At 41.1% G+C, this 233,659-nt stretch overlaps 3 protein-coding genes across 5 annotated transcripts; 2 read left to right on the top strand and 1 right to left on the bottom strand.

Annotated features, from left to right (window-relative positions):
* Nucleotides 1–30,170: 30,170 nt before the first annotated feature.
* Nucleotides 30,171–67,014, top strand: LOC138105070 (ras-related protein Rab-10-like). 2 transcript variants are annotated; one of them, XM_069004674.1, is made up of 6 exons: nt 30,171–30,373; nt 36,401–36,461; nt 39,644–39,782; nt 47,955–48,044; nt 53,280–53,381; nt 62,556–67,014. In XM_069004674.1, exons 1-6 carry the CDS (start codon nt 30,238–30,240, stop codon nt 62,628–62,630), a joined length of 603 nt encoding a protein of 200 aa, XP_068860775.1. In that variant the 5' UTR covers nt 30,171–30,237; the 3' UTR covers nt 62,631–67,014. The 2 variants fall into 2 exon arrangements, with proteins under 2 accessions (XP_068860775.1, XP_068860776.1); XM_069004675.1 differs by lacking the exon at nt 47,955–48,044 and having other exon boundaries at nt 30,175–30,373.
* A 4,103-nt stretch (nt 67,015–71,117) lies between these two features.
* Nucleotides 71,118–173,616, top strand: GAREM1 (GRB2 associated regulator of MAPK1 subtype 1). 2 transcript variants are annotated; one of them, XM_069004672.1, is made up of 6 exons: nt 71,118–71,587; nt 94,006–94,146; nt 148,917–149,047; nt 158,334–159,512; nt 164,573–164,739; nt 168,162–173,616. In XM_069004672.1, exons 1-6 carry the CDS (start codon nt 71,467–71,469, stop codon nt 169,072–169,074), a joined length of 2,652 nt encoding a protein of 883 aa, XP_068860773.1. In that variant the 5' UTR covers nt 71,118–71,466; the 3' UTR covers nt 169,075–173,616. The 2 variants fall into 2 exon arrangements, with proteins under 2 accessions (XP_068860773.1, XP_068860774.1); XM_069004673.1 differs by lacking the exons at nt 71,118–71,587; nt 148,917–149,047 and having other exon boundaries at nt 94,066–94,146.
* A 20,293-nt stretch (nt 173,617–193,909) lies between these two features.
* MEP1B (meprin A subunit beta) lies at nt 193,910–223,415 on the bottom strand. Its single transcript, XM_069004988.1, has 16 exons — nt 223,404–223,415; nt 221,384–221,567; nt 215,278–215,364; nt 215,042–215,092; nt 214,897–214,940; nt 213,838–213,910; nt 212,809–212,926; nt 208,238–208,416; nt 206,561–206,779; nt 203,334–203,486; nt 202,376–202,591; nt 199,580–200,047; nt 197,888–198,070; nt 197,196–197,451; nt 195,242–195,443; nt 193,910–194,280 (listed from the first exon to the last, which is right to left on the bottom strand). The coding sequence occupies exons 1-16, from the start codon at nt 223,413–223,415 to the stop codon at nt 194,263–194,265; spliced, it is 2,463 nt and encodes an 820-aa protein (XP_068861089.1). The 3' UTR covers nt 193,910–194,262.
* Between the last annotated feature and the right edge of the window lie 10,244 nt (nt 223,416–233,659).

Below are 233,659 nucleotides of genomic sequence, written 5' to 3'. Positions count from 1 at the left end.
GTGGCAACTGACCCTTCTAACTATGGGTATTTCAGTTCTTGGAGGCAAAGTGCTGGCATGGGCGTGCAGTAGAGGAGTTGGGACAAGAGGTATTGCCAGGCTGAGAAGACAAGGTAAAAGCAGGAGGTTCTTCCGGGAAGCAGAGGCATTATCAGTGCCAGTTACTATTCATGCATTGTTTTTTCATGCCTACCAACCTTTGTCAGGGACCAGAACCTGCCTATGCAAACCAAGGGGGTGCACTGAGCAAACTGGCCCCTGTGCTTACAGCAGGTGTGGGCTGTACTGGAGGGTCGCTGTGGGCACAATGAAAGAGGGTTCTGATGGGAGGGAATCAATCCTGTTCAGACCTTTGGAGGAATGGAGAAGTGAGCCAGCAGCAACTATGATAAGATAGCACAATGAATAGGATTGTTTCATTAATGAGTTTATTTCAGCAGAAGAAGGAAGGGAAATTTATGCATATTGTTTTTAAGTAATGTGGGAGAAGGATGAAGAGGAGAAACCAGAAGCAGTGGGCAGAGATATGATTTAGAAAGGAAGGGAACATAGTAAGAAAGAAGAGTTAAGAACGAAAGGAAAAAATAGAAAACGAGACTGAGAGAGGAGAAGGTGGGAATTTTTTGAGGACCAAGAGCACAGAAAAAATCAGGACTAACAAGGAAAGCAAAGATGGTTTCTGAGAAGCATATATCAGAGCAAGGCTGGAAAAAATTAGAGGAAAGGCAGTACAAAGGGCAGAAGAGAAATGTAAGAAAATTCAATAGAAGACAACATGAGACAAACATGAAATGAACTAAATAAGCCCTTGGGTGATGGTATTCAGCTAATAATTTTCAGTAGTCTAGCTGTCAAGCAGAAGGATAAGTTAGCAGTGTACTTAGGTGTTGCAGTGTTCAAGCTTTAATGCACAGACTTCAGCACAACAAAACTATCAAAGAGATGCCCAGTGACACCTCTGTGCAGTGCCTGGGCTGTGGCCAGCACTTAGCCACAGCCAGCACCTGTGACACAGGAGGAGAGCTGATGCTGGTGGTGGGAAGCACAAGAAGAGCAGATGAGTCACAATTCCTGGTCCCAGCTCCATTGGAGGGATTCTCTGATGAGAGTCATCTTTGGCACCTGGACACATGGACTGTTCCATAGTTCTCTTTCTCTGCTGTCCTTCCTGCCAAACCTTCATCTTCTCCATTTTTCCTTCAGCATGACAAACTTGCTTAGGTACTTTTGCAGAGTGGGGCCTGGAAAACACAGATTGGTGAATGAAGGTACTTCCGTGATCTTGAACTGTGGTCCCATCCACTGTCCGAGAAGTGTGAGAACACTGGCTTGCTGCTGACTTGCAACCTGTACCCATGCCCTTAAGAATAAAAAGAGGGAATTTGAAAAATATCCTTTTCCTTAATTACAGCACTGTCTTCAAAGGTACTGTGCACCCGCCTCCCAAAACCTGGCATTGCTTTCCCTCATGTGTTTGTGCCCCTTGCTGCTTTTAATGCAATGATTTACTCTGCTAGCTGCATCTGTGAGCCAATTTCTGAGAAAAATCCATGCCAAACCTCATTACATATACCGGTTTCTATTGTATTATAATCACTCATCAATAAAGTACTCTAGTTCCCTTGCTTTTAAGGGAGAGACCATATTTGAATTTAAATAGAGCTTTCTGGTACAGACAAAGGAGATAGAAATCCCAAGCAGTGCTAAAAGGCCAAGGTAAGTGCCAATGCACACATTGCAGGGCAGTTTTAAGATACACATTTCTAATTTGTTTTTAGTGCAGCAGTGGAAAAGAGTCACTGTTTCAGCCTCTCGGGTCCTGTCCAAGGAAGCAGTGACGGCAGCCCTGGAGGTCAGAGTGGTTTGCAGGAAGGGAAAGCACACTAATGAATTCTGGAGGGCTTGTAATGCCATAAAAGATTCAGTTAATCTGCAGCATAGATGTTGATCAGCGAAACTGAACCTAACTCTCTGGACCTTGTCAGATGTATTCTGTGCATGTCAGTGTTCCACACCAATTACAGATTTTAGAAGATGCTCTCATGCAAAACTATGCACCCTAATATATAAGCCAGCTCAGATGTAACTAAAATTAAAATCTGACTGTGGCAAATCTCTGTGATCCTGATATATGAAAATCCAAATAAATGATTTGTTCCCAGAAATGAAAAATAACTTCAGCAGGAAATTTCAAAATTACTTATGCAGGATTAATCCAGTTCAATGAATGCATCTTGCGTTGATTAATAAAGCAATCCTGAATTGCAAACTAAAACGAGAGGAGACTTCTGGTGCTGATATATTTGTGTATTTCTGAAGCTGGAGAGAAATGCGCACTTGCAAGAGATGTGGTCAACCAGTGTAAACAGAGATTGAATACAAATAGTGATTTTCTAATTGTCTGTCTTCTCCCTGCAGCAGAAAACTACCTTTTTGTCATTGATCTTTTCTTGAAGAACATAGGTACTATGTTACCTGCCACATACTGAATGAGAACAGGGCATCTAACATGATTGTACAATGACTCCAATTAGTATCCAAATGACATCTGCAGTCTTATATAGCAAAGAAAAGAAAAACTCAAGCTACTTTCTGCTGATTTTCTTGCCACACAGAGTAGAAATTTTGGTCAAGTAGCATTAGGTTTTGTGATCTGCTGCCCTTGAATTTAATTGGGCTTAGAGGTGAACAGATACAGGGAACCTTTTCAGAAAGTGAAAACAAGGGAAGGAGACTTAAATGAATGTAGCATTTTCCCAAATTTTTTGTCAGCATCTACACAGACAAAATAATTTTATTTATTTAAAGGGGTCTCATGGTTAAATCTAAACACCCATTCTTCAATTTGGAGAATTACCTTCAATCATTGCAGTGTTTTAAAAAGGAGGAGTTATTAATGGTTGAGGTGGATTGCAAAATATCATTAAAATCCTTATGGTTTTATCTTTAAATAATGGTTTCTCATGTCACTCTTAATAATCTTCCAGAAAATCACACTTGCAGGATCAGATTTGTAAAGCTTCCTTAAGATCTCGGTATGTTGCATGGTATTCAGCTCCTGATTCTTTGCAAACTCATTTCCATTTATTTTTCCATTTGTGCAAAATAATTCAGTTTTCAAAAAACTTTGTTTGACTGAGACTATTTTGTATGAATGGAGGCTGAACTTTAAATGTACTTCACTGTGAATAGTGAATACCAGCACTGATGATCCTTTGCATAAACAGTAACAGAAAAAAAATCGTTGCTTTCTGTGTATGTAGGGGTTTTGCAAAAGGGGTACGAATATACATGTACACATTGCACCCAAAAAATGTTAAGTTCATAGGCCATAGCAAGGACTGCTGTGCCATTGTTTTTGCTAAAACTATTAACTCAGTAACAGCACTGAAACTTGGATGTTTTTCTTTAAAAACCACCTCTTTAGCTGCAAAGATGCCATTAGTCACAGCAGGGAGCATAACCAGAAGGAGGATGTCTGTAACTATAGCAAGAGAGCACATTAAACTGTAGGTCAAAATCACGACTGACTGATTACCTTCAGGGTGAAAGTAAATCTTCAGACTTGCCGGAGTGAGAGGGAACAGGACTGGCTGGGGCTTGCCAAGGTCACCCCCTGCCTCCCCCCCAGCACGGCGGGGCCGGCGATGTCCGGCGCGCTCCCAGCAGACATTTGCTGACTCGCCTACCCCTTGTAGCCAAGTGTGACGGGATGGAGTCACCGTCATCATCAGAAAATGCTTCCTAATGCCTAGAGTAAATGTCTCATTAGTTTAAAGAGGTGATTCCAGGAAGAACCTAAAATAGAAAACAAATATTTTCCAAAAATCTACGTCCACAATTAAATAATCTATAACTGTCACAACTGACAGAATGTTCAAAGCTGCTTTTTCTTCTCCTGCTTTCAGTGGATAAGGACAACTGCTTATTACCACTCTTTGCAACAGCTTTTTTTACAAACCCAAAGACTACCAGTCCTCACTTTTCTCCAAGCCTGTGACTCAGTCTCTCCCTGACTATGGAATTTACATCTACCAGCAGTTCTGGTTTTCCCTTTTTAGCTGATCTCCACCTGGCCCACATCTTTAGCTGCCCAGTGACCAGGAAGTTTCTGTCTAACTTACAGTAATGCAGCCCAGGGCTGCATTGGACTGCAGCTTTGCAATGAGGTCTTTCCATCCCTACGAAGCCTCCCTATAACTTGACCAAGTCAGAACTGATCAGACTGATATTTTAGCACTATTCAAGACAAAACATCCACTTCTTACCAGCACTTCCACTGAAGATAAGGATGAAAGCTGACATCTGGCTGTGCAAGATTCAGGTAGGGAGTCCAATAAACTTCAGCGAATGGAGTTTACATACAGGACTGTGTAAAGATTAATTAACCAGCTGTAGGAAAGTGTGGCACTTTAATCAGTGGCTGGGCACTCAGAAAAAAAAATTACTAATGTCTTTAAAATTTTTTGCCTGTTCTAGTGTAATAAAATTAAAGATATTGGTGAAGAATTATATCTGGCACATCATCACCTCTTGTGAATTATTCTCCAAGCATTCACTTTTGCCATTATATATTCCACTGGTTTCAAGAGCTGCTGAGCACTTCCAGTACCTGACCTGAAAAGATGTATTTCTCCAACAAAGATCTGTTTTGACTAGCACAAGGGTGTTGTGCTCTGGATCCCCTCCTCTTGCCTTTTTAGGCAGTTGCTCAGGGCAATTATTTTCATAGATAGATGTATTCATGCTTCTGAAAAACACAAGCTCTCCTGCTTGTCCTATAAAAAATGTCATTGGACGTCAACTTCAGTTGATTCCAGCATGGATATTTACTCCATCCCTGGCCCTATAGTTCAGAGTTTAATCAGAAAACGTTTTGTTGCAATCCTTAGTGATACTGGATCTAGTAACTAAGTCTTTGCATTCAGGATTGCAGTAACACTGGCCATTCCTCTTACAGTGGGGAAAAAACCCAAAGAGCTGTAGCCTTGATCTGCAAAGTGAATTGTGTATTAGACTCCATGCCTAGTCCAACCCAAAACATCACATTTCCGTGCCAGCCCATCGGGAAGGCCATGGGCTGTGTGGATTTTCTCCCTCCTCTCGCCTCCATTCCCTGGAGATATGCAACAGCTCTTCCAAATGCCCCCTCCTTGGTGTCACTCCTGGTATTCCCTAGGCTGTGCCCAGCCCTGGCCTTCCCCATGGCCCGCTGTCACTCACGGATGGGCAGCAGGGCTGGCATTGGCCATGTGTCAGGGACTGCCACTGTGCCCTGACCATGTCCCTGTTTCAGATGAAGTAATTAAACTGTGTTGCTTTGGGGAATTAACTGAGTAAACATTTTAGAACCCAGCTGCAGAACAGAATCAACACCCTCATACTTCACCAGAGGACACTTATTGATAGCTATGGCGAGAACCCACAAAATCATTTTTAAGAACTGGAACAACACTTAACAGATGAGAAAAAAGAGTTGTCATTCTGTACTTATTGGTTCCAATTAGAGGATGAACTGTCCCCTGTTTTCCAAAGCATGTTTAATTTTGAATGGGTTTCTCATGAGCAGTGGGCTACCATAGGCAAATCTCATTTTGACAAGTACTAATTACGGACAACGCAGTGGCAGACTGTAATCTCTGTCATGAGAGCTATCAACAGGGATGCAGCGAAGGCTTTAGCAGTGGGTGGCAGTACTCTGGGTCAAATTAATCACCACCATAATGACAATGAAATCAGTAGAGCTTTGGGATGTTAAGTTTGATAAAAGAAGCCATTCTGTTCTCTGTCTGGCTATTTACATTAAAGCCTGGCCTCAGTTTGAGCTAATCCTTTGTCACAGTGTTCAGGGCTGGATTTTTTTGGCTTGGGGGAGAGAGAACAAAGAGCAGTCCCCCTTGCAGAAGAAAGGTTTTCAGGTCCAGGTCTGAGTGGCTGAAAATGGATTACCTAAGTGTGAAGCAGACAGCCCCAGATTTGAACAGGCTGCTGTTTTGAGGCACGTGAAAGGACTCAAAAATATAAGTGGGATTTTTGGGGGTGCAGGATTGAAAGTGCTGATATGCAGGAAGTCAGCACTGTTTGGCTTTGGATTCTTGTGAAAGAGCTTTAGGAAGGTCTGTTTTCCTCCTTTGCATCCCTTTGCCACGGCCACAAGTTGTGGTGTGAACAAGTACCCCCTTGGAGCATGATGTAGGCAACTGCCAGACAAAGAGAGAGGCAGTGAGTGCAGACACAGCTGAAAAAAAAGAAGATTCTAGGAATAACCAGGTGACACAATTCTGCATGTAATGATGCTACACTAAACTGTGGCAAATCTGAACCCAAGTCAGCCTTGCCCTACAGCTATGGACTTGTTCACCATGAGGGCTTCATACTGCTTAATTCTGCTTTAGATACATGTTTCATGCTCTGCTGCTATGGCTGTGCCTTGGAACATTCCCTAGCAATGTTCTATGTACCAATGCATCCCAATGCACAGGTTCCTTCTGCACCCACAGGAAGGGCACGTGCAGGGGCTGGACAGGAGCTGCTGCCTTCCCTGACAGCTCTTCAGGCTTCACATCCAGGGCAGCAGGGCCCGAGGCGCTGTTCAGTGCATTCCAGCAGGTCCGTGTGGACACAGCCACGGCGATGGGCTGTGCTGCTTGTGTTCTGCTGCGGCACAAACAGGGAACACCTCCTTGTTTAGCCACACAGGCCTGCCCCCTCAGGGTTATTGCTCCATGGCCTGTGCATCTTCTGGCAACTTCACAAGTACTGCTTTGATAAGGGTCGTATAGCCCAGCTTTTTGTCTGGGGCTACAATAGAGAATTTTCATTCCTACATCCACAGTCCTATATAAGTGGAAGAATCAAATGTAAAACAGAGTCTTTCCTTTCACCTATTTAGTACCAGACTGGTTGCAAAAATATATAAGTACCTTAAAATCCAAATAAACTGCCAACCATCCGTTTTGGATCCATTTTGTAACTATGCAGAATAATCTGTTCTTTTATTAGAGTGGTTAAAGGAGATTTAGAGGGAGGAAAGAGCATGGTGACTTCCAAGGGAAGAGTGAGTGATTCAGTGCAAAAAGGGTAAATTTCATCTGCACATTCTTAACTGCGAGGACATTCTGCACATCTCAGGAGTGCACTAAGTGGTGCAGTAAACCAGTAAATTAGAAGAATGTAAATTCTTTAGTAGGAATTGCACGCAAGGGAAAAATGCTTCCTCATGCTCATATTTGTTTTCATGAAAATAATGTACACTCTTCCTAAAATCATACTGGTACAGAGCTGAGTAAGACATCAAAACCAGTAATAGATATTACACTGGACTAAGAAATGGCAATGACACAATTATCTCCTCTGTTTCTGATGATCACTGTGATAAAGCCAGGAGCTGGAGTATTTAGAGCCAGCTTGTAGCCTTGTAGCTCCCTTTCCCTCTCACTCTGTCTGTCTTATTTATCTCTCATTAAACTAAATTGTATTCTTATTGGCTGACTGACCTCTGATACTGTTATTAATTGATTTATATAGTGCCTTTTGCAAGCTTCAAGGCACTTCAGAGAATTGAAAATATATAAAAGGATCACTTCACCAATCACCTCAGTGCAGCCACCTCTGGGCTAGAAACAGGTGGCCATTTGCAGCGGCACTAGGAAGAGTTTGGGTTAGAAAAGAAGGCAGAGTTGTGGAACCAGGGCTTCTAGCAGTCTTACTGTCAAGCTGCTGCCTTGATATCAGACTGGAAATGTCAAAAGACTTTAGGAAAAAAAGCTATTTCTGGAAAATGATGAGTCAACAGAACATGTTCAAAAGCAAGCTTAAGGCAAAATATTTTCATAGTGAATTCAGTGCCCAAGGGATGTGACAGGGCCTGTGTTTTTTCATGGGGTCTGGAGGACCACAGAACCCCCCCTGGGCATCATTCCCTCAGAACTTCTGCCCAGCATCAGCCTCCTTGCAGCACTGACTGACTTCCCCACTGGCTCCCATGTGCAGCACGTCCCCACAAGCCTCATGGTGCCCACAGGGGACTGCTACAAGTAAATGCCACGTACAGGCTTGGTTACTGGACAGCTGCTGGGAGCCAGGTCCGGTGCTTCCTCCTCTCGCCATGTCAGGCACTTGGGAAGCTGACTGGGATTTCAGAGCAGAGACTTGGGGCTTTCTGGCGATCTGAGCCCTGTTTAGCTCAGGACCTAAAGCATCCCAGGCACTGTGGGATGGCTGCTAGCACCACTGCTACACTTCCTTGATGCCTGCTATGACTAATGAAGAAAAAACCATAAAAATAGGATAACACACACACACAGGATGGCCACCCTGACAGGAAGGGATCACACACACCAAAAAAAGGATGCAGATCTTCTCCACAGAAGGGTACCCAGCCCCCTTTCCCTTACCTCAGTGGTGACTCCCAACACCCCGACAGAACCACACCTGTGGTTCCTGTCAGCGTTGATGCTGACTTCTCAAATGTGGCAAGGCTGTAGTTTTTCTATATAATATCTTGAGCATTCACAATAAACATTTTTAATACTTTCCCATCAATCACAGATGAGAGGGCTTTGTGTTTTTTCACAATATTATAGTTTTGTCTTCATTTGAAACATCTGAATGCCTCTAATTAAAAAAAAAAAAAGAAAAAAGAAAGAAATCTTTCTGAAGGTGCAAACATAACAGAGAATATCAGAAATCGCCTTGATTATGTTAGGTCATTAAAGCTACTTAGTGAAATGCTTTGTATAGATCGGAAGGTTTTGAACCCTTCCCCATTAAAATGAACCCTGAACATGAAAATGTGCACCCCTTTCCAGAGCAAAATTAATTTCAGTGACTCCATTAACAAGCAGGTCTGCTCTCTTCTTATCTTTCAAGAATTCTCTACCTGATTGCATTTATGTTCTCATTTAGCATCTCAAAATGGGCACTTTCTCTCAAGAAGGGTTAGTGCATGACTCACCCGCTTAGTTAATCTGACTAATTAGCATACAGTCACCCATTAACAGCATTAGAACAACAACTGTAGCTCTCACTACCTCACTGTCTGGAAAACAGACCTCTTTTAGTTTGCAAGGACATTGGCTGCTCCGTCTTTTGACAAGTGTGGGGTTATTTATCACACCAGCCCAGGATTTGCAGATAGCTCTGGAAGGGGTGATATAATTCTTAATATCCTGCAAAAACCCTCAGCCCATAATCTTTCCTAGCAACTTATTGGAAATTATTCCAAAATTAAGTCCTTAAGTCTGCAAAAAACCTCTCTGACATCCAAGCTGCTCCCATGCACCTCTTCCAACTTCATTGAAAGAAACCAATGGTGGAAATTAAATAGGTTTTTCTGATGTGCGATAAGTCACAGTAAATGCATCAATATTAAAATCTTTCATACTTGGACCATTTGCAGTGGTCTTGGACTTACTTCCCACAGCTATTCTAGGTATATCAAGACAGAAGTAAGATTTGTGGCTGCTTAGAAGAGTAATTTTCTGGGAAGCATGCCTTGCAAACCAGGAACATTTTTATCCATGGAGGTGATGCTGGAAACAGCAGGTTAAAAGACTGAACTAGGGAGGCAAAGCCAGCAACTGCCAGAGCTCCTTAAGACAACTGCAGAGTGCCCAAGGTACTCAAGGAGATTTACACACCCAATTTCAGCCTGCCCCAAATAGTCTGAAAAGCTGTAGGACCCAGATAGGTGTGAATTTCTATTATTTATTTCAAAGGGTTGTTCACGGGAAGCCTAATTTTGGTCACTTAAATGCCAGGACAGTTAATCTTCCCACTTCTGCTCACCACACCAGAAATCCCTGTCATCTAACAGACTTCCTCTGTGCCACCAGCAGGCAGGTGAAACCCACCAATGCTACACACCTTCACACCCAAGGAATAAACCTGCAGGCTGCTGTGCTGTTTGCAGTGCTCAGATGGTCCTCAAATCACGAGTGAAAGTATTTAAACCCCCTTGCTGTTAGCACGGAGCTGTTGGATGCTGGTGTTTGGCTGCGTTATTGAAGGGAGGCTGGCTTTGTTGGGTGCCTCGGAGCCAGCTCTGGTGCCTGCAAGGCCTTGAGGTTTTGTAACCTCCATACCTCGCCTCCTCCTCAGCCAGCAGTGAGAAGCAGCAGACGAAATAGTTGAAAACAGGGGTATTCAACACAGCATCACAAACTTTAGAAATATGAAATGCTTAGTGGACCTGCAGGTTTTAGCTGGTGGCAATGTCACTGCTCACTGTCAACAGCAAATCCAATCTTTGGGCAGGCTCAGGCTGGACAATGCCAGAAGCCATACCGAGTGAAGTTTCTATTTGTTTTGGGCAAAAGCTGAGCCACAGATCCCCTGACCAGAGATGCCTCACAGGAGGTGATGCTGCTTGTACCCCGCTCCTGCTGCGCAGCCATGCCGTGCCACTCGTAATGACTGTCCCTGCCACAGCTGTGGCTGAAAAGAAAAAGCTCCTAGCACAGATGGAACAACACCAACGTCCCAGGAATCTGAGTCAAATTTTGGTTTCAAAGTGCCCCTGATGGTACCAACAAAGATTTTGTCCAACTCACATTAGTAGTTAAACTAGTTTCAGGACCAGTGGAGGGCAATATTGCTTTGGCTTCCTTGAATAAAGGGATTGAGGCACCAGCTAGGGCACAGAGCTGCTGTTTGCAAGGCAAAACCCTTACTCTGGGCACAGGATGACACTTCTTGCTCCACATAAACCAGCCCCCAGGGTATACAGCCTCTGGTGCCTCCAGCACCACCCTATGGAATGCCTCACTCGCTGGACACCAGCTTGCTGTAGAAATTGATGCTTTTGTACAGACACCATTTCCCCTGACTCATACACAGGGAAAGACAGGTGGAAGCAGCTCCAGGGTGAAACAGATTCTCTGTACATACCAGTTCACTTATGATTTCTGTTGTTTTCCTCGTTATGAACTTGACTCAGCATTCAAAAATTTCCCATTTCTGCATTTACCACAAGTTCATGTCTAAGTAAATATATGAAGGAGGTAAAAAAAAGAGTACTTAGGCTGTATTTTGTGGAAATACAGTCGAGTTAATGCAGAACATTAAGTACTTCTGGACTTTAGCAAAGTGTTCAGAAGGTGAAGTCAGCAAGCCTGCAAAAGTAGCATGTGACTTAAAATATTTGCCCTTTTTTAAAGCAGTTCTTTAGACCCCTTCCATAATTTTAAATCCCTTATTTTAACTTTAAGAGGGAATGTTCATATTTTGTGTTGCCTCTCTTAGCACTTCTGAATCTATCTTGCAGTTGTATAATTTATTCTGCTATAACTTCTCTCCCTGGAAAGAAATGCTTTGCACTTGTACTCAGTGAAGAGCTGTGGCATTCCTCCTTTCTCATCTTTGGTGTCTGTGGCAAGTGATGGCTGCTTGTTGGCAACGACGGAGCAGGTGGCTGCTGGGTGACCGCTGCTGCTGCTGGGGCGGTGAGTGGGCTCTCTGGAAAGATGGAACAAGAGCAACAGGGCTGAAGCCTGGTTGGGTAGAGATGGCAGGACATTGTCCAAATGAGGGACAAAGCTGGGGCACCTGAGGGGAAATTAAAGCCTGATGAGGTTTGCAGGATAGATATGGGGTTTGTGGGGGCAATGTGAGGTTTTTCCTTCTATCGCCTCACTCACTGGCTGCTGCCACATCCCTGCCTGGTCCTGCTTCTGGGAGGACCACTGTGTCTGGGAGGACCACAGTCCCCATGGAGGATCCCACTGCAGTTGCCAGCACAGTCCCAGCACAGACCACCAGCAAGCACTGACGAGTCCTGCTGCCCAGGCTTCAGTGGGGCAAATCTGTCAGGAGAAATTATATCTTTGGTTAGACCTGTTACTTGGCTGTAAAAACACAGAAAAGCTTCCTAGGTTTTTTTATCTGCAGAGAAATTTGTGCCTGAAAACGTGAGTATTTTTTCCCAGCTATATCAGTTGCTCCAAGAAAAAAAAGGTGTAATTTCTTAGTGCAGTGTGTTTGTCAGATCTGTAGATATGTATCACAGCTGTGGTTTGGAAAAATGGTATAGAATTTAGCACGTGCCATTCAGTGTGAGCTGCAGATCCGTGCCTGCTGAAATGCTGTCCAAAAGCCACAAGTGCACCTCAAACCATTTTTTAATTGCAACCTGCATATGTTCAACCTGGCCTTTACAGACACCAGAATTTATTTACACAGCACAGAAAGTGGTAGAAGATTGGAACTGAAGCCTGGAGAGCCTTAATGTGCTACTGGGATTCCTTTTTGCATGAGAGAAGCGCCTATATTTTTTGCATATAACTATTAATGATAGGACAGCAGCAAAGACCAGTGCCTCAGTGGAGGCTAGGTACTTTCTCAAGAGCCATGGATTGACAGAAAATATCTGCATTTCACCTTTAACATGTGACTGCAAACAACAGGTTGGCAATGCAGAAATCATTCCTCTTACTGATGTTATACATCCATCTTTCTGAGAGAGTTTTGATGTCAAAAATATTATCAAAAGCTTCAGTGAAGACCTGAAACCGCTAATCACCAAATAGGTCCTTCAAAAACCTGAAATCAGTTTGTGTTTTGAACTTTTTGTCTTGTGATTCCACCAGGGACACAGTGGAACCACGAAGGTTCGTCTGCTTTTCATTTCCTTATTGTGGTACTTCTGCCACAGGGAGTTCCATATTGTTGCATTACATGTATAGTGCTTCTGGCTCCAGAAGACAGGAAGGAACCCAATTGAAAAGCCTCTACTTTTAATGACAAAAGGTGCTCAATGTTCAGTGATCTTAGTCTTCAAGAAAGAAATATACTGTACTTATGAAGATTTGCACCTCTGCCTATCTGCAACTCTGACCAAAATGGGGGAATCCAAAGAGACTGCAGTTAAACGAGTGCTGGCACGTCACATGGCACAAGAATGTAATGGTTTTACTCTACTGGTACCATTTAGTGCCTCTTGTAAACCCATGCTTGTCCATCCCCTTTAATTTACATACTTGCCAACAGCCTTGCTGAAGTCAAGCTAAGCACGCAGGCAGGGTTAGTCTAACTGTGAAAAGCTGAGAAAGGAAATATTCTTTTCTTCTATTGCATTTAGTGTTGCATTACCAAAAATACTGAATTGGACCTTTATTTATGTAGAATTAGTAATTTTCACATGAGCCTTTAGCTCATTTGTGCACAGAATTATCTTCAACTCACAATCCTGTTTGCTTTTAACACATGATCACAGGGAAGGACTCCATACATCCTCAGGTACATCCTTCTGACATGTCCTCAGACAAAGGTGACTAATGAAAGAATCACTAAACTTTTGGCTGCTGAGAAAGTGACAGAGAGAAAAGAATTTATCATTTATCAGGAATGGCATCTCACTCTTCTGCAAAACTGGCAAAATACTCTCAAAGAAGCAACCTTTAGATCAAAAAAGCCTTCTCCCTCTAATCTTGTTTAGAGGAGAATAAAGAAAATTTCCAGATCCACCTTACTTCCTTCACCTTCATCTTTCTTTAAGCGCCAAAAGTGTTCAAAACCAGACACCATTCTCCAGCTGAGCACCACACCTGCACTGAACAGAGGAAGAAAACTTCATCTACACTGCAGATTAAGTGCATTTTTTTATATATCTCAGTATAACATTTGCCTTTTTGCCATATCATTAACTCATATTCACTGTAACTTCCAGATCTTCTCCATGACTTTTATGCTGTTGCAGCTATTCCCAGGTTTGTGGGGTTTGGAGTGCAGGTTCTCCTTTCTGAATGTAGGGTTCTTCCTTATGAACTCATCCAGTGTTTTGTTCTTACCACCTTCTTCAAGACACCAAGAATAGTCTAGATCCTAATTCTGTCCTGAAAACTGTGTGCAGCTCTCTTAGCTTGGTGTTTTCTGCAAATTTAATCAATAAGCTATTTACTTCATCAGCAGTGTTTCACTGAAATTTACTCTGAATGAATACTGAATACTCAGTAACACCAGGTCCATGAGAGATCTCTGAGACATTCTCTCTTGAAACATGCTTCAGTGTGACAGGGATCTACTAATTATTCCCTTTAGATTTTGAAGTGGTTTAGGACTGACGTACCCAGAGTATATTTTCCTTGCTTGCTCATGCGAATTCCATATGTGTAACCATGACAAAAATCTCCCCAAAGTTGTGATTTACAGACTCTTATTCATTCTTCCCTAATCCACAAGGCCTGTTATCCTGTCACAGAAAGAAATTAGGCTGGTTTAATACAATTTGTACTTGACAAATCCCATTTGTCCTTGCAGCTTGTTTGATTATTTGTTCCTTTAGTCTCTGACTCTTCCTTTCCCTGCTTTCTAAAGATAAGCTTTATATTTATCATTTTCCAGGCTTACCCTGTGTAACTTATCTGGCACACATTTCATTACTTGTTTTCATCTCCAGTTTCCTCTGAAGGTGAGATTTGGTCAACTTCATCGGTCATCAAGCAGCACTCTTTTAAGCTGACACACTCCTGTGCACTTTGTAATGTGCATGATCAATGGCTCCAGAAGAGCTTTGGAGCACTCCCTCAGTGCTAACTATCCTTATTCACAGAAGGTATCAGGGCTCATGCTTGTGGATAAACTAAAGCCACAGTTGCCTTAGTCTCCACAACCACAGCACCACCAGTCAATTTGGCCGCTCTGCTTTGCTTAGCCACAGTCTACAGTAGCCCAAGGTAGTTCTGTTCCTCTGCCTAAACAATGACAAACTCCAAATTTCAAACAAAGTGATCTTTGAGGCAGGTCACTTCTTGGATTCTGATTTAAGTCATGCCACCGGTATAGCACAAACAACTGTAGTTTGTAAAGGGCAGAAGAGTCAAGTTTCAGAGTCTGCTTCAATCTTCTAACAACTCACCAGACCCTGTGTCTCCCATCCTGGCTCCTCTCACCCTTTTGGTCTTTCCACTTCAACAGGTCCTACCTATGCCTTGTGAAGCACAAGGTTGGAGAGATACGTAAGGTGGAAAACCCAGGAGGGTGAGGAAGATAATGGATGAGGCAGCTGTGAAAACAGGGTTGAAGAAGAGTTGTATGGAACATCTGTGGTGGTGTATTCCACCCACAGCCCACCTTCATCTGCTGCCCAAGCCCCCCAACCCCCCTCAATTTCTGTTGCAGTATGAAACAGAATTTAGGAAGTTATAGTTGATTTGGAAAAATGACAGACTATCTCCGGAACCCACTCCTCATGTAATTCATTGGTTTGGCCACTTTGAAAACAAGGCAGGAGATGGTGACTTATTATGCAGTATTGGTGCTTAAATGCCAACACAGCCCCACCAACAGCTGCAATACTCAATGCTGCAAACCCAGCAGCCACACTACAAGCAGCCACACATCCATGGATGGCAGCACTAGAAAGAAAAGATATTATCTTTATGGTCCCCTTACAGGAAGACAATAAAGAGAAATTTGCTTTTACTTGGGAAGGCGTACAATGTACCTTTAGCAGACTCTCATGGGGGTATAAACATTCACCCATGATTGCTCATGCTGTGCTTGCTGAACTTGCTGAACTTTTACAGACAGATTCACTTCCTCAAGATGTGAAATTATGTTAATATAGATTATATTCTAGTTGCAGGAGATTCACCTGAAAAGATGGGGAAGCAGCAGTAACAGTGCAAACACTGCATAAAGAAGTTGAGATCCCACCTGAAAAATATGTTAAGGGCCAAGTGAAGAAGCAAAGATTTTGGGTACTTGGTGGATAGCAGGCAGCGTGGTAATTTTTCCAGACACCTTAAGAAAAGCTGAACAGCTGCAGTCATCCCAGTCTTGGAAAGAGTTACAAAAGCTGATGAGAACTCAAACACAAAGGAGAAAACAAGTGTCTGGATTTTCTACCACTGCTTGCACATTATATTCCCTTTCATGAATGGGAAAACTGCAGAGGTGGAATTTTAGGAACATGAAGAGGCAGTCAAAACCCTAATACAGGAATTAAAACCATCAATCACTGGGACCAGTACATCTCCATGACCCTGTCATAACAGAATGGGGATTTGCTGAACAGAGTACTTCCAGTAACCTATTTCAAATTGTTTCACTGATGCTTCAGCAAAAAGGATAAATGGTAAATGGCAATGTAAGGCTGCTGCACTAAACATTAACACTGGCAAACAAATAATAGAAGAAGGTGAAGGTAGTACACAAGTAGGAAAATCAAGGGCAGTTGTTTTGACAGCACAAAATGGAGGAAAAATGATCTATGTGGAGTCCTATCCTGTGTGGATAGGCACCACACAATGGTTCACTCAATGGAAATAACTGAACTGGGAAGTAGGCAGATCTTCAGTTTGGTGAACTCAAGACTGGCAATTACTTCTTGATAGAGACAGGAAAACATCATTCAAAATGGCAGGGGGAAAGGCTCATGCCAAGGGTAACAAACCAGCCACAAATTGGTATCAAAAGGTGGATGAATTGACTAAAATTAGGGAGATAAAAATAGGGAACTCTTTAAATCATGAGTGGTATCAATTGGGAGAATAGACACATCAGAAATTAGGTCACACTGGCAAATCTGCACAGTATTTTGCTGCACAGAGCAAAGGCTGGAAAACTTGTGTAGCTACTCTCACAGAATGTCCTCAGTGCAGCTTAAAATTACAATCAGATCACCCTGCTAAAGCATCACCCTACACGTCAATCAAGGGAAAACTTTATGGTCTACATGCTACATGGCAAATTGACTGTATCAGGCCATTCAAACCCTCTGTAGGTTACCAACCTATCCTTACAGAGTGTAGCAGTAGTCTTCTAGCTTACCTATGGTGACTAAGTGCTGAAAGGCTGATGGATGAAAGTACAGGGGTTATGATCTTGGTTCTTGAGTCTACTTACTCCCCATACCATTCAAAGTGATACTGGCTCATATTTCTCATGTAAAGAGGTGGAAGGATGGGCCAAGCAAGAAGAAATTCAATGGGTATTACACACTCCAAATTACCCCAAATCAAATGGGATGGTAGAAAGACCTAAGGGATTATTGAAAAGGAGCCTTAAGACACACAATGTTCAGTGGGATACTTGACTTTCCAAAGTGCTTCATCAATTGAGTAATTGGCAATCTGTGAGTCCAACATTCTTTGCAAAAGCTGAACTTGATACTTTACCTTCCCATGAAAGAAAATATCGAATAGCATTACAGCCAGAACAACCTGTTATGGTAAATTTACCATAAATGGGAACTGTGCCTATGACTCTGACTAAACCCTATGGCTTGGGAAACTACTGATAGGAGTGTTGAAATATACAGAATCAATGCACAGTGGATTTATCCTGCATCACAAAAGGGATAACCCATTCCACTTTCCCCATCAAAACCTTTTATTTCTTTTCTTTTAGAGCAGAAAAAGAATCTATATTGATAGCAATGAAAACAGCTGTATACCCCCAACACAGTCTTGTTTTTCCTCTTGATTGAGACAATATAATCCCTCCAGATCAAACACAAAAGTCTTGGAATCATGCACTACATTATACTGGAAGATTGGAGATCCTGCCAAAATATAAGGTAAGCTTAAACCTTGCTACTTTGTTTATACAGTGAAATGAGGTATATCTTGAAGATAAGTGAGGATGGGAGACACTGTAGGGAAAAATAATTAGCATAATAATAATTGTATACTAGGGGAGGAGATAAAAGATAAAAATAAAAAGAGGGTGCTGGGCAATCAATGGATCTACCCCAGAAAGTCCCATCAAGATTAATATATACTATACTGATTGTTTCAAACCAAGAAATAATGAGAAATCTTGCTATAAATTCTCAGAACCAGATTGCTGGTTCAATTTTACTTTTACACAACCCATACTCACATTTTGCCTCTGGGTAAACATGATGTAGAACTATTATTTGATATCATTATTGTTAAGCACAAAATGTGGAATTTCTGTACAATGGGGTGTCTATGGGTTGATGCATACGTAATTCTAAATGTAGCTATGCCTGAGCTAAATATATCAGCAGTAGCACTACACAATAACATCTCCTTTTGTAGGCAGGAAAGGGTTAGTACAGATTAAAAGGAAAACCAACAAATTCCATCTTCAAATGGACCTAAAAGAGACATCATTTTGATATGATGTGGAATACAATACTTTGGGATACACCATAAAGCCAGTCATTGTGATGGGATTAAATCAGCATGAAACCATACTCTATCTGATAGAACATAGACTGTGGGGCCAACAAAATGCACACAAACCTGCTGATGTTGGTGCATGTGTTGTTCAGAAACAACAGGGATTTATTTGTGAAAGTAATACCCTCATGGCCCAAGACATTTGTTTGACACTGAACAAAATGTTTGTCATTTTGAAATACATCCTGACGAAACCCTGAAATTGTATATGTTGGAAATGGATTTGGGGTACTTTGAGAACTCTTTGTGATTCTATACTTACAGATAACACCACTGTAGAGACGAGCAATCGGTCAAATATCCATGTCTGTAATTTTGCCAAATTGGGATGCAATTTTAACCATTCAGCTCCTGTCACAACCCACCAATTGTTGCAAACTAACTGCATCTCATATCAAGATTTACCCCCTACCCCCACTGGCATGAATTTTACCTTGGTGAAGAAACTGCTACAAAATGATGACCTGAGTCGAGAACCAGAACATACATGTCTAAAACCATGGACATTGAACTCTAAGCACTGTTCATTATGACACAGACAAGAAATGTCCTAGAGTGAAGGAGGATGGAGAACATCACCATTGGGATACCTTTTTTGGGTGGTTGTCATCATCAAAAGGAGCTCTGAATTGAATCTCATTGTAATTTTATTTATTTGTGTTATATTATGCTTGTTATTGAACAGAGTGTGGAAAATAGCTAGATGGGTAGCACAGTTGCAAGGTCCTCCTTACATATGTAATACTACTCAATCAATGTTTAATAAAACCTAAATAATTATGTAACAACCAAAAATTCCCTTTAAATTACAACTGGAATATTGTATTAATCTGTTTATAGACCCTGAGGCAAGAGGTGACCCCATGACCACTCTGTGGAGCAAGGCAAATTGACTTTAAGTTATGGGGTGGGTTGTGGTGTTGCATTTCCCACACCCTCACACCCCCTTGGACCTGCCCTGTGACTTCAGCAATTCCCATTAAGCCTTGACCATACCAGCTGGGCAGTAAAGCGTCCCTTGACTGTACGAGCTGGGCAGTGAAGCACTCCTTGTCCATACGAGGAACTCTTGAATTGCAAAGCTGGGAGCGGCACTGTTCATACCCAGGACATCCACTTCCTGACCAAGGTGGAGAACAAGGGATAATCAATTATCCCCTGACAGCCTTGGAACATTACTCAGCTAAATTGTAGCCCAAGCGGAATGGTACCATTGTTATCAGACTTTTGAAAAACTTCAGTAGTTACCGACTTGGGTTATGGCCAGGATTATGGCCATAATAATTAAAGTCAGTCATTTTGTGACCCTATAAGCAGGGGACCTAAGTGAGGCCCTTTGAGCTCTGATGGACTGCAGTGGACTGTGCCAGTACCTCTGTCTGAGTGGGATGCCTCTCAGAGCCCACAAACTCTCCACTTTGGGATAGTTGAAGGACCATCACCAAAAGCTGATGGGGCATGGGCTGATACACTCCACTCTCCTGATGCTCAGCCCTCATCCTTTGAGAAATGCATTCATACATTCAACAGGAGTATTCACTGAACTCAAGGGGAATTTTTAACAGGTACCTTTTCCCATATATACACCTCTACCTCTGTGTGTACGCATTGGTGAATTGATCCAGATGCCCTCTGACGTGTAGTATGAATGTTGCCATCCTCGGTCTATAATTAAGTAGCTGTTGTGAGTGTAGTAAATCCTGCTGGATCACTTTATAAATATTAGGCAATGATTAAGTGCTGCTAAACCCTTTAGACATAAATCACTGATCAAATATGGCACTTAGATTGGACTCGGCTACATCTAGGATCTCTCAGGAGTTTAGAAAGCAAGGGGGTCCTCTATGAACTTTGTGACTTAACAGAAGAGTCTCCCTTATCGTTTGCACCCGTACCCTTTTGCATCCTCAGGCTCAGTGTAAATCATTCTAAATTGATTCTAAACTGATTTTCCTTTGTATGCTTGGTTTATGTAGTGAAGTAAGAGAGTGAACCTTGCCATTGAACTCTGTTAAGCCACACTTTTGCAAATTTATATTAAAACCTGCTTTTGCTAATACCTTTGGTGATGACTTTTTTTAGTGGCCTAAACTACTCATTTTCAAGAGTAGCACATGGGGAAAATGCTGTGTGAGTGGCACACTGGGCACATCATCAGCACCCTCAGCCATGCTGCTTTAAAAAGAAGTCCTAGCAGTGACTTCAAAATTTCTGGTGTACAAATAACCAGAGAAGGCTAGCAATAATAAAATTGAGCAGAATGGTGTTTCCCAAGAAAGCACCAATTTCATACAGTTGAATTGTTCTGCGGCAATACTAAAGGTTTCCAGGCAAACCGTGAACACTAAATATTACAGAAATGCAAGATTGATAATTTGCATTCTGTTGGAATGAGAAGAGAGCTTGTCATGCAGGTGTACAACCTGTGTGTCCCACTGCAGGAGTATATTTTGCTAAACAAGGCACACAGGCCTTTCTCAACATTTTTTTTACTCTCTCTCCAAATAACTTTCAACTGCTTGATCAATATTTCAAATGATGTGCACAATCACTCCTTCACCTCCGTGTGTGTGTGGGGACCTGGATGGAAGTTTGGTTTGCTTTAACTGTAAATCAAAGAAAATGTTCTTGACTTAAAGCACAGCTTTTATTTAAGGGAGGCATACCTTTTAGAAAGTTAGGCTGAGTTAGAAGTGAGAATTGATTATTTCATACCTTTGTGGCAAAACTACACCTTCTGATTTTTCTCCCTTCAATGGGCATTAAGCATTCATGTTTCATATAGCTTCCCTCCCTTCTATACCTCCCTCAAGGCATTTTTAACTTTTTTAAGACAGGAAGGGGAAGATACTATCCTTGTTGCTTAGGAAGCTGTAGAGATCAAAAGGCAATTTATTTATTCTTCTTGTTTTACAGTTATTGTTCTAATAACTCATCAGAGGGTGTGAGCTACTTAATTACATTTCATTTTCACCAAGTGTTTTATTTCAAAGAACAGCACAAGAATGCTAATCTCCAAAGTAAGGCTTGTGCACTTGATGATGTCAGCAAAAAATAAAACATGAGATAAACCATCAATTCTTCTCAGGTATCTTCTACCCTACAGGTGCATTTCAGGTACTCTTGTTCCAGATCCCCAAGAAGCAGCGCCAATCACAAGCTGATATTGGTTATCAGTTGGTCAGCCTGCCAGCACTGCTGTCCAGACTTCCTGTGCAAACTCCCCTAGATCATATTAAGCATCTTAACCTGTATCCAAATTTTCTCAGTAAAACAATCATAATGTAAATGTTTTACATGGCTTCATGGGGACAAAAATATTTTCTTTCACCAGGGCAAGATGGAAGCCGTCTACCATCCCAGGCTCCAGCAACAAGCAACCTGCATCTGCATAAGTAGCAGCAAGTAGAAAAGATGTTGTGACCACAGCAACCCTCTCAGCCTTTATAGCAGCACCACAGAGCTTGTCAGTCTGTGACCAGGTCTGGGCCCCAAGGCCTTGGATTCTGACAGAAATTCCAAGCACATGGAAACCCATCACACTTGGGTTGCTCACTTGAGACAATGCGTCACTATGCAAGATGCAGAAAGCTACATTAAATTCTTTAAACTCTCAGCATATTTAAGATACTGTTGAGAACTTGTACCCTTAATAAATTAAAAAAAAAAAATTCTAAGGCAAGAGCTGAATATTTTGAAGTTATCATTAAACAGTCTACAATTTTTAAACACTGTGATTTACTGAAGAGTTTTATCTGCTTTCAAAAGTAGCCTTAAATAAAAGCTGCAAAAGAACTGAAAAATCACTGTTTCCCTTAATATTTATGATTCAAAGTAGTTTCAGTCAAAATCTTATTATATAAGAAATAAACAGATTGCATTTGTTAATACTCAGAAAATATTGTATCAGAAACACTAGCTGTCCAAATGCTGCAGGCAGTGATACCAGGAAAAATAGAACTTCCACAAGTCAGACCACAAGGGAAACTAGGGAGAAAGGAAGACAACAGTGAGATAACAAGTTAAGAAAGAGATAAGGAATGAAATATGCCCCACAAAAATCCTGTGTTTGAAGGGCTGAGGTTCTCACATTTAGAATCACTGCTTCAAAGCTGTGAGGAACAAGTGAGGCATGTAAGAGGGGGCTGCAGCAGTTAGTTTCTGTCTGTCTAGCAGATTATAATTTCATTTTTACAGAACTGTCAGGTTCCTCAGTTTCTTCTGTTGTGACCAAATATACTTCCATTCAGCTGAATCATGCAGTACAATCCCAATATGTCTTCTTTCCAAGGCTGCTTTCTGCAGCCAGTGCTTTTATGGGACTTAGATGAGGTTTTCGTGATTCATAGTACTTAAACTACTCACAAGCACTTTTTCAATTGGAAAATTCACTTCAAGTAAATGCATCATCAGCATGATTGTTCATGCATGAAAGAACTACAAGCAAAACAATGAGCACCATTTTTTAAAACCTACACTTAAGCCAAGAAAAACAGTTATCATGAAAGATATTAAAAGACCTTATTTTTCAGTTTCCATGAATCTCTCATGGAAAACATGGGTTATATTTGTTTCTGCATCTCCTATTCTGAGAATCCCAAATTGCAAATGAAAAAAATATATAATGTGCACATTGGTTTAGAGTCGTTAACATGATACATAGCAACATAAATTAGATTATCTACAACGGATTAGGGTACTACTGATTTAGCCTTATTCTTTTAGCAGTCTTTTCCAGAAAAAAAAGCCTATAGGATCTAAGCATCAAATAATCTTACTATTCCCTACTTTGCTTCCAGAAGGCTAAATATAAATAAAGTGCAATTTAAATCTTTTTAGAATTGATGGAAGATGCTCTAGTATCTGCCAAGCACAGTGCATTTGAAGAATATGTCAGATACTTAAATGAAAATGGATGCCAGAATTTTACACATTTATCCCAAGGAAAACATACTCTCTGTGGGTTATGTATGTGCATATGCCTATGTGGCATTTTCACAGACGATTTGATAGTGGTACTTCCAAAATATTTCTACAACTAACAGTATCAATGCAATCTTTTACTCCATTCTGGAAGTATTTATTTATTTATTCACTTAAATAGATTTATATGATACATAAAAAGGTCTAGCTGCACCTCCACATGCTTTTGATATATAGGAAAACATAGACAAACTGGTGAAAACAAGTATAAACTCAGCAACCTCCGTTTAAATCAGAAAATAGTCATCGAAAAATAAATTTAAAACCATTGCCTGCTCCAGACAGTCATTCAGATAACCAGCACTAACCAAAACCATGAGGCCAATTGGAAACAGTGACTTCAAACCTTAAAAGCATTTTAAAAAGGGACTCTCCAAGCCCCCAGCTCTGAGTACACCCAACCCAGTCCCAGTTTTGTGCTCCATGACTAGTGAGGACGGCAGATGGGGCCATCAGATCTGAAGGTCAAAGGAATTAGGCAATTTCACAGGGGAATGGTACAGTCCAGATGTGAGAGCTCCTCACCAGGATGAAAACGGAGAGGATCTATGTTCATTTTGCTCTTTCTGTAGGGTTTGGGGATAACTGGGTGCTTTTGGACATGGATGGAGACTCCAGCCCTGGAAAGCTGACTTGTCTGGGGAGCTGCCAGCTGCCTTAGAGTTTGCTAAGCAAGCTTCAGAGGATTAAACACCACCAGCAGCAGCTACCAGCACCTCTCCTCCAAAAACACTGCTCCATCAAAGGCAGCAGCTCTGTGGCCTCAACTCCATCTGTGATGGGCTGACAGCCACCTCATGCTGGAGTAGCAAGTCTGGATACAGAAGAGGAGCATGAGGCATGGGAGTTAGCAGGACCAGCTGTGGCACAAGAGCAAGCCAGTGAGTGACAGCCAGGGAAAATGAGCTAATGCCTACAGGATAGATGGAGTATTTTCGCTGATTTACTCCTCCAGCAACTTCACTTGGTGAACTTGAACTGAAATATGTATGTTTCTACTGAAGGTGATACAGATGTAGCCTGTGTATTCTCAGGCTCATCCATAAGCAGTCTGCCTGCATTGTTTCCTATTTGTTTCCATTACTGGGTAAAAAAGTAATCGGAAGAGTATGTCAAAGCTTACCTTCAAAGCTGACTGTCACGCCTGCTTGGCCTTTAGTTTGTGACCTCTCTAAGCCACAGACTCCATTTAGATCCTCTAAAACTGCTGTAGGAAATCATTCCTGTAAATTGTACCTAAAGGCCCCTGCGAGGATGAATTCAGTCCTTCACCTCTACATCTGCTCTAATTTTCTACTCCCCATCCCCCTGATGTGGAGATCAATCATCTCCCTCAGTCCACACTGCTCCTGACATTACAGGTGCTAAGAAAAATCAGAATAAGCACATGTACTTAGTGTCTTCCTCCTAGTCCTTATATCTTGATGGTAACATATCTTTTCACCCCTCTTCCTATTACAGGGTTCCTTTTGTGATGTTAGGATGCTCCCCAAGTCTTCTTTCAAATAATAGCAATTCCTGTGGCAACTCCTGTGAATGCTGTTTACCAAGATATTTTCTGTATTGTTTTTGTATGCCCAGGTTTTTGTAGGCAGTGGGGCCACATGGGTGGCTTCTGTAAGAAGCTGCTAAAAGCTTCCCCTCATGTGTAACAGAGTCAATGCCAGCTGGCTCCAAAATGGACCTGCAGCTGGCAAAGGCTGAGCCCATCAGCAATGGTGGTAGCGCACCTGGGACAACAGAGCTAGTCACAGAACCACAGAATGGTTTGGATTGGAAGGGACCTTAAGGATCATCTTGTTCCAAGCCCTTCCTCGGCAGGGATCCCATTTATTACATCAGGTTGCTCCTGGCAATGATTCAGCCTGGTCTTGAACACTTTCAGACATGGGCCATCCATAACTTCTCTGGACAACCTGTTCCAATGCTTCACTACTCTCTTTTTCTTCCTAACATCTATACTAAACCAGCTCTCTAGCAGTTTAAAACCATTGCCCCTTGTCCTGTCACCATCTGCCCCTATAAAAAGTCCCTGTCTCTCCTTTTTAAAAAGCCCCTTGAGGTACTGGAAGGTCTCCGTGAAGCCTTCTCTTCTCCAGGCCAAACAACGGCAGCTCTCTCAGCCTGTCTTCATAGGAGAGGTTCTCCATTGCTCTGATCATCTTTGTGGCCCTTCTCTGGACCTGTTTTAACAGGGCCATGTCTTTCATGTGTTCAGGACCCCAGAGCTGGATGCAGTACTGAAAGTGGCGTTTCATAAGAGTGGAGTAGAGGGGAAAAAACATCTCCCTCAACCTGCTGTCCATGCTGCTTTTGATGCAGCCCAGGTTGGCCTCTTGGCTGCGAGCGCACAGCATTGGCTCAAGTTCAGCTTTTCATCTGTTCACCCCAAGACCTTCTCCACAGGGCTGTCTCAATGACTTCTTCTCACAGTCTGTACTCAGATTTGGGAGTGTCTCCACCCAGGTACAGCACTTTGTGAGGTTCTCATGGGCCCACTTCTCAAGTTTTTCCAGGTCATGAAGGGAATGGGGAAACCCTGGGCAACTGCAGCCAGAGAGAGGAGTGAAAAATATGTGAGAACAACAACTCTGCAGACACCAAGGTCAGTGCAGAAGAAGGGGGAGGACATGCTCCAGGCACCAGAGCAGACATTTCCCTGCAGCCCGTGGTGCAGACCATGGTGAGGCAGCTGTGCCCCTGCAGCCCATGGAGATCCATGGTGGAGCAGAAGTCCACCTGCAGCCTGTGGAGGAACCCACGGTGGAGCAGGTGGATGCCTGAAGGAGGTTGTGACCCTGTAGGAAGGCTTCTGGCAGGACTTGTGACCCTACATCTTTCTCTGTAACATATCAGAATCCTTCTTACTCGTCTTTGTAACAAAAATATTTATCTTAGCCTCAACTACCTCTCCCTCTCATTACAGAAATCCTCACATCATTCATTTATCCTCCTTACTGCTCTTCAATCAGCTGAAATTACCTGTTACCGTGACCACCCACTGTCTCTTTCAAATATATTGAGAAACATGGCTTTGAATCCAGAGATATCAAGGGACACACAAGTTGAGGATAATAAGCCAAGGCAGATGATTTCTGCCATTGAAGAAAGTAAAATTAAAACCTATTGCAAATCCAAAGTGGATCACGAGCAGCTACAAACAACGGGTACCTCATCACAATCACTTTTCAGCAGTTTTTATCAGTAACCACACATTTGAGACATTCTGACTCAGAGAGATGTCCTGCTCTCTGATGAAATCTTAAAAATTATATTCTGGTTTGACAGAGAATCCTGTCTCTTAAATAACTAAAATACTTTACAGTTGGCCCAGAAATTTCATTTAAGGATTAGTGAACCCTGTTTTGCCTATCATGAGTAATTTATCTCAATTTTGTCCACTCAGAAGTGATTTTATCTTAACAGAAATGAAAGCAAAAAGTTCCACTTTGGTCATTTAAGAGAATCTATTCAGTGAGTAATCTTGACATGAGCAGTGACTTAGTTCTGAGGATTTTAAATCCAAATTAAGCCTCCCTCTTTCTTCTCATTACCATTTTTAGCTTATATCTCCAGCTCAGGAAAACTTTCATGAATATGCTGCTAATATTTGTAATTGCATTAGTATTCTAATATTCCATCAAAATAATTTCAAATGGAAATACATTGAACCACTTAGCAATATTTTGTAAGCTTTATTTCATTAAGGAGGAAGCTTCATTTATTAAGGAGGCTGTAGCATCTGTAATGGTACCATTATGTTTCAAAAGAATGTTTCTTTGTCCTTGGTTCGTATTTATGTTCTTCTCCTTAACTTTTTTGAATGATAGTTGATTGCAAGTATTTGCAAAGCAGGCTTAGTGACAAGATTATGCCACATGGTTTGCATGAAATATTTGGCTGAAGAATCTCTCTGGTTCCTTCCTGAATTCACAGTACTTTCTGTAACTGCAATGAGGAGTTGGACCACTTTTGAGGGGGTTTGGCTCTATGAAAAATCAACTGCTGTATCAATTTACCAGGAGAGATTGGGGTCATATGCCACACTACTGCAAACTAGGAGGTGGGAGCAGTTTGAGAGTTTAAAAATATGGTATTATCTGCTTTGCCCAAAGTACTTCTGTACTCAGAGTAAACTAAGCAGTTATTTCTAAACTGAATGTTTCAGGTAAGAAGTAAAAATATAAGAATCATACCTATGAGAGCAACTGCAACAATTTACAAATATTGAAGAAAAGGGAATGTGATGTTTTAATAATCTAACATTTTATAAAATTAAATAATAATAAATCTAGTCATTTTTCTACATATGAAAGTTCAAAGTTCTCCCACTAAAATGCTTTTAAAAATTGTGTCTTTGTTACTAGTGCTGTTCATCACATTTTTGGATAGAGTCAAGAAATGGATTTAAACAATCAAAAAAGCTGAATGAGAAGAAAATACATCCTTTTCCAAGGATATCTCAATAAGCATACTGGAAACTTCATTTTGTGCTTTGCACCAATTATTTTGTAGCCACAGTCATTATTTTCAAGTCATTAGCTTCATTAAACTAACTTTGCTTATTATTAGCTCTGTAAGTACAGTAATATCATACAGTTTACAAAGATCTGGAACTTTTTTCTAAAGCATGAAACATGCACTAAAAAAAATAAATTTCATGCATTGAATGGTAGTTTTTCCAGGAGCTAACTTTTAAATGGTTTTAGTCGGTGGTAAGAGATGGAAAGAGTGTCCCCTTGTGGATAGGAATATGAGGAAAAGTGATACTGTAACTCACTGAGAGCAGCGGTAACCCCGGGTATTTGGAGTCTCATTAGAAATTTGGCTAGAATCCTACCTTGCCCATGGCTCATAAATCAACACTCGAATGTACAAAATGCTATGGAGAGCCTTTTTATTTAAATTGGTTGGCCTGACAGATAGCAGAGGGTAAAGACTGAGCTAATGCAGCATCCTTCTTAACACCACCAGTCCAAGTTAACACGTAAATCTAACTGCTGCAGGCAGCTGCAGCACTGCTTGCATTTGAAGAAACCTATTTTGAGAAGGACAGCCTCAGAGCAGACAATGGGAGAAGGCTCCACAGCAAAGACAAGGCCTTATGGTGTATCTATTAAGCAGCGTGCTACCCACATGCATGCATCTGTCCAACCCATGCTACAGCACCCCTCCACAGCACATAGACCCACTGTCCTCGCTCCAGCAGCCGCCCTGACGGAGGGACTGGAGCAGCACTGATGCACATCTGGCTGGAGACACTCGTCTGTGCCTGCAGATGTTACATTATCTGTGTTAGACATGCTCCATATGCATCATCGCCTCTGACCCATGAGAACTACCAGAAGATGCCAGCACCCCCTTCTTCCCTCAGATCTGGGAAAATCAATGGTAACTTTCTACATGGGGAAGTAGAACTTCATGGGGCTGCTGAGATAGCAGGGGATCTTTCTCGTGGGAAGTGTTCTGGTTTATGAAATCCAGTCCTTCCCTATTGCAGGCAGTTACAGGCCCCCTAAGAAGTTCTTCTTGTTTTGCCTTTATTTAGAATTTTCTCCCAATTACCTCAATTGCAAGAATTTTCTGAAATATCATTAGAACCCCCACAAATTTTGGCTTAGCCATATTCACGGTTGATGTGTATCTATTCACGATATTATTATTTATTTTACACAGCTTTTTTTGCCTTCTTACAGTTGAATACCTGGCAAAGAGTAACCATATTCCCTTCTAGCCTTTATTTTGTCAAACTAAGCAAGCCACATGTCTGCTGCTTAATTGTACCGGCCAGGCTCACAAAACACCTTCATACTGTGATGTGTCCCCTAAAAGTGTCCTGTGGGCTCAACTTTTTCCACCAACAGTTGCTCAAGAATGTATTCAGACTCATCAATACACAACCTTACTCTGTCCCTAATGGAAACACTTTAACTGATGCTTTCTTTTCTAGTGTTGGGTTTTGTACAGAGTCACATCTCAGAGGTCACTCCTAAAAAGCCCACCTAACTCAGTAGTTGATTTCATCTATTGTTTCCTACTCATTATTTCTCAGCTTGCAGCAGAAATTCTCATTTTTCCAGCAATGAAGGAAATTGCATTGAGTGAGAAACAGGTTGCTGACATCTTTTGGAGATTTTCAATCACAAAGTGCTAAAGGTTACCAAGTCCAATACTGGCAAGCTGAGGTGCAGCTTGGTGTGAGGGGTGAAGGGGACATAAGCCTGAAATAATACTTGACCTTCGATAAGAGGACATTTGCGGAGTCACCATTCCTAGACGTGTTTAAGAAGATGTGGATCTGGTGCTGGTGACACGGTTTAGTGATTTAGGGGTTACAATGGCAGTGCTGGGTTGACGGTAGGACTGGATGATCCCAAAGGCCTCTTCCAACCTTGATGATCCTGATTCTGTAATCCTGATTCATGCTAGGTGGAGCTCACAGAGTCAAAAATTGTCCTCCACAAAAAGCAAGCATATCACATCTACATCTCATACATAAACTGATCAGGTTGTTGCTTGGAGGGTTGAAGGTGACAATGCCAAATCCCATGGGAAGTCATTGCAGGCCTAGATAGACACAAATATTTGTAAACGTACATTAGCACTTTTCATTCAAATATTTTCTGTTCCTAAATTTATGACACTGGATGAGTTCCATGTGCACACTGGCAAATGACTATGGGACTTATAATTTGGACAATGGGTAAAAACATCCAGACATATATTAAGCCTAAACTGCAGATATTTTGTTGTTGTTGTTTAGGGGGGTTTTTGTGTGTGTGTGTTACAGGTCACTTTGACTGTCAGATGACAACAAATTAAAAGAGGAAATTCTTAAAACCTGTTTCCTCTGACTTAACGCTAGGAAGCAATGTGAAACCAGACTGTTTATTTCCGTACTTCGCGGGGGGAGCGTCATGGGGGTTGTAAAAGTTCCCCGCTTTCCCCCGGTGATGAAACTTCTTGAAAAAACACGTGTATCTTTGCATAATTTCATAACGCCGGCTCCGGGCACTGGCTGGCGCGGCGCTGAGGAAGCTCCGGGCCCGCTCCCGCCCCGCCCCGGCGCGGCCCGGCCCGGCCCGGCCGCCACTCGGCGCCCGCCATGGCGGGGCTGGGAGCGGGGCCGCTGCTGGTGAAAATCGTGATGGCCGGAGAGTCCTGTGTGGGAAAGACCTCCATCGTGCGCAGGTACACGGAGCCCGCCGGCTCTCCCGCCACCTCCTACATGGCCACGATCGGTGAGTGCCCGCCGGCTCCGTGCGCCTCCGCCCGCCCGGCTGCCGCTCCTCTCCCTCCGCTCCCCGGTGCCCGCGGCTCACACACGGCCAGACCGGCGCTGTCAGCGCGGCACTGCCGGGCTGGGAGATGTCAGACCTCCCTGCGCTGAGCTGAGCGTGTGTGCAGCCTCGTCCAGCAGTTTAAACCTTTGCCGGGGTCTCAGGACACATGTCACACTGGCTCCGGAGCCTCTGCAAAGTGCTGGCTTCTTACACTGTCCTTGCTGTTCGTCTGGGCATTGGGAACCTACTCCTGTTGTAAGCTTGTGAAGACTTGTTTCTCACTGTTTCTGACTGCCTGCTGAGGCCCTGGTGCTATACATCACTGCAGGTGCAGATAATACAGAATCCCAGATCAGCTAGGTTGGAAATGACCTCTGAGATCATCGAGTCCAGCCTGTGACCAAACACTGCCATGTCAAACAGACCATGCACTAAGTGCCGTGTCCAGTCAAACACCTCCAGGGTGACTCCACCGCCTCCCTGGGCAGCCCATGCCAATGTCTAATAACCCTTTCTGGGAAGAAATTCTTTGTAATGTCCAACCTAAACCTTCTCATTCTTTTTCTCCTGTCACTTGTCGCCTGGGAGAAGAGGCCGATCCCCACCTGGCTACAGCCTCCTTTCAGGTACCAACCTCAGGGAGTTGTCAGATGTCAGTAAAATGCCCAGTTCATCAATATTTCAGGCTAGAAAGGGCTTTAACTTTGTGTTTATCATTTTAATGGTATAAAGAGATCTTCTACTGTAGTTAGCGGTGTGCATGACGATTAAAGCAGAGCTGTTGCTATGATGGAAATAATTAACCCTGCCAGACCATGCAGTTCTGCGCTGGCATCACACGCTGCAGATGGGGGGTGGTGGGCAACTCCCCACTGCCTTGGCACTGCAGGACCGCAGTGCCACGGGGAGTGGCAGGGTGACTGTCCACATGCTGAAAACCGTGTCTCTGGCATGAAAATTTGTTATATGAGTGTCGTGCTTTGATTTGCTGTGGAGATTTTTACAAATTTTCATTCAGAAATTTAAATTTTTTAGAGTTCGTGAATATTTTAGAGTTTTGTTTTATTTTATTTTATTTTATTTTATTTTATTTTATTTTATTTTATTTTATTTTGAAGAAAAAACTAAATTATGTCAGGAAATTGTGTATTCCTGCATTTGGAATATGCATGGTCCTTTTACACATCTTTCAGTGTGGGAGGAGTTGGCATAACAGAATTAAATGCCAGACAGTAGCTGTGGCAGTAGTTGGTCCAGGGAATACTTAATTTACTTGAGATGACTTGACCTGTCCACATAAGAATGGCTGAACTTTAACTACTTTTTTTTTTCTTGCCCTTTCTTGCAAAGCGGTTTCTGAAACCAGCACAGACGAGGAGGGAAGAGCACAACTAACAGTAAAGTCAGGAAATTGATCCTAATAATAGGCAATTTGTTGCCAGGCTTAGCAAGAAAGCCCAAAGAATGGCTATAAAACTAAACAACAGCTTTGTTGATGTGCTTTACATTGAGATTCCTGACCATGAAGTTATTATTTTGAGACATAATTTATTTTACTCCTGATTCAGACCACTGCAGACTCAAAAATGGTGATGATATTAAGAATATATTTCTCAAGTTGTGACTTGAACTATTTCAAGGAATAGTGAAGATAATAGAGTTTTTATGGCAGTTTATGGACTAAGATTAATCCCTTTATTTTTATTGGTGACACCTATTATTGAGATACTTAAAAACTTTTAAAAAAAATATTTATCTGAAATGTAAAGAAATAATCCAAACATGGTATTTGTTACCTGAATGTGTTTTTAAAGTTATTTCTGAAATACTGTCTTCCATTTAATTCCATTTTACCACGTGTATTAGACTTTGAAAACAGGTGGGATTATGAGTGGTGTCTTCCAAAAGAGTAATGTTGGAAGTGGAAGATTCCTTCTTCATGGAGATAGCTGCAATGGAGAGGGTGCTCTGGAGGCTGTGGCTCCTGGTGGTGTAAAGAGAGGAGACACAGTATAGTACTGTTCTGTGTTTGTGATGTCTTCTCCCTCATTAACACTGCCAAACAGATAACTGACACAATCAGAACAAATAACTGTTTTTATCGGGAAGTCTGTTTCATACAAGCTCAGTCAAATGATACCTTCCTGTTGTACAGCCTATTAAATGCTCATGTGCTGTTAGGTTATTTTTCACCTTGCCTGTCCAGTTGAAATGGTGATTTGAGTGGAGGGAAGATTATCCTGGCGGTGCAGTCTTGCAACTTCCTGAGTTCCCTGACTCAGGGAAATCATGTGCCATCACCTTCCTTGATGGCAAAGGGTCATAGGCACAGAAGTTAAAAGGTTGTTGAAAGTCTCATTGCTATGTCATCGTGAATCACAGATTTGTGTTACTAGGAAAAATCCTAGTGTTATTGCAGGGGAAAAAACTGAACAAGCATTTTGTAGTAGGCTCCAGGAGTAGTGATCTTTTCTAAAATTATGTATTTTATGAGAAAATGCAGAAAATACATCCACAGTAAATTTTCATTGAAAGCTTTTAATGCAGCAGTTAAATACTCAAGGCTGAGTGCCCTTCCTCCTTTTGGATAAGTTATAAGCAGTTACAGTTTTCTAATTAAACTTATAGACATCATAAGGTGGATGCATTGTATTATGAATATACTATAAAGAATAAATGTTTTTGTTTAAACAATGACATTGCATATAAAGTCATAGAGAAAGTTTATGAACAAAAAAACCCCCTTGTATACCAGTGAACAGAATTGTGATCTCACAGGCTGTGAGGTTATTTTGCTGTATTATGGTGGCTGTGGTCCCATAGCACATGCGTTTTCTGTGAGAAACATTTCTAAAGAGCTGTGAGTCCTCCCAAATCTGTCATAGTTGAAAGTGGTACAACTTCAACATTAGGATTAAAAAGCCTGTGTAGATTCCCTGAGATTTACTTTAGAAGGGAATGAAGTAATCAACAAAAATGAAGCATATTGAAGGTAAATGTGCCCTGTGTTAACAACACCAGTAGCAACCCACCTCTTAATTAATTTTTTTAAACAAAACTAGGTTTTCTTGTCACTCTTACTTTCCTAACAAACGTCTTATCCCATGAGTTGCTTTTCTTAGCAAACCAGGAATTATCAGTACTTGGGACTGCTCAGATGCCACTCTGCTTCAGACATTTCTTGACATATTCAGAAAAGAATCTGATGAAAGTAATGCACCAACAACTAGGAGGGGTTATGTATGGGTAGGAGTAACAGTGGAAACTCAACCCACAACATCTCACTGGGCTCTTGCGCAGTTTGGGCACAGGAGCTGATAGGAACTGCTTCCCTGTTTCTGGAGTTGAAGATGCTGTATGACGGGCAGGGGGCTGGGTAGAACCTGCACGGGGCATTCACCACCCTCTATCCATGCTTTCACTCTTGCATCCTGCTAAGCTACTCAAACTTGCATTTGCTCCTGATAGACATATGCTTTTGAGCATTTTCTATCAGGGATCCACCAGCTCTGTTTGGGTGAAAAGTGTGCTGTAATTTTCCAGGCCAGCTGCAAAAGGCCTCTTTGAAGAGGACTTCTACAGATGGCCAAAGGGAGGGAAGAGAGGGGAATTTCAAAGCTGAATTACCCCGTGGCTGAGTAATTTTATGCTTTTTAGATCTAACTGTCTTTAAGGTGCCTCAGTTCTAATATGGGCATTATTTATTCTTTGTAATATAAAGAAAAGAAATAAATTTTGTGGCTATAAAAGTCAGAAATAACAACCAGAATTTGAACTTGCACTCAGCATCTCCCTTCTTGGTTTTATTTGACAGCTTAAAAGAAGCAAGTACATGCTGTTGCATTCCAATAACATTTATCTCAAGAGCTGTAATCAATGCTTGCTTTGTTATGTTGATCATGTTGTATACCAGGTAGGACTAAAAGTATCTGAAATCTGTGAGCTGTCTTTGGCATTGTGTATCTCATTTTTCTTTTCTGTCTTTCCAATTTGCTAAGTTTGCTGGAAATTTCATATAAAGACATGAACAATTCATGCATGCAGAACATATTGACTTCTGTTTTTCACTAACATTCATTGACCTTTTAGGTCAATAAATTTTGAAGTTGACTTAAGAAGTCAATATGCCTGATTTTAATTTAGATTAAGTTTTAGTCTGATTCAGCACTCTGCTTCCCTTTTTACAAATAATTTTTTTTAAAAAGAGCTTATAGCAATTTATTATTAAAAGGTATGTCAACTAAGAACTTTTTCCTATAGTTCTGGGAATCCCTGTCTGGAACATAGTTTTTTCGCTGTGTTCCTAATGCACCATATGGAAGTGACGTTCCAGCCTCCCGGTGTATACTCTGTCCTTCTCAACTGCTCCAACATCAATTGTAGAAAATGATACAGATAATTAAACAAAACGATGTGAATTTCAGGAACAAATGTTTTCCATTGCACTGGGATTTCACCTTACATGAGCAAATTTTACTTAAATTACATTTCCTTCTGACATTATTAATTCCATCAAGGAAGCTTTGTGTAATATTAATTACAGATACCAATTATATTATTTCATCTTTCCTTTTCATTGAAACTTCAATGAAAATTCATCAAGTGAAGGACATGGTTATCATAATAATTTTTAAAATCCACCTCAACTCCCTTACCACATACACAAAAAATGTTAATAGCATTGAAAGTGCATGTGAGTGCATGCATGTGAGAGTGTACTTGTCAAAATTTGGTGCACAATACATCTGTCAGTACAAAGGAAGGGAGCATTTCCTCTGTTGCATTTTTGGTTTGCTGCCATGGGTGCTTTCCTTTGATAAAGTAATTTGGCACATTCTTACAGAAATCCAAACAGTGGTATTAACTTAAATTTTTTGTGATTTTTCAATCTGTCTGGTTATTTCAAATGACACTACTAAGGAAAAGACACTGTCATTTTAAGTAGCTGTGGTTTGCTCTTATGGAATTTTGACCATATAGTATTGTCAGCTGTCACAACATTACTTTGACTTCACTTACTATAATTGACAAGAAGAGCCTAATTGTTTTTCAGTGGGGGGAAAAAGTAATCAGAGAAATTATCAAACGGTGTTTCAAACTTCAGCAATAAAGCAATAGGGGAAACTGGTTTACTCTGTGAAAATATGTCACTCCTAAGATAGCAGCTGATAGCTGGCAGATTATAATTTTAAAACTGGAATTTCAACAGCTCATAAATCTAGGTATCATCTAGCACATTTGAAGTATTAATTTGATGATTTAATAAAGGAAAACACTATAAATCATTTAAAAAAAATCTTTGAGGAAAGATCTGTAGGATATGTAGAGACAACATTCTGCACTGATTTTTAGTGTTAATACTTGCTTTTAGCATTGGCTTTCTGGATCTGATTTAGGCTGTAGAGCCAGTCCTCTTCATTTTGAATTAAATCCCATGTATGTTGATCTTTGCATTTAATGAGTACAGCCAATTCCTACTTGGGCTCATGTAACCCTGGATATTTTTTTTAGGGATTTGGAAATAAGGACAGAAAAATTGTGTTGCGCATGTGACAGCTTTGTAAGCATTTGTACTTTCCCATTAATAGCTGCCATGCTCTTGAAAATCACCACTATATTTGCACAATGTACCATTGTGCACAGGTCATGAAACTGCTGTCACATCTCTTGCTGATCCATGGTAATACTTACTTGTAGGTTCAAGTATCTGCACCTTTGCTTTGACCTGCCCCTTCTTTGCTTGGTACTGGCATTGCTTTGTATTGTATTTGTGCAATGTATTGGCACATAGTTGCTTTCAGCACTGAGTAATTTCCTTTTGCATCTTCCATTTTGAATGTATATGGTTGACTAGTTATTCTTTCTATGGTATTGTTCCTTTTCACTTTCTGTTTGAAATTGCATGATACTAGAGCTGAGAAACAATCTTCAAAGGGAATCCATGTTATTATGAGAAATGTTACAGGTTTTCCTTTTTTCTTCTAGGCATTGATTTTAAAGTAAAGCCAGTAATGTTTAATGATACAAGAGTGAAGCTTCAAATATGGTAAGTTTTAATTAGTATCACAAAGAAAGCCAACTAAATTGCATTATGACATGAAAAATCTCATCTACTTTTAATTGTGTGTCTTCATAATGTGCAGGTGCTCCTACTAGGTCATTTTAAAATTTGAATTTAGCCTAGGAGAGTACATTTTTTTCAGTAACTAATGTAAGTTAAAAAGAGGATTCTCACTGGGTTGCTCTAACAATAAAACTTGCAGCATACAAACAAATGCAGATCTATGATCCGTATGAAGTATATTTAATTATATAGGAACATGGAGGAAAGTGACAAAACAAGAAGGTGTTACATTTCATTACCCATCAAATGTATGTTCAAAAGGGTCACCAGGAGAAATGATTTTTGATAAGATGAATCTTTGGGAATGTATACTATTTTTTGGTTTGGTTTAGTTTTTCTAAAGGGTATGTAGGGCTTCTGACATCTGGCTCTCCAGACATCTAATACAGAAGATTATCTCTATTTACCACTATTTAACGTCTCAAGGAGTAAATCTGTACATGAATTATCTGACTGGTGTTGGATCTGGAGTTATTCCATCTCAGGCTTTAACACAAAAGTATTGCAGGGCTGTTTACAGCTTTCTTAAGGCGTAATTCATAGAATCATAGAATGTGTTGAGTTGGAAGGGACCCATCAGGATCATTGAGTCTGACTTCTGGCCTTGCACAGGACACCAAGAATGACACCATGTGCCTGAGAACATTATCCAAACACTTTTTGAACTCTGTCAGGCTTGGTGCTGTGACTGCTTCCCTGGGGAGCCTGTTCCAGTGCCCAAACACCCTCTGGGTGAAGAACCTTTTCCTAACATCCAACCTACCTGCCCCCAACTCAGCTTCAGGCCATGTCCTGAAGTCCTATCATGTTCTTGAGAGTGAAGAGATTACTGTCTGTCCCTCTGATTCCCCTTCTGAGGAAGTTGTAGACTTCAAGGAGGTCTCCCTTCAGTCTCCTCCAGGCTGAACAAACCAAGTGACCTCAGCCACTCCTTGTATGGCTTCCCCTGTTCTCATGGGCCTCCTCTGGATGATCTATAAGAGCTTAATGTCTTATTTTTACTGTGGCATCCAGACCTGCCCCCAGCACTCAAGGTGAGGCTGCCCCAGTGCAGAGCAGAGCGGGACAATCCCCTCCCTTGCCCAGCTGGCAATGCTGTGCCTGATGCCCCCCAGGACAGGGCTGGCCCTCCCGGCTGCCAGGGCACGGCTGACTCAGGTTCAACTTGCCAGTGACCAGGACCCCCAGGTCCCTTTCTGCAGCCCTGCTTTCCAACATCTCATTCCCCAGTCTGTACACACAACCAGGACTGCCCTGTCCCAGGTGCAGAATCCAGCGCTTGCCCTTGTTAAACTTCACACAGTTGGTGATAGCCCAGTCCTCTGATTTGTGGAAGGCTCTCTGCAGGGCCTTTCTGCTCTGGAGGGAGTCAGCAGCTCCTCCCAATTTAGTATCTTTGGCAAACTTACTTATTATCACTTCATGTCCTGCATCCAGGTGGATAATGAAGATGTTGAAGAGAGCTGGGCTGAAGATGGAGCCCTGTAGAACCCCATTAGTGACTGGATGCCAGCCTGATGTCACCCCATTCACTGTAACCCTTTGTGCCCGACCTGTGAGCCAGTTGCTCACCCATCACTCACCATGGTTATCCAGCTGTGGATTTGGTCTGAAAGGTACTGTGAGAGACAGTATCAAAAGCTTTGCTGAAGTTCAACGAGATCATATCTATTGGCTTTCCTAGATCAACTAGATGGATTACCATGTTATAGAAGGAAATCATGTTCAACAAGTAGGACTTTGCCCTCATGAAGTTGAGCCAGCTGTGACCAATGAGTGTGTTGTCCTCCAGGTGTTTTTCACTATCTCCCAGAATAATATTTTTCATTATTTTACTGTGCACTGAAGTCAGACTGATAGGCCTGTAGTTTGCAGGGTCTTGCCCTTCCTGAAGATGGTGACAACTTTACCCAGCTTCCAGTCAGCTGGGACCTCTCCGGACTCCCAAGACTACTCAAAAGCAGAGCGAGGCTTTGCTATGACATTAGCCACCTTTCTGAGAATCCTCAGGTCAATCTCGTTAGTCCTCATAGATTTGTAGGAATCCAGCTGGAGAAGTAGATCCCACACAATTTCAGGGTCAACTGGGAGTTGATCATTCTCACAGCCATGATCCTCCAGCTCAGGGCACTGAGAACCCCTTGATCTGTCATCCATGTTGAAGACAGAGGCAAAGAATTTGTTAAACACCTCTGCCTTGTCCGTGTCCCTGTTGGTGAGGTGACCATCCTCATCCTGTAACGGGCTGATGTTATTTCTACACTGCCTTTTGCCATTCATATATTGGAAAAAACTTTTTACTGTTTCCCACGTTTCTGGCAACTTCAACTCCAGTGTAGCTTTGGCCAGACAAATTTTCTCTCTACAATGGCAAACAGCATCTCTCTATTCTTCCCATGTCATCTGACTTTGCTTCCACTGGGTGTGCACCTTCCTTATTTATCTTATTTCCCATCAGGTTTCACTTATGCAAATGATGTCAAGTCTCTGGGACTAGGCCAAAGCTTGGAGCTTATCTCATTTGTTCTTCTTGCTTGGTGTATTAGTGTAGAAACGTTTCAGGTGTGGTACTTTGTAGCCAACGTCTCCTGAAGCAGATTGAGGGATCCCATTTGTATTTGTTTCCTAAAGTTTTGGCATTGTGTGTAGGAATCTCTGTGTCTGTATTTTATGGCTTTTTCCCAAAATCTGTCTTCCACCTAAACCAGGTTGCTGTTTGTGTCACAGTTTACAAAGGGGTTGTCAGAATATGGGGATGTCATCTGACATCTGATTTTTTTAATCACCTGAGTTGTTTATATAAAGAAGGAATGGTGGGCTTGACATTACTCTCAGTTTTCAGCCCTGGCTTAGCTTCCCTAGTAGGGCTGAATTAGTCAGAATAGATTTCCAGTGTATTTCTTTTACTGCTATATCTGGCACCCAGATTTTCTCTCATCCCTATTTTTTCTTGTTCCTTTCATGTTAAGAGTACATAATTTAAAATTTGGACAATACTCCTTAAAGTAAAACAATCTTTCTTCTTTCTTGGGGATTCTGCAGTTTGATCATCTCTTTTTTGTTTGGTTGGTTGTGTGTGTGTGATTTGTTACAATTTCTTTCAGGGATACTGCTGGCCAGGAACGGTTCCATACACTTAGTACCAGCTATTTCCGTGGTGCACAAGGCTTTGTTCTCGTGTATGACATCACAAATCTGAAGAGTTTTCAAAGTATAACCATCTGGATGAACGACATATATGAGGTAAATATATCTGTCAGTGGTTGATCTCTTAATGGAGGTAGTTAATGTGTCATTTTAAATGACTGCGTGAGATGTGTTCTTGTTGCTGTATGTTTCTAACCAGAATTTCTTGCATTTAACTCAGCACACAGTATGATAGTAGAATTACTACTATCATAGTAGTAGTAGAATTGTCATCTGAAACTGGGACATGGTGTATATTTAGACAAGCCCATGGTGATGGAGGAATGTTTTCTGAAGTACTTCTAAAACACAACTTCGAGTCCAGCTTTGTGCATGCTGAGTTATGGTGCTCTTGTCACTGCTGTGGCTATGCATAGATCAATCGCCATGAGCTCATCCTCAGATTTTAATTAGATTCCATATCAAAATTCCGTATCATAGCCAGTGATTTCCCTTTGCTAATTTCATTACTTCAGTGTAGTTACCTCATCCCAAGATCAAAGGGTTTAAATACCATCTTTGTCCTTGCTGGATAGTCCTTGAGAGGATGGTTTCAGGAGGGAGGAAGTGGGATGGGAAGTTGTTTGGTTAGCTCAGCTGTTTGTGGTGCTGCAGCCAGAAATACATGCTTTCATGTGACATAGGAAGTGATTCAACAGCACATGGCTGCCAGACGGGGTATGTGTTCCCACTGGAGCTTATCAGAGCCCTCTGTCGTTCACTCTGACTTCCTAATGTGGTAGAAAACTAACACAGCAAAAGAAGTTGGGTGTTTTTTCTGCTCCATCAGTGAGTTTAAGAGGCCCATAGAAGGTCTGACACTTACTGGAGTTGGAGCAAGGTAAATTGGTAGCAGTAGGAAGGCCAGAAGAAGAATGTGTGGGAACAATGTGAAGGGAGGGAGGAGTGGGCAAGCCCTTAGACATGAGATCATTCAGCTGCATGTAATCCTATATTCCAAGTCCTTTTGCTAGGTCTCTCTTGATGTCTTCTCAATTAGACAGAGGCAAGGCAGTTTTAGAATGGAATAGTTCAGCTGTAAGGGACCTTCAGTGATAATCTAGTCCAGCTGCCCAACCACTTAAGCGCTGACCAAAAGTTAAATTATGTTATTAAGAGCATTGTCCAGGTACCTCTTAATTTGGCTTGGGGAACTGACCATCTCCCTAGGAAGCCTGTTGCAGTGTTTGACCACCTGCTCAGTAAAGAAATGCTTCCCAATGTCCAGTCTGAATCTCTGTGGCACAACTTTGAGCCACTCCCATGTGTCCTGTCTCTCGATACCAGGGAAAAGAGATCAGTACCGTTCTCTCTACTTTCCCTCCTCAGGAGGCTGGGGGAGCAGTGAGATTGCCCCTCAGCAGTAGCACAGCAGTTTGTAGTTAGCATGCTTGTGGAAGTTAGTGTAGGAATACAAGTAAAGTAGTGCTCTTTGTTGATTAAAATCAAGTAAACTTTCAAGCAGGTTTTTTAATACTCTTATGATTTGGTGGGTGGGGATATGACATGATGGATCGGAGAGTCCATCTTGGGGAAGGGGGCGTGAAATAAAACCATCAAATGCATTATTTTCTCTCTTCACAGCTTCAGTATACGGCTGAATTAATGAACTACACGTGATCATATATTCAATAATAGCTACATGGGATATCTTATATCATTGGTAAAACATTACATTCATATTATCTCATTATTAAAACCATTACTCTGGTGACCTCGTACATCATTACTCTTGACCTTAGAGTTGTCTTAGAAGTCTTAGTGGCAACAGAGCCTAACTGCAGTTAACATGTTACAAAGGAGATTCCATGACACAATATTCTTACTGGCTTGTATGCACACACTTTAAGCTAACACGTCTGTTTTATTATTTTGTTAAGCAAAGCATGCGCCCTTCTTCTGTTGGCCACACAAAAGTCACAGCTAGATATGCCACTGGTTGTACAGTTTCATGGTTAACAAAGATTTAGCTCAGCAAACAGTATGATAGCAGGTTTACTGTTATCTGAAACTGAGAATGTAAATTATCTGCATATATCCATTTATATCTATCTATCTATCTAAATTTTGACATAAAATACTGGTCTGTCTTCACACTGGCTCCAAAGGGGTCGTTTTGTCCTGTTATCTTTAACTAGATCAACAGGGTGATTGATTCAGTGGGCTACAATGCACAACCATAAACACCAAGAAGGTGTCAGGGCTGTATGGCTAGGGTGGAGGGAAGGATGGGACTAGCTCCTACGGCCACCACACAAGCTAAGATCTGCTTTAGTCAATCAGGAAATAACACCTGCACAAACGTGCTCTCCGTTTGTGATATTTAAAAGCTTTCTTGTAAACGTACTCAAGCTGTTAATACTTAGACTGTTTAATCTTAACCCTTGAAGGTACTTTGTTAGTTTAAAGTTTAAAAAATGGAAAAATACTCAATCTAAAACAATTTCTAGGAATGTAAATTGCATGATTGATTGTACCAATCTCAAAACTAGCAATTAGTGTTGTAATAGAGCTAGATAGTAATAAAAAATTTAATTTAGTCCTAGTGGGATATCAATTTCTGAAGTGTCTTGGTGAAAATATATGGGGCCATTCATTGCAAAAGAAATGTTTTTAAGCAATAACTGTTAAAACACAGGGCATTTCATGAAAATTAATTACTTCCTGGAGGTCGATGACATTCCTTGCATTTGCTTTGGTCTGTGAATGCCAGCCAGTATTTAATTCCCCACAAATGTCCAGAATCAAAGTGACTGTTGCTACAGCACCATCTAAAATATGCAAGTGTAGAAAAAATAAATAAGTTTTCTAAAGGGAAGCAGAGAGAATACAGGTTTCACTAAATACCAGACTAATAGGTAATGTAAAGCTTGCACATGAACCAGTCAAACAGAAATTTTGAGGCAATTCAGTTATTACATTATGCTCTCATTTTTTGGTTCTTTGCACATAAATATTTAAAACAGAAAGTTTCTTAAAAGTCTGTTCAGTGTGCTAAGCCATTTTTGCAACAGTTGAAAATAACAATCCAAGCAATTTAGCATTCTTAAAAACTCCCATTGATTTTATAAAAACTGGCTAGTCATTGCAATTACAATCAGATTACCAGTAATGTTCTCGTTATATTTCAGTTATTTTAAGTGTCGAATACAGCAGCTTTATTATTAAAAATTAATTATTGTCCAAGGAAGTTCAAGACACAAATATGCTGCCATATCTATATTGCTGTAAAATTTGAATTCAGAAGTAGAGGAAATTAAGGAACATGACTGTACTTTTTAAAAGCTTGCTAGAAAAATATACTCACTCAGATTAATATCTTAGGGCATTATTGTCAAGTCCAGTATAGGGATATTGGATTTGTAATGCATTCATTAGGAGCATGATAATTGCAGGAAGATAACTTTAGAACCTGAAACCATTCATTATTTGTAGGATTGCAGGTTATGTCCAATTTATTAAAGTGTTCCTCTTGTCTGCTGACATGGCTTTTAGTTACTGCATGCACCTGTTCTGAAAGGCTGATGCTGTTTGGCCTTTGAAAATTAAATACAAGCAGCTGTGTAGCAAATCCATTTGCAGAAAGCAGCTATTTCCAGGATGTTTTGAACAAGATTCCAACTAACATTGGCAAAAAGTTCCTCACGATAGAGTGTTCAAATGCTCAAATAGGTGCCCAGAGAGGATGACTTCAAGGAGACACCTAAAAGTCCATTCAACAGCACCTTGAGCAGCCTGACCTGATTTTGAAGTTGGGCCACCTTTGAGCAGGGATTAGACTAGCTGTCTTCCAGAAGTCCTTCCCAACCTAAATCACTCCATTATTCACACATGGCATCTGGGTCTCCAGAAATTGTTGACATAGATGGTAGGTCCTTGTTTACTTCCAAATACCTTGGAAGTAAACTATTAAACTGGTTTTAATAGTGCTAGTCTAATAGTGCTAGTGGCCATGCAGGTGGTGTTACCAGGTCCTAACAATTCTCTCTGTGCTAGAAATTTTCTGCCATCTCAGAATTTTCTGCATGGAGAAGATAATTTTCTTTTCTTGTGCAAGTCTTGGTGACAGTAGTTTAGTGCTGTTGAAGTACATTAACCTTCTATTTGTCCTCCCTGAAGAAGTAACCCCTCAGCCAGGACATGAACTGTATGGATTGTTGAGTTGCTGCCATTTCTACATAATGCCCTTTTTTGATTTGGTTCTTCTTGTGCGTTTGGGAGACTGGACTGTCTTTAAGTGTTTCTGCATCATACTTAAATAAAAGCAGCATAACAAACTGCTTCACAAATGTCAATTACTTTGACTTGAAACTTCTGAGTTTTTCTTGCTCAGATGGGAAAGGTTGATGTCAAAAGATCCAATTGTCCCAGTTTGTAGATAGGTTTGTCGTTACAGCTCTGATTAGAACTTAAAATTCTTGTTCTTGTCATTTTGTTAAATTGGTTTATCTGTAGTCCTAGGTTGGTTTGGGGATAAATTGGTTTGTATCTACTGCCTTCTAAATTTGCTAATAGACAAATAAATTTTATCAGTCATTTATTTCCACTGAAGTCCTGGAAACCAGGCGTTTGTAACTGAGGTCATAAGGTGGCACGTAGAAAAATTTGTGGACAGAGACATGTACAGAAATCCTAATATGAACACTGCCCATGTGATGCTTTCAAAGAGGCTTTGAGGACAACCTGTTCCCAACAAATTGTTCTTCAGTATTCCAAAGGGTAAGTTCCTTGTGTCATTGTCCAGTGAGTAAGAAGTAGCTTCCCAGTTTTATGGCCTTCTCCAGCTCTGCTATCATTTTGATGTTTGACCATGTACATCTTCTTCAAATGTGAAAAACTGTATTAATGCTCCATTTTTTCCTTAAATACAGACTATTTAAGTATTCCCATAGTGTATTTCTCAGGTATGCGTTCTCAGCTTGACTGTTCAGACCTCCAAACAAACTTTTGTTGCCTTTTCAAACTGTAATTAAGGAGTATCAAAATCGTGCAGCCCTTCACAACTACACCCTGGAGGTGTGGTGAAGGGACAAGGTGGTGTTCTGGAGAATATATCCATATATATATGGATAGATAGCTTTATACAAGGAGTCTGGGCGAGCTCATAATCATCATGGTCGGTTTGCTGCAGGGGAGGCTGAGGTCATTCATGGTAGGTCTGTGCTCACTATTTAAGAAGTGAAGGCATTGTGTCTTCCAATAACCTGTAAGTACAGATATGGTGTAGTTTTCTTATAGAAAAGGTGTCTGCTACTTTTCATACTCACATAAATTTACAGCACTTCTGGAAAATTAAAACTGCAGAAAAAAAAAGACCTAACATTAGAAAAAACCCCACCCAAATCCCCAAACAAATTGCATACAAAAGGGATGAGCAAGATATTCTTGCTTTTGCATTTTTGATTTCTGTTAATAGCCTCATAGTCAGGTTGTGTATTTCCCTGGCTGGGTGGACATTAAGCAGTGGGATGAAGGGCACGGGTGGGTGGCCCCTGTCAGTAATGTGCTACAGAGACTGTGGTACTGTGATGTGAGTGGCCAGTGTTCCGAGTCCAGGATGTGGCACTGCTGAGTTTGAGGCTCTGCTGCTGCTCCCTCCCGTGGCCACTGCTCAGAGCAGCCTGGCTCCTGCTGCTGCCAGATCCAGCTGCCTGGGAACCTGGCGGAAGAAAAACGCTTCTGCCAAAACCTGGTGGCTCCAAGCTGTGCCAAACACTTGGGAAAACCTGGTCAGTCTCAGTAAATCTCTTCGCTCCAATTTTTACAGAGAAATACAGTGATGATGTTTTCCTTTTCTAAATAAAATAGTGTAGGTATTCTCCAGGTTCAGATTATATTAACCTTCAGTAAAATGTGAACTTTGAAATGTTACAACCCAAAGAAAAACTGAGAGAATGATCCAAAAATTGGCATTTTTGTAGATACCAGAGCAAAACTTCATCTGGAAAGAAAAAATTATTTTTGCTTTGATGTAACTGATGAAATTTTTAATAGTACTTCTCCATAACATGGGGGAAAAATGTTTCCTGAGTCTATGAGCTTACTCAGTGCTGACTTGCATAATAGGATTATAACAACAGTAAAATAGCCATCATCTTTTTAGCTATAGATTTTGCATTTGGAAATTATTCCTGAGCTATAAATAACTGAATATGAAAATACACAGCGAGCTTTTGGAAGCACTGAAAAGCCATATTTTTGGCCAGGTCCCATCAGTGTACCCGTGCAGGTTTGATGCCAGCTGAGCACATGGTCAAACTTCTGCCTAGTTGTATTGACTTAACTTTTTAAGACTTCATACATAATAAATTTTCAGAAATTAAAATGGACATCATTTTGACTTACAGTCTTCAGTTTCCTAAATGCAAGAAGCTGCAAGATACCGTCTTTAAAAAAGGAGAACTGTTAAGTGCTTTGGTGGAGGATCCAGACAAAGTGAAAATACATTAATGCATTATATTGATGTAGAAATAGTAATTATTTGCAGAAATAAATACTTTGTGACTGGTAGTACTGATAAATACTCACTGAAAGGCCTAGTACCTCAAACCTCATTTAAATTTTGTTATTGTTTGAAGCTGTTTAGAAAGAACATCCCTACTGCAAAAATTTGTGCTGTTTATACAGAAATTAGGTTACAGAATTAATTCAGTGGGTTTGTACATGCAGTATGCAAATATTTCCCTCTCAACTTTTAACTTCAGAGTGAAGTTAAATGTCACTCTTAAAACCTTCATCAACCTTCAGTCTTCTTTCAAATTAGAAGTTGATTATATAATGAGATTTAATTGTCTATTTACCCTATTTTGGGACTGATGTATGTGATTTTATGTAGGAGAGCCACTGATCTTAATGAGTGAAGTTTCAGTGCATTCTGAAACAGCCAACATTTTGGTCTATTAATCCAGGTTAGAGGAATTCATTATTTTAGCCCTGTACTTTGTACTCTTATGAGGTTTGCTTCATTTTAATACTACATTTTCTTGAATATAAACTGTAGGTATGGAATAAGTCTAAGTGACTCTAAGAGGAGAATGGATTAAAAAAAAAGAAATAGTGTTCTTAAATATTAAATTGTGCCTACTGATGAAGTCTTCAAGTTGTTGTAAAAGTAGAAAGAGACTGAAAATAGTGTTCTTTCATCCTTTAATGAATAGAGGTTTTTCTCTGTGTGGTTGGGACGGATTTTGTCTTATGGCAAAGTTACAAAAGTTAAGGATTTGACAGAGATCAGAGATTTCATCAAAGTCCCTGTAGAGAGATCTGCAGCCTGAGACCAGGCTTTTTGAGTCATCAGGGAAGCTGTGGGAGCATGTACCTCCAGAATAAAAGCCATGGCGTCAGATTACGTTAGCTTCTATTGTTTGTAGATCAAGACCCTTAAGTGTCCTTCATTTAAGCACCAAAAGGGGTTTTAAATATTCTGATTTTCATAAGGAATGTCAGTTTTCAAATTCCACATGCTGTTGCAGAGTTATTCCCTTTCCTTGTCATTATTCCAGTCACATATAGTTACAATGACTTATCTTAAAATAACACTGATGTAAAAAAGCCAGTGCATTTCACAGTCATCATGCATGCGAGTGGATTAGAGGAATAGAGATGGAGACAAGGTCAAAAAGGTAGATTTTTCTTCCTTTTGGAATCAATGAGGTTTTTAAATTTTACTTCATTAAAAATCTATTGCCTTCTTCCTAGTGTCTTGGAATAATCAGACTTTTATGTTGAGTTTGAACACTTTGAAAGTAATTTTACTGTCTCTGTGCAAATTCAAGCACAGAGAGGTGCTCTTTCAGGTGCAGCAAATTCCTTCCCTTTTACTTGTGAGTGCTGGATGTAGACCAGAGTCATATGCCAATCCATGAATCTATTACTTTAAGGAGGGCAGTGTCTGTGAATTCAGGGTATTTCCAGTCACTTTAAAGCCTCAAGATGGAGCATTCATCAGAAGATGGTGCCCATGCACCATATACTTTATATCTTACGAAAGAGGTTGGAAATTACATGTGGCACTTCTAAGTAGCTTTTTTCTGCTCTCTGCAATCTTGCTGTTTTCCTCCACATCCCAGTAACTGGTGGAAAATATTTGCACATATGAAGGTCACAACAGAATTTAGCCTTTACTTTCAAGGAAATGGAGTGCTGAAGGTTAGTGTGAGCTGAAGATGAAGGGCTTTTGTTGTTTGCTTTTTTCTTACTTGACACTTATTAATGCTGGTTCTCTTTTAGAAAGCAGGTGATGAAGTGGACGTAATACTGTTGGGCAACAAGTGTGATAAGGAGTCAGAACGGGTAGTTCCAAAACAGAAAGGAGAAAAGGTATCTTTGGTACTTTCTTTGGGTCCTCCTGAGTTTCTTAGTATGTGACTGTGAGCTGTTAAACTGAAAATGGTAAAAAGCTCCTGAATTCCAAAAGTTCTATTAGGACTTGCTCTAGAAGAGCAGTTGTAGAGTTCTGGAGTGTTGGAAATATATTAAGTAATTCCTAGCTGATCTCTTTAGAATACTGATTTTTCTTTTAAAGGTTAAAATGTACTTTAAAAGTTTTCAGTGCTACAATAGAAATCTTATACAGAGTCTTCGTTTTCAGAGTACTATTGTAATGTGGAATATTAAAATGTAATACATTCTGCATAATTTTTCTGATACCACCCATCAGTGGTATTTTTGCTATAGTCTGACTATAAAGAACTATTCTGGCAGCCTGTGCAAAGTGATCTGTCTTGTCTGTGAATAGCTTTAAATAACACTGGACAGATACTGAACATCCAGCTCCCCATAACTGCATATATGATATATATATGATACACATCATATACATACATATAGGTGAGACTATAGCAGAGTTTATAGCTGCTGACCATGAGTAGGGGAAGAACTTGCTAAGTGGGGAGTGCTGTTCTAAAGGGAATGGCAAATGTCTCTCACTGAGAGCCAGTGAGGAAATTCAGAAGTCATGCTATGACAGAAGAAATGGGATAATAACTAAATATTGCAGGAGAGCGTGTCCTATATACCAGTAACTTTCGCTACTGCAAACTGTATGCATCTGTTCTCTGAAACTTGGAATTAGCCCTCCTGCTATGCTTTCAGGCATGGTGAGTCAGGCAGGATGTCTCATGTTTAAGGAAAAACACAGCTTCTTGCCAATTATATAATCCCAGATTAGGGAACTTTAAAAAAATAACCCCACCTTTTGGACATCATTACACTCCTGAAAGTTCATAGTTCATAGGCAAGATGCTTTCAGTGTTAATGTACCATATCTATGTACAAGGAATAAGGTTGCTGAAAAATTCATGTTGTATTCTCGCACAAAGAAAGCACTGTCAGAAACCTAGAGAGTCACTGGATGCATGTGCACAAGAGGGCAGTAGTAGGGTTTTGCATAGGGTGTTAACCATGACATTTTCTGACTTCTGGGTTCTTAACCATGCAGCCAAAATTCCTCTTAATGTAGCACTTTTTTTTCAGAAACAAATCATTACCTCCTCCCCAGTTAGTCTGCTTTCTAGACTTCCCCTGTGTTTTGAGGCAAGGCAACTCTTGTATTATACTATTTCTTCTTTTAATGTGATTTACAAGTGCTAAAGGATCTGACTGAGTGTGCTGGAGGAAGATTCCATTGGCAGAGAGACAGTAATTGTCCTCTCACTCTAGAGAAGAAAGTATCTATATTAAGAGGGGAGAACAGTTTGATTCTGACTTTGACAAATAATAATTCATAGTTACATATTTCGTATTACCCTGATAGTATGAGGTTTAAGTATTATTCTCTTCAGTTTCTTGCACAGAAGAACCCTAGATTCCCTGGGAATCTCATCATCTGTATTGGCATTTCTGTAAAAATCTGTCGTAACTGAGTGGTTGTCATATATCATTTCATTTCAATTTAATGCTGAGAAATTTTTTTGTTGTTTATTTTTGTACAAAATAATGTAATAATTCATGTTGTACAAACTTACATAATTTTGATCACTCCAAAATTGAGATATTTAATTTCAACACTATGAAAATTACTTGTCTTGTATTAATTGCTTCTTACTCACTTTGACTAAAGTTTTAACTCAACCTTCTTGGGCTCCTCTGTTCACCCCCCAATATCATTATCTTTTTCGTTGAAAGATAAAAATGTTGAAGGTTATATGACTTGGTAGAATGTGGCTGTTTTTCTCCTATGAAATCTTTCTAACAGAAAAAGCCAAGTAAAATTTTCTTCCTTTTTCTTTTACTTTTGCTGTCCTCATAACTGAAGGTGATTTATAGTTTCAAAGCTGATTTTTCACATGTAATACAACTCTGCACAGTTTAGGAATATTTCAGACATATCTCTCTGATTCAACACTAAGAAATCATACCAGCACTTTGCTAGGAAGTAGTATTAGCATTACTTATTTTATTGTTGTATGTAAGATACGATCTTACTTCACACAAATTCTCTGAACTGTTATCAAAGATATTATAAAATATAATTTCCCAGTAGCATAATTCCCACAGGTTTGTAGATGGATTTAGGTATTTTATTCATGGATCTATTCAAGATGCTCCCAAAGGAAAACAAAATAGTTCTTTGAATGTGCCTTTCTATTGTCTTTAGGAGAGGGAGTAGCCAAATACGTGTTCATACTTTTGACTGCTTTACCACTGGACCAGTGGGGGTTTTTCCATTGAGCTACATTTTTGAAGGACTTGCTTGCCACAGAATTTAGCAGTATGCAGGGTAAAACAAAAAAATGCATACAGTAATTTTCTTCAGCCAATATTGTGCACATATAGAGAAAATGAGGGTGCATTGATAGATGTAGCAGGCAATGTAGTAACATGATACAGAGAAGGCTCAAGTAGTCACGTTTTCTTTATTTGATTTGATTTGGTTTTTCTTTTCTTTGGTCTTCACAAATAGAACTTGCTCCCAGGCCTCTGCAGGTACTGTCATGGTTTTATAAGGAGCAGGTCAACCAGCAGCAGGAAAGCTTTGGATTAGAAATTGTTTAGGAAATTTGGATGTGCCCATAGACATGATGAAGTTCACCCAGTTGTGCTGAAAGAGCTGATCATTGTGATTTGAGCCACTGTCTGTCAACTCTGAAAAATCGTGGTGGTTGGGAGAGATCTCTTTTGACTAGAAAGATGCCAGCACGATTTCTTTTTTAAAAGGCAAGGAAGAGGGTTCAGGGAACCAGTCAGCCTTGCCTCAGGCACATTGTTCGAAATCTTCATTGATGATCTGGCTGATGATAGAGGGAGATTTGCATGTGACATGAGATTAAGGGGTGTGACTAGCACACCACACGGGAGAACACCAATTCTGTGGGACCTTGATAAACTTGGGAACTGGGCCAGCAGAAACTGTGAAGTTCATGAAGTGCAAAGATTTGCACCTGTGATGGAATAATCCAAGTCATGAGTCCCTGCCCTGCTACAAAAGACTCACGAGTTAATATGAACACCAGCTTGAATATAAGTCAGCAGTGTTCCCCAAGGCTTAAAAGGTGCTGGGCTATGTTAGAAGGGTAATGGATGTAGATCCAGGGAGATTCTTACCCCCTTAGTGCTGGCAGGGCCACATGGAACATTGTATCCAGCTTTAGCTCTCCCGTGTGAAGAGGGGTGTTGAGAATCTGCAGCTGGACCAGCAGACAGGTCCAAAGGTGATTGGGGTCTAGTACCAGTATTCCATGAGGAGAGGGAGCCAGGTAAAGAGCAGGCTAAGGAGCAGTTACTGCTCTACAGCAACTGAAGTGGCACTAGAGGAATGACAGAAATAGACTCTTCTCAGTAAAGACAGACCATAAACCAAGGGGCAGCAGACACAAGTCCTGGCTTGGGAGGTTCATGTTGGAGTTGAGAAGAACTATTTGCACTAGAAGGGTGATGTAGCCATGGACGAGGGTCCCATAAAGACTACAGAATCTCCATCATTGGTGGATTTCAAGACTTTTGTAGACAAAGCCCCAGCTGACCCAGTCTTGAGTGGGCAGTAGCCTCGTTTCAAGTGGGGTTATCTTTCAAAATTTTTCTGTGATTCCATGATTAAAGGGGTTGGTTTGTGTTCATCAGAGTTTGTGCATAGGTAACCTCTAGGAACCTGTTACATGACACAAGGAAGGAAAAGGGCTATTTCATAGCAGTTTTCTGTGTTCTTTATAATCAGCAAACCAGTTTTCTCTACTTTATTAGCCCAGTATTTTTTTATTGCTTGTATTTTTCTTTACGAATCATTATGCGTCATTGTTTTGTACTGGCAATAGTCAAATGATCTTAACTTTCTGTAACAAGTTGCTGCAGTACCAAAAACAGTTCACAGCAGTCCACTGAGTTTCAGAATCCCTTATGAAGTGGTCTCTGTCTAAACAATCAGTTAGATCTCATCTTTATTTTCAGAGTTATATTTGCTTATAGCATTTTGGAAAGGAAACCATTTTGCTTACTTTTTTTTACCTTTAATCTTTATTACATTTTGAATAAAACTTTGAAGTCTGATTATTGTATCTGCATCTTCATGCCTGATTTTGGAATTTTTGTCAAGTGTTGATTAGTTACTTCTAGACCTCATTGAAAGCAAACAGAAGTTACCAACATTAGACTTTTTATCCTAACGGAGAGCCTTCCAAATAAATCATTAAGTGGTCAGTAATTACAGGATTTTGTATACATTATAAGCAGTGGGGTATTTTCTTTGCCTGGGATTATCTTCTCCAGATGTATTCTAAGAAGAGATCCATTGCAATGGGAATAATTGCAATGAGAATAGACTCTCCCAGTATGGGGTTTTTGGCATATTTGTTCCCACCTTGGCACCTCCCATGTGAGACAATGATGCAATTGTTTTTTTTTTTCTCTTCTCCATGTATTTAACTGTATAAAGTAGAAAAATTTAGGACCTTAAAAAACTATTAGTTTCATTGTGTTAGGGTTCTGTTCTTCATGCCAACATAATTCAAAGCTATTTCTAATTGAAATACACTGGAAATGAGACAACAGGAGTAAATTAAATAAAACCAACCATTGTAAAGTCTATGCTGCCCTTGTAAGTATTTTCTTCTTTGCCTTTTACCATAATATATTTTTGCATGCATATGTTTTCTTTGCTTGCCTGTTACCTCTGTGTTTCTCTCTGTCTAGCATAAAGGAACATATTTTTTTTCTATTTCATCACTCCAATTTTTTTCAACAGTTTTTGTCATATTTTTATCTGCAGGCACTCCATTAGTTTCCTGTAAATAATTGCTTAGGAGACAGTTCATTTTCCAAATAAATCACAACACTGAGAACAGACCCACTGGAGTTTATTCTTGTTATTTACAAGTAAAGAAAGGTTTAAAAAGCTGTTTTGAAAATGCAGAAATTTAGGAAGAATGGTTTAAGAGTTACCTGAAATTTGTAGACTGAGGATGAATATAGAGTACTTTACTGAGCAGTCATGTATTTAATTAGTGTTTTTAATAGTGTGTTAGAAGCAGTCAGAAGACCTCCATATCTCTTGCTACTAGCATAAGGAACTGATTTTTTTCCTGAAGAATGTTCATCCCATTTCCTACATTTGTTTTTCAGCTTGCTTGGGAATATGGAATGCCATTTTTTGAGACCAGTGCTAAAGAAAATGTGAATATTGAGCACGCATTCTCAGTCTTGACTAAGGAAATCCTGGAAAAGGTAGGCTTCTTTTCTAAGTAGATAGAAAATGGGAAATTTTTCTTGAAAGATTGGGTAAACAAGGTTGTAACTACGGACTAGTTTTAGCAAAGCACAGCCAGTGCTGGTTGTGCATTACAGAGTTAGTATTTGGGGGGATCCTGTAGCTGCAGGCATACAGAGGAGAAACATGGGGGAGAAGAATCATGGGGAGAAGAGAAAAACAGAAGAGGCGAGCAGGTACAATACAGTTCAGAGAGAAAGAGAAAATTCAGGAGGACTGCCTTTGTGGCTTTATTTCCCATGCTTTTCTTTAAGAGAGTGGTTAACAGCTCCAGAGTAGTTCCACTTCTGTGCCAGGAAGATTCCTTTCTCCTCTAGGTTTCTGTAGAGTGTGCACACAGTGAAGATGCTGTATGATGGTAGAATCAGTGGTGCTTTTATGTTCAGCAATAAAATGTTTTATCCAAGGTTCATAGCTGTTTGTTTGGCTGATTTACACTAGTGCTTTTGAAGTTATCAGGGCCTAAAGATTTGAGTTAATTAGTGGTAGAATCAATATTGTAGCTGTCAGAGTCAGCATCTCCAACTTGAGTGTGTTGGCTTGAAGGTCCTTACTCCTCAAAGTTGCAATTCTTTTGTAGGACTGAATTATTGTTCATTAGCTCTGAAAATGTTTTGCATTTCAACTTATTTTTAGACAGTAGAATATTATTTTAGACATTAATAGATATTCTTCATGCAATGCATTATCATTGCCATTCATCACCAGTATTAGGTATACAAAACTAACCTTCCACTCCAAATACTCTTGAAGTCATAATAAAGATGAATGAGCAAAATTACTGACAAAGTCACAAATAACAGTGTTTTGATTAAGTAGCCATAGGGGTTGGTCAGAATAATAGTTCAGGGTTGGACTGCTTCTAAATCGGGGTCCTGTCATACTACATAGTAACACAAGCTGTAGCTGGTTATTTTGGGGCAGGAAAAAAAAGGCAAAAAAATCTTTTGGTTACTTTAACATGAAAATGAAGCACAGCAACTGAACAGTCAAGTACTGTTTAGAACAGAAGAATAATGGCAAGCCCTTGAGTTACTGAGCTTGTTGGAAAAAAGTCTCAAGTAAGATAACTCTGATTTTGTTGTAAATGAAAAGGACATTGTCTACTGTAAATAGAAAAAATATTGTTAGTATGAAACATGAAAACTACGAAACAATATCTGTGATCATAACTGCTGCAAAGACAAATGTGAGAAGTGAGCATTTCTGCAGAGTGTATTTGGATGATATCTAAGAGAATTCTCTGCACATGTAGAAATGATGTTTGGGTATTTTTCACATTAAGATTGCCTACACTTATTTTACTGTAAGTGAAACTTCAGTATTCCTACTCACCTTTATGAAAATTCATGGGTTTTGTAGTGTGGACATGGCAAAAAAATTCAGACCACGTTCGACATGTTGTACTGCTGCTTGGTTTTAATTAGAACTGCTTTGAACAGTTGTATGCTCTGCATGTATGTGTGTTTGGAAAATGTGCCCATGAGGATTTGTCATATTTGTCTGTAGTAACGTTTCACCTTAGCTAAAAATATTTGGAATCCTGATGAGGCATCATGTACCATTACTTTGGTGTATAATTTGCCATTTTTAGTAAAATGCATTGTTGATTTAAACAAGAGTCCCTTTAGCCCAGTTGGTTATACCACTGGCCTGATAAGAAAGAGTTTGCAGTGGAAAAAAAAAATCTACCTTACAGTTTCATCATGGTTTTCAGGTTCGACAAAATAATTTGCCTGTTCACAAAACTGTGAAATCTGAAGGTAGTACTTGAATTTTAACTTCCTCTAACTGATGAAATTTTGGAGAAGGGAAAATGCAGTAGCAAGTGTGACTAGTAGCTGTGAAAAATGACATGATAGATGCCAGTCTGAGATCATTTCAGTCGTACATCCATTTGGTAGTGGTGAAATATGTATTTGCTGATTGTAAAAAGGAGATACAGCTTTGCTCAGTGTTTTGGCCCAAGGCACCTATGTCTGGGGATATCGGGCCTCCCTTCCCTCTGCAATAGGACCACCTGTCCCAGACTGATGAGATGCTTCAGTGGAAGCACGTCACTGCTTTCCCAGTCCCACAGAAGAAAGGAACTCCCTAGAACAGTCTGTTACGGCCATGCTGTTGGGAAGTGCGTGAAGCTTACTCAGAGGCAAGATAAATAGGCAGGGCAGGCTGGCAGGCAGTAGAGCATTCTCAGATGCATTGCAATAGACTGTATTAATCCAAGGAAGTCTAGGACTTTTTATATACACTCTTGCTTGCTGTCTACTGTGGACATTTCCTTAGTAACTTAATCTACACAAAACACTCCTATAGATGGGGAAGATTGATGTCCAGAGTTATAGAGCTCATACAGAAGTACTAAGCTTCTTGATTCTTTTGAAATTTAGAACAGGTTGTGGTTCAGTGGAGGATTGTGGAAAAAAAAATATTAAAAAGTTTCGGACATTTAAACAACACAAAACAAAAAAGGGCAGGTGTTTCAGTGTATTGTCACTATTTTGTGCTCATCATCCCATCTCTTCTTTTGCAGTTTTTCTTGTAGTGGGCTTAAGGGAGAGAGAAGACTTCTGTATCCCAGTGATCTGGATAGCTAAAGTGCTGCTTGACCTTTCAGATACTTTCCATCTCAGCCATTCTATGCTGGGTCTCGGTTCTGCAGCTCTAATTTACATGGGCAGCCTCATTAAAACCATCAGATGGTTTTTTGACAGCTTACATTGGTGACAGCTAAGGAGTCATGCCATATTTCTGAGAACTCCCAATTTTCAAACCAATCAGTTAATAATAACTGAATGCAGTACTTGAGTTTTAACTTCCTCTGACTGACAGATTTTTGGGGAAAGGCAACAGTAACTGATCTGATTGTATTTGAAAGGCTTCTGTGGAAATAAATGTTAATGACACAGATTATTCCAGGACTTTGCTTAGACATGTTGATAAATAACAGTATTTTATTTATTCACAATTCTTATGAATCTCAGATATGCCTAAACCTGTTCATTAATAGATGACAGCTGTTTTTTGACAATGCTTCTGGTTTCCAGTGAACTATTTGTACTTGTGAGTCAGTCCTCTAAAAACAATCAAAACCAAAAAAATACCACCCAGAATACAGTTAGCATTTGCTCTTCTGTGTTCTTTGGTTTCATGCCTGACAAGCAGTAGTGTTCTAAAGCAGGTTTTTAAAAAAATATTACAAGCATTTTTATATGTCCTCGTGTCTGTGATTGTTGGTATTTTTCTAAATTAGAATCAGGAAAGAAACTCCATTTAAAAAAAAAGGAAAAAAAAGATAATGAAGTTATCACCTTTTTCTGAAAACTGCAACAAAACTAACCAAAACTTACATTCTTCCTACCTCCCAAGAGTGATTGACTACTAAGATTATTTTAATCATATTAAATAAACATATATCTGCTGAGTAGAGAACAGTGAAAATCCATTTAAGACCTTGCCCTGTGCTGTTGAGAGTAACATTTAATGTTTAACAGCTGGATGTCATTCGAGACGAACATTCAGAAGTAGCAGGCCTCAATTTTGCCCTTCCTTCATTTCTTTACATTTCTTTTCTGTGGCAGCAAGATTTTTGAGATTATACTGTGTTTCCTATTCCTTTGCTCTTAAAGTACCTTTGGAACTTGTTAGCTGATTTTAAACAATTTTGACAGATCAGACTAAAAGATATTTAAGTTCCCGAGTAGTTCCTTGAAAATAAGGTGAGAGGCAGAGTACTCTGCAGAAGGAAAGTCATTAGTTCATAGAATATTAAATAGAGACCCCTACATAGAGAGACTGGAAAATGTTTCAACCAGCCACTCCAGCTGGAGCTTGCATCACAGATATCAAATTTAATTCACTTCAAGACCCAAATCCATAGGAAATCGGATTTCATTATTGCTGAGGTTCATGGAATTGTTAGTTTGTCTAAAAGATCCCTGTGTCTCCAGCAGTGCATACTCAGTGTTTCTTTATTATCCTCAGTCATGCATGGAGCCCCAGGCTTTATTTGCCCTTTATTTATCTTGTACTGACCACAGAATATTAATTCCTTTGAGAGGTTTTTCATAATGCTTGTACTGCTGTACTTTAGATCCATTTCAGATTTTTATCTCCTTAACATTCTTAGGAACATCAGGTAGCATATTCAACATTGCACATGTGGGAGCGAGGTACGGAGATTAAAGCAAAGAGGATAAATGCTACCAACTCACTCAGTGCTGGTGCAGTGTACGGCATAATTTAACTACACTGTCTTATTTAATTTTTTTTAAAAGTCTGTTCTGGACATTGAATGAGCCAGATATTCTTCTGGAAACAGTAGCATATAATTAGGTCATGTAAATCAAAACTTAATCCCAATGTCTGTGTATAGGGGATGAGATTCATCTTAGCATGCAACCTTAGCCAGCTGAAATTTGCATGACTAGTCTGGTTGTCTGGAATCATCTCTATTCAATGGAAAGAGATGAGTCTCTAGGATAAAATTGTGTTTTGGAGGTGCCTTTCTCCCTCCACTGATTTTACAGGCCTCCATATCTTAGCCTATATGGTTTCATATGATTCAAATTAAGTAAATTAAACTCCAGGAGACCAAAAGAAAGTTAGAGACTTGGCTTACTTCTGGCATTTGCTGCTTCTGCAGGATATTGACTTTGAAGATATATTGCTCTCTTAAATAGTTTTTATGATGCAACTATAGTAAACCTCACCTAGATGATCTGTAGGCTTGAGGAACCTCACAGGAGATCCACAGCTGTATTCTCAAGTTTGTGAAATGACTAATTGCAGTACAGCATTGCTACAGTCTACATGGTAGTAACAGGAGAGGGAGATAGAGCCCCATGCTTTGCTGGTGGGTTAGATGTTTTAGACATGGTGGAATAGCAGGCTTTGGGAACAAGACCTTCATCAACATTTCTTGAGGAATGTAGTCAGCAGCAGCTAGATCCTGCTGTGCCAGACCTCATATCCTCCTCTCCTGCTCCTGTCCCTGTTCCCACGATGATTGCCTTCCCTGCTAATATATCCCTAGCCCTTGCTTAACACTGCTTGTGCCATGTCCAGCCCCTTGTTACTGCAAGACTCCTCTCTTGCATTTTGAACAGATAATTAGAATTACAGAATATAGGGAAAATGCACCGAAAGTGTTCGGACTATTAATAACTGAGCTCTCTCTAATGGCAGTTCAGGCACAGAAGTCACATGGACTTGGTTGCATGAAGTTCTCTGCCAATCTTTGTCGACCATCACTGTTAAATACAAACAAAATGATTGCAGTAACTAAGTAGGATCATTTTGTAATTAGAATAAAAATCCTTAAAGTTGATATAATATATAAAAAAAAGTTACCTCAGTTACAGTCTCTTCTGTTTGTTTCTCCAAAGCCCTGAATTTTTCAGCAAGCACTCCAGGTCTGAATTTGACTTTGGACGTGATACGGATAAAGCAAAATCCTTTCATTCTTTCAAACCTACAGTGAGCCCCACCTTCAAAATAACTAAACCAGTATCAAAATACTAAAAACTGGTGCTAGAGAAGGTGGACCCACCATTAATGTGGGTAGATTTTCAGCAAGGAATGGGCAGCTGAGCTTAATGAAGATTTATATATTTACTCCATTAAAAACCTTTCAAAGAGGTTATGTGATTTTTTTTTCATTACATTTTCCTTCATATACCACCCTAGCTTTCTTGCCTTGATTGAAAAAAAAAGGAAATTTGGTAACTCAGTCATCTCATCACAATTACTGTGTCTAGGTATCTATTGCATGCCAGTCATGCAAACTCTGCTTAGAAGTGGGAAGGAGAGACAGCCAGGGGGGCAGTTTTAAGCTGGAAATTTAAAACTGGCTTGAAGAGATGCCTGCCAGTTAGGTGAGATGTCTGCTGTGCTATTTAACAGGAAAAACTAGTATTTGATAGCAGGAAGTTTCAACATCTTACTGAGATCACTGCAGGGTATAGTGGCATCTGTGTCTGTGGCGGTATTTTCAAAACCCCCCTTTGCCCGAGATACCCAAGTGGAAACTCCAGCTTCTTGGTACCATTTTGGTTCTCACCTTTTCACAGTTTTTTGCTGTTTGTTGGCTGACTTGTGGGGCAGTGAGTTACAGCAAGCTGAGCTGAAATGTGAGCTGGAAGTGTTAGTGTTCATGGAGCCCTGGAGGAGGAATGCTGCCCGCCTTGTTCTCACAGGTGGGAGAGATTTGCATACCTCCCTGCTGTAATTTCGGGAGAGGGGGTGCCCCACCTCTCCCAAGGCTTGGCTGAGGCTGAGCACTACGTGGGATTGCCCAAATCTGATCACTGCTTCAGTGCTTTATGCAGGACTTGTCATATGTCTTTAGATTATGAATGTGCAGATTTTAAATGCACATTCAGCACATTTGCTTAAGTGGATCCCAGACCCTTATTTGCTTCATGAAGACCCTGTATGGAACAGTCTTACAAACTGAAGTGATTAAGAGTCCTCAGCTTTTAAATGGATTTTAAAATGGCTGTTCCTTATTTGTGGAGTGTTTTCTGTCCTGGCTAATTTGTTGATGAACTATCAAATAATGATTTTAGAGATTAATAAGAACTGTTGCATTATCAAATATGTTTCACCATTCTTAAGTTGCTTAACAATACTGAGGATCCTTGCTAAGGATACATGAGCAGCTTACTCACCACCCAAAAGTACTATTAAGTAGTAAAATGCTAAGGATACAAGTAAGTATCCTAAGTGTTTCAGGAAATATGTTTCTCCCCTTTGACTGAAAGCATAAAGTTTGATCTTGAAGTATAATCTGCAACATCTTTGAATTACCTGTTTTCTCTAAGTAAGTGAAAGTTGAATTCTGAAACTGTTCAAACAGGGATTTTTCTAGAACTTTTTTACTACTTAAACTGATTGTTTTCTTCTCAAGAAAAAGCAGGGGTGAAACAAAACATACTTAGTTGATGTTCACAACAATCAATGTTCAGTGTTGTTATTTCTTGGTCTCAATTGAGTGAATTTAAATTTCTTATTGTGCCATTATCTTGCAAAGCTTTTATTTTCCCTTCAGAATCTTATCTCTAAACCAGAGTGGTATCTTGTTCCTTGAGATGACAAGGTTAGGTTTGTGTACTTTTGATTGTGCCTTGCTCCCTGTTTTAAAAAGGTCTTCATACTTTAAATTTACTGTCTGTGCTTGCAGACTACCAAATACTGTCTTTGCCCATCAGAAATCATAATAGCTAATGCCTGTACCTCCCACAACTGCGTGAAAAGTTAAAACTTTTTTTAGTTAAAACTAAAAGTTAAAACATGCAGCTATAAAGCTGCATGTTGGTATTCGTGGGTAATTCTCAAGAGTAATAAAAATGTTACGTCTCTTCGTCCTTACCACTCAAAACTAAATTTAAAAAAAAACACTAAAAGTGCACATGCCGTATTTCTTCATTATGTGGAGAATTCATTATGTAGAGAATTCATTATGACAAGAAATTCCTAAAATCAGTAAGTCACAGTCTGCGGGTACTCTACAGTTAGACAGTATTTGCTAATAATTTTACTGATGACAGCTTCAGCATCCTTCCTGGGGTTTAGACACTACAATACATTTCCTGCCCTCTGCTCCTTTCTCTATCCATCACTTTTGATGCCTTCCCAGATGTTTCATTTTCTCCCCCCAGCACCATGCGCTGTGGAAGCCTCCCTGGGTCCCTGCAGCCCCAGGGAGGAATGAGCTCAGCCACTCTCTTTGTGGGGATGTCTCTGGCACAGGGCAGCCAGCGCTCTGGAAGAGCTGGAACTGTGGCTACAGAAGGAAAAAGGAAAAAAATTTCATGCATCTTCTCCAGCATTTTAGGTAGTGATGAATATTCTCAGCCAAAGAGGCATAAAGCTTATTTGTAGCATGTGGGAAACTTTATATTTTGTCTTCGTTCTGATGCAGCCGACTAATTTTAGGTGAATCTCTCTGGATGTAGTCAATGTTCAACTATCCTGTGACTTTGTAGGTGTAAGTTTTCAATTTGAATCATGATTAGCATTGTACTACCTGATGCCATTTTTCCTTTCTTCCTTTCTTTTTTCCTGTGCTTTGGATCTCATTTGTTCCAGCTTAGCAGTTGTCTCTGGAAGCTTCCCTTTATTGTCAGAAATGGTTGTTTATGGCTGTTGGGTTTGGGTTGAGAGAGGAATGTGGTGAATCCAGTGGTTTCACTTACTTCTCTGCACTTAGTTGGTAAACCTGCCAAGACACAGGCAGGAGGGTGGCAGGTAGAGAAGCTGGGGCTTTTATTTTCCTGGGCATGTGACAATATTCTCTGTGTCTTTGTGCCCTAGCTCAGGGTTCAGTGTTCATGGTTTCAGAGTACAAGATTGCGACATGTGCTGCATTGCACAACTGGGTTTGATTGTTTCTCTGGTCAACACTAATTATCTAGTTGAGTTCATTGCTGAAAGGAAGAGTCCTGGTTTTGATGATTTTCATTTTTGTTATAATCTGATGTTGCAATCAGTACATAAATGTTTTACAAGGGTGGAGTGCTATTTTGATGGTTCATCATGATAAAGACTGAACTGTTTCCATTTGAGGGTATTCCTGGTTATTAAATAGAGGCAAGAAAAGAGAATTTTAGTGAATTTCACAAAACAAGTTAATGTCCTTTATAACAGTTAATAGCCCATGCCTTTTTTTTTTAGTGGGTACTGATACTCTGTATTTCCTGTTCCTTTCAACTGGGCTTTTTCAACCCATGCTCAATACTTCAAAGATAAGTGTACTTAACTGAAAATTACCTAGAATTGGTGTAGTCAAAAGAAGAACCTGTACTTCTAGAACAGTTCATGTGAGTAAAGATTTACAGGACTGGCACATATGGCTTGTAGTGACTCCTCAAAAGACACTTTCTGTCAGCTTCAGATTTAGGAGAGATGTTTGAGGCAGCTAGAGAATGTAACGATGCCAAACTGGGACTTGAATGGGCAACGGTTTCCATCTAATTTATTAGAAAACTTCAATCATTTAATTAAATATTCAAAGGAAAAATATATCCAGTGACTTCACCAAATACTTTACATTAAAGTATGTAAAAAAGCAAACTTTTCAACTGTTGTGTTCCAGTTATCTTAATGAAGTGTTTGCTTTTGTTTTACAGAAATCCTGTGTATTACATGACTTAGACGTTGTGTCTCTAAATGAAACTAAGAAGAGAACCTGCTGTGCATTCTGAAATACTGTTTCTTATTCCATTTTCTCTTCAGGAAATATCAAGTGTTGCAAAGGAATAGACAAGATTTTAAAAGTGAGCCTGTAATCCAAAAACACAGTGTTTAGGCATCCTTTGCATTACACAGACTTTGTTGCCAAATTCTTCTATATGTTTATATTATATTTTCATATTTTTAATGTGAAGATAAAACAGTTATCTGATTTTGGAATTATTAGATGCATCACAGGGTGAAAGTGTTTGAATGCAAACGTTTGCAGAAAGGAAGTCTGAGTGTACTAATTTTCTGTTATTAAAAAAACACCCTTCACTTTTTTTGTCTGTGTTATTTATACCAGATTTGTAATACAATGAACATTGACATCATCACACAAGCAACCTTCTCATATATGAAATTATATAACATCACTTTTAAGTACCTGATATTTACTGCAATCCCCTAAGACAAGTCTCGGAGAGTTTTTGGCTTTGTTTCTTTTATACCCATTTCAGAAACATACATGCTACTTCAGTACCCTTGAATAGGGACTCTGCAAAGGTGATGTCTGAGAGAAAGGGATAAACCATATAAAGATTGCTGTCATGGAATGGTCAGGGTTGGAAGAGAGCTTGAAGATCATCTAGTTCCAACCTCCCTAACATGGGCAGGGACATCTTCCAGTAGGGTATGTTGCTGGACCTTCCTAAGAACTCAGAAAACATGGAACAACAGAATGCATCCGGTAGTAATAGTAATGTTTCTGATATAAAATTTTATAATTCCTTAAAATAATGTACACAGGTGTTAGCAGCATACCTGCATTTTCAAACATTCTTTAAGTCACAAATGATCACAATAAAAGGCTTTGTTTGATACTGTGATACATTTATGTTATTTTCTTAAAGTATAAATAGAGGAGATATCTGATTCTGCTCGTTTAGATCTGTTTTATACTGACTTGTAATACCTTTAAAATCTGTGAGGCATATCTTATTTAATTTTAAACAAGGGCAGAATCAGGATGCTGGTTACTTTTTTTTTTTCTTTATTTCAAAGCAAAGCAAGCACAACTCAAACCTGCAGGACAAGCAAAAAGCAAACCTGAGTTGGGAAACCTGAAGAATTGTGGTGACTATACTATCTTTTTTTTTTCCCTTGCATAGGAGATGTGGTTGTTTTATCACCATTTATGAATGAATAATGCTGTTGTGCAGTTTGAGCCATCCCAGCACATCCAAAATAACTAACCCCCACTGGCTTACTGTTCTGGAATGCCACTAATCTTCTGAAATGTGCTTGGTTCTTCTTTGAGGGCTGTTTGCAGATTGTCGTGATATAAAATTATTATTAGATTTGGTATTGAGAAAGGGAGCTCAACTGGAAAATGCTCTCTGAAGCACATGAGCATAGTGCCAGGTTCATGTGCCCCTAGCCCAGGTTGTGTGCCTGCAGAAAGGGTGCAAGAGGATGGGATGGGCTGTGTATTTACAGCTGCTCCTGACTACTCATCATGGCCAGTCACTAAAGCTAGTGCTTATCACCAAATCTGAAAGCAAGGAACAAAGGATAACCCCTGCCTTCGTTAAAACCATAGCAGAGGAAGGAAAAAGTGCTGGAAGGGATTTTGAGAGTCTGTCTGAGTTCTCATCATATCTCAATCTCTGATCAGCTGCCCCTGATGTAATGCAACAAGATGGTCAGGGACCTGCAGTGGTAGAGATTTCAGAGTGTCTGTGAGTGCCAACAGTCCTTACTTAACTGGTCTGGTAAGCAGGAAATTTCCTAATACCTAACCTAACTGGTACACATGAAAAGTAGGTTCTCCCTTTCCTCTTGACGTAGGTGAACACCTCTTCTCTCTTCTCTTCTCTCTTTTCTCCTCTTTTCTCTTTTCTCTTTCTTTCTCTTTCTCTCTTTCTCTCTTTCTCTCTTTCTCTCTTTTTCTCTCCAGTGAACTCTTGACCTTCCTACCTTCCATTGTATTTTGGGTTTTCAGAATCTTTTGCTCTTTTGGTCTCCCTCCTCTTGAGGTTCTTTAGTTGGTTCTCAACTATCCTGGACTGTAGACCTGGAAACTGAGCAGACTATTCCAGTTTAAATAAAAACAGCTGGATAGATTTAAATTATTTTTTCATTGTCCTATTTGCAATACTCCTATTTATGCATTCCAGCATCAGCCTAATGCAAAGTAGCCTAGCACTGCTTGTGATCCATAGAACAGCTTTTTTTATCCTGCTACATACTTGTGCAGTTGATTATTCCTTTGGACGTGTAAAAACCTTCTGTTTCTCCTTGTTCGGTGGCATTTCAGGTGCTCCAGTCTGCCAAGATCCCTCTGAATTTTTATGTTGTGCTCCAGCATAGTTGAAGCCTCTTCCTATAGATACAGTCCCCAAATACAAGTGTATTTTGTTCAGTCATCAGTGGTTGTCTTGGGGTGACTTATGATGTGTATCCCATATCACTGCCCTATGCCCAGAAATTAATTCTTGTGCCTTTCTATGCCTCTAAACTGAGCCTGAGAGGGGGAAGGAAAAACTGAGCAAAACTTTTTCAAAGCAGTTTGCAGCTCATTCAAGGTCACACAGAGATAGTGGGTTTTTTCCAGCTGCGGCAGGGGAGAGTGGAAGCACCCGGCTTGCTGTTCCCCAGTCAGTTTTTGGCCAGTTTCAGCTTCTTTTTCTCCGGAGAGAGACTGAGAGTTGAACTTTTTTTTCCTTCCCTGGAATTTCAGATTTTCTCCCTTTCCTACTGGACTGCTTCAATATCAGAGCACATTGGGAGGACTTTCCATCGGGCACAGAGGGCCTGGCCCTGGCCCAAGCCCCAGCTCCGAGGAGACCAAAGGGAGGACTCTAACGCTTTCCCAGGTTTTTTTCTCCACAGCAAGAGATTTTATTATTTAGCATTATTTTCCTTTTCCCTTGTGTTTGTTAATAGGTTTTTATAATTTTTATCTCTTTCACTTTCCTTTGAGGAAAATTTATTTTTCCCGAACCTGGTGGGGGAGGGGTGGTGACCTGCCTTCTCTCAGAGGATATATTTCTAAATTTGGCCAAACCCGCACCATGGTCTTGATCAAAGTCCTGGATAGTTCTGGATCCAGGATGGACTTAAGTGAAATCCTGTTCAATGTATCCTTTCATCTTTGGAGTACTAATTATTTCCAAGTAATTTTGTATTTTATATTGCCTAGACTGTTCTTTTGGGTTTTTTTTGTTAAGAGCACATTATAAGAAACTGTTATGATCCTCAGTCTTTCTCCCCATCCACAAAGCCTGTTAAAACCTCTTTATTTAGTAGAAATTCACTTGATCAGTTTGTAGAGGTATTTCCTTCCCTCCTTTGAGAGAGATGCAGTCCCTTTTGGGTTTTCTGGTGTTGCAGCCTCTGGACTGCCTAGCAGGCTGCTGCTCCCCGAGAGCTCAGCGAGGGTTTCCTGGGGCCATGCGATTGATCGCATCCCGGAGTCCATTTGGGAGAGCCCCGCGATCTGGCTCCGGCAGCCAGCAGCGTTACAACACAGTGGATGGTAAAGAAGGTAGAGAAGGGTCTCTCATGAGGGTTTGAGATGGCTTTAATCACATCTTGTCCCCGTGATGTTCAGAGGTGGCGAGACAGCGTGGGCTGGGTGCGGGATGGTTTTCTCAGGGGCCCGGGGCGGTCCCTGGGCGGGGTTGAGGTACAGGAACAAATAGGGAGAAACCGAGGGAGTGGCCAAGGCCAGGGAGGGAACAGGGGGAACATACAGAATTAGGGGGTTAACAGGCCACCACATTCCGGAACCTCATTCTGTTGATTCTTGGAAATAACCAGTAGCAATTCTAACACAGTTTGAACCATGAGAGAGTTTTGTCAGGTCCAGTCTGTGCAGAAATCTTTAACTTGCTTATGTATTTTCCAGTTTATTTGTTCATTTTTCTAGCCTTGGACTTTTGTTGGTGGTGCTAGTAGTGAAATCACATTTGCCTTCTAAAATTGAAGGCTGAGGTTGAAAGTATCCGCATCACCAGTGATGATTACATAGAGTTCCCACTCTGTGGAATAACAGACCAATTTTTTCTTTAGTATTCTCACTATGCATATTATCAACAGGCTTGCTATCTTTAAAATCCAATTTTCTAACATTTTGGGACCTTACCTTTCAGGTTTTGTCCATATATAGTCTATATATTTATTAATAATTTACTAATTTGACCTACTTTTTATTTTCTTTCAGGTCATTGAAGATCTCATGATTCATTCAACTTAATCTTTATCTCACTTCCTTCCTCTCCTCTGTATAGATTAAATTCTGCAGTTTTGCATTTTGGCAGTGGATCTCTGATGAACTTTCAGCTGTCCTGAACTCACAGAAGTTCAGCTACTAGTTCTCTGGGTTAAACCTTCATGTAATTCCTCCTCCTTTTTCTAACAATGAAAATAGATTTAAAAAGGTCAGATTAATTTGTAATTTTGATTTCTTCTCTTTATTGCTAATGAGAATTTCAAGTACAGGAATTTATTTTATAAATTTTTCTTTCTTGCAGTTTCCTACTGCTTGTCCTTAGGTATGATCCAGTCCTACCTGAGGGAGATGCAGATACTCAGGTTCCCATGGTAGTTTTTGCAGGATGCTAACTCCTGCTAGCTGATGCAGCATGCTTTACTTAACACTCCATGAGCTCCATGAGCACCATGAGTGCTCTCCTTTTCACATCTTCTGGAGCAAAACAACTGCCTTTTTCCAAACATACTCATTGTAGATTACAGGAGTGTGCCACTGGGGGGAAAAAAAACACTCTCACTAGAAAGGGCCAAAAAAGGTTCAGGTTGGACGTCAGGAACAATTTCTTCGTGGAAAGGGTTGTTAAGCACTGGAACAGGCTGCCTGGGGAGGGGGTAGAGACACCACCCCTGGAAGTGTTCCAGAAATGACTGGACATGGCACTTAGTGCTGTGGTTTAGTTGACAAGGTGGTGTTTGGCCAAAGGTTGTGCTCGATGATCTTGGTGGTCTTTTCCAACTTAAATAATTCTGTAATTCTGTGATTCAGAGAAAGAAATTCGGGATCTGATTCTGAAATTATCACTGCATCTTCTGTTATATCCCACTGGACTTTTAAATATTAGGAAAATCAGGCCTTTGGTATAAAAAAAAAATCATATGGGAACAAGGAATGCAAATTGCTGGGGCTTTTTTTAAAGAAATATCAAATATTATGGTTTCCATGAAACTTACTGTATAAAGCTCAGTTTTATTTGATATATGCATACTACACTGTAAAGCATATTACCAGACTCACACTAAAATGAGTTTGTAGTAAACAGTTCCTTTTCAGATGTTAGCACAGATATGAACTGATGATGATCTGAAATGCTTTAAAAATAATGTTATTGGCAATGGAATAAATATATACTACAGATTTTACAGCCTGCTGCATAAATGTGCTGTGGAGTCAACGTGAAGTCAATTCAAGATGCATTTAAGAATAATTTCAGGAATTATTCTGAGTCCTTTTGCCACTGCTTGTGGTTTTATGGCAAGAATTTACTGTTGATTCATAAAGACTGTCTCTGAACACCACCTGAAAGGCACATAGACAAAAACTAAGATGTTGTGTAACTGAGGCCCTGGCCCTGGGGTGGATTTGCTCTTCAGGTCTGGTGGCTTCATTAGCATTTTGCACCAGTAGGAGACTGGTAAGAGATCACACTAGGGCATTGCTAGACATCAGGAAAATTATCTCTAAAGTGTTAATTATACATAAGGTGCAGTTAAAACAAGAAATTTCTGCTATGTGCTGGTGATTTGAATGCCATTTATATAATATTAGAATATATTCCAAGGAGGTGGAGCTGTAGTACAGTTAGGACACATAACAAAGTGAGTCCAAGAGCAAGAGCAAGACATTTAAGTACTAGTGAGAATTATGTGAGCATTATGACCTCTCTGCCTGGAGACAACTGAATGAAATTTAGATAGTATCTAGAAGTTACATTTTTTTTTTTAAATGCACATTGTTCCAGTAAAATGGTTAAGGGTGGGCTGGGTTCTCACTGGTTGGAGAGAACACAAACACAGTTATAGCAAGGCAGACTTAAAGGCTGTAGGATGTCAAGTACAGAAGAATGAAAAAATGTTTCAAGAAAAATCAACAGTAACTATTTCTGTGTGAAAGATGCTTTTCTTCCCAGACAGTAGAAGTGCATGATGTCTGAGAGAAGTGTATGCTGTGAGATGGTATCTATCCTGGAATTAATGGTACTCAAGATAGTGTTTAAGAACAATTCCTGACAGACTAGTGCTTCAAGTCCTGGTGAATCTCAGTCTGATCTGATCTGCTTTGCTTTACATACTGCACCTGGAAACCTCATCAAGCCTGAATGAACTAAACCCATGCTTTCCGTATTTCAGCAGTAGTGCTCTTAGCAACAGTGCTCAAGTCCAGTGACAACACAAAGCTGGGAGGAGTGGCCGATACCCCAGAGCCTGTGCAGCCCTTCAGAAGGATTTTGACAGATGGGAGAGGTGGGCAGAGAAGTGTCTGAGATTCAGTAAAGGCAACTGCAGGGTCCTGCACCTGGGGAGGAATAACCCCAGGCACCAGCACAGGCTGGGGGCTGATCTGCTGGGAAGCAGCTCTGCGGAGGAGGACCTGGGGGTCCTGGTGGACAATGAGCTGTCCCTGAGCCAGCAGGGTGCCCTGGTGGCCAGGAAGGCCAATGGTATCCTGGAAGCATTAGGAACAGCATTGCCAGCAGTGATCCTACTCCTCTACTCAGCCCTAGTGAGGCACACCTGGGGTGCTGTGTCCAGCTCTGTGCTGGGTCCAGTTCTCAGTACAAGAGAGGCATGGAGCTCCTGGAGATGGTCTAGTGGAGGGCAACAAAGGTGATTAAGGGACTGGAGCATCTCTGTTATGAGGACAGGCTGAGTGAGCCGGGCCTGCTCAGCCTTGACAACTGAGGGGACTTTATCAATTTTTATAAGTACCTAAAGGGAGGGTGTCAAGAGGATGGAGCCAGGCTCTTCTCAGTGATGCCAAGCAATGGGACAAGGGCAAAAGGCAGAAACTGAGGCACAGAAAGTTCCTTCTGAATGTGAGGAAGACCTTTACTGTGCAGTGACCATGGGCTGGAACAGATTGCCCAAAGAAGTTGTGGAGATGCCCTCTCTCCATATTCTAGAACTGTCTGGATGCAATCCTGTGCCATGTGCTCTGGGATGACCCTGCTTGAGCAGGGAGGTTGGACCAGATGACCCAATGTGGTGCTTCCCAGCCTGATCCACTCTGTGATACTACTTTGCACTTCAATAGCTTAATTCATTGAAGTTGTTGAAAAGCATTTGCTGAACTTGGTAAAAGGGAAACTACTTCGTAAATAAGTATCTTTTCAAGCTAAATTAAAAAAAAATTTTAAAGCTAACTTTTCTGGTAGGTAGGATCTAACAGCAGCATGACAAGAGTGTAGAGAACAATGGTTTTTCGCAGTGTTGGGAAAACCCAGCGCCATACTGTATAGCTAAAGCATGGACCCTCAGCAGTATGAGCTTCAAGCCAACCTAGATCCACTTAAAGCAAGATAACTTGGGTTTTCTGTAATCTTGTATGTCGACTCGTTTCCACGATCTTTTTTTCATCTTGGAGACCATGGATAAAGTCACAGTCTCTGTTTGCAGCAGAGCAGAACAAGAGCGTGTCTGTCTCAGCCCTCCTCGTGCTGGCAGTGCTGTGGCACCAGCAGTGACAAAGGCACGCAGCAGCATCTGGCCCTTCACCCAGGCCATGAGGAAGGGTGAGCAGCAGGAGGGCTCTTAGTACCACAGCTCTTCCCTGAGCTCTGCCATCCCCAGCAGTCTCAAGGATAGATGGGAAGCGGGAGCCTGGAGAGAGTTTTTGGCTGTGGATGTTGTCAGTCGTTTTGCTAATCACTGTAAGGCACTTTTATGTCTCTAGTCAACAGTAAAGGCTTAAATGTAGCCAAGTTTAGTGCAATAAAATAAACAGTTTTGACACAGAAGTGAACAAAATAAACTTGAGCACAGTACAGTGCAACCACCCAGCAGTTAGTTTTTCTGGTTTAATTTCTCGGAGTTTCTGCACTCTGGCAGCCTGGAGATCAAAATGCATAAAATAAAGGGTAACATTAAATAAAATCTCTTATGAGGATCATATAAGATTTTATCACATAAGCCACTTTGAAGAGCGAATGACTACAAATGTTCCCATGGTCTGGAGACCTTTGACGACGCAATATATGTAATACCTGCGTGTGCAGTAACAGTGACTTCTGTGCACTAACCTGTATACATGAATTCACACGCATAACATGACGCACAGGTGAAAACTAAAATAAGAGCTACATAGCCCAAGTGCGGGCTGCACGTCGGGCGAGCGGTCGGAGGGTGGAGTGAGAGGGACGGGCTGGGCGGCTCTGGCAGCTCTGGCTCCGGCTCCGGCTCCGGCTCTGGCTCTCCGCGCCGGGCGGGCGGGCGGGCAGCCCGGCACTTTCCTTTTCGGCGCGGGGAGGAGCGGCAGCTGCGCAGGCGTTGCTCGCACCCTGTTGATTAGTCAGTGCTGGGATGGCGCTTCCTGGGCCAGGCGCGGCGGCGGCGGCGGCGAGCGGCCCCAGCCGGTCCCGGGGGGCGGCGGGAGCAGCAGCAGCAGCCGCAGCCGCAGCAGCGGGCGCCCGGCGGGCCTCCCTCTCTGCCTAGCCCCGCGTGTCCCGGGCGCCTGGCGCGGAGCGAGCCGCGCTCCCTGCCTCCCTCGCTCCCGGCGCCCGCCTCCGCCGCCCGCCCCGCCGGCAGCCGCCCCGCCGGGTGGGAGCACCCTGCCGGCGCTGCCTGTCTGGCTCCCTCCCCTCCCGGGCCGGGAAGATGGACCCCGGCCCGCCGCTGGGCTGCAACCTCAAGGACGTGAAGTGGAGCGCGGTGGCCGTGCCCCTGGACCTGCTCGTCAGCACCTACCGGCTGCCCCAGATCGCCCGGCTGGACAGCGGTGCGTGGGGCGGGGAGCGGGGCCGGGCGGGCTCCGGGCTGCGGGCGGGCTGCCGGACACCGTCCCGGGAGCGCCCCGTGCCTCCCGCGGCTCCCGGGAGCGCTCTCCCGCGGTCCTTGGATTGGCATCTGCCGCTGCCGGGGCTCGGTGCAAGGCTCCGACTCGCCGCGGGGTCCGCGCTCTGCTTTGCACCAAAATATCTGGGTGCTGTGCCCCCGTGCCCCCTCCGTGTGTGCGGAGGGCAGCTCGGTGGAGCCTGTTTGCTGTCAGCAGCCTGCCCCACTGAGAGAGGTCTTCGCATTCCCAAATTAAGCGTGGAAGGGCATTTTCAGCACTGGAGAGCCGGTGTTTTGGTGAAGTGATGCTACAACAAGGCCAAATAAGAAGGGATACTAAATAGCCAAGCGGGCTAAATCCCTAGTGTTACAATTCCCTAAGAAAGCCACGGACCTGTTAAAAAAAAAAAAAAAGGAATAACGTCAGAAGCCTTTACAGTCTCCAGATAACTTTTTATTACAGTTCACTTGGGTGCTCACCTGCCGTTTCCAAGTCTGCAGCTTTTTGTTTACTCCAGGAAATATGAATCGGGTCTGACAGAACAGCTATGATAGCAGCGTTTCACCTTTCCTAAGTCCATGTCTTGGAAAGTAATGTGTTGGCACAGAGAACTAGGGAAATATGGGAAATCTTTTATAAAAGCTCAGATAACTGCTTTGTAATAATGTATATATGCATTGCTTGGTAGCTCCATGAAAACTGTCCAGCTCCCTAAAAGAATGCAGAAGATAACTCACAAATTGGAAAAAAATTCTAGGCTTTTAAATTCATTAGCTTATGAAGTCACCATGTACTCTTATGACATAATAGAGCAGTTCTTGATTGATTTGATTCTGTATTGATTTGAAAAGTTAAAAGTAAGCACAGGCATTGTCCTTTCTTACTCCTCAGTGTACAGGTCAAGACCAAGGCTGTTTTATTACTTAACTGCAGTTTCCATAATGCAGTGATGATTTTTGACTTTGCCCCTGGATTATGCAGTATTTTTCCTTTCACTCGTAATGCTTCCTCAGAGCTGGCAGTCAGGAGCATATTAAAGAAAAGCTTATTTTGCTCTTTTAACTGCATCTGCCTGTTCATCATACTGTCGAATGTATGTTGTCCTGTGAGAATAGCAAAGCTGGTGTGTTAAGGAGTTCCTCATGGTAACACCTTCTGTCATTAGGAACAGCTAAGATGGCCTCCAGTCACTGCACTTAAGGCCATCAACTTACTTGAGGCTCCTGGCACTGATTCAGGCTTTAACAGGATGTATATATTGATGACTTACTAATTTCCCTCTCTGTGTGTTATACCTCCCAATCTCCCTGCTCCTCTTGTCTTTCTTTGTTGGAAGGCACCTGAAAAAGCTTTGTGGGTAGAGAAAGATTATGGGTTTTGAAGCAAGCAGTTGTTGGGGTTTTTTGGGGGAACTCTTTTGCTGGAGCTGTTGATGGGAATATGCCATAATTGTTGGGGAGACAAAGATGTTGTGGTTTTTGTGCAGAGGCTTTTTTGTCCCATGTGCCACACATCAGAGCATATGCACAGGCGAGTGGATGTAAACAGACAGTCCTGAGCTCTTCTGCCCATGCCCTGAGATGGCCAGACATGAGGCAGCTGTTGGTGTAGGTGTCCTGCAGTAGTGGTTCAGCCCTGCACTAAGCCCTGCCAGGAGGCAGGCTCAGGTAGAGCTCTGTGTGAAGGACTTCAGGTTGGAGCTGATTTAGGTCTGCCCAGATCCAGGCTCGTGGGTCTGGTTTTGCCTACTCAAATGCACGTACTTTTAACTTTGTGCACTACAGATGGCAGACAAATCAATATTTTGTAAAGAACACAGACGCCATGGTCTCAGGGATACAAAGTTAATGCTTTTCCTTCTTCCAAAGGAGGTTATCTTGCAGTAAGAGAAAGCAACCATGAATCAGTGCATAGCCTTCTAAAGGAGGAAAGTTGGGAATGTGCAATGCTTGTGGAATTGACTGGAGCACAGGCTGTTGTGGGGTGGTTGCTCTGCATCCCTGTTCTTGTCTTGCAAAGTTAACAAGTGGAGCTCTGTCAGAGAATTTCTTGATGCAACACTGAAGAAAATAAATGCAGAGTCCAATCCAAATCTGTGTCATCCAGTGCTTAGGAGGTTTAAGACTACCTCTGTTAGCAAAGTAGCGTCTTGTGCCAGTTTTATCAGGTGTGCCTCTTATCTTTGGGTCAGGGTTTGTTTGCACAGAAATGACCTCACGTCTTCTTCAGGTGCTGAATTCCTCTCCAGGTCAGTGGAAGTTGCATGTGTTTCATGCTGTTGGAAATCGAACCACCTGTAGATGTCTGTCTTCAGTCACCTTTTGATTCTGTGGTTGGCCTCTGTCTGTAGCAGCAAGCTGTTTCTTGGCTGTTGTTTCAGTTTCCGTGAGGTTTTGTGAAAGTCAGAATTTGTTTCTTCTGGCAGACCAGGGTGTAGGAGAGGATTGTAAATCTGGAGTTGTATTTTCTTCAGAAGATGCCTGTCTTACTGTGTTGTTTCTGCATTTCTTAATGGAGTTTAGCACTTGGTGGATAATGTTCTTAGATGACACCCACACAAGATCTCCAGTTTTTCACTGTTGCTTCACCTTCTGGCCTTTCAGTATGAAGCAGAAGAATGGGTATGATCAGTTCAGTTTTATTCTTCGAGCTTGGATGTGCAGCTCCTGGAAAATTGCCCTTAAGTAATTCAGTTTGATTTCTTGACAGGATGAAGTTATGAAATATTTATGTGCACTAAATTTGGTCCTCTGCTAAGAAGGGAGAGTTTTTCTTGATGGTATGGGAGGAAGTAGTCTTTTGTTACATCAAGATATAGTTGGAATTAGTTAGGCATTCGTGCCTGCCTTATCCATCAGAAATGATAAATATGTCAACTTCTGGGGAGGAGGTGGTCCAGAGTTTGAAAATCTGAAAAACTTTTAAAGTTTTTGTTTGGTTTTTTTTTAAATTTTAAGACTGGTGGTGTTTTCAGGTTATGCTTTTGGATGCTGTTAAGTCATAAATCAAATTTTCTTTGTTTCAATGTGTTCATGTGTTTTATTGTTTTGCTGGTGAATATTGTTATATTAATTGAACAAATAGACCAAGAAAACCCAAACCTGTCACTCTTGAAGGAAGCAAATGGGTTTTATATGGGTCTTTTTTCCAACCTTCATAACACCTTAAATATTTCTAGATGATAACTCAAATACAAAATGCTGAAAGAGAGCTAAACACCCTTCCAGAGAAAATGCATGGACTTGATCTCATGCTGTGGAATTCACTGAGTGGGCTCTTTCAGATGAAAAGAAGCAGGACTTGAAGAGCAAGAGAGGAACGAGCTTTGTGCTGTGTTTTTCCTGTCCTCCCCCCCTTCCGCCCCCTAGTCCTGATTTGCATTGTCACAGTTGAATCCCACCCCAGTGAGAGACTTGTGGGTGGGTGAAGTGGGGAAAAGATTTTGCTCTGGGAACCCGCAGCAGAAAGAGATCTTATCACAGTGTGGTTGTTGAAACAGGGCAAAAGGTGAGCATCGCTGGCCTGTGAGAACCAGGGCTGCACGTGAGGCTGGCTCAGCTCTCCTTGGACCATCAGGAGAAAAAGCTGACGGTGAAGCTGTGACTGTGTCTTGTTGCTAATGCAGAAACCATGTTGTGCGTGGTGATCTCAGGGCTTTAAATTTCTGGTAATTATTTTTCTATGGATAATTTTGGAGGGTAAAAGAGAAATGTTGTCAAGGTTAATATCTGGAAAATACTGCTTTGCATAGAGCTGAGCTTTAGGCCAAGCTTTTTTTTGTAAGCTTACTGATCCCTTCAGACTCCCAAGAGCCTGTCATTCTTTTTCTTAGTGGAACTCCCTTTTTCCCAGACAGTCTTGCTGTGTTTTCACAAGTAAAGATCAGCCTTTGCTTGTAGGTATTTTTTACTCATATATTGGATATGAACTGAAAGAGTTCATAGAAATTCCCAGTTTGTGTACAAAGACTAAAGGTTAGGGGATTAAAAGGCCATGTGGTCCTCTATTTTTATTTACTTTTTCCCTCAATGATATCTAAGAAAAAAAGAAATGTGTCCTGGTGCTGTTGGGATCAAATATAGTGGCACTTGACCTCAGCTAAGAGAGAAGTGATTCCCGACTGTGCATGGTGGGGAAAACATCCTGAACTTTCCTGCAAGGGAGATGATGGATCTCAATGAGCCACTGAGACAGTGAAGGAAGTGCTTCCTTATCCATTGTAAATGTCCTGTAAGATGAAATGGCAGAATTGGAGGCTATAAAGAAAGGAAAAATCTGTAAAATGGATAACAGATTTAAAAGGTGATTTTCTTCTTTCTTACCCTAAGGTGAACTCCTGTGCATATCAGCAATGGGTGAATAGTGAGTTCGTACTGCTCTTGCTCCTGGGGACAAAGGGATTTTGTTTAGTTTTACTTCAGGTTCTCTTTTTCTCTTCCATTTCAAAACTTTCTCATGGTGACAACTGTCTACTCCAGTCATATTCAGGGGACTATTGTTCTGTTCAGCACATTACTGTGGAGCTGATTCCAGTTCTGGAAACTAAGCACCCTCACATCTTATCAAAGAACATCATACTTAATAGAACAGTGTGGCTGTGTACATAATGAAAATTTTGCATTGCGTCACTCCACAAATGCGGGTTATCTGTGCAGCTGAACAATACTTTGAAACCACAAAGAGACTTATTCTTTAAAGGTCTGAATGCTGCTATCTGCGCTTTAATTGTCTTGAATGACCTCCTTCTTTTGAGAAGCTAGTGCAGCGTGTCTCCGCAGTCTGCTTTTGAATAAATCTTTAAAAGGCATCATGTGGGAGTAGGGCAAAGCTTTTGAACGGACCGAGAAAGAGGTTTCAGAAATGCTCAGACCCTGGGCAATGCCCATGATCTGATTGCCCACTGTAGGTGTGGCCACCTTGTCCGCTGAGGTGTGGTCGGTGATAGTTCTTATGTATGGCGCAGAGGAGTGTCTGATTTGAAAGCAAATATCCTCAAGATACGTTGTATCCACATGGCTTGATTTTTTCCTTAGGTGCTGAACTGCTTTGAAACTGTTTATGCTATGTGTTCTGCCATTAAAGAATAGTCTCAGTAGCATCTCCTGCTTGCTTCCTCATCTTTCTACCTTTACTCTGCAGTCTGCAGTTTCCATCAAGACAATTGAATGAAAAAAAGCAACAGGTTGCCACTAACCACTGCTCCTGGGTTTTTGTTTTGGTTGGATTGCTTCTTTCCTTTTCCCCTGCTGGCAGAGATGTGTTCCAGAAACATTTTAGTGAAAAAGCTTTTAATTCATTTAAAACCTGCATCTACCAAATGGTGTTCTGTGAAGATTATCATGCCTTTCTGGAGATGGACGCCAGTACCTCGGCAAAACCTGTTCCCAGGAATACCCTGGACTTCCAGTGAGGTAGATAGAGTTCAGCATCATACCCATTTTGGTAGTGTGTATTGTGTGTTCTTAACCAGAAATTTGAACCCTTGGTAGTGTGTTAGGGCTGCTAGAATGTCAAATAGTTATATTGCTCTTATTTCTTGCGTGCTTAATAAATGTTCATATTCTTCTCTGTTATTCAAGGCGTGAAACTTCTAGCTCTTTGTTTCAATTTCTAAAGTTTTGACTTTGTGAGGTGAAGCCTTCATGCACCTAACTGGAAAAACACTTCCTGGATAATTATGTAGTTCAGGTATTGAAGGTGAAATACCACTAGTCTTTTCTTAACTGGAATTCAAATGCTATAACTTTGGGTCCACAGGAGTTTTTCTTTCTCCACCACCTCCTGCCCCCCCATTTAAATTGCATTTAACTTCCAAAAAAAGCACAAGATACACATAAAATCTAAGGTATTAAGGTGCCTCAAACAGTTAGTCAAACTCTTAATCTTAAATGTGGTGTGATGAATCATAAGCTGCTGTTGCAAGGAATGGTATAAGTCTAGCATAGGAAAGAAGGGCTTCGTTGTTTTCTGCTTTGTCTGTAAGTGCTGTTCTGGAACTAGGTGTTCCTGGCTTTGGTGATTACGTGAACTGGCACTCCCTGTAATGCCCCAGCAAAGGCAACTATGCCAAGATGAAGTGCTGGAGAATGTTGGACAGCGTGGTCTGGTGCTACAGGACTTGATGGAAGTTGTGGGAAGAGCTGCAGTGTGTTCCAGTCGTTCCAGTGGTGGTTTGTCAGAAGCAAAGGGCATGGGTGTTGCTGTATTTCCTTTTGGCATTAGGAGTAACAAGTTGCTTGGATTAGGGAAGCTTAAGTCTCTCCCCTATAGGAAAATATTCATCATCTTAGTGTGGATTGCATATGACTCAAAACCAACCTTCATAAAACTCCGTGAGCCAATGTTTCAAGTCTGAATTTTTTTGCTTTTAATGATGCTTCTCTTTGGAAAGAGTTTTACGTAGCATTTGTGGTTTGTGATTTTCATACCGTTTGCAGTATGAAAAACTTGTGGAGCTAACTTCACTGTGCCTCCACCTGTAAGCGACGTCTGATCGTCTAAAGGGCTTAGCACAGAAATGTAAAATTGAGGTGTATAAGCAGGTTGAAGAGTGTCTTTGCTGGGGATCAGAGCCACATCTGCACTGCAGTCTCTGAGGCCATGTGCAAGTCGGCATAAAACTAATAAATCACATCTCTGCCAGGGCACCTGGGTGCTTGGCTGAGGCTTTGCACCAAGGAGAATAGCTGCTGTGTCTCAATATCTCCTGTACTGCTGCTGTGTGATGTAGTGCCTGCCAGGCTTGGTGCTGCGTGCTCAAGGGGGGGCAAGGGAGAGGAGGGTCTTCCTGGGGCTGGGGAGGCTGTGGAGTCCAGCCTCCTCATCCTTCAGGTTGCCTGTTATGTGGAGGGAGACGCTCCTGAGACTGCAAAATGCACGCTGAGTGGATCAAGCCACGATGAAGATGTGAAGTGCTGAGCAATAGCTGCCAGAGCTGTGTGTTTGGGGGGCAGGGGGCAGCCCTATGCCAGGGACTGCAGATCTGCACACCCAGGCAAGAGCTGATGTGCTCTCAGCAGTGGAGTGGAAAAGTAGCAAATCTTGTTGCAGTGGGGAAGGTCACTTGGAGCTTCCTGGAAGTGCAGACCTTCAAGAAATGCAAAATTACTTGAAAAGTGTCCTTTTTGGTTTGGGGGTTTTTCTCTTGTAATCACAGAGATTATAATCTTGTAATCACAGAGAACTTGGATGTGTGCATATTTCCTTGGTTTGTGAGAATGTCACTGGGCTTCTAAGAGAACCAAGACTAAAGATTTAAGCATGGTCTCAGAGGCTGGAAGATGCCCAAGAGCTCAACCTGATGAAGTTGATACTGGAATTGCTTCATATTGGGGCTGAACCTTAGTGACTCAGATGTTATATAAAACACAACATGCTGCAATTCTGTTTGTGAAATGAGTAGGGAGAACATTGTGGTGGCAACAAGGAAGCTGGGGCATTTCTCCTTACAGTCAGAGCTGGGGGAGCGGGAAGAAAAGCTGAGTAAAGAAGTAAAAGCCCCTTTTGATGGGCCATTATGTACCATGTGCTGCTTTGCTTTCTGTCTTGGTGCCCTCATGGCAAAACATCTACCTGGCATGGGTAAGGACGTGGCTCCATGGGTGACAGGTTTCCAGGGACAGGCTGGGGGACTGCAGCTACTGTTTAGGAGAGCACCAGCCGCTGGCAGGGATACAGTGTGGGGGTGTGCATCCTCCAAAGGCGACACGCTGGACTAGAGGCTGTGTGGGGACACTGTTCTGCTCTGCAAGGAGGATATGGGCTAGTTGCACAGAGAACAGAGATTAACCACCCCAAAGTGAGTGAATAAGCCTTCATTCTGTCCTGAAGGGACAGGCTGTGTGCCCAAGACTGACCCAGGTGGAGGAAGGTCCCTGTGTGTAACATAAGCTGTCATTTCAGAACTGCCCCTGACTCGGTGTTGCGCTGCCAGGGCTGTTGCTGAGCACTGCATGAGCCAGACTGAAGCAGAGCATTTTTGCCTTGCAGCTGGGTTTGTAAGAGCTATGCAGTCTAAATACTCAAGTTACTAACTTCCCGGAACTATTTCCAAGTAGCCCACAAATGCTTGGATACCCCCTCTCCTGTGTTTGTTTTTCAGTTTGCAGCTTTTCTGTTGTGGTGGTTCCAACTGGCAGTTTTGCTTATTTGCCCCACTGAATGCTATTCTTGTTGCTTCTTGGTACCTCACCATTCTGAAGATGAAGGAGGGAATTCTGGGGTGAAAAAATGAAGGAAACTTTAAGGAGGGGGAGGAAAAAGGAGATCTGTGCATAAGTGCCTCTTCTTGTCCAGCTTTCCTGTTGCATCTTTCAGTGTGTCCCTTTAGGGCATGGTGGGTTCAAGGAACCCTTGGCTCCAGTCTGTGTCATTTGTTCCATCCCCCAGGCGACTGTCCTGCACTTGTGGGCTTCCAGGAGATGTTGCAAGGTTATCTGCAGGGTCGCTGTCAGGTAAAACCCCCAGTACTGTCCAGCAGTGGCAGAATGGAGCAGTGTGGTGTTTGGCTGTGCGTGTTCCAGGAGGGATAGCTTCACATGTGCTACCAGAAGTGAGAAAGCAAGCAGGGGAAGTTACTTTAGGCATTTCTAGAGACTTCAGTGTTTCTGGTCACTGGGAGCAGAAGCTGGAATTGCAGCTCACTGCTGTTAGAAGGAGCTGCAATTCCTTCCCTGCTTCAGAGGGGTGGCTGATATCAGGGCAGAAAATGTGGGATCTCCCCCTGTGGAGTCCTACACTTTGCTGTTGACATGATGTTTTGTTTAACTTCATTGAAGGGAGTTTTGCTGGCAGCACTCAAATATGAATTGATAGGTTTTGCATGTCATGCTTCCTTTTCTCAGCCCACACTGATTGCTTGCTTGACCTAGAAAATGAGAGTGGGGATGCTGTGTACTTGTAAGAATAATAGTAATCCTTGTCCGTTTGTGATATGATGCGATGAGCCAAAAGGGCAATCTTAGGTGTATAGCCTGGCTGAAAACTGGCTTCTAAAACATTTGATTATCTTGCTTCTTTCTTAATACTTTTTTGTTTAGGCTTCTATTTAGTCAAAGGACAGACTGCCCAATTTCCTTTTTGAAGGGGCCACACGCACACGCATAGAGTTAAGCTGAGATCTTACCTGAGTTGCACTTAGGTAATTTCTCTTTTTTTTTTTTTTCCCCTGTCTTAATCTCTGAATGTAAAGCAGAAAACTCATAGCAAGAAAATATTAGAAACAGCACGTGTGACTCAGAGAGGTGAGAGGGGTCAAAATACAAAATGTAGTTACACAGACATGTTGCTGCAGCCCCTGCACTCAGGATGTGGCTGCAGACCAGCAGCAAAGCTGTAGCAGCACTGCAGCCAAATGTAGAGCGAGCTGAAGGAGAAGGTTTTCCTTTTGCATGTCTTATGGGTTGCAATGTCAAATATCATTTGGATTCCTGTCAATGTATAACAAAATACCTTAAGACCAAATTGCCTGTGGGCAAAGATAAATGTGCCCTCAAGGGGAGAGTGAGGCATGATGGGCTTTCTTTGTTCACTCTGTGTTCTGCATGCTGCTTACCAAAAGTAGAAGCTTTCCTTTCCACAGGAAAGGGGTTTTTGGGGGGTTTTTGTGTGTGCACCTTCTTAAGGTGCTAGAAAGGTTATCGAAGAGCTGTTATTCACTTGTCCCTTATGTTTCAATAAAAGCAAAGCCATTCTTTTTATGCCTTAAAGTGTAGATTTCTCTGAAACAATGGAAATAAATTGCATGCAGGATTAAGACTGTTCTTGTTCAGAAAAGACGTAGGGGCTGCTTTGATTGTGTTCCTCCTGTTAGCATTCCCATGTTACTCAGATACTGTTCCAGGATGTAACCAGACCAAAGAGGTGCCTAATTAGAGTTGAACATCCATACTTCTGTCCCTGTATGCAGTCAGCCCACGTTTGAAGAGGCATTACCCACTTATTAGTGCTACTTGAATTTTTCCAGGTTGAGCAGAAGGGATCCCTTCTGCTGGGTGGATGAAGCTGAAATGCAGAGGCAGTGGTAGCTCCAGCAATCGAGTGCCGTGTGTGCACAATCCATTAGTGCCCGTTCGGACTGTGAGGGCATGGGGAGGTGAACCAGGCCACTGGGCAAGCAGCCAGGTGGCAACCCCACTTCACAGCAGAGCTGAACTTCTGTTCATTTCCAGCTGTTTTTATTTCATCCTTAACCCAGGCTGCAAGAAAGATGAGAGACAAATTAAATTGTAATGATGAGTTCTCTGAAAGCCAAAGAAAACCATGCTTGAGCAGCTCCTGCATTTGGGCTACTTTATTTTTAATTGGGAGCTTATCCAAGATGCCCCAAGTTCAAGCAGGGATCACTGCTGTGCAACACAAAGTGGCATAGTGTCCCTTTAGGACTTGGGATGTATAATGAGAGGATAGAGCATGTTTACTTGGATGCTATTTTAAAATATCATCTAATTATAAATAACTGTCAATGAGAGCTCCCCAGCTCTCATGCTGTGCCCAGGAAAAGTCTGAATGAATAAGCTGTTTCTCCATCTGCCAGGGCAGAATCTGGAATCAAATTCTAGCTCTTAAATCCATGAGGTTGGTAGGGTTAAAATTTTCTTCATTGGCATCCCAAATCTGGGGAGCTTTACCCAGCCTTCCCTGACCACACTCCCAGCCACTGCCTGTGACTTGTGCAGCAGCAAAGGAGTGCAGCTGCCTCTGGCTTGATCAAATGAAGCAACCATTCTGTATCTGTGCTTGGAATAAATAGGAAGTCAGTACCAGTGGGTTAAGTGCAATGTTAAATGCTGACCTTCCACCTCTGAAGTATTAAGCTTCTCCAGCTGGGCACCTGATGCTAAAGAGACTCTTGGAAGCGTGTCCTCCAGTGGACCTCACAGTATTTATAGACACATCTGAGCAGGAGCTCTCTAGAATGAGGAATGCCTACCTCTAATGAAAGAGAACCTTGGCTCTCTTAATAAAGTATTGAAAGGAGCTGATTTGGATGGCAGCAAGCTGCTCAGAGGTCTCATTACTGCTGTGTTTTTCCTTTGGTCAGGTAGCACTGTTGTTCTCTTTATCTGTACCTATCAGACTGCTTTTGAAAGCTACTCTTTGCATTCTTCCTTTCCAGGCCTGGTGCCTTGATTGCAAAGGGTAGATCAATATTTTAACTTTTTTACCCCCTTCATTTTGACCATGAGAATTCAAAATGGAAAATTAACTACATATGGGATCAACATAACTCCTTTCTCTCGCTCCCTATGATAACAATGAACTAGGCTGGAACCTCTCCTGCACATGCAATAAAAAGTTACTTAGCTTTCTCCTCAGTGTTTCTAACCTGTGACCATTTGAAGTGCAGTTAGACTTGTCATTCCTTGCTATTATTCTTAGCACTTCAGATTTGTGGTCTTAGGTGGCTTCAAAACCAGAGAGCTTTCTTCCATAAGAATCTCATTTTTTAAGGAATTGAATGATTCTAAGATCTTTTCCCTTCTTTTTTTTTACCATGATTAATAGTTGCCACTAATAGTTGTCACATACACAACTTGTTGCAGAGTATCAGAATAGTTTAAAGAATTGCTGATATTTTCTAGCCTGTTGTAAGTAACCATGGTGTTGGACTGTTTTGATCAATCATAGAACTAAATCTGTCATGAGGATACAGCAAATCTGCAGTTACATCTGATGATGCTCAATATTAATAAGAAGAGTAATTATGGTAGCAACAGAAAGTTACTGTGTTTTGGAATGTGAATATTAAGATGTTGTTGTACTGAGTGGTTTTTTTCCCCCTGTGTGGGAGTGAAGAGCAGTCTGTGTTGAAAGATGTGTTTTGGCTTGTTTGGCTTGAATTCATGAAAAGTAAGGTTTCTCATTCTGGGATGTTAGTTCTGAAGGCTTGAAATAAATACAAACAAAGCTGAATGAAATCTGTGTTGTTACTACTCTTTCTCATTTTTTTTCTCACTAGTTTTCTTATGAACACAAAGAAAGCAAGATGCCAAGGTTGAAACTGTGAGATTGCTGAAGTCAGCAGAGAGTTTACCATCAGTGGCAGTGGCACCAAAATTCCACTTACTGCTTATTTAAAATATTTGTTCTTCTCTTCCCTGCAGTAGGTCAAACAGGTTTTTTTTTTTTTTTGAAGACTCACTGAGATGCTGTCTCTGTATATTTGCAGCTAGGGAAAAGCTTGCCTTGGAACAAACTGGATTTTTCAGTGGATTAATCTGTCCCATAGCTTTGTAATGAGATTATGGTTTATGCTGATTTGTTGCAACAGTACTGGTATATCCAGTCATTCCAATAGCAAAATGCTAATCCTAGAGAAATAAATCTGTCTTCTTGCTGGCAGGCATAAAAAGAATAGGTGGTTGGGAGTCTCTGCTCTCTTGTTAGGTATTAGTGGATGATAGCTTAAGTTCAGCTTCAGTTGGGATTGAAGCAATTTGATTGTATCAGGCTTTTGCAGAGGGATTGGAAATTGCAGAAATAAAGCCTTATCTCCTTTCTCTTGATTGTGAAATACTTAATGGTTGCCCAGAGCAAAGTCTGATCAGAGTGCTGTGGGGCTGAAGGGTTACATCAATGCACAAAGTACCCCAGGTAGTAACATAAGGCAGTCTGGGGGTGATGCTGTCTTTGCTCCTTCCTCGCTGAGCAGGTAGGGTCAGTGAAGCAAACTGGATTCCCTGTTCAGACAACTGAAAATTGTTGCAGTGTAGCCAACAGCAGTTGCATTTCATCCAAGGTGTACAAGTGGCAAGAGGCTTCATCTTGGACAAACTATTTTGTGGGTAGATGTATCTTGCCCAGCTCTTCCTGAAGCTGCAAGGAGATTCAGTGTTCCTCCCTCCACCATCCAAGGTGGAGACAAGTGTAATTGCTGGTAGCAGACCTTGCTGCAGATGACCAGCTTTTGGACAGCACTCTGGGCTGGATGGGGTTGGAAAAATCTCATGGACGTTTCCTGCATTGTCTCAGCAGCAAATTAACGAAGGGATGGCGTGAAACTGTTGGTGAGTTTGTGAGGCACAACCTGAGCGGCTTTGATGCCTAGCTCTCAAATAAAAATATTTTTAGAAATATAAAAAGCACTTTTTAAAACTCTTGTAATTAAAAAGCAGCTCTGAAGACCAGTAGGTTGAATTTTCATCTGAGAGACAGCACACAAGAATTTAAACTAATTTTGCCTGATCTTCGTGCTTTACTTACAACTTTCCCCCATTTCTTGTTTTTGGCAAAAGAAGGAGTAATATAAGTTATCTTAAAATCAAAATAAGTATGAATCCTTATGCTGTCAAAGGAAACTTTTCACCCACTGGGAGATGTGAAATCTGTGCCACTGATGGAAGGTCAAGTCAGTATTTGGATTTTTTTTTTTTTTTTTTGAGAGAGAGGAGTGTTAAATTGCAGTTTGAATCCTGACAGAAATGCTGGTTGATTCAGATAATAGGAAGCAGCACAAATAATGTGCTGCAGGAATGGAAGTGTTAAATGGAAGCACCTATTGAAAACTACTTGGGAATTTGTTTGAGAAGGAAGAAGGGAAACTGAAAAGTGAGGCTGATTATCAATAGTCCTGGATATAACTGGAATTTTTTCTAGATCCTTGTGTTGCAAGCTCAAAAGATTGTGTAGCTGGGTACAGAGCCTTCTTGCTTTCATCTTTTCCACTATGCTCAGACACAGAAAGTCAGCTGAGACCACTGTCAGGCTTTCCTAATGAATCTGCCCACTTTAAATTAAAAATTTAGTACACTACATTATATAGCCCTGAGATGTTTAAATTTTAACGTGCCTTGGGTTTGTTTTGGTTGGGTTGTTTGGTTGTTTTTTTTCTTACTCCTAGAAACTACAATATTTGCTCCTAGAAATTACAATATTTACCCTTTTAACTTACTGGCAGTCTGTATTTAGACCTTGCATGATACACTCCCACACAGGTTGTTATGCTTTCTTTTAAACAAGGAAGTTTCTCTGATCAGCTTAATTTTAATTTTTTAATCAACCTTTTTCTGTGTCTGTATGGAATAACAAAGTGAGACTGATAACATGAAGCAGCTTTCAGAGAAGGTTTTTCTTCAGTAGTAGTGTTTTCTGCAATTGCATGCTCTTTCTACTTCTCTCCCATTAGGCATTTTATGCAAGAGTAACTCTTCTGAGCATCTGTTCAGTCATAGTGATAAAAAAAATTCGATTTTTGTCAGTCTAATGCTGTTACAAGTAGGCTTCATCACGTAGCAAAATATTTCTGGGGTTTTCTTCCTCTTCCTTTAAGGAACATTACAGTGATGTGATTTTTTTTCCTACAAATTTGCTTTGCTACTTCAGTCTGGAAAATTCAGATGTTGTTCTGTACCTAATGAACTTTTTCCTCTGACCTACATCACAGACCAGTGCTTTTGCAGAAGAAATAGCACTGACAGGCTGAGCAGCTCAATGGAGATTTGACTCAGTAACGAAGGACGATGCCAAAGCTTAAGCAAGCAAACCATCCTAATTTAATATTTATTAGTCTTTGACATTCATTGAGGTGCATCTCCATAGATAAAATACACAGCAGGTAGTCTGCAGTAGGATGCAGTGTGCAGAAAACAAAAGGTTTGACTTTCTCTCTCCACCCTCCCTCAGAGTTCAGATGGAGTTCTCATGAGGAGAGGTTGCACAGCCCGCTGAATAATAACAAAATAATTTGTCCTTATTTAAATATTCAGACTTAGCAAGAAATTTTTGTTTCTTCACCCAAAATGTAAATCCCAAACTCATCATTATAAGAGAAGGAAGCTCTAAGTATTAGTGAAATGATCTGTGGGAGAAGAGGCAGCTGTAGTGCCAGTGAAATGCTGTGGCAGTAATACAGCTGAGTGCTGGAGGTGGTGAAGGATCATGTGTTGACAGCAGTGTGCAAGTCAGATGGAAGCTGTCCTGTGCACTGTTGTAAGGAACTTGGAGTTCTCTTTCCATGGCCTATTGCCCATGCTAACAATCTGAGGGGTTTTTGTGTATGTTTTTCAGAGAACTTGTACTCTTAATACCATGAAAGATGAGTCCAATTCAAATTAACAGTAAATGCTCTTTGTGATGCAGCCTGGTGTACATCTTTTTGTTTTGGCTTACTTGGTTTGTGTGGGACAAGAAGTTGCCATCTTCTGGATTTTGTGGATGTTATGCCTTGTTTTTTGTTGTGTTGTATTTTAAGAGATCAGAAGCCCAAACAAACAACTGGCTAAAAAAGAACCAAAGTGCTGAGACCTCTTTGAAGTTTATGTTAAGGATTAGTCCACCAGTAAGAGGAAACAGACTCTCAGATAAGAATGGCTCTTGAGTTATGATTGATCTTTTCTTTCTTATTTTAATTTTTTTAAAGACAAAAGAATGCTGTGGTACCCAGCCTTGTTTTAACACCTGGTAGTACTGTAAAGGCTTGCAGGTACCTGTGGAGCTCCCAGACCCTCAGTGCCAAGGAGACTGAAGTGTGTGAGATGCCTGCAGTTCCCAGGTGCTCACTGTGCGCTGCCAGGTGTTTCTGACCTGTGTGTGGTCTCCTCAGGTGTGCTGTCTCATCAGTGCTCGGCCCTGGGCTTCCCATTTTTAGATGGGGTCCCCCCTAGCTTTTGTGCTGAGGAGAGGCCTTGGCTTCATCTTTTACCTTCTATGGATCTCCCAATAAGATGAAAAGAAATCTAATTAATCGTAAGCGTTATCTTGTGTGGGAGCTATGTGACTAGCTATGTCTGTAGAAACACAAGTTTGCCTTTCCAAAAACAAGACAGCTTTTATTATTTTACTAGTGCCTGGTTTTGTAGGTTCCTTCTTTTGCCATGAAAAAGCAACGCTGGCATTTATATTTGTGCTAGCAGTGTGACCTCCATCTGAACCAAAACGTCTCTTTGCACAGAGCCATGCAAGTCTGTAATACTGTCTTTTTTTTTTAAACAATAGATAGATTATAACTTCATTTCATACTGTGTGGGGCTGTCCTTTTGTTTTTGTGGTGTAGTAGGGTAATGTTAAGGTTTATCTTAATGCATGGCTTGTTTGGTCCTCAGCTAGAGAACATCCAGGGAAGCTGCATGCCCAGTGGAGCAGATAGTGTGTAAGTAGGGCTCCTCAGTGCAATGGGAGCCTGATGAATAAGTAAGAACCTCACTTCTTTCTTTTTACTGGCTTCTAATAGTTTTGCTTTCTCTTACCTTTCAGTTGTTGCCAGATAAACCTCCTTCCCTTGTAACATTAGCCACATGCTGACAGTTCTGCCTAATTATTTCACAGCATAGCTGCTTACCAGTCCAGCCAGCCACTTCTTTTACCAGTTGCACAAATTAACACTTCATTCCTGGCAAATATTAGTGCAAACTTGAGGGGGAGTAAGGTTGATGTTACTCTTTTGTGTGGCTTGGTAGGTACCTGGCTGAGCACCCAGTCATGATTTTTAATATTGCTGAGATTTTTCTATGTAATGATATGTAATATGATTATGGAACATTAGATGGAATAATTAAACTCACCACCTACTTAACTGACCAAGACAGTCCGGGTGATGCACTTAATTGTACGGCATCTGTTACCTTGCATGCAGATGGTGTTCAGGCTTAATGAAAACACATGGCCCTAAGTCTTGCTGAGTTTTCCCTGGGGTTCCACAGGCATCTTTTTCATCAGTTATTTCACAAAAGCCATCTCAAGTTTCTTGTGAGCTCCTGGTTCTTTTCCATAAGCCTTTTCATTCCAGAAAGAGCAAATTCAGCGTGCTTGAACTGATGTGCAAGGAACAGCATTAAGCTCACTTTGCAGTCCTCCGTGATGAATGAGATGAGTGGAATGTGTCCGTAACCATCTTCCTGGCGGGAGGAAATGGTATCTAGCTCATCTGGTGTGTGTAAATGGAATCTGTTATGTTACTGGAACCTTGTATGTGACGACTTCTCTTTCTCTGAATTACCTTGCTACCTACTATTTTAATGTCTCCAGACGCAAAGCTTATGCTTTAAGGCAGTGATGCAAACTCTTAGCCACAATGACAAAGTGTGTGGCATTGTAAAGCGTTTATATTCCTGTACATCACTGCCTATTTTTAGCACTGTAGTTTCTGTGAGTGAGTGAGTCATATTGGTCTGAACATTTTGCAGTGACTTGAATGTTAGTTTTTCAATATTAGGAGGAGAACCTTAAAAGTTTTGTTGTCGGTTTGTTGTTGGTTCTTTTCATTTGTTTCATGAGTTTTCTTTAGTGGCTGGTGTTGAAAAGTCATTGTTATCTTTGGCAAGCGGAGTAAGTGGGACCTGTGTGAATTTTCTTTTGTGGACTGTAATGGGACATTAGGAAAAGGCTCTTTACTGAGAGGGTGATCGGTCACTGGAACAGGCTTTCCACGGCAGTGGTCAGGGCACCAAACCTGTCAGAGTTCAAGGAGCATCTTGATGAGACTTAGGCATATGGTTTAGTTTTAGGTAGTCCTGTGAGAAACGAGCAGTTGGACTTGATGATCCTTATGGGTCCCTTCCAGCTTGAGATATTCTGTGATCCAGGAGGAAGCAAAGAAGAGACAGGAGTGTTCAGTCTCCTTCAAAACTTGAGTGGTCTTCAGTTCTACTCCCGAGACTTTGGGGAATTTACAGACATTTTGGAATTGTGAAATGCTAAACTAAATAAAAATGTGTGTGTCTTTAGAAAGTAAGCACTGGCAACAGCTTGCAGAGAGGTCTCTTTTCAAAAGAAATGAGCTTCTTTCTGTGCTGCAGCATAGACATATATAAACTCAGTCCCTGCATGTAGATGACCTGGTTTCTCACCTGGTTCTTAAAAACTGCAGGTGAAAACAGAATTTCGTCTCTGAATTTGTGGATGGGGGTATCATGTTCCTCCTCCATCAGTCTTGCTACAGTTGTTAGCTGTTAATTTGAAATTGGAGTGTTTACAATGACAGAATCAAGATTTGCCAAATGTGGATGATCCAGGTTTGTAACTGGAAAGAATTATTAAAGTAGTATTGGCATTTAATGTAGGTAGTATTTAATAAGCATGGGACTCTAAATGAAGCAATTAACTTTTTTTTTTTTTTTTAAATGACTGTATCAACATGTGAATGATTTTACTTTCCTGGTCAGCATTTCCCCTGCAACTACCCTTCAACAAGGGTGGTGTTAGAGGGTTTTAGGAATTGTACAGAGGGTTTTAGGGTTGTATTAGAGGGTTTTAGAATATTAGAGGGTTTTAGGAATTGTACAGAAATGGGTCATGCAATTAAAAAATGATAGTGAATCTGATTTGCAGTGAACACCTGAAGACCTCTTGCAATGCTACTTCGGTGGTGCTGAGCAAAGTACCCAGATACTGATTGTGGTCAAAGTGCTTGTGGGAGATCAGCTTGTGTTGGAACATACTGGCTGCATTTTCAGTTCCGAGGTGTGATGCTTTTCATCTCGGGCAAGGATGGGTGTTGACACTTTATTTAGGGTTTAGGAGCTGCTAGTGAATCACGGGTGTCTTAGTCTTGGGCATTATTATGAATAAACTTGACTCATATTTTGGAAGGAGGTAGGCAACTTGGGGAAGGGTGGGGAATTGAATGTGGTAGTTCATTGCTTCTCTTGACTTTTATTTGGGGGGGTTAAAAGACCAGCACAAGTATTTGCCTGTAGATTCTTTGTAGTGGTTTAATTATACTGCAGGCATGTGGGGCAGGGAGGAGAGGGTGAAAAGATAGAGCAGCTAATCCACACTGGATCATAAGAGACAAAACTGTTACTAAAGATGAGTGGCCTGTGTTCTCTGTTTTCTCATGGCGTCTTATTTTTATGTAAGCAGCAGCGTAGGAGTGTGTTGAATAGGTGAGAACCGAGTTGCGTAGCTGGTGAATGTGAGGGCTGCCGAGTTCTCTCCCACACAGCTAAAATGTGATTAATGGAAGGCTTGCATAACTTACGTTACTGCGGTGGGGGGGGAACAGATTGAATGTGTGTAGCTGTTTTGCAAGGTATGGTGGCTGAGAAAAGTGTGAAGGCCTGGCTAAGCCTGGCCTGGGTTGGGCTGGGACAGGAGTCATGTAGCAAGGATCAGTCAGAGGTGCCTCCAGCCTCGAAGGTCCTCCCCTCCAAGAAGAAGCCACTTTAAAATCACTGAGCAAGTCTTAAGGGGGAAACAGAGTAGAAGAAAAGGGAAGACAGAAGTGAGTTGCTTTGTTGTCCTCAGTCGCATTTTCCTCACATAGCATGGAGGCCATTATTAGCCAGGTGTTTCTGAGAGTCCAATAATCCCTTGGTGACAAGGAGCCTCTTCCTGTAAAGCAAACCCCAGGAATCTGTCTCACCTATGGTTAGGAAAGATCAGGGCTTGGTAAGGACAGACCTGCCCTTTGTTAAGGAGCCACAGGGAATGTCAACTCCCTGTCACACCTGCTTCACCTTGTCTCCTCCAGTCTCCTGTGGCAAAGCACAAAATTCGTTTCCGATCTAATCAGTTGCAGCAGATAATTTGTGTAATGAGAATTGTGGTTTCCAAGGTTCTGTTTAAAGAAATACAGCTACTTCCAACTCCAGACTCAATTACATAGTCACTCTTGGACCTGCCTTACTAATCTCTTTTAACACTCACCTGTCCCACCCATTTCTAGTGGAGCAACCACTTAAACAGATCTCAGCATGTGAGCCATGGCTAGAAACACCTTTTCATAATGGGTGTCTTTATTTTCCTGAGAATATCTTCCTCAGATTCTTCGAGGGTGACCCATACTGTAATTATTTCCCTGCAATCCTGGATGTAGAGTCCAGCCTCCCTTTAGGTAATATTCTGAAATTATACCTACAGATTGTAAGGCAGAAAGAAAGCATACCGGAAATGCTTTGTACTTTATTCCAAATTTGTTCACTGCTGTCAGTGAAACTAGTAAAATACTAGGTCTTCCCTTAGGTATCCTTGCTTTGATTTTGTTGTGGGACAGAATAATTACTTGTTGCCACAGATTATAGGAAGCATGAGTGTAACTCTCAAAACTGAAACATGAGTTTCAAAGAACACCACTTATTATTATTATTATTGTTATTGTTATTATTATTACTATTATTATTATTATTGTGCTTTCCCTCAAAATTGTAAAGCTCTGCAGCAAGCTGAAGGTAATTTTTATACATAGTAGAAGCTGCTCTGTGAGCAGAAAACAGGCGATGCTCGAGATCTGATAATTTGCTAAAAATTAGCAGATCCATAATTCTTTCAGCAAATATATCTAAATTTCTTTCAAGATGTGCATGGGACCAAAGAGTTCTCATGAAGCACCAAGAGTCCTGCATGGCAATTTTGCCACTCTTCCTGAGACTTTACAAGATCACTTATCCCGGTGTGCTGTGGGTGGAGGAGTGGTGCTTCCCAGGGATCAGGAACTGGTGTTAAGCAGCTGTCTAGGCTGCCAAGGGATGTGGTCCAAGGAGCACCTGGAAACCAGTTCATGAAATAGCCTGTTTACCTGGAAGCTACTATCTGTGCTGTGGAAAAGAAGGAAACCTAGAAACATACCTTCATAGGAGGAAGAATAACTGGTACTAAGGAGCTTTGTATATACCTTTTGACTTCTTAATTTTTACTTTTTTTGTTTCTCGTCTACATTCCCATCATAGCAGTTGACCCATGGTTATACGTTAAAGACCCAAAAGTGCAAAACAGGAATGTTTTTAAGGTTTAACAGGCCATGGAACATCATTCCCATGGAAGTCCATCTATTGGACTCTGCAGGTTGGGCCAGGTCTCTCCCTTGTTTAGCCAGATACAAGTTTCTGTAGGAAACAAGCAGAATCCTGTGGCCAAAGGGTGTAGGAGCAGATGGTCGTAATGGTCTCTTCTGATTTAAAATCTAACAGTTCTCACACACACCAGTTGCTGTGTTTTAAATTGTGTAGGAGGGTGCTTTCTGATAGAATGGGAGCATGAAATCAGGCAGGAATTGGGTGTGTAGAAGCTGCTGCCTATGATGGAAGAGTGCCTGTTGTGGGCAAAAAAAAAAAAAAAGCTTAGTGGGAAATAGCTGTCCTCTGCAGAGATTGAATAGAGGAAATGTCTGCTGCCCCGGGCTGAGGAAATTCTCATTCTTCCACTGAGTTAGGAATATCAGGACAGTGAGGAGAAAGTTCAGTTTGTTGTAGTAGCTGAAGGGGGTGGGTTTTGTCCAAACTTGATTCCAGCGCTAAACTACTTGTGTTATTTTTGGCTGTAGCTGCAGAGGGCTGGTGGGAGAGAAGGAAAATGAAATTTGAAGTTTCATTATTCTTGGCCCATGTTTAGTGCCTACTGAGTATTCCTGAACGTCCAAGTGACTGCTTTAAAGACACCTTGAGAAAGGCTGGGGTTTTTTGTGTGCTTAATGCAGAAGGGTACTGAGCAGGACTGCAGGTGTGTGAGAGCAGCTCTGTGATGATATGCAGAACAGTTCCCTGCTCTGTGAAATTTTGTTCATATATCATGCTCGAGATGTGTAGCTGGCACATTGAGTGGTCCGTCTAATGTGGCTCTTGCAATTGCTGGAAAACTGAGCAAAGCACTCTAGACCTGATCAGGCACTGCAAACCATAGAGGAGAGGAGGATGCTCTGCAGAAATGCAGAGGAGTTATTAGGGACAGGGGAAGAAAAGAGAGCTGGATCTCTGGCTGTGTTTGGGATGGATTTGACAGACACCAGAGTACAGGAGAGTGCCTTAGAAAGGTGAGCTACACATTGTCTGGTAAGGCTTCTGGTTGAGTTTCACTCTGAGAGGGGACTTTGGTGTGTGTGAATTTTTATCTTTTTCATATATATATATTTATTTATTTATTCATTTCTCCTCCTTAAGTGATAGGATTAAGTTTATAGACATCTGAATGGCTAATTAAGCAGTGGCTTGCAAAGGGATAGAATGACAAAGATGAAATCTCTGTATCTGAAAGTGTGACATCCAGTTACTACTGTATGGTAGTGTGATGCTGATCTTCTAAAATATGAAAATGTGTTGGGTTTTTTTTTTCCTTTATTTAAAGGACCTCTCAAGTATTTATATCGGGTGAGATAGGCAGACAGAAATAGAAATATGAAAAGTCTGTTTATGCAGAAAGCTGAAAAAGGAGCCCCAGAGCCACTACTCAGTAATCTGGATTGCATCTCTGTGATATTGTATGCATGGGATATTTTGCTTCATGTTTGTTTTCTGGAAGGTAAGATGCTTAAGCTGCAAAAGTGAATACTGTGTAGAGTTGAAATTTACTTAATTGAATTTTTAATTATCAAAACGTCTGGAAAAAAAATAAACACCAATATGAATAAAATGCATGTTAAGTTTTCCTAATTCTTCATGTAGTAAGTGTGGTTTATTTTATTTTTTAAAAAAAACCCTCCATCTGTTTTGCAGGAGAAACTGTAGAAGGTCTTCGGGAGAGCGATTATCTTCTGATACACTCGTGTCGGCAGTGGACAACAATCACAGCTCACAGTCTGGAGGAGGGTCACTACGTCATAGGGCCAAAGATAGAAATCCCTGTACATTATGCAGGTAAAGCTATTGTTCACCTGAAATACAAATGCAAAAATAATGAACTGCCTACCACTTACACTGATCACTATATTTGAGAGAGTCAAGCTAAGCCTCTCATGCCGTGTCTGTGAGTTAATGTTTTAGTAATGTTACAGAGCAAGAGATACTGACTTGCTCCCAGGGCTGCTAAATAGATGTATTTCATTGAGCAGCACATTGACAGAACACGTAGCTGTGTAGAGGAATTGGTTTCAATTTGAGCGTAATGAGTTGCCAGCACTTCTCATGTGTGAATTTGGAGACACGAGTGTGAAAGTTTGAAATTGCCTTGAAATGTTTGGTCAAAGATGGAATAGATTTTACACTCAAGCTGGAGCGGATTTTCTGATATTTCCATGTTAAACACCATAATAATACTGCAATTTTAAACTAATGCTCCTCAGGAGTGCCTTGTCTTTGTCTGCCTTTTCAGGTGATAGAGTAATACTGTTGTTCCAAGTAGCTATGATCCAACTAATCCATATTTATTTTACGATTTCAAATTATTTTTACTTTCCTAGGAAATTATTTTTAATACTGTCTCCTGCTGTTTAGTGTTCTTATTCACAAGCTGAACAGAACAATAAAATGTGAGTGGGAAGTGCTTATCTTACAGCAGTAGACAGAAAACTTTTAAAAGCTGGAAAGTGTGAACTGAAAGAGCCATGGCTGCGAAATAAAGATGTGGGCTTAGTGGTTTAGTCTTCTGTATAACCAGATATCAATTGAATAATGTACTTGGCTCTGCTATAGTCTCCTTAAAACACTGTGCACTGAGGGTGTGCTAAGTTGGACAAGACCTGGCTGAATTGTTTCAGTGATGCAGTGATGCACCCTATTTCAGTGATGAAAATTACACCACTTGCCTTCTTATGCACTATTTCTCCTTGGACTTCACTGCTGGAAGGTTAATTTTTCTCAGAGATGTTTAAAAGCTTTGGTCTGATGGCATATAGTGTCATAATGTATGCAGCTTTAAAACTCCCCGAAGTTAACTTTCTTAGCATAAACAGTTTTTAGTGCTTATGCTTAGTAACAATTTTTTTTACACCTCCTGGCTGCATAAGTTCCAGTGGTGTGGACAGATAAACACTTCACTTCCTTCAAACTGAATGCCATGTTTTAAAATCCTTACACTGGTTCGTGGAAGAAGGAGAACAGAAAATAAAATGGTTATTGGCATGAAAGAAGATCTTAAGGGGTTTACTGGAGGCTTGGTTCTTAATTTTTAAATTTAAAGATATGCTAAGCAGAGTTTCCTGACTCTTCATGCTTCCATTCATCCATATCTTAAATTTACAGACACCAGCAAAATTAAAATCTATCCCCTGTGATACAAAAGTGTCAATGTGCTTTTCTTCCTGGCCTGTGTTAATGCAGGAAAAGAGGTTGTGTTTAGTTAGCAAAATACATTTTGCTGTCAAAGAAAGTTGCCTGCCACAAAACCCTCATTCATTTATGAGATGAAAATACCTTAAAGTTCAGAAACTTCCACCTAGTGAGGGCACTTACCGAATGCACGATGAGCTCCAGTGCTGCCTGAGGAACATCACAAACACGGTCTGTGCTAACTTGCAGAGCCAGAGCATGTCTGATGGGCTTGCCTACATGAAAGGAGAGATCAATCTACGCATGTGAAGGATTAGTTAGCAAAGCACTGCAGTTTGGCATTTGGATGCTAACATGAATGCAATTAGAAGTGTCTTCCATGCCCTAACGATTAGCTTGTGCTGCTGTGGAGTAGCATACAGAAATCCATGAGCTAACACTGAGTGCTTTCAGTGCTGCCCTGTGCAGTGCCTCACCTTCACTGCTCCTGGGATCCAGAACCCCCTCTGGAGAGGCCAGGTTGCCTAAGCCAGCTTGCTGGGCTGGGTGCTGACCTGGATTATAGGACTGACTTTTTGCATGGTTAAACTTTAAACTTCTGTCAGCTAAGATGTACTGCCTACCAGAATGACCCTTAGAGATGGAACATAAGAGTTAATTGAAATTACTTTCTAGGTTTGTTTTGGCTTTAATAGAATACCTTTTTTTTTTTTTTTTTAATTCCTAAAAGAATTTCAGTGTCACAAATTGCAATATTATTTTGGTTGTAACAGTTGAGCAGGAAGAGACACTGAAACTGATTTTGTTTTCCTGAGATTATGGCTTAAGTACCACAAAGTCATCACTTGTATATATAAACATGAGCATAAAATAAATCTTATTTTGCTACTTACTAAATCAGATTTTGATACACTTAGTAAACAATACAATACAACAAAAAAAAGACAAAACAATACAATAAAGCTTTACTAAAGAAGGGAAATGCTATATTTTGCATTTAAGTGAAATTATATTAACAGAACCTGAGTTGTGCAGTCTTGCTGATGGTCCTTTCCCTACTATGAAATTGCTACCCTGGTTGTTTCTTTTGGTGATGGCAAACATGGTTAATTTTTGCTATTAAAGATCATATGTGACAGCTGTTAGTGTAACCATTCTCTCTTGAATATTCTCTCCAGTCTGCTTCTCTTTAGAGTAAAAGTTAATGGGCATCAAGTTAAATTTTTATGTAATTAAAACCAAATAACTAATGTGTTTCTGGCTCTTAAAACAATAGAAGTCTTCATGTGCATATAGAATGGAGAGCATATCAAAATTAATGTCCTGATAGTGTCCTGTGAAAGAACAGTTTTCACAAGAATCCAAGATAAACCATCACAGCAGATGGACATTCCTTTGGTGTCCTTTGCTTTCCTCAGATACACAATTCACATTTGATACTTACAGGAAGGTCTTATCAGCTCTCTGTCTGAACTAGTTTTGTTTTGTTCCTGGTACTCTGATATCCTTAATACCTGGATTTCTCCTCTAAAAGCAAGTGTGTATTACTGATACCCTCCAGCTGATGTTAAATATTACTGTTACATTTTGCTTAGGCAGCACGGTAACCTTTACCTTGATAAATGTCTCCCCTGGTAGCCTCTGGAAAACACTGGTTTATGATCTGAATTTGGAAGATACACAGGGAATGTTGGTACCTTGCAGAATTACACTTTGCCGTGCTGCTGCTTGCCAAGAAGCATACTTTTCATTCTTCTGCAGAGGTTCTGCATAGGAAGATGTGTCCCAGGGATATGCTGGTGACCACATCTCAGATGTATTCTGTGATAACTGAAAGACACTCTCTCAGAGTTTTAGTACTGCGACCTTCAGCCATGTCTGACTCTTCTTGCATTACCTTCTAGGACTCTACAGCTCAAACCTATCTAAAGTGTTTTTGAGGATGCATCAGCTCAAGCCACAGAGGTGTTCTGCTCTGACTGTAAATGGTTCTGTCTGTTGCAAATGCCTGTGCTACGTGGCCACAGTTGTTTATGTGTGCAGATTATTGATGTGAAAGTGGATGATCAAGTTGGATGTGGTTGCTTAAAACCTGCTGTACAGGAAAAGTGGCACAGAAGGCTGTGGAGTGTGTGCATACCCCACCTACACAGTGCAGTCTTTTCTTTCAAAGGCCATGCTAGTGTTGGTGAGTGCATGCAATGAAAGAAAAATGTACTTTGGGATGGGTCGGCAGCATTAGGTAATTTTGCCCCAAATATGCACTCCCACGTTTAATCAAATCATTACAGGACTTTTAATGTTGGGGGTTTTTAGGGCCTTATCACTGTTGTTGGAACCGATGGTTCATTTTCTTAACTGTCTGGTTTTTTCCATTCTGAGAGGAAAACTGTTACTTTGAGATTACATAAAAAAAAACCCAAACATACAAATGTAAAAATCCTTTTCTTTTTTTGTAATTGTCTACTCAGTTTTGCCCAGAGTTAGGAAGGAATGCCTCTTATATCTCTGCTGCCATCTGTGTGTGCATAGGAGGCAACTAATAACAAAAATACTTCTATAAAGATATTAGAAAGTAACACCCTATTCCAGGGTGTGCCACACCGTAACACATCCGGGCTGTTGAAAATATTCCTGTGAACTCACACCTCCCTTCCACAGAGTGCAGGTGTGAAACTGCTAATACAGAGTAATCACTGGTGCCCTGCTCTGCTTGCTTACCTAAGTGTGCTGATAGCTTTCTTAATGCCTTTTAAATGAGGAAATATAAAACCTTGTCATGTGAACCTTCCCCAGGTGGGGTGTTGGATGGAATGAGTCAGAAGGCCCTTCTCTGCTGTTGGAACTGGTGTACAACAAACACCTTACTGAAACCTGTTCCTACTGGTTTGATTTGTTAATCACGGAGTGGTGCCTGATGGGCCTGTTCCTCCCCGTGCCCTGCTAGCATGGAGGAAGACGCTCTCTGCAGGTCTTCTCAGGAGCGAACTTGCCTTGGCAGCAGGGAAGCTCCCTGACATTTGGCAACATGCAGCTGCAGAAGTTCCTCTCTCAGGTCCATGGCTGCCTCCAAGGCACAGTTTGGCCATCCCTGTAGGCCTATTGCTATCCACTCTGGAGTAGCCATCCCTTGGACACTGAGGGAGGAGAGCATGGTGTTAGGCATCTCCCAGTTGTCTTGAGATGGTGACAGCAACAGCAGCTGCTGTTTCTCATTAGCCACCCTGAACCTGATGCATCCAAGGGCTGGAAGAGCTCAGATTTTTCCTTCGGTAATGCTGAGCACTCTTAGATGTTTCTAGTGTGTTGGGTCTTCCGTAAGTTTGCTGTAGAGCTCTCTTCCTGGCCCTGGGGAGAAGAAAAACATTAGAGTGGCACACATCCTTTGCCTGTCAGCATTATGGTATCTGCTGCCAGCTTGTGTTACTTTGGGGACAAAGGGGGAGCCTGCTTAAGTTCAATTCAGACTCTCCACTCCCTCAGATGCAATTTAATGCTGTCTGCTGATCAAGGAAGGTGGTGCTGGACAAAGAGCGTTTTGTCCAAAGCTTTGCATCCCTGGGAAGAGCGAGTGGTGCCAGGGAAAGCTATGCCTGCTCTTCTGAGTGAGTTGAACAGCACAGCTCTGATGGGGTAATTTTACGTTCAAAGAGGTGTGTGAGATCTAAGGCAGGGAGGGACACACTGCTCTGGAGTAGAGAACTTAGGTGAGTCCTTTCCAGCCAACATGCACACCACTCCCTGATACAAAATGTTTTGCACAAATGTGTTTTGCTTTGAACTTACCCTGGCACTGAGCTATCACATAGTTCTCCTGAGGCTTTTGTGCTCTACAGCTGAGTATCACTTCCTAGAGAGCAGAGCCCAAATGCTGTGCTCCTGAGAGAGGCAGGCTGCCATGTGTATGTGGGCTTGTAAATGATTAATGAATGGATATCCTCAGAAGAAAAACCAAGAAAACAACCTACTCACACATTTAACCCACCCAGTACCCAAGTTTTGTTTTGTTTTTTTCTTTTTTTTCTTGAAAAGGATTGTGCATCTGAAAAGCAATTGGAGGTTTGAAAACTTATTTCTCAAGTTCTTCTAATAAGAGAAAGCATTGCCACCAGCATATAGCCTTCATGCTTTTAAAAGAGAAATATGACTCTCAGTTCTGAATACTTGACTGTGTGAAGTTTCTTGAGAGCTGCAACCTTTCTTTCCCCATAAACATGTAGAAGAAAGTGTATTTGGTATTCATTTAAAAGTCTAATTGTAAAGTACTGCCTGAATATTGCAGAGAGAGGGCATTCACTTTATTGAACAGTTTGTGCCTCCTCAACTCTGAAATCAGTAATGTCTGTAACACTTGTAATTGCCCATATAGCATCATTACATGCTTTTCTGGAAATGTTTATGCTTTAAAATATATTTATTGACTTGATTTTAGTTTGTTGCTACCTCATTTTCCCCACAAAGGCTTAGTGTTTTTTATTCTAGGAAATCACAGCTTTGTAGTCTGGAAATTCTTCATATTCCTGATTTCTCAAACCTGTCACCTTGAAAAACTGGATGAATTCTTCTTATATACAAGCAAATATCCATATTCCTCTTTTTTTTCCCTCAAAGAGTTACCTTCAACAAGTTGTCAGACTTTCCCATGGTCCTGTCTGTTTGTTACTTCACTTTCTGTGCCCATTTGAATTTTGGCAAACACGTCTCCATTGATCTACAGTGCAATATCAAAATGCAGTCAATGAGATTGCTGGCAAAAATTGCTTATTTCTTTTGCATCTCTGGGTGCACTTGTTCTTCCTGTTCTTTCATCTCCCCCTGTTAGCCAGTCTGGTGAAGTAGCAGCTTTTTACCTAATTTTAATGAAATATTCCCCGTTTATCAGATAAAATGTGTTGGAGAATCTTGTCTACTTTGCATTTTGTTTTATAACTGTTAAGGAAAGTGTACATATGTCTTCCCTTTTCTTTCCCCTCCCCACCCTTTCTTGTAGAGTTGTGTGCTGACAGCTTCCCAAACTGGAAGCTATGGATCAGCAATACCTTTTCAGCGTGGAGAGATGATTCAAACTGAGCGTCGAGTGAAATGACGCTGTGCAATTCTTCATCAGGTTGCACTGATGAAGAATTCACTTCATCAAGAATATTTCACTTTTGACTTCATCTCTCTGGACTCAGCCAGACTTTTTTGCAGTGTCTAGTTTCCCTGATGTTACCATTCTCATAAGTTAAAGTCAGCAGACTGTGAAACTCTTTCTTTCTTTGCATATATACAACCTCATGTCTATGGGAGATTTCTGGTATCCCCTACAGAACTTGTAGAATTTGTTTGATGTTCCGTTTGGTGGGTGGTTATATCAAAGTTTGTATCCAGCTTTCTAAAGATACCACATTCAACACTCCTTTAGTTCCAATTTACCTTTCAGATATTTCAGATGGGCCAGACAGCAAAACTGGAACTGCAGTAAGAGTCTGCAGCCCTCAAAGACTGTTGCTCTTTGATGTAATGAGAAAAGTAGGATTAGTTCACAGGGTAGTAATATTCCAAGTAATGGAGGAAAAGTCTGATTGTGTCCCTGAAGTTCATGGAAAGAAAATACTTGCATTTTCTGTCTTGCTTTCTAACCTGGAGTAAGGGTCTGTGGTTTGTAGACACCAGTTCTACTATAAAATGTGCTTGGTTTTATGGGATTTGCTTGGTACCTTAAAGGGTACCTTAAAAGCTTGTGATGACAGTGATATTTTTCAATCCTGTTACAGTGAGCTACTAAGTGGGAAGAGCTGTATCCTTTTAGATACAGCTGTCTTGCTCTCCTCTACCTTGACTTCAGCACAAGTATAATCTTACGCTTGTTTTAAAAAGAAAACTCCTAAGATTTGCCTCAACATTGAATTTGTTTTATTTGTGAGAAAGGAAGTAGGAAGAGAGAGGGAAAACTTGCCGCTTTTACAACTGATGACTCGGAGTATCACATGTTTCTCTCAGACTTCCACAGCTCTTGGCTGTTACTCAAAGTCTGCAAACTTGAAAGTTGCTGAAATTCAGCTGTGACCTTACAAGCATTCGCTGTAAGGTGGTGGTTGGTTTTTTTGTTTCATTTTGTTTGCTTGTTTCAGATGTCCATGGGCAGCAAAAAAGCCTATTGGAGTTGCATCAATTAGGAAAAAGTTCTAGAGGCTCGTACAAAAGAAATTAACTTGGGGAGGATGACTTTTTGAAAGATTGCAATTGAGAGAAGGGTGGAATAGCAGCCAGGAAACTGGTTCCCAGAAGACTGGGAGATGGCCTGAATCACACGGGATTTGCTTGGCATTGCTTGAATTACTTAGCCTTAGCTCTTGGCTGGTACAGTGGAGTGCTGGGCTCATTTGCATGGTGCTGGAAAGACTTAAGTGCTTGGGAGGGGGTCTTAAAAGCTGCCTAACTTAACCACTGGGAAGCTGAGAGAAAAAGGCTGATCCCCACTGGGAATCTGAGGTGTATTCAGGGCTGCACTCAAGGCTCCAGTCTGATCCCTCATTTCTAACGATTTGAAGCTACCCAAAGCACTGGCTACAAGGAAATTGAAAATGTGGCTCCTGAGTTCCCAAGAGACAGCTATTCTCTTTTTTCATGAGGTCTAACTTCAGAATTCAAAAGGGAGGAGTTGCATGAACACTACAGCCTACCCAGCTGGTGAGCTGCTGCCAGCAAGGTTGGGGCAGAGAAACAGTGCCTGTTTCTAGGCACTGAGCAAGGCATGAATAAAGTGAGAAGCTGCTTCACCCCTTGCCTACCATGACAGGCCCACAGAAAACCATACAGTTAAAAGTCTTTAAGGACAGTTAAGAACCTCAAAGTGGGTGTCTTAACCTGTGGTCTGTAATTGCAATCTGGAACTTCACACCAGTTTTCCTAAAGTAGGAATTTTACAATTTTAATATCACCCATCTGGCCTTGAACTTATCCCTTGATGGGAGAAAAGAATAAAGAGAAGGGAGTTGTAAAGGCTATGTTTAATCAGTTAAAAAATATGCTTTCCCTTCTGTGCAAACTTGGGGGAAGAATTTTTATTAAATTCTGAAAAATTGTGTATTTTGAGTTGATGGTTCATATGGGTGATGATGCCTTTTGTTAATCTCTTACGTAACACTGCATGAATTTTCATACAGAGTACCAGGTGCAGAAGAGAGCAGGCACATGTGACTGCTAGGAATGAAGCAGTCACCAGTGCAACTATCCCATGACTCTTACCTGGATCATTGTTCATGCTGCTGCAGGTGAAGACTCTTGCAAAGAAGTACAGTCCTTAATGCTTGGGGAATTTGGTTATGGGCTACCACACACTTCTTTTCATTTGGTGGATTCTTCTGCTTTTGGCTTCACTTTGCTTCAAGTTCATCCCCACTTTTTCCTTTTGAGACATTATGATTTGTTAGATGAACTAAATCTGCATGGGAATTTGTGAGGGAAGAAATTGCCATGAGCTTTCTATAATTAGTCTATCAAATCTCTTTCAGACAGACTGTCCCTTTTCCTTCTGGGGGCTGGAGGGGGAACTGTTACAAATGAGCCAACATGGCAAACAAGCAAGGCAAAAATTATTGATGTCTTTTCCCTCTGTAAATACAGAACCCAGCTGGCAGGAATGTAGAGCAGGAGTTTTGATAGGTCATGTGTGTTTAGGGAGGGAGCTGCAGAGAAATCTGTCTCACAGGATGGCGTCATCCTGTGAATTTTTGGATGCCCAAACAGATGATTTTTTTTTTTCCTTTTTTTTTCTGCTGGAGGCAGTATTTGCTGCTCAAAACAACTGATAGGAAGTGTGGTAGGAATTCCTCGGTCAGCATCCTCCCTATGGAAACCGGCACACTTCATGTCTGGGAACGAGAGCTGGTCACGTCAGTACTGCCAATTAAAGCAACTGACATCACTGATGTCCTAAGCTTTGACTGAACTACTGTACCAATTGGTGCCAATAGGAAAATAAAACCGTTCTATTTAAGTCATGTATAACTGTTTATATGGAGAATGTAATTTGTGTGTTTAATTTAGCCTGTGATCCAAGGCAGTGATTCTGCTGTGTCAGGGAAAGGCACTTCTGTGAGATTTGAAAGTTAAAGAAGTGGAAAAACTGGCTCTTTGCTCTGTCGTGGGCTGTTGTGCAGAGCTTTTCTGTTCTCAGTTGGCAGAGATGAACTTGTTTCAGTGGTGGGGGGGAAGCCATTAACACTAATAGCAAAGGTGACCATTATTACCTGGATAGGAGGAACAAGGGTATTTAACTACTTGCTCTGAAGGACCTGTGCAACAGAGAGAAACTGAAAGCCTGTACTTACTTTCTCGCAGCTTTATGTACAGACATGAAGCTCTGTATTCCATTCATTCCCTCTACTGCAGGTGAGACTCAACTGTTCTGGTGAGCCCAAGTGTTCAGTTTGACCCCAAAAGCAGGTGGAGCAGGGGCAAAGAAGGAAATCCATTGCACGCTGTAAGAGGGCTTTCATAAATGTCCTCAAACTAAGAATGCCAGGCTGCTGAGCCACCTGTCACAAAATCTACAACACTGACAGATGCTACTGTCATCTTGGATGGTTGATAGCCTATGTAGAGTAAGAAAGACCTTTTAAATCAACATGTTAAGAAGGTTATGTTTTTCAGGGGAGGCACCTTCACATCACGCTCTTTAAATATTTGTCACTGGTTCAACCTTTCCGGTTCATCTCACATGAGTTCTGTATTGCAGTGGACTGGGAGTAGCCAGCCAAGGCTGGCTGGCTGCATTTGAGTGGCTGAAACAATTCAAGCTGGCTGCATCTATTCATTGTTGCCTTGTTTCATGGCACTCACCTGATGCTTCTTTTGCTGTGTGTGGACCAGCTCATCATGTGAAAGGTCCCATTTTTATTATGATGGCTGCACCCGTGCTCAAAAGGGAAGAGGGATGCGTGAGTAGGATGCAAGATCACACCTGAAGATCTTCACCAAAACGATGGGAAGTGCATTTGTTGTGTTCTGCCAGAATAATTGGTTTGTATATTTTATTTAATTTTTTTAACGATTAGTAACCTTTTGAGCATAGGCAAGTGTGAGCTATGTGTCTGTGGAGGAGAAAGTATTCAGCAAAAGTTGATTGGAGAAAGCTGTCTCTGATAAAATGCCGCATGGGCCTCTGCATTTCCAGACTCAAAAAGCAAAGTCTGTGTAGACCAAGTGGGATCACTGTGAAGCTTGATGGGGAAAGTGAAACAGGGGTGAGATGGATGGGCAGGGTAACTTGAATAATCCAGTTCTTTAGCTACTATGTCTCTGCTAAATTAATTACTAGGATTCAAAGTATGTAGGAGAATTCGCTACACAAATGGCACTGCCAAAAATAGAAGAAAAACAAAGTAGTACTGCATTAGATTCATGGATCTGAGCTGAGAGATCTGTACAACTGTGACTTAGAGACCCAGAACCAACTGCTGGGAAGGATGTGTCCCTCAGCGTCAGTGTAGGAGAGGAGCTACAGCATATCCTGGGGTGTGGGATGAGAAATACCCTGAGTAGGAATGAAGTTGCTGTATGATATTAAATCATCTCTAGGCTTCACTAGACACTGTGGGATGCTGGATGGGGGAAATGGTCAGTACCTGTAACTGTTCATGATACCAGATTTTTTTCTATGCAGTGCTGTTGAACCTTCCAAGAGGAGAGTTGCTATAGAAACATAACACGTGAATTTAGACAAACTTTCTAGATAAAATCAACAGCAAACCTGAATTTGAGTTCAGACTGGTAGTGTCTTAAAACAGTATGTAAATAGAAGAGAGACTGACATTTATAATAAGATCTAGTATGCATATGTTTCTCTCTGAAAAACTACTTTAGCCGAGTCTAAGAAAAGGCTGAGATGGACTCAAAATCCTAAGGGTTGGGGTTGGTTGGTTGTTTTCCCTTTTTTCAGTTTGATTGCTGCTGACTGACCACTGTCCCACTTCAGGAAGTCTGTGGGTTACCTGTGTTTGTCTCTTGGTGTGTCAGTACACACACTGTTAGACAACACAAAGGTGTCAAAGGATCCGATGGATCTAGTGGATCCAAAGGTCTCCAAGAGCCACTCTAGGTAGCTGGCTGTGAGCAGATGTGCTTGTTGTGCTGCCTTCCTAAGCTGGGAGCAAAGTGCACAGACTTCTTAATGGCAGACAGGCTTGGCTGATCTTGTCATCTTATGTTCCTGTAGTCATCCTGGTGGCTGAGGGAGTGTTAGGGCAGTAGCAGGGAGGAAGAGGAGTGAGGGGGAAGTGCTGGTGGAGGGGGGAAGTAGGGGACAATAGCAGCAGCAGCCATGGGTGGCAGTGGATGGCAGGAGGAGGAAGAGATGGAGGGACAAGGGCTCCCCACTGGGAGGTCAGGAAACACCAGCCTCGCAAGGATGAGGTGTTCTGCCAACCCTGCTGTGGAATCAGGGCTCCCCTGTCAAACTGGTAACTTGCTCTGAGCACTGAGTGGCTCTCAATACTCTGCTTATGAAAATTTCTGGTGCCATTTTAACAAAAAGTTGCTTTGGTAATCTGCATTTCTGGTTAAAATTCTAATGACTAGAATTAGTCTGTTTAGAAGAAAGAGACATATGGCAAGCAAATGGCCCTTTTTAATGAGCCTCCCACTCAGCAGTTGGCTGCTCATCCAGTTTGTGTGTGGCACAGTCTTAGAGCAGCATCTTCTTGCCAGATTAAAAAAAAAAAATTAAAATCCTACAACCTTTTGGTGAGTTTCCTCTCAGGAAGTGGGGTGGGGAACATTATAATATAAGTATTAGAGAAAGACAAAACATCACTGTAGCTTCTGCAACAATTTTTACCAAAACAGTAAGAAAATATTCCAGAACCTAGTTTAGAAAAGTGGAAAGCACTCAGTTCTTTACCTCTTAGTGGTGGATGGGTACCATATATACTTTTTTAGAGCATGTGAAATTTTCAATGATAAATAAAATAAAGTAACATAATGTCTGACTTCTGAAAGTCACAGTAGTCAGAAAGGCTGTAGTAAATTAATGCAGCTGGTCTATATAATCCTGTTAAAATTACTTTCAGTAAATACTTGTCGGAAAATACTCTATTTGGTAGCCAGTAGTGGGTCTGGAGGATTGATGGGACCATTGTTTCTAAACTGTGGGTGCCACCAGTATGGGAGCATAAAATTTATGATGATCAGTCTCTGGTGTTAGTAATGGCTGTGTGACTGATCTAAGAGAAATCCATTGCCAAGGTGTAGCTGTGCAAGGATTCATGCAAGTAAAAACTTACTTACTTATCATTCAGCCTTACGACTTCAGATGAACTTGTGGTAAGGTCAGGCTGTCCTTCACCTCTTAACCTTGCCTGCTGAATTCTGTGCTATGGCAATGACTTTTAATATTGGCTCTGAGATTAGTGTTTGTTCTCATGTTGGAATTAGTTTGTGTGTAGCAAAGGGAGAATACCTCATGCTCCATCACCTTGCTGCTAACCCCTTCTGAAGTTCTGCCTCATCTGATGTGCAAGTAGCGCTGCTTTTCCTTCCTGCTCTCATTTCCAACACTTTTCCTGTCCACTCAGTGATTGAAAGTGCAAAGTACTTTGCCACCCTCTGTGTGCATTTGAGGCTACCCAGCCCTCAGCTGAAGAGAGGGGGCTGCCTGAGCAGTCCTTTATTTTGAGCACTGCCACTACATGGTGGGTTTGTTGGATCCTCTGTAAGAAAGAGGTTAGTTAAGTACTTCTACAAGAAAAAAAGAGAGATGCATGTCAGACCTGTTTCAGTAGGACTGCCTGAAAAAAAAACCAGGAGGTCCTGGAGTTCACTGGGGTGGTAGCAGCAGCAGTAGTGTGCATCTAACTCTTCACCTGGTGCTATTTAATTTGCCTTTAGTTGCCATGGCTAAAATCCTTGTGGCTCTTTCAGAAGAGAAAAGGAAGCTATTAGCAGCAATGACTGTACTCATCTGGCTCTTCTGATAACGTATGAACTAGTAATTGCAACTTAAAATAACTTCTCCCAGTCCATCCCTTGGCTGCACAGTTGTTATCTAAGCAGCCTGGAAACAGAGCTGCTGCTGGCCTCAGGCACTGCCAGGTCTGGTGTCCGACAGACAGGTTCGAAATCTGGGGCCGAGCTTTTCAGCTGGCCAACACAGGGTGGTGGAGAGTTTTTTGTAGATTGTTAATCTTCGGTCTTGCAGGCTTTCTTCCAACTGTGTGTGTCTAACAGGGACTCTTGGGAAGTTCTCCCTCCCCAGGCTTTGTCTGGACATGAGCCAGCTGAGTTTGAATGTACAAACCTTTTCTATGTCACATTGCTGGTGACCAATTATAGCAGCACAATATGGAGGGGAGGAGAGTGGAGGCATTTGACCCTCTGTATTTGCCAAGTCATATTATCATAGCCAGGTATGAATAATAGCCACTCTCTCTCTCTCTCTCTCTCCCTCCCTCCCTCCCTCCATATATATATACCCCCCAATATCAGATCTCACTTTGATTTGATTTCCAAGGTATCTGTATACCCAAAGGAAGATTACTCCCAGATACTTCTTTGTGTGTAAGCAGTAAAAATCATTCCGTGTGAGTGGGTTGAACTTTTTGGGAGGGAAATGTAAATATATTTTAAGGAAGGTATGCTCTGATAGGCAAATAACTAAAAAAGCAATGTAGCAAAATTGCCTACCTAATTTTACCAATGGGGCTGAGTTAAACTGTATTATTTGCTGTTGGGATGCTCGTGGGTGATTTATTTGTTTTTAATCTAGGTTTTCCACTGTAAAGTGTGAAGGGTGTGTACACTCTTATAGCATGGTGAATTAAATAGGATCACTGAGGAGCTGGCAGGTCCTGCTGACTGTGCAGTAAGTAGTTGGCAGTTTTGTATCTGGGAAGGAACTCATAAGGTATCTAGCTTATTTCCATTGTCTTAAATTCATCTGAAAAGGGGTAAAAAAAATTTAATACAACCCCAAACCAGGCTTTTGCACTTTCCATCTCTGGTTCTCCAAAAACAGCCAGAAGAATTTTTTCCTGTGCCGTCTTCAACAAAACTATAGTACTTCAATATATTTCAGTATTTCATTTAGCTTCAGGTGTGTAATGTTACAAATTTCAAGAGCACAGAATAAAGTTGACTAATGTGTTTGAGGGAGATGGTGAAAGAAGTATGGGATGCTGTGAAATTCCTTGATGACAAGTTGCCTCAATTTGTATACATCTGAGTGGGTGTGCAAGGAAGCTGGCGTTTCCATTAGAAAGCTTCTGCAAAAGAAGTTTGTAGTCCATACTTTCCATTTTGAAAAAGCTCTTAAGGGAGTGGGGAAGGAAAATTGAGTCCTAGAATTAGAAACTTAGTAAGTGTTTAAGGCCTATGAAAATTAAATTTCTCTTCCCCAAGTTTTGAAAACCAAGCCACTATATGAATGCTTCTGAGAGGATTGTTCTGTCCAAATCAATAGCAGGGTTATCTGCTGCCTTGCTTTAATACAAGGCTACTTTTCAGGGTAGGAACATTTTCAGCTTTAAAAGCCTGTTGTGCTCATAAGCTGCTCTGATGGATAGGAGTTGTACTGCATGTAAACAGAGCCCCTCACTTTGAAGGGCCTGTGTCCTAGGAACCATATGTGTGATTTATGTGCATATTTCTAGTGTTTGCATTGTGTGTGGTGATGGTGGGTATTGATTGTTTTCCATAGTTGCTGGTCCAGTCACAGTGATCCTTAGATGCATTTATAAAATAAAGTGGAGGAGAAAATAAGCATTACTGCCTGGGGCCTCCCCTTGAGCACCAGTAAGCCCTGCTCTTCCCAATCTGAATCAAAAGTTTCAGCTGTTGCATTTTGAAAGGCAGCACTTGAGTAATACTTGATCTTGTTCATAATTTAGTTGGATCAGTTTAAAACATATCCCTTTGTAAAGGCTTAGTTGTTTATAAAGCTGAAAACCTTGTTTGTATAGCTATTTGGAAAACTAAAATGGGGGACCTGGTTGGTAAGCATTTGCCCAAGGCTTCAGTATCATTGACTTCAAAAGAAATCAACAATAGAAACAATTTGAGCTGGTTTTGGCAGATGGGGCTTTTTGTTTCTTGCTTTCCTCAGTTGGAGGGATGATCTTGGGAATAGAGACTGAATATTTTGACTAGTATTGTTATAAATATTAGTCTCCCTTGCAGTAATTCTCTGTACTGAACAAATAAACAAAACAGTTTTAAAAGTTTGTTTTACGTGTAAGGAACCATTAAAATGAATACAGATACCCTCTTACGTATGTCCTTAGACAGTTTCTCTGAAATAGATTTAAAAATAAGTTTGTGTGTTGTCTTTTTACATTTAGGCTCTGCTTGTGGTACACAGCCACAACTCCATGTCGTTGCATGCTAAAACATGTTGTATCGTGTCTTCTTAGGCCAGATGAGTTTCACAAGTTAATTATGCTTAAAATTAACAAATGCTATAACTCTGAAATTTGTCTTGAGTGATTGGTTTTGTTATTCCAAGGCTCGGTAACCCTTATCAGGTAATTCTTCACCAAGTATTGTCTTCGTTTGAAATGCTCATCAGTTGTTTCCCTTGGTAATTCCTCACTGGAGGAAAAAATTCTTCTTCCTCTGCTGTAAGAAGAAAGTGGCTATGGCACATGGGTAATGTCAGAACTTTTGGGTAATGTTTGGAGAAGCGAAAAAGCAACCAGCATCAGGGAAGGATTAGGTGAAACTCTTCACTGGCCTCTCAGGAAAACTTTTGCAGAAGTATGTAGCATTTCCTTAGTTGAGCCATTGATTTAATTTTTTACTTTTTTTTTTTTTTTTTTTTTTTTTTTTTTCAAGAGAGTGTTAAAAGTCCCAGTAATTTCAGTGGGAGCAGAGCTGGATTACTAATAAGGGCTCTTGAGAAGAGCCTCCTTCCGAGTACTTGGAAATACTTGTATTCTCTCTCTGGGTGGCTTTTGGTTATTTGAACAAAGTGTCCTGGATCTAGGGGTTCACTTCAGTGAGAGGAGGTAGAGGCTACAGATGGCAAGGTTTCCAAATCTTACTCAGAGAAAACTAAGGTTCAAAAACCTTTTGTCTTAAACACTGAAGCTTGATCCAGTGGCTATAAAAGAACATCCATCTATATACAGAAATAAATGATAGCACTATCAGTTAAATGCCCCGGGATGAATGGAGATAATGAAGATAGGAGTGTACATATATTTGTTTAGCTGATTTCATGTCAAATGTTGTTAATATGTAATGGCAGCAATAACAAAAATGTGATTCCACATTAAATTTAGTTTGGTTGTAATAGCAGCAACAAAAAAATCTGTCCTTAAAAACTTGGAGCATGTAAGTACAATTACTAATTTTAAATGCACTGAATTAGTCATTCCCAACCACACACAGCAATGGATTTATGTGTGTTGCATTTTGGGAGCACCTTTTAGGTTCCTTACTCTTGGTTGCTGTGGCTCAGAAACATCGAGAAGTGAAGAACAGTATAAATGTGTTTTCCACTGAAAAGAGCAGGTGCAAGATCACAAAGTTCTTGTATTATTCAGTAAGAGCACCTCTTCTTGAAGAGTTGGACTGCAGACTCTCTGAACCATATCCAATCAAACATTTGGAAACAGATGCCTTCAACTGTTGTTTCCTCTCTCTTTCCTTCCATTGGATAAAATTGCAGACATTAAAACTAGCTGGTAGAGGTTAATACTGTATGATAACCTTTTAGTCCGAAAAAGCACAAGAACAAAAAAAAAGCCAAAACCCAAACAAAAAAAAAACCAAACAAAACCAAACAGACAAACAAAAAAAAACAACAAAAAACCCCACATCCAAACTGTAGTAGTCAAATCTCTTTGGTTTTGTGGCCATGTACATTGGTAGGATTTTTCATCATGAATGGCACGTATACCAAGCAGAAGTTAATAACACAGTAAATGTAAAACCCCACAGTACTGTTTCCATGGATGTTTTTCAGTCTGGTGGTAGATGTTTTCTTTCTCTTTCTTCCTTTTCTACATGGGAGTTATCACTTGTGATTTGTGGAGGCCTAATAACTTCAATGTTTGACTGTTCCAGAAGGTCTGACTAATAGACATGACAAAAGTTTGTCTGCGAACAGTTACAGAAGAAAGAGTTCAGGCCAACATGGAAATGAAACTTTGGGTGTCGACACCAGTATTCTTCTAAATAGTATAAACAACCAGACAGATTATTCTTAGCAATGATTTACAAACCCACCAGAGATTTGATTGCATCCAGATTATAGTGCAACATTTCCCTCTGAGCTGCAAAGTCAGTTATTTTGGCAGTAGAGGTTGTTAAATTGCCACTATTTTTTTTTCCCATCATTTTGCACCTGTGTGTGGTATCACCTTAATGTTTTTGGCTGCTTAACAGTCTCACAGTAGCTAAAGCAAAATCAAAGTAAACACGTGAAGAACAGCTAAGAGATTGCTAAACTTGTGTAGAGATTTGGTAAATTTACCCAAAAGAAAGAAAGCATTTCTTCTGTGTCTGGAAAATTCTTTTATTAGAATCTTTTCCCATATGTTATCAGACTGATTTAACTGTTTATTTATTTATTTACTTACTTTTTTTTTCTCTGCAGATGTACTGGCTCCAGGCATTGGCGACTAACCCGAGTTATATTTGTGGAGTTGATGTTTGTATTGTATTGATTGTGCTATTCCTAAATATAGCAAAGTCACTTTTAGACTGTTCTCTCGCTCTTGTTTGGCAGTTGTACAGAGATACATGATCATCTGTTAAGCACCACTGTGCTGCAAGTTCAATACCTTAGCATTTAAGTTTTGAGTAGAAGCTTTGTGATCTTGAGATCTGTGAAAAGCAGTAGTGGAAAAAATACCTTTATGCTGTGCTTGACTATGAGAATTTTGTAATTATATTTTTGAACAGCTGTTAACTGTGAGAGTAGATTTTGGGCCATTTTAAAAAGCCCTTAACATTCCCCTATTTCATTGTGCAGTTAGCAAGTCTGATATATTATGTGACAAAAGCCATTATTAATTTCCTAAAAAGCTACTGGTATATGGTCTTAAAGGCTGCTTTGTGTTAGAATAAATCCTTCTCAAGTTCTGAATGGTGGCAGTAGGTTTTCTACGGTTGTTAAGTTCTGTAAACCTTCCAGTAAGAGGTTGCTTATTGTTGTATATCTTGCAAGGACAAGACAGTGGGGTTATCCCCGTGGTTCTTTGTGAGATGAACTGCATTATTGGCTATGAGCAACAACAACTGTTGAAAGTCTTGTTCTGGAGGCATCTCAACGTTTAGGCCCAGCCAGGAGGAAAGGAAAACCTCCCAGGTGAAACAGGAAGGCAGGTGAGACTGAAGTTCCACAGACTGGATACGTAGCAAGAAAGTGTTATAACCCATGTCTAGATAAGCTGCTCCTCTAAGATGGGAGACTCTGTATTTTTATTTACCAGATGGTACAGGCTGAGGTGATGGAAAATGAAGGGGAATTCCTGGCTCTGGGCTGAAGTATTTGTGTGGGCTTGTGTAATAGGGACCCAGAATTAAGAATAGTAACTGAACTAGCCTGATCCTGACCAGAGACCAGCTTTAAAAGTACTTGGTCTCTGGCTAGAAAGGAATATTTGTGAGAACAGTTGCAATTTGGCACTGAGTTCCAGTGTATTCATGAACACAGATGCAAAACTAGAAGAGCATCATGTAATTGCAGTGGAAAATGTCTGTCCAGCCACTAACATTTCAGAAGCAGCAGCAGCAGCTTTTGGTTACATAGTGTTGGATTCTGAATCCATTCACGTGCCCCAGCTGTGCCTCAGCTCTGGAGTTGTCCTGTGGGCTGGAACATTGGCTCTGCAGAGGTACCCCACTGCTGGCGTGTGGCCAGTGGTGGCCAAGTGGGACACTGCTGCAGCACAGCAAAGTGGAACACCTGCTACAAACTCCTTGTATGCTATTTCTGTTTGGTAAACAGAATGTAAAGCACTAGAGGAAGTAGTAAAGACAATAATTTATAATCTCCTAAATTCATGATGTAATCAGGACTCCTGCAAGAACAGATTTTGTAACCGTCTTTCCTGTTTTATTATTATTATCTTGTATTGCAAAACTCTTCCTATTATCAGATCAGTTTGTAGGTATCTTTATTCTTAGGGGCTTGGCCTTGTCTTTCATCCACAAATTGAACTGTTAATGTCTGGTTATTTATGTTACACCCATTTGCCATTTTCAAGTTCTTTTCAGATGGCAGTCTGCAGTTTAACATTCTTCACTGACCATACAGTATTAGAACTGTTTGGAGTCTGATTTATATGGCCTTCTTTCAAAGGAACAGCCAGCCTAGTTCAGCTAGTTAGAGCATGGTGCGAGTAGCACAAAGGTTATGGATTTGATTCCTGTATGGGCCATTCACTTAAGAGTTGGACTTGATGATCCTTGTGGGTCTCTTTCAACTCAGAATATCCTATGGTCCATCAACCTGGATGGTGCATTTCCTCTAAAAAAGCTTAATTCTGTAGCCTTTTCTAGTCCTTTCTTCATCCTGCTGAAACTAACTGGTAAAAATCCATTCATGTGATCTGTATGTTGACTGCTTACACATAAATGTGGATTTGACAAAGCAGTTAGTTGTTAGCCTGCTGTATGTCTAACATACTGACAAAGGTTTTAAGCAGGACTGAAATCAAGCTAACAAGGGCTTAAATCATACAGCTAAAGGATATGAATGCAAATTTGTCAAGTGTTGCAGCCCTAATATCTAAGTAGTCCTCTAAAAAAATCAGTTGCTGCTTTGTTGCCGAGATTTTCTTGGGGAGGTTTTTGTTTCTTTTTCTTTAACAGACGTGGAAAAGGTGCTTGGGCTGAATTTTTTCCCCTCATCTTGGAACCTAATACATCCAGACATACAAATGTGTTCTTCCAGCAACTTTTTTTTTTTAAATGTAGCATTTTTAAAAAAAATTCTAACCTTGTGCTGCAGAGCATTGTAGGCATCCAGAAAAAATGCTACTGTAACTTCAGAAACCTCTTACTTGAACTGAGCTGTGACTGCTCTTAAGCTGTATTTAGTGGATACTTCGAAATTAAAATAGTACTTGCACAAGCTGGTCAGAACATGGAGTCATGAAACCGTTTTTTATTCTGTGCCTTATTCTTGCATGCTGGCACAATTGCAAGAAACGTGCTTCCAGGAGTTTGTACATGTGTATATGCACACAGTAATATCCTTGATCAATCACCAGACTACAGCTCATTTTCTCACACCTAATTCTTTTCTGCAGAAAAGTGAGTATCTGTATGACATGTTCAATTTCAAACTTGGTTTAACCAGTTAGAGAGCTTGACAGTCCTTTATTATTTCTCTTTGTAGAGCAGCCATAATACCTGAAGCACCATTCAGATACATAGGCAAATAGTCCTTATGGTGGGAAACTTTTTTCCTGCAGAAGGCAAGGAACAGAGGAGAGGTGAAGAGGAGATGGCAACAACATGTATGTGTTCAGGGTATATGCCAGCTCTTTAGAGCTGTGTGGATCTTCTTCAAATGACTGTATGATTTTTTTTTTTTTGGTGATTTTTTTTTTCTTTTTTTTTTTTTTTTTTTAATCTGGCAACCTCTTCCTCAACTGAGTGATGCTTCCTGCCTCCCTTTCTTGGTAGGGAGCCTGCGTGTTCTGCCAGAAAGCAGCTGTCACTTGACACAATCTGTTCTGTGCTCCGGCGTAGGCTGGCTGCTCAAAGGGGAGCTCTGTTGATTCTTACACATTAGGAGATTAGAGAGTGACTTCAACCTCCCTTGGTTATTAGGGCTTAAAGACCAGCTGCAGAGTGAAATATTTGGAGCCTGTTTCACTAGCTTTCCCCAGTGAAGTGGGTCAGCATGATGTGTTGAAGGAGAGAGGGGTGTGCTATTCTGACACCTATGGATGCTTGAAGTATATCGTGGTAGATGTGGAAAAGGGAAAGCTGGGGGGGAGGAAGGTGTGAGATTAAGAGTTCATGAAGCGGGAATTTTGGTTTTGTTTGTTTTTTGCAGGGGTTTATAGGTAAGGTCTATGTTTTAAAATTTATATGTATATATGTATTGTCTACATATATACTCATATGCTCATACATATCCAAATACACACACAATCATCTATCTGTCTGTCTGAAACTGTGATTACTAAGTACTACTGCCACTTTTTTTACTGCCTGTTAGCAATTCAGAGTTGCACGATGCTCTTCTTGAAGGCCAAGTCCTTGTTGCAAACAGAAGAATAACGGGGTAGTAACACCAAGCTTCCTTAACAGCAGTAAGTGAAAGAAAAAAAAACTTCTGCAAAATAATTAAGCTTGTTTGAAAGGTAATGAGCTCCAGAATCACGTGCCAAGGCCTATTGCAAGGAGTTTCTGAGTTACAAGAGACACTTGTATGTGAGCTTAATTCTCTAGAATAAGCTTTAATTAATAATTGGCAGTAGAGGGAATTTTGCCATCTACTGAGTCATCTGAGAATCCTGTCTGAAATGTCTCCTCAGGACAACTTTGAAGGAGCTACTAGTACCCTATATAAATATCTTACCTAATGCTCTGTTTCCATGATTACTGTCCAGACAGTCTGATATGAAAGTAACACCTTTTGGGGTATATTAATTAAATTTAACTGAAAGGCAGCGTAGCTGAAGGATATAAGAAGAACTGATTATCCTTTGGCATTTTTCATATTCCTAAATCTGAATGAAGAAATATTATTTCTGTTTAATCTCAAGGCATCCTTATGCTTGTATACAGTCTCAAACTTAAGAGAATTTCTGATAAAGACATTTTTTTTATTCTTACCATTTATGCTTCCATGCAAAGACAACACAGTTAAAGCCTATTAGCTAAACTAAAGTGGTTTGAAAAGGTAATGTGAAAAATCAGACTTTAGTGTATATTTAGAGTTCTCCAGTGATTTTATAAGAAAGCAGATTGTATACAATTTGATCCATTTATTTTACTAAAAAAGCAATTATAGACAACATGTGAATTACTCTCGTCTTGGAAAATGATGAAAAATGTTTCAAAGAATGCAAATGGCTCAACAAAAAAAGTTTGTTATCTGTTTAAATACAACCTCACGTTTAAATGACAAACTGTGACACTTGGTTTCTTAGGGAAGTGGTCATTTTCTCCTTCAGGTTGTGAAATCGAGGTTTGTCACCATAATTCAGAAAATTCATGAGTTCCACAGACATTGTCCATGACCGTTTCAGCTGTTCAGCATTGTTAGCGATCATGAGATTGAATCCTTCTTGCCTCTCCCACCCCTTCCCTCTCTTCTGTCTGTAAAGACTGTTTTGTTTGTGTAGTTTCTTGGAACAAAATCCACTGACAGCAGTCTGTGCAATAGATTTATTAAGCAAGTACAGTAGCTCCTTCTGTAGCTTTCCTTCCTGTATCGTGCCTGTGACCCCTGGAGTTTTTCCAAGATAATGTCAGTCTTATGCTTCATAGTTGGATACATTAATTATGCTTATGTGGAACTGAGCGTCTTAGAGTTCATTCATTCATTCATTTGCTGCTACTCTTCACAAACCTTGCCAAGTTAACTGGTTCCTAGAGGTGTTTGGTTCCAGCAGAAGGTCTTTAGGTTATGCCCTGTGGGACCACCTACTAGCTGGTCATTGGTGAACTAGCAAAGTGGTGGTGACACTGTGCTGCTCCTTGTTTCCAGCTTTTACATAACAGTTGAAAGTTAAAAACCAGGACTACCCCGGAGGCTGCTTTAGTACTCCACAAGTTTATAATTTCACTGAAGAGGTTGGACCACTTACCTGCAGTTGAAGTTGTTCAGGGTTCTCTTTTTAATGTTATGTCTTTGACCCATTTGAATATTTTTTTTCTGTAAAGATCCTGATATTTCTATGGCCAGTATAAGCTGAATAACAACAACAGAAAAACTTGCTTTTCACAACTGCATTGTTTAGTCAATAAACCATTAAAAGCCATTACTGCAGGGTAACAAACTTGGAAGTCTTCCTCTTCCCTCAAAAGTCTCTTGTGTATGAACTGTGTGTACTCTTAACACAACTTCTCTAAGCCTCTGCAGGAAAATATAAGGCAAGTGGTAGAAAATCAAATGCAAAGCAGAAATTAAGGGTCACACCTTACTGATTAAACATACTTGAAAAAAGTACTTTCTCTTTTAACATGATGATCATCAACTATTCATCAAGCCAAATAGAAGACTGATGTGTGATGCTTCTCACCATGTTCTGCAGTTGTAGGTGTGAGCTACTTGGTGCTGCACAGACCTGGAAATCTTCTGCAAAGGAGTCCATTGGGTACATTTTGACTTAAGTAGTGTATCGAAGTAAGAACTTGAATGAAAACAGAGTGAAAATAGTGATGGAGCAAGCCTGGCAGTACTGAATGATGGCATCTTTCACGTGATGGTAGGAACAGGAAGCGCAGCAGAGTAGGAGGACAGAACCAGGCTTTGATTACTAATATATGTTGATGGCTGTCAGTTCTCTGCTAGCCTAATTCTTCCCTAGTGGATGAGTAGGATGTGCACGGCTTGCTGCTCTGTAGGTTATTTTATACATAAAAACTGTAGTTCCTGTGCAGGCTGATGTGTGCTTGCATCAATCAAAGGACAAGCTGGTCTAACTTAGATGATGAAACTTCTGTTTATGAGGACTCTTGATTGCATATTGACTCAGTTATGCCTAGCTGATTGTGATGACACTGTACCTCATTAAATGGAATTAATTTGCATATTATCTCTGGACTAATCAAGAATAACTGTAACTACCAAGTACTTGATTTTGTTACATCATTACTCTGAAGCATAAACTCTCAGTAGTGACAAGAATGGAGAAGAGTAGATTTCCTAGCTCAGTTTTTCTGGAAACACAATTTGAATGAATTTTTTGCTTAAGATGGTATTTGGGGCTAATGGATTTGCCCCATTATTTTAAAAGTAGTAGATGACAAATCAGAGTCTGTGGTGAATGTTGATTGCTACCAGTAAAATAATTGTTGGGGGCCTGCCAAAGCTTTCAGTTATCTAGCTTTTTCCAGGTATGTTTTCGTTTGTGAATTCTCTTACTTCACTAAATGTTTCCTAAGGGCTTTCCTGGAGATTCAGATGTTGTCTGTAATCTTACAAAGCAGTTTATAAACACATTTAATTAAAATCTATATAAGGACTTAAGGTGTACGGGTAATTATGACTGTCCTGCAGCAAATGAAAAAGCTGCCTGACAATTTTGCATGGGCAAATAAATGTAAGTAGACTGATGAAAGCATCCAATTGAAGCTTAAAGTTTCTTCTTGTCCTCTGTGTGAATTGAAACTAGAAGCTCATGACTTTATGTGATGCATCAGTTCACATTCAGAGGCTGTAAATCCTGCACAGATGAGCCAAAACTGAGGAATACTCCCCACAGTTTGTATTAACAGGAAAACTAGCTTTTGATGGGTGGCCACTATGTCCTTGGGAGAGCTGAAGTGTTTCTGGCCTTCTGTGATCAGAGCAGAAACTCAGCCCTAGGCACAGCTCTGAGACTTAGAGATGGTAACAGATTACTAGTACTTGGCCTAGTTGTAGATGGGGAGTGAGATCAGGATTAAAGTATTATTGGAGTGACTCTTGCTTGGTAGCAGTGGTAGAGACCCTACTACAGCTACAGCTGCCAACCACCTCTTCCAGAGGGCGTTACAGGGGGTTGAGAAGCCAGCCTGGCTCTGCAGGGAGCATTTTGTCTTCTCTGGGATTTGAATGGGTTGCTTGGGAGAAGATGGAGGCCTACACTTTTATAATCTGGGTGCACAAACTTGAGCTACTTTTCTGCTGAGGCTGTTGCAGAGCTACATCATAGAATCGTAGAAGGGACCATAAGATCCTCTAGTTCCAACCCTGCTGCCATGGGCAGGGACATCTTCCACTAGACCAGAGCGCCATCCAGCCTGGCCTTTATCACTTCCAGGGATTCTCTGGGCAAGCTGTTATAGTGTCTCACCACGCCCACAGGAACTAATTTCTTCCTAAAATCTAATCTAAACCTTTTCTCTTTCAGTTTAAAGCCATTCCCCCTTGTGTGTCACCACACATGCTCTGGTAAAAAGTCCCTCTCCAGCTCTCTTGCCGGCCCCTTTTAGGTACTGGAAGGCTGCTCTAAGGTCTGCCCAGAGTCGTCTCCATACTGAACAATCTCAACTCTCTCAGCCTGTGATCCAGCCCTCTGATTACCTCTGTGGCCTCCTCTGAACTTGTTCCAGCATAGTCCTCCTTTGCTACTTGCAGAGAGACCAGTGCAAAATCCTTCTGTGTCCATAATGAGACAATCAGTGGTAGTTGATTATACTGGCAATTTTGGTGGACTGCAGAGCTGTTACTGTGATCAGAAACCTGAACTTAATGGCCTTGGGGATTTTCCAGTCCCACATTTCTGTGGATTCTACATCTTGCTGGTGCCAAATTGCCAGCTGATATTTGAGATATCAGAGAGCAGAAGGCCTTTGGCAAGCCATCTGAGCAGTTTCTGCCTTTTCCCTGTAAATCAAATAAATGACAGTTTTTTTGTGTAACAGTCTGATCTCTGACTTTAAATCTTAGCTGAAGTTTTAAAACCTGGATACCCTGGAATGTCCTATTTCTTTCTCTGTGGAAGAAATGAGGAAGAGGAAAGGGAAAATGCAGGCAGAGAGGAGTAGTAGCTGTAGTGTTTGTAGGTATGTTGTCTCACTGTGACAACAAGTTATATAGGGAGGCATAATATTTTTGTTAGACCAGCTGGAATTTCACAAGATACATTTGGAAAAGGCAGGCAGACTTTTGGGCACATGGTTCTTGGGGAGGAACAGCTATTTTTGCATTGCATGGGAGGGATGAGACACACGGAATCCTTGGCGGGAAAAATAAATGGAGGATTTGAGTATTGAAGTAGGAGGGCAAAACAGTTCGACGTAGAAAAGAAAATGTTCTCAGCCTGTGATCTCATCTTTACAGGGTGAGATTTTACACTTTCTTTTCTCGGTGACTAGGCATTGTTATTACTTAGCAGATAGCAGTGTGGAAAGCACTCTTTAGTACTCTGTGGGCACCAAGTTGTTTTTTGTGCACAGAGTGGTTTGGCTTGGAAGGTACTTTAAAGATCATACAGTTCCACCCCCCCCTGCCATGGGCTGGGACACCTTCCACTGGACCAGGTTGCTCAAAGCCCAATCCAGCCTGGATGGGAAGCGGTGCATTCAGCTAAGTCTATTTCCCATTCTCCGTGCTTGGAAGTTTGCCTTCTGTGGGAAGGTGCAAGTGAGGAGAGGAGGCTCTCTTGTTACACAGGGAGGAGAAAAATAGCTGTGTTGGAGACCTTCTTACAGTGTAGCCAGCAGTGCTTACCTGAACATGAATCATCTCCTCTTCAGTACCTGGTCTAGCTGAGTGGAGAGACAGACTTCTTGTGTTGCAGGGGAGCCTGATCACTGTCTGGTTTTTGAGGCATGGAAGAGAGATGTTGGCCTGTAGTCCCAAATCTAAGAAGTGAACCATGATGAAGGATGTTGTAGTAGAAAAATCCAGTGAAGATTTCTTAGAAATAAACATTGTTTTTTGGTTTATACAGTTAAAATAGAGATTTTTTTTTTAAATGAAAGAATTCTAATAATATTTTAAAAAGCAAACAAAAAGCCAAACAAACCCTGACTAATGTATCTCTGTGCTGTAATATGTCACCAACTGCGTGTGCCTTCCTATCCTAATCTCAACCATTTCTCCTTTAGAAGACTGAAGACAGTTGTTTACTGTGTAGTTTTACACTTACCTGGTTGAGAATGGATTAAAGGGGACTTCTGTAAGTCCTTCTCAAAAGCATTCATTTACCAGCTACCAATATAAGAAGGGTTCAGAGAGTGAGCTGGGTGCATGTTCTTTTGGACTGCATGTGTTCACCATGCGTGATTAATCTGGATTGAAGAGGTCACACATGCAAGATTTTAATCTAGGCACTTTAACCATGTGAAAAAACCCTACTGGTGTCTTCTAGTAGGACAGAACTCAGAGTGATTTAAAAAAAATTTTGATTCTCTAAATAACACCCTAGCACCGTTTTACTTCATACCCTAAACATTAGAGTCACTATAAGCATTGTGTGGGAGGCATGTAACAGAAGATGAATGTGTTAAGATGTCTTACATACATAGAGAGTTCTAGATTTGTTTCATTAGGCTTTACTGGGAGTAATAGGCTTAGTAATATTTAAGCAAACAGCATCCTGGAAAGTCAGATGAGCCAAGAAGTTCTAAAAGATGCTTGTTGTTGATGGTTCGGGGGCAGGGGAATCTAATCACTTGATTTAAAAGAAGATTTGCTGGACATCTAGAAATATTTGTAGAACTCAGAACACTTTCATGTGCTGTTTCCAGACAAGACCGTTGTGGAAATTTATATAGTGTTTATCTTGGTAAAAATAACACTACTTCCATAAAAGACTTTTAAATGTTGGCTGTGCTTAAGTCAGTTTCACCCTACAGCTGGAAATGGGTTCACGTCAGGAAAACTGGAAAATAATAGTTTTAATAGAAAACTATTGCGTAAAATGTGAAAAATAAAGTTATAGAAAAGGCTGAACTGTGTTCATTGACAGAAAATGAGATTCATACCTGTTGGTCTCATGTAGTATCTTTCATTATAAATGAGCGTGGTTTTAATAATATTTACTACAGTTTAAAAGTACTTCCCTTTCCTGTCAGATTTGAGTGCTGTAAAATGCTGTATTTGGACATATTCAATAGAATCTACCTTAATTAGCAATTCAGAAATGAGCCAGGCAGACCTGTTTCTTAAATGATGTTCCCTTCTAGAACCAGGAGGACTTGCACTGTGTAGCTACTAATGCTTGAAAGCAGCTTTGAAATTCAAGCTGGTTTAAGGATGGCCTCTGCACTAAATGTACAAAGTACAGGAGGTGGCTCACTTAAACTCCTTTATGCTGCTCTGGTTTACAACAGTTGAAAGAAAAATCCAGGGATTTTTATTTCTTTCTGGAAAAAAGGGTATTGCTACGCCTGTAGTGGCTTCTAGATCTTGTATGGGCATATGAGGCGAGGAAAATATTAATCATTACTTGGGAGGCACCATGGAGATGTCACATTTTGCAGCTCTTAATTTTATGGCTCATTTCTGCCTTTTATGGTATGACTTCAGTGGTTATTTCTGTAAATTCTTACGTACTCTTAATGCTTCTTGTGACTACTTTCCTTAGGAGGGAAAAAAAACCAGAACATGTTTGCCTGATGCATTTCAGAAGGAGGATATTCAACATAAGCTTCTTTGAGGTTTTTTGTTTGCTTCTTGGAATAATCTACTTTGAGGAATTCAAAGCCCATATCAGAACTTCAAGCAGATCTTAACAGCACCTTACTAGGTGATAAACAAAGACATAAATTCAATTGCTTCAAGCAACAGATTGTGTCAGTCATTATCTGTCTGTCCAACAGCATTTAGAAAAAAATAGATATATTTAAGGTATATTTTTTATTAAAATGACGACTTCTGCAGTTCCTTCATAGTGTTTTTTCATCTCTTTCATTAGGAGCTATTGAAACTTAAGACATGCTTACGTATGCATGATGTATCTCCTACCCAGTGCTTCATGTATTTAAAATGCTTCTTTTGTCTCTTCCTCAACTTGCTGCCCATCTTGCGCTGCTCTTGCACACCAGTATCCCTTTTGGAAAACTATTGTGATGTTTAATGCAAACATCATGTATTCTGTGAAGTGGCAATGCAGTACAGTTTGTAGTGCATGTTATTGACACACATTTCTGTAACATGGGGAGTATATCTGAGATGACAGCAGTTGTTATATGTAAGGAACACAACCTCTCTGAACTCAGGAATGTTTTAGAGTATTGTAGCTCCCTTGCTGGGTTTTTATAGTCTAATTCAGTATTACTACAAAGACAGAAATCTCTGTGTGCTGCTGAATACTTTGCTTGTTTACCTCAGTGATCATTGCTGGTGCCTCTTTTTTCTAATTGTGGGTCAGTTCTCCAAGATGTTCTCCCTCACGGAAACTGTAAAGAGGAGGAAAAATAAAGAACATGTTTCTTCTGTTGTTCCATGTGACACTTGAGTTGGTTTTTTAAAAATACTCTATTTGCCATCAGTAGCTCTTTTACTCTGTCTTTTCTTTGTTGTTTGATTTTAATGATAGATTTTCTTTCTCCTGAAGACATAGCAGATATTGTCCATGTGGACTTGGTATGTTGGAAGGTGGTTGGGGGTAAACAAAATGAAAGCTTGCCCTTTCACCCATACAGACAGTTGAGATTCAAGCAAGAAGTATTTATGGTCTGCATCTACTGCTCTGAGCTGCTTTTTTTAATTATTTATTAAGAAAATGGTCTTTTGATATGTATGAAAATCAACCATCCAAGCTCCTGATTGTTCCAGTTTTAGAATTCTTGACAACTGAAATGGAATCCGCTTTAGAACAAGAGCATGAAAAAAGGTTAAAGGCAGGCATCAAGCACATTGCTAGCAACAGACATCAAAGATTTTATTTTCAGCTGGATATTTAGAGATGGAAAACAAATTTAGTAATAGTTTACTTCTGTTTATAAATCTGAACATGAGTCAACTGTGTCATGCTGTTGCCTGAAGGAAAGAGGGGTGAAGTGTCTGAGATGAAACTTAGTCTGTAGGATGATACGGTTCTGCTCTCTCAGCTGTTGGTACAGCAGGAGCTGAGCAGCATGTTCACTTCTGACACCAAACATCAAGAAGAGTGCAGGCAACTGGAAATCCAGATGACAGCAGCAAGAATAATCAAGAGCTAGAAAATACAACCTCTGAAGGGAGCAGTCCTAGCAAGGGAGATTTAAATGAGTTATTCCAAGTAAGCCAAAAAACTTTTCTTCATGTGAGGATGCTACACATTGACGTAAAGTGCCTTGACAGTTTGAGACATCTCCTATGTTAGAAGCTTTAAAAACAGGTCAGGTATTTGCCAGAACTGGTTTAGAGATAAGAAATTCTGCCTTGGAAGTGAGAGAAGGGAGGGAAGAGAGAACCTTTGGACATCTGCTCTTGTTTCCTGTGATTTAAGAACAGCTGTTTTGAAGCTCCATTCATACCCATTCTTTCTCAGATGTGTGTGGTTTTTTAGCATTTTTATTAATTAAGTGTCTGGGAAACACAAGGTCAGGCACAAGTAGAAAATCAATCTAGGTTAAATATTATTCTACATTAAAACAGTATTTATTTCATTATAGACAGATACAAAAATTACACATGTAGGAACAAAGGCATGTAAGTTACATTTACAGGATCAAGAAACACTATTTTAAGAAGTGTCATTTCTGAAAAGGTCTTGATTATCCACTGTGAGATTTTTCAGTCTGATTTCTGTGGTAAATGGCCCTCTTGGTAACCAATGGGTTTGGAAAACAGAGGCTTACACAAATCTCTCTTTGGGACTGATGTGACTGCAGCCAGAATACAATTTATGTCTAGTTTTTACAGTGGAACAGATACTGGGGGAAAAGCAGGATTCCTAGAAGAGGCACGTCAACATGATGGGCTGGGCAATAATATCACTTGTGAGCTCTGGGGGTTTGGAAGGGAAGTCAGTTTTATTCAGCTGTAGTCTTGAAGAGCTCTCCCTTATCGAAGCAGTGAAATTAAGCCATGTAATGTTAAAGCTGGAAGAGCCCCCCAGGCCAAGTCACATCAGAACTGGAATGGAAAGTAAACAAAATGGTAGCAATCAGCATGAGGACAAAAACATTAATTTGAGCATAGAACTTCCTTCCCTGGAAACATTTCAATCAAGATTGACAGGGGAGGTTTTTTTTCTTCCCTTTTGGAAAAAGCAAAAACCCATAAACCTTAACTCAAAAGAAATAATTCATTGCAATCCTCTGGCTTGTTCTATCAAAGAGATAAAGACTTAGATGATTACATTGGCTCCTTCTGGCTTTGTAATTTATTTTGCAAAATGAAGGAGAGGGGGAGGATTAAATGGGAGATTAGCAGCTCTGGAGGGAGTGGAAGAAGGGTTTTCCCATGACTGGCATTTTTTAATCTCCCTATGAGAGTGGTGTTTTCAGTCTTTGTGCCTGTTTTTCTTAGGTCATTAGTATTTCTATCAGTTTTGATATTGGAGAAATATATTTTAGCTTTTATTCTTCTCATAGCAGGAGGACACTGTTCATTTACCATCAAAAGAATTCCTCTCAATTCTTGATTTTAATTTTTTTTTTTACTTCAGTAATTGTTTCATTTGTTATTTTGTGGGACAACATAGTTTCTGGAGTCACACAATTACTGATGCAAGCTTCTTTCATAGCAAAGAAACTACAACTATGTCCTGAAAACTGTAAAATCTGACAAAAAGGCAGAACCAAGTAGTTGGTGGTGTGGATATTGTACATGTTAAATATATCTTGAATTTTTTTGGGGGGTAGAGGAGGCTTGGTTTACATTTCCAGTATTTAACCATTTATAGATAAAACTATGAAACTATACATACTTCATGTTGAGGAAATGGCAGCAGCATACTGTATAAAGGGAATGTCAAAGAAAGAAGGGTGCTGACTTCAGAATTATCTTACTGGCAATCATATTTAGCTGTGAAGAGCTCTCTGCGAATTTTAGTGTATCTGTGAACTAGTAATCATTAGGAAAAAGTCACTGGGATAGCTGGGAGCTGTAGCACATGGTGTTATGAGAAGAGCTGGAGGAAGTTAGGCTTGCTCAGCCCGGAGAAGAGAAACACGGGGGATGGCAGTACCTACCAGCCACAGGGGCCTTTGAGAGAAGACAAGTGAGACACTTCTCAGAGGTGCACAATGAAAGAGCAATGTACACCATGTCCAGCAGGGAAAATTACACTTGGATGTAAGGAAAAGCTTTGTCACTATCATTGTGGTTGAAGCTGAAAAAGGATCACCCAGAGGTGCCATGAACTATCCATCCTTGGACACTTTCCAACCCTGATGGAACTGAGTGCTGCGATCCACCTTTCCAGTTAGTCTTGCTTTGAGCAGTTCATGGCCTCCAGAAGTCCCTGCCTGATTAAGGACATTACAGATTTGTCCTGTAGAGGCAGACATTCCTCCCCTTTATTTCCTCCTTGTTACTAAACACTGAATCTGTAGTACTGAAACCTTAGTTTAAAATGGACTATTTTATTCAGATGTTTGTCTTGTTTCGTGAGATGCTTTTAAGAGTTGGGCAGCAAGATGAGGATAGGAATGAACCTGTCCTTATCACCTGCAGTACACTGGTGACGTGTCTTTCTGTGGGAAAGGACGTTTGATGGTGTACCACAAGGTGTGGTGGTAAGGGTTATAGCCATCTAGTTTCTCATGTTTCCCAACCTTCTACTGCCTGAAATCTGGAGCTGATGTTGAGATTTGCTGTTTTCTCCCTTTCTGCTAGAAGCTGGGGATGGGTGTGGGAGGCTTTTTGTCCCACTCCCTTTTCTTCTTGTATCTCTCCAAAATACTTCTTCCTAAACTTTACAAGTGCTGCCAGGAGAAATTTTGGCATGTGCATACCATTTAACTGTTCACTTATTCCTAATTGATGAGAATACACCTTTGAAATTACTAAGAATGTTTTGCTCTGGAGTTGGTTGTAAGGTTTATTTTGTATCTAATTTGTGACTAAGTGGCTATAGCATTTATTTGGAAATAAGATACCTCCATTTTTATTTAATTTTTTTTTCAGTTTTGTTGATTTAAAGGAATTGTTCTGCTTAGCTGTTGGTGTTTTTTGGACACTTCTCTATTAATATTTGAGCCTAGTAAGGGCAGGTCTTGAGTTCATAGCTGAAGTTCACTTAACAGATGGCCTTCCTTGGCTAACTTGCTTGTTCTCCTCCCCCTCTCTTCCCTTCTCTGGAGAGAGAAGGTCTCTCTGCTCATGGCTGTGAGCTTGTGAAAACTGGATTCTACTGGTTTAAGCCCTTATGCATCCAAGTTGGGAAGACTCATGTTCGTCTGAGCAGTTTTGCTGATGCACACAGTTTTCTTTCTTTTTCAACCTCTTTGTTTCCTTGCTTCCACCCACAAAATCTTCCCTACCCTTCCAGGTTGCCTCTTCAGCTACTCAAACATCCACAGTTTTTCACAAAGCGACTGGGTGGTTTTCACAAAGCAGAAACTTAGCTCTATATTTTAGGATTTAGGTTTTTTTAATAATAAACAGCCTTTTGCCTATTTTTCATATCACCTCCCATAAACTATCTGTACACTCAAACTTTCTTGCCATCAGATGTAATGACCCCGATACACTTAAGCCTCACTGTTTCCTATTTTATATGTGTGGGTCCAGATTTCCCTTTTAACTGGGGCATAAATGAGTTCCTTGGAAGCTCTTCTTTGTGATCTGGTGGGTTGGGGCTTCAGGCAGGAATGGAAGGAGAGGGCTTAGCAGTTCTCTGGGATGGATGCCAAATAGCTTCCTCTGAATCCTCACCTCAACTCTCTTTTCCCCTCATTTCTTGGGATAGAATAGATTCACTGCCACTGTGCTAAATAGGGTAGAGTTTCTTTTTTGTAGCTGAAAGACCATGATTTCTAAGCTTCATAATTTCATAGTTTTATGCGAATTTAGTTTCTTGCTAGATATAACTATTAATAGCACTGGGTTTTTTTTTCTTTTTCCTTTTCCATCTTCTACAGTTTCTGTGTTGCAGTGCTGATAATGACACTTCCCAGGGGTTGCTTATAAAGGATAAAATTAAATCCCTCTCAGTGCAGAATTTCCTACAAGAGTGAATCCCATGTCTCATAGCTCAGCGTAGATATCCTTAAAAGGTAGGTTAGTCATAAATTCTCCTCAGGGGCAAGTGCATGAAGTGCCCGTACTGTGTTTGGGAGCATTTGGGTCCAGAGACCTGAAGCTGACAAGTATGACTTTAAGATGACAAATGAGTAAATGAAGCCTTAGTGTTCTGGAGGAGTTCACAGGACGTTCTTGCTTTAGCGTGCTTGAACAACTCTGTGCTCTGTCACACCTGCTTCCCACACCAACGTCCAGCTTTGCACCAAATGGCAAAAATCTGACATCCTGAACTTCCTTACTGAGCAATGAATTCCATCCTGTTTAATGAACTACAAACAGAGCTCTCCTGCTGATCGTGTTCGGTTGAGTTTTTTCTTGAAATTAAGGCTGTTTTTCTATTTATTTTACAATACTTGAGAGCAATATTATTTTAGCCACCTACTTTATCAGCCTGAAGTGCTCTGAACTATTTAATAGTAACAGAACCATTTTACAAAAAGTGCTATCTCCAAACAAATTCAAATATAGCTTTACCCAGGAAAGCCATGTAAACACATTTTTTTTTTTTTTTTTTTCATATGGAAGCAAATGTTCTGTTCTCATACCATGTGAAACTGGAATAGATTCAGGTCAGGCAATGCATATTCATTCCTTGAGACTCCTTGGCAGTTTTAACTACAGTCATTTCCCTCTCCAGCCCACTCCTTTCACGTCTAACTATGAGAATGGGAATTCCTTCATCTTTTGGGAATTGTGCTTGCATGTCTCTATGCCTTTATGGATAAAAATCTGTTAAACTTTATCTACATGGAACAGATTTAGCATGTGAATTGTGTTCTCGGGTCTTGTGATATAAAAATATCATCATTCACCAAAAATGGCTTTCAGTGGAAGGCTTTTTTTCTGGATTATTGTGGACACTTTTATACTTCTTTCAGTATTACTGAATTTGTAATGGGAAGTATTAATCTGGGTGAGTCATGGTAGAGCAGCAAAGCTTCCTTGGCTGTGATCTAAAATGTCACTGATAAAGCCTAAAACCTTTTCCTTACATAAATGAAGATATCCACTAGACTGCAGCAATGCCAATTAATCATGTGCAAGCAGACATGTAATGCCTTTCCTCTCTGATCTTCATGAAACATCTGATGGGAAAGCTGTTCAGGACAATAGCAACTGTCTCTTTTCTTTGGAAAGTTGAGAAATACCCATAGGGAGTGTTTGTATAAACTTCCAGGTGTGGAAAATATTCCATAAAAGCTGGGATGTGACATTACACCCAAAGGAGACTCAAATCAGTTATTTGCTTTATTCATTTCAAAATTGTTCTCCTCTCGCCTGTGTACAGTTTGAGGGTTCAAGTGGCAGCATTAGGAGTTGAGAAGGCTGTATTGTACTGAACAAAATAAGGGCTGTTCTCCAAAACCCTGTTCCCTGCTACACAGGGTCCATCTATACTGCAGGAAAAAAGAATAAGTAACAACAGATTAGTTGTGCAGGGAATCACACAAAACACATTGCCTGTGTGGAAGATTCAGGCCTCTTCTGAACACTGAATTCATCTGCTGCTGAAAAGGTCTCCCCTCCCCCCAGTGTCCCGTGAACTAACACCTTATTTTTTCTTTTCTTTTATAATGTCTGTTACAGAACCTTAATGTGCTGGAGGTGGTTGGATATTTTTCTCATTAAAATTTATGTTTTGAATAGTTACCAGGTCACCAAACTGGCTAAATAAAAAGAAAGAGGATTTAGCTGAGTCTGAGCCAGCCATTTACAAATAAATCTCTTGGGGTCTCTAAATACTGGTGAATCTCAACATCAGTTTGATTTGAGGGGAGATTAAGGATTACAAATATTTTAGAAATCTATTTTTAACTTCAATGCCATTACAGGAAGGTGAAGGATTCAGTGCTGCTTTTTCACCCTTTCTTACCTCCAGCAGCAGACTGGAATGATTTATTCGGATACGTTGGAAAATGTTAAGTGTTTATACTCTGTAATCAGTGCATGAAACAGTGGTCAGTGGTGTGGCCAGGAATGCATCAGTACATAAGTCAGGGAATTTTGGTATCACAAAATGGGGGAGCCATGAAAAAAAAAAAAAGGGGGTTGCCTGGTAAACTTTTTTTCACGCAATTTGGCTGTGGATGAGCAGTGGATGAATATTTTCAACCTTCATGGCTCTTTGTCTTAAAACAAGTCTGGGTACTCTTGCCTGATTCCCACTGAGGAGAGTGGTGTTTGTAGGATGCTGCTACTCCTTGATGCATCACTCCTGACTTGCTCTTGTGTCTGGTAGGGAAACATCCCTTGCTGTACTTTGCCAACATCCTCTTAGTTAGAGGGATGTCAAGTAACAATAGAAATCACTGGGTGAGTTTATGTGGGAAGAACCAAGTGTTTGGATAGAAGGTGATGATGGACCTGCCATCTCCTACCATATGTGTGGTTTGCCTTTTCCAAACTTCCAGGAGCCTCTTTTGGCAGTGTGAAACTGCAGGAATTCTGTGAAATTCTGCCCCAGAATAGTCCTGTCCACAGGGCTGCACAATCAGCATCCTTTAGTTCCCCCCTGTATTACACCTTTTCCCCCATTCCCCTCTTTGTCATCTGCACCAGTTGTTTGAACCATTTTGCTCTGCCATGTAAATTCAATTCAGTCACAAAGCAAAGTCGGGAGGGGGTGGGAGAAGGCTGACTCCCATTTCTCTGAAACCTTCATAATTCGGTGCTTTATAAATTTTAGAAATAAAATCCTGAGATGATACATAAATGTTAATGAGCCTTAGCTGGGCTAAAGGCGTTGAGATTTGCCTGCAGAAGCCATCTGGATATCTGTCAGCACAATGTTTGTTCTTCGTATTATTCTTTTAACCTGCTGTAAACAATTTCATTGGCTTCTGGATTTCCCCTTGATATACAAATGAATCTTCAGTGCTGATCCTTCCTTTGACTCTCTGTATCAGTTCTGATGCCAAGTGGAAACAAAACTCCCTTCTGTGTAATAGCTGAACTGTGTGCTCCTGTGGGACTAGTCCTGACACGGAAGGAAAGGCAGCCCCAGCCCTTTCTCTGCCACCAGCCTTCAGGAGAGTCAAGCCAGAACTGAGTGCAGAAAGTCAAGGTGGAGGCCTGATCCTTGAAACCTGTCTCCAAGGCATCAGCTCTGGCACCCCAGGCAAGGGGAAAAAACAGGGCAGAGGGTGAATTGCAGCTTGCCCCTTCCACAGCTTTGTATAAAGCCTTTGAACCCTTGCCCTAAGGGGAGCCAGGGTGCCCCTGCAAGGCAGGGGGCTTCTAACAATGTGCCCCTTGTGCTGGCTGGCTTCTCCAAATGCTGCAGCATCTTGGATTATCTTGTAAATTGCTTGGTCAGAAGAAACCCCCTTCTGGTGTAAGAGCGATTTCCTACTCCTGTTGCTGCATGGAAGCTGAAATAAAGCAGTTTAATCTTTAGAAAACTATCAACCCTGAAAAAGCTGGGCTATTATTTTAAGTAATGTAATGAGCAAACGCTTCTTGGAAATCATTAAAAGAACATATTCACAGCTGCAGACCCTGCTGCCCCATGGGTATTGATGAAACTTTTCCTGAACCAGGAGGAGGCAGGTTAATTTTTTTCTGCTAAATTGACAGTGGCGTGGGCAAGACATTTTGCTGTTGCTGTGTATTGCATTTCCATCACCAGGAAGCTTGTAGTCAAATACAGGCTATTAGTGTAAGTGTGGGTGAATGGTGTGAGTGAACATTCGTAATGATCTCTTCGTAGAGGTTTGAAATGAGGGTTGGCAGAATTCATTTTTAGCTGTACCATTTTTTTCCTGGGAATGCTGAACTGTTCACGCTTTTGTAGCGCCATGCTGAGTTCAATCTGAAGGTAGGTTTGTGGTTTTGTTTTTGTTTTTTTTTCTTAATTGAGAAGCTTCTCAGATCTGCAATGGAAATAGAAAATTGCACCATACAATAACCATTGATTTAAAACTTCTGCGAATAACATATGTGTAGACTCATGCACTTCCTGTCCTGCAGGATGTGGAGCAATGACTCGAAATTTGCTTTCCATGTTCACAGTTCCTTGACCATAAAGGTGTATAATCAGCTGCTCCGCCCCAAGGATTATATTTGGAGCAGTTCTTCTTTTCTTTTTTTTTATTTTCATGTATATACAGTTCTGACTGTGGCAGAAAGATTGAACTTGTAGCAGGGATGTAAGAAACTGAACTCAGATTGATAGCTCCAATGAAACAGAAGAGGGGTAGATTGAATTCCAGCTGCTCACCAATGTGTAGGGTTTTCCAACCCTAGCTGGTGGCACTGAGTGCATGCGAGCATCCCGTGCAGGCTTCAAGGCACTGGGGAAGGATCTCAGAGTAATTCTGTCGTGGAAAAGAAAGAAATAACTCTAAAACTTCAGATCAGTATGAGGGACAGAAAAGTTTAACCGAGTTTCTGAATACAGAATTCGTCTGTAAACTCAATGAAATAAAGTTTTCAGAGGAGTTTTAAGATCCTTTGGAAAGAGGCTGCTGAAAAAAATGGCAAGCAAATTGCTAGCATAAGGTGAAATACAGATGGAATATGCAGGCTTGTGTTCTTCCTTCAGAAAAGCACTTTTTTTGGTGTTACAACTTTGTGAAATAACACCTACAGCAACATTTTTTTGGAGTTAAATAGCTACTTCCATGGTTCTCCTTTGTATAGATGTTGTTCAGCTGACAGGAGCTGGAGCACTAAATATTTCTGGATCCTCACAATGAGCAGGTTTCTAAAGCTCACCATGCTTTGTGTTGCTCAGTAACAGCAGGGGACAGGTGATGAAGGTGACAGATGAGCTGATCCAGCAGAAGCACTGTGTCATTTCTTTGTCTGTACATCGCACATGTGCAGTCTTTCTGCAAGGTTTTTTCAAGGAGACAGCTAAAACTAGTGAGAGAGCACTACAGTGTGGGAGAAATTGTTTAATAACAGCTGACCCTAATTAGTTGTAGGCCTAAAGAAAGAAAATTTAGGATATATTCCTTGAGGAAAAAAAATCTGATTATTCTTGCATTTCCCTATTGCCTTCACCTGTGAAGAAAGAATTATTGTAGTCTAAGATTTTTAGTATTTAGAGATTGAACTATAAGCTTAGCTAAATCAGATGACCCAATGCTTCTTTTTCCCTCACTTCTTTCCATCAATGCTCCTTGAGTTTGACCATGGAGGTGGAATCAGATTTCATAAGGGAAATGAAAATCTCATTTTCAGACAGATGTTGGATATCAAAACCAGACACATGTTAGAAAGCCTGATCTGATGAGCTATGCATATGGTTTAATTTTTTCAGTAGAAAATGTAATTAAATTGTCTGGTGTTCCTGGATTAGCCCATAGTGCTTCATACTGTAATCTTGCACAAAGATCTTAAGTGTGTGGTTTGATATTTCTGGTATATGTTAGCTTTTTTGTTGTGAAGGATTGGTATCTGGCTCAATTTATTTACTAATTAACCTTCCCTTTTTCACTGATTGTTAGAGTGGTGTGCTATGTGGTCATAGATAAACTTATTCTCTGTTGTTACTCTGGGAAGAATGCTTTTAAACTTTGATTTCTCTAAATATTAATACTAGCTGTGAAGCTTTTTTTAGTGGTCAAAGAAAAGAATCATTTTTTGTTGCATAGATTACTTTTATGTTTTCGAACATTTACTATGAAATTTGGATCATACTGATTCCTGGGTATGCCACTTCCTAGAGGAGAATCACAGAAGATAATTTCAAACATACTCTTTTACTTGTTTTTTCTTTTCTTCAGAGGGAAATAATTGTGGGTGAGGGAGAAGGGGAGCAGAGAGGCATTGGCAGACATGATGTTTGGCAGGGAAAAAAGTGAGTAAATAACATACAAAGGGCCACGCTAAGCCTTCAGCTCTGTATGAAGATGTGTGCAGGCTTTGCAGATCAGCTGTCTGCAAGGCCTAAGACTTTCCCTAGAAACCCTGGAAGTGAGGCTTGCAGGGTCTGCCCACATACCCCCATGGATGTGTAAGAACATTTCCTTGCCTGTTTAACAACAGCAGGGACAGAGCAGCAGCCCGACACGTGATGGCAACCAAGGTCTGTGTGCCAGGAGTCCCTGGAAGGGAGGTATCCTGTGCTGCTGAGGGTGGAACGTGGTGCTGCCATGTCTGCATTGCTGCCATCCGACGTGCTGGCTCAGGGGAGAAGTGTGTGACGTGACTTGTATGCCTTCATCCTGTTTGGATGTACCACTCGTCTTCTCCACTGTGGAAAATGAAAATAGCCACCTTTTTCCCATGGTGCTGATGCCATGAAGATTTTTTTTGCCTTTTCTTTTATACCCCTTTTATACCTTTTTACAACTTCTGTATTCTTCATGCTTTTTGCCTACGTTCTTGGCCTTGTTTGTCAAGCTAGGAGATGAAACATTTTAGAAGCTTTGTAGTTAGGGGATCCCAGTTAGTGTGCCCCAGACCCCAAGTCTCTCCAGAACACATTCTGTAAACTAAGACAGAACCATCCAGGGGAAGGAGCCTCTCATTGGGGAATTTTTGATAGGTATGCTAATTAGTAAGACCTATAATGTTATACCAGATCTTTTGGGGGTGGGCATTGTGGTGTGCATTGAGGTGCATTCGACCTGGACATGGTGCACCTAAGGATCCTTAAAATAAATACCAAGGTAAAATCCCTTTTTCCCTTCTAACTGTGTTTGATTCTTGATTTTAAGACCAGGAAAAGGCACCAGTGCAGAGGTTTGTCACTTCGCAGTGTTTGGCCACCGTAAGGCTCGTTTCATGTGGATCAGATGGAAAGTGTGCAGAGTGGTTTTCTGACTCCTGTCCAAGAAAAACCTTAGGTCAGCTGGCATACAGCTTTCTGAGAGTTGGCTCAGCTGAGTCTTCCTAGAGCTGGCAAATAAGCTGCCTCTTCAGCCATGAGGAACCTGCAGCAGGCAGGGGTGCAACACTGGGGCATAGCATGGTGAACGGTAATACATAGGTAAGACATCAAGCAAATGCTGTAGGTGTTTAGACTCCCAGCCACCTGGGCAATTCCAACTTGAAGGGTGGCTGAGGAGGCCAAAATAATACATGCTCAAAGCATGGAGAGTGACTGCAGGGAGGAAAAGTGAATTGCCCGCTTTGATATCCCTCAATCAGAGAGACCCAGCAGACAAAAAGACAAAGATTGTAAACCAGGCTGTATCTGGATTTGCTTAGGTGGTCACAGTCTCTAGTGATTTAAGTAGAAGTGTTTTGGACTGATTTACTTAGGCAGGCACTGAAGGTGCATGTGGATAAGCCTGTTGGCTGTGGGGCTGTATGTCTGGACAGAGTACACCATGCCCATGGCTTCTTCCTGTGAACCCTGCACCTACTGCTGGCCAAGCTGAGACCCTCACCTTCAGTGGCAGGGTTTTGGCAGCATGGACACTCTGTCCCCTCAAGGCAGCTCGGTGTGGCAGAAGGAGGTGGCAGACTGAAGGGGTAAAAGAAGTGTTGGTCTGCTTCCTTGGGGCAGGTGACCCTTCTCCAAGTGACCTTCTGCAGCACAGTGATGACTGTGCCACTGTGTGTCTGTCGAGGCCTTGTGTACTGTTGGGTTTTGCTTCGCTGGGTATGCAGGAGTACAGTTGAAAAAAAGGAAGGAGTGGACTTTTTTGAGGAAAAATGTGCTTCGAAAGAGCATAATGCATGTCATTTCAAAGGCAGGGTTTTTTAAGCATCTTTGCCTCTCTGTTTCCTATGTTCAAAAATCTCAACTGAAATAGTCGTTTTCCTGAAAGGAAATACTAAGCTGTCGGGAAAACTTTGTAACAACTCTAGCAGACTCATCTTATAATGGATTCTGGTTTTGAGTTACTTTTAGGTTGGGATGTCCCAGTTTTTCTGGTCTCTAAGCACCATCTGCCTCCCTTTCTAAATACCTACAGTAACCAATTCTAGTTGTCTGAAACCCTAATATCCTTTTTTCCTGTCCATGGCATCTTAAATCTGTGTGCTAAGGCAAACTGCGCAGTATTGATTTAGCTTCATTATTCAAGGAATAACTTTTTTTTTAATTAAAGTTTTAATAATATTTTTCCTAATCTCAGAGGCAGAATTAAGATCACCTTATTTTACAACCAAAGTTCTTTTGCAGAAATTTAAAGCAGAGAATTTCCCTGGAATGTTTGCAGCTGCTAATGTTAGCTTTTGTACTTAGAAATCAGTATGTAATAATATATCTCATGATAACCTAGCAGCTGGGGAAGTCCATGTCCACTCAGAGACAAACAGACGACCAGCCACTCTGATAATTACCACTTCACAGCCCTTTCAGTGAAAGGCTACAAAGTGGGATTGGTGCAAAAATGCCCTTCAACGGGAGATGCCCCAAACCGGTATTAGTGGGAAGTTTTCACTAGAAACACATATAGGAAAAATATTCACAAGTACAACTCTTTAACTCATGAATTATCACTGAGATCGAGAAAACAAAATCCCATAAGTGGTGGTCTAAGAACACTTTTGGAATTAAACCACCCCATGTGTAGTCTGTAGCATTTATTTTCTGTCAAGCTGTTTTAGGCTAGGCTGGCAGCCTCTAGTAACGGGTTTCATTTGGCTCTCAGCAAGCTGGCAGGCATCTTACAAGAGGGAAAAATTGGCTGGGCATTCTGTTTCTTTATACCTTTTGGATTCAGCTATGGTAAGTCGAACTGCCAGAGAGAGGTTTAGATGGTACCCTCCTTATTTAAGGTAATGAAATAAAATGCGTGTGACGGAATGCATTCAAGAGAACTGAGACAGATGCATATCTTGCTTAGATCTGCATTTTAGATTTATCATCTTTGTTGCTTTCTTGAGTAGCAGTGAAAATTAAATGAAGTGGCAGTGCTGAAGCAATGTGCTCTTACTCATCATCTCTATTCACTCACCTTTTCAGCTCATCTCTTCTTTCCTTTTTTTTCCCTTTTTTTTTTCTCCTGGTGACACTTTAGCACATGCTGTGAACATATGCCAAAATGCTCATTCTTAAAAGCTGCCTTCATTCATCTTGAGCTGTTATCAAGAGCTTTGTCTGCTTCGTGGGTAAATTGCACAGCGCTGAATCAATGTCCTCTTGTACTGGAAACCAGACAATTCTGACAAACTCCGTTGCATTCATGGGGAGTGAGTGAAGAGATGGCTTAGCTCATGCAGAATGCAGGGATCAAAACACCTTCTGCCTCTCAACTGAGGCAGTGATACAAACGTGACTGCTGATCCTAAACCAAAAAAAATTAGAAATGTTTGCTTGCTGCAAGTTACTTTGTATGCTTGATAGATATTCCAGCATTGCAGATTACAGTTTTTGGAGCATAAGCTCTCCTGCATGTACTTCATCAAGGTGATTTTCAGATCGTGTATTATTTTGGCTCTGCACTTGTTTTAAATTCTCCTTAATGTAATTTTAGCTGTAGCATGAATGTACTTAAAGCTGAATACTCTCCTTGACAGGAAACCTCAGATGAATAAACCAGACCTATTGTGTAATTAAAGAGTTTCTTTGGAAATTGGCTTCATTTCAGTTTTTCAAATGTTGTTTAATTTGTTCCAGAAGTAAAGTGAACTTGGTTTTTTTCAGAACTTGGTCATGATTGCTGGTGGTCGGAGTATAATAAATTGAATTCCTTCCTAATAATAAATTGAATTCCTTCCTAATTTAAACATGTTGTAAATAGGTAAACTAAGGTATCGTTGCCATTGACAGGCATTGACAATACAAAGTGATAGTACCTTTCCAAAGAAAATTGTCTTTTTAACTACATAGAATAATAGCAACTACTCCTTTCCATTGCAGATACACAAATGTTGGGAACTGTTTGAGTGACAGGTTCTGCAGTAATTTGAGTACAATACTTTAGTAGATTTAAGTTGAAGGAGAGGGGAGAAGGGGGAAAAATATAGACTCTGCTAGAAACTACATATATATTCAGCAAGCAAATGAGATACAAGCTTTGAAACAATAAGCTGCTCTATAATGCACAGACAGTCTTTCAGGATACCAAGCCCTGGCTCTGAAGTCGCTCTACACATTGATGAAAATGTCTAACTGAATGAAATAAGTTTATTCTGTCTCATGTAAAGCCCTGTTAAGCTACTGAGAACTGACTGAGCTGCTGACTCAGTCATTGTTCCTGTTTTTTACAACTCCTCCCATTCAGTTAATTAAAAAACCTGTTCCTGAGCAGGAAACAAAAGCACTTTTTATACAGAAGTGATCTATGTGCATTTTAAAGATTTCTGCTCCGTGAATGCACTTTTCTTTAGCTTTGTTTACTGCAGCACAAGTGGCTGCCAGGGGCAGTGCTGTGGATGTGACTGCCCTCCTTGGGCAGTCCTACACTTGGGCCGGGGCGTGTTGCCCATGGGATGGGGTCGGAACCTGAAAGGCACAAAAGACTGCTCAGTGAGCAAGAAGGCAATGAATGGTGCTCAAGTCAGGCCACAGAAATGGGGAAACTCACGTGGGAGTAGCAGGAGGAAAAAGAGCTGTCAGCAAAAGAGCAGAAAGCGTAAAGGATGGTCGGTTTGCAGTTGAAGAAAGTGTCTTTGCACCAGGGCAGAAATATTAAGAGCTTGAGTTTTGGTGAGTGTGGGCTTTGAAGCTTTTGCCAAATAAATAAATAAAAGCTGTTACTCAGTATGGCAAAGTTAATGATTAAGCTCAGAGGTTGCTGCTGTTATTTTAGTGAAAATTTTGACTTACCAAGAAATAGAAGAATGTGTATGAACTTGTTTGGAAGAGCTGCTTTCCACTTTGCACATTTATTTTTTAAGAGATGGATACCAAATCCATAAAGTTGTCTGGTGTAAATCCACAACTGGCTTGTGGTTAGGATCCCTGGAATCCATATTGTGGTAAAAATGCACTTCTGCACAACTTAAATCTCTCCCTATAACTGCCATCTCTCAATTTTTTTAATCAAAGTGAAATTATAGGATTCAGAGCAGGCCTGACACAGAGCTCGGAACCTGCTTGTTTCTAATGTACAGAAGTTGCCTTTCTTCAATGCAATCAAATTTTGGTTCCCTAAAATGATTAGCCGTTTTCAAACTCATCTGTTTCCCTAAGAATGAAGCCTCTTCCATCTGTCACTATAACATTTTTCTGTTGCCACAGGTGAACACAGTTTCTTTTTTGAATGCTGTCTGGTTTTTAGCTTTCTGTCAGTGCAAAAAATAATTTTCATTTTTTTGAACAAATTTAGACAGTGGAGTTAGAAGAAACTGTTCCACTAGAACTACACTGAACTCAGGTCCTGAAGTATTGCTGCCCTCAGAAAATAACTCCAGTTTCTTTCACTGACACTTCACTTGCACAAGAAACTGCAGTTCACTGTTCAGCAACCAAAATGGCAAGAGTGAAAGGGAAAAAAGGGGTATCTTTCTGTGTGGATTTTCTGCGAGGAGGCATCTGCTGAGACAAGGGAAGGATGTCATTGGGTTTCTGTACTCATTAGGTAGTTGTAGTGCATAGTGCCCATGCAGATTATGGACCACAACTGCACTGTTGATGGTGCAGGCATCAGCCCACAGGAACAGATTTTGTTAATATGTTTTCTCCAAATTATTAATCACAAATTTGTTTTGAAATAAAAGGAAAAGGGATTTTCTCTGTCAGCACTGAGGAGCAAACCTTACACATTCATAATTTTTTCTGAAATCAGCTTTAATAAGGTCAGTAATCTGTGGGATAAAGGCAGAATATTTGGATGCTGCTGTGATACAAAATTCCAGCAGGCTTGGCTCACCTTTAACAGGTATTCTCATGTCATCCATTTGAGCCTGCTTGAAACTAGTAATATTAATTTCAAATGTTAACCAGGAGTTTATTCAGTTACTCTCAGCTTTCTTCTGTGCTTTAATTAAATGTTAATCTATTGTAGACAGCCTTGTTCGCTTAATGTGTGTATATCTTGGGATGAGTGTACACTGATGATTTGGGAGGAGATCACCTAGCTATGACTAGGTCCAAAGGCAGATTAGGTCTGTGTTGCTTCTTATTTTTAAAGGTATGTGATATCTTTCACTACAATGGACAAATCTATGGGCAGAGCACTGTAAGGTTCTTTTAAGGGTCTTATCTGCCACCCAGTGCAAAGTTTGATGTTCAGTTTTCTTTGACATACTTAAGCTGGATCTTTGCTCCTTTAGGATTGATATTTAGTACCAAATCAGTGTTAATGTGTAAGTAAAAGCAATGTATTAACTTAATAATGCAAGTGTTTAAAATGTGGAAAGAACTGTAACCATGTACTTTTTCACCTTTGGTTCTGCCTCATTTTCTTTTCTGGTCGTTTTTGCTAGAGGCTTCTTCTAAGTGAGTGACTAAGTCGTCTTTACCTTCTTATCAAGTCTTCCTCTCTGGTGGCAGGCAGTTCCATTGCATGTTCTCATAAGGATCCTGGATGCTGCTGTAGTAGGTCTTAAACATTGACTCTTAAACATTGTCATAACTGCGATCTGCGTGGGTATTATCCACTTCAGTACCAAGGGAACGCTGCTCCTACACACATAAGGAAAGCTTTTGTCATCGGGCAGCTGCTGTAAAATGTAGTCACCTCAGTACTGTTTCATGTGAGCTCTGGGTTGGTTTAGTTGAGGTTTCTGTAACTTTCCTCTCTTTCAATCCCTTTTTTGAGCTGATACACACCAGGAGAGCTACCATCTGCATGTGTGTCTTTATATTCTTACTCTTTAACAGGAGACTTACCACAGCTTTTGTTAAATCATTAGGAAAGTCAGACGGTGTGGTGCTCATCAGAGTCCTCTGCATGGCCAGTTGAGTGTGTGAACTAACACACTGCTTGTGGAACATACTCTTCGTGTCTGCTGGAAGCATGTGGGAAAGGAAGAAAATTATGCTAATTACAGGTTAGATCGATGATAACCCAGTAAGTTAAATCTAGTTAACTTGCAGTCCAGACACTCAAAACATGTGACCCTGTAAAATGGAACATTTCATTGTGGTAATCTTGTATTTGTGATGATAATAACTTATGAAACAAAGGTTGGAGGTTAGGCTTGTTTTCCCTGTCTTTTTACATCATCTGTAACCTAAAATTCCCCCTCTTGCAATATCTGTGAGTTAAATCTGCTTTAAGCTATCATCAGTCACCATTTGAACTGATTTTTCTTTGTTATGCTGCCAACAGAATCTTTTTTTTTTTTTTTGTTATGCTACTTATGAATCATAAAAGTAAGATAAGACAAAAGAGAATGCTAGGCTGTACCATCCCCTTTGCTTTGCCAGCACAGGATTAGAGGGTTTGATTAGCAAGCATTGCATTGCTGTGTGGGAAACTTGGTTGGATTCCCTTCCTTGATCTCTCAGATGGTGTCTGTGCATACGCACAGGTGATGTGTCAGTGGGCTGATGCTCTGCTTCGACATGTCTCACCAGGTTGTGATGCCTGACTCATTCTCTCTTGGTTGATTGGCTATTTGTGCCACGGACATGACACAGTGAGGAATAAAGGCATTTAAGGCTTCAAAATCTTCATAATATTTCCAAGAAGTAAAACTATTCATTCTGAAGGGCTCCATCCCCATGAAGTGTTACACCATATCTGCTGACTGAATGTGCCTTTGTGCCTTGCCCTCTGCTTTGCAGTGCCATAAGTTTAGCTCCAGTACTCTTGATGAATTCTACTTGTGTCATGTTTACTTAGATCTGTCTCTAGTTCATGTTCCGTCTGTTTTTTTAATACATTCCCAAAATTTCCGGAAGATTGGGTATAGATTGGGACACAGGAGGTCCTCTTCTTCACCCATCTCCTCAAGAAAAAGTATTGACAGGCAGCTCTTAAAAAAACAGAAGGAATATTTTGGTTTCTTATAGCTGTTTCAAGGATTATGCCTTAAGAATCAATCATAGCATTTCTAGTTTGTGTCCCAGTTGTCATCCTTTGGAAGCTGTGCACCAAAGATATGCTTGTGTATTTTCCTGTTGTATTCTCCACCCTTTTATAGTTTCCTGTATGCTTTCAGCAGGGTACAATATGAAAATAAACAAAGAAGTTCTCGTTAATAACTCCAAAAAATATCCTCTCTGCCCCTAAGCTGTTTTTTGCATAGCTCTCAGAAGCTATCAGTGTGGCAGATAAGGATGAACCTGTGCTGCTGGGTTATCTTGCTCTTTCTTTGACTGAGGGGTTGAACTTACCATAGCACTGCATCCATGTTAGTTTGCTGCCACATCCCAACCTGAGATGAAATCAGTAGCTACTTCAGTGGAGAGCCCTGAGATAACAGAGCAGGTGATTCACTTTCCTGACTTCTCTGTGGGCAGTGAGCCTGCCTGCACTAGTCCCTTTGTGGACTACTGTCTGTTCCTGTTGTTAAAAACAGCATTCTGTAATTCCACTTGCAGTTTCTCTCTTTGCAGTGGGGCTCTGCTGCTCCAGAGGAACTGAGTGTGCCTGCACTCTTCTCTCCTCCTGGGAACAAATGCTCACTTTCGACAAGCTGGAAGATGATAGAAGTGAAGCAAGACATTTATTTCCCACTCATCAGTACTTCTGCATGTCTGCCAAACCCTTTCAGGTTGGCTTAGTGGTAGGTCCCTGGAAGACCTTCAGTATTAATTTTACACAGTGGTCCCTGTTAGCCACATGATAGCTATGTCAAAGATTGTGATGGGCTCTTCTGTTCTTCCTTTTCTCAGGTCTAGACAGCTACACTGCTAGGACAACACTTGCAACAACAAAATGCTACATTTAGGTTCTATGCAAAAACATATTGGCAAATGTCAATTTAAATAAAAATTGACCCTTTTTTTAATTGCAGGTAGGCTGAAGTGTTATGATTATAGGTTAATCCATTATTTTAGAGTCTTTGGTTTGCCATGCTCACTCTTGACTAAGGATGCCTTGTCTAAGGATTAGTTAGGGATGAAAAAGCTCTACCGTGTGGTCTAGTTGATGGGCTGACAAGGGAGACCATAAACTGAGATTTCCTTCCATCCTCCCCCACTAAAATGAGGCATTGAGGAGAGTTGTGTACACAATCAGACAAAGAGTATACAGGTCCATCTAAGAACCACGTGTACTGAAGTGTACTTTTGGCTTATGCTCTTCAACTCTGCCCAGTTACATCAAGGATCATCATTTTGTGAAGAAAAACAAAGTAATTTGCTATCACTGTTATGCACAGGAACACTGAAAAATGTAGGCAAGAACTGTCTTTTTCCAAAATTATGTTATTCTGGCAGGTAGAGCCTTTCCTTTTTGAGTAGCTCTGCAGTGCTTTGAAATACTAAAATGCAGTCAGCAGTCAACAAATAATACGAAACATAAGCCTCTGCAGTACTTTTGCTACCCTGCTGTGCCGTCTGCACATTCTTGAGAAGCACTGGGCCTTGCATACAGTCTCATAGAGGGCTGTGAGACCTACTAAATAATCAAAGCTGCTGAAAGACAATACGGCTCCTGCCTCCTTGGAGAAACATTTAGCAGCTAACACAGCTGAGCAGATGTTTCAGTGACCTTCCATGTTTCCTATTGATGACATGCTTTTTTTTTTTTTTTTTAAACAGAATTTCTTTTTCCAGCTTTTCTTTTTGGAGCATAAATGTGCTCTCATGCTTCTATATCAATGAAAACTTGACTTGTTTGTCCAGCCTGTGAACGCCTGCCATAGATAAAGACTGCCTGGGTCTAGGCACAGTGCAGACACTGTACAGGATGAATGTTTCTGTTTTGGAAACATTCTGGACTTTTGGAAACTGCTGGACTATTTGAGGGTAAGGGGTAAGTCACTGCAAAATCCAGGGGATCTAACATCACAGAAATAACCTGTAGGAGCTGGGTTGGAGTTAGGAATGTGTGTAAGCCTGCAAGAACCTAAGCAGTGCAAGCAGCAGAAAGCTGAGACAGAAAGGGCTGATTAATGTCCCTTCTCACAGCCATTGCAGGGCCAATCTGGCAAGAAGGAAGATAGACTGATCCTCCTGCTCCTAATGGGTTTTAATAAATGCCTTCATAAACTGGAGAATAAGCACTGGTTTAGGTCCTTCCTTGCCTTTTTAGCTTTCCAGACTCATTTCCACCAGTAGTAGATTTACTGTCTTTGCTGTAAGTACCTTCACAGAGAAATAAGAATTCATAATCTACAGAGATAATATATACTAGGATGAAACTGTTCCAATACTGTGCCTGCCAGAGGCCAGACAGAAAGATAAAGAGATATAAAGCTTGCAGTAGTTGTTCATTTCCCCCTTGCACTTGGCTGCAAAGGAATAGCCATACCTGCTCAGTGGACCGTGCGGGTATTATGAATCTTTGATCTTTCTGAACCTTCTCTGATTTACTACAGAAACATTTCATTATTCTTTTTGTGCTAGTGAGAGAGAGAGAGAGAGAGGGGTGAGCTTCTATAAAAGTATAGTTTTAGCTTTATATTTTCTTTTTTTGTTGTTGTTAAATTCCTAATTAACACACAGGGAAATTGCCCAGTGGTTTGTTCAGGCTTGCTGTCGATTTTGTAAAGCCTCCCAATGAAATTGTGCCTATTGCAAAGTGTAATAAAATTCCACTCTAACATGCAGTCAAGCCATACTTATGTCCATTAAACTTGTGTTTCAGCTGTGCTGTCTTTGTTTTTTTATGGAGGCTTGAATAGAGACCAAGGAGAAACATAGCAAGAAATTGTCTGCTTCCTCCCCGTTAGTTAGTCAGTTACTGACATCTAGTTCAAATGTTTACTGTAGGCTCCTCTTCAGCCCTTCTTTGTCTCCTTCCAATAAAAAAGTCCACTTTTTTCAATGAGGAAATAAATTTTTAAAAACTGCCTATAGAAAATCTCAAGTTATAAACCCATCTTTTTCAAGGAAGAGGCATTTTAACATCCAGCCCTGACAGCTTCCATGCACAGCATACTTCTTGATTTCGTAACAGGCAGAGATTAATGCTGCCCTTCTATTCTGTGCTTTGGGATCTGTGTGTACTCCTCTGTCGTCAACCTCCTCGTGAACTGCTTATTAGCAGTGAGGGCACAGACAGCTTTGTGTTTGTGAGGCTCAGCTGAAGGACGGGGAGGATGGCACAGTTAGCGACACAGACAGCTCTGAGCTTCGCTTTGTACCGAAGCAGAGCTCCCAGTGATGATTTTTTTCTTTCTTTCTTTTTTCCTTTTTCCCTTTTTTTTGCAGGAATGTGTAATTCTGCAGTAAAGAGCAGACTCTGCTCCCAGTTGCACACAGCCTAGAGCATTTGTTCTGTGCTGAGGAATTTGGGACCTTTTTTGTAGAACTTTGGGTTGCAAGGAGTAACTGATCATGTCTTGCCACCAGATTGACTGTTGAATACATAACAGTCATAGAAAAATAGTATTATTATGATTCCAAACAGAGTAACTAGAGAACCTAGAATTAAAGACCACTCTCTCATTCAAAGGGCTCGATGAGTATTGTTCATATCATGTATTACTATTCAGTATTTTGTTTTCCTTCCTCATTCATGTGAATTCATGCTTTGTTACTGTGCCCAACTCAGTTCCCACTCTGAAGTGAGAGTTCTCAATGTCTTTCTGAACTAGCAAAATTTTATCACTGCAATATAGCACAGTTTCAAAAAACTATGTAGCTTCCATGCAATATCATATTCACCTCCATTCTGTGCATAAGCACGGAGTGTTAAATCAGAAGTAACTCCACTGAGTTTAGATCTGTCTGAGATGACTTAAACTTGCTGTGGTTTGGGGTTTGTCATTAAAAGCTGTAATCACAGCTTGCCTCAAATGGTAACCACAGCTAGGAATCCTGCAAATCAGACCCCTGGATCCCAAACTGGGCGATCAGTTAGGGTTGCATCCCAGTGGCTGTAGTCTAAGATAACAGTCGAGAATAGGCACAGCCTCGGGTCAGCCCATGGAGAAGGGACACTGTGTGACATCTGTTAAATTTAAGAGCATCTTGCCCTTAGTGACCATCTGAAGTACAGTCACTGGCTCTGTGCTCTAGAGTAGTGTTTTTTCTGTGCTGTAAAGTGCTCCCTGGTGCAGCTCATAGTCTCTGCTGCTGCATGATGTCCTGGCATGTGCTTGACTCCCTGTAGGAGGGCAACCTGACTTCACTCAGCTCCTCCCACTCCTGAGTTTCTTTCGAAGCAAAGTGGGGTTCCTGTGAGGGAAAGATGCAGCTACAGAGTGCATCTTCCTCTTGGTTAGGCTGTGGCTGACAGGGAAATCCTGAAAAGAGGACTTGCATGGTCTGTGGCAGATTAGGGATTAAAAAGCACAGTTCTCTCTTCAACTCTCCATGTGTGTGCCTTGGCATCAGTCACAACACACTTTCCAGCATCAGTTAACTGAGCAGCTCCCTGCTAATTTTTCAGATTTCCTTAGCCCAAAGGTGTTGGCTGCCTGGCCCCTCTTATTGCTTTGCACCAAAAGGGGCTCAAAGTGGACAGGCTGAGGAATTCAGCTTTAGTATGCTGGCATGTTTCTACTGAGTATGTGAAGCATTTTTCCAAATGCTTGTCTGCTGTCAGGTTTCCTGTGGCTACCCATGCTGTCTGCCAGGTGTAGCTTTATCACTCCTACAGTTTGTAGTCTTAATCCCAGAGGTACTTTAAAGTTCATGGAAAAAGAGATTGCCAAATTTTTTCAAGATAAGAGGGTATGTCTACAATGAAAGTTTTAGATATCTTCAGTAAACAACTAAACAAATTTACAGGGAAGAAAACCTTTCCAGCTACTAAGCCCAAAACCTCTTCCCTGCTCTGGGCATTCTTCAGCCATGAGTTCCTCTGTGAGCTGCAAAGGAGATTCTGGGTGGTATTGCTAATTGTGCTTTAAGTCCAGCCTCCTTACGCAGCTGTTGCTTACTCCTGTCTAAGGTGGAATGCTGCTTGAGGCAGACCTTGGTCTGACCCAGAGAAGCCATTCCTGCTGTGGTACACTATAGGAAGGGCTTCCTCAGGTCAGACCAAAGGTCCTGTGGCTTCTACCCCAGTGCTGGTCTCCAAAGTACATGAATTGTCTTGGTTGAACTTCAAATCATAGCATGTCCTGAAGCAGACATGAAGTTGGGAAAACTCAACAGATTTTGGAAGCATGGTGAAGGTTATTAAAACACTGGAAAAATAGAGTCCTGCAGTGAGAAGTACCAGCATCTGTAGTTACCCTGTTGACAATACATCAAAGTTACCATGATCACTTTAGAAAGATGAAACATATGGAAGGGTATAAAAGGAGGTCCTCTGCCTTGCAAGCTGATATTCGGGGTTACAACCACAGAACTCTAACATACTGATTAAAAGGGTGTGCCCCTGGCAGCAGGTGCTGGGGATGGGCAGCAGCACTGAGCCTCTTGCTCTGGCACCTCTCCTGGGGGGTGTTTGAGTGGGTGGGTACATGTGTGTGCACACACCTGGCAGGGGGATGGGAGGTCTCTCTCATGGGGTGTCAGGGCTCGCTGAGTTTGCGTTCGTTTCCTCCTCTGCTGTTATGGGGACTGAAATAGTTCAGTGTGGGTGAATTCTCCAAATGTGTCACAGAAGTCTCAAGCCTGATGGGATGTAAAGGGGCAGCAGGGTGTTGAGCACAAGAATGCTGAAGGAGTGAGAAAATATTTCTGTAGGTGGCTGACATCCTCATGTACTGGATGTATTGTAATGAAGCTGAGCACTATTTGGGAACAATAATCCAGTGGCTGCATGCATTGCAGATTTTAAAATGAGACTGACAGAAGTTGCACCAACCGTAGATTTTATTCAACCTTTTTCTCATTTTCTGGAGTTGTTTCTTACATGGAGTCTTGCTGAGACCAGCCTTTAACTTAGTAGTAGTTACCATTTCTAAATTTGGAAAGATGACTCCACTGATTTTAAGCTTAAGTCATGCAAACAGTAAACTGTCTAAGCTTCTCTTATCTCTGTATTTATAAAATAAAGTTTTTAAACTTTGTGTTCATAGTGCACACAGGTGATTGATGTGCCTGGCTGTCCCTGGCAGGTTTGCCTGGGGTGGCTCCCTCCATGTTAGTTCTTGCCTTTTACAAGACATAGAAAATAGACAAAGTTTTCATGCTGGAGCAAGAAACACTTCTTTCTCATGCTCTTCTGAAGGCAGACACCTTCAAAAGAGTTTTAAATGTGTGTGGTTTAATATCTTATGTTCGCTAAAGTTCTCAGAGGACTTAGTTTATGATTAAGGAAAGTTAGATGTTGTTCCATTGTTAGGGAAGCCCAGGGGTAAAAGGGCTTTAGCCTACCATGTTTAATAGCTGTTTGATGATGCTAAAAACAAACCCAAACACTTTATGTTTATTGTTTTGGAGTTTTGTAGTAATGGGTGTGGTTTCTTTCTGTAAAACTTTTAATATTAAAGACCCAAAAGTGCTATCTGTACAGATACAATGACACTGAATTAAGTACACAAATGCAAATGCCTCCATAATTATTTACCATTTCTAGAGAGCATGTGATAAACCAATCTTTTTTAATTTCACTTTGCCTGCCACACGTTCTTTTCATTCCAAGCCAGTGAAAGTGGGTGTCTTTCATGGCAGGTTCAGGAGACTCCACAATCTTTCATCTTCTTGTTTGGTTGCTAATAACTGGAAAAATTGACCGAGCAAAATGGTGAAGTTGAGCCAGCAGTTGCCACAGTGACAGTTGTCCAGTGTAAATATCTTACAATTCTTCTGTTTATCATCTGTTTTCAGGGCAGTTTAAGCTGCTGGAACAAGACCGAGATATTAAGGAGCCAGTGCAGTATTTTAACAGTGTGGAGGAGGTGGCTAAAGCATTTCCTGAACGAGTTTACGTCATGGAGGAAATAACATTCAACGTTAAGGTAGTCCCTGGATAAATATTTATCCCTGTCTAAATGATTAACTGTTACAACCTTTACATACATGGCAAGTGAGCAACGGCGCTGAGTGGGAAGTGTGATTTTTGAGACAAATGAGCCTTTAGTGTTCCACATTCAGTGATGGTGCTCTTTGGGATCATTTTTGCAGTCTTAAATCAACATGTCCTCTAAGGGCTCTCCTGCCCTATGGCACTTTGGGGAGCAATCCTGATGATCCATTCAATAATTCATCTAATTAGGATGCTCCTGCCAGATTTTAAACAAATGTTGTTTGTTGCCCCCTTTCTCCTCCCCCTCCAGCAGTCTGAATTTCATTCTCTGCTAAGCAGCAGCTGCTCGAATCCCTCTCCAGAAAGCCTCATTCTCAGAGAGCACACAGGGTGAAATGATGGGGTTGCTTGTCTCAAAATTACTGCAGCTAAGTAGCATTGTGAACAAAATAACAGAAAAAAAGAAAAAAAAGACACAGTTATTCTGCATGTGTGTGTGTGTGTGTGTGTGTGTTTGCATGTGCATAGCTCTTGGGCTCATCAAAGGGTCACTGATCCCACGGGAGGGCTTGCTGTCACCAAACACACTGCAGTGCCATGTCATGAAGCAGTGAAGACAGAACTCCTTCTTTGTCCTACATGTGTGACACTGCACAAGGTAGGTCAGCTCTGCCATGAGAGCAGAGTGGTCTTCAGGCTTATCTGGTTTGACTGAGCGGTGACACCATCTCAGACTGGTAGAAGAGCATCCTAGAGCTGGGGTGCAATGGTGTGGATCCACATCGTGTACCCTACAGGGGAAACTGGCTGATACTGCTGGTGCAAAACCAGTCTGGAGTTTCCTGGTCCTATGTGTATCAAGATGGGCTTTGTATAGCAACCTTTTAATGGCTTTTTCCTGTTTCTTGCACTGCTACAGTTGGAAGACACCTGCTAGTTCACAGTTTTTATAGGTGTAAGTGCAAGAGCTCATCAGTTAATTTACTCAGTGACAAAGACTCACACCTTGCAAGACAGTAGTTTGTTTTCATTTATGCTCTGCATTAACCTGAGCCTGTAAAACAGAGGCTTTCATGAATGAAGGCTACATGAGAAAGTTGGAACACTTCTGTATCTTTAGGCAAGCGAACAAGAAAATTTCATTTCTGCTCAGAAAAAATCCTTGGGATTGCTAGCCTTATCCAGTGCTGTGCTATTATTTCTCATTTGATCAGTGACCAAACCAAGAGAATGGCACAGTAGAATGTGCAGCTTTGATTTTCTAGTGCAAAAAGTATTTGTCTACAGACTTGTTTAAACATAAAATGCCATATCTTGAGTTTAATATGAGTGTTTTTTAAAACTCTTTGTCATATGTAGCAAACTGAGAAATAAGCGGAGCTTACTGTTAGATATCAAATCCATTTTTAAAAGGTTTTATAGTGATACTCTTTAATGTAAATAACAGTAGTAATAATCCAGGTTTAACCTAGTTACACAGTTATCTTGGCAGTATTCCTCTTGGCAGTTTTTCCAGTTTCATAGAAGTCTATTCCAAGGTTATCATCTTCCAAAAAATAAATGAACTTAGCAGGATTTATTAAAGTGTTTAATAACCCTTTACATGCAAGAGAATTATGTACGCTAAAATTTTAATATAGGAGAGGTTCTGTCAAGCTGATTAGAGCAAAGGGAGGAATACTAAGTATGGTTGATTTCTGTCCAATGCAGCATGCCTGTTTAAATTCAGAAAAGAGTATCAGAAGGTAGCTAATCTGATATAAAAAGAAAAAAAATGCCTAAAATATCTGATGAAGCACTTAAGATGAGAAGGAGCTCTGAAGTCTGGGAATTCTTTCTTGTTCTAAACACTGAAGTCTTCAGTGGATAATTTTTGAAGAAGGAGCCTGTAGAGTTACCAGGTGACCAGTCAGTCACTGTGTGCTTCTGTTGAGGTGTGCCTGCATGTGCCACACGGTTGTGGCTCCACTTGGTGTGAACCTTGCTCCTGTGTGTAAATCCTTGGCTGCTCCGGCAGGATTTCACAGCTACTGCTGCCCTTCGGCAGGCTGCCTTCTTGCTGCAGTGGGCTGCAAGATCTTTTCTAAGGGGCTTATTTTATTTTTGTTTCTTGTAATAATTGTTGAAGGGAAAAATCAGCCACCTTATCCTGGGGAGGCAGGGGAGATGGTTCTCCCCTCCTTCCCCGTGGTTTTGCAGCTGGACAGGCTTTCTGGGCAGTGTCCTGAGGCAGGGCGTTGAGGACCTGCCGGGTGTTTGAAGGACAGCTGTAACATGTGCCAGCAAGTGCAGCTAGGAGGGAAAGGTGGTATCACTTTTCACAGAATAGCAAACAAAAATTTTAGGTTAAATAAAACTTTCATAATGGCTAAAAGTACTTAGTAACTTTTTTGTCCACACGTACTGCACTTAGATACCCAGTTGGTTTCCTCAGGCGGTGGCCAGCAGCATCTACAGGCACAGCAATTTGGAGCGTCCTGGGAATAAGTGAATTTCACTCAGTCACTAGTTTAATCTGTTCCTGATCGAAAATTAGAGGTATTCTGTTCTTTCTTCACTGACCAGATAGGTGAGAACCTTTTTTGTATTAATATTAATTGCATAATTGAAGAAGATTTTGTTCATGTTACAGCATTATGCTACAATGAGAATTTTTGATTCTCTATTACTAGGAACAAAATACTAAGAAGGTTGAGCTACCCCAGGGCCCTGTCTTTTGCTGAAGCAACAGCAGTAGATTTCTGCTCTCAACTGCTCTGGTCCCATACAGATGGCAGTGTGTACAAACACCCAGGAAGCTATTTGTACTAATACTTGAAAACAAAACAAGGAACAAATCCTCCACATCATACTGAGGGTAATTCACAAAAAGTTCTCTTAAAAAGCAGCAGTATTGTCTGATAGATTGAACATTGGACAAGCCAGGAATTCCTTCACTCTAAAAACCAGCCTACTTAGTGTTGCAGGACCCTTCAGATCTTCCACAATAATGTTTTTGTCCTGAAGACATCACTTGGTCTCTCTGGAGAGTCTGTGAAGCTGTTTGCAGACACTTTCCAGAATGGAGAGGTGGATTAGTAAATTAGCCTTATAATGATAATTTTCTTACCCATCAAAGACACTGTATAACTAATGTGAACTTTTGATACCTGATTTGTTCATCTTTTTTTATGTAATCCTCTCTTCACAGTGATTTAACCATGTTGGCCCACACAGTGTGCATTTTGGCAGAAAGAAATCTGTAGTGAAAACTTTGCTCTTTTTTTCCCCCCCCTTTTTTTTTGGCAGATGTTAGTACAGTACAGTGCAGCAAAATTGATCTGATTGTAATTCTAAGGCCTCTGATAAACTCACCCTGAGTTGCCATAAAGCACATATATAGTAGGTTGTAACCTACGGTGACATTCTTAAGTGCTGCAGTAGTGACTTTCTTGAAATGAGGTGGTGTGTAGGTTTTGGCTCCAGACTTTCAGGCAATTAATAATACTTCACCTCAAGAATTAGTGCTTTAGTGGCCTTGTGGCTTGATGCCAGCCTTACGAAGCAGCAGGACTCAGCTCCAAGAGGTTTGGGGTTTTTTCTTCTTTTTCCCCTTTGCCCCTGGTACACACAGGCTCGACACCTCGGTGTCTTGCACTGGCAATGCAGTGCTGTGGCTGCCTCTTTTCTTCCTGGAGAAAGGTGGGTGGCTTGAGTAAGAGAGAAGCAAAGGAAGCAGAGCTGCTGCTGCTGCATGCCTATGTTGAGGTACCTATGAGAGGAGTCCTGCTCCAAAAGGAGCCTGGATGGCTAGTGCCATTGCCTCAGTGGCTCCTGACGTCCCACATAAAGAGATGCTCCATGTTACAGCTCTGCAGCGTTACCTGCCATGTTTTGGATCAGTTTTAGAACACTGATTTATTTGAGACATCCTTGAAGAGCATTGAAGCCAGCTGTTAATGTAGCAATTGGGCAAAGTCTCTCTTATCCCAGAGGGAAATACATGTATGCTAGCATGAAAACTTTTACTTGCTGATTCTGTCTTGGGAAACAGACATGTATAGAAGAAAAATGGGATACTGTCTCACTGAATTTAGCCAACTTCCTTGAAAAAGTTTCCTCATTTTTTTGTCTGCTGACAGCTCTTCTGAAGACTATGTTTTACATTTTAAAAATCTTTTTCCATTTTTGTGACCTGTAAAAAAAAATATGTAGCTAGTATATATTATCTATTAAATATATGTGTAGTGCTATGATTGGTCCCTTGGCTCTAATAGTAAAAACCATATGCTGTAGCTATGACTCAGAGACCTCACAGTTACAAAGACCTCTACCAAAAGAAAAAAATATTCATTGTCTTTTTAAACGGAATGCAAAGCTTGCATTACTCTAATAAAATCTAGCAGGTATACCAACCAATATAAAGCCACAAATCATTTTTATAAAAGTGTTCATATGTGTCCAAGTAATTAAAGACTTTTGCTTCAAACTATAACAAATTAGAACAATTGGAGTCAAAGGCAGCATATTGACTCAGGTGTTACCAAAATCTATTGTTCCAAGTTAGCCTTTCCTTAAGCAAAAGGAAGAGTATACCTGAGCTTTTCCAAAAGAACGTTTCCTAAATAATCGTTCCTTGCTTCCCTGATGCCTGTTTCTGCAGGAGTTACAGTTGGCTTTTCAATGTTACTGAAACTGCTTGAGTCTTAAAATATAAAATATTATAGTGACTTAACCCACTGCTGTTTTGCAGTGTGTTTGGTAAGGTGTCTGTGTGCCTGTAACCTTTCTGGTCAGCATCCTGGCATCAACAGTGAACAGGTAGTATGGATCAATATCTGGCAGCCGGAGGGAGAAGGCAAGTACAACAGGGAGGAAGTTCTGGTTCTGTGGGTCTTCTGCATTCATTGTTCAGCTTGAACATCTACTAGAGATTCCTAGATGGCTTTGGAGTGTAGTGTGGCGAGCACTGCCTCTTTCACAAAGCTGGGAGCACTGGTTATTCTCACCTGTTTCCCATGAAAACTGGCTGGGAAGAGCAAAAGAGGGGTGAGTGCAAAGTAAAACTGCAGGAGTTGTTCTTACAATGCACGAAATATTATTGTTAAAATGTATAAAGCCCTCCTTGGATATGTGATGCAGCTGAGTGAAAGCTTCTCGGGTGTTTTCTGCCTTCTGTAGCATTACCTCTTTTCCAGAATTATTATGAGACTTTGAGAGTTTGCCACAAAAACGTATGATTATTTCTGCTCTAGTCTGTGATCTAGACCACCTTAAGCCTGCCACTCTGCGCTGCTGCCTTCTGTCCATCGTGTACCAGCGACACGCTGTGTCCCGCCCACCAGCTAGGACCTGCCACTAGCAGGTCCGAGTGTCTGAAATAGTTTAGGGCTCTGCTACACCCTGCCAGCAGCTGCCTAGCAGGAAGCAGAGGGTGCCCAGAGAGTGCTCTCAGCAGGGCTGAGAAGATGCAAATCCTGCTGGGTCAGTGCTGAAAGCTTAGAGGGTAGAGGGGGATGGGTCTGGTGTGGGGCTACCCATTCTGCCTTCTAGGAATAATTTATGATATGCACTTTCATGTTGTCTATAAGTGTACTATTTGGCATAGAACCATAGAATCATTTAGGTCGGAAAAGACCTTTGAGATCATCAAGTCCATCCATTAACCCAGCACTGCCAAGTCCACCAGTAAACTATGTCCCTAAGTGCCACGTCTTCATGTCTTATAAATGCTTCCAGGAATGGTGACACAACCACTTTCCTGGACAGCCTGTTCCAGTGAATGACAACCCTTTTGGTAAAGAAATTTTTCCTGATATCCAATCTAAACCTCCCCTGGTGCAACTTGAGGCCATTTCCTCTTGTCCCATCTGTTCTTAGGAAGTGCTCTGCATGGCTGTTTCCTGGGCTTCTGGGGGCCCTGTGAAGGTCACCAAAGGCAGTGTAAAGCTGAGCTAAAGTCCATGGCTCTGTGTTGATTTTTCTGTAAGTTTTGTGGCCGTTGATAAAGTGAAATGTTTGAGTGAACAAAACAGAGCAAGTCTGATTTTCATATGTCATTGCTACAAGGACAAAGTAAAGATCATTTAGCTGTGTAATCTGCAAAACAGAAGCTGAGTGATATCTGTGCACTGTTATGTGTATTGAGAGAGAGGTATATATTATATGTATGGTATATCTTTTTTTGCTAACATTCTGGAATACATATTTACCTACAATTTACCTACCAATTTTAAAGTATAATTAGCCTGCTGGGATGTATCAGCAGTCTTAATGCCACCATAGTAGAATTTAGCGGTTAAATTTGTGTGGTCTTAGACTTCTAATTTCACATTTTCAGTTTTTATTATAATTTTGGACAGCAACTAATACCTTATATTTTTGTTTTGAAGGAAGAATACAGAACAGTATTTTTCTCAGAGTGCTAAACTAGAACTATGGCATCATCTTTCTTTTCAGAAAATATCATAGAATATACTGAGTTGGAAGGGACCCACGAGGAACATTGAGTCCAACTCCTTGCCCTGCACAGGACACCCCAAAATCACACCATGTGCCTGAGAGCATTGTCCAAATGCTTCTTGAATTCTTGTCAGGTTTGGTGCTGTGACCACTTCCCTGGGGAGGCTGCTCCAGTGTCCAACCACCATCTGGGTGAAGAATCTTCTTCCAATATCCAGCCTAAACCTCCTCTGACACAACTTCAGGCCATTCCCTTGAATCCTGTCACTGGTCACCACAGAGAAGAGATCAGTGTCTGCCCCACCACTTCCCCTTGTGAGGATGTTGAGGTCTCCCCATCTCTTCTCCAGGCTGAACAGACGAAGTGACCTCAGCCAGTCCTCATACAGATTCTCCTCAAGGCCCCTTCACCATCCTCATGGCCCTCCTTTGCATGCTTTCTAAGAGCTTAATGTCTTTTTTATATTGTGGCACCCAAAACTGCCCCCAGCACTCTACACCTCAGTGCAGAGCAGAGCGGGACAATCCCCTCCCTTGCCCAGCTGGCGATGCTGTGCCTGATGCCCCCCAGGACAGGGCTGGCCCTCCTGGCTGCCAGGCCACTGCTGACTCATGTTCAACTTGCCAGTGACCAGGACCCCCAAGTCCCACAGTGCTGCTCTCCAGCATCTCATTCCCCAGTCTGTAGACACATCCAGGGTTAAATTCAGCCTTTTCACTTGTAATTATCCTGTGACTATATTTTTTAACAATGAGAAAATGGTTTTCAGAGTTTTTAATTGAAAATAATTTTGTATTTAAACATGCCTGTTGACTCTCAAAGTCCATTTGCTACTTGGTTTGTTGAAATGGATGACATTAATAAGTAGCTGCTCCGTAAGACCTTCATTGTGAAGCTCAGCCGTGTAGTTACCTCTGTGGTTTCACATCTGACCCACTGTTTCCTCCTACAGTGGCTTGTTTGTTTGTGAATCACCAGGGAACTGTAAGTTGCCCGAGGAGGAGCTCCCAATGCTGTAGGTTGTGCCACCTCCCTCGCTCCGGACAGTGTCCCACAAGTAGTGAGGAAAAGCTGTGATCACGCAGCATCGAGTGAAAAGTCCAAAAGTGTAGCTGGCATTATCAGAGCAGCCATTTGTGGAGGCTTGTTGATTCTAGAAACCAATATTCTTCGAGAAAACACGCTCTCAGAAAGAGAAGGGGGGGATTGCGTGGTACAGGCACGGAGCCCTGTGTGTCCTCAGCCCTTATCAGCCCCTCGAAGGCGGGGCTATGTGGCTGCAGCTCCAATGCAGCGCTCTGTGACAGTTTGAGGAGAAACCAGCAATGAACGTCACACGGGCGTTATCAGCAAAAAAATCCTGAGTGCTTTCCTTTCATGTCGTGGTGTTTCAAAATGCTGTCAGGCCAGTGGTGCAAACTGTGAATGAGTATTACGTACCATAAATCCTAGTAGTTTCCTGGATTAGACCAATTAGTGTTTGTTTAGATAATTCAGGGTTTGAATGACTTCCTCTCCAGAAACCCCAAGCCTGAAGTGCTAAGGCGGCACACCTCGCCTGCGCTGCCTGTGCAATTGCTCCGAGAGGCTTGCAGAAGATAATCACAGTTCTGCAAATACGGGGGAATTGCAGGTCACGTCTTACAAGAGGAAGCATTATTCACAGCGCTTGTCAGTTATTAACTTACTGGAATTACAGCTTTCATTTCATGCAGTGGCTATTGTGTGATGATACCCGGGTTCGAAGCCTGGATTTTGAACTTCACTCAAGTCCATGAAGTCTTTAGGGGTTTCAGAGGTGAAGAAGGGATATACAATTTTAGCATATGTTTTCATTGGCAATTTCTTTAGTATGTTTGATATTCTCAAATAAAATGGTCTTTAACAGATGAGTAGTGTTTATCTGGTGCACCTTCATTTATGAGTAGGAATCTGCTGCTACCAAAGAACTGGGTGGTTCTGTTAGGTCCCTGGAAAGGGCTTTTCATGTTAAACCACTCAAATATGAGGCACAGCAATCTTGTCTATAAAGAGTTATTTCGGTCTTAAGGAAATAACTTCAGGAGCAAATGAGCCTTGGACATCTGTTTTGTTGGGTTTTTTCTCCTGGTACAATTTCCATACTAGAAAAGCTCACACATGGCTGTGCATATGTTGTTTAATCTCTTAAATTGCAATTATGATCAAAAAATGAGGAAGGAAGTCTATGACTAGGAGAGCAAACCGGGGGGAGGGGGGTTAGGCATATGGGATAGACCAATATTCTTGATTTCTCCTTCAGGGAATAGATGTCATCTGTCATTCCCCCTAGCCTGGAAAAGATTATATCAAAGGGATATGCTTCATCTGTAATGATGAGATCACCTTTTCTGCTCCTCAGGGAGCTGAAGATGGTGAAAGAAGTTTGTTTCCCTCAAGAGCCTGGCAAATAAGTTCTAGCAAACAGCAAAAAACAAGGGTGTGGGGAAAAGATACCCAAGGGAATCCAGCCATGGTCTGTCATAGCTGTATGACACAAACGGCTGTTCGAACTATTGGGATATGTGGATTTGCCCTTTCTTTAAAAAATGATAATGTTTGTTCTCATGTCTTCTTTGGCAGTTTCAGGTGGCTCTTTCCTCTCAAGTAAGATGCAGGAATGTGCTGAACAATTTTAAAAGCTTACTTAGCCGAGCTTTGGGTTAAACACCTTGCACTTGACCAGTTGGCTGTTCAAATAAAGTTACTTTCGTTTTTTCCAGTACATAGTATTGTAAGTTCAGTCTCAAGAGATTTGATGTGATTGAAGTATTGTCTTCGTTGGGCGAAAACCAAATTTTTTATTATTATTTTGCAGGTAGCTTCAGGTGAATGCAATGAAGACACTGAAGTTTACAACATTACCCTTAGTACTGGGGATGAGCTCACTTTAATGGGGCAAGCAGAAATCCTTTATGCAAAATCTTCTAAGGAGAAGTCACGGCTCAACACCATCTTCAAAAAAATCGGGAAGCTTAATTCAATTAGTAAGCTAGGCAGAGGCAAAATGCCCTGCCTCATCTGCATGAACCACAGGACCAACGAGAGCATCAGTCTCCCTTTCCAGTGCAAGGGCAAGTTCAGCACTCGCAGCCCACTGGAGGTGCAGATGCAAGAAGGGGAGCACACAATTCGCAATATAGTAGAAAAAACCAGGCTGCCCGTTAATGTGACAGTGCCGAGTCCTACACCAAGAAACCCTTATGACCTGCATTTTATCCGTGAGGGGCACAGGTACAAGTTTGTCAACATTCAGACCAAGACTGTTGTAGTTTGTTGCGTGCTTCGTGGAAACAAAATCATTCCCATGCATTTTCCTTTGCACTTGACTCTTCCAAAATTTATTCTACCTGATAGTGTGGTGAAGGGGGAGCTGTGGCACGAACCCCTCATCCAGCACTGGTTCAACATATGCCAGGAACAGTTTGACATAGACGAGTATTCTCGTGCCGTGCGAGATGTAAAGACTGACTGGAACGACGACTGCAAGAGCCCGAAGAAGAGCCGGTGCACAGGGCACAGCCACGTGCCAAACTCCCTCAGCTACGCGCGGGACGAGCTCACGCAGTCCTTCCACCGGCTCTCCGTCTGCGTCTATGGCAACAACTTGCATGGGAATAGCGAGGTGAACCTCCACGGCTGCAGGGACTTGTGTAATGAGTGGGCCCTGTTCTCTCACGATGCTCTTCAGTACCAGGAGTCGGGGGACAGTAGCAGTGATTATCTTTTCCCTGAAGTTAGCGAAGAATCGATGTTTCTGCCTACAAAATCAGAACTTCCTTATGAAGAGCTCTGGTTGGACCAAGGCTCTGGAAAGGGTGGCGATCAGCCTCTCTCTTGCTCGCTAAGTGAGAAGAACAAGTGTGACAACTACAGAGGATCTTTCCGATCAAAGTGTGGTACCGCGTCTCTTCCTGTGCCTGCAACTATCGGAACAACCACAAAGTCTTCAGATGTTTCCCTACCTCCACCTCCAGTGCCTCCCAAATCAGAAGCAGTAAGTCAGGGTTATTTATGTTTGTTTGTTTCTTTCTTTAGGTGGTGAAGAGTTTGCATGCAGATCTTTTTAGGAAATACTTGGTGGAGGGGGAAGGGCACATACAGGGCAAGAAAGCAGTCAGACTTCGCAAGATGTGCAACTTCAGCTAGTTTCCTACTGTGTCTAAGTCATGTCTTAAAAATCACAAGAGTATATTAAATACTACTGATCTAGTAGCTTAATCCTGATACTTTCAGATGATATTTATTTTCGGTTTCTTGCTCACACAAACAAGGTCTAAGAATAGCTGAGTCATTTCATTCTCTTGCTTTCCGCATCATCTCTCCATGTGACCTCCATGTTTTCTCATACTTTCTGCGGCCAAAGTGTGTGGGGCATGACCACACACACACAAACTGCCTCAGATGACCTTAGTGTGTCTTCGGTTAACAGGCTCTGATAATGAGAACAGCTATAATTTTTACAGATTTGAAGTGTTTGTTAATGAGAGATGGTCTTCTCTACTGTGAGCCTATAGCAGATTTTGAAGAATATTGTGGCACTATCCTCAAGGAAACTTGATCGAACTAGACCTTAACTAATCATTCTGTACTGCTTATGGAAAGAAAATATGTTTAAATAGGAGCTCTGCAGAATTGATAAATGAGCCTTCTAGTCGGTTTTGAACAGAGCATGTTTCCTGGCCTAAGGTTTTTAATGAAAACTCATGGGAGAAATCAGTTCTCCAAACCTGAAAGGTCATGGAGACTTCGGAGGAAAAATGCGAATACGTGTTATCAACAGGAGCTTATGTGGACTGGCTGGAGAATCCACCTGTTATGTGCTCTCTTGACACAGTCCTAAACATTATTTTAAAAAAAAAAAGAAAGAAAGGAGAAAAGAAGATTCCCCAGGAAAGACTATTTAGGTGTCTTTAGCAAAGTGTCAGTGATACATATTTATATTGCATGAATCTTGGTGGATATCATTTATCAAATTTGTTTTGCAGCGTTTTTTCTGGAATTTAAAAAAATATATAATTCCTCTTACAAGTCCTGTGGTGATTTCAAGAGCATGGCTGTACAGTAAATTAAGACTAATTTGAGACCAAACTGTAGCAAACCATGATGATCCCACACCTTTCTTCCTGCCATCTCACAGTCCAGTAGTGTTGGCTGTAGCCTTTCCCTCACAAGTCAGGTCAGAACCTGGTTGAAAGCTAAGTTGTGTTCATTCATACTGGGTTAGCCTGCAGTGGATTTCCGTGGGGATGCCCCTGGCCAGGCTCTGTGCTTCCTAGGGAGGTGCAGCGAGGAGAGGGGAGGAGGACGCCATGCAGGCATGAAATGCCCAACTGCAGCCCTTGGACTGTGCCACCAAAACTGCCTGAAAAGCAAATGCAGCAGCTGGAGCAGCCAGGAAAGGCAAGACATTATGTCTTCTTAGCAAAGTGTTTACGAACCCAAGAGCACTTCCTTGCCTCTGAGGTCAGGTATGCACTGACACTTTGTCCAGACTCTTGGACGAGTGCCCAGCAGCACCATATCGGGATGAGGCTCCCTGGCAGCCTACACTGACATTAACTGACGTGGGGCTGGTCCCACCCTCCTCCACCTCCTCCTCCTCCTCCTTTCCCAGACACATCATCCTGGCTTCTCTTTTGTGCTGGCTCTGGCACTCCTGTGCCTGGGCAGGCAGCCAGGTCTGGATCTGGAAAATGATTAGTTTCCTGCTGATTTCTGCGAGCTGCACTGCTTCTGCACAGGGTCAGAGGAGTGCTGGAGTGCCGGGGAGTGGGTGGTGGGGGAGGAAGGCTGCCCCTGCAGCAAGGTGAGGGCAGCCCTTGTGCTGTGGGGGTGCTGATGCCCGGATCATGCCTGAGATATGAGGGTCTTATGTCATCCCTGAGGTGTGGGAAGTAGGGTGCTGGGAGAGCTGTGGAGCACCTGCACAGCATTGGTGTGGACCCTCATACTTGGGGAATCCCCATGGCATAGTGACTCCCTTTTGGGGCCAGCAGGGTGACATTTGGGGTAGATGTGTATGTTGCCCTTGAGAGTTATTCTGTAAAGTGTGGAATTTTGTCATGTGTGTCTTACATTACTGAGGTAATGTGTGAGTGCTGTCAGCAATTTGGACATTGCTTTCTAGCCATGTTGGAGAAATAACTTCTGCTTAAGATATTAGCTTGCATTTAAAAGTGGGCAGGGGGTGTAGCCCCATTAAAAATAAAGCTAAAAACCTACATTTCCACAGATTATAATAATTTAGACTTGGTTTTATGGCTTCCTGGAACAGCTTTGGAGTGAGTATCAGTGACCTACTGAATTCGTCTGTGGGCTGGGGCTGAGGAGAGGTTTGCATGGTTTTCATGTAGGTATTTATAGAGTAAGTAGATCTCAGGAGCTGCTGAAGAACATGCGGTTTAGTCATCACTCCCTCTAGAATGATATTCCATAGCGTTTCTGTATAAAGGTTGGCTGGCAATTGTATTTTTGCACTAAATTTAAAATGTCTGTCCAGGAGCTGTTTGCAGGACAGGAAAGGACATCTGGGTATTTCAGAAGCTGTTCTGGTTTTCTTCTCTCCAGCAGGATGAAGCATTCTGATATATCACGTGTATTTTCTAAATACCTTTCAGAAAAATCAAAGCAGCATGAAGGCAGAAGGCAGAGGAGGGGAGAATAACTTCTGAATTAAGGCTTGTAAATTAGTAATTGCTTCATTCCCCAAACACTAATTTGCATAAAGTCAGAGGCTGTTTTCCTGATTGATATAAAGCACATCCCTGATGGAGTGCGCCGGAAGTTCAGGCTCCTGGGGATGAGGAGCATGGAACTGCTCTGTGTTACACTCACAGTCATACTGGTGACAGGGCAGGTTTTATCCAGGCAGCTGCAGAGCTGGTCACTGCAATAGGCACCGTGACACCCAGATTCAGCAGTGACACCCCAGGGCCCCGGTGGTGCTGGCAGGGCTTGGCAGCAAGGAAAAGGAGCAGAGGTCTTAAAATCAACATAGCACCTTATGCCATTGGAAACAGGTCACCATTCCTAGGTCACAGGAAGGAGGTTTGGAGCATGAGAGGTCAGTGTTGAATAGAAGTTTCAGGTTGTGCAGTGTAAATGTGTTTTATCTGTATCTCACAGCCATGTGACATCTAGTGCTTCCAGGGCAAAGAGTATTTCCAGCTAAGAGCAGCAGCCATCGAGGTCATTGTCCTGTCACACTGTGGCTGTTCCACTCATCTCCCTTATTTATTTCATTGCCATTCTCTTGGACCTAGTGAGCGTGGCTTTCCTGAAGCTTTCCCTTGCTCTTGTCCATTTAATCTGCATATCTCTACTTTTTATTCCTCTGTTGGGTTTCCTGGGAGCTGTGTGTGGCAGCTGTAATTACAGTTTTATGACAGAGACCAAACGGGACTGCAAACAGGTATTATTTATGGCTTCCTTCTGATCTGCAATCTAGGTCAGCAAGAGAGTTTGGCATAGTTTGTTATGCCAGCACCTTTGAATGCCTCAGTCTTCCCAGGAAAGAAACACTTTAAGCCTTTGACCATCTGCTGTGCTCCAAGAGCTCCCCTGAATGGTGTCTCTAACCCCATGGATATATATTCAATAGCATTCCATATTAACTTTGCCTATTCTGACTTGGGGAGGGAAAAAAGGCTTCAGGCATCCTTGGGGCACAACACTAAAATGGCTGAAGAGTTTTATGCCTGAATTCAATCACAAACATGAATAAAATTGATTCATTTTTTTTTCCTTTCCTTGAAAGAGCAAATAAGAACCCTTAGAACAAGATTTATTTCAGTGTTTTATGCTGTCGGGCATTTCCTGTAATTTTGACTTGTTTTGAATTAGGGAAAAAATGTAGTACAATGTCCTAGTCCCCAGTTTTCCATTTCACAAAAGTACTAAATATGTTATTGCATTTTGAAAGCACTGAAGTGGATTGCAAAAGGTTCCACATTTATTTTGTTTTTAAGTAAATTAAATCACTTTAATTGCTAATTATGTGTTGCAGAACTGCTAAGATAACTTTTAGTTCTGCAGTGTTGTAAAATTTTAAAATAAACTTCAGCTTTCAAACACAAAAATAATTTCCCTTTTCTGATGCATCTAAGACTGTTTCAGACAAGGAGAACATAGAGGTCTCCTCCTGCCCAGGGGCAGGTGGTGAATTGTTAAAAATCCTGCCTGGCAGCCTAATTCTCAGCAGCCTTCTCACCTCTAGCCCTACTAAATAAAGTTGCTCTCCCAAATATGTCCTGATGAGATTAAATCCTTAAAACCATCGTCTTTTATATGGGGATGGATCCTGACATTTTGCTCCTACATAGACACACCAAACTAAATTTCAGGTGAGCAGTGCTACAGCTGTGTGTTTTAAGCTGCAAGGTTGTCTGGCTGCATGGAGCAGACCTGTTGGCTTCGTTCACTGAACAGACTCTTGTGCCCACACCTTTCCACTTCTACATTTTGGACAGCCTTATCCTGCCCTGCCTTGGCAGCTACAGAAGGACTGAAGCTCCAAGTTTGAATCCAGAAGCTGGTAAATATGAGATACATGTACTATTCCTGAGGGAGGGAGGCTGGGAATCGTCCTAGAGCTGGATGACTGACTATCACTGGTGAAGTAAGTCAGGAAACATCAAAGTATATTGAGATCTTTTCATTACATAAGCTTGGTTTATTACATCTAAATAAACAACACTAATGAAGTTTAGGCATGATGAATTGCTCCTTACAGAATGTATAATATCAGGAACAGTCTGTCTGATTTTCTATGTTACTGGAAGGCTCTTTTACTTTTTAAATGAGTGGCAATCAAACTGCTGAAACGTGCCCTAAAAAAGATTGCTAGTAGCTCTACTAGTGGCAAAGTGTTCTTTTGGACTTCTTTGACAGCTACATACTGTTGCAAATGTATATACTTTTTCATTTCTCTCTTCTTCTCCCTTTTTAATTATTTCCTTTCAAAGAGTAAGGCAGAACCAGATGTGTTTCATCTGGCTGAGGCTGCTGTTGCCCAGATTTTCTTGCTGCTTGCTTACGTGTTCTTCTTTTGTACAGGTAAAAGAGGAATGCAGGCTCCTCAACGCTCCCCCGGTCCCACCACGGAGTTCAAAGCCGTCCTCCACCAGTCCTTCCATCCCTCCTCGCACAGTGAAACCTGCACGACAGCAGACCCGCTCTCCCAGCCCCACTCTGTCCTACTACTCCTCAGGACTGCACAACATGTATGTGTCTGAGCTGTGGGAGCACCGTGCTAGCACTTTCTGAGAAAGTTAAATTTAGCACTGTTCTTTTTAAAGGCGCTTGTTTCTAAGGGGCGGTATGGTGTCAGACTTGCTGACTTTTTGTAAAACGGGCTAACCTGTCAAGTTATTTTTAAAGATTGAAAAGGAAGAAAAGCTCCAGCAGGGACTAGGTTTTACTAGATAGGACATAGCAGTCGATATTAAATACCTGCACACATTGCTAGAGGTAATACCGCTCTTAGGTGACATAGGCTGTCTAATTAAAAAATCATGTATAGTTCTCCATGTTACTTGAAAGGCTTGAATCTTCAAACCAGACCACCTCAAAGCTAGTTTTTGGGTGGGATTGCAGTGCTGCATGCAGTGCAGCCAGCTCTGATAATCAGGGACACAAAAAGAGTGTGGTAATCCAGAAATGTGTTGTGCTAACTATATGGGAACCTACAGGGTGGATGTGATGGAGGACAGAAAGACCAGCAGACACCACTGAGTGTGAAGTGAGGTGTAGCAGAAGGGGGCCAGACAGCTTCCCCATCAAACACACTTCAGCACGACCCACAAACTGGAAAATCCACCCAGGCTGGTTGAAAGTTGACAGTAAATTCTGAATTATGTGGCTGCATAGCTTTTCTTAGTGATACAGTGTCCTTCCTTTGGCTTCAGAAAGTATATGCACCTTCTGAAGCCTCACCTCCTTTTTGCCTTGGATGTCTTCTTGCCATTATTTTTGGTACCCCTTCAATGACACAGTGTGTGGATATTACAAATTAATCTGAAACATCACTGACTTAATTTCAGCCTGGATGCAGTTGGGATAATAACTTGTGCTGGAATTGCCTTACTAAGCCATACTGCACATTTGCAGCTTAGTGTTGTGGATCTGGCAATGATCACTCTAGATCAAGGCTGCTTGCTTATTTTATGAAAGCCTGTTGGGTAGTTCTGTCAAGGTCTACTCCACAGGAGGTTGAGCACAAGACCTCCCAGCTTTTGGGGCCCACCAAATGCTGCTTTCTCTCTTTGTAGCTAAGAATACATCTGCCTTCCAAAAAACTATGAAAAAACTAGGAAAACAGAAGTGAAGTTTCTCAGGAATGCAAAAGGTTGTAGTGAGGTGGGGGTCAGTCTTTTTTCCCAGCTAACAAGCAAATAGAATGAGAAGACATGGCTCCAAGTTGCACCAGGAGAGGTTCAGATTGGGTATTAGTAAAAATTTCTTCATGGAAAGGGCTGTCAAGCATTGGAACAGGCTGCCCAGGGAAGTGTTGAAGTCACTATGCCTGGAAGTGTTCAAAAAAAGTGTAGATGTGTCACCTGGGGACATTGTTTAGTGTGGACTTGGCAGTGCTGTGTAATGGTTGGATTGATGATCTTAGAGGTCTTTTCCAACCTAAACAATTCTGTGATTCTATGATTTGCCTTGAACTTCACAGTATTTGCATGAAATTCATCTCCACCTGGGTCCAGACCAGACACCTCCATTTTGGTAGAGCTGACCTACCAGCACCTCTGTGTTGCAGAGGAAGCTACTAGAAAATTGGCATTGTGTGGAGTAGCCAGATTGCTGGTGAAGTTGCTTTGCGATTTATATCAATGGTCTTGTTTTCTGGATCATGAAGGGTTGCAGGCAATATTTTAAATGGAAACAAAGTCAGTATGATTTGTCCTTATCTGCCTGATACCTGACTTCAGCTGTATTTGAGGCTTGTCTTGCATCCTTTGGCACTGAGTCCCAGGGAGTTAATTTTAGTGGAGGATGAATAAGGAAGTACTTTGAAAATGTTAAAACGTTACTTTATCAGTTTTCAGGAATTCCATTAATTTTCGAAATCAATAAATGTTCCAGTTCTAGTATGGAATTAGAGAAGAGAAACAGGATCAATCAATTTAATTGCTCTGTACGGTTGGTTGTTTACAACACCTCGCTGACTGTTTCCTCAGCTTGATGGCTTGGTTTGTGAAAAATGATTTGCACTGTGTGCAATACACCAGTTGGCCTTTCAGCAGCCAGAAGTGACCAGCTGATGGTGTATCCCTGCTGAGTGGGGAAAACCCCATCTCTCCTTTTGTAAACATCCAGCTGCTTTACCTGTCAGACTTGTATTAGTGACGTAAAGAGACGAAAAGTTCGGAAGGCACGGAATGGAGACTGAGGGATGGTTAGAAAGAGGGAAACTGCATCTGTTGGGATGGATATTTTCCAGTGATGTAGAGTAGAGCTGTTTTTACGCATCTGCACTTTGTATTTGATCTGGGCAAATCCAGTCTGGCTTCCTCTCTGACCCGCTGTAAGTACACGGGGAAGTAATTTTGTGTCAATCCACTGAAAACCATGCTGGTTTTTTGATAGCTGCTCCATTCTCAAGCAGTTTCCACTGAGCTGTCATGGGGTGACTGCTGAGTTTCTTTCTTGAGTAGTTAGTTTTCAGGAGAGATAGGTGACTAATTAAAACAATTTTTTTCAACTGGTTTCTGTCTGTTCTGTTGAGTAAGGATTTTGTAAGTCTGCTAAGTGTTTTTCCAGTGTTCTGGTTTAGTTGGCCAAAATTCCAAAGATCAGCACAATCTTTTACATTTTCTTTTAGAAAGTGGCATAGAATCAGCAAACATTTGCTTTTGATAACAGCTTGCGTGCTTTTGTTGTCATCTCCGTCTCTTGGGAACGCCTGGATATAAACCATAAGTTCCCTGGGACAGGCTGAGCTTAGTTCCCCACCTGGAAGTGAATCAGGGTAACTTTCTTTAGGTGCCTTTGAAGAGCAAGTGTTTAACATCAAAGCATTTTAAAGATCCAGATACATCAACAAGTTACTGTGGGTAAGCTTAAAGCCTGATACTTCAGCACGTCCAGCTAAGTCTGCTTACCCTTCCTGCTAAAACTCATCCTTTGGCAGTGAGCATTAACTCACTCTGTGTCTCTCTACTCTGCCCTGGTGCACATGGCCTAGTGCAGGGGTGACCTGCCCCTCACATGAGCTTTTGCATACCATGACACATCTGTGCTCTATATATAGAAAAGTACTGGACTAGAACATCTTTCTAGTATGTGTGAGGCTGTTTCTCATCCATGGTGGTATCCCTCAGGAATTCAACAGTGAAAAACTGAGTGTTTGTGTGATGACACAGAACTGAATTGAGACATCCACTGTTTTTATGAGCTTGAAAAAACAAGACATGGAGCTTTTGGGTATATCAGCATCTTGTCAGGCTTATAGAAGGGGTGAAGGAACTGTCAGTGCATTAATTCAAACATGTTAATTCAAATGTGAAAAGTTCTGCTGGAGGAAAGAAGATTCTTTCCTTGTGACGGTCACCCTCTGACTCTGTCAGATGATTTATGAGTTTATTGAAATGCCAATTTTTTTCTTACTAACAACATCTTTTCTGCTTTGTTCCTTAAGTAATGTCACAGAGAGCGACAACACCAACCCAACTGAGAGCACACCCGTTTCCTGCTACCCGTGTAACATGATGAAATCTGAATCCAAAGAGCCTGAGAGCACAATGCCTTTGGGAAGCCCCTCAGCTGAAGCTCTGCCTTCGAGGTTATCTTGGCCAAACCATTTTTCAGGAACTGCTGAAGGCCTGAACAGGAGTGATTTCCTGCTTGATCCAAGCAGGAGCTACAGTTACCCCAGACAGAAGACTCCAGGTACGCCAAAGAGAAACTGTCCAGCACCTTTGACTTTTGACTTCGATGGGTGTGAGCTCCCAACGGGGTACTCCCCGCTGACTCCAACAGAGTTCACAAACACCATCTCCAGCTGTCCAAAGTCAGCAAGTTACTCTCTAGACTGCACTGATGAGAAAACTCTGGGAGTCAGCAACACAAAGCAGAGCCATTCGTGTCCTGCCTTACCTCCTCGGGCACCCAAGTCAAGTGAAGATAAGACGGTTACAGACATGTGTCCCTTGCCACTGAAAATAGATGGTGCCGAGGAGGAATCAAAAACTGGCTCTCCAGACATCTTGGAAGACCAGTATCTTGCTAAAAAGGGCATGCAGGATACATTCTCTGTGTCTTACCCCTTCTCATCTCCCCTCCACCTCCAGTTAGCACCGAGGTCTTGTGGGGATGGCTCTCCCTGGCAGCCACCCACAGACCTTTCTGGACTCTCGATAGAGGAAGTGTCTAAATCGCTGAGGTTTATTGGTCTGTCAGAAGATGTCATATCGTTTTTTGTCACAGAGAAGATTGATGGCAATTTACTGGTTCAGCTTACAGAAGAAATCCTATCAGAAGACTTCAAGCTAAGCAAATTGCAGGTTAAGAAAATATTACAGTTCATTAATGGCTGGCGGCCCAAGATGTGATGCTGGCTAGCTTTTAGGGAAACTGTATGAGGTGTGCTCGATACATTTGAGCTAATACATCGCTTCCTGTTTTTTGCACTAAAAATCCTTCTTGTAAATAGTAGTAGAAAGATTCTTACTATGCAGATAAACATTTTTCAGTGGTGAATGGACTTTTTTTTCTATGTCAATAATAAAGGTAGAGAACCTGCAGAGGTGTGCCTTTGTGCATCCCTGAATATTCAACAGCTGCTAAAAACCGGACACTAAGGGAACTTTGACTCCATAGTCTGTTAAGACTTAGTCGTATTTATTACTGAACAATTTGATGCTGAAAGACACACACCAATCCAGTTTACAGTTTTGTGTTAACTGCAAAAAAAGGTATTTCTTACGGGATTATTTCTGTTCACATAATATTTGGCAATGTGCTGTAACTTGCAGATATACAAAAGCATTGGTTTTGACACTACATCTGAAAATGTTAAGAATTTCTGTGAAGTGCCACTAGCACACTATTCTTGCAGCACTATTTTTATTAACAGTATCTTCCTGACTATCTGTAACGTGGATGCATTTTCCATGTTACTTTGAGCAAAAAGAGTTAAATGTTTTTAAACCAAGAGTCATGCTTAGCTCGTTGCCCAGAGGGGAGGGAGAAGGGGGATTTTCTACTGAGCCACTCTGCCCTGGCCAATTAAAAGTTTATGACCTGTAGATTTCAAAGTTGCTTTTGTAGTCGGATGACTGGAGTAAATAGCATGACTTCTGGTCGTGCAGCTTTCTCATGGGAAAAGCAGTTCAGTGCACAGACTTTTCTCAGCAGATCCTGCCTGCTGCAGCAGCCTGCTAGCACAGCCCTTGCAGGAGCTGTGCTGTGGTGGAAGGTAACAGCTCCTTGTGCTTCCTCTGCTGCTGCTCTGATCGTCTGAAAACACGCTCGGTCTGCTCTCCTATTCCTGCGGTCGGATCTGTGTGGGAAGGTGATCGTGCTCCTGTGTCATGCCTTTGAAATAAAGCGTTGGCAAGGTGGGAGGGATCGGAAACAGAGCACGGCATGCTGCTGAGAATGGGCTGAGTGAGGTTTTGGACCATGCCACAGGAAATGCTTGTGATCTTTTCAGTTCACCTGTCTTGTTTGCAGTGGGCTAGAAGGATGTGGGTGTCAAAGTGGGAGGGGCTGAGCATCAAAGGATGTGCTAATTCAGTTGCCCAGCTGCAAAATCTGCACTAGATGTCACATGTAAGTAGTAGTTAAAAGGGAGCACAGAGATGGTACGTGGGCATTAGTCTGCCCGTGGAGACCTCTCAAATTTAACTGCTTAAATGGCTAGGAATAGGATTAACTTTTGATAGTCCTTTGTGGATTTCTTGTAGTTGACAGAGCTCTCTGAAATGTGTCTAAAAAACTCCTGGATCCCCCTGCCTTTATATACTGGATTCAAGGATTTGTGGAGGTCCTCAGGAAACACTCTATGTTATCCCTTCCTCCTCAGCAAGTGTGCATGCCCAGGATCCTCAGGTGGTCAGAGCTAGGAATGCTAGAGCAGTTTCACCTTCACTTGCTGCTGAGCAGAGCCCTGGCCAGGGGAACACCATCACCTGCCTTGTTTACCTTTCTGATGTATAAAAAAATATTTCCATTGTAGGGCACATAGTTGGGACCATCAAGAGAAAATACAGAGCAGGGACAAAACTGCTAGGTTTGCCTGTTTTCTCAGCCATGTTGACTCATTAAAAATAATTTATTAGCAAATAGAGCTTTCTGTTGTTGGGACAAATTTCATGTCATGTCACCATGACGAAGCCAAGGTGCATTATTTGTCTTGCAGAATGCAAATCACCAGTTCCCAACCAGAAAGCAAAGCCCAGTTCTTGTGGGTACTGTAAAGGCAACAAATATCCCAATAGAAAAACCCCCAAGACTTCATAATCCTCTTTTTTATAATGTATTGGCTTTAAGCAACAGATGAATAGCTTTCTCCAAATGCTTTTTAATTAGCATCCTAAAATATTTTAGCTGCAAATAAGACGAGATCAAATTCAGATACTGTTCAGACGTGTGCTTGTTGGTAGACAGATGCAAGTTGAAACCAATTGCCTTTTAAACCTCACTGTGTCAAATGAGTGTTCAAATTTGAAAGGGCCAAATATTTAATGTCAGGTACTTGTCATTGTTTTGCTCAGCTTGTTAATTCTAGGTAAAAAACCCTAAAATATCTCAAAAAAAAAAAAATTGCAATCTTGGTAATATTAACATTAAGTATTGCTAACACCCCCCAGTATATTAACATCCCTGACAAAGTAGTTTTCTTTGACTGTGGATTCACACCTCTTCTGTTATCTCTGCTTACCTGCTTGAAGTGGTTATTCTTGCAAAGAGACTGGTGGAATTTGCATTCATGACTGTGCTGCATCAACATCTCACATGCATAAACCAAAATACAACTGGCCCACAGAAAGGCCTGCATTGTTTGCAGAAGCTGAGCCTGTGCACCAAAGTACAGCTAAAACCTCTACCTGCAAACTTGCTATTGGTGGCCTTCCAGTTGTCTCGTTCTAGCTTGGCACTGCTTACCTTTTTGTGCATAATGTATTATCATTTAGCTTTTTCCTTTGCCCTTAGCCACTCGTTGCCTTCATTTTTCAAGCCATTTTTTGGGACTTAGGTGTTCCTAACATTTGTGTTCCTTGAATTTTATGACTCCAGTGTCGATCTACCTGCTGTGGTGCCCAAGCTGGACTGAAGTTATCTGCTCTGCTGAAATCAGTAGAGTGATGAGCAAACTGAGCAAGTGGAGTGTTGTGACTCAGCCTTTGGATCCTAGGTTATGGAAAGGGGTATCTTTCAATAGGTAGCCAGGCTATGGCAACTCCCAAGCACAGCGTGGAGGTCAGCAGTGGGGAAAACCAATCTGGTTTTGGGCAGTAGTGGAGTCCAGCCATGTTGGTGGGAGTTGTGTTGGTTGTCTTTGGGGCCTGAGAGCTGTAACCATTGAGCATTGTGCCAGAGTGGGCCAAAAATCACTTAAATTTTTGAGGCAGTCTGCTAAAATCGGCCAGTCCTAACCTTGGATTTCTTCCCTCAGATTAAATAAATGTCAGGCCTCTGGTGCTTACTTGTTTATCAGTGTCCGAGCTGTGTGTTACCCTTGGGGTTTTTTGTTTGTCTGGGGGTTTTGGTAGCAAAAAATATGGCATGTCATCCTGTATGGAGCTGTCTCTCTGTCCTGCACCAGGAAACACATCCTTTCTATGCAACAGTTGCGTGTTGGCACAAGGACTGATGCTGCCTTCAGCAGTGAAAGCCGGATTCTGGCATGGAGGCTTTTCTGGAGGTGGACACTGAATTGGGCAGGGGAGGCATGGAGAGGAAACTTGAGGGAAAATGCTAGTTTCTTTCAAACACTTATTGTGCCTAGGATTGAGATTCTTTGTCTTGCTGCCTGCCTGGCTAACCAAAGCTGTGCTGACAGCAACTCAAAGTGCATACTTGCGTTCTTATTCTTGCCATATTGTAAAAATTGCCTACGGCTAGAAACTTAGACAGAAAACATTTGGTCCATCCAAAATTAGAAGGGAAATGCATTTTGAAGTATTCTTTTCAGCTAGAAGCAAGGGTTTGAAGTTACTGTGTATTACTGTGTATTTTCTAATACAACAGGTTTACTCTCCACTTAAATGAACTTTGTTCCGCAACAGCTTCAAGAGAAACAGCATAAACAGCGAAGCTGCCTGAAAAGCACCATGTTTCAAACCTATCTATAAATAATTGTTTTCCCTTATGTTTTCATCTTAAATCAACTTCTTGATTGTCCTCCCACAAAACAAATTGTGCTGGCACCAGCTTCTTGTGTGCTTCCCAGTGGGTTGCCTGCCTGCGGGCCTGGCAGGAGGTTACACCGTGGTACTTAAAAGCCAAACACCAGGCCTATGAGAGGACTACAGCTTAGCCCAGCTCTCCTGGCTCCTCTTCCTGATGCTCTGAAATTGCAGCGTTCCTGTATGCAAGCCAGAAGGTACAGATGAAATCCTAATAATCAAGAGGGATCGTCCTTTTTATTTATAGGGATGGCAGGGCAGTTTGGAAATGCAGGCCCCTTGTTGAGACCTAGCAATAAATGACTCTTCATTTTGTTATGTCTTAAACTCCTAATAATCCAGGAGTTGTTCCAACTTCACAATTTTTGTGTGTAATAACCAAATTTTCAGTGTGAAAATCTGCAGAGTGATTCTCTTGACTTGGACAATCTTCTGAATTGTATTAAAAATATGTTAGTTCTTAGCGCTTTAGATTCACTTTGGGTATGTCAAAAAAGTAACACTTGGGAAAAAAAGAAAAAAATAAAAAGCCCCAAAACTTTGGCTTAGTATATTTCCGTTATAAAATGAAGCATGGGTTTTGTGGAATTCTGTGCTGTTTTGGGCTTTTGTGTAAAAGGCTGAAGGCAGATTATTATTTAAACCAGGTGCAAATAAATATCCCTGTAATGTATATGAACAACTTTAAACCGTGTATTGTAAGTATATAAACTGTATATTAAAGACACTATTTTCATGATACTTCAAATGTGTACAGAATTTGTTGTACTAAATTGGTCGGGTTGCATGCACTATATAAAAGGGTTGGTTTTCATTTAGTAATTTCACTGACTTACCCTCTTGCTCATCTCAGTATAATTTGGAAATACACACTTCTCAAATAGTGAATTTCACAGAGTAAGATTGGGATAATTGAGAGGAGTAATCAGGCTTTTGCATTTAACCTCTCAAGACATGTTACTTTTCCCTGTCTTGTAATTTCACTCGTTCCCCTTCAGCAAGAGTATCGAGCTGTGTTTCCCCAAAGAATTTGTTGCCAGACAGCAGACGTTCACCTAAAACATTATTTTCCCAATCCCTATTACCTTTGTTTTGGAGGAAAATATTCAATTATAACTTGGATATGCTTTTAAGTGCAAGACCATGGGCAAATATTCCTGCTTTGCCGAAAGTCTCTGAGGCATTTATTGGATGGGGAGGAAATGAGAGACAAACCAGTGTTGTGCTGTAGGTTGCAGGTTGCCTGTTCTCACTTCCTTCGATATTGGCAATGGAGAGAAATGTCAACTCTACAGCCATCCACGTGTTATGCAGATAAGTTGCTACTGTGCCAGATTCCCTTGGGCTGAAGCTTCATTCGCTGATACCAGGCCAAGAGAAAGTTTACTACAGCACAACAGTAGTTGTGGAAGGGTTTATGGACGGAGTCATTAATACGTGTTTATGAGACATAAAGCAGGGCAGGATCTGACACAGTGGTTGCCGTTGGATTTGAGACAGATGGGATTTACTTGCCTCCAACCCTCACATCCGGGAGAGGAAAGAAGCATGTCTGGAGGCAGGATGTGCATCACAGGGGGTGGGGGGATGGGGGAGGGGCAGGGAGAAGCAGAATTGCTTTCACAAGTGAAGAAAACTCATTCACCATGAGCAGGTCTGTCTAGGGCTTATCTGTGCTCCCCTCTCCTAAGAGGGGAAAGAAAAATATTTCATTTTTTGAATGCTCCAGTCAGTTGGCTCCAGCCTGAGCAAAAAGATCTACAGGATACAGGATAGCATTCTCTGCATGAAGGGGAAGTGAAGGGCTGTAGCCCAAATCAAAATATGTCCATCTCCATATCAGGAAAGTGCTGTCCTAAACCAGGCATGTATATTTTATATATATATATAAAATATATATATTATAGGTAGTAGTCAGCAAGCCTGACATAAATCTCCTGTCTGATTAGTCACCATGGCTACCTATAAATATGAATAAAGAATAGAGGCAGAGGTGGGACCAAAAACACAGTTCTCGTATCTCTGGAAAGTGCAAGCTTAATGCCCTTGGACATGCTCCTCCTCTTGGTGTGATACAGTCTAGCCTGAGCTCTCCTGGATCTGTTAGGTGTGTATGTCCCCTGTCCTCCCTCTCCCTGGGGCTCCTGTCCTTGAGCTGCTGGGGGCGCGGGGTGCTGACAGAGCCTAATGTGCGGCCTCATGTCGCCAGTGATTAATCCCTGAAGTCCTTGGTTGCAGAGGGCTGCACTAGTTCCGGTCGTCGCTAGCTTGGGGCATTCCACACCACGCTCTGCTGCCCAGGTATGAACACATTTTATGTCACCAGATGCACACGTCACGTGTAACCACTTTCTCCTGTGCACAGAGTGGCTCAAAGCTGCAAACCTGGGCTACGCTCCCGTGTTCTCCCCTTTGCTACGCTGTGGGCGCATGATGGGATTTGCCATTGCAGAACGAACAGAAAATCAGTCCTGCTTGGGCAGTTGCCCTTGGTGATTTTGCTCAGGCCCTCAGTGCTGCTGGACCATTTCCCTAGCAGCCTTGCTTCCATGGCAGCATTATTTTAAGGGATTCCCTTGGCACCTCTTGCTGACCACTACCTCTGCCTGTATGGGTGACTGTTGGAACAGCAGCTCTGGTAGTTCCACAAAAACTCACTATTAATTGTATTCTGTATACAGAATTCTTTTTCTCTGGCCTGTGATTGTCACACTCAATGAAGATCAACTTTTGTTGAAAGCTGGCAGTATTTATATTTTTATTCAGTTGCCTGGATCCAACATTTCTCCTTTGCCCCCAGGATAAATCGTTTTATATTCATTCTTACTTGGCATAATGAAGAGCTGACATGAAGAGTGGCTTTGAGATGTAGGTGTCTTCACACCGTTCTCTCCATCAGATTTCAAAGGTGGAAAGCTCAAGATGAGTGACCGGGCCACCACAATGGAAGCACAGAAATACGACTCAAATATTTATTTATTGCTCAACAAGACCTCAAAATGCCCTTGATTCCTAGGCAGGACAAAAGGAATCTCTTGCCAAACACGCTTGGATTAAATGAAAACCATTCCTCACAGAGAGTCTGGGGTAGGAGGAAGAAGAAGAAAAGGGAAGAAAATAGGGACAAAGGAGAAAACATTTCTAAGGTGCCAGGCCTAAGGAGCTGGCAGTGAAGCAGAGGGAAGTGTCCCCTGGCCGGGTGTGACAGTGGCTGCTGTAGTACTTGTACGTGCCACACAGTGTCAGACTGGCACACAGCCACAGAGGATGGAACCAGCTGGAGGGGCTGCAGTGGGTGATGGGTGGGTTCGGGGACCTCATTAGGACTCTCTGCCAATCTCACAAAAGCTCTGTCATGAGAAGGAGCTGTTTTAATTGTGCTGGTGCTTTTCCATTGTACAGTATCAACAATTAGTCTTAATGAATATGGGGGTCAGTGAGGCAGGTCTCCAGGGCTGGGTTTCCAGTGGATTAGTGCAAACAGAAAGCAGGAGGAAACTCTAATAGGCCAACAGTGTAAGACCTGACAGAATATCTGGCAGAGCCCTGAAGAACTCCATGTATCTTGGCTAATCTTATTTATTTAACTGCAGCTCTGCACGGGGGAGAAACATATGACAGCTAGAAACTATCCTAAATGCTACTCCTAGAGAGTAGCCTCTGCTCCTGATAAATGAAGCATTGCCCATCCTGGTAACTGGCCCTCCAGTTTCCTCCTGAAAAACATGGGGGTTTTTATCAAAAAAAGACTGAAAAATCCCACTGGATTAGTACTTCACTGAATGGTAGAATGCTTTGGGTTGGAAGAGACCTTTAAAGATCATCTCATCCAACACCCTGCCTTCCACTAGACAAAGTTGCTCCAAGCCCCATCCAGCCTGGCCTTGAGCACTTAAAGAGATCCACAACTTCTCCGGGCAACTTGTTCCACTGTCCCATCATAAGAAATTTCTTCCTTATGTCCCAGCTGAATCTACCCTCTTTCACTTTAAAACCACTGCCTCTTGTCCTCTCACTACACATCCTGATAAAAAGCCTCTATCCTTCTTTCCTGTGAGCCACCTTTATATGTTAAAAGGCTGCACTGAGGTCACCCTGGAGCCTTCTCCAGGCTAAGCAACCAAAACTCTTGGCCTGTCTTAACAGGAGAGGTGTTTGATTTTCATGGCTCTAAAATTTCTCCTTTCCTAACAAATCGGTGAAGCTGCAATAGAAATGGGCACAGTGTTCTCTCTGCATCTGTGTAGGTCTACTGTTGATTGCTGAAACATTTTTCTCTTCTGCTTCCTTTAATAAAAGGCAGTGATATTTCAAGTTTTGTCTTATCTATTGAGTAAGGCTTCCAATAACCCTTCCTTCCTGATTTTAAAAAAATCTAAGGGCACATACTGTTTCTTCTGATTCTTCTCTGTTACAGCTGGTTTACTGAAAAATGAAGTGTCCTTTCACAGATTCTACAATGTTCATTTTTATTTTATACTATTCAATCTGAGCTCCTTGTACAATGCTAAAAACTAGGATTCGGAAACTGAGCCTCCAAGCAGGAATGTGGCAGGCCAAGGATAAAAAGTGTGCAAATTAAAAAAGCAACAAATAGTACAAATCCAGGTTTCCCAACTTCACCTACCAACTCAACTCAACATATCCTTTCATTTTGTCACTTTCCTTTGCTACCTTTTAGTCTTCAGAGCCTGACTGGGTGCCTCTTGCCACAGGTGATGATGTGGTTGCAGGGGTGGGTGGCTGTCCAGATCTGGTCCCACATAGAGCCCTACTGCCACGTCCCGGCAAACCTCATCCTCTTCCTGACCTGCTTCTGCTGTCTGCACCTCTCCTCCTCTGAGATCTTTAACCTCTGAGCTTCCACTGCAGATAAACATGAGCTTGGCTTCCACCATGCCTGCAAATCCTGAAGGAATCAAGTACGGTGATATCCACATATAAAAGCAGGTAACTAATGCTTATAAAATACCCCGCTGCTGTTTAAAAAACAGAGACAGGCAAAGCACAAGTAAAGCTACTTACATTTAGGCAGCAGGTTCTTAAGCTTGAAATTTCAGGCCTGATCATGAACCTGCCCAAAGCCATGAATTTCCATATACAAGATGCAGCTTTGAAATCTTTTTCAAAGTCTTGCATTTGAACTGTGGAAAACCAGAGAGGAGGAGGCAGTTTCTAAAGGAGAGAGGAGAGGCCTCTGTGTCACACTGCACCTTTCATCTCCAAACACAAAGGACCAGCACACAGGAGAAGAACAAATGCAAGCCAAGCTGCAGCACCTCAGCCTGAGGTTGCAGCCTGGCATCACCTCCCTTGCAGCAGCCCCGAGCAAAGGGCACGTCAAGAAAATGGGAAGAGGAAACACCAGAATGTTTTTTGGGACTGCTTTCCCCATCTCCACTGATTTACATCTCAGGGGCTTTCAGAGACAGTAATGGTATTTTGTCTTCAAAAGTCACTGTCTTCACTAATGACTTTTGAAGCCTCATGCTAAAATGCAAACATTTACCTGTGGCTTATGTTGGATTTTGTTCAGAAGCACTAAGCAAAAATCTAGGTTATAGGAGCAGATGCATTCGAAGACCCCAGTGCCACCACTAAAACAGTGTCAGTATGTTGTGTTTGTAAACAGTGTGTGACTGCCTCTGGTACCTTTGTCCTTGGATGCCTTCCTGAGGTGTTACAACCTTCTGTTGGTGCTCGCAGAGCTTGACATTCATGCAATGATGTGTGGAGCACTTGGAATTAGGAGATGCTTGTTCCTGACTGGTCAGAAAATCCCTCCCAATTGACAAGGGCTGCAGTTTGCACCAACTCATTCATGGGGATCTAAAGGAAAAGTGCCCAAATACCAAGGAAAAAAGAAAAGCTTTGGACCCCAAATCTCAGCGTTTCTCAAGTTCTGGGTGAAACCAACTTTATTGCATGGTTTCCTGCATTTATTTCTAAGACAAAATTTGCCTTGAAATGAAATTGGATTTTTAGAAGCCAGAGGGGATTCCAGCCAAGAAACTAAGGTAATGTTCATCACCAAAAATTTGACCCAAGGCATTACTGAGCCTCTTAGGCCTGTGTTATATATCAGAAAAATTCTTCCCAGAGAGCTGTTCTCCAAAACAGCAACTGCTTATTGCTCTCCCTTTTGCCATAAGCCAAGATCATAAATGTATTTTTAATTGATGTAATGTAAGTCTTGGAGTTTTTTTTGATAAAAAAAAGAATTATAATTTCTTCAGTTAAGCTGAAATACTTATGAGATCATTTTAAATAGGTGTCTTCTAGAAAGCTTTGCTATTTCTTCATTTTTAGTACTTACCACACGCTATTTCAGACTGGAGCTGTCAGAGCATCAATAAAAAGTGGTTAAATGCAGGCTAGCTTCTGGTGAGCTCAGGTTTTTGCTGAAGCTGTGTTGTATTACTGAATGCAGATGTGTGTATACACCTGTGTGTCTGTCTATATATGCATGTAACTAACAAAATAATCATGAATAAAGGACTCATCTGCTGCTTACTATACAGCTTAAGTGCTCCTGAAGTACTGAAAACTCGACTTTTTCTGGCATGTGAGAACAAGCAAGTGAGCTTGCCTGACAGATAGGAAGCAAAGTCTGCTCATGAAGACAGACTGACAGTTCAAGTACAGGGAAGTGGAGAAAGGGTAATCCAGGATCCCTTTTAAGTTTGCTTAATAATAAGGTTCTCTTTTCTTCTGAGAAAATCAAAGATTACATTCACACAGGTAAAGGGCTTTTTAATTTAATTGTTTTAACTGAGTTTCTTTATGCAATTTTCCATTTGATTTAATTTAATTTGATGATAAATGCTGCTTAATCTGAAATTCTTTTTCGTTTTCGTTTTCATGTATGAAAACCAGAGATGAAAGATTAGCTTCTAGTGACCTGCATCAAAATATAATTTGGCTGGAAATGAAATGAATTTGGATTTAGCTGTATCTCTTGGATAGTTGTGCTGCAACAACAAATATTCATAAAGTTAAGCTGCCTCTGCTCAAGGAGTGGAAGACGTTGTTCAGCTGAGCTGTGAGAAGCTCCCGCGGTCTCTGCCCTGCCTGTATGTGTCTGACTGGGAGTCAGTGCCATCAGATCCTCAAAATGTAAAGGAATTTGGGATTTTTAAGTAAGATTACTGCAGCAGCTTTTCATGGTTTAATTATTTTATATTAGAGGCTGCTGAATGATGCGTTCGGTGAGCTGATTGCTTTTCAGAGAGCATTAAAAGATTTACTTGCTCCCCGTTTCAAACATTTGGAAGTTTTTGCGCTGGGACTGAAGGGAGCTGTGGAGCAAATCGTGTCTCTCCTCGGGTGCTGGCAGCTCGCTTCCTTGGTGGCTTGGACTGTGTGGAAGGAATTGTGACAAAATGTAATTATTTTGGATTTAAGCTTTGTTGTAACTTGGTCTGTGTTTTGTCTCTCAACTGTATAAAAGGCAATATGCACTGGTTGTTGGGTTTCCTTACTCAGTAAGCATTAATGGCAAGAATTAATGCAGCATTTCCCCCTGCTCTGCTGGTAGCACTGGTCTCACTGGGTGCCCACTGCCTGGTCTAGTCCCATGGCTGCAGTGAGGAGCTACTGTCCCTCAGTGCAGAGCGGGCATCTCCAGGCAGATGTCTCTTCAGATCCTGGTGTCCTTATGTACCTTGAGGCGTTGGCTGCAGCTCAGGTTGAAGCAGGCACTGGAACAAAAATACAAGCAACTTGTGAGCCATTGCATTCTCCTTCCCCCAACATACCATTGTGTAGCTGCCAGAGTTGCCATCCATCCTCCTCCTCCTCAGTGGGGAAATATCCAAATACCCTACGTCTCAAGAGCAAATGGTCTATTTACAATATTACAAATATCACTTGGAAGGTATTTCCAGAAAAATCTATTTCTTTTGGCCAGTGCACAGGAGGAATAAGCAGTCATAAAACTCTCCATGGATGGGCATGGCAGCAGCGGAGGTTGCCATCGGCACTGGCTTGAGAGGAACTTGGTGTCCCATGGCAGCACTGGCATTTACCAAACAGTTAAAAAATTCCTGTCAGCATGGCTTCCAGTACTTGGAAGGATCCCACTGTTTCAGAGCCAGGTTCTGGCCTGGCCTGTGCCAGCTGCTGCCAGCAGCTCCCTGTACCTGTCGGAGATGGCTGCCATGCCACCCCTGGAGCTGAGAGCAACCCTTTCCACCTAATGCCATCTCCTCTTCGACAAATTTCCTCCCATTACCTGGCCCTGGCTCCTCCCCAGTAACAACTGGGCACCCCCTGTGATGGGTCCTGAGATGCTCTTCCATGAGCCCTCTTTGTGGGGGCTGATGTTGGAACTTCATTGAATCCTCTTGCAGTGTGGATTTCACTTGCTGAGCCATAATAAAATGGATAAACCTAATAATTTCTTTGATTTTTTTTTTTGTATTGTGTAAACAATGGTCCAGTATTTATTTAAGAGTTAATCTCATGACATTTCTCTGCATCTGCAGGAAAATACCCAGAACAATAATGCTTCCTAATAATACCAAACTGATGAGCAAAGAAATAGCATTGACATTCTCAACTGATGATGTGGCAAAGATCAAGAAATTCTGCAAAACTCAAACCAAAGTAAGATATAAATTGCACTAATACTGGCTAATGGATAATGAGATTGCATTTAATGTTGGTAATGTGCAATGTAAGTGTTTGCTGTTTCTTAAGTAGGGTATCTTTGACCATTTAAGCAAGCCTTTAGCACCAAATGTTCATGGCCATGAGTATATTAAAAAAGCCATTTTGTGTATGCTACTGCAGGGTAATGAGAAAGTTCTCGACAATGAGGCATGCATTAAAGGAGACATCAATATCTTATTATTAGGTAAGAGCGTGCAGAGTTAATAGTGCATTGATAAGTTATTTTATTATCCCCCCTCCTCATCATGCCAGTGTAGTTCTGTTATGCAATATTAGCAAGAAAATAAAAGCCAACCCAGTACAAAGACTCATTTTGCCTTATACAAGAATGTTTGTTAGTGTCTTAGGATCAATTTATTTTATCCTTGGGCATATTTTTACAATTATTTCTGTTTTGTCCCACACTTCCCTATTTACGTGACATCTGTTCTATGTTTCTAACTAGTGCTGGCATCATGCGCAATCCCGTCTAATCCTGCGCTGCTCATTGGGGCGAGACACCCACTGATTCCACGAATGGGCTCCAGTTTATTGCTGAACTTGATGGAACTATTCTACTTCTGTCACTTGTAGTCACAGTTGTTCAGTTGTGACTTCGTTCCTAAATGCTTTGTTTTCAGTACCCATAATTAAGTTACATCAGCTGCAAACTCTAACCTGCTCCAGAACAGCTCCTGGCAGAGATGTCAGCTTCCTTACATAAATCAAGCTCTTTGTTTCTCTATGGACTTTCAATCAAATATTTGATAGCTTGCTTTTAAAAATAGATTAGACTAAAACAATAATCCTTGTTAAATCTTTTGAGTATGTCTTTTCTCCCCTCAAGAGGGCAACTTGAAACGCCTCCTCCACAGGGCCCTGCTGTGGCATTTTAACCATGTCAGTACAGGTGGGATCTGTTGCCCAATAACCCCTTGTCCAAAGCACTTGATCAGCACCAGCATTGCCTTGCTGGGTACCCAAAGGTGGCACACATGGAACCACAAAAGTTCAAAGCAGTTGTCTAATGGCACTCAATGACATGCTAATGGATCTGCCGTACTTTGCAATCCAAAGGACTGTCTATTAAAGCTTTAATAAACCCAGAAACTGGTCCTTTAATGAGATGCAAAGCTAGGTGGGACATAGACAAGCTTCCTTGAAATATGGAATGAGAACTTAAAAAAAAAAAAAAGAAAGACCTCTAATTAAAGGAAAGCATATTTTGAGCATTTCTATCTCATTTATTGAAACAGTAGAATTTCTGAAGCTGTCTTTAGTACCCACCTGTGTTGCACTATTGTCTAGAGGAGTGTTAGATATGCAGAAATACTGTAGTAATATAAACCTTTCCTTAAGAAAACAGATTTAGTTCTTCTACATATTTTTTTTAACAATCTTGACCTTAGAAATGCCATTTTGTGCTTCTTTTCCTTCCAGTTTGAGACTGAAAAGAAAACTGCAATCACAATTACACACCAATACTGTTGGTATAACCTTACAAGTAATTAAGCAGTTTAGAAGCTAATTGGTGTTGCAAGATTTCCAAGTTTGCAAGGAGTCAGGAGCATTCTAGAGGGGAAATGCTTAAAGAAAAGAGCAAATTAAAATTCTATAACCAGAACCCTTCAACTTTGGGAACTTTAAGGCTCAAGCACATCTCTTAATGCTCTGTCTTCTTCCCATTGCCTGGACCTGTGTTTTTGGAGATCCTGGTGAAGCATGGCAGGCTCCTGTAGCTAGAATAATGAAGAGTGTTGATTTGTTATGCTCACAGTTTCCTTCCATTAAGCTGAAGCAGAACATTGCGTCTCATGGCATTTATATGGAAGCTGTGGTTTTGAATAACGAATAAAACAAAGGGAGGAAAAATATGGAGTAAAGATGTTTCAAGGTATTTACAAGGTTTAAGTGAATGTTTTAAACTTTAAGTTTTGATCTTCATTACTTGAAAACAGGAAAAGCTTTGACACTTCTCAGCATACCTGGAACACTGTCAAAGGCATCTTCCTCTTTTCACAGTGAAGGAGCTTAGGAAACACTGAATAAAAAATACTTACTATGAAGATCAAGTGGTAGCACATAAAAGCTGGCTGTAAATGTCATTTAGCTGCCTGAAAAGCTGCATTTTTTGGCACCACAGCCCCATACTTCCTTGGATTTAGCAAGATCAGGGTTAGCATCCCCTGATCCATCATCAGGGACTCCTGGTACTCCTGGTGCCACCACCTTCATCCAGCTATTGAGGTCTGTCTGCTAACAGCTGTGGGATTTTGGGGGTGAAGGGAGAAGAACTGTCTTGTCAATGGTTGTGGCCATGGCAGAGCAGCGCTGTCAGAGGTCTTGGGTTTGCTCCCACCAAGTGGCGTTTCCCTGGTTGTGACTGCTGGACTAAACAACACCAGTGGGGCAGCAAAATATCAGACCAGCTAACAGGTGCTGGTGGGTTGCCTTTTCTCAATCTGATTCGACAGGAATTTATTCCATGCCCTTACTTAAGCCTCCAAATAGTACTGATTTAACTCTTTCCAATAAATGAGGAAACTGATTTCCCATTTCCCAGGAGTATTTGGGTAATTTACTGTAAAACTACTTTGTAAGTGCTTGAACGTTCATCTCATTCAAGTTCATTCCTGCCAGAGCTTGGAAGTACCACGATTCCAGTGTACTGGGACAATAAGCCCTACATCACAAGAAAATATTTAGTGACTATCCCTAACATCCAGTTCAGAGGCCTAGATCTGCATCCTGCAGTCCCTGGATCTGAAGGAGGTGACCAGGACGCTCCTCCTGCCCTTTCTTTTGCACATCCATGGAGAGGAGTCAGGGCTCTGGCTGCTTGGATCCACATTTCCCCTTTCATAAAAGTTTTTTTTTTTGTGTATTTGCATGGAGTTGCTGTGCTCTGAAGTCTGAGGTTTAATGACAAATAAGCCCTTCTACAGCTGGGAGAAGATCTTTAGCAAGGGTAATCCTGCTAATGTGTGGCTCCATCTGAGATGATCCAGACCTTAGGAGTGCACCTCTGTGTCTTACACAGTGACCTTTGAGAGAGATGTCCAAAAAATATTTTTACTTCACTAGTAGCTACCGACATTTCAAATGCTTTCAGCACCTCTTGTGACAAAAGACAAAGTGGTGGGGAAGGAGAGCTTCCTAAGGGAAATTGTGCACTCACAAATACTGCACCAGTTATTCAGTGTTGCAGTGCAGGTGACAGTGGCCACTGCAGCAGAGCATTGGAGGACAGGCCTCCAGAACACACAGATCTGATTCTCATCCCTTGGTTACAGCGAGTTCCCAGGTTCCTAGTGGCTCTTAGTTTACATGTTTTAAGTTAATTGGTTCAGGAGTTCTGCACCCAGTTTTATGTGTAAGTTCATGTCTATGTATTTCCCCTAGTTGCTTATGTATTACTTCTGGAAAGTTCTCTCTTCTTCGATGCTCCATTGGTCTACTCATATAATTCCCTCCCTTAAGTTATCCCTATTGGATAGTCCCCTGTTGTCCCCTCCTTCTCAGTTGATCCCCATTGGTGGTTTCCCCTTGTTCCACCCCTTATAAACCACTGCAGTCTGTCTCACTTTACTTAGTCTTTGTCCCTGGACCTTCCACTGGCAATAAATCAGCTGGAACCTACACAGAGACCCCTCTCTCGTCCTTTGCCTCTGCTGATGCTTTTACACCACCTTTGTTTGGGGCTTGCTCCTTGTGAAGGAGCCAGCTTTCCCTGCAAGCTGCAGCTGACAGCTTTCCCTGCAAGCTGCAGCCGACCCCTGCCTGCAGCAGCAGAAGCCAAGGCCGTCTGCAGCTGGACACTGTGCTGCCTCAGGCAGCCCCAACAGTGTCAATTCAGAACAATTTAATCATTCACGTGTATGCTGAATAAAATGGTAGCAAAGAAAGGTCAGGATTTCTCTACTTCCTATTAGGCTATTTAGTTTCTTCCATTGTTCTTAAATCAGTGTGCAAAAGGCTCCTGGAAGATGGCAAAGTGTTCTGCTTTCCCCTTTAAGAGGTGATCTTTGCATTGCAAAACATTCCCTAAACCACTTCCACCATCAGCAGGGGGTTGCCAGGAAGGCAGTTGACAGCAGCTGTAATTGCTGATTAAGAAACTGATGCTCAGCCTTGCATTTCCAAAGATATCAAACTTTCCATCTTCTGAGCTTTAAAACCCTGCTGTCGTGCAAGGGGCTGCACACTGTGCACCCATGTGAGCATCAGCCAGCACCCAATGCATCTGAGCTCCTGCACCCCAGCCCATGAGGGCTTGGGTAACAAAGCCTCAAAATGGTTTTGATGGCACCTAATAAGAAGTAGGAAAGTGTTTTATAGCTGAAGAATATCTGTGGAATGGAAAAGAAAAAAGTAATTTTAACCCAGCCTGTCCTAGTCCTCCAGATCATTGAGATGCTGTGGGAAATATGTGACAAAGCAAATACACGAGTGAGCCTGACCACAGCCAATCTGAGAGCAATCTGACACACCTGCAAAGTGGTTTGTGCAGTATGGGTGTAAATCAAGGCAACTGGAAGCTAACATAACTTGCTTTTAGGCAAACAAGTGGCACAACCGGATCTAGGCGCTCAGGTATGATTATGGAGTAAAGAAAAGCATTTTTATTACTTTCTTAGCATAAAGGGTGGAGTGGCTTGCTCATTTGAACCCCCAGGGGGAAAAAGAAGTAAATAAACCTCTATTTCCCCACATTTCACTTCAGAAATGTCTTAGAGGCTGCTGGGACTGCACTCAAAATGGATGCATTTGTGGCTATCTGTATTTCTCAGAAACTCAAATTTCTCCCAAAGCTCAGGATCCACTCCTGGGGGAAGGTGGTTGCTGCACAGTGATCTGCAGATCTTCCATGGACAGGCTGTGCCAGTGGGGAGGTTTGATGTTAATCAAGTTTCTTTGCAGTCACTCCCACCATGTGGCCTTGTGGGGACCTGGCCAGGGAAGCCAGTGTTGGGCAGAGGGCTTGGAAGGGCCAGCCCCACTTCCTGGCAAGGGGGATTGGGTGTGGGATGGTGAATTCCCTCCCAAGGGAGGAGAGCAAAATCTGGTCTTCAGTGCCTATGTGAAACAGAGATTTGGTCTCAACCAGTTCCTCCAGCAAATACTCCAAGGCAAAAACCACTTTTATTGTTGCTCCCAGCTGCAGCTTATGCAGGGATGATGTCCACAGGGACACAGCAGAGCTGGCACAAGAAGATACCACCATGGCTTTGTCCATGGAAGGGGTTATGTTTCTAAGTTTTTCCTCAGTCTTCCATCTCCCAGTATCTGTTTTGCGTGATCCTTGTGCCAGTGCAGGCTCTGCATCTCCCTGGCTGTCAATTTCCCAGACCTTCCCAAAGGAGAGAGCTGCCTGAAGAGGCCCCGTAGCCCTGGGGTCACGGCAGCTGGAGGTCTCGCTTGTAAGTGAGAGACATGGGCCTTGCTGTAAGCTGATGGAAATAGGTTTAAAAAGAACACATGTAGTGGCAATTGATCTTGCTGTGAGCTGGCAACCTGTGAAAAGCAGAGCAAACGGGTGGGCTTCTGAGTAGGAGGAATTTGACTGGGAGACACAGCCTGTGGACAGATTATCATGCAGTGGCCCATAGCAGGTATTCACTATCTCAATTTAAGTTTCTTTCTTTTCCTTACAGCTTTTTTTCCCCTTAAGAAAATTCACACTTGTTACCCCAGCAGCTTGTCTTTTCCCACTTCTCTCAGTCGCACCTGCTAAGACTTAAGCATGGTCATGTTTCTTTTGGTCAAGGCAACCCTTTAATTTTCTTTTTCTCTCCTTACCTCCAGTTTAACCTGACAAATCTTTTCTGGCTATGAAAGCATGACAGTAGCAGCCAGAATGAAACGTGACTCTTCTAAGGAGCAACAGAGACTCCTTCCACAGTTAATAAACAAATTTTGTTAAACAACTTAATAACTACCAAACTTAATAAACTAATAGCTGTCTGTCGGCGATTGAATCACGGACCCAGACTGGCAGGGAACCGGAATCGTTTATTCAAAGGAATTAACTGGTTTTATACACTTTCCTAAGGCACAGCATTTCCTTACATGGCGTGACCTATCCCGTGTTGCCACATCAGCAACACACTTCCTCAGTGTCCTTCTATGGGGTGATCACTCGCAGTTCACCCGTCTGTGAGATCCTGGCAGGCTCCTCACTGTAAGGGTCTGCCCTGTGACACCTCCTCCCGCCAGGGTCTGGTGGAGACAAGCCTCTGTGTGCTGCCATGTGCTCCTCTGTTCCACCATGTGCTCCTTTGTGCCGCCATGTGCTCCTTTGTGCCACCATGTGCTCCTTTGTGCCGCCATGTGCTCCTTTGTGCTGCCATGTGCTCCTTTGTGCCGCCATGTGCTCCTTTGTGCCACCATGTGCTCCTTTGTGCTGCCATGTGCTCCTTTGTGCCGCCATGTGCTCCTTTGTGCCACCATGTGCTCCTTTGTGCTGCCATGTGCTCCTTTGTGCCGCCATGTGCTCCTTTGTGCCACCATGTGCTCCTTTGTGCTGCCATGTGCTCCTTTGTGCCGCCATGTGCTCCTTTGTGCCACCATGTGCTCCTTTGTGCCACCATGTGCCTCTGCAGGCAGGGTTTGCAGCTCACAACGCAATTCTCTAATTCCCCGTAACAATTCCCACTTAACAAGTGAAACTGGAGTGGCAATGTTACTTTTATATAATTTATAATGTTCTGTTCTGAATGTTATGATTAAGTTTAGGAAAATTGGCTTACGTATTTAAATAAAAGTTAATTATCTTGTTATCTTTGCAGTTATTCATTGAAGTACTTGTTGATCCAGTTGATTCATTTACTATTGGATTTAATTGTTGTAACTTATCAAAGTTATTAGTTGATCTGTTCATTATGCTTATTGTTAATAAATTTATTATGGGGATTGTTGTACAAAATGGAGAATTGAGGAATGTTGCAGAGTATCTATGATGTAATTATAAGGGGAGGGTTTCAGACCTTATTTACCTAAAGGGAGAAATAAAAGACTGTCTGTGAACGTTCACTGGACCAGTAGGAAGACCCTAGACAATGGCCAGATGACAGCGAGCCAGTAAGAAGATCCTAGATCAGCGAGCCAGTCGCGACGCTCCAGTTGGGCGGGGAAAGGAGCGGCCAGGAGGCAGAGACTGGTGGTATAAAATGTATCACCCAAGGCTGTGAGGAGAGTCTCTGGTCTGATCTGTCTCAGATCAAGCTCCCAGCCGTGCACCTTTTGTCTTGTGTATGGCAGATCGTCTCTTATTGTCAGTTAAATTTGTTCTTGTTAATAAATCTGTCTTAAAAGCTCAATCGTGAGCCCGTTTTTAACGTGAACAAGCAAATACCATTTACATGAGTGAAAGCTGCCTCCAAAGCCAAATGATCATAATATGATGAGAAGTATGGGGGGGGGGGGAAGTTGAGATGAAGAGGGAGATGTGCTTCTGGCAAGTTTTGATCTGGTCTTTTGTAGCATAGACTTCATAGATCCAGATGGTGTTAAAACAAAAAATCAAGGGCAAGTGCACATACACAGAGCTCTAGCACAAGAAGGTGGGTGGTTCTAGTTACATATTAGTAACTGTGAAGTAGAAAGGCTATCATTAAGAAGTTAATCAAAATATTCCATCAAATTGTTTAGAGATAAGGTTCAAATCTGATAAAGGGCACACAGTTCTTTTTTCCCATGAGTATTGCATTGGAAGAGTGACCATGATTCTGTATTGTGGGATTAAGTGTTGCAGCCTTGGGAAACAATGAGGTTTGGTTTTGTTCCTTTAAGTTCCAGACATTCCAGTTAAGCTTCTTTGATGCTATTTTGTTTTCAAAGTAGGTGAAGTCAAAGGCATAGATCAATCATGGTCCTTTTCATCTCCAGTAGAAGTTTAGGAATTTGTGAGCAAAAGAACTCCAGTGTAAACATGTAAATTTGTCTGCAGCCTTTATGATACCAGTTAGAGTGTACCTGGTGTAAGTAGTAGTCAGTCTGAGTTGTTGTGGTCATTGTTTTTTCCCAGTTATTTCTGTTGATGCTCAGAAAAGGGAGAACACAAGGAAAGCAGCCACATGGAATCTGTCTGCTGCAAAAAAAATTATAATCTTCTTGCCTGAAACAAATCCTTAAATCTCAACTTTAGAGCTGTCTTTTGTAATAAATGAGAGTGTATGCCATTGAAAGAAGTGGGAAAATTACATCGCTGTATATTTCTTCATAATTTCATAACACAGAGCAAAATACAGATATTTTGCCAGTACTGCATCAAATACTACAAAAGTCTCTAAGCAATAACTCTAGATTTGAAAAACAGCACTGTTTCAGAAAAGGCAGTTTAATTGTTGGTTATCCTCTTGTCTTGAGACACAACTATCTGTACTACCAGCCCCAAAGATAGCTTGAAAATGCAGTCCAAGAAGAGTGGAGAATTAAGATCCTATTTATCAGAATCAAAGGTAGTTCAGCTGATGGCATCTGTGTCTTAGCAAAAGACCCTGACCTCTAATAGCAGTGGATAAGGAGACCAATGGGGGGAATAAAAAGGAACAAAGCTACTTCTCTGTTCTGAATTGCACCTAAAGAAAATGAAGTCATGACTCCTGCCCTGCACCCTGGGACCGTGTCTGCCTGGCGTGGGTGGCATGAGACGCCTGACACACGCAGCTGAAATTGGAGGGCTGGTGTCTAGGATCAGTCCCTTTCTTGCATTTAGACAATGCTGTGCCAGCCAGACTGAGACATTATAACTCAGTAATTTGCTAGTTGTGCAGAAGCTAAACGGAGCAGAGCTGATCTGTGTGATGCAAATAGCAGTGAGTTGGTTTGCATGTATCAGGAATAGGAGGCTGTGTATCCTGTTTAGCACCGATAGTAGGTGGCATGACTAAAAGATTTTCTGCAGTGCTGAGATTCTTGAAGACCAAGAAGTATCTAGAATGATGACCCATCTTTTTTCTTTCTTTCTTTCTTTATTATTCCACACTTGAGACACTGACTTGAATATTGGAGTAAGTTTATTTTTAAGCCCATGCTGTGACTCCTGATAGACTCAACAGTGGGGAATGAGTCATGCACACAGTTCTGGATACAATGTGCACATACTCTGCTGGGTCCAGCTGTACAGCAAGTCTGGAGACTGGCAGAGAAGGAAACACTTACTTAGGTCCAGGTCTTTGCTAGAGATGCAGAGATCTGCTCTTGAATGAGGAACAGGAGCAGGGCAGGTGACCCACAGAGTCAATGTCCATAGCCCAAGCCCTTGTCCTGCATATCGTGTGAAGCTAGTAATAAAGTTTACACACTAGTCCTGGAGTGTAGAGAGTGGAATGTGCCTGAGCAGGCAGGTGGGCAGACTAAATCCTTGGTGTAAATCATAACCTGAGTCACTATGGTGTGAGAGGGACAGGAAAGATAATTAGATTTTTGCAGATTTAACACTGGTGGGGTTTAATATCACATTAGTATCTCAGTGATTTTACAGAGGGATCTTTACAGTAAAGATTTTTAGTAACACTTTCTGTGAATAAACCTGCTCCAGGAAAGTAAAGTAAACACCCAGGCTGCAAGCCCATGTATAGCTCTCTGACCAACCAACACAGTATCTAACCTGGAACAAGTATCCACATTATCTGTAAATGTGTTAAATGTGCATCTCCAAAATTAAGATCATTAAGTCATTTGTGCTACAGCTTTTTAAGAAAAATGTATTTGTTCAGGAACTTGAGCTAGCAGCATAACTTTTGTGATAAACAATAAAGTGTAATATTGAATCTCATTCTGCATTTCCTGAGTAATTTTTCTGCATTGTAAAACTGAAAAAAAGATAGTTCTCTTGAGTATTTTTAGGTCAGTTGAAGACATTAAAAAAACCTCTCTTTTGGCTCTATGGAAGTGAGTTTTTCACACTCACTGGGAGATTCAGTTTTAAATCATGCTCTTCCTTCCTATTTGAAATGAATAACCAGCAGCTTAAGGCTTTTTCCCATGAAAGTTTAACATTTCAGGATATACCCTATGGAATTTGTGTCTACCACAATGTATTGAAATTATATTGTAATACTGCTCTGTGTATTAAGCTCTCTTCTGATGAAAGTACAGGTAAGTATCTCATGTAATCTGGATTTCAAAAATATAAATGATCTCTACAATCACAAATCTGGTACTTCACATTTGAAATTATAAAATGCTCACAGTTTATAATGTTCAGGATTGTAGCCAGGGTTGAAATTGTGAACAGTCTCATTTGTGTCTTCTTAACTCCATGTAAATCTATGTGCATATCTTAATTGAGGGCGCATTTGGAGGATTATTTGCATGAAAACTGCTGATGAAGACGTGTGGAAATAGGAAAGTTATTTTAAGACAGCTATAGTAGGGTATTTTCCTATCCAGGATGTTTGTTAGCTCTGACAAATCTTTGTTAATTTTGTCTGGCTGTTTTCATGAATCTTTGGATTCCAACAAAAGCTAATAAATCCAGCTATGAATGCTTTAAATACAACTACATTTCAGAGAATATGAATCAGAGAAGGACTACATATATAGCATCGATACAGAAGAATACACATTTGTTGCTTTGTGCTGTGCAGTAGCATTCAGAGGAAGACTTGCTCCCTCATCAAATTTCCATACATTTGAACTGCTCTTGCCCAGAATTAGGGTAAATTGCACGACAAATGTTAAGATCATCAACACCCATCCCAGGCAATCAAAGTAGCTGCTGACCTTTAAATGTGAACACGTTCACATACCAGTCTACCAACCATCTGGTGTGACCTGACATTTCCATTACTGGCACTCCTGTCTCTCACAGCCCCCCTCCAGAACACTGCAAATTTCTGCCTGTGGTGGCTGCCATCTCCCTCTGCAAAGTGTCCTCAGGGAGGGATGTTTTGCTTACTCTGGCCCTTTTATTTCCATGCTTACTTTTTTCTCTAAATCCTACTGAATCGTAGCTCTGTTTGTCAGAGGTGTTAAGGGAGCCACTAAATCTCCCAGACCCAGGATCTGCCTCCCCAGCCAATATACCCAGCCCAGGAACGGTCCCAGGTGATCTCTACGTCCCAGTCCTAAGGATTTGGTTGCTGCTTCTCTTCCAGCTCACAGATCTGGCTGGCAGCAAGGTTGTGTCTGAGACACACTGAGACACACACACAGGGGTCCCTGAAGTGGCTGCCTGGACAGGCTGCTGCACACACACACAGAGCAGCCTGGACAGCACAACCCCTCTGTAATGCTACCCAAATTCTCAGAAGGGCACACAGCCCTGTCCTCTTCCTCTCCTCCAGGAAATCAGAATGCAGGTTCTCTGGTGAAAAATGTATGCCCTCATTCTCCACATCCAGAAACACTCAAACATGCACAGTCCCCTTGAATGTTAGCATGGCCTCTAAACCTGTTTGATATCTGTGCCTGGGGATTCTGGCAATGGTATACAAGTCACCTTCTGCTTGCCAGATAGGGCAGTGTGATGTTTGAGTCCTCCAGATGTGGAAATGTTTCCTCCAACTCGTCAGCTAGTCCAGCTTGAAGTCTGCTAGTGAATTATGCACGCACACGCACGCACACAGGATTAAATTCACTGCAGAAATATTAACACATACAGATCTCTCCAGCTGCCAGCACTTAGACCTCTTACACACCCACACACAACCTGATCCCTCCAGCTGCTGCTGGCACCTGGACCTTTCAAGACTCATACAAAACATACACACCAGTCCTTCCAGTTGCTGGGGGGACCTACAGGCCCTATGGCCCACAGTCCCCCCAGTTCCTGGCACACAGACCCTTCCATGCAAGTCCTTCCATGTGCTACTACCTAGACCCATGAGCCCTAAGGTGTGTGATCTCCTCTGGTCGTTGGCACACAGATCTCTTTTGCAGGTGGGTCTCTCCAGTTACTGGCCCCATATCCCCCCACTTTTCTTTGGATCTTTTAATCCTTCCCCTAAACCCCCCATAGTCATTTTTATGTAAATCCACAACCCTTTTCTGATAGCCCATATCTCAAGCAGCCTCAGCTTTTCCACAACACTCATGTTAATCATATTTTCCCCTTCCTATCAGTTAATAATTGTTCAGGTTGACATTCTTGAGGGTTCTGCCTGAGTAGTTCTTCTAATGGACCATCAATCAGTGGCTGAAGCATTCTGGATCCTCATTATTATCTCTGTTGTGACTTCCTCATTAATGTTTGTGTGTCTGTGAGGTTCATTTATCACTTTCCTCATCACTTGTTGTTTCTTTTATAGTGAGTAGATCACAACCAAGTAACTTAATGAACCAGAAGCTCCCACACTCCACAAACTCTCACACTACTGACTGACAGCTGCAGCAGGACTGAGAACTGCTGGGTACCCTGTGAATACAGGGTCCAGCTTCCCTTTATTATAGACAATTGTATAATGATAATACAGCAAACTTAGACTTTCCTGTCTTGACTGAAATTCAGGATGCAGTTTTCATGTTTTCTTCATGTTCAGGGAGACTTGAAGGACAGGGCAGCCATGTCACACAATATGTGACATTTTTCTCCATTGCATGATGATGCACAGCACTGTCAGACACTCCACTGACTTCAGCACAGTATTTTATCCAGATGATGAATTATTTTCCAGACTTTATAAACTTTTATCATGATGGTTGAGATAAAAGGAACAAAAAGGGTCATGACGTAGTTGTGGTTTTGCAGTGATGTTCATCTTGTGTCTTTGATGCTTGTTTGCATTATCTTCAGAAAGATGTTTTAGTCTAAGTGGGGAAAAAAAACAACCCACATCTTAAAAGTGTGTAGGGAAGGGAAATATGTGTATAATGTAGGAGCATTACTTGCAAAGAAACCGAAACTATTTATTGGAAGGTCATAAAGTAGCAGTGTCAAGTATCTGACACTGCACAGAGGTACTGCAACTCAGTAGGGTATCACACAAAGAGTATTAGTACAAAATTTAAAATGGCACGCTGCTTTCTGGAAGGACATTCCTCTTCAGTTTGTTAACAAAATTTCTCCTGTGCCCTGTGAGTCCCTCTAAACTATGTCACTCTTGCTATTTCCAAGACAAGCCTCTATTTAATGTAAGAGTCCATGTGTCTCAGACTGTAGGAAAATTCCTATGAAAACATGCCCAAATGCTGCTTCTATCCCATACATGGCATTTCTGATCCTGTCATCTAGAGAGTTTTAACTTGCTGTCTTCTTTTACCTTTCCCTAAGTCATGATTTCCATGGCTGCTTCATGCCTTGCATTAAAAAATGGCCTTTGAATGTGGAAAATTACTTTTAGATTTGCTTTTTGTTTTGACATTCTGGGATGCATTTTTTAGCACCATATCCGTGTATTTGAAGGGGAGATCTTTAGTAGAAGAGGCAGTAATAGATAAAGTACAAGTTTACTGAGCAGAAAATATGGTTTAATTACAGATTGAAAATGAACCCCTTTGTTCACACTATCCCACTCAATGTAGGCTGTCATTGGGGCAGAGTGGATGAGGGGTAGAGGAAGAGAACAGGTTTTTAATTAAGTGGGGTTTCGGTGTTTGATAAATTAGTGGCACTTAATGGAGCTCTTTAATTTCCAATCTTGAGTCTTTAGGCTTCAAAAAGGTGACATCTTCCCATTTACTTCTTACTGAATTTGATTGTTTACCTTTTAGTGAATATAGATATGTGTGCGTGTGTGTGTATATTTGTTGAAAGAGGCAAAATACTTACTTCTTCTAAAGTCAGGCTGTCCTTATTCTCCCTTCCTTGCTTGTATTTCTTTTTAAGGCACACTGCAGTTGTGATGGTGACAATAAGCATTACAACAAACACAGTTATGGTTGAAGAAACAGCTATTACAGTATTTTCTTGAGTTGAGCCTTTCCTTTCACACTTTTCTCCCATGTACCACCAGTTGTCACCTGCTGGACATCTAGAAAACAAAAGAACAAACGTGCTATCACCTGCAGAGTGAAGGTGTGAAAAGGTCTACTTCAGAAAAATGGCATCTCTGATGCATTTTCTATATCCCAAAGCATACTGAAGTTACCTTAAAATGGTCTTCTATTTTTAAAGTTGCTTTGAGTGGCCCACTGTCCTTACACACCTAAATGTGTTTCTTTCATCTTCCTGCTCTTTCACAGGTTGTGCCTTCAGAGAGAGCCTTTGCCAGAAAATTTAAATGCCTTCCTGATCCTCTGGACTGCTTAATGCTTGGTTGCAGCTGATTATGGAGCTTCTTTTTTTTTTTTTTTTTTTAATTTTCAGATTTAAAGAACCTGTAAGAGCTGCCTCTGCCTTCCCCCAACAAGCAGGTAGGAAAAGAAATTAACAGCCCAGCAGTCATCCAGTTTTAGGACTGAAAACAACCTCCAGGCTTTGATTCCATCACCTTACCCAGCACCACAATCGGCTCCAAAAGATTTTACAGTGAGCACAGGAGGGTCCTATGGTCTAACAGAAAAAGAAACATACCCATGCAGAACTGCTGAGTGCACACCTACCCCCATCTTTCTAACCTTGGTTATTCCTTATGTACTGATTGTCTAGCTCCTGTCTAAGCCATTTATTCAGGACTACCTCAGCCCTGAAAACAAGTCTGTTTGCAGTGTGCTGCACAGATACTGCCTGCTGGGGGGACTCCAGGTGGTTCAGCTTGAACAGATGTATCACATTCCCACCCATTTCGCATCAGAAAATCGGGGTGGAAACTGACTGCTGGTCACACATTTCTACAGGACAGAAAGCAGGTCACAAAGGCACTAAAGCTTCAAAGAGTCCAGAGATGTCAGAAAATAAATGTTCTCTTTCTGTAATTTTGAAATTAGGCATAATATTCAGCATGTTTTTTACTTTTGTCTTCTTGGAGCCAACTCTTGACATTTACTCATATTTGTGACCTGCTTCTGATGAGTTGCACGAGAATTATTTTTTAAAAGGTTTCTAAATAGGGAGATATAACACTTAATGAGTCATCCTGACTCTTGTGGCTCTTGGCCTTTATGTTTTCCTCACAGCACTCCCCCAGTCTACCTGCCCTGGCACAGCATCATAAGGTTACTACCCTTCAGCCTCAAAGCTTATTTGAAAGCCGGAACAATGCTAATCAGGAAGGTGGATTACGTAAATGTATGCACAGAGAATTAAATAAAAGTTGATATTAATCTTCTTTCAGGGCAGACAATCTTTTATTCCTCAGCTTTCACTGCTGGTTTCAAAGGTGAGCGACTACACTTTGGTAATTCATGGTCATAATTTGCACTGTACAATATTTCTGAATCAAATTTTAAAATAATGTCTATGCTGCTTCCTACATAACAAGTATTAAAAATCTTCTCTACTGATATAAATGCTCTTTTCTTTCAATTACATTTATCCAACTCTTCTACATTTTGCTATTGGGAATTCTAAGGACTTGGAGTAATACATTACTGAAAATAATAAACACATTTAAAATATAATTTACAGGGAAGTCAAGCAGAGTACTTCAAAATGATCAAATGCTGGGGTTAGGAGCTTTGTTGCCCAAATTGGCCATAAGTTCAGTCTCATAGGAGCAGTTGTAAGTACTTGCCTTAATCAGATACAGTCTGTCTTTTCTTTCATTAGGAGCAAAGATTTATTTTTTTAGAAACTCTCATTACTCATCCTAAAATTGCATTTGAGAGTGAATAGAGGCAGTTACCTGCACACCGGTGCTCTGTTTACCATAACACAGACACCATCATTTTCACAGGGGTTGTCTGGGCAGAAAGCCGGAACCTCTGGATCTTCGGGCCGGGTGACGCTGCTGGTGGTGGATGCAGTGGTGGTGCTCTCAGTGTCAGTGGGGGGCTTGTTGGTGGCACTAGGGCCAGGGCCAGGTTTGGTGGTGCTGGCACTTGTAGTCGTAACAACAGTGGGTGGAACACTCGGCTCAGTTGACAGGAGATGCGAGATATCTGCACGGTGAACCCACAAGAAATCACGTCTTTGCTCCACGTTATTTTTCTTCTTATTCTAATGATAATTTCTGATAATAAAGAGCAATGAGCCTGTCCACAGGTATAATGGATAAACAGTCTTTTTTACCTTTCAGGAGCATGATGTACTTTGGAAATGTCTTCTAGATTTTTTTTCAGAAACAGATAGTTTTATTCAAATTATTCAAAATAATTTGCATTGTTTTATACACCTTTGCATGAGATAACGGAATTATACTGTGCATTTACCTGTTCATAAATTTATTCAAACATATGATTTTACTTTAGATATAGGCATAATTCAAATACTGCTCATGTGCAAAGTACATCATGTGTATTTATATCTGCAGCCCTAGTGACTTAGTATCTGACACTGTTTACTGCATTGTAAAGAGTATCAGCTATGTTTACATACCTTCCATTGTTAAAAGAATATAAACACCATCTTCTTTAATAAAGTTGCGGCTTCTAAGTCTCTCATGAGTTAAAAATGCACTTGTTCCAACTCCTGGACCTCTCATGTATTTAGTTCCATTGGGAAAAGTTGCTTCGGATCCCACTTTATCTGGCCTATCCCAAGTATAATTTGATGAGGATTCTGGAGGAAAAAAAAAAAAAAGAATGTGGATGTGAGACCACTCTGGATTTGTCTCTCAGCAGAAACCTCAATTGCCTGAGATTCCCCACTGATGAGAGGCACAAGACAATGGAGATCTTCAATTATGTAGTTTAGCCTGAGGTACTGAGAAAATAACCTGCTGGAGGTGGGGTTATTGGAGAGCTAGTTGAAAATCTGTTGCATTTTCTTTTTAGCTCTTTAAAGTGTAGTGGTCAAGAAGATAAGTAGCACATGAATCATCTGTAACAGGAGTTAATGCAGTGCTTCTCAAAAGAGAGCATCTCCTGCAGTAGATGTGGGGCACAGGGTATTGGAACAACCTGAATGATCACGGATCACTGATGCCTGCTCCTCACACCCTGTTGTAAATCTCAAAGCTGAGCCTGATTGTCCATGAAAGAATCTGACAGAGAGAGAAAACTGCCAGTTCCAACACCTCTCTGGTTAGAGTGTGTGTTACAAGGCTTCCCTTGGGAATCTGAGACTATTTGCAATACATGAATAAACAAGGAAGAAGGAGCAGAGGGCAAACAGACTGCATGTCCACAGGGACAGGGAAGGAAAAGGGCTAAGCACTGTAGCTGTAACAGCAGAAAGCACAGGGAAAATGTGCTTTTCCAAACATCTATGGAGGACATGGTGTGGCATGTCTTTCATTTACAGAAAGGACATTAAGTCTTTCTACATTACCCACTTTGTTTTCATATAGAGCCAGTGTCATAGAAAAAGGAATGTAAAACATACTGTTTTTAAAATAATAATGTGAATTGGACATTTTGTGCCTTCTTTCCTTCCTTTCTAGTCTGAAACTCCAGAAAACTAATTCAGTAGCAGAGGTGGTTTCTTTTGGCAAAATGAAGAAATCCATTGTGGCTTAAATCCAAAATGTATCCGGTGATGAATGTGGGTGTTTTCTTTAATATCTCTCTCTGTAGAGATTCCTACAATTTCTCAGAGTTACTTTTTACCTCAGCTGCCACCTTTCCAAGTTATTGTGGACAACAGCCCTTATCTTCTCACACCTTGAACAAGTACAGATTTTATAATATGAATCAGTACTTTGTCCATCTGGAGGCTTGTGCTGACATCATTGTACCTTTGACAAGGAGGGCAGAGATTTGTTTGATAGCTGCACTTTTATCTGGTATGAACTGCTTGTCTTGTTAATTCAGTATTTTTCTTTTCATGCCTTCCAGAAAACTTTCATTCTCATCAAAACAGAAATAAATGTATCCTCACAGAGCATATGAGAGAAACTTTAGGAATAGATCATCCACCTGCTTCTTATACAAATGCAACTTTGAAATCCAGAGTCCCAACTAAACTTGCTTGTATGTTTAATTTTTTTCTTGTCTGTGGATCAATATTATTGTTGCCGCAAACATAATGAAACATTCCAGAAGTTAAAAAAAATGCACTAATTTACATGAAGAGGAGATGTGACCCCTTGTCTTTTGGTTGTGTTCTACATGTTTGATTTTGACTGACCTGATAATTGCAGAGGGTCTGTTGTTACACTTCTTTGGTTTGACATCCGTTGACGAATATCAGGATGCTGGTCAAGCAGGATCATGGTACCTTGTTGCCACGGACAGGGCCATTGCAAATGATCATCGTTTGCTCCAGAAATCAAGGATAAGTATATTCCTAAATTAAATGGGTTACCAGTGGTACCATTTACATACAAGCTGACTTGAAAAGCATATCCTTTACTAGAGTAAAAAGGTGGACTGTATATTATCCCATCTCTCCCTGCTGGACTCGTGTTGAGGAGATGTGTGAAATTTCTGATATGCCAGACATGGTGGGGACACTGAGTTTCTGACAAGTTGATGTCATCAATAGAGAGGCCGCCATTTGATAAGCCATTTCCTCTCACGCCTTGAAACACAACCCTGAATTTACTTGTGACATTCAAAGAAACATGATGGAGCTGCCAGTAAGTCTCAGGTGAACCTGTAAAACAAGGGTAGAGATTTCTGAATCAGCAGTACAGTCAAACACTGCACAGGACTGTGTACCCTATACCAACACTCCATAAGAATTTTTCAGTTCCCCTGGCACTGATGTGATGGAATATTTCTTCTGTAGATGTTACTTTTTCAGTGAAAGATCATATTTGCTCAATACAATATTTTAACAGAATTAATGTGCATAATAGCGCTTGTTGATGGGTTTTAAAACAGCTTTTTCTTTTACATTTTTAAATAAAATGTCATTAAATTAATCCAAACGTTGTGATAATAAAATGTACAAAAATAGTTTCACCTGTATTATTGAAAAGAAAAAAATTCAGAACTAATTATATTCAAAGAACAGCAACATGCCTCAACAAAAAATACTCCAGAGGATTCTGGGAACCTAGAACTACAAGACTGGTTCATTCATTTGTTTTTGTATTTCTAAATGGCTTGTTGGAAGCTTGCCTATGTAGAACCACTATTCACCCATCAAATGATTAATGGCACTAAGGTCAAATTAAAGCCAGTCATTTGCAAAACCTACTTCATGCAATAAAGCCTCACTGCAAGTTTGGTTCTGCATCCAAAAGTGCCTGCACTGGCAAATTCCATGTAACTTCAAGAGCAGTGTACACAAAAGCAAAGACCTCTGCACAGGGGCCTTGTGAGGTCAATGAAAGTAGAACACCCTTTTTTAAAAGTATGTGCAGCAAAACTTTTTCTTCTGCTTTCTGGGTCTTGTTTATCTGCACAGAAGACCAGCTGCATTTATTGAACAAGCAGTGCCAATCCCAGGAGCAGAACTCATGCATCACTTTCCTAACAACCCTAAACACAACACAATGGATCTCAAATGAGTCTTAATTTCTTGACATTTTTCATTACTGTTATAATTAGGAGGTACAAAATTAACCCAGAAACAAGAAGAAAAGCACCCCAGTGTTTTCCACTCAATTGCCTTCTGCATAAGCTAAAGGATTTTTACATGTAATATGTGCAGTGGAAAAATCCCCCACAGCCACAGACTGGTGGGAAGGGTTCAGGGATTGTCCCTAAGCTTCTTGAACATCATAGTTCAGTGCAAACCCATGAGTAGCTCAACCAGGGTGAGGGTGTCAGACCGTGGATGGAAGGGGCTGTAGTGTCACTGTTTCTTCCAGGTTGTTGACTCCATTGGTGAGGGTAACTTCTCACATGAGAGAAGTGAAACAGCTTGGGGGAAAAATGGTCTTGAACCATTCCTAAAAGCTTTGCCACAGATTGTTGAAATAGGGTACCTCTTTGGACCCACTTTTAAGATCAGAGACTTCAAAGGAAATTATGGACTTGAGAAAGCAGGAATGGGAGATGGGACCTAATAGACACAAAAGAGTGTTTATGAGGAAGAAAGAAGTCTGGAGAAATTAATCTTGACTTCAAAGTAGGGTTTGAAAGAGTTTGGCGGGCTCAGACCGATGTGAAGTCTACACCTACCTTAGTAACACTTACATTAAGGATGCCTGTTAGCACAGATGGCACAGAGGGTGAAGCCATAGAGGTGAAGAAAGGAGTGGAAAAAAGAAAAGAGAAAATTGGCACCAGCAGCAGCTGAGCCTAAAGGGACAAAAAGAGACAGGAATTATACCTATTTAGTAAAAGAACTTGCTCAGACCCTTCTGAACTTGGTGTAGCTACAGTGGAGACCACATAATAGTTAAATAATGAAGAAAGTAGTTTAATCATATGGTGACCTTGGCAATTCTAGCTTAAAGAGTTTTTGTCCATTAGGTGGCCTCATTCTGTAGGCCATAGGCTCCTAAAACCACAAGGTTTCAATCTTCTTCAAACTAGAACTCAAAACATGATCTGCTGCCCATATATTTCAGTTAAGTAATTTCAAACCTTGTTTAAAAAGTCATTTAAATTTTATTTATCTTTTTTAAACTTGTATATTAGGTATTCCAGGGCACTTTTGCTTTCCGTTTCTTTATTATACTTTCTTATCAATTGTCATTTACTCTAATATTCCAACTTCATCAGTTACTATTCATACCAGCAATTCCAGAAGAGTTAAAATGATTGCTCATGGAATTTTAGCAATGTTGGTGAGAAAACTGTTTCGACAATGTGAGAGTTTGAAATTTGTGGTAATTTATTATATTATAGGAAAACAGCTGACTGAGGATCCATCAGGTACAATTTCACCAGCAACGAATCGCTTACATTGATAGAGAAGAAGCCAAAGAGCAACACTAGGAAATGAGTGACTTTGCCACAATAATTTCCCCCAGTACTTTGAAAAATATTGAGTCTAGATTAAAACAAAATGCAATTTATTCCATACCTTTAATCTCTTCGATGAATCTCAGAGTACCATTTGGATTGGCTGACGTGTACTCCCTGACCCAGACATTGAGCCGGTCGCCCTCGTTACCACTGTTGTATAAATAGAACTGTAAGCACTGAAATCCCCTTTTGGGATACAGAATTCGGCTCTCCAGGACAGCTGTGCTTCCTTCTCCTCCAGCACTGGTGTTGAAATGCATGAAGTAGCCAGAATCTGCCAAAAGTCAATGAGAAATGAGCAGTAGAGAGAGGGGAGAGAAAGCAGAATTTTCCTGGTGTACTGTTTTTCTTAACGCTGCATTGTAATGACTCTAGAAGATACAGTCAGGTCAGGGTTAGGTAGATCCTGTACAAATCTCTGACTGAGGACTGTTACCTGTTCACATTTTCCAAAGGCAGAACCATTCTCTTTGCAGCTTTTGTCCTCATTTCATTATCTCTAGCAAAGTGTACTCAAAACCATGGGGTTTTGCTCTTTACCCAGTGTCAGTAACTCTCTGCAGGACTGGTTTAAGCTCCTGAACTCTTGGAGCTTTCTGACAGGTTGAGATACATCTATAGCTTGATTGTCAATTATTTTTTCATCTCCACCCTGATAGTATACACTTCAAAATCCTACTCCTTCCCAAGGACTTACTGAGAAATTATGCAGAAAAGCAGCAGTCTATCTGGTGTGCCTGTACCACAGCTTGAACACTTTATATAACTCTCATGATAGGATGTGGCACTAAGACTAAAATACAGCTCAAAAGAGATAAGGACATTCGATCTTCTGAAATAAGCAGAAAATCAAACATATCACATGATGTCCCTAAGCATGTAGGTTTATGTTGCTTAGTTAAAAAATAAACTGTAATTTGTCAGAAAATAAACAGATAACAAGGCCAAGCTTGAAGTGAACTCGCGTGTCTCTGCAGAAAACCCCTCCCAGAAAGATACGAGTTTTTTTCTCATACCTTTGCATTCTCCCATATTAGTGTGATCAGTATTTGGCCCAGCAGGAACCTGAGACAAACGCTGCCAGTCACTGTTATCATCTGAACTTTGAATCATGCCACATATATTTTCAAGTTCAAAACTGCAAGTGTCCATGAAACTTAGGGAGGAGGCTATGACATTAAAAAAAAAAAAAAGGTGAATCTCTATTACATAACACATTTTAGTTCTGAAAGTCCAAAGCCATGAGCAGAGGAAGACTAAATGCGAACACCAAGTAATCAGTGGCTTCAAATATGATCAGCATTCATACATACAATGTTCAGGAACTCAAAACACTTGGTGGTTAACACTGACATTAATAAGATGCCATCAGGAGTGTTCATCAGGAACACTCTGGGCCCTAAGCAAGCACAGGAGGGCATCTGCTAATTATCATATCACATCTTTAATTTATAAAAGAAACACTAATACCAACCCAATACACACACCTTCAAATTACAGTCCTGAGTCTTCCCATTCATTCCTCTGCTTTCTTTGGGCCAGTCCACACATGGCCACAGATTTTGAGCTTTGACAAGCTCACTAATGTATCAGCTGGAATGCTTATTTTGAAATATAGAAGAGCAGAAGCTGTTTCACTCTAATAAACAAACCTTGATTTTCCAAATGCTGAATTGATAAAAACCCTCAAAAACCCATTTGGCAAAGGCATATTTGGGACCAGTGGATATTTCATGTCATACAAATTTTACAATGTCTTTCATATAACAAGTGAGAAATTAAGTGAAGGAAGACTGTGCAGTTGGATATGAAAGGGAGAACACCATATGAAACATTTTCTCTGTCTAAAGCAAACTCTGGATAGGTGAGAGATAGCACAGTCCAGGTTTATCCCTGGTCTTACTTTTGTTTTCCATTGTACCACATCTGAGCTCATGTGTAGTACCAGCCATGAATTGAAAACAACTAAGCTAATGAAATGCTTATTAAACCACATATAAAATATTGTGGCTTAAAGGTTTAAAGATTTCATTGCATAACAAAAAGACCTTGAGTATCACAAAACTCAACCTCAATAACATGCCAAATGCTTCACTTAAGCTGTAGCTCTGGGAAGTACTTAAGTATGAACTGCTGCCAAATCAGTTCTACTGCTCAGATATTTTGTGCTGTCCTCACAGAAAGCTAAAAGCCCTCTAGAGGCTGCAGGGTAATCAGAAGTGTTGTATGAGTGCTATTTTTTAAGATACAGTATCAGCACGATGTTGCAAAAACTAAGAAAAGGCCTTGGCAGCAAATGTTACATTGACTGCTGGAGAAAGAAGGTAAGCAAAAACAGGGAACTATTAGATGAACAAACTCTTTGAAATCACAATACAAAACAAAACATGAAACTGATTTGGCCAAACAGGAAGGAAGCAACCTAATGACCTTAATTAGAAAGTGCTGGCTGTCATGGAGTGCTGACCTGAATGATAGGAAGAGAGAAAGGCAAGACCCAGTAGTTCACAGTGTGTTTCTGAGATTCATTCCTGACACGGGGTAGGGGCAATGAGTGAGGCAGGTTGTGAATTCCATCTGCACCAAAAGCCAGATACTTGCTTGAAATGTAGTGAAAGACTGGACTCAGAAGAAAACACATGGGGAATGAGTGCCAAGTCCTAATTTCTAGGGGCAGAGGGAAACCTCATGGTCAGTTCTGTTAAGCCCTATGCTCCAAGGGGAAAGCAGACTACAATCTACTGTTACCATATGGCCTGAAAGACAGCAGTGAAGTACAGATTGGAGCAGCACTAAATTATCAGTCAGAATTTCTTATGGTGCAGGTTGTTTTCTTCAATTCAAGTACCAGGATTCACATTTTTAATGCGATTTCCTGTCCACATGGGCCTCTAGCAGATATTCAGCTTAAACACTTCCTTAAATCATGTTCAGCAAATGAAGTAATCTTTTACATGGGTGAGGGCTAGAACCTATGAAGCACCATCCTCCCTGGCATAGGTGGGTGATCTGACAATATACATGTCTCTGCAAATATCATCCACATTATACACATCACATGAAGCCAAGAGATGGACTGGGGAGCAGGGCAGGTCCTGATTGCACTGAAAGAGGTGGCAGTTTTGTCACGGATTTCAACTGGACCGAGGTTTTTTTCATTTGGGGAATGTGCTTATGGGTTAAGAATAAACTTAAAATGTTGTGAAGTATTTCTGTAATGCATGAGAATGATGGAAACTATATAAGATCAATGGAGAGGAAGAAGGACCCCATCCCCTGTTAAAGACATCCCTAGCTGTAAGCACATTTATAATACCTAATTGCAGTGAGTGCTAGAAGCTAAGGCTGCAGGTAAGTGTGTGTTCAGTTTAGACCTACATGGATAGAAATATTTTCATCAGAATTGTACACTCAAAAAACTGCACCATTTTAATAAATCAGTTTGATAATTGTTTAAGGTATCTGCATAATGAGGCTTAAAATATAATTGTAAGCCAGTACTCACTACTTAGGATATTATAAAAGTTTTCTTCTGAGTGCCAGAGCACATTGAATGCAGCAACAATTACAGAATTATATTCCAATTTGATGATAGAACTATCTAGGTTTCTCTGTCTCTTACTTTAATTCACATTTGTAAAATAAACCCCACCTGAGCAAAATAACTCTTTTGACCACTTTTATAAGAGACCAGGTTTGAAACTAAACATGAAAATTTTAAAAGCTTGCATTTTATTCCTAACAGGATCTGTACCCTATTTGCATGAATACCCACTCTGTCTCACAGATTCCATGAAAGAGGAGTAGGTAACACGGCACACTCATTTCTGTGCAGTGCCTGAGCAACAGCTGTGGAATAATACAGGGAAAAACAAAAGGCTTTGTGCAGAAGCACACATTTTAAACAGCCACCCAAGGGATGAACAAAAATCAGCTGCTGAGCAAAGCTGGTTTTTAACTAAAGGTCAGATCAAATTGCACAGAAACCTCTGCTACTCAGCAGTGTTTCTGAAGGAGGGATGTTATTTCTAGCTGTAGCATTATTTTATTATTTTATTTATGTTTATTTTTTTATTTTTATATTATTATTTTATTTATTATATTGTGTTTTTAACACAATTCACTTCTCCAAATATGTTAACATCTCTTTCACTTGTGTCTGGATGGGTCCAGCATGTATGTATCACCCTCATTTCTTTCAAATGCCAGAAGCATATAATATAAAATAAATGGGGAAACTTACTGCAGTTGTAGAGCCGGTTCAGTTTCTGGAGGTCGTACTCACTGAAATCCATTCTCTGTCCTATGACATCCATGAAGTCTGGTATGTTGGTGAGGATGGTGGGCTCAGTTCCATTCATGAATGCAGTCTTGCTGTAGTGCATCACAGAATTGTAGTCATAAGGAACATTCAGGAAGTCTGATGTTTTATCATCATATTTATTGAAATTATGTTCTTTACCTGAATGGCAAAATTAAAAGGAAAGGTTGTCTGTTGCCCAAGAGAATCAAGTTTTGATGTAAAGACTCGCAGTGACAGACAATCCATCAAATCCCAAAGTATTTTTTATAGTCACTTACTTGCACTTACTCTGTAAAACAGTTTTATTTCCAGTCTAGGGTTATTTACTTTCCTCTTTAAGCCACTGATGACTTCTGCTGAATGAAGCAAGGTTTTTGCTACCAGAAAATTTTTTCCTGTGAAACTACTTGTAAGCTTTGATGGGTTTGTGATACCCAAAAGTTTAGAGAGTGTTTCAGTACTCAAATTACTGCAATTTGCAACTGTTTCTAATCTGTATTCTCTGTTGTTTAATTGCTAGTCATTTTAGGTAACAATAGACAAGTTAGAATTGTCATCAGATAAGCTTCCAGAATTTAACTGTACAGGTGTTTTCTGGAGTATGAGCAAAAAACCTATGGCTTACTACCCAATGGGGAGTCAAGATTTAAATCAGTCAAAATACAGTAACTATATTCTGGTCAGTGTAAAAAAGTTGCAGCAGTTTCAAATGTCTAACAATAGTGCAGCTTGTCACTAAAGAGTCAGCAAAATATAATGGAAATCAAATAACAGAGTCTAGGTAATTTTCTGTAATTTATAATTGCATATGCACCTGACTCTTGATCACGACTAAATAAGAATGCATTAGATTTAATCATTATCTACTTTCTCAGTCTTCTGTGCGTGCCTATGTCAGGAAAGCATCAAGTCTGTGTGTATAACTTTGTTTTTGAACAGCCTGAAAGTCACAGAGGATGACAACAGGCTAAAGAGGCAGAGACAGAGCAAAGTCCTGAGGAATTCTGTGCCAGCTCTCAGGCTTGTGCCAAATATATCAACAATTACAGTTCACAGGCTGCACTGCTAAAGTAACTGCTGGTGTGACACAGACCCTAAAAGGTCTCTCCTGCCTACCCACCCTCTGCACACTCTTTTCTCTCAGCTCTGCTGCTTGCACCAGGTGTAGCAGACAGGCAGAAGGAGAAGGAACAGTGTTTTCACTGGAGATTTTCTACTGGCTTTGGTCACACCGGGTTTTTCAGACTGGGGAGGGTTTTTAGTTATTTTTATTTCGTTAAGGGCTTCTAGAGTAAGTGTGCTTTTAGAGTATTCATTTAAAAAAATTAAATTATCCTCTTCTGCTCCTCTGTGGTACAACATGTAGCATAACAGGATTCAAATCTCTAATTAGGGCCTTGGAAACCGTCATGACACAAGGAATTACAACAGCAACAACAAACGAGAATTTCTGCCTCAAATAGATGTTCCTTGATATCTCATTTATTGATATACTAGCTTTGAAAAGTAAGTCCAGGTGAGAGAATAGCATGACCACCAAAGGATGGCTTGAAGGGATGTTCCACAGCTAAACCACTAACACCAGAGCCTGAAAGGAAAAGCAGAGGAGTGACTGACCAGACTGAATCCTGTCCCAGACGATGGTCACGTAGTCATCCCTGTCAGACCGTGACTGCTCATGCCAGAATCCCAGGGCGTGCAGGAATTCATGCTGGATTGTCCCGATCCTGTCACAGTTGGCACCGATGGAGAGCTGCTGCAAGCCCATTTGCATGTTTCCCACTGAGGACCAGCAGCTGGCATTGACATTAAAGGAGAGAGGACTCTTTGAGATACACACCATCCCCATGCCACGAGAACCCCAGAACCAGTCTGTTCAATGGGTAGATTTTTAACCTGAGCATTGAGGTCACATTTTGTTACAGAGAGCACTTCTCCATTGATCTGTTCCTTATCATGTCCCTTCCTCTCACACTTAGCTCTGTTTTGATGAACAAGAAGATCCTCATCTCTGGCTCTGCTAGAAGAAAAATGTTGAGCTATTTGTGACAAAAGAAAACTGATGAGGATTTCTTTTGATGCCTTAGGTTTTAGCTTTTATATTTTTCAAATCCTGCACTGCCTGGTGTGTAACTCTGAAGTTTCATGTGGCCTATTAGCTGCTGGTCTCTCATGCTGGTTAGACATAACAAACCCTCTCTAGGTTTGCTCTTCAAGGACACCAGGCCCCAAAATGTGTAAACTAAAAGCTTCTGAAGAGGGGGGCAAACTTGGGGTAATTACATCATTAATTGAAGTTATAATTGGAGAATTAACCCTGATATGCAAATGAACCAAACTCACAGAAGTGTGAAGAACCCATGACCTGGGGTCCATCTTGGGTGGAGCCTTTTGACTGCCCAGGGTGTAACTTTGAAGGCCCTTCAAATAAATACCTTCTTTAATTCTCTTATTCTTGTCCAGTCTCTGTTTTTAGGTGGCCATCTCAGGCATCACTTTGTACTCTGGGACATCAAAGGCCATGGGCACATAATTTAGAGCAATTCAGTTACTGAAAATTAACAATTTTCAGCTAGACCACAGTATGTAGCTGTGAGCACACCTTGAGCCTGTCCCTATCATAAGAAGAAGTGGGTTAATGAACATTCTCGGCCTGCTTTTCTCTGTAGTGTTTTGGCCTTTTACTTTGCATGGGGCTTTGGCTGCCAGGCAAGGTGTGCTTCTGCATGGTGTCTTTACCATCTGACAGGTTGGTGGATTTGACAGTGCTTTTCATAGGCTCTTTTCTTTCTGGCTCTCTGTGAGCTGCTGCGCTAGAGCACTCGCTGTTCTCACACGCTCCCAAGTAAGAGCAAAACTGCAGCTGTGCTGGAAGTTTTTCTTAAAGGATGAAAGAATTTGGTGAGTTATCTGCATAGGCCAATAAAATGGCACCCCGTGTCCACAAAATAGCAGGCACAGAGAGCTACATTTAAATTGATATTTTATGCAGCAAATAAATCAATACTTACCCAATGAAGTACATAAAATTAATCGGGCACAAAATATGCCATAGGATTTGCAGTCCTACCACCCCAGAAATTTAAAAACACAAGCACACCATGTGCTTTCAAACTTTGTAACTTATCAGTGCAACATATTCCCCAATATTTCATTTTCCACAGAGCAACACAGGCCTTGCCTATTGATTACTCATTATAATCACAACATGAGACCTGGTAAGGAGCACATGTAGTATCCGTAATTTCAAGATCTTTCCTTATACAAAGCCTCATATTGATTCTTGTGTTGTGCAGAAGAAGTCCATCACAGGCCTGGGTCCACCTCGTACCAAAGCCACCTCTGGCTTCACAGCTGCTGCACAGTGCACAGCAGGCCACAGGCACATCCAGGACACTTGGCAAAAGTAACATACAAACATTATGGATGCAGCTGCCCCTTGCCTTTGGTCTGCCAAATGCCTACAACACTGTCATTCTACAGCCACAGAGGGAGTAAATACATGGCCTGTGTCACCCTGCACTGAGAATAAAGCTTAGGTGAGTGGGACGTGGCATTCCAGAGCAATGGGCACCTGGAAGCCTGTGTCAGCAGTATCTTTGAGGGGGAGAAAGTGGAGAAAGTCCCAGCTTTCCCCAGGTGTGTGAGAGCTGTATTGCCTGTGACTCAATGCTTCCTGCATTGCTATCAGAGGCTGGAGGCACAGGGAAGTACCTGCTCTGATTAATCCCACCATCCCTCTTTTTGGGCTGTAAATAGACACACACCATCAGTAGCAACAATGCCACTCATTTCAGGCACATTTTCATACTAATGTTCTGCTGCTGATTTTCTTTCCATAGTGTCACAGATCATCAGTATCAGCTCACAGACACTTTGACTTACCAGCACCAAGCTGGCTAGCCAGGGATCTCTGTCAATCCATTTCTGCATGGATTCCCTTTGTTGTGTGCAACAGTGGCAAAGAGCTGAAGTGAAGACCTCCCAGAAGGTCTCCATGAAATCCTGATTTTCCATGTGGAAGTACTAGAGATGATGTTGATCCTCCCTGGTCTGCTAATCATTTAATTCTACCACACCATGCTAGTTTTCCTGCTGAATAAACCCTGCTCTTCATGGGAACAGCAAGGTGAAATTGCACATCCATTGCAGGTTTCCAGACTCTTCTATGAACTTTCCAGGCACATCTTACCACATCCGATTATCCTACATTTCTGTAATTCATAATTACATCCCTCATGTATTTTGCTCAGCACACAGGCTGGAGTTAACATAATACTGGTAGTAGCCAAGGCGAATGATGGATGCAAAATGTGTACAGGGAGGGGCTCTTTGTACAGGGTCTTGATAGACTCTGTACATACACCAGAGACTACAAATGCATTTTTACACAGGGTGGTCAACACAACAAAAAACAGCTGGCTTCTTTTGTGGCTGACTTCATTTGAATACAAAAGGGTAATCCAGATTAGGACTTTATGGCCTACTACAAATCCTTCTGACACAGAAGTTCCCCCACATTCCTCTGTTTTATAGATGCAAGCCAAGACCAGAAAGGCAAAGATGATTTATCAACCTTTACTTGGTGTGGTAAAATTTTATGTTGCCAGGAACTTTGTGTGCCTGTCTGCATGGTACCCTCTGGACTGAGGTCTTCAGTCAGCAGATAGAAGAGTCCTAACTGATTAAAAAAACTCCGAAACAGTGGGAACAACAGAGCGAAAATGGGTTGGTTTACCCAGCTTACACCTTGTTCCATTGCACCAGAAGTGAGGAATGGCATGAAATGAAGGCAGTTCATTCAGGGTCAGTCCTGATTTCTTTGTACAGCCCAAGATGACTCACTGAAACTGGATGGACATTTTCAGGAGACTGCGCCATTTAGCTCCAACCTTTTCAAAAGTTCTGCTGTGGATATGTCAGCTAAGGTGATGGAAACACTTCAGGGCAAGCCACACTCCAGGCAGTGAGGGCAAGATATGTTATCCAACTAGAAGGATTCATCTTCATCACCATGACTCATCTATTTTTAATAGACATATAAATGAAACATTGCCCAGAGAGCTTCTACTTGCCATAGGCTAAATACTGTGGTTCTTTTTCAGGTACAATTATTAGCAAATTCAATGCATACTTTAGGGGATGAAGGATTACAAAGTTCAGCTACACGAGTTTCCCATTTAGCTCAAAAAGCTGGAGTTATTAGCACAGGAAAAGGCATTGCTCCCTGAGTCTCCAATTACACATCTTTTAGAGCTGAGTTTCAGTGTCATGTGTACAGAATGAACAGCAGAAAATACAAAGAGCCAGACACCAAAGAAATTTTGAAACAATTATCTGCTACAAATATCTCAGAACAAGCCAAAGGGAAAGAGAAACATTTTTATTATCAGAAAATCTTTTCCCATTTATGAATGCATTCTCATATCAGGAAATGATTTTCTGAAAGCAAATTTCCTCACCAGGCTATCAAGATCTCCCTGTTCTCCTTCTCTAAAAGAGAAATGGTTCAGCATAGAGTGAAGAATATATCTGTTCTTGTTGCACTGTTTTGACAGAGAATGTCTTAGAAGGGAAGAAGTCAGGGCAATTTTGACTTCTTTACTGCAGTCGTATTTTGCAAAATTTAAGATGAAATAGCACGACTATTCATCAAAAGAGGTAAATAAAGTAAAACATCAGTAAAATAGCTCAGTGCTGTACAGAATTCAAAAATATTGCTCTTTTATCTGAATGCTCATGTGACATTGTTCAAATGCACTTCCATTGTTACATTCAAATAAATTCATTGCCCCACAGTGAGAGCTATCATATTTCTCCTTGGTTTTTCTTTTCCCCTAAAAGCCAAGGTATATTAAGAATGACCATCCGAAAGTGATACTCCATATATCCAAAGATCAGTCAAGAACATAATGCTTTGTTTCTGACACTTTTTACCATGTCCAGTAAATTACCTCTTAAAGGACTTGATTTCTTCTTATATTTAAGAATAATATCAGTAGAAATTGTTCATTACTACTAAGGTAATACCTCTTTTGGAAACTATGATGGCTTAAAAAGGACTGGGGAAATGGAGACAACAAAAATGTAACATAATAATCAGAAATATGAGTTTTAGAGTGAATACTGGCCATGAAAATAGCCCAAAAGCAAACAGAATGAAAGCTATTTTGAATTGCTTCTCTTACCCACTTCCTTTGAACACAGATATGTAATTCTTCTCCCCTTCCCAAGGTTTGAAGTCAATACAAGTTTTCAGTCGATACTGTTCAAATGCCTTGAGGATGAGTCCCTTAGCATTCATTTCTGCAAAGCAAACAGTGTTCTTGTCAATACTGAACCAACAGATTTCTACTATTATCCGTATGGAGCAAGTCCCAAGGGTGGGTCTTGCTCCAGCAATCTTTGATCAAAAATAAACAGGCTTTTTGTTGGATTAAGACCCAAATAGGAACCTAAAAAAACCCATAAATTAGGGTCTTGCAGAACTGTATCTTGCTCTTGTTTTGCTCCTGTGTAATTTTTCTTTGTATAAAATGTATGAAATATGACATGATGAGCATATAAAGGATAGTGTGTGGGGGGTCTTAATTTTGTACATTCTTTCATTTAATTTTTTGAGGTTTATGTAAACAAGTATTAAATAGATAGGAAATGAAGACTTCATATTTTACCCAGTGCAGAATGCAGGCTACAGATCCCTCAGTGAATTTCTGCAGGACTTGAATTTTTCAGATTATATCTATGTTATCTCCTCTAAGCAACTTGCATAGTTTCAACCCAGAGATTTAAAGGATGGAGTCAAGCTATGACGTGTCCCTGGCACACATTAGGGAACTCGGCAATGTGCCATTGCAAACTGCCTGTCAGAATGCCATTTTGCCTTCACTGGTGTAGATGCTGTAAATGGCCTTAAAAATATCTTCAGTGCCCTCTTTTCACTTCTGCTTTGTAGAGTTTCATGTCTCAGACACAGGATTCCAAAACCAAAACAATCTGCTGGGCTGTAGCAGGATAATAATTCAAGAAAGGAGATGAGAGCCAGCACTGATGCAAAGATTATAAATCCCGTTTGTGCACGCTCAGCCCCATTCCTGCTGTGGGAAATGGCCTGCTCCTGACTCTAAAGGGGAAAGGATGCGACAGGAGCTTTATCAGCCCGGGTTAACATTGCAATCAACACAACATACAGACATTGTGGAGGGCAAATACCGTACCCAGGCTGTCCTCGAGGACGTAAGGGATAACGTGGGGCCACCGATAGTTGTCACCAATGATGGCGTTTCGTTCCTGCATCCAAGAAGGAAAATAAATATGCAGTCCTCAGTAAAAAGAGATTCAGCATTAGGGACTACAATAGTGCTAAAGCAAACCTGCAATTTCAAGTAAGACATAAAAGAAAACGAGCTCAAAAACCTCGAAAGATTACTCAGAGGTCTGAGGTTTGGGTTTGAAATTGCTTCACTCCCTTCTACCAGTGTCTCCAACTTCTGCAGCATTTTCTCCATAGAAATTACCTGAGATTTTGGTGCATGTGCATGGGAGCTTCAGCTCCTATGGGACGCCTTAAGATCTAAAGTCCTGAAAACTGTACAGAGATTAATCATATTGTAATTTTTCATAATGCAAGGGCTTGTTTCTGTGCCTTTAGCAAGTGCTGTCCTTGCTTCTAGTGACATATTCGGCATATCTCCCAAAAGGGAGAGTAAAATACTATTTTCAGAGTACTTTCAGAGTTCAAGACACATTGGGGGTTTCTTACTAGATATTTTTGAGATATAAATGTAAATTTTTTAGTGGATCAGATAAGGCCAGATGCCTTAAAATGTGGTATTACAGATTGGAATTTTTCATTGGTTTTAGTCAATCTATTTATAGGATGAAGGTTTTGCAGTGCTGCTCAGTAAATTTAATTTGCTCAGAATAAATATTGTACAGATAAATTAAGAAATTATTTTATACAAACTTGCCTGGATGATTATCAGTGCTGCCTAATCTCTTAAAAGTGCAAATGTAAAAAAGGAAACAAGAAGCTAATAATATTGATCTAATCACTGAAGAGATCTCATGCTGGATAATGTTTCTGCAAATGCTGCTGACCCCTTCATTGTCGATAACATTTTGTAGAATTCCATCCCCAATCATCTTCAGTTTATTGTCACATAAACAGCATTTATTGTCTGCAGGAGCAGGATGCATCTATTATTTCCATGTCAGTGATACTTTACATTTAAATCAATGACACATTTTGCTTTGTATTTCATATTTGAACTCACCCCATGAAGTTTGATGTCTCCCTCAAAAAGGTCCAGTCCTAAAGCTAAAGGGAAAAGGAGATTAACATTTGCTTATTGTATTGATCTGTGACTACTCTAATGAAAATTACCAAGAAAAATAAAAAGAGAATGAATTTTGAAAAACCTTTGTTGATGTCGAAGATGTCCTGATCAATTCCTCCATCTATGTCTATTTCTGAAAAATGAAAGGACAAGTGAGGTAGGACATTAGCCCTTGCTGTTATCTTTATGAAGTGTGAAAATTAATGCAATAACAATAACAGTAATTATAAATCTGTGTCTGTCCTAGCGATGTTTATGAGCAGCTGGTTTTGTTGACTGCCTCCCATGCATACAAATAGATCTCTAAACAGAACTCACCAGTTGTCTCTGGAGCAGGCTGGGGAGGGGGAAGAAAAAAAGATATTATTAGAAAGGCACATAATGAAATGCAGCTCGCGTTACTTTCTCACCAGTATTAGAGATGTGATTCAAGCTCAACTGACAGCACTTAGCGCACGGCTTTGTATTGGATTGACTGCACCCACTGCCTCCTCATTTGACTGGAAATCTTTATTTGCTCATGTGGCAGCTTTGTGCCCTCCCCACCTCAGGCTGCCCAACAAGTAATTCGCCCGGTACTGCCTCTGTGCAGGTTTCACAACTGCTTTTCTCTCACAACTCAGGTAGTGCTGAATTGTCCTTCACAAATGGGAAAAAGAAGGAGCCTATTATTTCTATGGAATCAAGTACTGCTGCTAGTCAGCAGCTGTGCAGAACCTATGGAAGTTATGCTGAACTTCCCATCGCAAATCGGACGACTGGGGGAGAGAATGAGTGGTCTGGTGTCACACAGCACGGCTTTGAAGGACTGGGCACAGAGCCCAAGTCACCTCAGCCCCAGTTCAGTGCCCTATCTGGACCCCATTTACCTAAGCACTAACAACTCAAACACTCCTTTTGCAACATGGAGAATCCACAGACCATAATGAGATATAGTGACATATGATGAGATACACATAGAAGAATTTCCTTGCCGTAGCATGCCTAGAGAATGTAATCTTAATTCTTTTATTTGACTAGACACTTCATTTTGGACTGGCTTGGACATACTTGACATAACACTATGCAACTGTTTCTCACACAGTGAGCAAAATCATGAACAGCCCTCCTAAGCAATCACACCTGGGTGTCTTGTATTTGTATGTTTGAAAAGAAGTTCACAAAATGAAGAAAAAAACCATCTTTATACTCTAAGCACTAATATAGGTTGCAGATAAAGCAAATGGAAAAATATAACAGCAATTCTGGAAAAGAAGTGTGGGATTTTTACTTTTATTTTTACTACAATTTGCCCCCTCTTTTTCTTCCTCCATATAAATAATTTATTTTCTGTACATGCAGCTTTGCATGTAGGACTTCTTTTTCCAGTGTGATAAACATCTGCAACTTCCACTAGAAGCAATGAACAACACAAGATCAGAATGCTGACAAACAGCAAAAATCAAGGCAATGCAGTCCCTAGGAATATTAATTGTGGTAATTTCTAACACGTGTATGATGTGTAAGACAGCAGTATGGTCAGAATATTCAAGACAGATTCAAATGCACATGTTCTTCTAGACCTGAGTTTCGACACATAATGATGGGAACAATTTTGAGAGAAACAACTGTGAGCTCTAGAACTGACTTCATATAAAAATTTTAACCAAACACAGAAAAAAAAAATCCTACTTCCCATGAAATTTCGAGGTTTGGAAAAAAAAGCTTTGAAATTGTCAGAATGACCTGTTTTATCTTCATAATGAGAGATTGTTTTAATCTGAAATTACTGTCTTTTAAAAACCTCAGCAAATGGCAGAAAAAATACTGTAAATAAAAAGGCCAGAAATCTCATCTTATGATTTTGATTCACCTGAACTACAGTTAACTCAAGGTGTTGCTTCACAGTTTTTGTCAGATTTTGATCATTTAATCCGATTGCCTAATAGAGGAAAATAATTTTTGCCAAACCAAGTGAAGGCTACAAGAGAGAGAATTCCTAATTGGTATCAGCTGGCACAGGCAAACGCTTAATATCTAACTCTTATCTAAGAAGGCAAAGTTTTTAATCAACTTCTTCTGCTTCTTTTTTTTTTTTTTTTTTAATGAAAACTACCACCCACATATGTCCTTGCCCAGTCTAAAGGCAGGATTTTGACCTTGAAGGGTCGATTACAGAAAACACTGAGTAGAATCTGTTTCCTGACCGAATTTCTTCTGAAACAAAGTGTTTCAACACTCTGCATTTTTGGATGTTTTCAAAATTTGTCAGATTTTAAGATGGGTGACTCTTAAAAACCCAGTATCATTGTGGGAAAGTGACCGACTCCATTGAAAAACTGGTTCCAGAGTTTGGCAGATGCAAATGCTGAAGGATTGATTTTGATCTCACATTTCAAAATTAACTGCTATCATTCAGGTTTACATTGAGAAATAAGGATGGGGACTTTAGGAAAAAACCCCACAACCATATACACATGCAGTTTAATAACTGCAGATATCTTGTTCAGACAGATCATCCATACATTTGAAATGTCAATAGACTCCTCCTACATGTTGAAGTTTTATTGCACATATATTGTACCATTACACTTTGTTATCACTGCATAAGACAATTCATTATCACTGTGCATAAAACAGTATCTACATACTCAAGTTTTGAAATGAAAGTGCAGCTTGTAAAAGAAGCTGCAAGTACATGGGCAAAGTGTGCAACACACATTTTGAAGACTTCATTTGCTTTTAAACTCCCACTCACACAGATTTCTGTGAAAAAAAATTACAAGTAAAGCTTGAAATATTAAAAATTTAAAATCACATTATTGCATTTTATGTTAAAGATTATTGATGGCGGAGAAGAATCACATCCATATATACTGAATGCCCTTATAATCATTAATGGTGGGTAAAAGGTTTCTGCAGTTCCAGTAACTATAAACTACAATGTACTCATACCTACTAATTAGAAAGTAGAACTGTGCTAACGGTACAAACTGGCTGACTCCTGGAAAAATTCCTTTAGCAGCAGAAAAAGCTCACAAACTGAAATCAGTAGCTAAGTACAGTGGTACTTTTGGTGCACAGATCAAAACATGAGTCCATGACTGAACAACACCAAGTTCGGCAACTCAGGGACATCCAGGCTGGTCCTCAGTGTCTGAAAACTGCTGCTGAATGTTTTATACTGAAGGAATGCCTTCCATCACTTCTTTCCACTGTGTTCCAAACAAAACTAGGTCTTTAGTCCTGTGAATGTCAACAGCAAAATACTCTGTTTCAAAAGGAGCATCTCTGCATGCAAGTATTACTCATTCACTTGATACCTCAGGTTTTAACTTTTATATTTTTCAAATCCTGTACTGCCTAGTGTGTAACTGAAGTTTCTCGTGGCCTGTTAGCTGTTGTTCTGTCATGCTGGTTAGACATAATAAAACAGTGACTGGTCTCAATACCAGCCTGACAAACTACATGATGCATTTCTAGTATGTGAAAGTATTGTAAATACACAACAAATTCACAGTTCATAGTCTCATGCGGAGGAAAGTTGTGTTATCTGAGGTGTTCCAAAGAGAAATCTAATTTAGTCTAACCAATGCTGTTTTTAAATCTACACACACACAAATTTCTGATCATTTCTAATATCAGTGCCTAATTTTGGACATGGACAACATGTGAATTAAGACATTGTAACGGTTGGTTAAACCATGGCTTGTGAGCACATTTAACATATAAATAATTCAAGTGCATCTTGGAGAGGTGGGAGACATCTCTTCTATTGTAATCATGTAAAAATTAGGAAAAGGGATTCACTCAGTAATCAGTGAAGAAACAAATGGATAATTCTTATGTATCTAGAAAATCTATGGCACCACCATGAGGCCCTGGAATCTCCAGAAGATGATCCACCTCACCTAGCTTGGACATGTATTCAGATGGAATATACTCATCTAGTTTGGATGAGACACCCTAACTTACCAGTGTTTTCTCCAGACTATATTATTTTAGCATTGGCATCCAGAAATTTGAAATTAGCTCTTCCTGGCCACAGAACACATGGAAATGAAATAATTAGCCCTGGAGGTCAGAAGCCCCTCTCTCACACAAGACCTGGTTATTAGGGATCAGTTTGAAGTGAGATAACTTCTGGATGTTAGTAGCACCCTGCATCACCTACTATAGGCTTTAACGAAGCCTGCAGTGGAATCTACACAAGGCTGAGATTTGGGTTTCCAAAAGGTTGGGGCAGAGGCACAGGTAGTGGAAATAGTAGGGAAGGATGGGATTGGGGTGGTGGGGGATACAGGAGGACTGTGGGAAAGTTAGGAATGTGAGGCTGAACACTTAACTTAGGGAGGTGTATGAGCATGTGTTAGTGGAGAAGAAGATAGGCTGCCACAGATAGTAAAGTTGTATAACTTTGATAAGGTTATTGCACTCAGATAGTGCCATAAAAAGTAATACCTTACTCTGTAGGTTGCCCTGAAGATATGAACAGCTGAAACAAACTTTCGAGAACCTTTTGGCTTTGGTCTCTGAACTAATTATATTGTGCATCACCAGAAGTTCCTGACCTCTACAACAAAGCCTCCCAACATAAGCAAAATGCTACATTTCACTACAAAAGACAGGTAATATCAAAATCTCAACTGTTACTTTTTGACTTGAAATATTTCAGCTGGGTTGGAGGAACAGGGAGCAGTCATTTCCAAGTACATCCACTGGCTAAAAAGGCATAAATTTCAATATCAATTATATTGTATTATAGCAAAAAAAAAAAAAATCCATTCAGATATGGACAATTGAAATAAATATCAGTTTTTGGTTCGAACCCCAGACTTGCTGTTCTGGCAACTTTAAATACTTGTGGATATTTTGCTTAGATGGGGAACACAAGATAATCTCTTTCCATGTATAGCCAGGCTTATGAAAAATAGCAACACTAAGATCCCAAGGAAACAGAAATCATTTCTCTCTCCCATGCAGACAACAAAAGAATTATATTGATTCTGCAAAACAAGAATTAAATGTTTTCCTCTCAAGCTCATCTTAAGCTGCACTACTTACTCAGTCATATAAAGAATAGATATTCTTTGTTTTCTTACCAGACTCCAGACCACCTGAAGAAGAAGACAAATTAGAAGCCCAGGCACAGAAAACAAGCCCATGTTGTTCTCCAGTCAGCAGTTGTATGGACAGAATTTTACACCAACTTGGTATTTAAGACAGTAAATATCATAAATCAAAACCTTTGTCCTCTCAACAACGATTGACTCACCTACCTTACCTACTTTTTTCTTGTCAAGTAAGCACATCATTGTCAAGTAAGTCCATCATTACTGTATTACAATAACTAACAGAAATACTTTAACTATTTTTAAGAACTGCTGTGAGAAAAAGCATTGGAGAGGAATTGAAATACAGGATGAAATGGAAATGAGAAAAAGGAAATACAGGGGAAATAGACACACTGAAACATAGGAAATTCCATCTAAATTTAAGAAATTTTTTTTTTCATTTTAAGTGTTTTTAGGCACTGGAACAAGTTGCCCAGAGAAGTTGTGGAGTCTCTCTCCTTGATGACAATCAGAACACAACCAGACACAGATCTGAGTGACCAGCTGCAGGTAACCCTGCAGCACGACTGCAGGGAAATTGAACTAGGAGATCGCCAGAGGTGCCCTCCCACCTCAATCATTTTGTGATTCAGAGAATAAAGCTGGCACCAAAACCTTTTCAACAACAGAAAACTAGCAAGACTCTTGGCAAGACATTAATATATTAATAATTTTGCATTTTTTGACAGAAAGTGAAAATGACAAATGTGTGTACATTATCCTGCTTTTGGAGAATGCAGAGCTATTTCTATTGTTGATATATGTGAGACACTGCATTTATTACTAGCTTAAATAATGGCATCCTTCTGGATTACTTAAAGTTTCCATACAAACTAATTTTTTAAATATCTGTACTGTTGTACTATCACGAGTGTCTGTGACTCTTGGGTATTTCTTTCAACTTCAACCATCTCTTCTACTTCCTAGCTGCCAGTGAGTGCTGAATTGCCACAGCTCCTTCTTATGCTTAAACTGCAGGTACCTGTGATAATTGTATGGTCAGGCTTTAGTAACCTTTTACTTTCCCACACCAACTACTTGTATAGACCAATACAAAAATTAAGAATGGCATTTAGATTTTGTACTGTAAATTCAGACTCACAAATTATTATATCAAAATTAATAACATGTTGCATTCTATTTTAAGTATCAGAGCTGGTAAGAAAGAAAGATCCTAAGTAATGAGAACACCTAAGCCATTAATAGCTGCTTAGATCCATACATGTTTCATTCCTGATGCGTTGAGAAGTAGCAGTTGTAGATGTTATTGTTCTTATAATGCTAGGGTCTATTGCTATGAAAGCAACTAAATATTATAATCCCCTACTCACCAATGTTGATGGTGTCAACTGTGTTCAAATCAGTGGTGTTCAGCAGGTCAAAAAGCTCTTTTGTCAAGATCTCTTCTACAAGTTCAGAAGCCCTTGAATTCTGTATGCTGTCATCTCCAGCTGCTGGGAGATTATTGTTACTGGTTCTGGAGGATGCCCGTGCACAAGAAAACCTGAAATGCAACTGTGATTGCAAAGCAGATTTGTTTTTATTAGAAGCAGGAGCAAATAATACATACTGACCCCTGGATTCTTTGAAAAGCCACTGAGCAGGAGAAGGAGCTGGAGCATGGTGCTCAGGCGGGAGGGGCAGCAGGCACTGCACCTTCAGGGCATCCCCTGGATTGAAATGGGGTGCATCTGGTCCTTTTCAGCCCCTCCACCCCAGAACCACACCTCATATCTCCTCCTCTTGCAGTGGAATTTTTCCAGTTACAACATCATCTCACACTTGGCCAGAGTGTGAGATGAGGCCATAATGGCTCATGATACCACCTCCATGCTAACAACAGCTCCATTGTATATTGTTCTTCTTTCACAGGTTAAGTTCCCAATATGTTGTTTCTCTTAAGGGTCAAGTTCCCACCAGTTAAACAATAATGTTTTCTTCATTGTCTTTTCTTCATTATCTTGTTGATGTGCACAACAGTGGATCAGATATGGCAGGGCCTTTGACACAACTTCGGTCCTTGACGTGTGCCACCGTGTGCTCCGCGGTTGGAACACATCGATATTCCACCATACGAACAACAGTACGCTGCAACATGCTGTCTATTAAAGACTAGATCAACAGTACTAAATAAGGACAAGGAATACAACAAAGAATACATAGAAACCCAATAAGTAAATCCCTGTTTTAACCAATTCCAACTCCATGTTCATCCAGCAAATGGATTCCAATTGGTGTCTTCTACAAGGTGTTAAGTGCCCATAATTTCTCTAGCTGTGCATGGACAGATTTAGAATGGTCACTTAAGTTTATACAACATAATTTATCAAAATCTTCACACTCCTGCTCATACGTTAAAAGCAAAAAATCAATTGCTGCTCAATTCTTTATCGTAGTATGTTTAATGCTGTCTACATCAATTAACAAATCAGATATAGCTGTGTTGGTAGGATTGCTAAACTTTGCTAACCAACAACTAAGTCTATTCAGGCTCATGAGGGCTTGTGCACTTGGAACCTCAGGAACCACGAAGAGGCAGTGATTGTCTTGGCAGTGTTCTAGAATTTAGCTATATCTCTGTAGTCAGGAATAAAAGCATGTATGCTCTGAGTATGACAGTGGTGAGTTCAGTTTTGTTGGATCCATACTGAATTAGTTATATTTGGAGATAAGAGGGTTAGTTTTCTTAAGGAGCATGGACTACCTTTAATTGCCATTGGCACTCTGGCCAAGGCTTGGTCCCTGCAGATTAAGAAGATACCCTGTGGGAGTTGCATATGTGTACTAAAACTCAGGGTTAGCTGTACTGTGGTTGAATTATACCAGTGTGAAGTATTTTAATACCATGGTATTGTGACATTGACCCACCAAGTTCTAGGGCTATTTCTTGTGCTAATAAGTTTAAAGGTGGTACAACTATCTGCATTCAAGGTGCATAAAATCTGCAACTCCTGTGGGGGTAAAGCAGGGGATTTCCCAAGGTGAGACAGTTGTTGCCATACTCTGGCAGCCAGACAGGCCACAGATGCCCAGGTGCTGTTACATAGCTGTTGCAGCTCACGGGCAGTGAGAGGGATGCTGATCAGACATGGCGTGAATGGGTTCTGGGGCACAGCAGTGCTAAGGCATCATAAGGTCTGGTCACCTTAGCCAGGGTCACCCAGATGTTTTGTTCCAGGGATATGAGTCTGAGGTACCCTGTCAAAACAAACAGAAGAAGAGTTACCTCCCCTCTGCTTCTCCCACTCCCGCCTGCCACTCCCACCTATGCAAGTGTTTAGCAGGTACTCTGCACCAGTGCCATTCCCCTGGAATGGTGACAGTAACCTGCTTTGTTTCTGCTGCTCTCACCTCAGTGGCCATAGCGCCAGGTTCCATGGGGGGTTGAAACTGTACCTTGGCACCTGAAAAGTAAAACTTCACAGGACCTTGAATGGATAGGGAGGGCATAATCCAAAAGAATATTGACCCAATAGTTCCACTGGGGAGAATACGAGTAGAAGGAGTGGTGTTCCTAATGCCTAAAGTGAGTTAATTTTCCTACTGTTTAAAACAGTGCAACTATAGAAGAACTCCTCTGAAACAAAGGTAAAATCAATTTTAAAAACAAACTAATGTACATCTGGAAACTCCTCTGCTTTTCTCACCCTTCCTCTACACAAAGAGGCTTTTAATTAGGAGGATTTTAGTTTTATCCAAAGGCATCCAGCCCAAAACCATCCCACAACGATAAGCAAAGTACAGTTAGTAGGGACAATAGTGAGTGTTGTTTCAACATTGGCATACACTGTGAAGGAAAGGAAAGATAAATTCCATAACAATAGTTTTATTCAACAATGGTGAGAAATGTGAACTGAGTTTTGTTTTAAATCAATAGTGAAGGCAGTTCAGTATAATATTACAAATCACAAAAATAGAAGACGCGCAAAAAATTACTTAAAAGTGATGATTATAAGTAATATTATTAAAATGTTAGCTCAAGCTATGGAAAATGTTTTTTAAGTTTCTTGTGCTGCTCTGAGCCTCCTTTTCCTTGTGGATAGGCTTATAATCAAGGCTATGAAAACAGAAAAGATCATAATTTTCAGACCTGATGAAACTTGGTGATCTACATTAGAAGCACTAACAACTCCAGGAAACTGCTGTAGGAGCAGGGTATTCTGCTCTGTATCCCATAATACTCAGTATGACATCATATCTTTCAGCAGATGAACTACCTCACACCAGGACCTCAGTGGACAGGTTCACTTTGTGCTTAGCTCCTTGACAATGTCCCAGGTAGAGGTCACCTGGCTACCTTGCTCTCCAGTTTTCCTTTGAAGGAAATTGCTCTGTTCACATCAAAGCACGAGGGCAGCTCTGTGGATAGCTCTCTAACAACTCTTCCCAAAAGATAGCACGGACCAGCCTGCACTCTGTAGGTTCTGCTTAGCATAATTCCCCAACACCATTGCAAATAAACTTACATTCTTTTCTGTCCTACTTCAGAACTTGCAGAACATAATTTAAGATTTATATAATGAAATCTTCACTCCAGAAGACTGAAACACAAGTTACATGCTACATTTTGATTGGAAAAACACATGAAAAATAGCAATGTGTAAGGCCGCTCTTGTGCTGTGTTTATACAGAATTTAACACTACAAATCCACTTGCTACTAATGCAGGGATGAAAGCAAAACATAAAAAACGTTTGTAACAAATCATTAATAGTTGCTTGGATTTCTGCATCTCTTCCTAGAATCTTAATTCTGGCATGTAGCCACTGTGTGGTGTCAAAAGCCCAATAGGTTGATTTTTTCGATTACCAGCACTTCCCCGGGGTTCCACTCCCCAAGGTTACCGAGCCGCTGTATTTTTTCAATTATCTCATCCAGAGGATTTCCTGTTTCGTTAATCAAAAGGGTCATTATCACATTTTTATATGCAGGGGGAGTAGTCTTAATCCATCTATTTCTCAGGGTAACAAACGGGGATTTTGCATCAGAGTGGCAGCATCCCCAGTAAAAATTGCTGCTTTCATCCCTTCCTCCTTCATTCACTGTATACAGTCTCACAAGGTATACAATGGATGCTCAGACCCTGGCTAAGTATTTTCTGTGGGGTATTTAATACTACATCCCTGAGTAGCCATGGCTAACAAATTAGTGTCCTGTGCATTAGTTTTAAATGCATTCTCCATAAAAGAATTTGGGCTTAGCACCAAGAATTTCTTTGAATCTCTTGCACCCAAGGTTACAAACGAGAGTTTGAGATTGCTTAAAAAATCCTCAGCAAGGGTATCAGCAAAAACTAGATTTGATATTAAGTGACAGCACAACAAAGTTTGTTGACAAGATTCACTCTACTACTTACAGAACAGTTGAGGCACACCAAGGAAAAACAAGCAACAACAAAACCAAATAAAATCCAGGCAATCAAAACAGAAATGAACCAGGATCTCTGTGTCTGTGTGACAAAAGAACAGTGAGGCAAGGATAAAAAGGAATATAGCTTAAAAGCTTAACAGCATTCAACAGTACTTCAACGTATACTTAAAAATTTAACAAAGGAACAACACAAATTATACCTAACTTAACTTACAATTTAAGCTTAAATTATATCTTAACTGTAACCATTTAACAGAGGAATAACACTTAACAGCATTTAACCTAACTTATAATTTACAACTTTACTTACACACCTAACTGAGATCTCAGATTGCATTGTGGCAGCAGCAGCTACAAACGCTTGCCTTTGCAACATTATATTAGCACTCAGCTGTTCTATGTCCTAGTCTTGATTGTTTTCAGCTCTGTATTCTTTTCAACTGCAACTTTGTATGCAAATAACAGACGTTCAGCCATGCTTCCAGCATGAATAAGCCACTCTTTAGAGTGTTTTTGAGGAGTTTGCACAAACTCTCCCCAATATTTCAACATTCCCATGGGATCTTTAACCTCCCATGGTTCGGGCCCAATACTTGTACAGGTTTCTAGCTTGTCCCACAATGTGCTCCATGGTTCCTATGTCTACCCTGGTTGCTCCACTGGCGGAGCCATGGCCCAAGGCTCCTTTTTATGAAACATCTTTACCAATGCACTTGCATAAGGATGTGGTAACGACAACAAAAGTAGCAAGGGTGATAACTGTTCTAGTAGTATCATCCAGCAACACCACAAACACAAAGGACTAGGAGTTCTTCCTAACAGAATCTGAAATGTACTTGAGCTACGTTCACAATATCCACACTGCACAACAACAAGTGTATGACACTGACTACACTTCGGACACAGAAAAACATTACTAAGTTCCTGCACACAACTGGGTACCCAGACTAAATTTTGACCTCCCATATGCCACATGCACACGGAACAGCATGTCTCAGTATAGTTACATGTTTCACTCTCTTGGTGCAACCATACTCTGCACTGCCCAAGCCCTGTCAGGTTTTTGTGTCCTAACATCAGGTTTTTGTGCTCTGGACATTCCATTCTCATCGCCATTAATGTTACTGGTTCTGGAGGATGCCTGTGCACAAAAAAACCTGAAATGCAACTGTGATTGCAAAGCAGATTTGTTTTTATTAGAAGCAGGAGCAAATAATGCATACTGACCCCTGGATTCTTTGAAAAGCCGCTGAGCAGGAGAAGGAGCTGGAGCATGGTGCTCAGGCGGGAGGGGCAGCAGGCACTGCACCTTCAGGGCATCCCCTGGATCGAAATGGCGTGCATCTGGTCCTTTTCAGCCCCTCCACCCCAGAACCACACCTCATATCTCCTCCTCTTGCAGTGGAATTTTTCCAGTTACAACATCATCTCACACTTGGCCAGAGTGTGAGATGAGGCCATAATGGCTCATGTTACCACCTCCATGCTAACAACAGCTCCATTGTATATTGTTCTTCTTTCACAGGTTAAGTTCCCAATATGTTGTTTCTCTTAAGGGTCAAGTTCCCACCAGTTAAACAATAATGTTTTCTTCATTGTCTTTTCTTCATTATCTTGTTGATGTGCACAACAGTGGATCAGATATGGCAGGGCCTTTGACACAACTTTGGTCCCTGACACAATTATGGTAGTGCTTTAGAAGGATCCCTGAGTTAGACTGGCCATGCCCACAGTAACCATTACTTCAAACCAACTGCAACAGATCCATACATTGAAACATCTGGTGGCAAGAACCTGGCATATGTGCTGTACAAATCTCAAAGAGCTCTGCTGTAGTCTGGCTCTGATTTGATCCCAAGTGGATCAGTGGTGACAACTGGACTGCATTAGGCAGGGATCTGCAGAACATACTCTGGCTTAGTTTCAAAACAAAGGAATTCAATTTGGACACACCAACACTGCTCTGTGATGTGAGCGAAAGCATGGTAAGTAAGAATGGTGATGATGATAATGCTTGCTTAAAAAATACAATCCTGATCAAAACTAAAAGACTGTATCCATTATTTCTTGATTATAGTACCTTACAAGGGCTTTCCATAGATGGTGAGCTCAACAAAAATAGCACAATTTTGGTCTTACTACTTAATGTTGGAAGAAAGCCTAAACCCCTGCTTTTCTGCTTCTTTTCTGCTCCCCTTTAGATGGAAATAATCACTGCAATTGCTCTCTGTTCCCCATCCCTGCTTCTGAGATGTATCAGCCATTACTGGGAGCTCACACCAACTTCTTGTCAACAGTAGATAGAGGGATGAAGGGTTATATGAACCTCTGTGTCATGACCACTGCTGCTTTCAGGACTGGCTAAAAAGTGAGTTGCCCAAAGCAAACATTAGAAGGTGTGGGAATTGGCATGTAGTGACACCAAACAGAGAAGGCATGAAAGTTATATGCTAACTCACACTGCTTTTTCATTAAATAAACTCAGAGTTTTGACACCTTAACCAGTCACCTGGTAAAATAAAACAAGAGGCAATGGAAAAATAAATAATATGTTAATAACAGAACATCAGGACTTTTAAGATAGAAGCTCTTGGCAGAAAATTCAGTGTCACCAAGTAAGTAGCTAAAATGGGCTTTTTAATACATGTTGAGAAGAAAGAAATTCATATAGGGGCAGTCTTCAGGAAGACATGTCTAACCATGGAAGATCTTTTCAACAGGCCTTATCTATTTTTGTGACCATGTTCTCTACAATGACAACCATCTTGCTTTATCACTGACTTACTGTCTGTGTTCAAGAAATATACCTACCCCATATTTTTCTTAAGGGGCATCCTACAGAGCTCCTTGAATTTTTCTTATGAATATAGCCACATCATACTTCCAAGATTGAGGCCCACAATAAGAAATAACTGAGTATTACCAGAGATTAATTAATAAAGAGTAGTGCAACTTACTTGAATAGACGGAGTGCATTTTCAGACCAACAAAAAGAATGTCTTTATTCCACAGCTACCAGAGCATATATGTTGAGGAATGCACCTGGTCAAGGTAGCTCAGCTTGCAAGCTGCAGATTGAGATGCCTGAGGGTCTTGTAAATGGTCAGGCTGAGAAGTTTCCTTAACAGATGATAGCCAAAATAATGCATGTCCTTTCTTGACACAGTCAAGGGCCTGTGGAATTCAAGGATGTTATTTCCATTAACATTTTGATCTGCAAGTAGACTCCACCAGTATCCTGATTGCACGCTCTGAGTTTGAAGAAAAATAAAAACATTAAATGTGAAGGAGAAGGAGCAGGTCTTTAACTGGTTATTTGCTTTTTCCTTTCTTACAATTCTTTGCCTTGCACATGTTTCACAACTTTTACGAGTGCTAAGATATCTAATGAGCCCTGAGTAACTATAAGAGACACCTGCAAAATCTGAGCTTTTGCCAGTCAATTACACTTCTTTTCCCACAGACTCTCATGCTGCTAGTAGAAACAAGGAAAATGAAAGACAACAGAACTTCTTGTGGAGCTTGCTGCAGATCTATTACAAGTGACTGCCTGGATCTCCTGCTGAGCTTACTTTGTGAGCACCAGACAGACAGAGAGCACCCCAGAGCAGACTGCATGTTCCCCAGGACAGGCACCATCTCATCATGCCTTCCTGGTGGCACTGTTGCATCTGGGATCTACAACAGCACAGTAATAAAGATACTGCAGTGCTTTTCCCCGCCTTGCTGCAGAAGAAGGAAGATTCATCAGGCATCATGCAATGCAGATTGGAAGCATCACCTGTTTTACTCTTCTTTGTAAAGCTACATAGCTTTGGAATAATCTGGGAAGAGACAGTAATGCAGGCAGAGAGATTGGGAAAAATGAGGGAAGTGGAGGAGGGCAAGAATGCTCTTTTCAAAGCCAGAAGAACTTAATTTCAAAATGCAGTATCTGCTAACTACTGAGAACCATAAACCCAAGTCAAATTAGCTCCATACAGACAGTGATTTTTTAGAATTTTTGGTAGGTAGCTTCATATTTGAATAGTTCTGTTAATCTTCTGTAAGTCAGCAGAGATGCTTTGGTAATTTTGCCATCTGTATATTGCTCAGCAAACAATGGTGATTCATGATTGCTCCTTGACATTTGGGTGGAACCTGTCTGATCGCAAGTTTCAGTGTCAGCTTCAAGTGATATGAATTCATTACATAACATGAGAGTGCTGCTTTGCAGAACATTATGTATCCCACTTACAGCAGGGCTTATAGTTCAAATGTGAAAGTGCAGGAGGATACTCAGATGGTCTATTACTTTCAGATAGTGGATTGTTCCTTGCCCTCTCTCAAGCTTCCTGCATTATCTTGCACAAATTAGGTTCACTTCTTCAGTTAATCTCCCAAACAGAGACACTATTGCAGTGTTGTCTCCTTGGCTGATCAGGCAAACGCAGCAATGAAGATAAAGCATTGTCAGATAAACCTGCAAGATAACAGACCCTCGATCAAATCCAGAATGTTACAAGCTGTGTGCCTAAATATTTAAAGTTAGGAAGCTCCAGTGTTTACAAACCTAGCAAGTGCCATGTGGGATATAATGTAAAAAGGTAAAAATTACACCAGGTATCAAATACAAGTGTTCCAACTGCTTGCACAGGAGAAAACGAAGACATACTTGCTTTCCTTAAGAGTTTAACAAGAAAATAAAGGCAGACCCTCAGCTTCCTCATACCGCTTAGCTACAAGTAAATTAAAAAGCAAGGTTAAAAAGCAAACGGCAGAAGCTTAGGTGTAACTTACACACCTTCCTGCCCTTCAGACATACTTTAACCATATTTTTTTTTGTATGTGTAAAACACCAGTGTTTTATAAATTAAGTAACTACTCATACGGGATTACACCTCCCTCCCTCTCCCAGGGATCTGAACCATGTCTGACATGTTTTTACACAAACACATTTCACGCTAAATATGAATCAGATCACGGTGTGAAACGAACTGTCACTGATTAGCAGCTACTAAAGTGGCTGTGGCGGGCCACTATCATGCCACTGCAGAAGCACACTCCAGGGAGACTTAGTTCTTTCTCAGATGAGGCAGCATAAGCCTCAGCTGGTAGAATTCCTCCCTTCATACCAGAGGGCTGTCCCACCCCCAAACTATTGTGACTGCTAGGAAGGGATAACGCAGCACACCTGGACGGGGCACCTGGCAGACCTCGCCACGGCGGCAGGTGGAACTGGCGAGGGCGATGGCATGTGTGCAGTCTCACAAAGCAAGAAGCCAGGAACGAGCGCTAAGCCCTTGTCCCTGTCACAGAATGCATCAGTCCTCAGGTGCCCCCGTGTGCCTCCCGCCTGCACTACAGCGCCCGAGCTCCAGCGGCCTCTGGAGAACGCCCTTGGGCAAGGAAAGGTCTTGCAAGTGAATGGCGTTTGCGAGAACGTGTCACATTTTATGTTCTCTCGTGAACAGGGGAGCATTCTTCCCGGAGTGGAGTCCAGGGGTGAACACCGCTTACTTACCACAGATGATAAAGCAATATAAGTAAATCTGTAATTTTAAGATTTTAAAGTAAGTTGCAAATATTCTTTCTGTAGAATGGAATGACCCCAGCCCCTCTCTTAACCCCCCAAAAATCCGTAAAAGATTTATTACATTTTATGAAACATTTGGAGAGAAATTCCGTATCTAATAGTGTTTTGGACTACAATACTTACTGAATTATCACCTTTAAATACTTATTCAGAAAGTACACAATATATTCAGTGCCCTCTGGTGGTTTGAATTATGAAAGAAGAAAAATTCGTAAAAGAAACTACTCAAGTTTGATCAGTCTCACAACTAAGGTCACATGAATCTCACCTTCTATGGCACTAGGGCCACAGCAGTTACCCTGGAAAAAAAACACCCCACACTCTTCTGTCCGTACGTACAAAACCAGAGACCCTAACACAAGGTTTTTGGGGAAGAAAAGGGTACTATTACCATCAAAGAACTGGTCTCCATGAAAAGTTTTTCATTTTCAACCTCATTCTAATCTCTCCAATCCAAAAGCAGATCCTCTCCCTACAGAAACAACAAAGTAAATGCTTTAACATATGTTTTAAAGCAATAAAAGCTATCTGGTAAGACTTTCAGATTCTTTCCAAGCATAAACACATTCTGATAAACACCAACTCCCCTAGCCATAAAAGTAAACATGTCTGGAGAACTCTGGAAAATATTGGTGCTAAGCTTCTTAGTTACTGTACTTACCCCTGTGGCCCACACCAGCCCATATTAAGGGCACAGCCAGAGGAGCTTATAAAACATACATAATAGGAAACAATAATTAGTAACCAATATAATCATAGCAATTTAATCACTGACTACTTTAAAAGATAGAAAAGGGAGTGGGGAGGGGAATGCAGAGTAATTTTATGGGAACTGCTGTAGGGAAATGCGCATAGAGGAAAACAGGTGGTGAGACACTGGAACAAGTTACCCGAAAAGCTGAGGATGCCCCATCCCTGGAAGTGTTCAAGGCCAGGCTGGATGGGGCTCTGAGCAACCTGGTCCAGTGGAAGGTGTCCCTGCCCACAGCAGGGGGTTGGAATGATATTACCTTTAAGATTCATTCCAACTCAAGCCATTTTATGAAAAAATGAGAGACAGAAACACAACAGTAGAGAAAGGATGTAAATAGTGAGAAGCACTTTTCTCAGTGACTATGCATCCTCACAAGATTAAGCAAGTTCATAAAAACAGTATTTTCTCTCTAAGCCCTGGGAAATAACCAGCTTCACAGATCTGAGGAATGCCTCTAAGTGTATACAGAGTACTTAAGGCAGATTTGAAATAGGATTAAATGCTATTCCACAAAATGCATTTGGCAGTGATGGCTCCTTCCTCCCTCCTTGCCCTCAATTTCCTGACAGTGTGAGGTGTGGTGAGGGAATAAATGTAAAATTCACTTTCTTAGCTCTTTCCTGATCATGTCCACAAAAATGTTACAGATAAAATAAGGCTGGTTAGAGCTGGAAAATGAAGAGGTGAAAACTGATCCTTCCCAAGGCAGACCTAGAGTTTGAGAAATGTAAGAAACAGTACAGACCTACTCTATTCCTGAGACAAAAAAAAAAACAAACCCAAAATCCCCATGCTTTGACCCTGGTAAGAGTCTGGCAATGCACTGGGCAGTGGAAGTTTTAACATTATTGAAGTGTCTTCTCATTGACGACACCCTGAATTTTGTGTCCAACATGTTTTCAAATACAGCCACAACTAGAAACAAAAGAAACCTGATTTCTGGAGCAAATGTACACACTGTATGGAGAACAGACTATGTAGGTTTTGTGCCCTTTCATTGCTTGTTGCTCCATTTCTAAAAGAAACCTGAAGATGCCTTTGTCAGATATTCTTGTAGCTCTTCTGTCTTGCGACAAGGCAGCCTTGGATGCCAGGTTCTACAGTCATTTCACAAATGTGCATTTTCCATTTCTGCTAAACACTGTACCATCCCCAACAGTGTTCATGAATTGGTGTGTCTCTTTCTGCATACAACAAAGGATATAAAAAAAACCACACTATCCACTCTTTTATAGCAGAGTCCTCACAGACACTCATTCAAATCTCATGGGACTCAGAAGTCAAATCTAAAAAAGAGGGACCCAGGAATGCTTCCCAAACACAAAAAGCCTTCTAGCTCCGACTACCTGTCAGAAGATGACCTGGGTGCACAAAAATCCCCCTCTCTACCTGGGAATGAGGCCCTGGCGTAAGACTAGAGAACAAAGGGAAGTTTTACAGAGCTCAAGTATCCTATAACCAAGAAACTGCCAATGAGAATTAAACACATCACATGCATTCTCTCTAAGTAGTGAAATATGAATTGCTGTAATAAAATCAAATCAAATGAAATCTCTAACAAAGGACTTATAAGCAGATTCAGAAGATATAGAGGTTTACTTAGAGATCAGAAAATTAGATTCTATGGGGAAAGAATAAATTACCAAAAAGGAAATGTACATAGTTTTGTTAAATTTCTGTCATTCAAAATAACACATTAAATCAATTTTATTACTGTATTATCATCTGCGTGTCCTTAAAATGTAAAAGCACAAGAAACAACCAAAGGTATTTTCAGCACAAGAACAAAGGGCAGAAGGATAAATCATCTAGCTGCCACCTTGCTGGTTAAAACTTGCAACCAGCCCAAACTTACTGGCAATTCTTTCCTCAGAAAAGCATTAAATCTTCTCAGAAAATCTACCTTTAA

Source organism: Aphelocoma coerulescens, chromosome 2 (assembly GCF_041296385.1).
Source record: "Aphelocoma coerulescens isolate FSJ_1873_10779 chromosome 2, UR_Acoe_1.0, whole genome shotgun sequence".
NCBI classification, from domain to species: domain Eukaryota; kingdom Metazoa; phylum Chordata; class Aves; order Passeriformes; family Corvidae; genus Aphelocoma; species Aphelocoma coerulescens.
The sequence above is the reverse complement of the archived record's forward strand: the minus strand, read 5'-3'. Positions and strand labels throughout refer to the sequence as shown.

Bases quoted from the DNA above. Each gene is read 5' to 3' on its own strand.
- LOC138105070 (XM_069004674.1), top strand. From the start codon at position 30,238: ATGGCGGGGCTGGGAGCGGGGCCGCTGCTGGTGAAAATCGTGATGGCC. The intron at 36,462-39,643 runs GTAAGTTTTAAT...AATTTCTTTCAG, and splicing joins AGAGTGAAGCTTCAAATATG to GGATACTGCTGGCCAGGAAC. The intron at 48,045-53,279 runs GTATCTTTGGTA...TTTGTTTTTCAG, and splicing joins CAAAACAGAAAGGAGAAAAG to CTTGCTTGGGAATATGGAAT.
- MEP1B (XM_069004988.1), bottom strand. The intron at 206,780-208,237 runs GTCAGTCACTCC...TTTGCCATTCAG, and splicing joins CTGGGACAGGATTCAGTCTG to GTAAAGAACATAATTTCAAT. The intron at 200,048-202,375 runs GTATGGAATAAA...CTTGTTTTACAG, and splicing joins ATTCATCGAAGAGATTAAAG to GTTCACCTGAGACTTACTGG.
- GAREM1 (XM_069004672.1), top strand. From the start codon at position 71,467: ATGGACCCCGGCCCGCCGCTGGGCTGCAACCTCAAGGACGTGAAGTGG. The intron at 71,588-94,005 runs GTGCGTGGGGCG...TCTGTTTTGCAG, and splicing joins GATCGCCCGGCTGGACAGCG to GAGAAACTGTAGAAGGTCTT. The intron at 149,048-158,333 runs GTAGTCCCTGGA...ATTATTTTGCAG, and splicing joins AAATAACATTCAACGTTAAG to GTAGCTTCAGGTGAATGCAA.